Source organism: Caretta caretta, chromosome 6, assembly GCF_965140235.1.
Source record: "Caretta caretta isolate rCarCar2 chromosome 6, rCarCar1.hap1, whole genome shotgun sequence".
NCBI lineage: Eukaryota > Metazoa > Chordata > Testudines > Cheloniidae > Caretta > Caretta caretta.
Window position 1 is genome coordinate 91,245,930 of NC_134211.1, and position 288,358 is coordinate 91,534,287.

Consider the following 288,358-nt stretch of genomic DNA (forward strand, 5'->3'; position numbering starts at 1 on the left):
GCAGTCTCAAACCCAGGCCCACTAGGTTTTCAGGAAGCAACCTCACCTGTTGCACCACATATGCAGAAGAGCACTAAGAAATTAATGGATGTGGATGGGCCTGCGGCTTCCAGGGTTCCACAAACTGTTTCCTGATTGGCCACATGCTCTTGACCCTTATTGGCTGGTGGCTATACATATAAATTTCCTGTTGCCTTTCTGGCCTCGTCTGAGAAACATGCCACTGCCTGATAGTTTCTACTTGGACCTGCTTGACCCGGCTTAGCTGCCTTTCTGTACTTTTCCCCTTGGGTTGGATCTCCTAGCCCTGGTCTACACTAGGAGTTGAGGTCGAATTTAGCAGCGTTAAATCGATTTAACCCTGCACCTGTCCACACAATGAAGCCCTTTTTTTCGACTTAAAGGGCTCTTAAAATCGATTTCCTTACTCCACCCCTAACAAGGGGATTAGCGCTGAAATTGGCCTTGCTGGGTCAAATTTGGGGTACTGTGGATGCAATTAGACGGTATTGGCCTCCGGGAGCTATCCCAGAGTGCTCCATTGTGACTGCTCTGGACAGCTCTCTCAATTCAGATGCACTGGCCAGGTAGACAGGAAAAGGCCCGCGAACTTTTGAATTTCAATTTCCTGTTTGGCCAGCGTGGCAAGCTGCAGGTGAACATGCAGAGCTCATCAGCAGAGGTGACCATGATGGAGTCCCAGAATCGCAAAAGAGCTCCAGCATGGACCAAACGGGAGGTACAGGATCTGATCGCTGTATGGGGAAAGGAATCCATGCTATCAGAACTATGTTCCAGTTTTTGAAATGCCAAAACATTTGTCAAAATCTCCCAGGGCATGAAGGACAGAGGCCATAACAGGGACCCGAAGCAGTGCCACATGAAACTTAAGGAGCTGAGGCAAGCCTACCAGAAAACCAGAGAGGCGAACGGCCGCTCCGGGTCAGAGCCCAAAACATGCCGCTTCTATGATGAGCTGCATGCCATTTTAGGGGGTTCAGCCACCACTACCCCAGCCATGTTGTTTGACTCCTTCAATGGAGATGGAGGCAACACGGAAGCAGGTTTTGGGGATGAGGAAGATAATAATGATGAGGTTGTAGATAGCTCACAGCAAGCAAGCGGAGAAACCAGTTTTCCCGACAGCCAGGAACTGTTTCTCACCCTGGACCTGGAGCCAGTACCCCCCAAACCCACCCAAGGCTGCCTCCTGGACCTGCCAGGCAGAGAAGGGACCTCTGGTGAGTGTACCTTTTAAAAATACTGTACATGGTTTAAAAGCAAGCATGTTTAATGATTAATTTGCCCTGGCATTCTTGGCTCTCCTGGATATATTCCCAAAGCCTTTGCAAAAGGTTTCTGGGGAGGGCAGCCTTATTCCATCCACCATGGTAGGACACTTTACCACTCCAGGCCAGTAGCACGTACTCGGGAATCATTGTAGAACAAAGCATTGCAGTGTATGTTTGCTGGCGTTCAAACAACATCCATTCTTTATCTCTCTGTGTTATCCTCAGGAGAGTGATATCATTCATGGTCACCTGGTTGAAAATAGGGTGCTTTTCTTAAGGGGACATTCAGAGGTGCCCATTCCTGCTGGGCTGTTTGCCTGTGGCTGAACAGAAGTGTTCCCCACTGTTAGCCATGGGGAGGGTGGAGGGGCTAGCCACACGCTGTGGGGAAGCAAAATGCGACCTTGGAACGAAAGCACATGTGCTATGTATGTAATGTTAACAGCAAGGTTTACTGTGAAAGAGTGTACCCATTGTTCTATAAAATGTCTCTTTTTAAATACCACTGTCTCTTTTTTTTTTTTCCTCCACCAGCTGCATGTGTTTCAAGGATCACAGGATCTTCTCCTTCCCAGAGGCTAGCGAAGATCAGAAGGCGAAAAAAATGCACTCGCGATGAAATGTTCTCTAAGCTCATGCTGTCCTCCCACACTGACAGAGCACAGACGAATGCGTGGAGGTAGACAATGTTAGAGTGTAGAAAAGCACAAAATGACCGGGAGGAGAGGTGGTGGGCTGAAGAGAGGGCTGAAGCTGAAAGGTGGCGGTAGCGTGATGAGAAGAGGCAGGATTCAATGCTGAGGCTGCTGGAGGATCAAACTAATATGCTCCAGCATATGGTTGAGCTGCAGGAAAGGCAGCAGGAGCACAGACCGTCGCTACAGCCCCTGTGTAACCAACCGCCGTCCTCCCCAAGTTCCATAGCCTCCTCACCCAGATGCCCAAGAACGCGGTGGGGGGGCCTCCGGCCACCCAGCCACTCCATCCCAGAGGACTGCCCAAGCAACAGAAGGCTGACATTCAATAAGTTTTAAACTTTTAAAATGCTGTGTGGCCTTGTCCTTCCCTCCTCCACCACCCCTCCTGGTGCTTCTCTCCTCCACCTCCCCTCCTGGGCTACCTCGGTAGTTATCCCCCTATTTGTGTGATGAATTAATAAAGAAAGCATGAATGTGAAGCAACAATGACTTTATTGCCTCTGCAAGCGGTGATCGAAGGGAGGAGCAGAGGGTGGTTGGCTTACAGGGAAGTAGAGTGAACCAAGGGGCGGGGGGTTTCATCAAGGAGAAACAAACAGAACTTTCACACCGTAGCCTGGCCAGTCATGAAACTGGTTTTCAAAGCTTCTCTGATGCGCACCGCGCCCTCCTGTGCTCTTCTAACCGTCCTGGTGTCTGGCTGCGCGTAACCAGCAGCCAGCCGATTTGCCTCAACCTCCCACCCCGCCATGAACGTCTCCCCCTTACTCTCACAGATATTGTGGAGCGCACAGCAAGCAGTAATAACAGTGGAAATATTGATTTCGCTGAGGTCTAACCGAGTCAGTAAACTGCACCAGTGTGCTTTTAAACGTCTAAATGCACATTCTACCACCATTCTGCACTTGCTTAGCCTGTAGCTGAACAGCTCCTGACTACTGTCCAGGCTGCCTGTGTATGGCTTCATGAGCCATGGCATTAATGGGTAGGCTGGGTCCCCAAGGATAACCATAGGGTCCCACCTAGGGGATGTTCGCAGCCACTGGAAATCGTCCCAGACCTGCAACACTATGCGGTCCCACCAGTCTGTGCTTGTTTCCCGGGCCCAGAATCGGCGTTCCACTGCATGAAGCTGCCCCATTAGCACCATGATGCTCACATTGCCAGGGCCTGTGCTTTGAGAGAAGTCTGGGTCCATGTCCTCATCACTCCCGTCACCGCACTGACGTCGCCTACTCACCTGGTTTCGCTTTGCCAGGTTCTGATGCTGCATATACTGCTGGATAATGTGTGTGGTATTTAATGTACTCCTAATCGCCAAAGTGATCTGAGTGGGCTCCATGCTTGCCGTGGTATGGTGTCTGCACAGAAAAAAGGCGCGGAACAATTGTCTGCCGTTGCCCTGACGGAGGGAGGGGCGACTGACAACATGGCTTACAGGGTTGGCTTACAGGGAATTAAAATCAACAAAGGGGGTGGCTTTGCGAGAAACTGAATGGCCCCCTCAAGGATAGAACTCAAAACCTCAAAGATAGAACTCAAAACTGGGTTTAGCAGGCTGTTGATTTCAGGGAGGGAGGAGAAAATGAATACAAAACAAATCTGGTCTATTTCTTGTTTTGAGCCACTTCATGTATCTTTATACATCTTGCTGGCAGCAGACTGTGCAGTACGACTGCTAGCCAACGTCAACACCTGGGTGCTCGGCAGAAGACGGTACAGTATGACTACTGGCCATCATCTTCTGCTAGCTACAGATTAAAAGACAGTGCACTGCCGGTAGGACTCAATTGCCATGAGACGAAACAAGGCAAATGACCTGGCTGAGTCACTCCCATGTTTGCCCAGGCGCCCGATTAAAAGAGCACCCAGGACTACGTTGACGACGGCCACCAGTCATACTGCACTGTCTGCTGCCAAAAGGCAATAAACTGCTGCTGTGTAGCAATGCAGTACCACCTCTGCCAGCACCCAGGAGACATACGGTGACGGTTAGCTGAGCGGGCTCCATGCTTGCCATGGTATGACGTCTGCACAGGTAACTCAAGAAAAAAGGCGCAAAACAATTGTCTGCCCTGGCTTTCACGGATGGAGGGAGGGAACGGGGGCCTAACGATATGTACCCAGAACCACTCGCAACAATGTTTTAGCTCTATCGGGCACTGGGATTTCTACCCAGAATTCAAATGGGCAGCGGAGACTGCAGGAACTGTGGGATAGTTACCCACAGTGCAACACTCCGGAAGTCGACGGTTGCCTCGGTACTGTGGACACACTCCGCCAACTACCTGTACTTAGAGCATTTGTGTGGGGGGACACACAATCAACTGCATAAAAACACTTTCTCCAAAACCAACTTCTATAAATTCGACCTAATTTCGTAGTGTAGACATACCCCTAGTGACTGGACCCCTTATGTGAATTTTGACCACTGATCTGGACTGTCCTTTGACCTGTTTGACTCCTGGGAATTACAGCTTTCACAATGGGCTCCTGATCAATGACTGGGGCTCCTAGGAACTATGGCAATACAAATAATAATTAAAAATAAGATGCATGTCTGCAATCATTGAGGAAGGGAGAGGAATTTTTCTAGGTGGTTCATTGAAATGTAACCAGCAATCATAGGATGGCCATAGACTGGATGTTAAATGCTTTCCAGGGTTGTGAGGCACCTTGCCACCACCCCACCCTTAGTGTGACAAAATCTTTGTCTGTGCCTGCTGCGGTTCAGCTCTCTCAAAACACCACTCTCTGGCAACACAAGAACTGTCTTCAGGCCTCTGAAGGCCTCACTCTCAGTTTAGGTTAGCAGTATGGTGCACACCAACTCCCAAGTCCTTCAAGCATCCCTCTGGAGTGCTCAGCCCCTGCTCCTCTGAATGCTCACAAGCTCCTTGATCAGAGACTAACAAATTTATTTGAGCATAAGCTTTTGTGAGCTACAGCTCACTTCATCGGATGAAGTGAGCTGTAGCTCATGAAAGGTTATGCTCAAATAAATTTGTTAGTCTCTAAGGTACCACAAGTGCTCCTTTTCTTTTTGTGGATACAGACTAACACAGCTGCTACTCTGAAACCTGTCCTTGATCAGAGGTTCTCAAACTGGAGGGTGCGGAATGTAGTTGTGGGGGGGGGGGGGGAGCGGGGCATGAAAAGATTTGAGGGGAAAAAAACATACAGCACACATTCAGAGCTGGGCAGCCAGAGAGCAGTGGAGAAGTAAGGGTGGAATGCTACCCTTACTTCTGTGCTGCTGCTCACCACGGCACTGCCTTCAGAGCTGAATGCCTGTCTAGTACCCACTGCTCTCCGCTCTGCCTTCAGAGTTGGGTGGCTGGAGAGCGGCCGCTCCCTGCCAGACACCTATTTTGTGTGTGTGTGTGTGTGAGTGAGAGAGAGAGAGAGAGAGAGAGAAGGGGGGCATGATCTAATAAGTTTGAGAACCACTCTCCTTGATCCACTATTCCCAAAAGAATAGTATACAGCAGCTTGTGAAGATTTCTATTTAACCTGCTGCACTCATAGTGAAAACAGATTCAAGTGATAGCAAGTAAAAATACTGGAAACATAATATGCTTTCTAGAGGCTAAGTTTAATTAACAAGGTACCTCCTATCTCCTGTAAGATAGCTTGACCCAAGTTCTTTTTGCAGCTTTTTCACCCAGTTTGGCTGAAATCTCATAAGATCAAGCCTAGTGGTGGCTTGTTTTCACAGATTGAAGGAATGAGAATATACCTCTGTAGCCCTTAGTTATACCCCTAAAAGTTTATTGTCCTTACCTGTAAACAGAGCTCTCTCCTGCTGGTTCACTGCTTCCTGTAAATTTCCCCTCTTCGAAGATTTCAAAATTAGCAGTCAGCTCAGATTCTAAATGGATGCCCATTGTGAACCACACAATTTACTTGTAAACAGACAGATAGATAAACATTTCTTGCCTGAAAGAAAACCTGCTTTTCACCTTTCTGGTAACCAGTGCCTACTCACAGACCTGAAGAACATGATTTCGGTATATATACATAATTCCTTATTCACCATCTGTATATATGTTTTGCAACGATTATGAAGACCAGTGCGACAGCATTTGTTAGACAACCTACATGACATTCTTTTGATGAACTTAGGGGATCTGTGTGCCCCTGTGTACTCCTGTGCCCTCTGCTGGTTGGCATCCAGAGGTTCCTGGGTCATAGGATGTCCTTGGAACAAGATCCATGAGAAGGTGAAATAGTCTCCTAAGAAAGATGATAGATCCCCCAGTCACCTAACTCATTTCAAGCAGAAAAGGACAAAGTGTATTTTGAACTATAGTACAGAGAATAAAGGCAGGCTCATGCTACCACATTTGGGTCTGGGTCTGTGTGACCAAGCAGGATTGCTCTGGATAGCTATCACTGTAACAGAAACCTCACTACAGGGAAACGTACAATACTAGAAAAATTCTCACCAGCTACAGGAAAAGAAACCATAAACCAGAGGTGGAAAATGAGAGGATCAAAACATAGTGCAAATCCGAAGAAGAGCAAATGCATAATCATTGTAACTGAGCTGCACAGAGACTTTCTCCAACAATGTGTGAGATATAAGGAAGTGCAAAGAAGAGTTTTTATCAAGTCATCAGAAACAAAGATTTTCCACTCAGAATCAGTGAGTAAAAAATCATACCAAAGGGTTGGGGAAAGGACAGAGGTGTCAGAGACAGCTATAGAATAATCTGCCACCAGGCCAGGAATAGACACATGGGATCAGACCCCAGACACAGTGTGCAGCCCCATGCTGAGCAGATCATACTCAACTCTGACAGATACAGGAGGAGTCTGCAACCTACACACTTGGGCAACACTCATGAAGCTTTTCTTGCCTCTAAAGCATTACTGAACTGAACTAAATGGTATGGCTCACTCCTTGCATGCAATAGGAAGTGACACATATATCCAAGTGCAGGAGAAGGACCTTTGTGTCTGGAATGTTTGGGACCCTCCTGTGGAAAACGTATTAATATTCCCCTGAAATCCATAGCCTAAACAAAGGCTCTTGCCTACTGAAACCAGCAAGATGTCTGGCTGCAGTACCAGGACTGGTCACAAGAGGACGGTATGTGCTCATCAATATGCTTTCCTGCAGGTGGCAGCAGCCCTGAGGAGCTCACAGATCAAGTCTGTGTGATCCAGAGTCATTAGTGATAGTAACACAACAGCACACATGCTACATCAGGGCAGGGTCCTTGATTCTCTGCTACTTGGAACTGGCCATGGCCATGTACATGTACCACAGTCAGGCATACAGGGAAGGGGAGGAGAGAGACTGCCACTTTTGGGAGCAGTAAAGGCAAGGATTAAGAATCCAAATTGCCACATTTAGGATCACCTGGGGGATGGATACTGTCACATTCACAACCACTAAGGGAATCAAACTGCCTCTTGCAGAAGCACTAGGAAGGGTGGAGAAAACAGAAACTGCCACATTCAGGAGTTGGGTGCAATAGAAACTACCACAACCAAAAGCAATGAGGAAACAGAAAGTGACATTCAAGCTTTGCAGGTGTGCAGTGACAAAATTGCCATATTCAGGAACACTATGTGGAGAACAGAAATAGCAGCGGAAGAAAAGAAGCTATCCTTTTCAGCTGCATACTTGAGAGTGAAGGACTGCCACAATAGGAATTCATTCTGTCTCTCTCACACATCCCCATCCAGGGCAATTGGAATGGTGGTTATGGATGGGCTGAGGGTAGTGGCATAAGGTTGAGCTGGTGGGGACCGTATTGTATAAACGATTCTCAGAAAGGAAAAATCTCTGCTCCTTTGTGACACAGAGTTTTTTTAATCCAATTAAATATGATGATTTGGCTCTTTTAAGCCTTTCCCTACTAAAATCGCTGCTGTGTCTGAGCGGGATTCACATTGATCCTGGCAGTGAGACAAGTTGAGCTCACTCCTCTTTGACTCAACTGGCTCTGAGGTGACAGACTGGAAATTTGTTTCCCCCCGCACTTTGCTAGTATTGGGAACCCCAGTTCAAAAGCTTGTTTTGACCATTCAATGATCACTGGTGTGTGTGGGGAGACCCAGATGATGCTCTGCCATGGTGTCAGATGTAGCATGGCTGTCACTCACAAGGAGCCCATGCTGACATTCTCAGGGTGATGAGAAGAGTGCTAGATTATAAAGACTAGAGAGAGACTATAAAGTCAGAAAGCTAGTGAGCACAGAAGAACTCCTGGGGTAAGAAACCAGCTTTCCACTCACCCATCCTCATAAATGTTCTGGTGCAGTGAGTGTAAGATGGCAGCACTGATGGCAAATTTCCAGGGAAGCAAAGCAAATTTCCAGTTGTGGCTCCCTATAAAAGCTCCACCACTTCTTCCACCAGCTCTCCCTGTCCTGCTCTCAGGCAGTGATCACCTGTATGTGCATCATCAAACTGCTACTTGCAGCTTGCGAGCCACAGCTGAAAACACAGCTTACTTTGTTCAGGGTCAGAGCAGGGGGATATTAATTAGAGAGGGGGGTATTTTGAGTGTGGGGGGAGGGAGATGGCTGAGGGAACATTTATGGGGGAGGACTGAGAGGGGCTTAAACTCACAGCCAGCTAATTAAAGGAGGTTTACTGGCTGAGCCAGCTGTTAGAGATGACAGCAGTGTTTTATGGGACACATCACCACTGTCACAACCGATTCTGCCTGCAATAAATGGGACTCAGTCTTCTCTTAGCCCTAGAACACCCACAGGTAAGTGCCACCATCATCATCGGAGAAGCCTCTCCTGACAATGTACCGAAGCAATTTCATGTGTGACATGAAGGTGCATGTCAGCTAATTGAGGGGGATCCCTACCCAGCTGAATTTCTCAAGTGTAGCCAAGACCCTTGTCTTTACTGAGATTTGTGGAAGTCTCCTATCATCACACTCGGTCCAATGCAGCTCCACCAGTGGGACCTGTAGCGTAGGGAGGGCTCAGATGTTCTCATCCTTCGGTCATCTAGTCTTGCTCTGAGCTGGCCTACTTGATGCAGTGGTAAAAGCATCTCAGGCCTCCCTGCACTGTGGCACCCACTGGTGAGGCTACACCGGAGCTGGTGTGATGGTGGGAGAGTGTAAATTAAAACTCAGCAGAGCCAGTCATTATAAGCAGATGGCTGTTTGGCAGCTTATGTAAAAAGCAATTGTTGGTCTTTGTCTATTTTTCAGTGGGCAAATGCTTGGTCTGGTACTTAGCTTAGAGGTCAGGCAGTTAGGACTCATGGGTTCTAGTATCAGCCTTGTCACAAACTCACTGTGTGATCTTGGACAAGTCCCTTCCCTGCCTCAGTTTCCCCCGCTGTCCTAGCAGGATCATGGCACTGACTATTCTTCTCAAGGGGTTGTAAGGGTTAATCTGTTGGTGCATGTATGGTCCTTTGCAGAGAAATGTGACTGATATTCTTCCCCATAGCCATCACCAAGCAAATGAGAATGGCAGGGGTCCACTGGGTCACAGCTGCTGCACAAACTGCCCATGAAAGGCTAGGCTCTGCTAATCAACACAGTGTAAGATGAACATGCTGCAGGAAGAGCCAAAGAAATGGGATTATGTGCAGTACTGCTTTTCCTTCCAGGGTCTTGCTTGTGAGGGACATAGGCATAATGAAGGCCAGCAAGATGGAGCTGGGTTTGTTCCAATCTTGGCTCCATGCCCCATTGTCAGAGAGAGAGATGGATCAAGGAACAGACAGAATTGGGATGTGGACTCAGTGTGGGGGGTTGTGTATCTGTGAAAGACAGAGAGAAAATGTATGTCTCACATGGGTTTGTGTTGGGGTACATGTACTTGGTACGTGTGTGTGCTGGGAACATGTGTGATTGCACATCTCTTAATTTAGATACTTATATGGGCCCCATCACCTTAAGGTCTAAGCATCTGTGTTGAAACATCCTGTTGGAGGCATGTAGTGTGCATTGCTTGTGCGACGGAGATCCATGTATGTGTTGCAGATGTGTGCTGTAAGAATGGTGTGGGGGTGTTAGGAATGTGTATAGCATGTTGGGGAAGCGTATGTGTTGTGAATGTGTATTGTGTGCACATTGTATGTTGTGTGTTGCATGTGTTGTACCTGGGGAGTGTTTTGTGCACAGTGTGTGTTGTGCATTGTGTTGTGTGTGGCATGCTGTATACATTGGACATGGGGCATATATGCTGGAAATGGCTGTATGTAACAAAACAAGAGGATATTTTGTGGTTAAATGAGGCGAATCATCACCATGGTAACTGTGCTCTCCTCTCCAGATGCCAGGCTGCTAAAGGATGTTTGTGTGGCTGAAAGCCCCAAACTCACCTCACATCTTCAAAGGGGCTTGCAGTCTCCAGGCTGCATGCTGTACTCCAGGCCGTGTTGGGGATGGGGACTCCCCACAATCCATGTTCTTAGTGGGAGTGGGGCACTGTGGTCTCCAGGGTAGGGTCCACATGGTGTGTTCTCTGGACCTGGAAGTCCCATGATGTACTGTATGGGATGGAGGGCCAGCTCTCTCAGTGTATGTCTACACTGCAGTCAGACACCCATGGCTGGCCCATGCCAGATAGGGTTGCCAACTTTCGAATCGCACAAAACCGAACACCCTAGCCCTGCCCCTTCCCCAAGGCCCTGCCCCCACTCACTACATTTCTACTCCCTTGGTGGCTTGCTCTCCCTCACCTTCACTGGGCTGGGGCAGGGGGTTGGGGTGCGGGAGGGGGCAAAGGCTCTGAATGGGGGTGCAGGCTCCAGGGCGGGGCCAGAAATGAGGGGTTCAGGGTGCAGGAGGGGGCTCCGGAATGGGGCCATGGGTTGGAGTGCAGGGGGGGTGAGAGCTCCAGCTGGGTGTGCAGGCTCTGGGATGGGGCCGGGAATGAGAGGATTGGGGTACAGCAGGGGGCTCTGGGCTTGGGCAGGGGCTCAGGGTTGGGGTGTGGGCTTACCTTGGGCAGCTCCGGTCAGCGGCGCAGCAGGGCTAAGGCAGGCTCCCTGCATGTCCTGACTCCATTCTGTGGCCCGGAAGTGGCCAGCAGGTCCAATTCCTAGGCGGAAGGGGCCAGGAGGCTCCGCACACTGTTCTTGCCTGCAAGCACCACCTCCCCCAGCTCCCATTGGCCGCAGTTCCTGGCCAACGGAAGCGTGGAGCCAGTGCTCAGGGCGGGGGCAACGCGCGAAGCCCCATGGTCCTCCCCGCAGGAGTCAGACCTGCTGGCCACTGCCGAGGTGCAGCGCAGTGTCAGGACAGGTAGGGACTAGCCTGCCTTAGACATGCAGCACTGCCAACTGGACTTTTAACAGCCCCGTCGGCAGTACTGACCAGAGCCGCCAGGGTCCCTTTTCAACTGGGCGTTCCAGTCGAAAACTGGATGCTTGGCAACCCTAATGCCAGATAACTCAGGCTCAGGGGGCTTGGGCTTAGGAGCTGTTCAACTGCAGTGCAGAGTTCAGGCTCGGGCTGGAGCCCAAGCTCTGGAACCTTCCAACCTCATGGGATCCTAGAGCCCGGGCTGCAGCCCAGGTGTGTAAACCACAATTAAATAGTCCCTACATCTAAGTCAGCTGGCACAGGCCAGCCAGGTTTTTAATTGCAGTGCAGACATACCCTCAGAGGCTGCACTTTCTTGGAGCAAACGTGGTCATGTTGTGCTCTCCAAAGAGCACTTACTCCATTGCACTCTCCACTCACATCCTGCACTCAAGAATCCATGCTCAAAGGCCAGAAAGAATAATGAGCTGAGCAACTGACATGCTGGTCCCACAGGAGGGCTGTCTTATGAGGCCAAGGTGTCACTGTAGACTATGATGATCTAGCTACTGCCTAGTCTCAAGTCCCTGCCTCTGTGCTAGGACAGGGTTGGACCCACTGTTGAGCATGGCTAGAGGGGAAGACTCAGTGGTCCTACTTTCCACATGACCTGCCCATTTCAGCATCTTTTCCTGGGGCCACATTCTTTCTTGATTTACTAGGGGTGTTTTTAAAAGGTATCCTGAGGACCTGCCTCCTTCTCCCAATTTCCTACTCCCAGAGCAAGCTTCATCACAGTCTACTGGTAGGCTTGTGGCAATAAAAGAGAAGCACCTAGCCCAGTGGTTCTCCAACTTTTGTACTGGTGACCCCTTTCACACAGCAAGCCTCTGAGTGTGACCCCCCTTATAAATTAAAAAAAAGTTTTTATATATTTAACACCATTATAAATGCTGGATGCAAAGCGGGATTTGAAGTGGAGGCTGGCACCTCGCAACCCCCCATGTAATAACCTCGTCACCCCCTGAGGGGTCCCAACCCCCAGCTTGAGAACCCCTGACCTAGCCATTTCAGAGTGCTGAGTCACCATGTTCAATCTCTCTGTCAGAGAAGTGGTAAAACCAGAGAGACTTATTGTGGTCATTAAAGAGCCCGTGTACCATTTTTGTATGAGAGTCAGGGTGTTGACCCCAATTCTCTACCGAAAATCTTCCTGTTGAATTAATATAGATTATTTTCACAAGCATGCTGGACACTTTACAGGACAAAGGAAACCAAGTTCTATTTTCTTAAGGAGCGAGTTGAAAAAGGTGGTGGCTTGGGAATTTTCCTTTGCTTCCTGACTAAACAATTTGGCATTACTACACAGCTGTTTAACAATTTCCTCATTCCACCCCACAGGTGGCTGCATTTCAGGGGTGGTGCTGTGGTCCCTTCATACAGTAGCTTCACTAAATCACATTGACATGGAGACCTGTTGTAAATAATTTTTTTAAAAAAGAGCCTTTATTAATAGCCTTTATTAATTTATTTTGGCAACTATAATTGAAATGATTTACAATGATGCTCAGGAACATACCAGAACATAAACTAGAGCATCTCCTAACTAAATCTCCTAACAATAATGAATTCTTAGTAACAAGAGACCTCACTCTGTTACTTAATAATTGCTGAGCAGTGGCCTCGACACTAGATCTCAGCTAGATGAATCCACTGGACAATGTTTTTCTCTCTCCTTCTTGCTGCTTTTATGGTACATAGCAGAAAAATTTTTTGGAGATAACTTGGACTTTGCTAAGGATTTATATATTTAATGTCTCAACATTTGTGAATTTGTCCAGTTTACTCCAAATGTGGCAAAAAACCCTCTCTCATGCCCTAAACCACCTGAACCTATTTTAAGTCTAAGAACATAAGAACGGCCATACTGGGTCAGACCAGAGGCCCATCTAACCCAGGATCCTGTCTTCTGACAGTGGCCATTGCCAGATGTTTCTGAGGGAATGAACAGAGCAGATAATCAACAAATGATCCATCCCCTGTTGCCCATTCCCAGCTTCTGGCAAACAGAGGCTAGGGACACCATCCCTGCCCATCCTGGCTAATAGCCATTAATGGACCTATCCTCTATGAATTTATCTAGTTCTTTTTTGAACCCTGTTACACTCCTAGCCTTCACAACATTCTCTGGCAAAGAGTTCTACAAGTTGACTGTGCATTGTGTGACAAAATACTTCCTTTTGTTTGTTTTAAATCTGCCGCCTATTAATTTCATTTGGTGACCCCCACTTCTTGTGGTATGAGGTGTAAATAACACTTCCTTATTTACTTTCTCCACACCAGTCATGATTTTATAGACCTCTATCATATCCCCCCTTAGTCGTCTCTTTTCCAAGCGGAAAGGCCCAGTCTTATTAACCTCTCCTCATATGGAAGCTGTTCCAGACCCCTAATCATTTTTTATTTCTAATATTTCTTGTATGAATTTCAGGAAAACGGGGTAAAATGGAAACCTAGTTGCTACTTTAACTATGAAGCAGCACCTGATAATACTAAAGCTGTCCCAATTTCTATCCCACCGTTGTAGCACATCCCCTCATCCTGCACCACAGCTGAGGCCTTGGGTTCTTGGGGGCGTCAGAGAGGTTATGCCTGCAGGCCTCCTTTCTCTTAGGCCCTTTTTACATTACACAGTTTTGTCAGCAAAAGGCAGCTTTTGTCAACAAAACAGTGGAGGTGTACACACGACAGTGCTCCTCCCACCGACAAAACTCTCCTGCTTTGCTTACAAAATAAAACCATCTTGACGAGAGGCATAGAGCTTTTTGTGGCAAAGTTAGATGGACAAAGTGTCAGTGCTGACCAGTGGTCACCAACCAGTCAACTGTGATCGACTGGTCGATCCTCAAGGATCTCGCAGTCGATCATGATCTCTGGTGGTGCAGCATGGCTGCCGCTAAGGCAGACTCCCTACCACAGCCTGACGCCCCTCCTGGAAGCAGCCAGCACGGCCCCGCGGGTGGGAAGGCAGGGGTCTCCCTCTGTGCACTGCTCCTGCCTGCAAGCATCGCCCCCGCAGCTCCCATTGGCCGGGAGAGCTGCGGGGGCGGTGCTTGTAGAGGGGGGCAGCGCACAAAGCTACATGCCCCTAACCTCCCCAAGGGCTGCAGTGGCGCATTGGCCCCTCCTGGGAGTGGTGTGGGGCCGGGGGAGGCTGCCTTAGCCTTGCTGCGCCCGCCACTGACTGGGAGCTGCCGGAGGTAAGCACTGCGCTGCTGGAGGCTGCACCCCAACCCCCAGCCCCCTCCGGAAGCCAGCACCCCATACCCCCTCCTGCACCCTGAACCCCCTCCTGCATCCCAACCCCCAGCCCTGAGCCCCCTCCCAGAGCCAGCACCCCATGCCCCCTCCTATACCCCAAGCCCTGAGCCAGCACTTTGTATCCCCTCCTGCACCCCAACACTCTGCCCCAGCCTGGAGCCCCCTCCTGCACCTAAACTCCCTCCTACAGCTTGCACCCTTCACCCCCTCCTGCACCCCAAACCCCTGCCCCAGGCTCAGCCCAGAGCCCCCTCCCACACTGCAAACCCCTCGGCCCCAGCCCAGAGCCCGCACCCCCTCCCAAACCTCAACTCCCTACCCCAGCCTGGTGAAAGTGAGTGAGAGTGGGGGACAGCGAGTGATGGGGGGGGATGGAGTGAGCGGGGCAGAGCTATGGGAAATGGGCTGGTGCTCAGGGAAGGGTATTTCCTGGGTTGCCCTTAGATTCAAAAAGTGATTTTGAGTAAAAGGTTGGAGACCAGTGGTGTAGACACTGTGTTTGTTAGGTCACCGTAACTGGCTTCCAGGAGGTATCCCACAATTAGGGTGACCAGATGTCCCGTTTTTATAGGGACAGTCCTGTTTTTTGGGACTTTTTCTTATATAGGCACCTATTACCCCCCCACCCCAATCCCATTTTTTCACAGTTGGTAACTGGCTCCTGGCAGCAAACGCACTCCTGCAGGGGAGGGGGTAGATCTCCTTGGTCTGTGGGGAGACGAGGCTGTGGGAGAACGTGGACGAAATTACGGAATCAAAACATTAACGTGGAATCCTGCTCTCCCCGGCATTAGGATCACAGTGGCAGGCAGACAGGGTGGGCTGCTGCTGGGGGGCAGGGAAAAAGACTTGTGCTGTGCTGTGCAGAGCCAGGGAGTGAGGTGGGGGCTCAGCTGATGTTGGGGTGTCCCCCTCCACCCACTGGTGTACCAGTCTCCACTGAGCTTCTGCCTCAGGATTGGTAGTTTCCTGTTACTGTCTGAACTTAAAGAGATAGCATGCTAACACACACACTTCCCTCTCTCACACACACACACTTCCTGTCACACACTTCTCCCCTCCCCCTCTTCCGTGGGCTTTTTGTGTTAATGTTCAGCAATGTCAATTTGGTCATATTACTGAGCGCTACTTTAAAAAGTGATTTAAAATGTGTTACTTTTCGGCCACACACAGCAATCCTTACAAGGTTCATAGCACGGTGCAAACAATGCCAGGCTCAGCACACTACAGCAACATATATTACTGTGGATCAGTGTTAATATGCTTCTTCAGCTGAACAGCCCCCATGTTGGGCTCCTCTTATAGCCTTGTTTTCATAACTCACAGCACAATACTGAACAGCAGTGCAGGATCCATGCTTTCCAACAGAGATGGCTGGGTTGCAGGTTAAGAGGGTAGTTGAAAAGCAGCTGGCAATCTAGGGGGATGCCCATAGAATGATAGGATTGAGAAACCGTCATCATGTGACACTATATCTGCTCCCATGTAGCATTGCAAACCCTTTCCAAAGTACCCTGTGGCCAGTTGCACAATGGGATAGCTACCGACCATGCACTGCTCTGTGTTGAAGCAAGTGCTGCTATCGTGGATGCGCTCCACTGACACAAGGAGCATCGTGTGGACATGCACCAGCAGTTTAATTACAGCGGTGGCTGTATGTCGGCATAACTTGTGTTGACAAAACTCTGTAGTATAGACAAGGTCTTAATCTGTCCCTCATCTTCTATACCTAAGCCCTACTACTAATACAGAGCTGACTGGCGGTCTCAGACAGCAGTACAGTCCATAATCCAACACTTAACGTAACTGAATGCTGTGTAAACCTGGAGACCTCAGTAATCAGAGCCGACACCCTCACCACATACACAACTTTGGTTCCAGCTCTGACTCAAATGAATGCTGTAGGATCAGACCATAGCACTCGGGGAGAGAATGTGCCTTGGTACAATCTCAGCATGATTTTCCATAATGTTGAAGAAGACAGACAGATCTTGGGGAATCACATCTGCGGCTGCTGCCTTTACCCCACTTCCTCCTCCTCAGGACCCAAGACAGAGAAAGGCAAGAAGAAAGAAGCACACTGAGCCTTTGTTTCTCTTCTGAGGGGTATAAGCATGAGAGAAACTGTAAAGCCAGAGACTCCATCAGTATAACACCCAGGGAGGAGGAGAAGCTGCTAGTACAGCAAAGGATGTAGCAGTTTGACTTGGTACAGTACTACTGGTCTGATGAGCATCAGACAGTACCTTATCTATAGCTGCATTTGATATGAACCATGACACATCACAGCCTGTTATGAGTGCAGTGTTCTGCTACTAGTAGAAAAAGATGGGCGAAAGTAGTCCTCTCCCTGCGAGCAAGGACCTGTGCTGCAGGAGACAGAGGCTCTCTTGGGAGTCACCAAGGGGTCTCACTATAGTAGGGTGCATAGCAGCATTTTAGCTGCTGATAGGTATGGGGCTGCAGAGAAATTAGAAACCTGAAAGCACTGACTACAGCACCATGCTTGGAGGCTGGGGAAAGAGTAATAAATACTGAGCAAGGAAAGTGAACCCAGATCAAAGAAGCATTAGCACCTTTTACAAACTGCTAGCCCCACAGGAGCCAGAAGAGATACAGAGGTAACGTCCTTCCCAGCTTCATGACTCCATAGAGCAAGATCAATGTCAAGAATAGAAGATTCTTGGATGGGAGAAGACAGCACTGCTCGTATTGCCATCCGGATAGAGCCTGCAGCAAGCCCAACTCTTCCTGGCCTGTGGAGTGAGCGATCAGGCCACAGAACAAGAATTGGGTCTATTGCAGCATTCACCCAGGGCATAAGGTTGCCACAAGTTATTTACTTGCTGTGGCAGGGCCACCGTGACCTCCCATCACCATCATCCCCCTTTTATGAAGCCAGGTCTGTGATGGCCATAAGGGAGTTAAGACAAACTCAAATTGATCACAGATCAACACAGCTGACCTGGAATTTTCTCAGACTCTTCAGGTGCTGGGCAGATGCTACTTGGGTCAGACTAAAGGGCAACTTTAGTCTTGTAGAAATTCCAGATAGACAACCAGAAGGCGGGGCCTATTTATGGCCAACGGTACTGAAAAGGGATCAGAGAAACCCACACCTAAGACTGCTCTCAGCCACAGGAGCAGGGTCGTCAGAGCCTGATTAGAATTTTCAATCATAGAAATGATAGGTCCCAGAGCACAGAAACTGGAGATGAAAAGACTGATTAGCACTAAAATAATCCATTCCTATGGCAATGAAGGGTTATTCCCTCTTGTCTATTCTGCTGGGCTTTGAGCAATGGGGCTTCCACCCCTTTCTTTGGTGGAACTTTTCCACAGTCTGATCCATTCTCACCAATGCCACCATTAGTGTTTCCTGATATTCAGCCCAAGATTTATACAGGTGCAGCCCATGATTCCTAGTTCTGTATCTTTGAGATCTGCCCAAATGCATGAACTCTGATGAGTTTATCCAAGCTTAAATCTTCCTCTCAAAAGTAAACCCGCAAATACCACCACCAAACAACCCCTTCCCCAGGACTGATTATCTGTAAAGAAGCAGCACGACATGAAAGATGAGTCTTCCTTCTAAGGTCTGCGCTCTGCTGCAGATCCTCCACCATTTAAAAATCAATAGCCATCTCTGATTCTCCCCCTTCAGCTCATCTCTGCCTCATTATAGTTCTAATTTGCCACATCAAAATTGCACTCCCCATTTTTCCCCACCTTAATCAATGGGGCTTTCCATTAAGGAGAAAAAAAAAAGTTTATCTTAGCCACTAGAACAGAAAATGGACAGAAATGATTGGTGTGATGATCAGCTCTGGAAAGCCAAGGCCTTTATTGATTCTCTGTTCAGGGCACAACCCTCCAGCCTTCTATACTAAATGCAGTTTGGGAAGGAGTTATAGGTTCTTTTAGATAAATTTAAATGCTCGTATAAGGTGCTGACTTGACAGTACTTGTGAATGAAGTCTCTGTAGAGAAGCAGCGTGTCTACTGGTTAGAGCACATGACTGGTAGTCAGGAGATCTGAGTTCAATTTAAAGTTTTGGACAATGGTTCTTTATGCCTCACTTCACCTGTGTCTCATTTTTCCTATTGGTAGCAAGGGGATAATGATACTGAGCCACTTTTGTGATGTACTTTGAGATTCCCTGCCTGAAAGACATCTCGGACAAGCCTTATGACCTATTACATAGGAACATGTATCTCATGGGCAGCAGGTGTGAGAACTTCCCTGCTATCCCATCAGCAGTGCTCAGTCCTGATCTCTAGGAATCAGCTTGAGGGCTGAGGGGAGAGCTCAGTCTCCACAGCCCATTCAACACAGGTGCCAATGAAGCTGATGGAGTTGAGCATGTGAATACTTACTCAGCAGGAACAAGACTGAAGCCAAACTCATTTCACAGATGGGAGGATATTTAACATCAGCAACAAAAGAAAAGGTTGGAGTCCGGCTAAGGGGATACGTTCGGCCAGTCAATGATAGTGAATCGGCTTTGAGAAGCAAAAAGAGATTGGGAACGTCTGCATTTGCTGTGACTTGCTCAGAGACAAGGCAATGCCTCTTTATTTGGAAGAAAGGAAAAGCTACTGCAAACATTAAACATTCTCCTTCTCCTCGCAAGCAGTGGAGGCAGCAGCTGCTATTTCCAATGTCTCTCTGTGCACAGGCCCTGGATTTCAGTGAGAATCTCAAATCCGGCTTCCTGCCAACCTGCGAATGCTTTTTCTCAGGGAGATAAGAATTTAGCCGATTAACCTGTTCAGAGTGATGTGCACACATTCAAATCCTCTTGGGGCAGGATGTACCTTTAAAATAGTAGGAAAGAGGACGCGGGAGAGAGCTTGCTTATACTAAACTAACCCATGATGCTCCAGAAGTTCCTCTTCCCCCACTGGGACCCCAGGAGCAATGCAGCTCTGAGTAGACTTGCTGCTGGGAGGCCCAGGCCAAGTCTGCATTAAAGGTGCAAGGGAGATTCTGTGTTTGGTTTTATTATGGTATACTGTATATAGGGGAACAGAAGGGTTCTTTCAAAAAATTTCTGCCTAGGAAAATCCTAGGACCTACCACACCAGATCAGAACAATGGTCTCTCTAGTCAAGTGTCCTGTCTCTGACAATAGCCAGTACCAGATCTATCAGAGGAAGGTGCAAGAAAATACCATGAATATATGAAGGTACCTGCCCAAAGGAAAATTTCACTTAATCCCTATTAGTTAGTGGTTGGTTTGTACCCTGAAACAGAAAGGTTTGTAGCCCTTCTAATAATGTTTGACATTATCTAATGTAACTGTTGCTGTTCTCATTATCTGTATAAGTTTCTGATCATATTTTGAATCCTGCTGAATTCAGCATCAAGAATATCATGGGGCAGTGAGTTTCACAGATTAAATTGCCATTATGTTAAAATTATTTTCTGTCATGGGCTTTAAATTTATTGCCTTTTACTGAATGTCTCATTGTTTACGTATTATGAGAAAGCAAAAATACAAACATCTGGTTTACCTTCTCTGGCCCATTCATTATTTTCAGGACTCCTATCATGTCCCCTTCTGATTTGCTTCTCTCTAAACCAGGGCTCTCAAACTCAAATGACCATGAGGGCCATAGTACATTGGCCCGAGGGCTGCACCACTGACCCTCCCCTCACTATCCCAGCCCCGCCCCCACTCCACCCCTTCCATGATGCCCCACCCCTGCCCTGCCCACATTCAAACCCCTTCCCTGAAATCCCCACTCCAACTCCACCCTCTCCCTACCCACAGGGGGTGCAGAAGGGGTGCAGGGTGCATCAGGGGTTCAGGGCAGGGGTGCAGGGTGGGACAGAGGGTCAGGGTGCGGCAGGTGGCTCAGGGCAGGTGGTTGGGGTGCAGGAGGTGTGCAGGATGTGGCAGGGGGTTGGAGTGCAGGAGGGGTATGGGGTGCGGCAGGGGGCTCAGGGCAGGGGGTGGAGTGCAGAAGGGGTATGGGGTGCAGCAAGGGGCTCAGGGCAGGGGGTTGGAGTGCAGGATGGGTTCGGGGGGCTGGGTCCAGCCCGGCGCATACCAGGGGCAGGGCAGACTCCCTTCCTGCCTGCTCTGCCCCCGCGCCGCTTCAGGAAGCGGCCAGGACCCGGCAGGGGATGTGAAGCAGGGGCACAGAGGTCTGTGTGTTGCCCTGGCCGCTCCTCCAGGTACCTTCCCTGAAGTGCCCATTGGCTGGGAACAGGGAACTGCGGCCAATGGGCGTTCCTGGCCAATGGGAGCTTCAGGGGAGGTACCTGGAGGAGCGGCCAGGTCAACACACAGACCCCTGTATACCCCCTCCCCCAGGTCCCGGTGGCTTCCCGGAGCGGTGCCGGGGCAGGGTGGGCAGGGAGCCTGTCCTGTCCCCAGTGCGTGCCTGGCCGGAGCCGCTCTAGGTAAATGCTGGGGAGGCCGCGGGGAGCTGGCAGGCTGCAGAAAATAACCCCGCAGGCGGCCCGCGTGTTTGAGTCCCCTGCATTAGGGATTTGTCCTATCTAGTTTTCAATGTTTGCTGAGCAGATGGACTTTTGCTGCTCTCCTTGCAGACTTCTTGGATTTACACCTATGCTGGGGATGTTTAAAAATAGAATGTCTCCCCTTCCACCCAGAGGAGACAAGGGTTATCATCTGCATCTTGAGCCTATCGACCTGGGCGTAGTCCCGTAAAAAGATCAGTGGTAACACTCACCTTCTAAACTTGGACAGAGCTGATTTTAGACACTTTTCCAGTTGCTAATGGGCATATTATGACTGGAATGCTCAAGACTGAAGCAAAGATCTGGATTAATGCAGATCAAAGCAAGTAGTGAATTCATTATGAATTCTCAGCCCTCAATGAACTCTAACTTAGCCCTTTACAAAACAGAGCAAGAATTTTGCCCTTTAGATGCTGCTAATGTGCTCTCTGATATTTTCTGGGGCTTATTCAAATGCCAGACCTTTAGCTTTCATGCAGCCACACGAGGGCATTTATTCATGACAGCCTTTGCTCCCCCAAGACTTACGTATGAGGAAAATGTTAAGTCCATAAGGACTAAGACTTTTGGGGAGCATTTTTGGTGCAGCACCACAAAGGTAAGAGATAGAAAAGCTCCATCTAATCCCCTTATCCATCCATTTGCAGGAGCCCACCAATATTATGTATTGGTATTGTGCAAGGCACTGTCCACACACAAAGAAAGACAGTCCCTGGTCTGAAGAGTTTGTTCTGTAATTAATAAATACATCAGACGTCGTTCCACAACAGGAAGAGATACCAAATCCATGCTGGAGTTGAACTTAGCCAAGAGGCATTGAAGGTAGCACCTCTCTCACGCAGCCCAACAAAAAACCAAGCATATAATCCAAGTGGCCCTGAAGCCCTATGCAGGGTTCCTTTTACATGGCTGGTGGATGGCACGGTTAGCACATCCAAGAGAACCCTGAAGGAAACAGCAAGAGGGATGCAGCAGCATTAACAATACAGAAAAGTAACTATACGGAAGAAAAGAAAAGAAAAAAACTCTCCAAGAGAGATAGAAATCTTTAATTTAAAAACAGAGTAAGTGTATTCATGGGGAAAGCATGACAAAATACCCCTGGGATAGAGCGTTGCCCTCAAACAATTAAAATTGCATTAAAAAGCAGATAGGAAGGTCTGAGTCCTAAAGAAGATGGGCACAGAAGCCAGTGTTTTCCTTATTTTGTTTAAATACAATTACCTTTTGGCAATAGCGATAGTCACTGATTAATTTCTTTTTTTGGTACTTAATTTACAACTTCATTGTTCCTGCTTGTAAGCCATTCTCCTCATGCTACTCCTTAAAGGAGCCAAGCAGGGACTGCAGAGACCACATTCTGCAGACAACTAGAGGGATCGATTCTGACAGAATCGGGTCTAGGGCTCAGTCACACAGGGACATGGGGAGGAGGCCTGAACAGAAATCAGTAGGTATTCCAGGGAAGCCTGGCCCTAATTATCGTGCTCTAAACTCTGAGGTATTTAAAAGAGCCCAGTTCTACTCATGAGATGAGTCTCTGCTGCAGGTTGTGGGGTGTAAACAGAGAGCCAGAGGGCAGGACTCCAGCTAATACAGCAAGCCTTCTGCAGAGCATGTTTAGGGTAGCCTCTGGTTTCTGAGAACTGAGTCAGTATGAGCTGCAGATGTGGCCTCATATTAAAAGCACAGTAAGCAGATGCTCATTCAGACACGTGTTGCCATTCAAACTTGTGCATGATCAGCAGTGCACTTCAACTGGGCTTTGTAAATCAAATACTTTAACATAAGAGCAATCACACCCTTCCCTTTGCTAGCACCTTCTATCCAAGAATCTCAAAGAGCTTTAGCAAGCTTTAATGTATTGAGCCTCGAAATCCCTGTGATGGGGGTATTTTACAGATAGGGAAACTAAGGTACAGAGAGGAAGTTATTTGCCCAACATCACATCGCAATTTCATGACAAAGCTGGAAACAGAAGCGAGTCCCCACCCCTGTGCTTTGACTACATGAGCATCCTTCCTCCGCTTCACAGACCCTCCCCTTTCCCCACCACCACCATTTTAGCACTAAAGATCACAACTATTCTGCTGGAGTCCCCTATTCCCTCCACAATTGGATGGGACTCCATATGGTCACCTGAAGCATCTGCCCCACCTGGGAGGTTACTGGCCCAGTCCAAGCCAAAGGCCCAAGAGTGGTCTCCAGATCTCAGCTGTCTGTATCGAGTTTGTGCCGCTTGACTTCACTATCCTCCTGGTGGTAACAGCTTTCAGAGGTTGCATCCCATTCTTTGTCTCTCCTGGACTCATCTGGAAAGCTCTGACCCACAGGCAGCACCTGTCTGATGGTCATGTTAATGCGGGAAGTCTGCAAATACTTGGTACAGATCTGCCAGTCCTCTTCAGAGCAGTGCTCAATGACTGAGCGGTCAGGAAAGTCTGAGGGGAATGCCTGCTCTAGGCACGAGGGCAAAGTTTTCCCCTCAGGGTTTGGGAGGACCCGTGGGACAGCATGGTACAGCAGGCGGCTGAAGCCGGACATTACCATGATGTCCCCACTGTGCATGAACATGGCTGTCGGGGCTTCATCACGCTTCAGGCCCCCCAATAAAAATATGGAGGATTGTCCAAAACTGCGAAGCATGAGAGGTTGCGGGTGGGGGCGAAAGGAGAGAGAGAAAATACACACAGAAGGGAAAGCTCAGTTAGTGAAATAATAATTATGTGCAGAAACAGGAGGATTTTAATCAGCTAAATTCCTCTTTATATGCCAGATGGACCCTCTGTTACAACTTTAAGTTTAGTGCACATAAAACAGACTAACTGTGCACTGGTTTAAGCTGGGCAGGAGCTCTGCTGATGGATTTCATTCCTGCCCTTCAGCACCCGCCTGCCATTCAGCTATTCCAGTCTTGGGTCTCCAACTCTGCTGATGTGCCCCACAATCCTGAGGAGCAGCATCCACTGTAATTCAAAGCCTGTGCCCTTTTCATGCACTGCTCTGCTTATGTACCTCACTCCTGACCTACAGCATCCCTGCTCTTCAAGCCTCTGGAGGTGAAAGGTTACAAACAGACAATTTGGCACTAAGTTTCATGGGTCTCCCATAACCTTAAGTCAGTTTACAAAAACATGCATTCAACAGAAGATAAATGGATGTGCTGCCCCTCCACAATACACAAGCCCTTCCCCCAGCTCACCTGAATGATAAGAGAGGCTGAGAATGGTCCAGCTCAGACTCATCCACGTGAATTCCCAGCGAAGAATCAAAATGATAGTAGTTCAGGATCCCTGCCTCAGCTTGGAAGCCCTGGAAGCCACATGCAGCAGCCACTTGCTCTGACAAAAATGCAAGGTCTGAGGGGAAAGGAGTGTAGTGATCTGCTGAGTACTTCTGGAAAAGGGAGGGCATAGAGAAAAGAAATGCTCAGGAAAAACAGAACCCAAAAGCAGTAAAATCAATTTTAAAAAACATTTAGTGAGAACTCGGGGGCTTGTTTTACAGTTTATTGCATGCTAGCGCCAGGTTGACAGCTGGAGAGTGACATCTTATATTACTACAGAATGGTCACACACGGGCAGCAGCAAGGCAAACATCCCTCACACCCTTGGAGGGATGAAATAAATTCAGGCGCAGTAGCCCATTCAACTCTGGATCTGTGCTGAGACTGCCACAAGACATACATGCTAATTAGTGCCATGTGATATGGTGATTTAGGTGGTAGACCTGAGGCCACTAGGAACTGCACTGAGACACTCAACATTTTACATGGACTACTGAGCAGCGGTCAGAGAAGACCTACTTAGTCATTACCTCAGGTTGGGAACCTAGAGGTGAAAGGCTCTGAGTATCCCATCACCAAAGCCCAGAGCCAACTAGCTCTGCCTCCTCTTTGAACAAAAAATATCAAACAGAGAACTGCAACCCCACCATTTCCACTTTTCCGTTCCTCACTGACTATCTCCGACAGGGGAGACCAGGAGGGAGCAGAGGCATTTTCATTAAGGCTGTTCAGTAATAGGCTCACTCTGTACAGATAAGGCTGCAGGTAATTTGGCTAAGTGTGTCTGCAGCGCGCTGATAGACTGTGCTCTTGCTCTGCATTCCTCTCCCAGCCTCCCTCAGATTGAGAGTCTGATTAGAAAGGCCATTTTTGTCTCTGAGATCTTCAATAACTGCATGATTCCTGCTGGCTGGCGAGGCTTTGCTATTGCTTCAGGCTTGAAGTTCACAGCCACCCCAGCAACAATCACCTCTACCCCTTACCAAGAGGAAAGGTCTTTTTACAGCTAGTCTACACTAGAAGTGCTATATCGGCACAGCGTGAAGATGCTCTATGTCAACAGGAGAGAGCTCTCCCATTCGGACAATTACTTCACCTCTGCAGGAGGCGGAAGCTATGTCGGTGGGAGAGCGTCTTCCCGCACCGACATAGCGCTGGTGTGGACACTGCCTAGGTCACTAACTTGCGTCGCTCAGGGGTGGCTTTTTCACACCCCTAAGTGATGTAAGTTATATCGACTTAAACTGTAGTGTAGACCTGCCCTCAGAAGTAGTTTCCACTTTCACATACCCAAGATGAGGAGATATGTCCAATTACCAAGTTACACTGTTTCAAAGGCCACCTCCTTTCAGTGAGGAAGAGATACTCTGAACAGAGGATCAGGCCTGCAGGCCAGATGTGCCCCACTGCACTACCTCCCAAAGGAAATGACACATGGCTTCACACATCTGCCATTAAATCCCCAACACAAGCATAGGATTTAAACTCCCATGAAGTCAAGCTCTGGCTCAAGGCCCTCCTTGAGAAAGAGCCTTGTGGGAACATACAGATTTCACTGCCATTGCATTCTGGGATGTCCTTCTCCCCTCCCTTTCTGACAGAACTTCACCCTCCATTCAGAGCATGCAGGAAAAAGGAGAGACAAAAGAGTGATTCCCCTCAAATACCTTGGTATCCCAGTTATAATGGTAACCTACAGTCACCCAGCGTAGCTTCTCCAGTAAACTTCTGGGCTCCCGTTTGCTGGAACCTTTACTCCTAAAAGACAAAATTAAAGAGACAATAGAAAGGAAATTTATTTCCTTCCTTGACATTCTCTGACATTGCTGCAAGTAGAAATGGGAGACATTCATCCATAAAACAGCATATTAAACACCTCACAGTGGATCTTTCACTTACAGTGCCCAAATCTTTTCCTTGGCGCAGTTGCTGTGAAAGTTCAGTTTATGACATTTGTACAAAATGTAGGGGCCTGGAACAAACTGCCATCACTTCACTTTCGATATAGGAGCTACTGGAGTTATCATGGGATCAACAGAGGTGATCAGTGGACTGAAGGAGTAGCTTTAAAAAGGTATGGAAAAACTAAATAAGTACAGCTAATGTGGGGAGGGAACATCTCAGCCTATGGACATCTGAAGGGTGTAAACAAAAAAAGAGGAGGAAGAATTATGTAGGGCAACACATGGGGTATAACTTGAAAAAAGGGATGAAATTCAGAAAGAGAATATTTAGGCTGAACTAGAGGACAGTGAGTTAGATGGGTCAGCTGTGTAACAGTCACCAAAGAGAAGGGATAGATTCTCTGTTGCTTGGTGCATTTACAAGAAGTGTTGATGACAGACTGTGACCAGAAGACGTCATGGAAGGAGTAATGCTGCATTGGCTGTGAGATATATGCTGGATGAACTAACAAGTCTGCTCCATCTTGTAATATCTATGATTCTAGAATACTGCTGACAATCATCCAGACTGGCATGCAAGACAAAAAGAGAGTTCCCCAAGTATTTTTAAGGAAGACAGTCTGCGAATGGAAATGTCACCATCTTGTGACACAACAACTGTCTGCTGAAGTGACAGCCCTAATGCAGATAGAGCCACTGGCCTGAGCTAGCAGAGTAGTATTCTTCCACGGCTGAGAAAGGATGGAGGGATAGGGAGGGGAATAGCCTCTTGGAATGTTCTCTTGCGCTAGGAGATGGTGGGATGCCTGTAGGGATTCACAAGAGGGCAGAGCTGTAAGAAGTCACATAACAGCATGTCAGTGACAAATATGGAGGGGGCTGCATGCAGATGAAACACCTCCCAGTCATTTATCCAGCATCTGCAGCTCCTCTTTCTTTATTTTATTACTGTTTGCTCTGCTGTGAAAGAGGATCTGTATCCAAGCATTTTGATAAATAATAGCGCCAGGAAGGTTGGCTTTCAGTTATAAGCTTGTTAACCCAATTATACACCTTCTCTCTTAGCAAACAAGAAGCATGCTGTTTCTGCTGCCTTTGCCAAGTCTGACCCAAACTTCAATGTTTGGCTGTTGCCTTTCCACTTTTTCTGCCCTCTAAACGACCAATCTGTAGATAGGAGCACAGCTTCTAGCCTGAACCATGGACAGGTCTTTAAAGGCCAACTTCCACAGCTCCCATTCCAGTTTCCTTCTTCAAGGTACAATACTGGGAACTGCAGTTACTGTAATGCAGCAATACAGTAACTTTCAAATATCTGCTGGACTGAGTAACCAGTGGAGCCTAGAGGCACATGGCACTGCACTTCAAGGGAGAAGCTACGACTCCCGTGCACTTCAAGGAAAACTTAACATGTGCAATTAAAAAACAATTCTACTAGAACCTCCGTTTTCAATGTTTTCCTTCACCTGTTTTTTCTTACAATGCTAGGGGTGTTTCTGTGACACCACGATCTTCACTTCTTACATGTTCAACAGCTTATTTGCCCTGAGGCCTTAATACTTTATGTGTAATTTCACAAGTGGTTGCTGTGGAGAGGAAGGTGATATTTCATACTCTTGGAAATGATAAATTACTAGGACTGTAATAGCCAGGGGTGCTGCAGGTACTGAGAGGTATCAGTAGAGCAGAGCTGCGTGTGTGGAAGGGGAACAAAACTGAAATAGCAGGGAGCCTACAGGTTAAAACTGAAATGCATTAGCAGAACTATGCGGGGTGCCCAGTTAATTAATAGCAGGGAGAACTACAGAGCATGCATGAGATGCATCAAAGCACAGCTCTGGGAGAGGGAGGAGCTCAGAACTGGAAAAGGAGAGGGCTGTGGGTCAGGAATGAGATGCACTGGCAAAGATATGCAAGGATGCATGAACAGAACCTGCTTGGAATAAGTAGGGCTCTAATTCTTCTCTTTCAATAGCACTAAATTCACTCATATTTTAAAAGCCTGACTGTTGCATGTGCTAAAAGGCTTCTGATGGTTCTTCTGGGGAGGCAATGGAGTTTCAAGGTTTTTGGTTTATGTACTCTTATATAATGTATTATGCTCCAAAGCCCAAGTCTTCCTGCTGGCATCAGCTTCCTCCTCAATCCCCTGGTGGTAACTGCCACTATAACTTGAACTCCCTCAGAAAGATGGCGGAGGAATGCACTAAGCCCTCTGGAACTGCGAGCAGTTCCCAATATTTAGGAGGACACCCAACTTCCCCTCTGCCAGTGATGAGTGCTTGACAGGGGCCTTCAGGGAGTGGGAACGCCAAGATTTCTCTAGAGCATGGAGTTCCTGCATCCACAGCTATCTTAAAAGTGTGCCCAACCTTAAAGGTGGGTCCTTCCTTAATCCAGCAACTCTCTCTGCACCCCAAAAAGCCCTTGCCTCAAGAAGACAGATGAGCTGGCTGGGTCACTCGCTCTCCCCTAGTGAAAGTGCCCACGGATCAGTTTGCTTGCTCGTTCTCTCAAGTGAGTGCTTACTAAAAGTGCTAACATTTCTCTCAGGCATCACACTCTTGCAGCACTGCTTTCAGCTGAATCAGCATCAGCTGAAAATTAACCTCCGTCCTGATTGCTCTCTGTGCATGCAGAGGATGCTCCTAGTAAAGTCCTGCCACGTCACAGTGGCACCCCAGTTCTCTCACCTGGTGGGTTGGGGGCACTATTGACCAGATTTTGACAAGCAACTTTCATACTATATTGAAAGCAGAAATGTAAAAGCCAAGACTTCAGAAACAAAAAGCCAGGAATACTTCACTTACCCTTGGATCAGCACAGCACGGGTAGCAGCAAGACAAGTTTCCATTACAGCACTCTGCAAATGTGCCTTAAGAGGGCTCACCTCTCAGGGTAAAAGGGGAACTGCATTACAACACAACATTTCTAGACTGCAGTACCTTCCTCCTACTGAACCCCAGGAGAAAAGAGAAGCAATTTCTCAAGGCAGTTTTGAAGGAATGAGGGGGAAAGCATTTTGCTTTCATAATGGGGCTACAGTGGCTCTCCACCTCTTCAATACAGCAGGGCATTTTTGCTCTCTTGATAAAATGTTAAGCGCATCTTCTGGAAGGGAGAGGGAATGGACAGGTTTGCAGGCAAGGAGGAACACAAAAGGAAACTGGTTACAGGAACTGTCTCCTGGTTATGGAACCTTTGGAATCAAAACAAGATTAGAAGGTGAGACACAAGCCTGGCTGGCTCAAGCGGTTCTAGGAATGGGCTGTGGAGCCTTTCACCTACAGGACACTCACTGCCAGGTTGGAAGTGTGAGGCGGGTTGCCTGGCAGGCTCAGAGAGTTTGGAAAGAGGCTTTTCGCCTCTAGAGCACTGGCTCCAATCTAAGGCTTAGAGGGACCTCACAATCCCTGCTGCCTGGGCTCACTGTGGTACAGCCCCTGATCTCTAGGATGAGAATGGAGAGAGGCAACGGTTATCCTACTTACATGCTTGTCACAGTCTAATGGATTCATAGCAACTGGAGGGTCCTGTTCCCTGGGCAGGAAGAAGGAGGCTTAGCAGAGGTGCACACCAAGCAGTGCAAAGACCTAACTTGAATTTAAGATGTTCAAGTCCATAATACCATGTGAAACCCTTCTTCTTGTGCAATATTCTGCCAGTTCCATCCTCTGCAAATATACCAGACTCAGACTTCAAGGCCAGAAGGAACAATCATGATCATCTAATCTGACCTCCTGCACATTGCAGGCCACAGAACCTTGCCCACCCACTCCTGTAATGGACTTCTAACCTCTGGCTGAGTTACTGAAGTCCTCAAATCACAATTAAGACTTCACGTTACAGAGAATCCACTATTTACTCTAGTTTAAACCTGCAAATGACCCAGGCCCCATGCTGCAGAGGAAGGCGAAAAAATCCCAGGGTCTCTGCCAATCTGACCTGGGGGAAAATTCCACTAGCTAGGTGCCAAATCCTTCTGGTTTTATTTGGTAATCTGAGATTATTCGGACAGTCAGGACTCACCTCAGGTGCTCCTGGCTCTGCCCCCACAGATCAACGGTCTCCTCAGCAGCCATGTGCATGTCCAGATTGCGCACATTGGGTTTTTGGGGGTACAACTTGAGACACTGCTTCACCCAGTGCCGCTGGCAGCCCGGAAGAAAGGGGTTTGAGATGAAAATAAACCCTGTCCATACAGTAGAAAAGAAAAAAGAAAGAATACAGTTAGGTGTCCATCCATTTTTCTAAACCCTTAGCATTGGAGGGACACTGAGAAACTCTCTTATGTGCTCCAGCACTGACTCTATGCATGGGTGGATGAAGTCTGTTACCAAAGTACCAGAGAGACAAACTAATCCCATAGCCAGTGGGTTTATTCTGCCCAAAGTAAAGGACTGTAGGCACTAAGGCTGCTGGCAGTGGAGACAGTGATTAGCTTTGGTGTGAGGAAAAAGCAATGACAGGAGAAGAAACAGTGTTTCAGTCTAACCACTAATTACAGGTGGCTGGAGTGGGCAGGTAAATATTCCTCACAGCCTCCTTTTCTCTGGGCTGAATAAGATTTAGTTCTTGGAATGTTCCCTAATAATTCAGCCCTGAAACCAGAGAAGGGGTCCTTGCCATGTCAGGGTTGAGGCAAACTGGTGGGTGCAAGGTGCACAGGGGACGCTTTCCCTGCCACCAGTCCACGTTATATCTGTCATGTGGATCTAGAATCTCTCCAGGACTATCAATATGGTAAAGAAAGCAAAAGAAGTTTACAGGATTTGTTCAGCTGGGTTCTTTTGAACTCTAACGACATATAAGGTTAAACAGAGACAAAATCAGAAACAGATGAAGACAAGCAGCAAGGCTGAAAGTCTCAGTGGGATACAAACTTACATTGAAGCTTTATGAAAGAGGTAGTAAAGGCACAGAAAAAACCTCCTGCCAGCACATCTTATAGGCCTTTCAACAGTAAATTAACTATCTTAGAAAAAGTGCTCTCAAGTTATTAGTATACTATTTCTCATTCCACTCAATCCCCCACACCCTCCAGATCATGGGGCTGCCTTCTGACAACTTTGGTTACAAGACATTCCCTCACCAGAAGTATTAATTTTATTCTGCTGGCGTCTGTATGGAACAGAATAATAATAATACTGCTTTGCCCTTTGATAGATTTATACCAGGTGTTCTCAAAGCGCTCTACAACATACATGAATTACACTTCATTAGATGGGGATTATCCTAGGTCACACAGCAAAACTTGGAATAGAATCCACATGTCATGGGGGCTGGTCCTTTCATGGGAGTCAGAGACTAGTCTACCTGTGACAGGCATGGCTAGAGAATGAGCAGGACCAGTTGCCACCTGCAGAGGGCAAGGAACCTGAAGGGCCAGTCTGTATTTCACTCTAGTTTCATGGCCTGCTGACGGCATTAGTTGGTGGTATCTCCATGGAGCCATGAACCTACGCATGTATTTGGTGCAGTTCAAGGAATCTGCCAACGCCTGTCCCTTCTGAAGTGAGAGCCTGGTGCACATCTACATAGACTGTGTCAAGTTGCAGCCCCTCTTCTGGCTCCTCCAAAACCTCTTACTGAGGTTCTGGCTGCACTTTTTCCCACATCTCCTCACACCCCATCCATAGCCCTACAAAGTCACAAGACCTCCTCATCAACATCCGTATGGTGCTGGCTAAGATGGCCACCATCAAACTAGGAGAAGGAAGCTAGATATGGGGGAGGAAGGGTGGAGGAGCATGCTCTGCAACTGTGAGGCCTATTTCCAGTCCCTTGTTAAATCGCAGCCCTGAGCAGAATTCCTATGGGAAGTGTACACTAACCCCTTAGACACCTTTGAAGAACAGTAGTCGCTGTTGGGGGGAGGGGCGGGGGGGGGGGAAGGTCCCTGTTCAGTGTCCCCTTTTGGTTCCCTAATTTTACAGCTTTGACCCTCCTGTTCATTTAGTTCATTTGTCATTTGGTTCCTGGGGCAATCTCAGTTTCAAAAATGGTGGGCTAGCTCCAGAGCAGAGAAATCAGTAAGCCTGGAATTCTAGTTTTCAAGAACAGTAACTGTAGTTACATTCAAAGTGGCTTACAGAGCATACGTCACAGGTGACATACACCCAACAGAAGTACGAGAAGAAGCCTTTAGTTACTGGGATCTGCAGTCTCTTAGTCTCCATTTAACTCCTGGAAAAATCTGTCTCCCAAAATTCCACTGACAGCTTCAACTGGAGATGGGATTCCCTTTCTCTTACTCTGCTCAGCTGTTCTGCACTGTTGCTGTGCATGGTTGAACATTTGTGACATTTCATCCCAGAGGTGACTGCATTTCAGTGATGGGTGAAATTATTCCTGTAACATTTGAAATTTGAGATGGAAGGTACTATGGAAATGCAAGATTATCGTCACAGGGTACGTCAACGGATTTCCAGTCTCAAGATGGAAGGTGGAGTTGGTACAGCTCAAAAAACTCAGTTTATTCTTCTGTTTCTCTCTTCATGCATACCAAACTTCAAAGCTCTAAATCAGTTCCTCTTCCTCCTGCACTTGGGCTACAACTTCTATCATACACAGACAGACCTATATCAATTCTTCAGCCAGGGCAGTAAGGCCACAGAGTACAGTGTGGGGAGAACAAGAGAGGGAGACAACTAAATCAGAGGTGGCAAGGCCATGTTTTGTCTTGAAGTCAGATGCACTTACCTGGGTAGCCATCCAGGCCATAGGCTTTCCACTGGCTAACTGGCCGCAATCCTGCTCTGTAAGCATCTTGATCCCTGACTGAAGAAATGCTTAGGTCAGAGCTGACCACCTGGCAGGAGAGAAGCAAAAGTCAGGCAAGTGAACAGGGCAAAGATTTGACACCCCTTCAAATATAGACAGATGGAGTTTATCTGATTTATATTCAACTAAGTTAAAATAGGAGCATGGGAGTCTTTCCTGCTATGTGTGTAAGTCAGGAAGGAGTTCTACTGCACTATGTGGGGCTATGCTGTAGTGTATTAGTGTCTCAGGGACTCTAGTGATAGGAATGCTCCCAGAGAACTATTCCCTTAGTGAACTTGCAGGAGCACAATCAAATTGTTAAACTAGCTTGAGTATATGACAAATCAAACAGAAGCTAGAGCCTCTATCATACATCATAGGTCAGAAAGGAAACCCCTCATTCTTAAAGAAGTAGGGGCAGCAGGGAAAAATTACATGTGGCCAGAAAGAATGCTACTGTATTCACCTATTCACAGGTTGCAACCTCATGCTGGTGGTGACACATTCATCAAGATGCACTAGATAGTAATGCGTAGCACTTATATAACACTTCCCACCTTCAGAGCACTTTCCACCTTCGGAGCACTTTCCAAACATTTGTCACTCATCACAATCCCTTTGGAGGTAGGCAAGTATTATCAGAAAGGGAAACTAAGATATATGAAATGTCTTGGCCAACGCTACACAGTGAGTCAGAGCTAGAACCGGTAGTAGAATTGTTCCCTATCCTGTGCTCAGACCACACATTTCTCTTTTTCTTGTATCAGAATCAGCAGCTACAGGGTTAAGTGTTATTCTTTGCACCTAATTTGGATTGTTTCACTGATCATGTTCTCTCTCAGCCTAGGTCTACACTACCCCAGCACCCCATCAACGTTCTGCGGATCGATGCACTGGGATTGATTTAGTGGGTCTAGTGAAGACCTGCCAAATCGACTGCAGATCGCTCTCCAGTCAACCCACGTACTCTACCCTGAATGAGAAGAGCAAGGTAAGTCGACAGGAGAATGTCTCCCATTGACCCAGTGTAGTGTGGACCCTGCGGTAAGTCGACCTAAGCTACATCGACCTAAGCTAGGTCGACTTACAGCGGTAGCGTAGACATAGCCTTAGTTCAACAACTCAGACTCCACAAGGAATGCGGTATAAATGCCTAGGCAGAGCTTCAGTCTCACTGCACACTCAAAGCTGACAGGGCCTCAGTTTACAGTCTTCTGAATCAAAAGACAAATACCTACAGATAGGTAAACATTTTGTTTTAGTGACATCTTAAATTCTATAGAAAACAGCTAGATCTGAGTGAAATGTGTCAGGGGACACTAAATCCTTGGTATTTAGGAGTTTCCTGAACCTAACCATTTTTACTGGTTTGCTCATCTCTCAGTAAAAAGGAACTTTATTACTGCAAACCATGAACAGTCATTAGCTCAGAGACTCCTGTCCGTGGAATGTGCCTGAGAAGGTTCTTTCCTCAGCCAGGGATGTCACCACAAACTTCCCAGCTCCTGCCTCTAAAAGCTGCTAATACACCAGCTGCAGCCCTTTCTTCAGAATAATGGAAATTGCTCCTGTGCCCAAAGATCTACATGCATTGAATTAGGTAAATAAACCTCAGAGCAAGACAGCTTGGAGACATTTCACATCATCAGAGAACTCAGCTGCTTGAAGAAGTTTATTGGAGAACAAAAGGTATAATATCTGGCCCAGCCTGTCTGGCCTTACACTCACTCCTCACTGAAGAGAAGATCCAACACATTTTTAGCCCATGGGGGAAAAAAAAAAATACATCCATTGCCAAATATCAAATAACCTGCGATGGTGGTAGGGACAGAACAGAGACACAGAAATGGATCAGACACCGCTGATGCTTTCAGTACTTAGAAGTGCTTAAAATTTCCCAAAGGGACAGCAGCAAAGTTCCCTCGAAGCTGTGCTTCTGCCTATTAAGCCTCGCAGAGGGGCTCAGGGCTGCGGCAGGAAGAGGCGCCCCTCCTCACCAGCCCCAGCGTGGACCTGCCGCAGCGGGGAGAGGTGCACAACCCCCCACACCATCCCCCCCGGGAGCTTCCGGAGAGAGGTGCCTCTCCCCCAGCCCCGAACTGCTGCTGTAAGAGAGGGCTGGGGGGAGTTCTCTCTCCCCGCCGCAGCCCCGGGGCAGCCTGCACCCCAAACCCCTCATCCCTGTGCCCCAACTCTCTGCCCCAGCCCTGAGCTCCCTCATTCACCCCCGATCCCTCATTCCCAGCCTCACCCCAGAGCCCACACCCCAACCCTCTGCCTCAGCCCTGAGCCCGCTCCCACACTCCAAACCTCCATATTGGTGCACATAACAAGTTCATTCCGCATATGGAGGTAAAAAATTAGAGGGAACACTGAAGTCCTGGAGAACACATATTGTGTTGATAAGCGGGAGTCTCAGCGCGTGCCGCCCCCCAAAAGGAAAAGATGTTAATGAAACCCTTGTTCATTGTTCAACATTAAACAGTTAAGTGTGTTCCAGGGTTCTGTGTCAAGTTATCAGTAGCTTACTCCTGTTGCAACAACCATCATTACAAATCTTTTAAAATTAATGACACAGAAAAATGAAAACCAGCCAAAGCAGAAGAAATGTAAGGTTTTCAAGTTAATAATATCCCTTAGTTCTTTTAGTTGTATCATTTTCTATAGGGAAAACCCCTTTTTAACAACAGTCTTTTAGATCAGTGGTTTTCAAACTTTTTTTCTGGCGACCCAGTTTAAGAAAATTGTTGATGCCCACGACCCAACGGAGCTGGGGATGAGGGGTTTGGGGTGTGGGACGGGCTCAGGGCTGGGGTAGAGGGTTGGAGTGCAGGGGTGGGGCTGGGGATGAGGGTTTGGGGTACAGGACAGGGCTCCAGATTTGGGGGGTGCTCAGTGCTGGGGTAGGGGATTGGGGTGTGGGCTTATCTTGGGCGGCTCCCGGTCAGCGGGGGTGCTAAGACATGCTTCCTTCCTGTCCTGGCACTGTGGACCGCGCTGCACCCTGGAAGCAGCCAGCAGCAGGCCTGGCTCCTAGGCGGAGGCACGCAAGCAGCTCCATGTGGCTCTCACCTGCAGGCGCTGCCCCCCCACCCCCCATCTCCCAGTGGCTGGTTCCCAGCCAATGGGAGTGCACAGCTAGTGCTTTGGGCAGCCCTGTGGCCCCCTGCCTAGGAGCCGGACCTGCTGCTGGCTGCTTCCAGGATGCAGCACGGTGTCAGAACAGGTAGGGACTAGCCTGCCTTACCCAGGCAGCATCGCCAACGGGACTTTTAATGGCCCGGTCAGCGGTGCTGACCAGAGCCACTGTGATCCAGTGCCTTACATTCTGTGACCCAGTACTGGGTCGCAACCTGCAGTTTGAAAACCACTGTTTTAGATGGTATTATCTGTCATTTTTGAGGGGAGGAAAGGGAAAAGAATACCACAAACAGAAAATGCAGATTCTGTCGGTGGTGTGACTTACAGCCTCACTGCAGGAAAAACACAGGCTCAGCACATGATCTTATCACCCAATCAAGATCTGTCAAACTTGTATCAGGAGTGGGTTGTTGAAGGCATTGCTTTTAGATGCTGTTCTGGTCATAGGCTCACGGCGCTGCTGCAAGGCATAGAGTTGTCTTGGCAGCTAAGCAAGATTCGCTGTTAGACAGCAGGCAAAGAGAGAAATAGGAAAGAGAATATGGTAGGGATGGAGTATGGGGGCGGAAATGAAACCTGAGAAAAGGGATTAGAGCAAGAACCCAAATCTCTTTTACTCCTGAGGGAATTCTGAGCCACTGCGCATGTGCAGAATTCATGTCCCCCGCAGATTTCTTTGCTTCCCCACAGAAAAATGACTTTCTGACAGGGAAGCAAAGGGAAGCCACAAGAGCAGTCATGGAACCCTCCCCAGCAGTATGTTTTGGGTGCCCAGGGCAGCCAGCAGAGAGGTAAATCACTCTGGGGCAGGAAGCAAGACTGGGGAGCACCCGGCTGGTGTCTCCTCCCTGTGCTGGGCTCAGCTGCTAGTCCTGGCTGGGCTGGGGAAGACGGGACTTCCTCCTCCCCTGCACGGCATCTGGGGCTGGGTCAGACCCACCCCCAGATTTCTCCCAAGGCTGCAGGAAGCTCTGCAAACTCTCCCCTCCACCTCACTTCCTGCACCCATCAGTCCTCAGCTGCAGTGGGAAGGATCCCTGTACAGGGAGCTGCTCCCCCATCCACCCAACACCCATGCATCCAGAACCCCTCATACCCAGACCCTCCTGCCGAGCCTCACCCCTCACACATCTGGAATACCCCGACGAGTCACCTGAACCCAGATCCCCACGCCACTGGGCTCCACTCCCCCAGCATTTGGAACCCCACCGAGCCCCCGACACCCAGACTCCCTTGCCAAGCTCTACCCCCTCCCTACACCTGAGCCCCTTCACCTGGTCCCCCTGCAGGGTCTCATTACCGATGCACCCAGAACCCCCCAAAAGCTCCTATGCATCCAGATGCCCCCCGAGCCACCTGCACCCAGACTGCCCCACACAGAACTCTCTCAACCCACACCTAGATCCCCCACACACTAAATCCCTCCACACTTGGATCCTGCCTGCCTACACCTGGTGCACCTGACATGGAGGAACAAGGCACTGGGGTGTTTCTGGGGCAGGCTTGGTCCTTGCGCTGTGTCAGGGTTGGGTGCAGCCTCACTACTGAGTCCATGCCCCGGGGTGGGGAGCTGCACAGTGATCTCCCACCACCGTGCAGCCAGTAGCTGTGCTCCCCAATGCCATGCTGGAGCCTCCACATTTATTTGACAAATAAAATTTGCAGAATTTTAAAATATTGTGCGCAGAATTTTTAATTTTTTGGTGCAGAATGCCCTCAGGAGAAAGCACTGGACCAAGGCCTAAAAAGAACTGCTAGGCTGAAAACCACTTATGTTTTTAAAGTCTGCTATTTTGAAAAATCCCAGGCTTATGAGCATATGATGTATGTAGAATCTCAGTTTCTTTTAAAGGCATAGTGCATTTGTTTCTAGCCCTGATGGATTTTGAGATATCACACATTAAAACCACCAGGGCTGCCTTGGTCTACCAGTGCTTTTGGACACATTTGTTTCTACAGACGGCAGCTTGTAAGATAATGGACCTTAAAAAAAAAATCACATCATTCTAACTTGGTTTTGTCCATACAATAATACAGTAATTAAGATGTAATGGCCACGCTACAAGAACTACTAGAGCTAGAAACCACAATGTTTTATAGTACGTGACAGACTGGAATCAGAGTTTTCAAATGGTATGAAGTATTAGGGTTCAAAAGGGAGCTAGATAGGTTCATCAATGGCTATTAGCCAGGATGGGCAGGAATGGTGTCCCTAGCCTCTGTTTGCCAGAAGATGGGACTGGGTGACACGGCATGGATCACTTGATGATAACCTGTCCGTTCATTCCCTTTGGGGCACCTGCCATTGGCCACTGTCAGATGACAGGATACTGGGCTTGATGGACCTTTGGTCTGACCCAGTATGGCCATCCTTATGTTCTTATTAATCTCTAACTAGCAGGTCATGCAATCTTAGAACTTCATATTGGAAATTATGTTGGGGGAAGAGAGCAATAAAAATTATGTGATTTTATGACCATTTGTCTTACAGCCTACTAGGTATAGAAACACTTTGAAAGGACTTCTATATAGACATTACACACAAACACAAACCATATTAAGAGTATTATTAAGGTTGCATAAGCAAGCTCTCAAAAGTTAGGAGATGCCAGAATGAAGGTTGCCTGTGCAACCTTAATTTGGTCCTTTGGTGTAAATGCATTACAAAACTGTCTTTAATTACCTAATCTCACACTATTTTTTCCACAGGACCCCGCCTCATTCAGTGCACAGTACAGACCTCTTCTAGGGGTGAATCAGGGTAGTGCAAGTGGAAGAGGCTGTTGTCTGCAGTGCCCCAACCTCATTTATTGCAGGAATTGGAAGGAGTGCAATATCTGAAGTACTGGGGATTGGTGGCTGTAGGCCTGCCCAAAACTAAAGGCTCCCCCCTCAATGAAGAGGGAGGAACCACTGGATTCGAGCATCACTTGATTATAGGGCATAACAAATGAAAAAACAGGAGCAAGGGTCAGGTCAGAGGTAAAGAAGCAGGGATCCTGAGGGGAACTTCCAACAGAGCCCACTGCTTCACAAAGGCATCTACGAAGTCAATGGACACTGTCCAGAGGAACTGTGCCTAGAGACATGACTGGATGAGGAACAGAAATAGGCCCTGCAGTTGTGGAGTAACCTCCCCCTCCGCATCGAGCTTCCTTCTCCTGGTATGATGGATGGCCCAGACAATTTTAAATCTGGCATTTTCTAACTTAAATTGCTTGACTATGCAACCTAAATAACATTTTTAATGTAGTCTTTTTAAAGTGTAATTTCCTAGGTTTTTTTTTGTTTGTTTGTTTTAGGAAAAAGATAAAATAAGTAAAACTGCAACAATCCCCACATCATGACTCATTAGTAGAGCTTGAACCTTGAAGCTTCAACACATACTTCTAACACTTAAACCAGTGGTTCTCAAACTTTTGTACTGGTGACCCCTTTCACATAGCAAGCCTCTGAGTGCGATTCCCCTTATAAACTAAAAAAACACTTTTTTTGTATATTTAACACCATTATAAATGCTGGAGGCAAAACAGGGTGTGGGGTGGAGGCTGATAGCTCACGACCCCGATGTAATAACCTCGTGACCCCCTGAGGGGTGCTGACACCGTTTGAGAACCCCTGACTTAAACAGAACTAATTACATTAGTTGGCAGCAGAAGACTGCTATCCAAGAAGGGTAGATGGGCTGCTGGTGCCACATGCTGGGTCTGAGAGCCCAATCTGGCTTTCTCTCTTGGTCCCCGCAGAGACAGATAGATTTTGTTCCCCATGTTATGTCCACAAAGCAAGGCAGGGATAGCTGGGGCTTTGTGGTAGTCTGAAGAACAGTCAGGGGGTGTCATTGTGGGACTTCCTTCTCCTTCCCACCCAGGAAGTTGGGGGAAGCAGAACCGCCACCAGAAAGGGGATAAGTTGCTGGGGTAATGTGTCTCCTCTCAGGAGGGGCATTGTGGGAGGTAGAGCGTGAGGCTGGGCTTTTTGACCCCTGAAAGCTACTCCAACAGCTCCTGTTCCCAGAAAAATGTATGCTGTTGCTTTAGCCAATGTGTGAGCCTGGCCTTAAAAATATTCATGTTCAGCTGTTTTGGCATTCTGCCAACATTCTCCTGTGCAGTGAAAGTCACAGTGATTAAATAGTGTTTTTTTAACAGTTTATATCTGAAACTTCAACAGTATTCCATGGAGAAAAGAAAAGTCACTTCTGTAGCCTGAGGGTTTCATTCCTGCTGAATTTCAAAGGACTACAGCAGGGGTAGTTAATTATTTTTTGTCAAGGTCCAAATTTCTTGGTCAAGGTATAGTCAAGGTCCAGACTCCAGAGAAAGTAATAAAAAAAACAAATGATGATAATAAAAAAATAGCTTTCAGGGTCCGTTCAAAAGTGGCTGGCAGTCTGGATTTGGCCCATGGTCCGCTTATTAACTATTCCTGGATGACAACAATCATAGAACTGGAAGAGACCTTGAGAGGTCATTTAGTTCAGTCCCCCGCACTCAAGGCAGGACTAAGTATTATCTAGACCAGGGGTTCTCAAACTGGGGGTCGGGACCCCTCAGGGGATCGCAAGGTTATTACATGGGGGGGGGTCACGAGCTATCAGCGTCCACCTCAAACCCTGCTTTCCCTCCTGCATTTATAATGGGGTTAAATATATTTAAAAGTGTTTTTAATTTACAAGGGAGGGTGGGGTTCCACTCAGAGGCTTGCTATGTGAAAGGGGTCACCAGTTGGGGTCACCAGTACAAAAGTTTGAGAACCACTGATCTAAACCACCCCTGACAGGCGTTTGTCCAACCTGCTGTTAAAAATCCTCAATGATGGAGATTCCACAAACTCCCTAGGCAATTTATTCCAGTCTTAACCACTCTGACCGTTTGGAAGTTTTTCCTAATGTCCAACCTAAACTACCCTTTCTGCAATTTAAGCCCATTGCTGTTTGTCCTAGTCTCAGAAGTTAAGAACAATTTTTCTCCCTCCTCTGTATAACTACCTTCTATATACTTGAAAACTGTTACCATGTCCCCTCTCAGTCTTCTCTTCTCCAGACTGAACAAACCCAATTTTTTCAATCTTCCCTCATAGCTCTTGTTTTCTAGACCTTTAATCATTTTTGTTGCTCTTTTCTGGACTCTCTCCAATTTGTCCACATCTTTCCTGAAATGTGTCGCCCATAACTGGACGCAGTACCCCAGTTGTGGCCTAATCAGCATGGAGTAGAGCGGAAGAATTACTTCTTGTGTCTTGCTTACAATACTCCTGCTAATACATCCCAGAATGTTTGCCTTTTTTGCAACAACGTTACACTGTCGACTCATATTTAGCTTGTGATCCACTATGACCCCCAGATCCCTTTCCACAGTACTCCTTCTTAGGCAGTCATTTCCCATTTTGTATGTGTGAAACTGATTGTTCCTTCCTAAGCAGTGTACTTTGCATTTGTCCTTCTTGAATTCCATCCTATTTACTTCAGATCACTTCTCCAGTTTGTGCAGATCATTTTGAATTTTAACTCTATCCTCCAAAGCAGGTGTTAGAGATAGAGGTGTTAGAGCTTCTAAAAAAAAGGGTTGCAAAAATCTTTTATAGTAGAAAGCGTTAGGCAACCTAAATTTGGAGGTCATTACTAGCTCTTCCTACGATCAGGACGTGCTCTTCACAATGTTATGGGAGGACCACTAAACTTGTCCAGGTTTGTAGACAAAAATTGTTGATCCTGGGTCATATGCAGCATGTTTCTCTTACATAGTTGAAAAGGACTATGTTATTTTAGAGAGAGTGCTTATTTGCCTCTTCTGTTTATTACTCCCCTGAAGTTGTCATCCTCTATTCTTAACGTGTTTCTCTACATTAGCTAATTGTGCTACCACAGATAGAAGATGCTGGATTTAGGGAGGAAATAAGCAGCAGATAGATTGGCTCTTAAGGAAACAGCTTCCTTTCTCAAATAGTCTTAATAATACACAATTAAAAAAAAAAACCAAGAGGAATATGATCATATTAAGAGATTATGTATACCTAGTATGGTGCTTTAGAAATGCAGAGAGATTAATAGGTAATGGAAAAGGATTTCTAGCTGGGTGCATTTCAAAGTTTTCCATGAGGTTCCAGCCCACCACACTGAAAACAACTCCCATGTGAAGAACACACATCCATAAATCTGCTGTTGCAGATGGGAAAAATGCTAGTCACAGATATTGTGATCAACTACTGTTGGTAAAAGATCGTATGAACCTGAGGAGCCAATGTTGGCTTGTTTGCATTGGGGCAGCCGCTTTAACAGTACCATTGTTTGTACTGTAAATAGTCAAGACAAGTATTTCCAGCAAGGCAAATAGAAATATTAACATACACATAAAAAGGAAAGGAGGAAAGTTTAGCCCTTCGGAGTACGCTGTAAACAAATCTGATGGACTCTTCTAAAAGGTTTTCATGCAACCTCTAGAGATGCCAATTCTCAGAATGTAGTGCAAATCACATGGCACCCTACGATTTCCCCAGCTCCTGGAGTCAGGCCCTCACACGAGAATTTCCACCTTCCTCGAGCACACACGTTTCTAGCTCGCGTGCGTGCAGCAGGGAAAAGTCTGACAAAGCGATGAAGGCTCACAAACCAGGAAACCAAGACAGAGCCCCAGCGTTTTTAGCACCTCACGGTTTTGAGCCCATCTCATGATTTGAGGGGAACCAAACTGACGATTTCCTTAAAGCTGGGGGTGGGCAGCGCAGTGAATAGCCCAGGGCCGAGTTGACGCTCCTGTTCCTCCCAGGGCACTTAGTGCCCGCGTAGGAGGCTTGCGGCGCCAGTCGGTCTGATGAACGGGGGACTTGAGGGCGAGAGCGGCGGCCGGTGCCCGGGAGCGGACGCCGGGATCCCCCCCAACTCCCCGCAGTTACCTGGTCCCCCGGGGCGGAGAAATCAATTACAGCCCGCAAGTCGGGCCCGCCCCGCAGATCCCGCCGCCGGTAGAAACGGAAGAGCCGGCGGAAGGCGTCTTCCCTACCCTCCCGCGCCAGGGCCGCAGCCGCGGCCGCCGCCATCTTGGCAATGACAACCTCTCACACCCCACGCCCGCGGGAGCACAAGCCGACGGACGGCTCGCATCTGATTGGCTGAGCGGGAAGAGGTCAGAGGTCAGAATTCGCTCTTCTCCTTCCAAGATGGCGGCGACGCGCGCCTACCCTCGGCGAGTGTTCGAGCTCTTCGTATCCCAAGTCCCCTGGACTCTGGCCACGAGTGAGTCCGGGTGGCGGGGCGCCCTCCCCCTCCCCCTCGCCGAGCTCCCCGGACGGGTCCAGGTCTCCAGTCACCGGGCGGTGTGAGGAGCGGGCCCAATCGGGCCGCGGAGCCCCCTGTCCGCCCCGCAGAGGGGAGCAGGAGCCAGTCCCCGCCCGGCAGCAGCTGGCTCCTGTCCGGGACTCCAGCGGGACGGCCGGCTTCATTGCACAGCTCCCCCTCCCAGCCATCGTCTGCTCCAGCAGAGAGGCCAAGCTCGTGGGTAGAGCGGGACGTGTATCGCGGGGCAGCTTGCGCTGCCCTTGAGGGGTGTGTGTGTGAAGGAGGGATGGGCACGTCTCACGGTAGGGCCTTAGGCAGGCCCATTGTTTACAAAAAAATCTTATCGGGGTTGTTGGATGTCGTGGACTTCGTTGTGACTGTACGTTTTTCTCCCACAGGGGAACTCAGAAACTATTTTGCTCAGTTTGGGACTGTAAGAAAATGCATGTTGCCATTTGTGAGTATCTGCCTTTCTTTAGCTAATTGCCCCTTTATCCAAAGCAAATTAACGCTGCTATTCTTGTTATTTATCATATAATCAACAGGAGCTGGAAAGTACCTATTAGTTCATATTGTCCAACTTTCCCCACTAACTTGGGGTTGTTCCCTATGAACAAATGCTTAGTTTAGTCCCCAGTGAAACTTCCACTACTCCTCTTGAGATTTTTTTTCCATGGCTTTGTTGATATCACTGTTAAGAAGCCTTTTCTTGTATTCTGATCAAATTTTCCTTAATTCCATCTCATTATATTTCCTTGGGCCACCCTAAATAACTCATATACCTTTTGGTGGTTCCTGCTTTCAGATTGTTATAAACAGTTATAGCTAATATTTGGACAACACTTCAGAATGTTAGAAGTGGGAGTCTGGACTTTTGGTTACTATGTGTGCCTACTGATGTACTTAGTGAGCTTGGCCACATAACCTTTTGGAGCCTTACTACCCATCTTCAGAGTGGGCATTATAATGTCCTATATTCATTGAACTCCTATGTTGCAAGATGTTATACAAATGCAAAGTTATTAGGTGCCTTAGTTGGTGTTGCTTAACTGGACATACGGCATTTGACTTTTTGTGTTAAATAAGCTGAAAAGTGATTTTTTGCTGCTTCACAGTAGCCCCTTGGTAGGCAATGAAGGAGCCAAATGGGGTGGCTGTAAAAAAAAAAAAAAGAAAGTCCTTTATTCCACTTTAGCTGGGAAGATGGTTGTGGATGCTTCAGAAATATGGGAAGACACCCATTTTTAGGAAAAATGGCAGCTGGCTGATGCATGGTAGTTCATATAAACAATGCTTCTGCTTCCTCACTTCTGTCAATTGTCTTATGTCAAAATATTCTGACCAAATGGTGGTGAATAAATTCCATTCTGAAGATATAGCAGATGCATCTTTGCCATTCCTCTAATTCTCCAGGAGTTTAAAATATTTCTCTAAAGCTGTCTTAACTGGTAGGACACTGATTTCCAGTCCAGTTGTTCAAAAATGAATATTTTGACATGATAAAAGTATCTTTTCCCCTCACTGATAACCCCAATGTTAGTGAGCTACAGCTGGAAAACAAAACAAGCAATCCCCCTAAATTTCTAGTTGTGAACTGATCATTTTACCTAAGACTAGATTCAATAAGAAGTGGAGACCACTTGGGATGTGGGTGAAATTATTTGGGAATGCAGGGAATCATCTTATTTCTGAAAATAAAATTGATGTCTTTATCACCACTCTTTACGGGACACTACAAATGTCACACTGTGACAAGGCTGATTCAGCATAAGTTGGAAGTAGTGCTGCTGGTCATGATTGAAATCAGTGGCAGAACTAGCTGTAGCTCAGGCCTGAGGTACTTTGGCAGATTTGGCTATTGTAGCTAGCTTTTCTCTTCGTGGATAGCAATACATTCTTAAAAGTGGAAAGCCCATTAAAAGGAATTTAGGAAGTCACGGATTTTTTTTCCTATGCATCTTGCTTGTCTTACTATTGCAGTCAGCTTTTCTAGTATCTTAGACTACTGCTATAATCTTGTTCCCTCATTTTCCAAGGCTCAGGCTTGTGATTTAGATCAACCCCCATTTAAATGCTGCCACTTGTGGTAGACAATACGTAATGCCTTCAGTCTTGAACAAATAACCATACTGTGCTATCCAGCCTTTCAAACTGATGTTAAAAAGACAATGTTGGCTGCTGGACTCAAGTTGTGGGAGGAGAGGGGAGCAGCGTCCAGTTAAATTCAAGTTCACAAGGCAGTTGGGCTCAAGTGTTCTGGAAAGGGTATGATGGGCTCCTGAAAGAAAGTATTTAATTTTCTCTAGTGAACTAAGGATCTTTATCATGAAAAACTTTGTAAGAGGGTGCTGTAACAATGTCAGTGTAGTACTTTGTCAGTCTATTGAGCTACATTTTATTTTGTATTTGGTGGCTAGGATAAACAAACAGGATTTCATAAAGGCTTTTGCTGGGTTGGATTCTCTTCAGAAGAAGGCCTTCACAATGCATTACAGAAGGAATCCCACATCCTAGAAGGAGTCAAGGTAACAGCTTGTTTTAAATGAACGCTTTATTTTATAAAAGAAACTGAACTCTTACCTCCTTTTGAGTAGGCCAGGGGTGCTGAGGAGCATTCTGTGTGCCTCTCCCAACACAAGTTGGATGAACCATCTGAACACTACAATAGAAGTAATGTAAAATTGACAGCTGTAACACTCCCCAACCTATAATTGAGAACTTTCTCTGAAGTTATCCCAAACCTCTTTTCCAGATAGTGTGACTAAGTAGACTCTGCAGTGTCTCTTGAAAGTCAAATTTCCCTCATATTGGACTAAAAGGAAGAAAACAAATACAAGACAGCCTTGAATTCAACCCACAGCTATATAAACTTGGGGACAGTCTATATCAGTGGCCCCAGACTTTTGAGGGTTGCGGCCCCCTTACTCTGTCTGTGCCTGGTTGGGAACTGGGCTGCACCTCAGTGGAGGTGGGGGAAGAGGGGCGGAGACTGGGGCCATAGGTGGGGGTGGATCTGGGAGGAGTTGAGCTACAGCCAGGCTGTAGTGGGAGCTGGCAGCTGGGCCTGTGGCCAGGCGTGGCTCTGCTCCTGGCTTCACTCCAGCCTCAGGCCTGGGCTGGGAACAGGGCTGGGCTGGGGTCAGGCATTCGGCTGGGAGCCCTGTCTCTGTCTAACGTTCCTCAGTTTGGGGACCTTTGGTCTGTATGAACATATCACTTGGAGTCAAGTAATGAGGTAAATAGGAACAGAAATTAATATATGCAAGACCTGAACTGTAAAGGGATTTAAACTTACAACCAACACCTTAAATTGCAGTGGAGATAACATGGGAGTCAGTGTAGGCTGTAGAGCACAGGTGTCATTCATATAACCACAACTAAAAAAGCAGCTGCATTCTGCATTTCCAAGCTATTACACACTTTAATTAAACACCTGCAGCTGCCCTATGCCAGCTGACTTTGGGCTTGCAGGGGTTGGGCTACATAACTGTTTAACAGCTGTGTAGATGCTTGGACTGGAGTTCAGGCTCTGGGATAGTTTTCCCTGGCAGGGTCCTAGAACCCAAGCTCCGGTACAAGCGTTTGCAGTTAAACAGCTGTGTAGCCAGACCCCTGGTCAGTTGGCATAGGCCAGCTGCAGGTGTTTAATTGCAGTGTAGACATAGCTGAAGTAGTCTCATGTAAAGTATATTGCATGCATTCATACTGAAGGTCAAAGATCTAGATGACACTCCACATCAATCAAGGACTTTCTAGCCAAGTACAGAAGGGCTAGAAGGTGGTGGTTTGGGCCACTAAGGCTAGCTGGAAATCCAGCACCACATGAGGATTCAGTAGAAACCTTAGGTTTTGTATCAAAGGGTAGACATACTCCCTTACCTGAATTGTTCATTTCTTGTGCAATTCAGTATATCCCCTCTTATGTCCACATTGAATGTATTGGCTCAGTGCCCCAAAACTTGTATGGATAAATGCTAGAGTCAGACAACTGAGTTGTCCAGGTTTGATGCAACAGCTTTAGAGCAAAGTGTCAGAAAAGTGATGGCAGTAGAGCCCAACCGCTTGCTGTCTCCTCTAGCGGCCTCAGTCACAGGACTAACAAGACACTGGCTCCTTCAGTCAGTAATTGCCCCAAACTACTCCATCCTTTCATGGGGACTCATTTCATTACAGAAATGGACCTTCTGGCAGTATTGTCTGGACCCTTTCCCTAATATGACCATGGATGGTTGGGTAATTTATTTTTAAAAAAATCCCAATGAGAGGTGTAGTGTTCAAAGATGAGATCTTAAATGCATAGCTTGGAAAGTCTAAAACCCCCCACCAAGCTTCAGCTGATCCTGACTGCTTTCACCTGTAATAACTACCCTTACTAAAATAATAGAACTAATAAAATATCTAGAGGCTAGAACAATAAGCAGCCTAGATCTAAGGAACCAGTCAATGCAAATTATTTTAGTCTGAACTTTTTACCTGTTTTTACAACTGATTAAAAGATAGGAGTTCTTATAAATTAAATATGCATTTGACAGTATTTTCATTGTTTCCCCACAGTTGGTTTCAGTAACAGAGTTAAAAACATTAACCTGTACTACCTCGTTTTAACTCACTGAATTTCAAGTTGGTTTCCCTTTAGTGACAATTTTAGTTGACAAATATGATTTTTAGAATATTGCAAAAAATTAAGGATAAAGGGAAGTGGTAGAAGAATGTAGACTTGGAGGAGTAATTACACGTAGTTGTGGGGAGAGGACGTCAGGGATTTACTGGGTTCAAATCTTTGCAGAACAAGAAGAGTCTAGACAACAGGATAATAAACTTGGTAAAAGGGAGTTTGCTTTTCCCTTCACTGATATTGCTAAGTAGTTCAAAAGGTTAATCTGTAGGAAATGCTGAGTTGTCTCATATAAAAGCTAGTTATGAAGAGATGTCAAGCTTTTTCCTCCCTGTAGAAGCAATTTATCCCATTTAATCCTAGACAGTTACTTTCCACTAGTTTTATGTGTAGTTCTGGGGAAGCTATTAAGATTTTTCTCCTGCAGGGCAGCAGCTATTTCTAACTTTCTTGTTGGGAGTCTAGTATCTATACTTATGGCTCCTGAAAGTGCAAGTGTGACGGAATAAAAAAATACCTTTTGAGAGCATCTGTCCCAGAGTGAGATCAGTGTGGATGGAGGATATTAAGTCAGTTGTCTCCTGTTGAAGTTGAACAGAAGTTTCAATTGTGGTTTAAATAGCTGCTTTCATTATTTCAGCTCCAGGTTCGACGGCAGAAACCCAGAAGTATTCGAAGTCAATATGCAAATGAAGGAGTAGCTGACATGAGTTAGCAGCAGCTGGAGACTTTATTTCACTAACATGTAAAGAAAGTCTAAAATAAACATTACTGAGGGCAGTGTGAGTGTCTTTGACTTTAAAACAGAATCCAGCTGTTTCCCTCTGCTGCGGCTGTATTGTTTGTATTTGAACTGAGAGGGGATCAGTGAATCGTAAGAACTCTATCCTACAAGCTCCCCCAAATTCCATTTATTACAGCATAAGCAGGGGGTTAGCTATATACACAAGGAGAACTATCATATTAAGTAAAAGCCTTGCTAGTTTAAAAACAAAAAACTAAAGCTCCAGGCAAGGGTATCTTACCCTGAGATGCTGGGACAAAGTTCTTGTGAGTGCTGATAGGGCACAGGGGAATAGCATAGCTAAAGCCCTGCATAAAGATAATATGCCCCAAATGGTCCAAAACAATCTTCCCCCTCCCCTGTTCTCCATGGGTGGTTGTCCTGGTTAGAACTAAGAACCATTATGCACATCTGTTTACACTGCACAGAACTGCTAAATTGCTTCATATATGACCATCCACTGTACACTCCTGCTGATAGATTAAAAATGTTATGAGCATGGAGTCCCAGTTTATAGTCCATTCTTGGTACTCAATTAGGCCTGTCCATTCACTCCTTCCTCCTCTTCTTGCCCTCATGCTCATGTTCTTTAGGGCGGCTATTATCCGAGGGCCTCTTAGAACCACCGTGCTGTTTGGCTTCCTCCAAGAACTTGTCCAGACCAAAGGGATCTTCCTCAAACTGAACAGGTCCCTCTCTGCCCCTCTGTCTTCGGTCTGAGCCAGAAAATTCCTTATCAGGAACAAACCTGCAGCAGAAGAAAGACGATGTTCAGTCCAGATTGTTCTAAATGGCATAGGAAGAGATTGAGTTTCTCCTGTTTTCTTACCTGTTAGTCTTTATTCGAGCCTCTAAGTCATCACCATACATGTCTTTGTCCACATTTTTACTAGGTCTGTAGATGTTCTGGGCCATGTCTTTACCACTTCTCCAAGGCTGGTCGTAGACATTGTAAATTTCATCCTCTCCTCCAGCAAAGCCACTATCCATACCCTGAAAAGGAAAAGAGAATGGATAATGCACGAGGTACTAATCCAAGTAGGATATGTGAGTTTTCAAAAGCTCAGTGAGGAAACATTAAGCTGATGAATTACAGGGAGGTACAATATATAATGTCTACTGATCATGAACTCTCAGTGCTACAAACATCTGTTGTGCAAAGGACATTTCTATCCTCAAGAAACAGGAAAGAGCACCTGCATTTTAATATACAGGAATTATTTCAACCTGCCCTGCAGAGAAGCTGTTTAACATACCACACCAGTTTTAAACTGGGACTAAAGCAAGTGAAAATGCTTTTAATGTTGTAATAAAAGTAACAGCAAGCTTAAAAAAATAAAATACCCAGGGAGTCTTAGAACTGAAGTAAAGAGGAAAAGCCTGCTTTTTCAGCTTTTTGCATGTTCCTTTTCCTACAGAGTCAATTTTCCTTCTTCCTATGGGTCTTTCACAAGAAGTGAGAATAGAAAAAATGATTGTAAAGTCACTTGGCAGGAGGACAAAGGGGCACATGGAATTCTTTCAATTAACTAGACTTCACTGATAGCGTTGATTTCAAAGTCCAGTTGGGACGCGGTTAAATAAAACTTACTGCAAGTAACAATCATTTGAGAAGTATTTTCAATATGAGCAGTAAAACATGGAGTTGCAGTCTGCCAATTTCAAGTTACTATTAACTTCCTGTTCTGAATCTGTCTTTACCATATGCCTCCTTGTCTCAGTAGCACATTTCCCTTATTTCTTAATGCATTCAGTGAAAATGAAGTTCCTTCATTCCCCTGACAGAGGGCCATCATCTATTTAAGTATTTAGAGAGTATCCAATCACTTTAATATCTCTGCACTAAATGAAAGGGAATCAGAACAGCTGGCTGAAGTGGCTCCTGCTCTGTCTTGCAACATGTCTCTGTCTGCCTTCAGAGTTTTCCTCTGTACATCCAGCAGAAAGGGGTCACTTATTATCTACACTGGACTGTCCCTACAAAGGGATGAGTTGGCCCAGCATTCACCTTTTAGAAATTAAACACGAGTGTGAAGGGGTCTCATTTCTTTACCTTGCTCTGGTTGAAAAGCCTCTGGTCATACTGGACCTCATTGGATGTACGAGGGTTGGGAACACCCAGGGCAATAACTTCGCTGATATCTCTGTTCTCATTTCTCTGCAGCTTTGACCTGAGTTAAAAATGTAACAAATTTAACACTGTTAATTTGGAAGATAATCAAAATTATTAAAGTTAAGATTACAAACCATGACCTGCTGCTGGAGCAATGACTAAGACAGTGTCCATCAGAAGCTGGATTTTAACCCCAAAACTTCCCTTTTTAGGCTGAAGATTAACTTGTGGTCTCTTGGCACAGGAGACATTTTGGGGAAGTCATGTTTTAGTTGGGGGAAGGCCTTTGAGTTTGCTTTTCCACTGTTTAACATCACATCAAACTGGTTGGGGTTTAGAAACCTCTGTATCTGTTTTCAATCAGAACCAGTACAGAAGACAATCTTGGGTGGTTAATTTCAGAGCTAATCACTACAAAAATTTCAAAGTGCAAGCTCTGTGAAGTCTTTGGGAGCTTAAAAGTTGGTCTGGGCAAACACACAGGCTTAGCCTGAAGAGAGTTTAAACTTATTAAATTCAAGCAAAATGGTTCAGTTAACTGGAACCACATACCAGGAGTGAAATTCTGGCCCTACTGAAGTCAACAGCAAGTTTCCAATTGACCTTGGGTCAGAATTTCATCCCAACTGAGACTTTACATGATTCCCAGGCTCTATATCACTAAAACTTTGCTTCACAACTAAATTCCTCAGCATGCATGCAGAATTTATAAATGCCTTCAGAAAAATGGTTCTGGGTCAGGGTATATACATAAGTTTGAGAGCTCTCTGAGTTAAATAGCTTCTGATCAAGAAAACTAGATTCCAGAGGTTAAGTGCCATACTAACTACTACAAATCTTTCACTACTCACAAGTATGTCTACACTACAACTAAAAGCCCACAGCTGGTCCATCCCAGCTGACTCAGGCTGCCAGGGCTGCAGCCTGAGCACTCGGATCCTCCCACATCTCAGGGTCCTAGAGCCCGGGCACCAGCTCAAGACTAGATGTCGACACTGCAATTAAATAGCCCCTGAGCCCAAATCAGCTGGTACGGGCCAAATGCGGGTTTTTAGTGTTAGTTTCCAGGATGTGCATGTTGATCTTAAGGAACTGAGTTTCCATGAAATTACAAGCTTTGCAGACATTTTGTGGGACTTAACTTGTGTTACCTAACATCTACTCCAGGAACTTACACACACTACTGGCAATACTGATAAAGCTTTTAAAATCCTGTAACAAAGTGAGGGAAGAATCCCAGTGAAGACCTCACACAAATACAGGTCACCCAAACTTGGCTCATGGGTAGAAATTTCTTTACTGTTATTTCCACTGCCTAGGAAGGGAGTTGCATGAATACAGCAATTAGATAAGCTGCTCTTCGTGACTCACCTTTTGTCAGGGGCTGCTCTGGAAAGATTCCTGTCATGCTGTCTCTCTTTGCGCCGGTCATGTCTGATTTCGTCCCTCTCTCTAGCTTCTCCATCCTCTGTACAGACACATTTAAGATTGTTGATAACAAGACAGCTACTTGTTATTTGATAGAGTTAAACCAGTGATCACTGAAGTAACTGAAGTCAGTGTTGAGTTACAGAAAATGAAGGGCTCTACAACTTTTAAAATCAGATGTTTAACAGAAAGTGAAAAAGCAGATTTAAAAAGATCCCTTTCTAATGACATTGAAAACATTTCTCTAACACCTGGGCTTGATAAGATAGATGGAGGATGCAGTCTGTCTGAACCACGTTTTCTTGGCTTTCAGGGATTCTTTTCTCTCTGCAACGCCTGGGGATTAACACTTGGCAAATCCCATGGAAGTTAAAGGGTCCCCAATGTGCTACAGAAGAGTTATGCTTTGAAGTGTTACTAAAATTAGGTTTTAGAATCAAAGAACAAATCCTGTTATGCATGCACTTCCAGCTGTAGGGAAGAGTATCCAACAACTGAGTGGATTTATCACCAGACAGTATGTCTGCTCTTTGTAGCTGGTACCTGGATCTTTGACATAACATTTCAATCTAGAGTATACAGCTGTTCCAGTACTTGGGATTCAGTTTAGTAACTAAAAGGTCTAGTGTGCAGTGTGAACTAAAGCCTGCAGAGTTTTGTTTAAAATAAGCCCAGTTACAGGACTGCAAAAAAACCCAAAAACCTGTCTGACATCCTCTAAGACTTAAAAAAGCTCATTTATGATTTGTAATGTCAGATTTGTTCTTGGCCTGTGACTGTCTTGTCGTGGGTTGGCATAAATATGTAACTCAGTTATAGTCCTGTGAAAAGACTCAGAATGGAAATCTTGGCACACTCTTGACAATAGAAGTGAATTAGTTTGTTTTTTCCACCGCCCCAATCTCTCACTGCCCCATCCCCTCCTTTAAGTCAAGGGTTCCCTCTACAAACCCATAAAAGCTGCTCCTTGTTGTGGTCAGAGTGCATCTCTACCTTTCTGAAGAACCTTCTCTGCAACATTCACTGACATGGGAGCTTGGGGCTCAAAATCAAACTGCACTCCCACTAACTAGCTGAGTTGACTCAAGGTCACTCAAGACACGAGAAACATTTAGTGTGCTTAGCAATTACAGTTTGGGTTTAGTTAACATAGGCTCTCATATTCTTTCAACTAGTTTAAAGGGTTCGAACTAACATGAAAGCAACTTTAATATTCTGACAAGATTTCTTGCGGGGAAGGAGAGGAGGGATGTACCTTTCTCAGCATGGGTTTTGATCCCAGCTCGCCTCTCTCGGGCTTTCTGGGCCATTTCTCTGAGCTTTTCCTCATGCTTTTCCTTTTCTTTCTGTGCCATCTTTCTCTCCACCTGGGCACGCATCTCCACAGCCTCACGAGCCTGCATGAGATTAAAAACACTTGTTAATACACTGGTGGGACACGGGATGCAATGAGAGCAACAGCTACGAAGCTGCCCACTAAACAGCCTTTTTTTCCAATACGAATCAGACTGTAAACATGAAACAAAACCAGGTAGCCATATAGCCTAGCATCTAAGACTAACAAAAGAGCCACAAGCTCCCTGGAGACCAGTCCATGCTGACCTGTTGATTCAAATATCTTGATGATACAACGTATATGTCTCATGTCAGCCCAAGAGGAAGATGGAGTAGAAAGCTACAACTTCACTCAGTTGATTTTTCCCAAGGAAATAAAAATACACAGAAGAAAATAATTAAACCAACCATAACAACACTGAGATTAAACAACAGCCTGACCTTTCTGTCAGCAATGTAGAGAGCCTCAGCCAGCTTGGCAAAGTTTTCATTAATATGAACAGTCTGCAGTCCTCTGCCATCTGCAGCCAGACGCTTGTCTAATGGAATGGTGTAACCCTCGAGTGAAAACAGACAGACACTTCATCACCAGAAATAAACGTGGAATACTGAACAAGGAAATCAAAATCTTTACCCGTTGTTAATATGCTTCAGTGGACTTGCATTTCATGCATTTGCATAATTATGCTGGAGAATACAAGCCTTGTCTCCAGTCTCCTTTTTTCCACAAGGATCATCTATTTTTTCAACTAGCATCTTTACTGGGATGAGAGTGATCATCCGCAATTGATACATTTCAGCTCTTGACTTTGTGTTAAAAACTTGGGACACACTGTTTCTGGTGGTAGCCAGTTTTAAAATCTGTGTTTAAAAAGCTGATTTCTCTGAATTGTTTTTAATACATATAAAATATTAGTCACCAGGACTCTGTCCCCAGGAGACAAGGCTCCCAGTGAGGCTGGGAGATAGATAGGGTCTGCCTCCACCTCAAAAATGCAAGTCTATGAATATTGCAGGTATTTTGGGAGATATTTAAGACAGGCTTCTATGAAGTTTTTGCTTAACTGGGGTTTAAGCAGTTTTAACCTAAAACTGGAGCCTCTAAATCACTGTCAAGCACAGTTAAACAGTTGCATTTGGGTAGGAAAAAGTATCACGGCATGTTGCTTTTCCTGCCTCCTTCATTTGGAATTTCTGCACAGCAGCAACTTTGAGAGAATGGTCAGAATTGTCACTGAAATTTTATTAGTATCTCCTGCAAACACTGATCTCCTGACAGAAGTAGTGGGACCCTCTATAGTTCCTGCTGAGTGGCACAACACATACATCCCCTGCCAGGGAATAATTTAGTCAAATTGGAGATGGAAAATTCACTAGTTTTGGAAGGCATAATTGAGAACTATCTGGAGAGTCTGAGTGAGTGTAAAGAAATACACTCTGTCCTCTGATGCCAGTTTCCCCTTTTATCAGTTTAATTGACTTTCACAGAGAACCCAGAGGTTTGGTTTCAAATTCCACACTGCAATATTATGGGGATTTTATTAAATACCATTTCTTCTCTCAACACATATAATCTCTTCTATGAAGTAATACATTCCCCATCAACTCTGTGCTCCTGTCATCTTGACACTCCTAATAAATAGGAAAGAGAAAAACCGAGCTCTACAACTGTTCTCCATTCTGAAAGCAGCCAGTTTACAGAGCTCTAGAGGTTTAAAGTCAGTATTAGTCAGGCTCCAGATCATTCACAGAAGTCTCCCAGCAGGATGCAATATTAAAGGCTGAGTTTATGACAACTTAATTACCTTTGCATTTTTCCAGTTTGAAATGCATGGAGGAATTTTCCACTCTTGTTGCTCTTTCACGGTCATCTGAATTGAGAGAATGGACAAGGGATGGGGGTTGGGGGGATAAGAGAAAAGACTTTTTTTAGATTTATACCAGTAAGGAAAATTCTCCACTTCTCTCTCAAAAAGACAGCTAGGGAAGTATTGGGACAATTCAGAAAGCAAAGGTTCTTTGTAAAGAAATAGCAAGATGCCAAGTCACTGTTCCATGATGAGCTATAGCCAACATCCTGGAATCCATGATTGGACAAGAGTGTCCCTTGAGAAGGAACAGAGAAGTCACTGAGCCCTACAAAAGATGGCAACCATCAACACAACACCCAAAGTTGTATCCTGCTCTCTTCCTCTCTGGACTGGCCATCTAAAGGAAGGGTGGTAAAAGACTACACCAGTTGAGCCAACCATGCTACAACTAAGAGAGAAGAGACCAACCCTCTTCCTCACATGCGAATGTGCTCAAATTACATGTCATCATCGTCAAAGACAACAGTTAATATCAGTTTAGATCCAAACTAAGACCAAATCATGCGAGCTAAAGGTTTTGGGAAGGTGTGAAAATCCTTCTCTAAAGCAATTTGAGGATGCTCAAATCGTTCCAATGCTCACTAGTTTGCGTGTGGATGTATGCGTGTCTCTCTTTATGAATTACAAACTGTTCTCCAAAGTGGACGCTAAACCTCTAAGTGAGTTACTGAAACAGTAAAAGATATCTGGGTTAAACCAGTATTGTTCTAAAGCTCTTATAAGTCTGGGATTTTATAAATCATTCTGTGCCTGTGCCAGACTGCCAGAAAGATGCAGGCATTGTGTTAAAGTGGGGAGGGGAATATATTAAACAAACCAAGCTTCAGAAAAGTTTCGAACAGTGATGGTTAATGGGAGAAAAAGCCAAAAAGGATGCTATGGGAAATTATTTTAAGAGCTATATTTCCCTAAAACTGAGACAGGCAATAGCCTTTGCCTCTTAGCAGACACTGAATTAAACTGTTCAAGTCAAAATGCATGATACCTTGCAAAGGGGGAACTCCAGGTGACCTGGCTGGAGGGCTGAGTCAAGATTTTTTTTTTTTTTTTTTGGGGGGTGGGGGGGAGAATAGCTTAGTGGTTTGTGCATTGGCCTGCTAAAGCCAGGGTTGTGAGTTCAATCCTTGAGGGGGCCATTTAGGGATCTGGGGCAAAAATTGGGGATTGGTCCTGCTTTGAGCAGGGGGTTGGACTATATAACCTCCTGAGGTCCCTTCCAACCGTGATATTCTATGATAAGGAATATCTCCCCTTAACCTTCCTGTAAAAATTTAAGACGACTGTTTTCCATAACTTGCTCATAATTAAATTACTAAATGTAGTAATTGACTAGCCAGATAAATTGAACCATTGACTTGTACCCTCAATTTGACCATTGTATTATACCTTTATATAAACTATAAGTTAGCTGGTGACATTTCACTTGAACTTATTTGTTACTGCTTGCTTAATCTTTTAATAAATTTATAAGAGATGAATTGAACTGGGTTATTTCTCAAAACTTCAGCGTAGATTAAGTAACCTGCATATGAAAAAGGTAATATCATTAATCATTCCTGAGCCCATATTTATTTTAATTACTTAAAATAATGCCCTGTTATTCCTACACACTGCAAGAAACAAACACAGGCTGGTCAAAGAGGAGTATGGATATGCTAAATCTAGAGCCTCACCCAACCCTCCAAGCTGCAGAGAGTCACAGCAATGTGAGCCTTTGTAAAACAAGTGGGGAATTTAAATCAACCTCTGTGAAGGTATATAGGAAAATACACCTTCAACACTGCCCAGACACAGAATTTTACATTTCACACTAAATTACTCACCTAGCAACACACCTTAAGGCAGAGGAAAGGAGAAAAAGCACCACAGGTAGCAGCTAGATATCAACAGAGTGGGGTTTGAGAACACATGCTAGAAGCCAGACCAGAAAATAGCAGCTACATTCAATACCTTTCTGCTGGGGGAGTGCATTACAGGAGCAGGAGGAGAAGGTGGCCCACGAGGAATTTTCTTGTTAATCCTGAAGGATAAAGGATAATGTGATCAGTAGGCAGTCAGGAAATGTGCTTATCAAAATCCTCTACTTGCTATGAAAAATTCCAGGTACTCACTTGAATCTTGGAGGTTCCATGGGGTCCTTCTGCATCTCCACCATTCGAATAACCCTCTGTTTTGCTCCAGAGTTGAAGGCCACACCCTGCTGAGATGGTGTGTATCTGAAGAAAGCAGTTGAGATACATTCAGTTCTCTATACACTGCCAGCCTCATCCTTCCTCATTTAACTGCTCTGCATTTCAGTTTTGTTCACACCAATTTTTTAAAATGCTCTTCAACACCAGAATGCACAGATGTAACTAGATATTCATTTAGCATTTGAACTGCCCCTTTTCAGGCTATAGTGGTATAGTGTCCTGTTTCTGCAACAGGACAGAGTGTAACATTTAAGTTACAAACTAGAAGGATGAGAAGAGTCTTATCTAGTCAGATGCCATAGTACATACTCATAGACATTGTTGGACTACTCACTGGCTGTGACCCAAAAAAGTCCTTAATATACTTGCAGAAGTATGCTCTGAAGTGACCCAAACCCTGGTTTGGAAGTTTCTTGTGGCTGCAGCTGAGATTCCTTCTAAATAAAGACTATTCTTCTAGTTCAGAATTGCTTTAGAGTTGGTCACACTTAGTAAAGGGAGAGCCTGGTTATAAAGACCTTATTTTGAATGGAAACACACACATCATGGTCAGTTTCCCTAGCACACTGTGCCCTCTGTAATGCGACTAATATTACATTCCATTAAAAAGCAATAACCTCTTAAAATGTTTTAACTTCTGGTGTGAAGACAATTAACATGGTTCAAAATAACTCATCATTAATAACGAAGTCTACATTTCTTGAATTAGTTTCATACTGCAGCCTCCTGCAAAGGAGTAAGCTTAAAAAAAAGAGGAGCCTCCTCCTAAAAATCAAGGCATGCTCTCACTAATCAATTCTACACAAAAGGGTTATATACTCTAACTCAGTCCATACCGGATGTACTGAGCTGGAGCTAGTTTGTCGGCTGCTCGGACTGGCATGGCTGCTGCAACTTTCTGGGAGACCGATTTCTCCAGGGCTGCTCTTGTTTTTTCAGTTAGCTGTAATCAGGAAAATAATGTTGAGTGCCATAACAAAGATGCAAAAAATAGAATGCAGCTCTAATAGCTATATGCATCAATGCATACAGTACCTCTTTCACTGCTTCCTCATCAGGTCTTTGCAGGTCGGGGTCATCCACATTCATAACCTCTTTAGGTACCAGATCTGTATATTTGCTGTAAATTACCTGAAACACATTATAATTGATCAGTGCTGTGAAACAGGAATAGATAGAAATGCACCATTCCTCAAGGTGATATTTCAGAAGATAGATTATCCTTCGATAGTATTTAGTATTTATATAGCAATCATTCAGCTTCCAGGTGCACCATAGTAATCAGGATTTCTCAAAAAACAAATAAAATAGGGAAGTAGTATCACCCCCATTTTACAAATGGAAAAACTTGAGGCAAAGAAGTGACTTGCCCTAAGTCACATAGCAAACTGCCATTAGAGCTGGGATTAGAATTAATGAATTCATGGCTCCCAGTCCCATGCTCTGACCATCAATTTCCTTTTTTTTGGGATCCCTCAGCAAAGCTAGAAAACCCTGATTTATATATAAATTTTCACGAAGAAGGGAAACTTAACTCAAACGGCTATCCTGCTTTTATACCTTACACCATCATCTTCCCTACCTCCTTGAAATTGTTAAATATTTGACAGATTTCATGTTTTTCCCAGCATGAATAATTCAGTCCTCCCACACACAATTATTAAATCTTAAGCCCCAGTAAGAATAATATAGGGAAGGAGTGTTACTGAAAGGTTCATACAGGGGGAAAAAAACAAAAACAAAAAAACATTGCACCTAGAATTAGGATTTTACATCTGCCTCAATAAGAAATATCAGAAAATCCTGGCTCAAAGGGTTAAAATCTCTCAATAGCTATTCTTGCAAGTAGAAAGATGGAATAAACTGCTCCTAATAGCGTATGCCTAACTATAAAACTGACCTGTAGCCTCAGTGCTAAATAAGCAGTAAATGGCTCGTGTGTGCTACTTATCCACATCTCCAAAATTAATAATCCCTTAAATGAGCAATACTATTCCAGCATCTCACAAAGCCAAGTGAAGGACATCTGAAGAACAGTATTCCTCTTTGGTAATTAACCATAAAACCCAAGAGCCTCACTGCATGAAGAACCAAGCACATCGAAGGAGCTCAGAATATTCTCAGAGACAAGAGAAGGCTACAGGAGTTATCTCAAAATTACAATATACCTCTGTCAGGTGATTGGAGCACAAATGAGCTTTGTGAACTAAATCCACAACTCATTACCCACTAAACAGACATTGTACTTGTGTGCAAAGTGACAGCAAAGTGGATGCAACGGGGAGATCAGTCTGACATTAGTGGCGATAAACAATATTCCCACCTCCTTCAAAAACAAAAAAAAGTACAAGTATCTTATAAATTTTAATTGGACCACTTTTTTGATTATGAGGATGAAGGAAAGTCAAGTAAGAGATTCATTGCTATTGGGTTTTAGCATTTCCATTTTGAAATTACTCCAATGTGGAGTGATCAGTCAGAAATCAACTTATTGGTCCCACTGAAAGATTCCTTCTGCAGGTTGGGGCAGTCTTAACAGGCAGAGACTAAATGTTTATGTGCTATGGTGCTATCGGAAGAGACTGCTCTCTGCTCTTCCTATATCTGAAAGCACTTCACCTAGCAGTAGAATCTGATCACACATGCTTAGGGCTTGTCTACACTTACATTTTATAGCGCTCTAACTTGCTGGCTCAGGGTGTGAAAAATCACCCCCCCGGAACGGAGCAAGTCTGAGCGCTTTAAAGCGCTAGTGTAGACAGGCTCTGAGCTAATCCCCTCATAGAGGTGGATTACCAGGAGCACTGGGAGAGCTCTCTCCCAGCACTCATGCCCAACCACACTCGCACTTCAAAGCCCTGTCGCGGGAGCGTTCCCACGACAGCGCTTTGAAGTTTCGAGTGTAGCCATGCCCTTAGAATCCCATAAGACCAGGCTTATATGGAGAACTTTCTTGCCTGAAACTTGTCACATTGCAACTGTTTAAATATTTTTTCAACAATATGTTTGATTCTGTATATTCAAAGTGGCTCTATACAGAGCTTTACCAACTACATATGTAAAGTAAGGATCACTTGCCTGCCACTGAAATGCAGCCATCTACAGGATGGAATGTGGTAACCCCAACACTACAAAACAGATTTTTCCATTTTGTTCTGTGACATAAGTGACTAACTTCAAAAATCTTCCCTGTACCTCAACTGGAGAAGGCACCATCTATTTATCCAAATTGGTATTCAGGTCACTCCACAAAGACCCAGGATTAACCCTACTTCTCAAGAAAAGCTCTATCAAAAGAGGTGGATACTACTCTGATATGAGTAATGAACTATTTCACAAATTATTAGGTCTATTCTATTCTATTCATGTTTTCACACCATAGCCATCACTGCGATATCTGAGTTCTTTTATCAACATGACTAGCATTGCTGACAAGTGGTTCTCTCTCTCTCTCCCCCACCCCCACTCCCTCAGGAGACAACTATACGTGGCTTTATTTTAAATGTATGTTGTGTTATGTGTTTCCACTAGTGAAAGCAAGAATTAAGAAGAGCGTCTTCTACTTCAAATGGAAGATGGTGAGGTTTGCAGTTGTTCTTACATCATATGGGAGTTTGTTCTAGTGTTGGCCCAGCCCTCAAGAAAGCTCCATCTCCTGCAGACTAACTTTATCCTTGCAGTAGACAGTTCCACTGGGTCCAAGGAGTGCAGTTGCCAAATGCGGTCCTTGTCTTGGAGTTTTAAGTATCCTAGGCCCTGATCGTTAAGTGTCGTAAAGAAAAAGACCAAGACCTTGAATGTGATGCAATATTCTAGGGAGCCAGTTTAGTAAGTAGAAGATGGGCTTGCTATGCTCATAGTCGCCAATGTTGAGGAGACGCATCACTGCATTTTATACTAGTGGTAGTTTCTTGAGGTCTGACAGTTTGAGCTACAATAGTGCAATCTACTTGGGCATTAATCAGGAAATAAAATCCAGGCTATGTCATCATCTGCCAAGACAGTCTCCTAGCCAGCTGAAGAATGCAGAGGAGTTACTCACAGATGCTGCTGTGTGGGAATTTAGCATCAGAGAGGTATGCAGGAACATTCTTGAGCTACAGAATTTGACCAGTTCAGGTCCGCTAAGGGAGACTGCAGCATGGTTGCAAACTTCTCAAAATGCTTTCTTCTCTATATCAGCATGACCTTCTTTTTGAGGTAGAACTTCAACTAACTGTTCTTCATCTATGAGCTGATTTTTGTCAAGCACTGGGCTAACTTAGAATCATAGAATATCAGGGTTGGAAGAGACCTCAGGAGGTCATGTAGTCCAACCCCCTGCTCAAAGCAGGACCAATCCGCAGTTTTTGCCCCAGATCCCTAAATGGCCCCCTCAAGGATTGAACTCACAACCCTGGATTTAGCAGGCTAATGCTCAAACCACTGAGCTATCCCTCCCCCCCTCCTTAGCAATAGCGGTGTGGTTATATGTTGTGACGGATAGACAGAGCCATCTCATTTGCTCCCTTGCTACAAGGCACGCAGAAGAGAAGCATGCAAGTTCTGTAAAAATAGCCTTTGAGAAGCAATGTCAGTGAAAGGCAGCTAAGTAGTATCACCTCCAACTCCACATACTATCACCAGCTCCTCCACGCAGAGCCACTCTACTAGAAAGAGGCTAATTCTGCCATTGTAAGGGTGGACTTTGGGGACAGCTGCCCTATAATGCAAGTTCCCCTAATATGGAAGCATAACATTAGCCTCAACAAGACACGTAAATCAGTGATGTTCCAAGAAGCATTAATTTATGCTGTGTGCCATCTGAATTCCATCACAAACCACACGGGCAGAGTTGGTATTGGAATAAGCTCTGGCAATACAGGAGCCAGGTGTGCTATTATGGATATCTGGTTTAGGATCCACAAAGTCAGGTCTGGATTTATCTGTAGATGCCTGGCTAGTATCGATTTATCAGGCTGCTTCTGCCATCCTCAAGAAGCAGAGGTGATATATCAGATCTTCAAGTACCCTCAAGCCCAGAGTTTTTCCATGAAAGTTCCTTGTACTAGGTATTTTTTATATGGAAAGGAAACATAAGAGGCAAATAGCGGAAGTGATGGAAGTTGCTGGTAAGCCACCTAGATACAAGGGTTGTAGTGATAAACCTGTTTGGCGGCAGCAGTCTTCTTTACAGAAAGACCAACTATTTAATTCAAATTTGAGACAATTCATAGGCTGTAGAGAAAGCAAAATAACCTATGTTCCTAGCCCAGACAAATAAGGAGCTCATGAAGCGATCCCAGTTAGATCCAGAACACCTGGTGGGCCAATTTATAAATATCTGTTCTTCTTCAGCCATAGGTACTGAGATCTGAAGAATATCTGAATTATATGTATAGTCCAGGCTATTAAAGATTCTATAGTCAATCTCATTCATAGTGTATAATCACAAAAGTTAGATCTGTAAAATCCACTTGAGGTCACCCAATTCACAGCAGGCCAATAAAGAATCATTCCACATACCATACTTGCTAATGCTCTCTCATCTCCTTTAAAACATCTAGCAATGAGGCTTGTCACTTCCATAGTAGACTATTCCATGATGTTCATTTTCCTGAGACAGAATCTAAGTTTTCCTTTTCTTTATTTCACCTCTTAGTCCTAGTTATGTTCCACTATACCACCATAAATAATTCCTCTCTTCCCTAAGTGTTTACATTCAAATATCTGTAGGTGGAGTCAGCATGGTCCAGGATTCAGAGCACAGGACTGGGATCCAGGAATTTCTGCATTCTAATCCTGGCTCGGCCACTAACACACTGCCTAGCCTCAGGCAAGTTACTTACCCAATCTCTAGCTCCATATACTCACTTTTTAGCTAGGAACAACACTTACCTTCCTCATTGGAGGCTATGTGGATAAAGTTAAAGTTGGCACAAATCTTTGAAGATTTAAAGTGTTTAGTATTTTCCCCTTGCCCCCACTAGTTACTGCTTAGCCATGCTACACACTGTTGTATTATAAATCTCTAGCCCTATTAGTAGCTACATTCCAATTCTTGTGGCATCCCAGTGGAAGTCTTGTTCACAACTCAACATACTGCCATTGCCATTATGTACTTTTATTCCTTCGAATTACTTTCAGTCCACATGAGAGTTCAGAGCAAAACTGATTTTAGCCCATGTTTCAAATATGCTGTAGTAGGGTGATGTCATGAAGATACACAATACATGGCATTTATTCAACATACATAATTGATTGGGTTTTCAATTTAAATGATTGTAACAGTTTGTCTGAGGCATCATACTTTGAGTTGCATAATAAACTTCAGATAAGTGTAAGAGTAAAAAAAAAATAAAAAAAAATCTAATTTGAGTTTTTAAAAAGTTAATGATTTTTAACCTTCCTAGTGTTCTGATTAAGGAAATTTTCACTCCTGAAAGACTGAGTCACTGTCACATTTATTGGGCACTTGATACTTTTTACAGGAATGAGTACTGTTCAAAACCCCAAGGTAGATGGGGAAGGGGTGTAGCTTTCTAAAAGTAAGTGCTCCTCCTAGTGCTCAAATTTTCATAAAAAGCTCCACCAATCCAGGAAGAATCTTGAGTTCCTGAACAATTATCCAGATCAACATCTCAATGATTCTAAATTAAAAAGCCCCCTGTGTTCAGTTCTTTCTTTTCAGATTTCCTTTAGGTTACTCTAGAGAGGGATGAGTAATAGTTACCATGGCAAGGAAATGGTCAAACATCTGGTCTAGTCAAACCTCACTAATTCTCCTATTCCCACACCTGTTTAAGGAAAATAAAAGTTTTGATGTAGTCTATGATCCAATCCACCCTCTCTGAAATACGGGCTCCTGACAATGAGCTTGGGAGTTTGCATAAATGATCTTCTAAATGTCAATTGGGATACCACAATACCCAATTTAGCCATTTCCTTTTAGGAATCACTACTACAGATACAGGAGCCAAATCTGTCCCCATTGAAGTCAATGGTAGTTTTGTCACTGACTTCAGTGGGAGCAGGTCTGGGCCCAGAGAGTCTTACAGTATGGCAATTTTAAGTCAGCAACACTGCCAACCCCATATTGCAATGCAATGGAAGTTGCAATAACAAAATAAAACTCCAATGCAAAAGGGTTAAAACATGAAGACTAGTAAAAAAAAAAAAAAAAAAGTCAATGTTACTGTGACACTGGATTACCAGATGCCAATTCATGCCAAGGCCCCAAGCCTCACTGAACATTTACAAATGCATAGCTGGAAACCACTCTTGGTTACTTGTGCATTAACTTAACATCTAATATTTATTTTGCTGTGTTTAGTGTTTTATAAAATGCTTGAAGCATGCTGCATGTATTGTTCTCAAGCAGCTATACCCCATGTTATAAAGTGATACCAAGCATTTGCATTGTAAACCTCTATGTAACTCAACAAACCAGGAAAAAGACTTGTGCAATATATTTGTTGTACGTGTTGATGGTCTCTAACAAGATGTTAAATCCTGTTCATTAAAGGCAAATGAGCTATTGTATAATATCAAGGATCAAATACTCTGTTAAGTGCATTCCTCCTCCTCTTCCCCCCTCCCCTCATGACGAAGGGACTTCTGTGGGAACTCTGGCTATCAGCTTGATTTCTAAGGGAAGAATATATAAAAATGCCTCACAAGGAAAAATGATCATCTCTTTGCGGTTTGAACTCTCACAGGGCCAGAGACACCAAAATGAAGCAAGAGATCCACTAGGGTTATCCCTGGGTTTTCCTTGAAAGATATTTTGAATTGAAAGATCACTACAACTCTGTCACTCTTAGGATTTAGTTTGCAACTCATTTGTGTTATATGCTTGCTTGCTTTAACCTGTAAATAACTCTTACTTCTTTTTCCAAGTTAATAAACCTTTAGTTAGTTTATTACAGAATTGGCTACAGGCATTGTCGTTGGTGAGAGATACAGAATACAAACTGATCTGGGGTAAGTGACTGGTCTCAACCTGAATATTTTGTGATTTTGATGTAAGTGACCATTTATCACTAACTCCAGCTTGCCTGGGTAGCAAAATAGACTGGAGAGCCTGAGGAGACTGTCTGTGACTCACAGAAAGACTATATAGTGTTGCAGGAGTTCACATTTGTTACTGGGCTGGTGAAATCTAATTACAGAACATTCCACCAGTTTGGGGTGTCTGTCCTATTTTTGACAATCTGGCCTGAGGTAGGTACTTATGGTCACGAGTCATTCCAGATAGCATGACAGTTACAATAAAAGCACATAAGGGTCCATTTTTCTGGAAGTTGTGTTTGTGCTATTTTACTGCCTGCCTTTCATAGCCAGAAAGAAAACCCCTAATTTGATCCTGAATTACAGAAGTCTGACTGAAGGCTGCCTCTGATAAGCCGACCCGCATGTTCTTTAGAACGCCCCATGATGGCCACCAAACTCCAGTAGAATACTAGCCATCAATAGACAACATTTGAGTAGGCACTTTCACCCACATTATCTAACCTCTGTAAGATCACAAAGTTATTATCACAGTTACAAAATAGAAAGACTCAAGTAGCTCTGGGCCACCATATCCTCCCAATCGTGCCACTCACAGCTGACTGATGTTACCTCACCTCCTAAACTTTTAACAAAACATGTCAATGCTTAAAAGCGACCATCTAGATTTCTAATGTCAAAATGGTGACAGTTGGTTAGAACAAACATGTTTAACCCAATTTGTTTAAGGCTGCCAAACACATGCACTCCTATTGTAAGAATGTATTACCTTGTCCTTTGACTGTCCCTGTCGAGCGATAGCGTCGTATTTTATTTTTCCTTCTGCATCCACTTGAACGGCCAAAGCATTGGACATTTTCTTCTTTCGGCCCATATCCAAAGGGTACTGGGCCAGATGGATTTCTGGGAAAGCACCTCCATCTCCAAAATCCTGCACAGAAAGGAAAGAGAAGTGAGCAATAAATGAAACATGTGGCATGAAACAAAGCACGAGATTTGCCAGTATTTTTCAGCAAGGAATGGGAGCAGGGAGTGCTTTGGTTCCAGCACAATGGCCTTGTTCCCACAGTGCAACAACCAGACTGTACCACAGTATATTCTTTCAGTGGGCAGCAGAATTCAGAATTCTTAAAATAGAAGACAGATGCATTCATTTTCCTTCGGGCAATGTCCAGAATTATTTGCTGCACCAAACAAGGGCTCCTATCCCAGACTGGAATATGTCAGGCACTACTGCAATGCCGATAATAATCACAGAATTAGATTCATACATGAATCAAGGCGGTTGAACTTTAAGTATTTTACTATTACAATACAGCAACTGCAAACTACTAATGTTACAAGAGTGACAGTTTTATGCTGCTAAACTATATTTGGTATTTGTCACTTTCCACAGCACAATTAGCAGTGGACTAGCAGCTAATTTTGTTGCTTTAATGATGAAACATTCTTTTCACAAAACCTGTAGCTCACACATTCAAAATGGTAGGTATGCTAGACTCCAACACACTGGCACTTGGGTAGGAATTCCAGGCCCCTGTGCTTCAAGAGTGCTTACCTGCCCTTTCACTCAGTATTTAATGAGCTGAAGGAGATAGGCCTCTCAAACCAGGCCATTCTGAATCTATAACAGTTGAGCTACATCTAGGATTAGTGCTCCATGCATTCTAAGAACAATCTGAGATGATTTACCAAGGTTCTTTCAAGTGTCACATTACAAGACCCCAGTTACAGAATTAAATAGTCTTCATACCCTAACCAGACCAAAAGATAGTCACTGGTCAGTAAACCCAAATGAGATTCCTTTTCATAGTACTCTTGGTATGTTAGAGACTGATTTTTAAACTTCGTTTTTATTCTCTGGACCAAGATCATGCTTGGAACAGTTTACTGCTGTTAAAGACATTTGTACTGATCTATCAACTGGACAGATACTTGTAACAGTCCTTCCCACATACTTATCAATTCATGTACAGCTGGTGTTTGGAAGTGAGGCTGGATGCTATTTGAAAGCCATGACACCCAATTTTAAAAAAACATTATGTACTGATTTCTAGCTTTAGCAGTTTGAGGCAGTGACTACTAAAATATTAATTTTGCTAATTAAAATGCAGAAGAATTAATGAAAATGTGGAATTTTAAGATCTGATATCTCATCAGACATTAAAACTAAAAAAAATGTTGTATATTAGTGGAAAGCAGCAATTGCTGTATAAGAAATCCTTTTCTAGTCCTGATGTTTTGCAAGGTATTAACACTTCAGTAGAGTCACTGGTCCCTTGTCCCAGAAGTGTTGTTGTTGTTAACACTGGTTTAGGACTAACCACACCAAGTCTCAGATCTCATGCCAAATGTCATTTTAAATCACTGCAAGGAATTTCTGGGTCAAAATACAAAGTGTCTTGGTGCAATTTCTCAAAAACCCCTGTTCACACTCCCAACTTGTCAGCATTTGCAGTTGAAATGAGATTAACCAAGTTCAGGGTCAAGACAAAGAACATGCATCATTATCTCAGGTTGTTTTTGGCAGTTATATATTTAACACTGAATGTTTGACAAATGCCAATGCTTTACAGGAGAGTAAGATAATCTGTTACTTATGAAAACATTGTAACCATGAGTTTGTTCTCCAATGCAACTCTTTTTAGCTGTCTAACTGTAATTATGCATGGAGAACTTTAATCTGAACTGTGTGTTTAACAAATCAGGAAAATGAAAATAGGCATGTGTTCAGAAGGCCATGATCTCAAGGGCTGCTTGCTTTCACTTTACAATATTATCCACAGGGAAGGTAATGTACAATATAGCTAGAAAGTTTCTGTGGTAAGTAGTAATACTGTAAAACAAAAACAAACCCAGAATATTTCCACTGGGATTGGTGGACATAACCAGTCAATTTCTCATATGGTGGGGTGCTACACAATTTTCTGTGCTATATTCAAGTGCTCAGATTTAATCTACCCTTTTTAAAATAAAAAATATATATAAAAGAAAATGAGAGCTATCACCAGAGCATGAATTCAAATATTTACTTCTAGCATTCGTGGTATCCATCCTTTCCGATAACCGTACGGGGGAGGTTCCCTGCGTGATGACACCAGTGCAGTCTGTCTTGACCTCTGAGATCTTGCCCTTTCTTCTAATTCTAGCTGGTCCTGAGACAGCTGAGTTGGGGCTGGTAAAAAACTGCACAAACAAAAAGAGAAGGATGTTAACTTTGACAGCCTCACCCACTCAACACAACTGAGATCAAATGCAATATTTGAGTCTGTTGTGAGAGTATTCCAAGGGACTGTTAATCTTTGCCACTGATCTGTATTGGATCTGAAATAATTTATAACATTTAACAGTTGAGTGCAGGACTTTTCAACTGGGCCACAGCTACTACAGAGTTGAAATATTGAAGGTGGCACTCTTTCTCCACCTCTCTAGACTTGACATAATTAATTAATACATATTTCCAACCCCTGTTTGAACCAAAGCCGGGCAGGAGCCATGTCTGCCTTTTCTTTAGCAACAGAGTAGTAGAAATCTTACAGAACATAACACAGATCTTTCCATGTAAGTATGTTTTCGACCATTCTGTCGAAGTGAATAAGAAAAGATCCTCCAATTCTTAATGACTCCCTTATGTAAATGGCCACAAATAGACACGATATACCTCATTCTCACTAAGATTTGGACAAAGTACCCAAGCTATACAAGACGTTTCCTTTCTCTGGAGCACCTCTTGTTCCCATTGGCTAAGAACAAAGGACTCAGCTAAAATTCCGAACTTTTAGCTTCCCACATTTCAGCTCATCCTGCACCCCCATCTGAGTACCACGCTGCCCGTCTTTACATGTCCTTAAGGAAACGTCTGGCTGCCAAAAGGTTTATATGTCAGAGTAAACACAAAGAGAGATATGCCTTAAGCTAGACAGAGAAATGACACTGATCTTTCAACTTCTCTCAGTAGACTGCCTTAGGACCTCGATGGAGCTGTGCACACGATGGGATCTATCATCCCAGCTCATATCCCGAGCGTTATGTGCAACCCCAGTGCACAGGGATGTCCCAGACGCCGCTGCATCAGACCCCAGACTCCCTGTGCCCCGGTCTCCACGCAAGAGTGGCTGTGTACCCCCCTGGAGAAGGCATCGCACCCGAGGGATCCGCTGTTCCCACACGGGGGGGGGGTGGGGGGTGAGGAGGGGAAATTAACCCTTTCAGCTCCAGAGAGCTCGCTGCACACCCTGGAGAAACGTTCCCGTCCCCGACTCCCTGTACGGGCCCCCAGTTGTACAGCCCCGAAGGGTGGCCGGCGACCTCCCCCCCCGGGGTGCACGCTGCCTCCCGCAGCGCCTTCTACCCTGGCCCAGCCCCAGCGCTCAGCCGAGGGCCGAACCGGGAGGCAGGCCGGTGGGCGGTGTCCGGTCCCCACGCCCCGACCCGTCTCTCCGGCCCTGTCCCCGTGGCGGCAGGGCCCGCGGCTCGGCGTTCGGGAAAGGCCCCGGCTCGGTGCGGCCTACGCGCCGCCAGCGCAGTTTGTCCCTCGGCGGGGACGGGAGCCACCTCGCACCCGGGAGAGGGCCCTCCAGGACCCGGACCCTGCGGGCGTGTAAGGGCACTGGACCGTGAGCAGGGCGGAGGGAATCCGACCCCAAGCGGAGACCAGCCCCACCAACCTGGTGAGCGCCATCTTCCTCTTCTCGCTCGGATCGGGCCTCAGGGGCCCTGGCCAGCAGCCGCACGAAGGGAGATCGCAAGTGCGCAAGCGCGGACATCAAAAGTATCTGGGAGTTGTAGTCTCTCTCTCATCTTTTCTCAGCGGGAAGGTCACATGCTACACTACGCAGGCGTATGACCGAAATGTCTCATGGGAGTTATAGTCTTCCTCACAAGCCTGCCTCTAGACTAGATGACGCAATACATGTTTCTAATGCACGCGCGCATGTTGAACGATGGTGGGAGTTGTAGTCTCCCTCTTCTCCAGGCCCTCTTGCCTTGCGGGGCTGGGAGGTGTCTGTTCGAAAGGAGTCTGATCATTGATTAGGGAACTGACTTTTATGCTGACGCTCATAGCTGCTGAAGCTGCGATGGGAATTGCTGCCTTTTCATGCTTGCAGACCCTGTGCAAACACACTTACCGAGCACAGTTGTGGGGTTTTAACTTGGGATGTCTGACCCTACTGGACAAACACCAGACTTTTCTTCCATGCCTGGGGGTGAAGCTGCATTCCCATACTCAGTCACCACATGGTGATCTTGAGTCAGGATGTGGTGCATTGTGTTGTACTCTGATGACACAACACTGGTGTCATGATGCAATATTGTTAAATTGCAGCTAACCATTACAACATCAAAAAGAGTCAGTATGATGAAGAAAAACAACAGTTCCTGGACCCACCCTTGGATATTTCTGGCATTTCCAAACCGCTGCTGCCAGGAGAATGTCACAAATCCAATAAAATCTGGATAATCCCAGGAAAATTGCTTAAGGTGGCAATTCTGAAGGAAGGGAGCTCAATAAAATATTTGCATCTTTTCTCAGACATGCCTTCCACAAAGATGGCTGCTGAGCCCAGCAAGTTAACCCTCTAATTATCTATCAGCAGGATAAATTGTTCTAGGGAGAGACAGAAAAATATAATACAAGTGTGACTGCAATCAAACTTCTACTAATTCTGGTATATAGTACCTAGAAACCATAGATTGATGCATTAGAAATAGGTAGGTAGCTTGATTAAGATGATGATGAAAAGTGCTATAAAGTGGTAAATATTATAAGCATTATTATGAAACTCTCACAGGTAAAATGTCCTTAACTAGATTTAAAGAAAGTAACTCATATATTACATTAAGTGTGAGCTACTGGGCTGAATTTGTGTGGTGGGCATGTGTTCAAATACCACCAAAGTAGGTTTTTTAAATTAAAGAAAAAAAGAAGCCAAAGAAAATGATATTGGGAAAAAAATTTTCCAGTGAGTTTTGCTAGCCTGTGAAATGTGGACTGGACTAAATGGAACTCATCATGGACTGGGGCATTATGTAATGTGAGTAGGGGTAGCAGACTCTGACCTTATATAAAATAAAAATAAGAAATTGAATGTATTAATTGCTATTATGCTCGTGCCTAGAGATCAACAGAGAATTGTACAAACACAGAGTAGTAGGCAGTCCTGCCCTGAAGAGTTTACAATATAGCAGACAAAACAAATACAGAGTAGGGGAAAGGGATAGAAATTATCAGAAATTAACAAATGTAGGGTTCTTCCCAATGCTCCTGTGACAAGTGGTTTGCAGCTTCTGAATAGATAGACAAATGGATTAGGAAAACAGATAAGAGAACTGCAACCCAAATTTAGCTTCTAAACTTTCACTGGATGGTGCATTTGTGGGGTGAGGGGAAGGAAGGGCAGTCCTGAAGTCCTTACTCTGGCAAAATTCTGTTGGCTTCAGTGGGACCTTTGCCTCAGGCTCGAGCTCTCTTAGCAGAATTACAATTCACCAGATACATGTATATGACAAAAAGAAAAGGAGTACTTGTGGCACCTTAGAGACTAACCAATTTATTTGAGCATAAGCTTTCGTGAGCTACAGCTCACTTCATCGGATGCATGCAGTAGAAAATACAGTGGGGAGATTTTATATAACACCCATTGTTTCATGTTCTCTGTGTATACAAAATCTCCCCGCTGTATTTTCCGCTGAATGCATCCGACGAAGTGAGCCGCAGCCCACGAAAGCCCACGCTCCAACAAATTCGCTAGTCTCCAAGGTGCCACAAGCCCTCCCCCTCCTTCCGCGGACACAGACCAACACGGCTGCCACTCTGAAACTTGTCATTATTACTGTTGCTGAAGAGGCCGAAGGTCCCAGTGGGGAACGGAGCCCCCTGGTGCCAAGCGCTGCACAGACACAGAGACAATTCTGGCCTCGAGGGGCTTGGCAGCCACAGACGTGAGCAGGGGGTTGGGGGAAGAGAGGGGAGAGGGTCACAGATACAACACTCTGTATCTATGTGCCAGAAAATCCATGGCAAGAAAACACACACCTGAAGGTGAGACCCTCTACCCACTCTCTTTACAATGTGTATGATAATCAAGGTGGGCCATTTCCAGCACAAATCCAGGTTTTCTCCCCCCCCTCCTTTTTTTTTTTTCCCCCAAAAACCACACACACAAACTCACTCTCCTGCTGGTAATAGCTTATCCAAAGTGACCACTCTCCTGACAATGTGTATGAAAATCAAGGTGGGCCATTTCCAGCACAAATCCAGGTTTTCTCACCCCCCACCCCCATACACACACAAACTCACTCTCCTGCTGGTAATAGTTCATCCAAAGTGACCACTCTCCTTACAGTGTGTATGAAAATCAAGGTGAGCCATTTCCAGCACAAATCCAGGTTTTCTCACCCCCCCCCCCCGCCCACACACACAAACTCGCTCTCCTGCTGGTAATAGCTCGTCCAAACTGACCACTCTCCTTACAATGTGTAAGGAGAGTGGTCAGTTTGGATGAGCTATTACCAGCAGGAGAGTGCATTTGGGGGGGGGGGGTGGGCAGAGGGTGAGAAAACCTGGATTTGTGCTGGAAATGGCCCAACTTGATTATCATATACATTGTAAGGAGAGTGATCACTTTAGATAAGCTATTACCAGCAGGAGAGTGGGGTGGGAAGAGGTGTTGTTTCATGGTCTCTGTGTATATGATGTCTTCTGCAGTTTCCGCGGTGTGCATCCGATGGAGTGAGCTGCGGCTCGCGAGGACTTGTGCTCAGATGGATTGGTTGGTCTCTGGGGTGCCGCGGGTACTCCTTTTCTTTTTGCGAGTGCAGACTGGCACGGCTGTTACTCTGAAACCTTTAAATAGAGACTGTTCTGCAGCTGCTCGGCATGTTAGACCTCATCCTGCTGGAGATGGATTAGTGGGCAGAGTGCAGGTGAGAAGGTGTAAGGGGCAGCGAACAGGCCATGTCCATTGGCTACACAAGGGACTCTCCCTGGCACAGGCCTTCATTGTTGCAGAGTGATGACTAGGCGGTGACCTCAGGACGCTCCCTGCCCAGTGCCTGCAGGGGCAGCAGGTGAATTCTGCAGAAATGCAGTGCAGTAGAATAGCCCAGCGTGCGAATGGAGGGTCTCAGTGATGGGAAGGCAGAGCGGAGGGTCTCAGTGACGGGAAGGCAGGTGGAGGGTATCAGTGAGGGGGGAGGGTCTCAGTGAGGGAGGAGGGTGGGTAGAGGGTCTCACCTTCAGGTGTGTGTTTTCTTGCCATGGATTTTCTGGCACACAGATACAGAGTGTTGTATCTGTGACCCTTTCCCCTCTCTTCCCCCAACCCCCTGCTCACGTCTGTGGCTGCCAAGCCCCTCGAGGCCAGAATTGTCTCTGTGTCTGTGCAGCGCTTGGCACCAGGGGGCCCCGTTCCCCACTGGGACCTTCGGCCTCTTCAGCAACAGTAATAATGACAAGTTTCAGAGTGGCAGCCGTGTTGGTCTGTGTCCGCGGAAGGAGGGGGAGGGCTTGTGGCACCTTGGAGACTAGCGAATTTGTTGGAGCGTGGGCTTTCATGGGCTGCGGCTCACTTCGTCGGATGCATTCAGCGGAAAATACAGTGGGGAGATTTTGTATACACAGAGAACATGAAACAATGGGTGTTATATAAAATCTCCCCACTGTATTTTCTACTGCATGCATCCGATGAAGTGAGCTGTAGCTCACGAAAGCTTATGCTCAAATAAATTGGTTAGTCTCTAAGGTGCTACAAGTACTCCTTTTCTTTTTGCGAATACAGACTAACACGGCTGTTACTCTGAAACCATGTATATGACAGGTATTCTTCTCTCCTTCTCTATCACGGGCACTTCAGCCAAAAACACAAAACTTTTACGCATATAGTTTATCAAGAGTTAACAGGAAATCATCTTCTCAGTCCTCATCTGTCTCTTCTCCCCTCCCTGCTTCCTTCAGTCCTCTAGCAACAAGCATATCTTTGTCTGTTCATATAATATTGCCACTGCAGGTTCAAGAACCTTCTCCTCTGTAGCTCCCGCCATTTGAAACAGGCAGCTTCTTGTGTCTCTCTGCCTCTCCAAACCCTCTTACACAACTCAGCTGAAAAAACTACTTTTTCTCCCTTGCTTCTGGATCTCATTCTCTCCCTCTGCTTTGATATATTATTTAATGATGTATGGTAAGTAGATTATGCAACTTTGTCAAGTGCTTTGAGATACAGTTTTTATGAAAGCTGTTGCTAAAAATTGTTGTGTAAAATTGTACCTGAGCAATCTGCCTCAACTTGAATACATGCTCCACTGGTTTCCTTGCTCTCCCTGCTTATTCCTTTTGCAGCTAAGGCCTGGGATACACTAAAAAATTAGGTCAACACCCCGAGTGACATAGTTAAGCCAACTTAACCCTCAGTGTAGACAGTGTTAAGTCAATGGAAGAATTTTTCTGTTGACCTAGCTACCAACTTTCGGGGAGGTGAATTACCATCCTCTGCCAACAGGAGAAACACTCCTGTCAGTGTAGGTAGTGTCTACATTTACACACTACAGAGGTGCAGTAGCATTTCAAGTTTAGAGAAGCCCTGATCAATCTTTCCTCTTTGCAGACAATAACCCACTTTTGTTAGTAGGTGTTTATTATAGCTTTCTGGGTATAAGCAGCGACCCAGTTCATTTGAATCCTTTTTTGCATTCTCCCCGAACTTGCATCTCGTTGCAGTTTAATTGTGAGGTGTGAGTTTGGCTAATTTAGTGTTTGTGAAACTAAATGGTTATTTACACTGGTGTTGCATGCTTGAAGTCAATAACGATACAAGATTCTCAAATAACAGGCTCAAATGGAATTATTTAATGAAAGACTAACAATCAGAGATTAGCAGAGCACTATACAGAAAGAAAGCATACTTTATCACCTCTTGTAGGTAGTGAAGAGAAGGCAGTTTGGTCCCTTCCTTAGTACCTGGTGGAATGCTGAGAGTGTTCATTCCCAGCCTAACTTTCCAACCCTTTTCCTTTTATAGGGGGTGAGACAAAGGAAACTCCTTTTTGGAGGGAAAATTGTTTTCCCATGATTAATTTCACTATGTGGTCTATTTGACATTTTAGTTTTTCCTAATTACTTATGGAATTTCTTGGAATCTTTAGGTTACATGATTGATAAGCTAAAAGGAATTCTAATTCGGTTATTATGATTGACAGCTGTGGCAACTGGCAGTTTTTACTGAGTTAAAAACATCTTTCAATAGATCCTTATTTCACCCATTACAGAAAACTTCTGCAATAATAAGTACCTCTTATCAATCATAGAATGTAATTAAATCATAGGCACCCCTTACCAATTACCCAGTCTTGTTTATACCATATTTCTATTCAGGCTGTCAAGTGATTAAAAAAATTAATCACAATTAATTGTGCTGTTAATAATAGAATACCAATTATTTAAATATTTTTGGATGTTTTTCTACATTTTCAAATATATTGATTTCAGTTACAACACAGAATACAAAGTGTACAGTGCTCACTTTATATTTATATTTTATTACAAATATTTGCACTGTAAAAAACAAAAGAAATAGTGTTTCTCAATTCACCCAGTACAAGTACTGTAGTCCAAACTCTTTATCATGAAAGTTGAACTTACAAATGTAGAATTATGTACAAAAAAATAACTGCATTCAAAAATAAAACAATGTAAACTTTAGAGCCTACAAGTCCATGCTTCAGCCAATCACTCACACAAACAAGTTTGGTTACAATTTGTGGGAGATGCTGCTGCCCATTTCTTGTTTACAATGTCACCTGAAAGTGAGAACAGGCGTTTATATGGCACTGTTGTAGCCTGTGTTGCAAGATATTTATGTGCCAGATGTGCTAAAGATTCACATATCCCTTCATGCTTCAACCACCATTCCAGAGGACATGCATCCATGCTGATGATGGGTTCTGTTCGAAAATGATCCAAGCAGAGTGGACTGACGCATGTTCATTTTCATCATTGGAGTCAGATGCCACCAGCAGAAGGTTGATTTTCTTTTTTGATGGTTCGGGTTCTGTAGTTTCTGCATCAGAGTGTTGCTCTTTTAAGACTCCTGAAAGCATGCTCCACACCTCATCACTCTCAGAGTTTGGACGGCACTTCAGATTCTTAAATCCTGGGTCGAGCGCTGTTCTGTTTTTAGAAATCTCACATTGGTACCTTCTTTGCATTTTTTCAAATCTGCTGTGAAAGTGTTCTTAAAACAAACATGTGCTGGGTCATCATCCGAGACTGCTATAACATGAAATATGTGGTGTAATGAAGGTAAAACAGAACAGGAGGACATACAATTCTCCCCCAAGGAGTTCAGTCACAAATTTAATTAACACATTATTTTTTTAACGAGTATCATAGAATCATAGAAGATTAGGGTTGGAAGAGAGATCATCTAGTCCAACCCCCTGCTCAAAGCAGAACCAATCCCCATCTAAATCATCCCAGCCAGGGCTTTGTCAAGCCAGGCCTTAAAAACATCTAAGGATGGAGATTTCACCACCTCCCTAGGTAACCCATTCCAGTGCTTCACCACTCTCCTAGTGAAATAGTTTTTCCTAATATCCAACCTAGACCTCCCCCACTGCAACTTAAGACCATTGCTCCTTGTTCTGTCATCTGCCACCACTGAGATTATCAGCATGGAAGCATGTCCTCTGGAATGGTGGCTGAAGCATGAAGGGGCATATGAATGTTTAGTATATCTGGCACGTAAATACCTTGCCGTGCTGGCTACAAAAGTACCATGCAAACACCTGTTCTCACTTTCAGGTGACATTGTAAATAAGAAGCAGGCAGAAGTATCGCCCGTAAATGTAAACAAACTTGTTTGTCTTAGCGATTGGCTGAACAAGAAGTAAGACTGAGTGGATTTGTAGGCTGTAAAGTTTTACATTGTTTTGTTTTTGAGTTAAGTTATGTAACAAAAAAAATCTACATTTGTAAATTACACTTTCACAATAAAGAGATTGCACTATAGTACTTGTATGAGGTGAATTGAAAAATACTATTTCTTTTATCATTTTACAGTGCAAATATTTGTAATAAAAATAATAATTTAAAGTGAGCACAGTACACTTTGTATTCTGTGTTGTAATAGAAATCAATATATTTGAAAATGTAGAAAAACATCCAAAATATTTAATACATTTCTATTTGTATTCTATTGTTTAACAGTGCGATTAATCACTTAATTGGGGCTTCTCCCCACACCAAGTCCTACCACATAGTTCAAGCCAGACCTGCTGCCTTTGCTGTTATTTCGGTCCTGAGCTCCCCATGACATTCTGATTTTTAAAATCAGCACAATATCAATAAAGTAAACATGAGATGGATTAAGAACTGACTAACTGAAAGATTTCAGATAGTAGTTGTTAAAGAGCAGCCTTCATCAAATGTGGGTATTTTTACTGGGGTCCCGCAGGGATCAGTTCTATGCCTGATGCAATTCAACATTTTAATCAATGATCTGGAAGTAAATGTAAAATCACTGCTGATAAAATTTTTAGATGACAGAAAGATTGTTAGAGTGGTAAATACTGAGGAGGACAGGGCAGTGATACATAATGATCTAGCTCACATGGTAAACTGGACCCATTTAAACAAAAGAGACTTTACTACAGCCAGATGCAAAGTTATACATCTAGGAACAAGGAATACAGGCTATACCTACAGAATGGGGGAAAGCAGCAACTCTGAAAATAATGTAGGGCGTCATAGCGGACAAGCAGCTCAACATGAGCTCCCGTGCAAAGGTGTGGTAAAAAGGAATAATGTGGTTCTTGGATGTATAAGCGGGAATAGTGAGTAGGAAGTGGGTGATTTTACCTCTGTATATGGCATTGGTGAGACCGATCCTGAAATACTGTGTATTGTTCTGGTGACCACATTTTAAAAAGGATATTAAAAAATTGAAGAGGGTGCAAAAAAGAGCCAAAAAATCATTTGAGGGCTGGAAAAAACACCTCACAGTGAGGGACTTAAAGAGCTCAATCTGTTCAGTTTACCAGAAGGAAGATTGAGAGGTGACTTTACTACAGTATATAAGTAATCTTCAACGGGAGAAAATAGCAGGTTCTAAAGGGCTCTTTAATCTACCAGTTAAATGCATAATATTAACCAACAGCTGGAAGCTGAAGACAGACAAATTCAAATTAGAAATTAGGCACACGATTTTAACTGTGAGGGTGGCTAATCATTGGAACAGACCACAAACAGAAGTAGTAGTTTCCGCATCTCGTGATGTTTTCAAATACAGACTGGATGCTGTGCTGGAAGGTATGCTTTAGTCAGACATGAGTTATAAGTTTTCCCTTGCAAATTGAAACATATGTAAACCTACCTCCATCTAGATAAAAGGTGGAATCCACAGTGTCACCTTGCCCATGACCTGATTTTTTTTACATAATGGAATAGCAGCACCACAAGCTTCACCTATATCCCAAAGTGACCTTCTCTAGGCTGTTTGATTTCTGTAGACTGTCCCTGGCTGCTTTGTCATGGCTGCCAAAAAAGGACAATCAGTACCAATTATTCTGGTGGTTTCTGTGGTACAGACACCAGAACAGGATTGCTATACACCTATTCCTTGGTAGACAACTTTCTGACTCACAAAATAGTTGTATGGAGTCCTTTGGGGTAGATCAGAGCTGTTAAATTACAGATACCCTTGGTCTGTACTTCAGTACTCTTCACATCTGGCAAATGCAGAATGTGAGTGTCTCATTAAATATCTTGTAACAAATGAAGATTACCACATAATGCAATGTAATAAGTTATTGCTGATATCAGATATCTGTATTCTTAGCAGTCGCTCTGCTAAGTAGCATAAAAATGATCAAAATAAATTACAATTCTCAGGTCAGCGGATAAATTATTTCATGGATAAACTGCCAAACAGAAAAATTAAAAAGAAAAGTCTTATCTCAGGCAGAAAGGTTCAGCCACATTGGCAACCCTTGTGCTTTACATTTTTCCAAAGGTTACAGGCAGCATTCAAAAGAAATAATTACATCTGGGGAAAAATAGGGTCACAGGGCCCATTAGTGCTTTTGTCAAAGTCTCTAATTCTTTGAGCTGCATGTGTATTATCTGGGATCATTGAAAGGGATGCTGGTTTAATTTCTGTAATTTGTTACACTTTGGAGGAAAGTGAAATAATTCAGGAAAACAATAATAATCTCATGCATTTCTATAGTGCCTTCCAGGACTCCAGAGTGGTTTGCAAAGTAGATGCTGGTAGTATTTCATCCACTGCTGATATGAAGCCTCCTCAAAAGTGAAACACGATGGCTTAGCAACAGCATGGAACAGCCTCGAACAGGAAGTGAAGGAGAATCCCGTAACCAATTGAAACTGTCAGGAATTTATGGAGGTGGAACATAATTACCCAAGCTGGAATTTAGCCAGGACACAGGGTCAAACTCTTTGACTGTTATGAAAAGTGCCAGAGGCTATTCAAAGACCACAAGATTGGTTTTAGAGTAACAGCCGTGTTAGTCTGTATTCGCAAAAAGAAAAGGAGTACTTGTGGCACCTTAGAGACTAACCAATTTATTTGAGCATGAGCTTTCGTGAGCTACAGCTCACTTCATCAGATGCATACCGTGGAAACTGCAGCAGACTTTATATATACATAGAGAATATGAAACAATACCTCCTCCCACCCCACTGTCCTGCTGGTAATAGCTTATCTAAAGTGATCATCAGGTGGGCCATTTCCAGCACAAATCCAGGTTTTCTCACCCTCCACCCCCCCCACACCCCCCCCCCCATTGAAAACATAGCAACTCAAGGAACACAGCAGCTCTAAGGCCACACTCAGGTATTGGGTCACTACTAACTCAATGGGAAGATCAGCTCCGACTGAATTACCAAATGCAGCAGGTAGGTTTTCTTTGGAGGTACCCCCTCCAGTACTGATGTAGTCTAGCCCTAGTAGTGACAAGATCCCAGTGGAGATGGGATGGCTGCCATTACACAGACAGCTATGTGCTTTCCATTAGCTGTGTAAAGATGACACATTTGAGTCCTTTATTTAAAGTTGGACCTGATGAACCTAATGTCTCCTTTTGTGTCTTTGCCCCACAAATTTGCATGAGTTTGACCCAGTGAAAGCCCTCTGAAGGCATGTTAACCTGTACTACGGAACAATATCCAGATGGTGTTGTTCCGTGTTACCCATCTTGGTGTGCCCATTCATCAGTCCTACAGCCATGCAATGCTATAATAGTATAGATGTTGTAATATAATTTCATCTGGTGACCTGAATTAATAGAGCCTGAAAATATTTCTGAAACAGGTTTCTAGTAACCCTGGGCTCGAGGGGCCAGATTGTTAGCTGGTGTCAATTGGCATAGCTCCACTGACTTCAACAGAGCTACAAACATTTATACCAGCAGAGGATCTGGCTCAATATTTACCTCACTAGCCACCCACAGCAGATCATGACAGATCACAGACATTAGGAAGGGCCGACTGGGTCATCCAATCCTTCCCACTGCGCTATTTGCAAAGCCATCACCTACCCCAGAATGCTCTCTGGTTAGGGCTCAGACTATTCCACTAGGACCCCAAGGTCACAGGATCACGTGTTATGTGAGTTCCTTTTGATCTCTCCTCTCCCTGTACTCCAGGGAGGGCTGGTACCAGAGAGACTTTTCAGATTTCTTTAGATATCTCTTTAATCAAAAGGAATTTATGAGAGAGAGAGAAAAGTGGATGAGGCTGATTCATTGCAGGGAAGGCCAAAATGCCCTACCATCTTCTCTTCAAACAATCTGACTGAACTCTTCCCACGGTGGCTCTGGGGCAGCAAGGCTGTGAGCACTGTGGGTGTGTTTCAATGTCTCAGACTTGTTGCTTTATTCACATAAGGGATGCATATTTACCAAAAATCAAAGGAAATGTTTTTTCCTATTTCTTGGCCATTTGGGATACTCTGAGATTTATTTTATTCACTAGTTGAAAGGAAAATGGAATCAAAGATAGCATCTTTATTCTGTGCCAAGCTCTTTCTTGTGTACCCCAGCGTAGGCTCACACAAAAGAGCTCTGACCACTCTAACTAGGTGCTTATTCTAAATATAGAATGGTTTAGCTTTGGTTACATAATTGCCTAGCGCACTTGGGCACATGACATTATGCTACAAAAGTCTTGTTCTTTCTCCCCCACAGCCCCAGCTTCAGGCTGTTTAACTGAGTGCTGTAAGAATAGGATTATTTTGAAGCAATATCACCTAGTTTCTGCAGGGAAGACCAATAGAAATCAGATGCTGACATATGCAACCCCTTTTGATGGGAACAGTGCCAAGGCTACTGATCTAATGATTAGAGCTAAAGATTGGTAGTCAGGGCTGCTACTGTTTAGCATCTTGTTTAGCAGCAGGGAGTTGTGACTGGAGGGTGACTGAGGGTAGGGAGTTGCCTTCTAGCTGAGCACTAGGCTGATAGCATCAATGATTTTCCAGTTGTCACTCCCAAAATCTGTTCCTGATCAATGATCCGGAATGAGCTCAGTTGAGGTCATGATCTTGCTTGCACTAAAACCAATGTGACTCTTGCAAAACTCTCAATGACTCTAAAAGCAGCAGGAGCAGACCTTTAGCTCGTATTGGCTAGATTGTCTCCTACTGTGACCCTGACTAATTATTTTACATTTGGTCTGCACTAATTTCCCTCCTATTTTCACAGTTACCTACATGATCCAAATCTCTCTTCTCATTGTTTGCTCTGTGTCCCATATTAACACCACTTGTGGGGCTCACCTTTGTCAACATTGTTATAAATATAATGGAGAGGCTCACAATATGCTGGGATGCTTCACTCACTCCCCTTTCAGCTCAGAAACTGCCCTCTGTACTTACACCAACCAGAGCCATCAACCTTAACTTTGCCATTCCCGACTGTGATGTTTAATTTCTCAGGGGCAATGTTCCACCACTAATCCTCACTGCACTCTTGTCTTTATTTGAGAGTGTATGTATGTGTGTGTGGAGGGTAGGCGAGTCAGACATGGACAGTGAGAAAGAGATTGGGACTGAGTGTAGCAGAAGTCCAAGATATAGTTTTGATCATATTTTGAACATTAAGGAAAATTAACAATATATTGTCTGTTGTCCACCAGGGATCCCAAGAGGAAGGTTTTCTGGGTCACCTGCTTGACAGTTGCTCACAGAAGCTTAGAGAAAATGACATTCATCCTGAGAATAATATATCTAGGAAAGAAGATGGCCAGCAGGAATCTTACTTTGGTACAGGAATTGAATTGGGCTAGTTTGCTTCAGTGTGGTTTTTTGGGAGGCTGAGACTTTGTACTTCAGAATCCAAGATTTCATGTAAGAAAAAGTTTCTACTTCTTTTAGCTGCAAAAGAAACCTTGAAAATATGAACAGAGTGCAGCCAATGTAGTGATGTTTGCCTGAATCTGCACACAGCCTGAAACAATATCTCTGAGAGATGTGGACTGTATTATTCTCTTTTGTCTCATTCTGCTTTTTTACATCCTTGCTTAGCTATCATTGATTTGTCACCCCCACCCCCTTTGTTTTTGGTAGGATCAGTTCTAAATTCTGTCTCCTCAATTTTATCTTGAATTCTTTTATTTCCCACTACGGATTACACAGCTGCTATTGAAGTCCATCTTATCTTCATTACAGGGATGCTGGTTGGAAAATGGAATTGATTGTCACTGTTTTCCAATGAAAAATATTTTATTGGAGAATGATATCTATTAAATGTTTCAGTGGGTGGTTATCTAACAAGGTATTTATACCATAGAATCTGAATGCCTCACAGTAATTATGCTAACTCATCAAGATTTTAACATTCTCTTCTTTGGTCCTCTGTTCACAAGCATGTATTTAGGCTTTTTTGTTTTTCTGTTTATCATCATCATCATCATTCTGGGAAGGCTTTGGTGAAGAGCTTAGTTTTACATTTACTCTTCAATATGGTAAGATTTGTCATCATTCTTATTTCTCACAATAAGGAAATTGCTAGCTGAAGGCCAGCTGCAGAGAAAGCTTTTCCCATCACTCCTGAAAATCTTTCCCTTGTTGTTAACAGTTTTATTGTTACTGATGCGCACAGTTTTCTCTTGGCAGAATTCATGTCCCCAACATATTTTTTCTGTCTGCAGAATATAGGCTCTGGTGGAGAGGCACTGCAATTACACCTTTCGTCCACGAGGGGTTGCTGTGGCATCAGAAGAGAAGGCAGCCAGCTGGCAGAGAGGGCGGGGGAAGAGACTGCGCTCCTCACAGTGGGGCCAGGTGAGGAGGCATGGGATGGAGAGAGCGGGGCACACAGGGCTGCTGGGGGGTCATAGAGTAGGGTTCAGAAGGGCTAGTGGGTAGCACAGACTTGGGCACGGTCTCAGGTGCTAGTGGGGTGACACCATTGAGCTGGGGCTGAATGGGAGTGGAGCTGCAGGGCCGCGTGGGGACAGGGGTAGATGTGCCTGACTAAATGGGAGAAGCTAGGTGTCAGCCAGGGTCTGCATGAGGCAGGCTCCCCAACTCCCTAACAATCCCCGCCACAACCTTGTTCCATACTTCTCCCACCCACACTTAACAACCCTCTAGGTTCACTCACAGGCTCCTTCCCTCTCCCTCAGCTCCTCTGTTACCCTTGACTCCCCTAAGGCTTTGGACTGCTTCTGAGGGGATGGGGAAATATGTTTCTGTATTGTAGTTTAAATGAATTACTCATAGTTCTGTATTAATATGCCTAGTAAGGAATCCATTTAAACAAAACAAAAACAGTCCCACCACAAACATTTCCTGAATCTTTGGTGTGTGTGTATTGTTATAGACATTACTTGCTGACTGGCATTTTAAAATAAATTACCAAAATAATTGCAATTGACATGATTATATTGTGCTATTTTGACAGATAAAATATGCAGAATTTTAAAATATTGTGTACAGAATTTTTATTTTTTTGGCGCAGAATTCCCCAAGGAGTAAATGATGCACATATACATTTCAGATAGATACTAGCATTGAGACTGAGGATCATTCCCATCCATCTGTGGTATTTCCAAGGTCCCTGTCCCCTGGTTACTCCAGTAGCTTCCGTTATATTTTCATGCTGTTTACTCGTTTCAGGGCTTTTAATGATTTGATAAATCTAACAAATCATCAGAAAGTTCATGATCTTGTTTAAGGCAACAAAACTCCAACTCCAGGTACCTGTATTTCATTGGACACTTGATTGGGAAAAAGAAAAGGAATACTTGTGGCACCTTAAAGACTAACCAATTTATTTGAGCATACGCTTTCGTGAGCTACAGCTCACCGATGAAGTGAGCTGTAGCTCAGGAAAGCTCATGCTCAAATAAATTGGTTAGTCTCTAAGGTGCCACAAGTATTCCTTTTCTTTTTGCGAATACAGACTAACACGTCTGTTACTCTTGATTGGGAAAGACTGATTGGACAGCAGTTTTATTGCTTTGTTTGAGATAAACTGGCAGCAATTGCAGAAGATGGATTATCTTGCTCCTGCCAAAAAACCTTTACTGCCCATAGTTTATTGCTCCAGAACACATTCAGGATCTGGTCCATACAGAATCCAGGCTGACGAGCAGGTGGTGGTGGAGCCGGCCTCACTCACCAGCAGTGCCCACGTGACAAAACACCCCCCTCCTAATCTCTTCAGTGAACTCGCCTACGGCCAAACGCCTGTAGTTCTCGAGGGCCCTCCCCATCCTGGGGCCTACGGCGTTGGGACCAGCATAGGACTACAAGGTCCAGCATGCCGTGCGGGGGCGAGGCCGTACCATATGCAGGGAGGAGGTCTCCGTTTTCTCCAGGTAAAAGCATCGAGGTGCCGGAAAGCCGGTAAGTACATGGAGCGGCCCCCTCGACCTGCTGCGGGGAGGGTGGTCCCTGGAGAGAGAGGAGGGAGGCCCCGCGCCGCGTGGAATTTAGAACGTTGTGTAACTAATCGGGAGCCGGCCGGTTCGGAGGTGGCGGGCTGGGGCGAACACCCCCCCGCGACCGCACGCTCGCCGGGCGGCGCGGGTCCGGCCCTGCCTCCAATCCCCGCTTCTCAGTGCCCCTGGCCCTGCCGCCGGACAGCCTCCACCCCTACCCCAGCCTCGTTCTCCCGGTCGTCTCCGCTTCTGGCCTCCACTCGCAGCCGCCCCGCGCCGCGTGTCCTTCTCGGCGCGGCCAGCTTCCCTAAGCAGCGCCCCCTGTGCCGCCCTCCTCGTCTCGCCGCCCGCAGCCCAAGCACACTGCGTCCCCGCAGCTACCAACCCCTGCTCTCCCCAAGTCCCCGCCTGGTCGGCTCCGTTAGCGCTCGTTTGGAAGGGGGCGCCCTCAGCGTGGGGTCGGTCTCAGAGCCTCTGTATTCATCTGCTGTAATATATGTACTGCTTATTGTATTTTTCACTCCCTACATCTGATGAAGTGGGTTCTAGCCCACGAAAGCTTCTGCCCAGATAAATGTGTTAGTCTCTAAGGTGCCACAAGGACTCCTCATTGTTTCTGAGTAGCAGCCGTGTTAGTCTGTATTCGCAAAAAGAAAAGGAGGACTTGTGGCACCTTAGAGACTAACAAATTTATCTGAGCATGAGCTTTCGTGAGCTACAGCTCACTTCATCGGATGCATACCGTGTTTCTGTCTCGTGTTCACTGGGACACCCACAGTGTCACTCGCTGGTAAAATCTTGTCTTCGGCCCTCCTGCTAAAAGTAAGACGAGGAGCGCAGTTGGTACAGAGACTCTGACCCCTGAAGCAGACTGGTAGTGGGGGTTACCTCACAGCACGGTGCTGACCATTGTAATTACTGCCGCGCTGCCTGAGTTCTCCTTCGCCGGTAGTGTAGGGCCCCGGAGAAGTTTAGAATACTCTGGACGCTTTCTTTTCACTGCCATGAGGGTAACTGCTACATCTGTGATTGTGGCTGAAGATCTAGGGTTCCTCATGAAGTGCCATCCTCTGGTTTTAATTTCTATCCTCTGCATGTTGCCTTATCTGAAAGCTGCACCCTCCCACAAACTTTAATTGAGTTGAGAAAAATCAATGGCGTTGATTCAGCACCTCAAGGCCCATTGGCTTTAGGTAGCTGCAGGTGCTCAGGACCTCTTGAAAGTCCAGTCACAAATAAACAGCTTAAATCATATATAAGTTTAACATTTAGTCCTTTCGCTCATATTATTCCAAACATTGAAAAGGTGTGAATAGCGCTAGGGTCCCCAGTCTGCATCTTGTTGAGGTCCGTAGTGACTGACGATCGTCGTTATCTGGTGGTTGTTTAATGGCCTATATGAAAAGTTATACAGGCATCATTGGTTTTCTTTGCTGTCTATCTCAGATGAGAGACCAAGGATTGCAGAGGTCAGAGACTTAATTCCTCCTTCATGTGTAGAAGGGATGTCTCTCTGGGGCAAGGCTCAGACACTTCGGTGAATAAACATGCCTTTGCTGCCTGTGCAGTATCTGTGTGCTGACTAATTGGAGACTCCAAGTCAATCCAGCAACTTTCACTAGTATGAAAGTCAATGAAAAGAAAACAAACACAAAACAAAATGTGAAGATGCTAAATATTTTATTATCATTTATTTATTTAATTAATTATTGCAAGCAGGCTCATAGTTGTTCCACACATACAATGCAGGATCTATAGTTACACAAGTCAAATGATTGAATGTGGGAGCTCAGGTCAGTTTGGTTGTAAGTGACACACATGGTACTTAAGCTGCATCATGGACTAAGTCAAGTGAAAGTCAAAGAAGCCAGTTTGTCTATAGAGGAAGAGCAGCAGGTGATTCATTAGCAAAGATCTTAATAATGAAAGGCAGTTACGTTGAGAGGCATATTTCACAGCTGACAGTGTCTTTAAGATACCCCTAGGGATTTCACAATAGCTCATTTACATGGTAAAGACTCACTGACACCTTACGGAAAACCTTGAGATACAATTGGTTCTGCCAAGTCTATTTCTATCTCTTATATTGGAGTTATTTTTGCCCCCCCCCCCCCTTTTTATTACTAAGAGATATTAGCATGAAAACAGGATCTTTCTTGCTTAAGAGCTCAGCTGCTCCTGCTGATTATTTCCCACCTAAAGTTGTCAGCCTCTGCTTGTGATGTTCCAATTAGTGGAAATAGCTGTGATGTCACAAACTGCAGAATGTGGCTTCAGGTGGGAATAAGATGTGGGAACGGATGGACCTATATCCTGTTTTCAGACAAATGTTCTTAATAATAAAGAAGGGAAGAAAACAAACAAAAGAGACACACATGTTTTTTTCTTTGTTAAAAGGAGACACTACCAAGTAGTTTAGGCCTCAAATTTATCAAAAAATAGGACTAGAAATGTTATTAATTCAAACTATTCCATAAAATATTTTGGAGATTGTGGAGAGCCTGGGGCATTTCTGTAATATTTCTATGAAAAGTATATGTGGCTCAGTTTACCTGTTTGATATTATTCTGCTTGATTGCAATGAGTTAAATCAAAGGAGATTGTTGGGGAGAAGCAAACAGGTGATGAAATAATGTCAGAGATGAGATGCTTCTAGAGAGAATACCAACGGTCCTTAAGGGAACCCTGGGGGAGTCATTAATTGGGAAATGCCCACCTGCTTGGCTCCAACCAGGCTTGCAAGTTTATTTTTCCCTGGCCTGAACCTAGGATCAAAGGGACGCTAAACCCTTAAAGACACCTTTGTAGAGAGGACGGGGGGATAGGCTTTGACAAGGAGATGCTAAGAGAATGTGAGGGGCTGTCTGCTAGGGTATTAGGTTGGGTGGCAGTTACCTAAAACTTGCAAAGTTGGAATAAAGGTTAAGTAAGATTCATGCCGTGTAGAGCTTTATTGTTTTAACCCATTTCTGTTCACCGATAATGCCTTGTATTGAAAAGGATGAACTGTTCCCTGCTAGTTACAAAGACCCCCAATATACAAAGGGATATAGGCACCTAAACCCCACATTTAGGTGTTTAAATCCCAGTTTAGGCTCCACTGCAATCCATGAAACTCCTGTGAAATGCTGTAGGTGTTGGTACCTAAGTTTTCAGGGTGAAAGTTTCCTAGGCACCTAAGTTTCTGCCTCTGAGCATGTACATTGCTGCCTCCCTCTAGGCAGCCTGATGCGTATCTCCTGCCTAAGCCCCAGAATGATCCACAAACTGGGGGAAGATAGGCGGATGAATGCCTAACTCCTGTGCGGGGCTTGATCTAGGAGGCATGATCTGGTCCCATGCAAAATCTGGCCCTTGATGAAGGTCCTGGGCAAGATAATGGATTGGCTGCTATGGAACTCGATTAATAAAGAATTAAAGGAGGATAGTATAGTGAATGTCAAGCAACATGCATTTATGGAAAATAGATCCTGTTAAACTAACTTGATTTTTTTTTATGAGGGTGTTATAAATTTGGTTGATAAAGATAATAGTATATTACATCAACACTAAGACTTCTGAAAGGTGTTTGATATGGTACCATGCAGCATTTTGATTAAAAAACTAGAACAATGTAAAATTGACATGACACACATTAAATGGATTAAAAACTGGCTAGCTGATATGTCTCAAAATGTAATTGTAAATGGGGAACCATCATTGAGTGGGTGGTCCTGCAGAGATTTGGTCTTGGTGTTGTGCTATTTAACATTTTTACCTGGAAGAAAGCATAAAATCATCACTGGTAAAGGTTGCAGATGACACAAAAATTGAGGGAGTGGTAAATAATGAAGAGGACAGGTGGTCGTCTTTTTTTGTATGGCTTGGGTAGGTAGCAACAACTACAAATTTATATCTAGATTTGATAGCCATCACATTGTCCTGGTGAATGTCCTTCAGGCCCCTGTGAAAGGACGAAGGGGACACTTAGATATGGTGTGCTCCATTGTTTGTGCCTGGAGACCACAGTTGTATACAGGTGTTTGGTGAGGACAAGTCACTAATACAGAGTGATTTGGATTGCTTGGTAAGCTGAATGCAAACAAACAATATGCATTTTAATATAGCTAAGTGTGTGTATGTGTGTGTGTGTATATATATATATACACACACACACTCGTAGGAAGAAAGAATGTAGGCCATACTTACAGGATAGGGGACTCTATCCTGAGAAGCAGTGACTCTGAAAAAGATTTAGGAGTGGTGGTGGATAATCAGCTGAACATGAGGTCCTAGTGCTATGCTGTGGCCAAAAGGGCTGATGCAATCGTTGGATGCATAAACTGGGGAAGCTGGAGTACAAGTGGAGAGATTGTTTTACCTCTGTATGTAGTGTTGGTGTGGCTGCTGCTGGAATACTGTGTCCAGTTCTGGTGTGCACAATTTATGAAGCATGTTGATAAATTGGAGATGGTTCAGGGATGAACCACCAGAATGATGAAGGGATTAGAAAACATGCCTTATAGTGATTGACTCAAAGAGCTCAGTCTGTTTAGTGGAACAAAGAGAAGGTTAAGGGGATAACTTGATTACAGTCTGTAAGTTCCTGCGCGGGGAAGAAATATTTAATAATGAGCGGAGAAAAGTGTCCCATGATCCAATGGCTGGAAGTTGAAGCTAGGAAAATTTCAGTTTGGAGATAAATCTTTAACAGTTTGGCATAAATCTTTAACAGTGAGAGTAATTAACCGATGGAACAATTTACCAAGCACTCAGCTGGGATGTGAGAGACCCAAGATTGATTTTCCCCCTCTGTCTCTCTCTCTCTTCCCCTGCCACCTCCTCTGGCTGTTTTGTGTGGAGCAAGGAAGGTGCCTAACTCCTCCCTCAAGAAACAATTTAGGTGCCTAAGCCACCTGTCTCCAGGATCATGGATCACAGAGATAGGTTCCTAATGGTGTGAGAGGGACAGGGCTTAGCACACACCCCTGTTGTCAGCATCTCCCATTGGCTAGTTTAGATGGCTCCCCGCCTAGCATGCTTGCTTTTATGAACTTCATTCTAAGGCACCTAACTCTCCCCATTCATTATATAGGAAGCCTGCGTGCCTAACTCGGGCTTTGTGGGTTGCAGTGTTGTTCTGTGACTTTTTTCTAGGTACCTGAAAGTTAGGCTCTGTGATGTTCAACATTGCGACTCCTAGATTGCTTTTTGGATCCAGGCCAAAGTTTCCAAGTTCCCGATTCCTGCGGGAACCAGACCAAACTGACTGTTCTGAAGGAGCCCCTCTGTGGAACAGGGATGCTGAAGTCTGGGATCTAGTCTAAGAGTGGTAGAGTCATAGGACTCCCCTTGGAGTGAAGTAGAGCCCCAAGGCCTGCCATCAGGGAGAGTGTACTCACCAGTGATTGTAGTGATCTGTGATAGAAGTAAAAAAGAAATGTGGATAATTTTTTTCCTTTAATTGCTGGGTATCTAAACCAGAAGCCTTAGGCGTTCTTAACTGGAGTGAAATTGATTAGAAACGGAAAATGAAACTGACCCTCCTAATTCCATTGCCAAAGATAAATGAAATATAAAAGGAAAAACTGCATCAATGGAACGAGGGGAAAAAAGTACAGTGGATTTGTAAACACTTTCCAGGTTTGAATAATCAAAAGTGTCATTTAATAAAGCAGGGAAGGACAATGTTAGAGGTAAGAGAGAATGTTAAAGAGCTTTTGACACATCATGAAATCCTTTGGGGAGGGGGGAAATCTAGTTAGAGCCTAACATTAAAACAAAACTGTCCAACCCTAAAATGCCTCAATTAATAATAATAGAACTTATAAAATTCATGTTCAAAGCACTTTACAAACATAAGTAGTTAATACAGCCCTTTAAAGAAGGGAAACAGGTATATTATTGTTTTCCCCACTTTATAGGGAAACCGAGAGTGAGAAGTTAAGAGGTTTGCTCAAGATCATACGTTGAGCTAAAGGCAAAACCCGGACTAGAACGCTGGTCTCATGATTACCAGTCTCATATTCTAACTATTGGACCATACTGCCTCAGGCAGGATTGTAAATGATTATTCATTTTTTGCCTCTTCCCCTATGATGATGAGAAGGCAGGTATCTTCTTGGCTTGTCACTTTGGCCAGGTCACCCCCTTCTTTGCCTCCTTCTACTGGCTCCCCTTTTCCACTGCGTCAAGCAGAAACTACTTGTTTTTACTTTTAAGGCACTTCATGGAATATCTCTACCCTATCATCTATTGAGACATTGCCCCTCACCCCTCCACTCAATCAATAATGACAGCCTTGCCTGTCCATTTGGAACATTTTTCAACAGGCACCTTTGTGTTTCCCACGATGGGAGGAGCTCCCTGTAAAAATCTGTAACTGTCCTCTTTTAAATCCCCTTTTAAAACCTACTAAAGCCTACAAAACTCATGATAATGGTTAGGCAGCTGGTGTGCTGTGACTACTGCTTATTACACTAATCATAACTGACTCACTGTTGCCTTGTGCTCCTGCTGTTTGTTTTATGCTCCTGTTGTCTCTTGTTTTATACTTAGATTGTAAACCCTTTAGGGCTAGGGATCATCTTTTCGTTTTATGTATGTACAGTATCTAGCACAGTGGAGTCCTGATCTTTTATTTGTGGCCTCTAGGCAGTAGACAACTATTGCAGTATAATAACAAGCTTAGAACGGAGCTCCTTGTGCACCTGCCTACTGATCACTATGAAACTAAGGCACAGAGAAGTATAGATTCATAGACATTAAGGTCAGAAGGGACCATTATGATCATCTAGTCTGACCTCCTGCACAATGCAGGCCACAGAATCTTGCCCACCCACTCCTGCAATAAACCTCTCACCTATGTGTGAGCTATTGAAATCCTCAAATCATGGTTTAAAGACTTCAAGGAGCAGAGAATCCTCCAGCGAGTGACCTGTGCTTCATGCTATAGAGGAAGGAGAAAAACCTCCAGGGCCTCTTCCAATCTGCCCCGGAGGAAAATTCCTTCCTGACCCCAAATATGGCGATCAGCTGAACCCTGAGCATAGGGCAAGATTCACCAGCCAGATACCCAGGAAAGAATTCTCTGTAGTAACTCAGATCCCACTTTGTAAGTATTGTAGCACCGAGGCGGGGGGGGGGGGGGGGTGGCATAGGTATAAGACTACAAGTGCTATTCATTTTGGGTGCAGAACCATGATTCCAGCACCCCTGTACCTGCTAGGCCCCCTCCAAGTCAGTCCTACTCCTCCAAGCACCTCCAACATGTCACAATTTCCCTCTCTTCATACATCAAGTCTGCAAACCATCTTTTGAACCTCTCAGCTCCTTCTCATCACCTCCCTACCCCACAAACTGTCTTCTCAGACCCTCATCAACCTACAACTCTCAGGGTTACCCTCACCAGCATCAGGTATTCCCACTCTCCATCTTATTTCACCTAAGTCCAATCATCTACCTTCATTTTATTCACTCCCCATTTTGGATCTCCCCAAATCACCTGGCTTTCTTCCCAGGACCAAGCAAGCCCCTTTCACACCCGTCCCCCTGGATTAGGACTCTCCTTCCTTCCATAAACTCCTGAAAATATCCTTCTCTCCCTGGGCTTGTGGTCTTATTATGATCTATACCAGACATGGGCAAACTTTTTTGCCCGAGGGCCACATCTGGGAATAGAAATTGTGTGGTGGGCCATGAATGCTCACAAAATTGGGTTGGGTGCTGGAAGGGGTGAGGGTTCTGGTTGGGGCCAGAAATGAGGAGTTCAGGGTGCAAGAGGGGGCTCCAGGCGGGGGGGGGGAGGGGGGGAGGGCTCCGGCTGGGGGTGTGGCTGGGGTGTGTGGCTGGGGATGAGGAGTTTGGGGTGTAGGAGGGTGCTCCAGGGTGGGACCAAGGGGTTCGGAGGGTGGGAGGGGGTCAGGGCTGGGACAGGGGGTTGGGGCTCAGGGAGAGGCTCAGGAGTGCAGGCTCTGGATGGTGCTTACCTCAAGCAGCTCCCAGAAGCAGCAGCATGTCCCCTCCCCGGCTCCCACACAGAGGCATGGCCAGGCAGCGCTCCAGTCAGTGGCAGAGCGGGGATTACGAAAACTTGGAAGACTTGTTTCCCAGGGCCCCTGCTTTAAGCACTAGACCACACTCTCCTCTCATAGCCAGAGATAGAATCATAGAATCATAGAATATCAGAGTTGGAAGGGACCTCAGGAGATCATCTTGTCCAACCCCCTGCTCAAAGCAGGACCAATCCTCAATTTTTGCCCCAGATCCCTAAATGGCCCCCTCAAGGATTGAACTCACAACCCTGGGTGAAACCATGAGGCTTGCACTAATAGGGTCCTCTGCCCTAACAGGCCTTCATATGCTCACTTGACAGCTGATCAACCTGAAAAATGAGTTCTGGAAGGAAGCATTTGGATGACTTTGAATTTTTGGCCAAGGTTGGCCTGAATTGTTCCTCATGTACTCCCTTCTTCCACTCAAGTGGTGAAGGTTCCTGTTTTGTGTCTCTGCAGTGGTCGCCAGGATGGCCAGAAGGGCCTTGAAACTTGTCTCTCTGGCAGCAGCCAGCTCTGGTTTCTACCTGTACAGCAGCAAGTACCTGGATCCCAATGATTTTGGAGCTGTTCGGGTGGGCAGAGCCATTGCCACAGTAAGTTGCACCCTGGCAGGTTGTGTGAGGGTAGGGTGAGAGATTTACTGGCTGGGTTAGAAGGATCCTCAAGAGGGAAATGTAGTTCACAGGAGCTCAGTCCTGGTGCTTAGTTTACTGTATTGATATATTTCAAGAGCATAGTTGGCTCTGAGCTCCAGGAATTTGGGTTTTTCCTCTGTTTTATTATTTGTGTGGGGAAAAGAGGTTAAACATGTAGAAGGGCTAGCCGGTAATTTACAGTGAAGAGGAAGAGAGACGCTGTGACAATGAGTGAACACATACCTTATTGAGGACTCAATCTGGACAGCCCTGTGGGGCTACACCCACTTTGCTATGGCTCTTTACCCCACATCCCCTTCATCCACTTCTTATCCAGAACTCAGTCCTTTGCATCACCCCACTGCTTTTTCCAGTCATTTTGCTTTGAAGCTGCTTACCACATCCTTGATGGTGGCTCCTCTTTCCCCTGCAATAACAGCTCATTGAAAGGACCATGTTGCTGAATGAATACTGTGTTGGGACCCTGCCTGTAATCTTTGTCTCTAGGGGTCCTTAGTGGGAGGAATTTGGGGAGGGGAAGGTGTCTGAATGTGTTTTTTGGGGGATTATTGTCAGGGAAAGGGTAAAATGGGAGAGGTAAGGCAGGAGACGCATGTGGGGGCAGCACACACACTGTTTCTAAAATAAATGCCGAAGAGCCCCACTAGTCCTGGATGCGTGTTACCTTCATTTCACCACAGATGTTGATCGCAGCATCCAAAAACATGAGCATGGCAGCTGACAGCCAGACAGGTTGTGACCCTCTCCATGAGAGCCCTCTCTGGAGAATCCATTAGCAGCCAGAAACAAGGAAGATCAGTAACTGTGTAGGAGATCAGTCTGCCCTGCACCTCTGTTGTGCCATACGTTTGTCGCTTCAGGCCAGGAATTCCATCACTTACAAGCCCCTGGTGCTAAGCAGCTGTCAGCCTGCATCGTCTGCACTTTTTAAAAACGCTTCATTAGTGAGAATTACAAGGAGCGCCTCCTGAGAGCAGGACTGCAAGAAGTAGGTTCTGTAGCTGATCTCAGAATCCATTACCGTGTATACATGCAGGCTGGAAAGATGTGTAGGCCAGAGCAGAAAGTGATGTGAGGAATGTCTGGGACCTAAGAAGATGTTTGTTTTGGAAGTGTATGGCAGAAACATCAACTCCCACCACCTTATTAAACATAATGCAAAGTATGGTACTTAGCACTTTATCATTTCAGGGTCCCAGACTAAGGAGTCAGTAGAGGAGTTTTTGGAACAAACTGATAAGTTAAATAGTGATAAGTAACCAGGCCCAGATGGTATTCACCCAAGAGTTCTAAAGGAACTCCAGTATGAAATTGCAGAACTATTAAAGGTGGTATGTAACCTATCACTTAAATCAGCTTCTGTACCAGATGACTGGAGAATAGCTAATGTGATGCTGATTTTTAAAAAAGACTCCAGAGGTGATCTGGCAATTACAGGCCGATAAGCCTAACTTCAGTACCAGGCAAATTGGTTGAAATTCTGTTCTTTACTATAGTTAGCAGACATATAGATGAACATGATTTGTTAGGGAAGAGTCAACATGGCTTTTATAAAGATAAATCATGCCTCACCAATCTATTAGAATTATTTGAGGGGGTCAACAATACTGTATGTGGACAAGGGTGATCCTGTGGATACAGTGCACTTGGACTTTAGAAAGCCTTTGACAAGGTCCTTAAGCAAAGTAAGCAGTAAGACTTTAGAAAGCCTTTGACAAAGGCTCTTAAGCAAAGTAAGCAGTCATGGGATAAGAGGGGAGATCCTCTCATGGATCAGTAATTGGTTAAAAGACAGGAAACCAAGGGTAGGAATATAATGGTCAGTTTTCAGATTGTGGAGAGGTAAATGTGGTGTCTCCCAGGGATATGTACTGGCACCAGTGCTGTTCAACTTATTCATAAATGACCTGGAAAAAAGTGAGGTGGCCAAATTTGCAGATGATACAAAATGACTCATGATAGTTAAGTCCAAAGCAGACTGTGAAGAGCTGGGATCTCACAAAATTAGATGACTGGGCAAGAAAATGGCAGATGAAATTCAATATTGATAAATGCAGAGTAATGTGCATTAGAAAATATAATCCCAGTTACACATACAAAATGATGGGGTCTAAATTAGCTGTTACCATTCAAGAAAGTGATCTTGGAGTCATTCTCTGAAAACATCTGCTCAGTGTGCAGCGGTAGTCAAAAAAATAACAGGATGTTAGGAACCATTAGGAAAAGGATAGATAATAAGACAGAAAATATCATAATGACACTATATAAATCTATGGTACGCCCACACCTTGAATAGTGTGTGCAGTTCCGGACACCCCATCTCAAAAAAGGTATATTAGAAATGGAAAAGGTACAGAGAAGGTTAACAAAAATGATTAAGGGTACGGAACAGCTTCTTTGTAAAGAGAGATTAAAAAGACTGGGACTATTCAGCTTGGAAAAGAGATGGCTAAGGGGGGATATGACAGAGGTCCATAAAATCATGAATGGTGCGGAGAAAGTGAATGTGGAAGTGTTGTTACTCCTTCACATAACACAAGAACTAGGGGTCACTCAATGGAAATTAATAGGCAGCAGATTTAAAACAAACAAAAGGAAGTACTTCTTCACACAACGCACAGTTAACTTTTGGAACTTGTTGCCAGGGGATGTTGTGAAGGTCAAAAGTATAACTGGGTTAAAAAAAAGAATTAGTTAATGAAGGCTAGGTATATCAATGGCTATTAGCTAAGATGCTCAGGGATGCAACCCCATGTGCTAGGTGTCTGTAGCCTCTGATTGCCGGAAGCTGGGAGTGGATCACTCAATGATTGCCTGTTTTGTTCATTCACTTCAAAGCACCTGTCATTGACCACTGTGGAAATACCGGTGTGACGGGTTCGGTCACAGAGACCCCCTTGGGACTGTCACCTGATGGTCTGAGACTACTTCTGAGCCCATTTTCCCTGCCAGCTTGGGACTCCAGTACCCTGCCTTGTTGAGCCAGACATGCTACCCTGCTGCAAATACAGACTCAGGTCTGAACCATGTCCCCCAGAAGCTGCAGACTTAACTGAATACAGCTTAAGAAGTCCTCCTGTCTCTAGCACCCAGATACCCAGTTCTCAATGGGGTCCAAACCCCAAATAAATCCGTTTTACTCTGTATAAAGCTTATGCAGGGTAAACTCATAAATTGTTCGCCCTCTATAACGCTGATAAAGGGATATGCACAGCTGTTTGCTCCCCCAGGAATTAATTTTATTAAGTATAAAAAGTAGGATTTAAGTGGTTCCGAGTAATAACAGATAGAACTAAGTAAATTACCAAGCAAATTAAAACAACAGCACACAAGTCTAAGCCTACTACAGTAAGAAACTAAATGCCGGTAAATCTCACCCTCAGAGATGTTCCAATAAGCTTCTTTCACAGACTAGACTCCTTTCTAGTGTGGGCCCAATCCCTTCCCTGGTACAGTCCTTGTTCCAGCTCAGGTGGTAGCTAGGGGATTTCTCATGATTGCAGCCCCCTTTGTTCTGTTCCACCCCCTTATACATCTTTGGCACAAGGCGGGAATCTTTTGTCTCTTTGGGTCCCCTCCCCTCCTTCTAAATAGAAAAGCACCAGGTTTAAGATCGATTCCAGTACCAGGTGACATGGTCATGTGGTCTCTGAGACCCGAAGCCTTCATTCTTCCAGGCCTGACTCACAGGAAGGCTTGCAAGTAAACCGAGCCTTCTACAGTCAATTGTCTTTGTTGATGGGAGCCATCAAGATTTTAAACCATCATTAATGGCTCACACTTTGCATAACTACAGTAAGACCTCAGAGTTATATTTTATATTCCTAGTTTCAGATACAAGAATGATACATTCATACAAATAGGATGACCACACTCAGTAGATTCTAAGCTTTGTAATGATACCTTACAAGAGACCTTTTGCATGAAGCATATTCCAGTTGCATGATAGTCACACTCATTAGCATATTTTCATAAAAACATATGGAGTGCAACGTCACAACCAGATACTGGGCTAGATGGACCATTGGTCTGACCCCATACGGCCGTTCTTATGTTCACTGTACAAAAACCACTGATCACCCATACACCCCAGGGGAAACTGAGGTATAGAGAGGTGCAGTGACTTGCCCATGGCCACAGAGGGTGTCGGTGGCAGAGCTGTTAGAAGTCAGCAGTTCATTGCTCCCAGGCTCAATCCACTACTAGACCATGTTGCCTCCACATATTACAGGGTTTTACAGCAGCAGCCGCAAACAGAATATCCCACAATAAAATCTGCTGGTGGTCTCTAGCCCCTGTAAGTACTGGAATACTCTGTTTTTTTTAAAAAATGTGTAGAATTCTTTTTAAAATGGTTTATTTCTTCTAACATACACAAGGCCTCGTATGGTCAGGTTGCTCCAGTGTGAATTTCTGCTATGCTGCTGCACTAATGACTCTGCCTTCCCAGCCCTAGGGATCTGCTCTTTATGAGGGTCAGAGGGTGTTAACTTCTTAATTTTCAAGTGTTTCTCCCTAACTATAAGGGATGGAGACTTCTTTAAAATGAGAGCTTAGATTCTATTGCAAACATGTGACTCTGGGAGCTCGGGAGCTTGATGTGGGCCTATAATGCCTGTCCTTTAATCCAGCCTGGGCAGACCCCTGCTTAGTCGGTAAGCTCCCATAATTGTTTGTGATTTTCTGGGGGGGAAGGAGGGCTTCAATCATGGTAGGTGAACTTCAAAATGTTCAAAAGTTATATTCAGAGAAGTACCCAAAAGTGTGGATGCTTAACTCAACCTCTTGGGGCAAAGCCAGGCTGCAGCTAGGGGCACTGTCTCCAGGGACGTGTGCAGGCCAAATTCAGCAGCAACAGTTGTAAACATGAAAAAAAAACGTGGAGAGGGAAGACAACAAATCTGACCTGCCACTATATCCTCAGAGCTCTGACAAGTTTGAGTTTTGCTAGAAGGTTTGCATCAGTTCTCAATTTATCCATGCTTATTCATCTGTCCTTGTTAAACTTCCTTGCTTATGTGACTTGGGGGAAAACTCTTGCCTGAGCTCAGGTTTGGGGAATCGGGTTTTGCTCATGTCTGGTCAGTCTTTGAGGGACCAGCAGAGAGAAAACACTGAAAGGCAGGGACATTGAGTGGAGACCTCCTCCCAGGAGATGGGGAGATCAGCTGATAACTTGAGGGGAGTGGGAAGCCAGCAACTGGATAACTCAAAGTGGAAGCTCCATCCTCTGAGAATTTTAAAACTAGACTCGACTAAAGGCTGGAAAATGCACTATGGGCACTAATCCTGCATTGCCATCAAGAGGGACTGGATGATCTCATAGGTGTTCTTATATCTTATGAAGATCAGTTCCTCTGGAGCACAGAGTGCAAAGAACTAATCTTTGATGAAAGTGAGGTGCTCTTCGGGGCCTGGATAGCAGCAAGTCAAAGAAAACCTCTGCATTCTGGATAGCATTAGAAATCTGACAAAGCTGCTTTGTTTGCCCTCTGCTTCTTCCAGGGTCTAACACTGAATCTGCCTTTTCAGAAAGCATCAAGTTAACATCCTATGCCTTAGCTGAAGTGCATCTGAGACACTTTTGGGGATTTAGCAATGTCAGAGTTGCCTATCAGAATCATCATAATACTAATTTGTTGTTCAAGATTACGATGTAATTAGTAACTGCTTAATTAAATTCCCTCTTCCTCTGTAATGCAGGGCATACTGTAGCTGGTTCTTTTCAAGTTGGAAGTGATAATTACCTTCATGGACAAGAGACAACATAAGAACCAGCCCAAACCTTCACCCAAAGCTGATCCAAAGGTCCCCCTGTTCCAAAGCTATTTTTTGATGTTGGAAAATGCTTGGTAAAGTCTTTCTCCAAATACTTCTTCACGTACCTCTGCAGCTCCTGGCTTCAGCAGAGACAGGAAGGGCTGAAAAATCACAAGAAAAGGCTTCTCCTAACAGGTTTCCAACTTCAAAACCAGGAAATATCAGAAACCTCCATTCAAAAAGGGAGTCGCAAAACCCTGTTTGTATCTGATTCCCAACCTCACCCCAGAGCACAGAGCTTTGGGTTGAGGCTTGTCTGAGACTTCCACAGTTTGTCCATTGCTCATGTCTAGTGATTCTCTTTTTAATGCAGAAATGACATTGTCTCCTTTGTCTCCAGGGAGCTGGGCTTGTGAACATATTGGCTGTACTTTGTGTAAGGGGGCCCATCAAGTTTTACAGTGGTGCTGGGCATTCATCCCACCACAGAATCAAATGCCCGTAAGTTTTGAGATTTTGGAAATCATAGAATATCAGGGTTGGAAGGGACCTCAGAAGGTCATCTAGTCCAACCCCCTGCTCAAAGCAGGACCAATCCCCAATTTTTGTCCCAGATGGCCCCCTCAAGGATTGAACTCACAACCCTGGGTTTAGCAGGCCAATGCTCAAACCACTGAGCTATCTCTCCCCCGCACTGAGCTATCCCTCCCCCCAGATCTGTTTGTTGCAGATGGCCCTTGTCATTACAAAGGGACTGAGCCCCGAGGTGGTAGTGGAGATTGAAATCCAGATGGGAATTCTTATTGTACGTGCTACAATTAGACTCATAGACTTTAAGAACAGAAGGGACTGTTGTGATCATCTAGTCTGATCTGCACATCGCAGGCCACAGAACCTCATGTACCGACTCCTGTAATAGACCCACAACCTCTGGCTGAGTAACTGAAATCCTCAAATCCTGATTAAAAGACTTCCATTACAGAGAATCTGCTATTAAGTGGTTCATAACAACAAGTGTTCCATGCCCAATGCTGCTAGAACTTAGAGAAAATGCTCTGAATATTTCCATCTCCATTCCTGCCCTTCCTGACTGTGGAGAGAGAGAGGAACTTTAGGCCTAGGATAAAATTTTCAAAAGCATGTACGTCCCATTTCCAAACGTGATCTAGGATCTTCAGAGCCTAACTCCTCATTAATTTTAATGAAACTTACACTCCTCAGTGCCTGAGTCTCTTGTGGAAATAGGATTTAGGCCCATCGGTCACTTAGGCACTTGAAAAGGGTTACCTTGTCTACATTACAACTTTTAACCTAGTTTATGACCAGTTGCCTGGTCAACTCCAAACATGGTTTGTGTCCACCCAGTCACATTGTTAACAGGGTTAATAACTAGGGTAGCTAAGAGTGTTTCACCCTTGCTGGTAGCTTCGCTACATGGTTGTCTTCCTTAACCAGGTCATAGCATTGTTCTTTTGCATGTAGTTGGATCCCCATATTATATCTTTGTAACCAGGTTGACTGGTTCTCTCTGTGCATTGGACATCCCAGAAAGCATTGCCCCTTCCGCTGCTCTGCTTGCATATCTTTTGGCCACTCTCTCCCTGGCTGAGGCCAGGAGGAAGGGCTAGCTGCCCAGGTTTTCCCAGCACTCACTGGTATGAATACAGCCAGGTAGTGTAGTAGGTGTGAGTACAACAGCTGAAAAGCTGCTACGTGGATACAAACTGAATTGTGCTATTTGTAACCAATGAAGGTGACTGTAATGCTAATCAGTTACCAAACCACAGGAGTAGCTGTGGTACGGATGGGTGGTAGTCTGACCTCTCCTGTACCCATCCCTTCAGTAATGGCTTAGACATCACAATTGACACCATGGCAGCTGTTCTGACATTGCCTATCTTGGATTTGCCTTCAGGGATTGGGTAGGAGGAAAAGGGAAAGACTCCCGTTCACATGCAAGCCTCAGGCTGTTTCTGGTTAGTTTCACATCCTGCTTGTCATGTACATTGTGGGGCCTGGCTTGTGGCTAAGACACATGATTGGGTATCCAGGCTTCTTTCAGTTCTGTTCCCGGCTCTGCAATTGACTCACTGAGTGACACTGGCCAAGTCACTTCCCTGCTCTGTCCTTTGATTTTCCCCACTTGGACATTTTCCTGACCTATCTCCCAGGGGGGCGGGGATGTTTAATTCATTAATGCCTGGAAAGTGCTTTGATGGCCTGGAATAGAAGGTGCTCTAGAAGTACAGAGTATTACTTGTTTTTAATAGTTCCATGTTACTGAGTTTCCTGCCCTGCAGGGAATTTTTCCATAAGTGTAAACCACTGATTTTCATTGACATGAATGTTTTTATTTGTATTACTTTTTGTTCCTTGTGACCCTTTTATTTTAAACTAAACTTAAATTTAGGGCCTAAAGCTAAATAGAAAGAGTCCCTTTAATAAAAGTTTGTTGCTTGATCAGAGATTATTGCAGAGTCTTCATACTGTTTCTGGCTTGGTTTTCAGACAGCTGTTATCACCTATGACTACCTCACTTCTCTTCGGAGTGTCCCATATGAATCACAGGAGTATGCCTACCTCAAATCACAGGTAAGGTGACCACAGCACAGGGCTCTGTCCCCAGAGGCTTGGCAAGCAAAGAGAGTTCGACCAAAGGCAATGCAATCCACCAAGCTACTGGCTTAGTCAGTCAGCCACTGGGATGATTCCCACTTCAGGCTCCTTGCTGCTTAGACTGAAGTGCAGCGCTACTGATGTAGTGCACTGAGCTGCTGGGGGAGTGGGAAGACAGGTGGCCTTGTGTTGCTTAGCAACAGCAAGAGAGTCTTGTCTCTGTCCTGCTTGGCCAGTTAGTAGGTGCGGGCTGTAACACAAGGTTTGAGTGAATTAACATGGGGCAGATATGGTGGACGAGTGGTGAATCCTCTGGGATCAGTCAGGGCTGCAGAGCATCCCTGAAGAAACTGAGAAGTAATTGGGCAATTTAAGGGACTCTTCGTTGCCAGGCTTTCTGTCACTGTGTTCTGATGTAACTAATTAATATGAATAAAAATAGCATCTGTAGTGACAGGAATGAAGATATAAAGTACAACCTCTCCGCAAAGGCCTCTCAAACTTGTCCAGCAGATCTCTTGTTTCTCAGTTCTGGGACCTCCCCACCTGCACTGCCAGTGCCCTTCAATCCTGACCCACAGATCCTTGTGTTTCAGTCCTGTCCCTGCCCTGCAGCCCCTCTGCCGAACTAGAGCTGGGGACTCTTCAGAGTAGAGAATATGGATTGTGCTGATCTATGCCAAATTAGGCAGTAATTTTGCAGTCGGACTACCAAGCCTATTTAATTTTTCACCTAACACATGTAGGAGTTAGACTCCTGTGTCCTGAGGTGAAGAGCTAGTGGATTGGGCCATCCATCCCCTTTCCAGCACCACCAGTGCCCCACACAACTCCTCTTAGTATTTAGTAACATATATTTTGGTTTAACTAATGCAAAGTGCTTAGGAGTGTCTTGCAGAGCAACCTGTGGTTGCTCTCACCTTCTCCTTCAACGAAAGAAATAATGTTTATTGTAGCTCTTCTGATCACAGATGAGTGTCACTGATGCACTTTAAGAAACTGGTAGTAGATGCCAGATTGACAAATTTGGGAGTCTGGAGCTTTCTCTCTCTGTTTGCCCATGTCTCTGCCATCTCCATAACTCTCCAGTAGCCCTGAGGACTATGGCTTGCACTCTTGGATGCTGGGTCCAATCCAGCACTGGTTGGTAGTGAGTGAAAATCACGACTTTCTGGCAGCTGTCCATTAGTCTATGCAAATAGAGGTGGTGGGTTCTCAGTTCAGTTCCTAGTGGACAGGCGTGCACAGCACATGACCTGCCCTCATAATCAACTGACACCTGTGTTGGCAACTTTAGTGTAGTGGCCAAGGACTGAGTGGGAGACTGAACTCTCCTAGAGTTGATCAGGCCTGTGAGCAGTGTGATGGGAGGAAGCTTGCTCTGCCGCTGCCTAAGTTGTAGCTGTTGGCTCAGAAGCCTCCAGATCCCAGGCTTGTCAATCTGGCACCTTCCCCAGCACGAGAAGTGTTTTAAAAAGACTGTACCTTTGAAACCTGGGTCTGCAGAAGGGCTGCATTGTAGCTGCTCGGAGAGAAGCTGAGGTGGTGGAGTTGCCGGTGCTACAGACTGCTTGTAGTTTGACAGCTGTTCCCAGCAGCCCTTGCAAAACTCCGACCTTTTGCCATGTGTCTCCATGGCCTCATTAACCTCTGTCATGCTGCATCTGATGGTTTGCCGATATGTGCTCTGGGCAGCAGAAAAGGGTCCTGTTCATTGGAGCTGTGCTGTACTCTCCCCACTTGGCAGCCAAGACTCGCTGTGTCAGCACTTGTGCCTTGGCAGAATGAGTCAATGCGATGCAAGAGGGCTTAGTGCCATGGCCTGCATTTTCTTCAAGTCTTGGGCTGCTGAGAGGGGAAAGCCAGGGATATGGAGGCTGTGAAGCAAATTCAGGCATAGCATGAGCAGCTGAAACTCCTTCAGTGAGCGTAGTATCCTGGCTTGTCTTGCTGTTGGGGGAGTATAATGGAGAGGAGCATTTTAGCTGACAATAACTAGGAACGTGGTCTTCTAGCACCAGACTTGGGATGGCTGAGCTAGCAAAGTGTCAGATATGCAGAAGACAATGACCCTGCAGTGTGACTGGGGAACGGCATACAGAGTCCTTTGTTTATAGTGCACTGGTCCCAATCCAGCCCCAGATGAGTAGTAACTGAAAGCCTTTACTACCTGACAGCTATTCAGTGGTCTCTGTGGACTGTGTTTGTTGGGTCTCAGTCTGGTGCCTCATGGATGAGTCATCAGAAAATCCCCCATCAGACCTGGCACTAATTGGCCTCTTGTTGGCCATCAGTAGTGGCCAAGAGAGACTGCATTGCCTTCTCAGCCTGAGGGTGAGTCCCTCCAGGGGCATGGTGCACTGGCAGGTGGCAGTAAGTGTTGTGAGGGACACCAGCCCCGGGGATTGCCCATGCTGCATCTGTTCTGTAGATAAACAGAGGCCATCAGTCTTCAGGGCTCTCAATCTGGCACTGACATCTCCTATCTTGTCAGCCTCCCCACCCCCACCCTTTACTCCGGCAGTGATGCCAGCCTCAACCCCCTGTTTATGTGCTGCTCCCACGACTATTTTTTGTTTCATCGTCCAGGCCTGGACCGATCCAAATGGCCATTACCACCTTCTCTCTCACAGCCTCCATATCCCTCGTCAAGGCCCACATCAGTTAACAAAGCTACAAGAAACTAGCCGACTGACAATGGCCCAATAGAGAATGACTTGGGGATAGCTGGTATTTATTTTAAAATATTGTATATATATTCTGACTGGCTGTTTCCTCCCATGTCTTCTGCCCTTTGTATGCTGCTCACTCACTTAGCCTGCCAACTCCATGGGGCAGGGACTGTGTCTGCCTGTGAGCGTAGACAGTACGCAGAACATTGTGGGTGCTGCTGGAATATAAAGAACACGATGCTCGTTCTGTAATAATAATTTCTGTTCAGCAGCTAAACAGGAGACCCTGAATAACCCACTGTTTCAGTCGAGAGATAGGAAACCTCAGTGGCAGCACTAGTTCCTGAGCCTGTTGGGGCCAAACAGGGACATAGTAATTAGGAAACAATTAAATACAAAGCAGATTAAGAAAGAAACAGGTTCCCTGGGGACTCATAGCCAGGTTCCCACTTAGCTCCAAGGAAACCTCTTCAATCTCACTCTCTTTTTCTGTCCCTCATGGGCCACTTTTGATGCTAATGTTCTCAGCTAGGCAGTTCTCAGCACCTCTTGATGATCTGCAAATTGGGGGAGTATTTACTACTTTCTGTGAGACAACAGTGTGAACTGGGATGTAGCCATGTCTCTCTGAGATCTGTTAACCTCATCTTGATGCTCTCACTTCTGTTTGCCTCTCCCTTGCTCCAGCCAGGAGGTGTGGGGAGCTACTTCTCTGCTAGTACCCCATGCCCTTTCCCAGCAACCAAGTGAGATGAGAGCCCTGTCCTTGCCACTCCTTCTGCCAATACTTATAGCTGTCAGTATCAGGAGTGAAACTGGCATGAGCCATGTAAGTTTCACACCTGCCAGAGCAACCCTTCCAATCAACCTTGGTGGCTTGGCAAGCAGGGTAACCCTAATCTTCAGTCTGCAGGGAGGAATCTCATGGCACTCCTGGCACTTCCCTTCAGTTGCTGCTAATGCCAGTAAGTACTGATCCAGTGATGTTGCGGTCATCTGTGGCCATGTTTAGCTCTGGAGACACTGGGTGCTCAGTAAAATGTATATGTGTGTCTAGTGTCAGGAGCACCCCGGGAGATCAGTACTTTCACACGTTTATGATATGGTCCTGATCATTCCTGCTGGTTCGCTTAACTTGTTGTTGGTGGGACACATGCTAAAGTGGGCATTGTCTTCTGCTCATCCTCTCGTGTAATTCAGATCACAGGGGAGATGAGGGATGTTGGCTCAGCCACCTTTGTCAGGTTGGTCAATTCTTACCTTATGTCTTTCTTCCTTCTCTGGATTGTGATATTTCTTCACGTTCCCTCTCCTTCTGGGAAAACACAGCCTCTCCGTAATGTCGCTGTCTCTCTAATCTCTCTTTTACCTACCCTGGGGCATTTCGAACAAGCTCATCACAATAGTATCTGGGTGCCACTGTTGATACTTCATAAATGGATGTTGTTGTCTTTCTGCAGATCCCCCCCCTTCAGATCTGAAAGTGTCACAAAACACAAAGTTTGTTTCAGGGCTGGCATCAAAGCGTGGTGGTAGTAGCAATTAGATGTGTGCCATCTTGCCCATTGGTACAGAAATGCTGCATGGCCGATGTGACACCCTGGCACCTCCTTATTCACCACTGTCATGTAATGAGGATATGTTTTGTACAAAGTGTGCCTTGTGAGATATCATTCTAAAAGTCTTGAGCTGCTAGATATTAATATCTCATTGGCATGTATGTACTATTGTCGTATGTGAAGTTATGAAGTTTGGCTGTGTATGTGTTACTGAAACATATTGTGAGGTTGAAAACACCCACAAGCAGCCTTTCAGGTACAACAGTAAAAAGGCAAAACAATGTTAATGGCTTATTGAGGAAATGCACACAAGCACAAGGATTACCCCAGGAACTGTGTACAGTAGAAACCTCTCAGAGATAGCACTACACAATGGGAACTATTTGACCCAGGTCACAGCAAAAGAGCTTTCCAGCAAGTGGGAAGAAGATATAAAAGGGGGAAATGACATCATGATGGTACCTCACTCTCCCTACAACAACACACCTGGAAACACCTGAGGAACAAAGACTGAACAGGGGGAAGTAATGATCCCAGGCTAAAGGGATTTCTAGCCTATGTATGAAAACCTGGGAAACCCCAGCTGCAAAGCAAAGGCAGCTTGTGCCTTAAGAATCTGCCAGCCTGCTTATCACTCAGGGTGAGAATTTGCTAATTCATATCTTACCTATCTAGTATGTTAAGATCAGTTTGTGTTGTTAGTTTATTTTCTAGGTAATCTGCTTTGATCTGTTTGCTATCACCTATAATCACTTAAAATCTATCTTTTTGTAGTTAATAAACTTATTTTATGTTTTATTAAACATGTGCGTTTGACTAAGGTGTCTGGGGAATATCTCAGCTTGGTTATCACAAGTGTGCATGTCCTCTTCACATTGAGGGAGAGGTGGACCGGGTATTAAACCCATATACAGGCCAGATTTGACCAGGCAGGACAGTAGTGCTCTGGGTCCCAGGCTGGGAGGCTAGTGGTTGGAGAACCTGCATGTAATTGCAGCTGGGTGTGTCCCTACCTGTGTGAATGCTGGTGAAAGTGCAAGCTTGGAGGGCTTTGCAGCTTGTCACAGCAGCACAGTGCTGACACAACAGAAAAAGGCAGACAAATAGCGACAAGTTTTTAAAGTGCTTGTTCACAAGAGTGCCTTGTGTTAAAGGAGGATGTTGATATAATAGGCATCACAGAAACCTGCTGGAGTGAGGACAATCAATGGGACACAGTCATTCTGGGGTGTGATTACGTTGGAAAATACATTGGAAGGAGAGAACAGGTCATGCCGGGGGGAAGGGGGGAGGCGGAGGGAGTGGCACTATATGTGAAAGAAAATGTAGAATCAAATGAAATAAAAATCTTAAATGAATCCACATGTTCCATAGAATCTCTATGGATAGTAATTCCATGCTCTAATAAGAATATAACAATAGGGATCTATTTATCAACCACTTGACCAGGACAGTGATAGTGACGATGAAATGCTATCAAAATAAAGAACTCAGTAATAGTGGGGGATTTCAATTATCCCCATATTGACTGGGTACATGTCACTTCAGGACAAAATGCAGAGACAAAATTTCTCGATATTTTAAATGACTGCTTCTTGGAGCAGCTGGTACAGGAACCCACAAGGGGAGGGGCAACTCTCGATCTAGTCCTGAGTGGAGCATAGGATCTGGTCCAAGAGGTAACCATAACAGGACTGCTTGAAAATAGTGACCATAATATAATAACATTTAACATTCCTGTGGTGGGAAGAACACCTCAACAGCCCAACACTGTGGCATTTAATTTCAGAGAGGGGAACTATGCAAAAATGAGGAGGTTAGTTAAACAGAAATTAAAAGGTACAGTGAGTAGAGTGAAATCCCTGCAAGCTGCATGGACACTTTTCAAAGACACTGTCATAAATATAAAGGGAAGGTAAACACTTTTAAAATCCCTCCTGGCCAGAGGAAAAATCCTTTCACCTGTAAAGGGTTAAGAAGCTAGGATAACCTCGCTGGCACCTGACCAAAATGACCAATGAGGAGATAAGATACTTTCAAAAGCTGGGGGGAGGGAGAAACAAAGCCTCTCTCTCTGTCTGTGTGATGCTTTTGCCAGGGACAGAACAGGAATGGCGTGTTAGAACTTAGTAAGTAATCTAGCTAGATATGTGTTAGATTATGATTTCTTTAAATGGCTGAGAAAATAAGCTGTGCTGAATGGAATGGATATTCCTGTCTTTGTGTCTTTTTGTAACTTAAGGTTTTGCCTAGAGGGATTCTCTATGTTTTGAACCTAATTACCCTGTAAGGTATTTACCATCCTGATTTTACAGAGGTGATTCTTTTTACCTTTTCTTATATTAAAATTCTTCTTGTAAGAAATGGAATGCTTTTTTCATTGTTCTTAAGATCCAAGGGCTTGGGTCTGTGGTCACCTATGCAAATTGGTGAGGATTTTTATCTAGCCTTCCCCAGGAAGGGGGGTGCAAGGTTTTGGTGAGGATTTTGGGGGGAAAGACGTTCCCAAACAACTCTTTCCCAGTAACCGGTTAAACGTTTGGTGGTGGCAGCGAAAGTCCAAGGGCAAAAGGTAAAATAATTTGTACCTTGGGGAAGTTTCAACCTAAGCTGGTAGAAGTAAGATTAGGAGGTTTTCATGCAGGTCCCCACATCTGTACCCTAGAGTTCAGAGTGGGGAAGGAACCTTGACAGACACCATAATAGAGGCTCAACTTAAATGTATACCCCAAATTAAAAACCACAGTAAAAGAACTAAAAAAAAGCCACCGTGGCTTAACAACCATGTAAAAGAAGCAGTGAGAGATAAAAAGGCATCTTTTAAAAAGTGGAAGTCAAATCCTAATGAGGTAAATAGAAAGGAGCATAAACACTGCCAAATTAAATGTAAAAGTGTAATAAGAAAAGCCAAAAAGGAGTTTAAGAACAGCTAGCCAAAAACTCAAAAGGTAATAACAAAATGTTTTTTTTAAGTACATCAGAAGCAGGAAGCCTGCTAAACAACCAATGGGGCCCCTGGGCGATCGAGATACAAAAGGAGCATTTAAAGACTATAAAGTCATTGCAGAGAAACTAAATGAATTCTTTGCTTCAGTCTTCACGGCTGAGGATGTTAGGGAGATTCCCAAACCTGAGCCATCTTTTGTAGGTGACAAATCTGAGGAACTGTCACAGATTGAAGTGTCACTAGAGGAGGTTTTGGAATTAACTGAGAAACTGAACAGTAACATGTCACCAGGATCAGATGGCATTCACCCAAGAGTTCTGAAAGAACTCAAATGTGAAATTGTGGAACAATTAACTATGGTTTGTAACCTGTCCTTTAAATCAGCTACTGAACCCAATGACTGGAAGATAGTTAATGTAACGCCAATATTTAAGAAAGGCTCTAGAGGAGATCCTGGCAATTACAGACTGGTAAGTCTAACGTCAGTACCGGGCAAATTAGTTGAAACAATAGTAAAGAATAAAATTGTCAGACACATAGACGAACATAAATTGTTGCGCAAAAGTCAACATGGTTTCTGTAAAGGGAGATCAGGTGTTACTAATCTATTAGAGTTCTTTGAGGGGGGTCAACAAACATGTAGACAAGGGGGATCCAATGGACATAGTGTACTTAGATTTCTAGAAAGCCTTTGACAAGGTCCCTCACCAAAGGCTCTTACATAAATTAAGTTGTCATGGGATAAGAGGGAAGATCCTTTCATGGATTGAGAACTGGTTAAAAGATGGGGAACAAAGGGTAGGAATAAATGGTAAATTTTCAGAATGTTGAGGGTAACTAGTGGTGTTCCCCAAAGGTCAGTCCTAGGACAAATCCTATTCAACTTATTCATAAATGATCTGGAGAAAGGGGTAAACAGTGAGGTGGCAAAGTTTGCAGATGATACTAAACTGCTCAAGATAGTTAAGACCAAAGCAGGCTGTGAAGAAATTCAAAAAGATCTCACAAAAGTAAGTGATTGGGCAACAAAATGACAAATGAAATTTAATGTGGATAAATGTAAAGTAATGCACATTGGAAAAAATAACCCCAACCATACATACAATATGATGGGAGCTAATTTAGCTACAACTAATCGGGAAAGATCTTGGATCGTTGTGGATAGTTCTCTGAAGACATCCACGCAGTGTGCAGTGGCAGTCAAAAAAGCAAACGGGATGTTAGGAATCATTAAAAAAGGGAGAGAGAATAAGATGGAGAATATCTTATTGCCCTTATATAAATCCATGGTATGCCCATATCTTGAATACTGCATACAGATGTGGTTCCCTTGTCTCAAAAAAGATATACTGGCATTAGAAAAGGTTCAGAAAAGGGCAACTAAAATGAGGGGTTTGGAACGGGTCCCGTATGAGGAGAGATTAAAGAAGCTAGGACTTTTCAGCTTGGAAAAGAGGAGACTAAGGGGGGATATGATAGAGGTATATAAAATCATGAGTGGTGTGGAGAAAGTGAATAAGGAAAAGTTATTTACTTGTTCCCATAATATAAGAACTAGGGGCCACCAAATGAAATTAATGGGCACCAGGTTTAAAACAAATAAAAGGAAGTTCTTCTTCACTCAGGGCACAGTCAACCTGTGGAACTCCTTGCCTGAGGAGGTTGTGAAGGCTAGGACTATAACAGGGTTTAAAAGAGAACTGGATACATTCATGGAGGTTAAGTCCATTAATGGCTATTAGCCAGGATGGGTAAGGAATGGTGTGTCTAGCCTCTGTTTGTCAGAGGTGGAGATGGATGGCAGGAGAGAGATCACTAGATCATTACCTGTTAGGTTCACTCCCTCTGGGGCACCTGGCATTGGCCACTGTCGGTGGACAGGATGCTGGGCTGGATGGACCTTTGGTCTGACCCAGCATGGCCATTCTTATGTTCTTAGTGTGAGAGGAAGCCCGGGCTGGTGGGTCAGAGAGCTCAGTGGTACTCCAGTTCCAGGTGGCACCCCAGCGGGAACCCATCACAGTCGACAGGCTTGAATAGGACAAAAATCCCATGATCCATGAGTTTAGTAAAATGTGGGTGCTGAGGACATGGATGTCGTCATATGTTAATGGGGGGCAGTGGAAGATGAGGAGGGACGGGATCTGCACTTAGGAAGTCTCTGGACATATTTAGAATCTGTCCATGAATTAACTGTGTTGGCTTCAGAATTGCTTTGTCAGGGAAAAATCATTTGGGGAGGTTAATTACCTTTGAGAGCAGAATTGGGATGTTGTCCTCAGTCAAGCTGCTGGTTATTGGACCTGGGCAATTAGTTGGAAGCTTCCACCTTCTGCTGTCACTATATGAAATACAGAGCTCTTGCTCCTGGGAGGCTATTTCTGGAATCTGTAGTGTTTGTCTCTTGAATGAGGGAGGCATTTATAAAGAGGACATTGGCATTTGGTGTAGTGGCCAGATTTCCGGAGCCTCCAGTCTCTGGAAGGAAGAGGGAAATGTGTGTAAAGATGGCTTAAGACTTGCAGATGGTTCAGGCTGGAGAAGGAGCCCATGTCTATGATAAGTTTTCGTGATTCTGTAACAGTTGGAAGTTTAAAGACTGAAGCTTTACCTGCACCTGCTAAGGGACGTTCCAAGGAGCTCTCCATGGTGCTGCTCCAGAACAGCTCTGTTAAGGAATCCATGATGCACCATCCCCTTGCAGCTTCATGAGCATATGATCCTTCCACAGATATCCCCTGCCAGTGTATCTCCTCTATTAGCTGAAGGTACCCTCTCTACGGTGTGAGGTGAGTTGAGTTGAGTCTCCGTGGCCCATGTCAGCTGCTGAGGAGGGAGTTGGTGTGGTCGTGTGAGAACATTACAGAAAAAACCTGTTTGTGGTGAACTGATCTGCGAACCTCAAATTAATTTTCCGTGAGACCAAACTGCCTTTGGATGGTGAACTGGCTTGGAAGCAGTGACAGAGAGGGCAAAAAGCATTATATCCCATCCACAACATCCTCAGCCAGCCAGTTGCCACTTTATGTGCTCCCCATTATGTCTTCTCTTCATCATCAGTGAGTGCTGTCGCATGGCCAGCTCCAATGTAGAATGGCCAGCTGGTGGTTTGAGGACTCTGTGTGGGTGTGAGTGCTACAGTCTAGTGAACCACCTGCCAACGTGGGAAATATTAGAACTTTACACTGAAAATGTAACAGATGCTAAAATAAATCCTATAATAAGATACTCCTCCCCCCTTTCAGTCTCATCAATGGACTTCCCATTATGTGATTGTTACTTTGGTCTTGAACTCTTAAGTGCTAGAGATATCAATCCAGTCAGGTTGTGGGCTTAGCTGAACATTCTTATGCACTTCAAGGTGTTTTGTTCAGAGAAAAGGTCTGTTCCATTGACACTTCCTGGGAGGAGAGGAGGAAGGTGAGAGGCAGTAAATAGCACCTCATTTAGTCTGCACCTGGCTTCCTAGTCCTGCACCTTCATGTCTGAACTGGTCATTGGACATCATTCCAGCAGTAGGAATCTAGGAGCAGGTTGTGAACATGTCACTCACACACTGGATCATTCAGCCATCTGAAACTGTCTGATTTGTTGATTATCTGCAGGCTCGTTTGTGATTTTCTCTCTCTTTTTCCCCATACCCTCATGGGGCTGTGTCTCACACGCGTTCTTGCTTCTCGTCTCCAGGTGGGGCTGTTCCTTCACTGTTGGATCACAGACTGTTGGTAGCTTTGTTTCCTTACAGCTTCTTAAAGGTAAATAATAGCCAGAGGAAATTTGAGGAACATCTAGCCAAATGTAGGAACGGAAGCACTAAGACATTCTTGAAGGACAAGCTGCAGAAAGCCTGTGCGTGAATCCATGGATCCTTTTGTAACTCCTGCATGTAAAGGGAGCAATCAGAGTGAAGAAAAAGGTGTTTATTACTATTGTTGTTTTTGTATTTTGACAGCACCTAGAGACCCCATCTGAGATAAGGATCCCATTGTACTAAGTGATGTACATACTTTGGGAGATTGTTCCTGCCCTGAAAAAGACCGCTGTTGAGCTTCATTTCTTTACCTTGGTTTTCACCCCAGAGTAGGAGGGTGCAAATATATTTTCTGGTTTATTCAAGGAGTGACTGTCCAAGATAGGGGCATCAAAAACAAGACAGATGATGCAACTACCTGAGAAATTAAATTACAGTCAGTGACTATGGGCCTGTTCCACTGACATCAGTGGGCTTTGGATCAGGCCCCAGGAACAGATGGCATCTGTCTGAAGGAACTGAGGACCCAAATGGCTGAACTCCTGGCAGCGTGTGGCTTATTTGAAATCAGCTATTAAAACAAAAGACCCAGAGGGTGGCCAGTGGTGTATCCATCTGTGGGTGTATTCGGCCTTTGCAGTCCCTGGTGGGGCCCTCACTGTCCTATGACATCCTGCTCTGAGGAAAAGAGCAGCAAATATGGGTCCTCCAAGCATACCTAGAGTGGACTTTCCAGAGCAGCCATTTTGGAAAACAGAGACCTGGTCCTCCAAGGGCTAAAGGCATTAGCAACAGTCAATCATGGCCCTGCTGGCTCAGGTAACAAGAGTTGCCTGGCCTTAGCAAGTCAGTTCCTGGCTCGGAGCAGAGGGTGGTGCTCTCGGGCCAAAGGAGCCTGGCAGGTAGCCAGAGTTTATGGCTAGCTGAACTTACACTGATATTGCAAAGGGAGAAGGGCCTGAGGATGTTGGCCAGTGGAGGGGATGGAGACAAAAGGGCCCAGCAGGAAGAGGCCCAGTGAGTTGTCAGTAAAGGATTGAGGTGAGTAGCACGTGGCTGCTGTTGATTGGGTCCCTGGATTGGAACCTGGAGTCGTGAGTGGGTTTGGGTTCCCCTACCACCACAGGAAAAGTGGCATAAACTGGAAAAGGGGGCAGAGCTTATTTCGGAGCCCAAACAAAGGGCTGAATTTAAAGGGCCCAGAGCTGAGGCTGAAGACCCTACCAAGGGCAAAGGGACTGTTTGTCTATTGGACTCTTTAGAACCCTGGAAGGGGTTCACTTGACCTCTGTGGCTTGGCCTGAGGGCCAAGCCACTGAAGACCCACCAAAGACAGTTGGCAACCTGCAGGAGCACTAGGGGGGAGAAAAGGACTCTGGTACTGCATGGCGTTGCTCAGAGGTGCTCAGGAGGTGAGGGCCCATTTACACCATCTTAAAACTAGAAACCAAAGTTGGCTTGAGAATTGTAAACCCAAGAGTTTTAGGGATCTGGGGCAAAAACTGGGGATTGGTCCTGCTTTGAGCAGGGGGTTGGACTAGATGACCTCCTGAGGTCCCTTCCAACCTTGATATTCTATGATTCCATGATTTCAGGCTGGGAACAATAGCTAAGAGAATCATAAAGATAGCTGGGGCAAATCAGTGCTGGTAAGGGTAAGTCATGCTTCTCAAGGCTGTATTTTTTTGTTTTTTGTTTTATCTTGAGTTCATAAAAATGTACCTGCCCTGAACTCAGTGTATGCTCCAAAAGCTACCAATGTCAGCTTGCAATAATAACTCCCCACTAATATCTACAGACCCCACTTCCAACACTCCACCACCCAAGGAAAAGCTTGAGAAAACAGATAGGCCTTGGAACGTGACCTGATGGTCAGCAAGGTTGAGATTTGTCAGAGTGATAGGGGAAACAACTTACAGATTCAAGGGTCCTGAATTGAGAGCACCCACGTGCTCCTGACATTGAAACTGAGAGACTGTCCCCTTGAATGTTCCAGCTGACCTGAAGCACAAAGAGAGAGGCGGGTCTCTTGGCTGTGCAGGACCCAAACCTTAAAAGACTCCGTAGGCTACTTCCAGCACCTTGAGCTGCAAAGCAAAAGTCAGTCTTCTTGTCAGCTGGGGGTGAAGGAAAGCCCTGCTGGTCACTGGATGTCCTGAATCAGCGGAGGATGCAAAAAATCTCCTATGGTTGTGTGACGTATTCACAAGGGTGGGTGAGCCTTCTCAGCCACGAGGTGAGATATCCCTTCTGCCTACCCCCAGCATCTCCTCCAGAGGTGAGCATCTTTGAAAGAGTTAAAGGGGAACCAACAACCCTAATTCCTTCCGATTTTCCTTTTCAATTTGTGCCACTGTTCAATATATTTATTAACCATCTGGAAAAGGAGGCAAAGTGACAAAATGATTTACCTTAGTCAAGACTAGGGAGGCCTGTGAAGACTTAAAGACAATGAAGGAATTGATCAACCTGATGCCAGATTAAAATCACTGTAGATAAGAGACCGGTTGTGCACATTGGAAAGGTTCAGTTAAGCTGTTTGTGTGCACATTGGGCTCCCAGGAAAAAGCACTGACTACCCAAGTGCCACTAAGAAGGTGGGAGTGGCCAGAAAAACAAGGAGGAGATGTACGTTATGCTGGATGTCAGAGGCTTTTGATAATGATTATCATCAAATGCACATAATCTACTGAGGGCTGTGGTGTCAGCCAGCATGACTGTGGTTGATGGCGACGTGGCAGGCACCATGCAGTGAAGTTTCCAGATCTGGCTCAATCCTGCAAATCCAGGAATCTCTAGGACAGCCCTCGGGTGGTGCCAGGAAAGGTCAGGGTGTGTACCCCTTTGTGTGTCCATGGAGAGTTTGAGAGCATGGTGTGCTGAGGTGGTTTTGTCTATCCTGGGGACGAGGCTTACAAACATGCAGTGCTACCTTTGAATATAATGCGTGATTGAAGGAAGGCCAGACCTCTGTGGGACTGACGTTGCACAAGAAGTCAAACTGCTCTGTGCTCAGGATTTGGCACTGAGATGATGTCCCCTGGATAATGGGGATGTATAAATGCTGGAGACAAGGCTGGCATTGGATGTTGGGATATTCTGAGTACCAGGGGCCAGGCTAGCATCGGATATCAGGGATAAATGCTGTAGACTTGCTATGCTAAACCAGTGACCTTATCAGATTCTCCCCAAAGTGCGTATGATAAAGGAATGTGCTGGTGGGTAACACACAATTATCTTACCTGTCAAACCAGTGTCTTCATTTAGCCTGTTACGTCAGTGCCCAGGGAATAGCTGTAAGGGGCAGTGACTTACAGACACTTCTCTGAGGTTGGCATGTATGTTGAAGGTGTCTTAGTGGGTCCTAGGCAGGCGCTGGGGGCTAATGTGGGAGCCACGTTGTTTGCACACTGGAGTGAAAGGCCTGTCCTGAGGGAAGTCTCCTTCGTTTCCATCCATTGAGCACCATGGGTGGGGAGGGATTTTGTCTGCACCAGGCAGAGTGAGAGTCCAGGGGCTGGGATGAAGGAGTCTGTGCTGCTCTGAGCTACAGCAGCTGCTGACTTAGTTCAGGGACAAAACAAAATGGAGAGTTCACGACCAGCTGTGGTGGCCCCTTTTAATGAATAAGGGAATTGTTTGGGTGACCAGTCTAGAAGGGTGTTGGTGTAAGTAAATGTGTGCATGTGAGCATCCGGACAAATGTTTGTGTGCCTTTGTACATGTGTCTGTGGGCTCTGGTGTGTGTTCATACGTGGGTCTGTATGTTCCTGTTGAAATAGCCATTTACAATCAGAATCCCAGCTGCCAAACCAGCCATGGGGCGACCCTTTCCCAGTAGGAGTGAATCCAAGATGGCAGCCAGCTTCCTTGGAACCCTGGGAAAACCTGTCTTTGGGCCCATGTTGCTGCAGCCCTTTGACAGCCCTGTCTCTGTGGCTGCAAATTCTGCTGATGGAAGCTGCTCTGCCTGCTGCACTGGCTCCCTCCTCCACAGCTGTATCGCCCAGACAGGGCTGACACCAGTAACAACTTGTTTTTGTCAGTACGCTGAGCTGATGTGACTTGGAAGTGACCCCCGGGGAGCAGAGAAACACAGCAACAAGGGTCATCTCTACAGAGGCTCTGCGCTGGTCATAGCCGCGTTTTAATGATTGACTTGCACACCCAGAGAGCTTCCTGAGTTATCCCCCTTACCTCAGATCTATTTACTGTCTTGCCAGCTTTGCTGAATTTCAAAGTGCATTGAAAGGGGTCACTGACAAAGATATCTTAAAAAATAATGGTAAAGTAACTTTTCTTTATAATTACTGGCCCCGGGGCTTGAATTTGAAAATTGATTGATTGTTGTGGGGTTGCACAGGAATAGCTGTACGGGCTGGTTTGTTGTATGCTCAAGGGCATCAAGCCCCACAGGCTGGTTTGTTTATTGTAGGGTGCTGGGCTCCACACACAGCTTCTATTGTAGGTTTGCCTGCATGTACCCACTGTTATTATCATTGAGCTCTGTGCTCTGCAGGCTGGATGTTTATTGTAGGGTTGCACTGGGCTTTGCGAACTGGTTTGTGATTGTGGGTTGCTCTGAGAGGAGATTTTTGGAAGCTGTCCTTTCACTGCTGGGATATGTCCACTGTGCCCGCTGCAAGGTAATAGGGATTTCCACAGCCCAACAAGAGGTGACTTGCATGCCCACTGCCCATCACCCTCCTTATTCCTCTGTCTCCCTTCTCCTCCCCATGTTCAGTGCAGCCTCCTCACTCCTGGTTCTTGCATTGGCGTTGGCTTCGGCTTGGCAAAGTCTGCTTCGAGAGTTATTTGCTGTCAGTGCAGGAAGCAGTGATCCCTGACCAAGGGACAACACTAATGAAACCTGGCTTTGGAACTGCGGGAGCTGAGAAAGGGGTCTGAGCTGTCTCCTCACACACTGCAGGGCTGGTGTCAGCTATAACTGTCTCCTCCATAGAGGACCCCTCATCACAGTGAGCCCCGTGCCCCTCTTTGCAGTGCTATAACTGCCTACGTGCTCAGAGAGGAGAGGTTTCTGCAGCCTGACAAATTCCAGGGGCTTCCTGGCTGAACACTCCTCCTGTTCCCCAGAGCAAAACCAGCAGCCTGCCTCTTGGTATGTCTACACCAAAATAAAAGACCCATGGCACGGCCGCAGCTGGTCTGGGTCAGCTGACTTGGGCTCGGGTTTCAGGGCTGCAAAATTGCTGTATAGATGTCCGGGCTTGGGTGGAAGCCTGGGCTCTGGGACCCTCCCGCCTCACAGGTTCCCATAGCTCGGGCTCCAGCCCGAGTTCGAATGTCTACGCAGCCGTTTTACAGCCTGAGTCAGCTGTAATTGATGAATTGCTGTGTAGATGTACTGTCTGAGGTCAGTGTCAATCAGATTCATCCATGGCTTTCTTTGTTCTTCAGTGACGTCTCTGGGTGGGGACTAGTCTGGACCAGGAGGAGGGGGGAGGTGGTTTTTTTTTTTTTTTTTTTTAGTTTGGTGTGTAGGAAAGTAAGAAGCTGCCAACGCTGGCTAGAGCCAAACACTGTGCAAGCTTCCTGCACGCAGCTCTGTTGGTGCCCCTCAATTGACCTGCACTCCTCCAATTCCAGCCCAGCCTGCTTCCCAGCCGTGCTGATACATCTCCCCATCCTATTTCAGTGCTGCTGCCTCTGAATTCTGACCTGAACCCCTTCCATTTTAGCCCTGACCCAAGCTCTGCTAATGTCCCTCAATCCTGACATGCCCTGTGGACCCCCATCCTATTCCAGCCTTGTCCCTCAACTCTGCACCTGAGTCTGGACCTGCAGCACACCTTGCAGGTCCAGTGTTCCCAGCGCAGAGACGGCCAGTTGTATAGTGGTTTTTCCTAATGCGGTCATTAGGAACTAGGCTACGACCCACCAAATTCTTTATTTTCACTTGGGATCAGAGCCCGTGTTTCCTGAGGTGAAAGGAAAATTTGGCACCTGTTCATCTGGAGCTGCCCTCCTCCTCTCCCTCACCGAGTGTGAGTCTCCCAGGCTACAGGTTATTACGCTCACAGCACACGTGTCCAAGCTGACAGATCAAAGCTCCTTTTCTTGAGCAGAATTCCGAGCATTGCCTGTATCCGTACTAACCCTAAGGGAAGAGTGCCACCTACTGGATCACCAGCACCACTCTCTGCAGCATCCTGGGTTCTCCTGAGGGTCTCTCATCTGAGAAATGTCAGACTTCAGCTTGCTTAGCATGGTGAAATCTGATGAAGCCATGGCTCAAAAAACTGATTTTTTTTAAACCACCCTGGAAGCCCATTATATTTCCTATTATTATTATTTAAGTCTAATGCAATCAATTGCTTTTTTGCAGAAAATTATTTAAAAAAACCACAGCACACGCTCCTTTTGTGGTGAGACTTTTTCATTTACTTTAAAAAAATATAATTGTGGGACAGACATATGTGCAGTTAATGAAAGAAAGTTCCTTAAATATATAAATACACTGTTGACTGCTTATAATTGTGGGACATATGTGCAGATAATTAAAGAAGAACCAGTGCACAGACTTGGCCACTCCCCGCACAACCGCCACCCTTATGACAGGTGCCCACCACCACCCTTTCCCCACCCGCATTGCTCAACAAATTTCATCTTAAGTTAGAAAATGAATTCTCAGTCACAACATGCCGAGTAATTAACTGCACTGTAATTCCAATGTGCAGTGCTGTCACCCACCATCGGGAGGGGTGGGGAAGGCGCTGGTATTTTGTTGATGATTGAACATTTATTTTCCTCATCATTTTGACACCAGAGGTAATTGCTATTCCTGATATATTCTCTCTCTACCATTACAAAGCACCTGTTAGGGACAAATTAATTATGAAGACTCTCGTTATGGCAGATTAATAGGTCTGTGGAGGAGATTTCTTTCCTTTCCTTCTTCTTTTGGGCAACTGGATACTAAAATCTAACAGCTCCCAGATAGCCGTTAATAGTATGTGTTGTCTGTACGAGCCAACAAAATGTTGTTGCAGATGGGGATTTACAAAAATAAGGACAGCAAATGTTATGGGTTTCCAGGGTTGTTTTTACTGATTAGTTCTTTGTTTGGATTTTTTTTTCTTTTTCTTTTTTGTGCTGTGTTCTTCTCAGATCTTGTATGCTAAGCAGGCTCAGGTCTGGTCATGTCATATGGGTGGTCAGTGCCCAAAGAAATCCCAGGGTCTGCAGTAAGCCATAGAGATGGTTCAGTGTTTTCTGAGTCATTACTGACCATAGGCCCCAGAGTGGTGTAAGGGAGTGCTGTGCTTCTGGAGTTGCTGTTTCTTTGCATGAGATGTAAAGTGCAGTCCTGACTACTTTATGACCATACAGGTTCCATGTAAGATTAATTAGGTGTGTTGGATCTTGTGTCTTGGTCAGATTTTTAATTTGGGCTAATTATATGCTGTCTCCTTACATTCCTCCTGAAGTTTCAAAACTGGATACAATTTTTCACTTGCTGGGCCAAACTATTGTTAGTGTGTTCTGCTAAGCAGCTGTTGCATACTACCCCAGAGGTGACTGCATTCCTCTTGTGGAAGTGATTTCTCTCTGGGTGTATGTAATATATACACACACACATAGTAATATGTGATTCTGTCTCCATGTCGCTGTTGTGTTTAATAAAAGTTTGAAAGAATGTGTCTTTGAGATATCTGCTCTACTCATGAATGTGCTTGCGTTTAACTGCTGACCTAACTTGTGCACACTGTTACCGTGATTGTGCACAAGAATTGAGTCATTGTGCTTTCAAAGGACCAGTTAGTTAGATGTGCACCTCATTAGTGTGTGTGCATGTGGTCCTTCCTGCCTAGTGCTAATAAATGTCAAGTCATCTGCATATGCATACATATACTTGAGCATAGTGTAACAAAGCGGAGAATGGGCATACTGTAGGTATTTAAGGAGAAGATGTAATCTTAAGTACGATCCTCATCAAACTGATGAGGTTCTTAGCTCTGCACCCTTGTCTCTAGCCTCACTCCAGCTACCAGGTAGGAGTAACTTGGCAGTAGCAGAGCTCTCCTTGATGCAAGATCTGCATCTCCTTGTGCTTATACATGCAACACTGTGCACCTGCCATGGGCAGAATCAAGCCCTCTGTGCTAATTATGGTGCAGCCTTTCATGCAGTGCACTTTGACCAGAGCAGGGAGGCTGCAATGTTTGCCAATGATAAAACCCAAGGAGAGTCCAATGTTTACTCCTTTTCCATTCTCCCTCACTATGGTGGACAATGTTGTCACTGTGACTTCATCCATCTTAGTGGTTTCTCTATGGAATTCATACATGTTGTACCAGTCAATGTATAGGACAAGAGGATGAATCTGAGACTTCAACTAGTGTCTCCTATGTGGTACAGTGTAGCGTTACCTCGAGACTACTAACTCCTGACAGACTTCTCTTCATCTATTCTGCTTCATGGTACTTCTCTTGTTTAGTGCAAATTCTCTGAGATTCTTTGTGGAATGAAGATTTCTTCTTTGTGGAAGTTCACAGTGGTTACGTTTTGCCAACGAGGGCTTATTGTGTTGAGCTGTCTCTTTGGAGTGTCTTTGTGATAGTTGTTAGGATTATCTTTCCAGCAGTTGGAGATGGTTGCCTCCTGGCCTGTGTGTGTTTATGATGGTTGGTTACATCTTGAACAGTATCACCATGTGCTTATACTCTCAAGTCTCTGCAAAACTTAGGCTTTTTTTAATGTCTTGGCCAGTGTAGATTTGGTTGTCTCTGGTCCAGTTTGTTGATTGTCTCATGGCTGATCTCTATACTCCAGAATCTATTGGTGATATTCTCTCTTCTCTGATGTTTCGAAGTACCGGTTCTTGTCCAAGAGACCTGCCAGGCCTTTCTCTGTCACTCTTGATGATGGTATGATGAGTCTTGACCTTTGCTCCACGTGAGACTCTGATGAAAATCTCTGGATTAATGGATGTTGTAGTAAACTGTGGTGAATGTTGCTGGATTGCAGCTTTGAAAACCTCTGTTCAGTGGATAAACAATTACAACATGGGAAGAAGTAGGGCAAGCATCTCCTAACTTGCCCCATCAAAATGCCTCCGCTCTTCCCTCTCTAGTGATAGCCATCTCTGGTAGTGAGAAGAAAGTTCCATCTCTGTGGTCTTCAGTCCTGGCCTTTGCTCTGAGATGCCCCAGAAGGTCAATTATGGTGGTGTTTTTGCGATGGAGGCATCTCGCCACTGGTAGGTCGAAACCCACCAGATCATTTCCTAGGCTACTGAGCAGCCATTAGATAGCAACAACTTTTGGCCCATTTTGTCCAGGGCTTGATTGGCGATCTAAAGGTGAAGGCTTTATATCCCCTTACTGATCGTGTGAGCTTGCCCAGTTCCCCAAACATTGGTGTTTTTTCAGGAGACAGCCCCCTGCCTCAGAAACAGAACAAGTAATGATGATGGGTCTGCCATGTATAGAGACACCAAATCTTCTTGAGGTCAGAATTGGACAAGACATATGATAGCTTTAATGGCTAGTGAATTTGAGGCTCCTGTAGTGTGTTTGGCATTTACAAATGCAGCAGGCCTAGATCTTGGAGGTTCACTCACCTCGAACATGGTGTGGGTGAGAAAAGTCAACACTTGGCAATTGAAAGGGGAAAATGGTTAATCCATAAAGATATACAGGGAGAATATAAATTCTATCCCCTTCATGGTTCAGCTGATCCAAGTCAAAGCGCTGCAAAAGTAGGCTTGATCTGTTTCATTGTGGTCACAGCAGTGATAGGACAGTGGGATCACAGTATAGCTGTGGGGATCGTTTCTATGTAGTGCTGGGTGGGGGAGGTGAAAACACATCAGCACCACAGTGGAAGCAACGTGGTCTACTGTGCACAGTGACTGTTAAACATGGAGCACTCCCCCTACCTCTGCCCAGGATGCTACTTCAATCATCCAGGTCAAATGTTCTTAGAAGTAAAATGATTTATAGGTAGCTGCTATCTCATGGACTCAACTTGAGATCTGAAATCATGCTGGGTTCTCTCTGGCTTCTGCATCACCATCACTGATAAAGATTGTGCGTGGCAAATGCTGCCCTTAGTGACACTGGGTAACTCTGCTGTCTCCAGATTCTGCTTTCATTTACACCTGTGCAACCTTCATGTCTTCAGTGGGAATGCAAGGGTGCAACTGAGGGTGGAATCTGATCTTGTAATTGCAATGTAATGATTCTGCAGATGATGTGTGAGTCAGAATAGATATCAGCTAACTCTCCAGGAACTGTCTCATCTCTATGGGTCTAAGAATAGAGATCGCTCCATCTCCCATAGCTGTGCAGCTTCTGCAGGGCTAATAGACTCCAGCTTCCTTTCCCTTTGCTGGGCTGGCTCTGCAGAGCTAGCAGAAGCAAGAAGCTGGGGAAACTTACTTACTTTTGTCATTGATGTCAGCAACTCTGATGCTGGGCAAGGAACAACTCTGCTGTGGAAGAAGGAGCCTTTTTTTTTTTTTTAAACATAGTTGCTTTTAAAAGTAGGATTGTACTTCAGTGGTCACAACTTCCTTACTGCCACTGGCACCAGTGCCACTTACCACTAAGACACAATGCTATAACTATAGCTACAATTTTGTAAAATGGCAGTCTGATCCCATTGTTGTCTCTCCTGGCCCCCTACTTAATCTAATGTAATCTGACTGTGGCATTTCTAACATACTCATGTCTGTAGTATCTGGGCACCCTGGTAACGAATGTATTGAAAGCAGAAGATGGGGAACAGGATGCTATTTCTGAAACATTTCCGAAAGCTCAGAGCTTCCCCTAAGGAGGAGACAATAATAGGGGAAAGGAATTTGTTCCCCCCTCCAGTTTGGTAAATGAGCATTTAATTGGGACATTGAGAGCTCCAGCATGACCACTCTGGAAGCCTTAGGTTGGCCTTCTGGCTTTCAGCTGCTGAGGCAGTGGCAGGTGTGCTGAATGCCATCGGCATGACTGGGCGGCTGGAGCTGTTGGAGCCTGTTTGCTGCATTAGCCTCACTGATGGAGTTACTTGCTGGGAGAGGGGATGTTACATAAAAGAGAGCGCTGTCTTTAAAGGCCTAATTGTCTGACATTGACTGATTTATTTGAGGTCAGTCATGAGGGAAGGTTCTCCTATAACTTAGTAACTGGATAAAAGATCGGAAACAAACGGTACAAATGAATTGTTGTTTTCACAGTGGGGAGAGGTAAATAGTGGGATCCCCAAGGATCTGTACTGGGACTTATGCTCTTCAGCTTATTCATAAATGATCTGGAAAAGGGGGATAAACAGTGCGGTGACAAAGGTTACAGATGATACGAAATTGACTCAGGATAGCTAAGTCCAAAGCAGACTGTGAAGAGTTACAAAGAAATCTTACAAAACTGGGTAAGAAAATGACAGATGAAATTCAGTGTTGATAAATGCAAAGTAATGTACATTGGAATACATAATCCCAACTATACATACAAAATGATGGGGTCTAAATTAGCCATTACCACTCAAGAAAGAGATGTTGGAGTCATCATGAATAGTTCTCTGAAAACATCTGCTTGATGTGCAGCAGCAATTCAAAAAGCGAACAGAATGTTAGGAACCATTAGGAAAGGGATAGATACTAAAACAGAAAATATCTTAATGCCACTATATAAATCCATGGTACGCCCATGAATACTGTGTGAATACTTGTGATGTTCTGGTCTCCCCAACTCAAAAAAAGATCCACTGGAATTGGAAAAGGTGCAGAGAAGGGCAACAAAAATGATTAAGGCTATGGAACATCTTCCGTGTGAGCAGAGATTAAAAAGACTGGGACTGTTCAGTTTGGAAAAGAGATGACTGAGGGGGGATATGGTTGAGGCCTATAAAATCATGACGGGTGTGGAGAAAGTTAATAAAGAAATGTTATTTACCCCTTCACGTAACAGGAATTGCCCAATGAAATAAACAGGCAGCAGGTTTAAAACAAACAAAAGGAAATACTTCACACAAGGCACAGTTAACCTGTGGACCTTGTTGCTGGCGTTGTTGTGGAGGCCAGAAGTACAACTGGATTCAAGAAAGAATGAGATAAATTCCTAGAGGCTAGGTCTATTAGTGGCTGCTAGCTGAGACAATCAGGGACGCAACCCTGTGCTCTGGGTGTCCCTAAACCTCTGACTGCTAGAAGTTGGAACTGGATGACAGGGAATGGATCACTTGATAAATTGCCCTTTTCTGTTCACTCCCTCTGAAGCACCTGGCACTGGCCACTGTCGGAAGACAGAATACTGGGCTAGATGGACCATTGGTCTGACCTAGTATGGCCGTTCTTATGACAGACAGCTGGTAGGGTGGGATTAGACTGATGGGAAGGTAAGAAAGGTGATGATGTCAGCCTGGATTCTTCTGTGCAGGTGAAATTGATGTGACAGTTCCTTCCCTCCAGCAGCAGCACCTGAGTAGGCAGTTTTCCTGATCACCATGCTTACATGCTAATGGGTACAGAGCACTGGCCACCTTTGGTCCAGATCTTGCTCCCATCACATCACAAGAACCTTTAGATCCTCCCCTTCTCACAAGCAAATATGCATTGTTGTCCCCTCCTCTAGAGGATGTTGGGAAAAAGGTCCTGACTTCACACTGGTGCATCAAGCTGTAGCGTCCTTGAGCATGTATATTTCAGCAGTGCCTGCCACCCTTTTCCTTGGTGTTTTTAAGGCTGTAGAGAAATAGGACACTGGAGAAGTGTTTGGTGAAAGGTTTTCACCTAATCCTAGTGCAGTGGAGGGTTGGGGATCCTCCCAGTTAAAGGCAAAACTTCCATTGACTTCATTGATAACAGGAGCAAGACTGTAATGCTCACAGTTGGTGTATTCTTACTGCCCCATGTTAGTATGGCTGCCTGTGTAGTAAGATTTTTTCCTACACACTAGAAAGTCATGGGTTTGTCTCCCACGCCAGAGCCTGTACCCAACCCAGATGCTGACTGCTTTGCAATGCTAGGGAAGGTGCCATCCTGCAGAGGAGATGTTAAACTTACTAGTCTTTTCTCTGAATCTCTGGGGTATGGTTGTCCAAGTGGAAATTAAGAATCCCCCACAATACCTCTCTCTCTCTCAAAAAGAAAAGAGTGTAGAGGATAAGCGATTTGGGACATCTGGAGTATGAAAAGCATTGTATAAAGCTCCACTGTGTTCTCTCCCACCTCAGCAGCATGCATGTTCGATGTAGACAAAGGAAGGACTCAATCTAGATTACTGGCTAGCTGGATCAGGGGGAAAGTCAATGGGACCTGGGCTCCTAAGTGTCCAAGTCACTTCTGAAAATGGGACATAAGGTTCTAAGTCATTAGGGACTCTTGAAGATGTTACCTGCAGTCAGTTACAGGTGCTGTCGGAGGGCAGCTTCAGACATCATTGCAAGTGCTCAACATTTGCTGCACTAGTGAGGTTGCCTTGATTTTGAGAATAGAAAATACCATGAAATCAAATTAAGTGTGGTAAATGCTAAATAGACACAGTGGTTGCTACTAAATATCTGTCCACCTGCTTACAGCAGGTTTAGCTCAGTCCATTTGAGCATAGTTTTCATAGAGTTGCCAGTCTGGGCATCTGGGTGTGACTATGGATACAGTTTTGAGCATCTGTAAAGAGGTGCTCATACTTTCATCATATCAGCTGAGCTCATGTTGATCAGGAACAAAGTTGCATATCAGCAAAGAAATGTTCTGAGTCCTTTAGCTTCCAAGGTGGCAGCATTGCAGTCCTACAGAGGCCCAGAAGAAGCCAGTTGTCGACTGTAATCCATCCCATTCCAACCACTTTCTTTATTAGCATATTCAATGCCATCAAAAGATACTTAAAAATACTGACAAATTGGAGGGATTTCAGAGAAGAGCAACCAATTGATCAGAATGCTGGAGGGACTGATTTACAAGGAGGATTAAAAAAACTGTGTGTAACTCAGCTGAGCAGTGATTAAGTGGGGAACATGATGATTTATTTACACATCGCCATAAATGTGCATGGTGCTTAGCATGAATACAATGATTCTACCCTGAAGAGCTTACAGTCAAAGGGCTTAATCTTGAGCTCTTTATTCAGCTTTTACTCAGTCCTTTCTCCCATTGACTTCAGTGGGAATATTGTCAGAGTGAGGATTTTGGAGATTGAGCCTAAATTAACTCATAACCTAACTTAATGTGTGAAGATAACAGACCTCCGGGTGAGGTCACTTTGATACAACTTTAAAGGATGTATACACCAAGGAAAGAAGAATTATTTAGGATGGTAGCTAGGAACAATGGGATGAAAGTGAGAAAGGGGAAATGCAAGCGGAATATCTCAGTGTGGATTGATCAGGCTGTGGAATTGTCTCCTAAGGCAAGTGGTGGAAACCTCATCACTTGAGTGATGTTATTCATCCAAAGCCTTGAAGAATAGATTGGAGGGAGCAATCCTACCTTGGTCTTTGGGAGCTGGACTAGATGGGATTTGATAGGAATTTTTCCATCTCTTAAGTTCTTCGATTCTATGAAAGTATTGAGTAAAGAAATATCTGTCTCCAGATCATTGGTGGCTTGTGAGCTGTTGGCTCTCTTCCCTATGGAAAGTCTTATTTTATATTCTGTTGCTGTCTCATTACTAGCTTCAGCCTGGGTCTTCCCTTCTGTGCATGTGATGCCTGGATTTGCATCTTCTTCCACTTGTTCTGTGAGCCCTCTGCACTCTGACCCATCTGCCTATCTTGAATCTAGCTCTCGGTTACATGAGGACCTCCAGCTGTTGTAGGCTTCTTCTCAGAGTGAAATCTTCCTTCTTGGTGAAGAAACTCCATACCCCACATCTTGGATTCCACTCTCACCCTCCTTCACGTTGCTCCCAGGGACAGGAATCTTCAGTATTGAGAAGATTTTCTTAATATTTAACCTAAAGTTTCCTGTACTTTAATTTCACCCCTCCCCTCCTTCCTAGATCTCTGTACCAGCCTATACAATCCCTCTCACTCCTTGGTGTCTAGACTTTTCAGGCATCTAGAGGCTGTTAAGTCCCCCTCTAATCTTCAGATGGGTCAGGTGTCATATATTTAGTGTAAATCCAGAAGCCCTTCCTCAGTTTTTAATCCATCCTGGCTCAGACAGTACACCCCCGGCTTCTGATTCGCCTGCTCGTGCTTTTACTCTTTGTCCTGTCTGTCACTCCAGCTCCTTCATTCTTTTTGTTGTCTCAGTTCTCTCCAGCTTGTGTACATCTCCCTGGTCCTGAGGGGCTCTTTCCAGTAGAAAGTGTGTCCCTAATGCCTTTCTACCCTATGACGTGATGCCTCCATGTATGCAGCCACAAACTAAAGGCTGGTTTGGCAGCCGTCTTCCACTGCACCTCATGTCTAATCTGCTCCCCCCAGTAATGACCCAACACTAGCTCTGCTTTCCCCATGTCTCCCCACCCTTAAATATCTGTTTGGGGCAATTTCCCCTCAGATCCATTTGCTACATGTGTCCAGTTTTTTAGTTCCACATTCTCTTGTTGTTTTCTGACCTTTCCAGGTCCCACTGTTATTTCTGCAGGCACTGGCAGCACCTCCCAATTTAGGAGCATCTGTGAATTTAATTAACTTTTTGATTAGCCCCTTTCTCCCATATTATCATTAAAGATGGCAAATGATAATGATAACACTGCTCTCTGGGGCACCCCTCCAGATATCTGACCTCCGCTCAATACGAGGCTGTTTCCTGTGCCCCTTTGTTTACAGTCTTTCTGCCTGTTTCCATTCCCATCCTCCTGCTCTTATCCAAGCCAAGTTGAATTAATTTTGCTCGGAAGATTTTGAGAGATGCTGTGTCAAATTCATTTTCATTTCACCTGCCTTGGAACAGGAGCCGCAGGCGCTGAGATCAATGGATCGAAACACGTGTCTGATTTCATTGCAGCTTCCGTGAATGCCCCTGTGTCCTCTACAGTCATGCTGTTGTGTTACTTCTTATAGGGATACTCCACAGTGAATCATGAAACAGATCTCCAGGCACCCCAGTCCCACTATGACTAAAGGGCACTAGAGGCACAATTGGAAGCACACCGGTGTCGCAAATGGCTGTGCTACACCAGGCCTCTAGACGTGCATATGCTTGTACCAATAGGCCTGGCACTGTCATCTGCTGGTCTAGTTTGAGCTCATCCTAATGTGGAAATCCCATTGCTATCCATGCACATGGATATGGCCCTTGTAGAATCCTGTGAGATTCTGATGTATCTTCAGTGGTAGGTGGGGGCGCTCAGCACCTTGCAGGATTGGATCATTAGCCAATATTCATATCTTGGCTTGCAGAATTGAATCATTTATGCACAGGACCCCAGCGCACAATCATAGGAACTGAAGTGGTCAAATGTCCTGCTCCCTCATTCTTTCTGAGAGGACTCCCCTTGAGGTTGAAATCAGCTTTAGGGAGCAAAGGCAGTAACTTGGTGTCTGTGCCTTTAAAAGACAGTTATTGGAACAGATTGGTCCTTTCACCTGTGTGCCTGTACTGTCCTCTTCCTTCTAACTGAAAAAGAAGCTGGAAGAAGTGATGATGATGAGCCAAATTCTGCCCTCACTTGAGGCCTGTTGGGCAAGGTGTTCCATTTCCTGGGAGATGAAGGCACCCAACAGCTTGCAGAACTGGGCTCTCCTATCACTCTGTTCCCAACGACTTTGATGAGTTACACTGACAGGAGAGCAGAATTTGGCAGTTTATTTCCCGGTGTTAAAATAAGCCCTTGAGTTACAAAAACTAAATGAAATGTAAAAAAATCTCATTTGCTTTTACTTTTTGCATCTGTCTCCGCTTGGGGCATGGAAGCTATCCTGGTCAGTTTCACTTCGTTTTCCTCCTCAAGTTCCCTTCTAGGTTCCTAGACTCATGGCTGTTGGGTGTGGGTTCCCCAGGCTGCAAGAGAAGCTTTACATTTTAATAACACAATGCTGTTTTGTAAATTTTTCTCTCTTTAACCAAATCTATAGTTTCTTCAATTAATGTAGGCTGTGGTGGGTCAAGCTATATTATTGACAATAAATCGTGTGGTGGAATATAAAACAAGGGTCATTTTAACCATAGAATCATAAAAGTTAGAAACAGAAATCTCCTATGAGATGATTCTGGCTGGTGCAGGATGGTCCTTTATTGTACAATTCCTGGTCTTTTGTTGAGCCGAGTGAGGTGAGAGTGAGACGGTGGGGATTTAGAAGATAAAGCACCAGACTAGGGAACAGAGGATTTGAGTTCTAGTCCCACTTCTGCCATTAACTCACCATGTGTGACCTTGTGCAAGTCCCTTCCCTCCTCTGTACTCTAGTTTCCCTCTCAGTAAAATAGGAGAAAGGACCCCCCTTTGTACAGTGCTTTGAGATCTACAGATGAAACGTGCTATAGAAGTGCTAAGTATTTTTATTGCTAAGTATCCCAAATGATGGGGCTTGCACTGCTTCCCTTGGAAGTCTCCTCCACAGACTGATAGACTATAGCAGCCAGGGGGTCTCTCCACACTTGGAGGAGAGGTCATCAGCCTTTGATTGTTTGCTGTGCTGCAGTTTCAGTTGATAAGAAATGCACTGCTACAGACTAGGGACCGAGCAGCGAGGCAGCAGTTCTGCAGAAAAGGACCTAGGGGTTACAGTGGACGAGAAGCTGGATATGAGTCAACAGTGTGCCCTTGTTGCCAAGAAGGCTAACAGCATTTTGGGCTGTATAAGTAGGAGCATTGCCAGCAGATCGAGGGTTGTGATCATTCCCCTCTATTCGACATTGGTGAGGCCTCCTCTGGAGTACTGTGTCCAGTTTTGGGCCCCACACTACAAGAAGGATGTGGAAAAATTGGAAAGAGTCCAGCGGAGGGCAACAAAAATGATTAGGGGGCTGGAGCACATGACTTATGAGGAGAGGCTGAGGGGACTGGGATTAATTAGTCAGCAGAAGAGAAGAATGAGGAGGGATTTGATAGCTGCTTTCATCTACCTGAAAGGGGGTTCCAGACTAGACTGGATCTAGACTGTTCTCAGTGGTAGCAGATGACCGAACAAGGAGTAATGGTCTCAAGTTGCAGTGGGGGAGATTTAGGTTGGATATTAGGAAAAACTTTTTCACTAGAGGGTGGTGAAGCACTGGAATGGGTTACCTAGGGACGTGGTGGAACCTCTTTCCTTAGAGGTTTTTAAGGTCAGGCTTGACAAAGCCCTGTCTGGGATGATTTAGTTGGGGATTGGTCCTGCTTTGAGCAGGGGGTTGGACTAGTTGAACTCCTGAGGTCCCTTCCAACCCTGATATTCTGTGATTCACCTTGTGGCTTCCTATACGTTGAATGAACATTCATTTAAAGATTTCCTTAAGCTTGAGTCTGTGTGAGCAGAAGGTTTAGCATCTTCTATTCTTCTTCCTCCCCATATTGCTTCCCTGTATGTGTCTGAGTCAGATCTGCTGACTCTATTGATCAGAATTTTTACTCCTGTCAGCCTAGTAGGAACCAATGTGGCTGTGGGCTAGTGAGCTGGTTACTGTTCTGCCGTATGTGTTGTCAGCTACTTAGGCAGCTAATGTGCCAATCCTGCTGAGTGCCCTCAGCTACCACTGAACATAAGCTCATGTCTCACAGGGCTGTGTAATATACTGGGTATGTGTGTAGGAGTGAGTGATTAATGTAGCCTGCTAGTAGCTGGGCCGTGCAGCGTATAAGGGACCCTCTGCTAGTGCTGGCTTAAAGAAGTTCTTCTTTTACTTCTTGTGGTAGAGGCCTAAGTTTCTGGAAATGACCAAACTTGGTTCTAGTCTCAGATCCCGCAGGGGATGTGTGAATTATCTAGTAGTTGTGTCTGTTTGTAGCATCAAACTCGTTTCATTTGGGCCATGAGTTTCTGCTGCAGAATCCTCATTATTGGGGATGATGATGTGATGCAGAAAGGACCCAGCTTGACTCTCAGATCCCAGATTCAATTTGTGGTGCTTGAATTTGAAAAGCTCTTCTTTGATTTGGAAACAGAGCCAGTTTGATCTGGAATCGTTATCAGGAGAAAATAAATATGGAATCCACTGCCTCACTGTGCTTTGGTATCCAGCCTTTCCGAGGAGGCCTGAACAGAAGAGTCCGTTGCATTTTATAGGTGGTTAAAGGGGAAACAGCTTCTCCCCTCACTTTGATCCTCCCTCTTAACAGCCCAATTGATAACTAATAGCAATGCAGCCGCTTGTATTAGCTATTTACCCAAAATTGAGCTGGCTAATGAAAATGTTTCTAATTAATATGAGGCAGATGAAAACTCATTACAGCAAGGTCATTGGTAATGAGAGATTATCAGAGCGCAAATGAGCAAGCTTGGAGCAAAATGAAGATGGAGCATGAGCCAGGGAATCAGTACCAGCTGTACATGCACCGAACTGCAAGGAAGGGATGGAGTCCAGCAAGGTGGCTGGTGGTTATGTGAGAGCTTTGCTGCAGTTACCATCAAGTGCCACTTCCTCCCACCTCTCCTGGTTCTGCAGAGGATTTGATTAGCTGGAGAGGTGGGCCTGAGCCGCAAAGTTAGGATTCCCAGGACCAGTACAAATGTCTCCGGAATCCAAACGGGGGGGTTAGGTCAGGCCCCTCTCTAGTCAGTGCGGTTGGTTGTTACAGGTTTGCGAGTTTCAGAGGTGGTGTGAATCTGGGTGTCAGCGTGGTGTGAGGCTAAGTGAGCTGTAGCTCACGAAAGCTCATGCTCAAATAAATTGGTTAGTCTCTAAGGTGCCACAAGTACTCCTTTTCTTTTTGCGAATACAGACTAACACGGCTGTTACTCTGAAACCTGTACCATAGGTGTCAGTTCCAGTGTCTGCATGTTCATGTGAGTTCAGGGCTCAGTTTGTGTGCGTGTGAGCTTGAGTGTCGACGTGCATTTGTACGTGTGTGAGTTTGGGCGTCTGTGTGCACCCTTGACTTTGGGCCTACATGGGAAAAATCTTTTCAAAGTAGATTATTGCTTGCCTTTGTTTCAGCTGCATGTGGGCTATGTATTGTATTGGTGATAAAATGATCCAGCCCCGGCACCAGTTTTTAACTGTTTGGCAGTAAATTCCACAGGGTGATTATGTGCTGTCTGAAGAAAATAGATCCTTTAATTTGCCCTAAATTCACAGGTCATTCTGGTTTAATTGACTCCTGTCATGTATATAAATTGAACAGATTTGTGAGCATCCATTCTCTGAATCTTTTTAATCTCTGCTAGGGCTTCTTTAAGTATTAGAGGGGTAGCCATGTTAGTCTGTATCCACAAGAAGTGGGTTTTTTACTCACAAAAGCTTATGCCCAAATAAATCTGTTAGTCTTTAAGGTGCCACCGGACTCCTCGTTGTTTTTTAAGGGCTTCTTTAAGTTAATGCAGCCCTAACTGGACACAGAGCACCAAATGTTCTCAGTGTTGTGTCATTGTAATACGTTCTGTGTTTTCTATCCCTTGTTTTTAATGCACCCAAACACCTTATTTGCTCTAACTGCAGCTGTATCCTAAGCAAACAACTTTACTGATCTGAATTCCACCTGCCACTGCACTGCCTGATCTCCCAGTGTGTTTGAATCCACCTGAACTTCCTCACAACCTTCTGTAATTTGTATTCACCCAAACTACACAGGACTGTTCTGTGGCTTTACCACCCATATGCATTGTGTAGCCCCGTCACCAGCTTCCTGACTCTAAGAGGTGAGGAAGAGAAAGGGACCAGGGCCAGACCACTTCCACACCACCTCTGGAATGGCTAGTGCTGCTAGTGTCACTGACTCACCCACACCTAGAGCTCATGACCCTGGGAGTCCGTCTGCCCCCCGCAAAGGTGAGAGGGGTTTCTAGGCTATCTCCTCCTGTCCATCCCTGCATATTAGCCGCTGGGATCTGGTTCTTGGCATTATCATCAGACTTCACCAACTGGGTGCCAAAGTTCTGTATCTAATTTGTGGCCTCCATTACTATAGAGCATTCACAAAAAATAATAAGCTTCACAACCTCCCTGTGAAGTAGGTCAGCAGCATTATCCCCATTTTATACACACACAAACTGAGGCCTAGAGAGATCAATAAGTCATTTACCCAAGGTCGCGCAGTAAGTCCGTAGCAGAGGCAGGAACAGAACTGAGATCTCTTGAATCCCACTTCAGTGTCTTAGCCATAAAACTTTCCCTCCTCCTCCTCCTAATTCTCCTCTTCCAAATAATTTAGAAACACATGAAATGGAACACAGAAGCTGCCAGAGTGGATAAGGCCACAACCTAGTCTGCTGTCCTGTCAACAACCATGGCCAGTACCAGATGTTTCAGAGAAAGCTGTAAAGCCCCCTCGTGGATAATTATGCAATAATGTGCCAATAGGGGGAAGTTTTCTTGATCCCATTCAGTTAGAAGTTGACTTATCCCCTGATAAATAAAGATTAAAGCAAATTTATTCATTTTTATTCTGTCTAATATAAGTGCAGATGTTCTTGTGACTATGGGGCTAATGATATGGACTGCCTTTGTAAAGTGCTTTGAGATCTGCAGATGAAAAACACTATATAAGACCTAGGTATTATTATTATTTTCAGATTGAATAAATATATAAAGTCTTCTTAATCTTGCTAAACTCTTGGCCTTGGTAGCCTGTGGCAGGGAGTTCTATAGTTTAAGTATGTATTGTGGTTGGTTTTTTTTTCTTAAAAAAGCTTTAAATTTTTTGCCATTTTATTTCATTGAATGCCCCTTTGTTTGTTGTATCATGAGAGGATAAATAGAAGCGATGGATGTACCTTCTCTATACCAATCATTATTTTATATAACTCCTTCCTGTCCACTCTTTTGCGTCTCCTCTCTAAACTAAACTGTTTTTGTATAGAAGTTTTTCTTAGGCCTTTAATAATTTGTGCTGTCCTTCTCTGGACCTTTTTCTGTTTCTGCTCTATCCTTTTTGAGATGGGATGACCAGCAGGGAAAACATTAGTCAAGGTGAGGATCTATCTAATGGCATTATGATATTTTTAGTATTGTTCTCTATCCCTTTTTTAATACAACCTAACAGCTCGTTTGCTTTTTTGAGTGCCATTGCTCATTGAGCAGGTATTTTCATTGAGCTCTCCACAATGATGCACACAGGTCTTTAGTGGTTACTTTAATTTAGAACCCATCAATGCGTATGAGTAGTACAAATTGTTCCTTCCAATGTGCATAACCTTGGGCTTGTCTACACTGAATTTCATCTGTCACCATGTTGCTTATTCACCTGGCTTTGTTAGGTACTTCTGGAATTCCTGACAGTTTTTTCTGTTCTTGAATAACCCCAGTAATGTTGTATCAGCCGGAAATGTTGCCACCACACTGTTCATCCCTTTGCCAGTTCATTGGCAAATACAATGAACACCAGCATTAGTGTGTACTTAGTGGGGTAGGTACTCCACTGTTAACCTTTGGCAATGCTGTACATTTACCATTTATTTCTACGCTTTGTTTTCTGTCTCTTAGGTAGGTCTACACTGGAAAAAGGAGAGGTGTTAGCATTCGCTACTTTGGATTAAAATAGCAGTGAAGATACAGCAACTTGGGTTAGCAGGTTGTGTATAAGCCTTTAGGCCAGTCTGGTGTTGAACTCGTGTTGTTAATCTGAATTACGAGCCAAGTTGCTGTGTCTTCACTGCCATTTTAACCCTGGTTAGCTAGTGCTAACACTTTTTTTGCAATATAGATGTACAGTTAGCTGTGTCTACGCTAGTTTCTCCTCTCCAAATCTTCCAGTGTTGCTACCACTGATTCAGCTTCAGTGGGGCAGCAACAGTGGAAGTGCTAGTGTAGACAGGGCTCCTGTGGTCACTAGCATTTACATTGCCACGTTGTCTGACTCTGCTCAGAGCAGGTTTAAAATGAGGTAGTGGTAAAAACACCAATGGCTGCGGGAACCTTGTCGCAACTAGAGATCCCACCTTTGTAACCATTGGTAGAGTTGAATTGGGGTATAGCAAAGCTGAGAATTTTTGGGGGGATGGGGAATAGATTAACGCAGACAAGGCAATAGCCAGTTTCTGATCCATTACCTTGTTTGTTTGTTTGTTTGTTTCTTACTAGTAACAACTTACTTTTCATAATAGCTGTTTGTGAAGGACTTCATTGAAGGCTATTTGAAAGTTCAAATAGATATCTTCCCTTTCTTCTTTATTTATTCCTGTGTTAACAGGCTCAGGGAATTCTAGTATGTGGAGATTAGAGAGGAATGATTTTTTTCCTTCCCCAAATCCATGCCGGTTTGTCTCAGTCATATCACATTCAGCTAGGTGATTTATGTAGCTCACTCTATAACTATTGTTTTAACTAATTTACCTGGTATAGAAGTAAGGTCAACTGGGCTATAAGTTCCAGGATCACTCTTGGATCCTTTTTTAAAGACAGGTTACCCTCCAGTTGTCGAGTAAAAGAGCTGATTTTAATGAGAGCTGGTGTATTTTGTTAGCAGCTCATCCACTTTTAAAATTCCGTCACAATTCTTGGTGCCTTACACAATGGAAATGCTGCAGTTGTTCCATCAACTTCCTCTTTTGGCACCTCACTGTGTGCAAGTGCCTTATCTGTATTACCTGAAAAGAATCGTTCTGGGGTAGTTCTCTCCCCAACATCCTCCCTCCACTTTTGGTTGCCCAGTGGACCCACCAATTTGCTCACAGGCTTCCAGTTTCTGATACTGTTATTTAAACATTAATATCTATACCAGTGCCTAGAGGTGCCAGTCAGGATCAGGAATTTGTGGTGACTTGTATTTATCTTTGGCTATTTGGCTCCTTCAGATTCCCTCCTAGCTCTCCTAATTCCATCACTCATTTTGCCAGCTATAGCTTAGGCACCTGCTATGGTTTATGCATCTTCCTATGGTTTTTATTTGGGCTGGATTACCCTTTTTAAAGGATCCTTGTTTTATATGAGGAATGTCCCTGAAACTTGCCATTTAACCCTGCTGCTTTTTCTTGTCTTCCCTTGCTTTCTTTTGTGTTTGGAGGGATGCAGACCTGGGATTCTGCCTAGATAATCTAATGGTCCCTCCTGGCCAGAAACACCATGAAATCAAGTTTGTGTTGAAGTATTTTAATTTTCTGACGTGACCTTTTAGGTTCTTTCTAACTCAATTTCTTGCCTTTAAAAGTTAACTAGCACTGATCCCATTTCAGACATCTCACTGTTAGATTTTGTGTGATCTGAGGAGCTGCTGTTCACTACGACTCTCTGGGTAAATTTTTTCAAACGAGCTTAAGTGATTTAAGAGCATAAGTCTCCCTGAAACTCAGTGGGTCATGTAAATACTTCTGAAAATGTTACCTTCTCTCTCTGCTTGCTGAGTCTAGTGCTTAAGCCATGAGGAGCTTCCACTCAACACTTGGGTGTTATTTCTTTTCTTTCAGCCTTTTATGAAGGGCCATATCAAAATCACTTTGAAAATCCAAGTCAGTTCACTTTACCCTGCATTGGGGCCAATCCATGTGTGTCTGATGCGGGCACTATGGGGCACACGGAAAACTCATCCTGCTGAATCTGAGGGAGGGAGAGAAAAAGAGAGACTCAGAGATGAGAGTGCAGAGAGAGAAGAACACACACACACGCGGGGAGACATTTGTGCTGAAGCACTGTCCAAATGCGGTTTAATCTTGGTGAGTCTCAGCATTTGAAATGCATAATTTCCCTGCTCACCGCCTACTGTATGTTTTGTATGACTGCACACGCCCCTGTCTAGCCACCTGCCCCTTTCCCAAATCTTCTCCCTCCTTTCAAGCCAACTGGGAAGCCCTTCTGTATTAGGCCAGCTCTATCCTCTGCAGAGCACATCACAACCACCTCCTCCCTTACAGCCAGCAGAATGCTTTCTGCTTTGTCAAACCCACCCAGAGCACTGAGCATAGGTTCAGAGGCAGGACTGGCACCAATGTTCTGTTTCTGATGGGTTTGGTGACCCCTCTGGAGGACTTTAGCCACCTGTTGCTCGAAAAGGGTTCTCTCTCAAATCACCTTCTCTCACAAGCTAAGTTGTGCGTTGGCTTACTGATGGGAAGCCAGGCCAAGGTGAGGAGCTCTGCATTCAGTTCTGAACATGGTGAGGATGGTACTCATTTTTATGTCTTATGGTAGTCCCATAGTCTGGGCCCAGCTCCTGGGAAAGTTCTGTCTCCTGCAGTCACGAGCCTACCCCACTGGTTGAAAGCATCACTGTTCTAGTGCAACGTTGCTGTTGTAGGAGATGATGGTTGCAGAGGGACGGAAGAATTCTCAGGTAGTGAGGGCCAGTCCCATGGATGTCTCTGAGTATTGGACAGAGACTTTGAACTGGACTCTGCATTTAGGGCCTGAAGTCAATGGAAAAGCTCCCACCAACTTTTGTGTTGCAGGAGCAGGGGTGTAATTGGGTGCCAGTGCAGAAACCCCAGGTTATTTTAATGTTTGTGGCAACCTGTGTTTCTGAGTGGGCCTGAGGTGTTGAACACATGGGTCAAGTTGACCAGGTCTGTGTCTGATAGGATCAGAAATAAACTTCTGGCTGCTGGCAGATATACATGGGCATTTTATGCCACTTTGGTTATTTGAACATACAATAGCATTGAGGAGTCCAAAAATGCCCTTGCTAGTGGGGATGTTGTAGAGGAAGCAGATTCTTAGCAGTGTTTCCCTATTCCTGCCAACAACATCTCATTCTTACCAAGGATCAGCTTTCGTCGGCTTCAATTGGGTGCTGGTTTGGGCAGGCACTGAGAGCTGGTGGATGCTGCTGCTTGTGTTTGATGTAAAGGAGGGGTGGAGCTGAGTGTTGTCTTTGTTCTGCTGGCATTTCAGCCCATGTCTCACCAGCTGTCCCAAAGGCTACAGTTAGATATTCACTAATATTAGAAAGAGAGAGAACTGAGCCACGGGGACTCTGCAGGTGAGGGCTTTGGAGGGGCAGTTGCCCATGACAACCCTCTAGGTTGGGTCTTGGAGGAACTACCTGTGCCATTTCAGGGCATTTCTATTTAAATCTTGCAGTTTCTTAGAGGTGGAGCAGAAGTGTCTGGTGATCAGTGGTATCGAATGCTGCAGAGGGGTCTAGCAGGATGTGTGTGGTGCTCTTCCCTTGTCTATAGTCAGGAGGAGATCATCCACCGGAGGAACAAGTGCCTTCTATGTCCCATACTCTGGTTTGAAGCCTGACTGGCAGCTATCCAGGATCCTGGCAGCTAACAGTGGATACTGGAGACCATTTTTTGCCAGCTTTTTCATTAGGTCGCTAAGAAAAGGGAAGTTTAGATAGTGGATGGTGGGTTCGTGAGGTCTCTACATCAAACTGGTCCCGTTAGCACTGATTGGACTATTGCCATATGTTTTATGGCTAATGGTAGATTCCCCTCATCATCAGTCTGTCTGTTAGTGGGGGTCCCAGATATACTGTACTTTCTTTCACCACCCAGGAAAGGCAGGGCCAGAGAACCAGACGGTGGCCCTGGGAGCCAATAGTGCTTCCATCAGTACTTCCAGCATAACAGGGCTAAATCTGTGGAAGGAGGAGAGTATTGTTTTGATTTTCTGCTGCTGCTCCTGGTGTCTTGAGAGCCCCTCTCAGATGTGGGTGCCTTTCTCTGAGCAGTAGGATGATAACTTCTCACAGTGCAAGGTGGTGTGTGCTGGAGTTAGTTGGAGTTTCCTAAGGGGTGGCAAAATTCTGCAGGGCATGCCTTTGCTGTCTCTGGGGCAGAGGAGAGGGGGGCTATCTTTACCTCCTCCACAGCAGGGGCACACATGTGCAGACATTCCTTGGATCTGGGTTGGGCTGCATTTTCTCTCAAGTTTTTTCTTCCTACTGTTTTTTGTCTCGGGTTGCCCAATAACCTTGGTGATCTGTGTGGGCAATGGGGCAAGAGAGGGGGCTTCGAGGCTAAAATATCAGATGGGAACAGGTGTGCCTCACTGATTCTCCCGTTCTTTTGCCTCTAGGATGGGTGGACATTTCTGTGAGTAAATGACTCCCAGCCTCAGTCCCGTGCTTCCTGTGCCAGCCTAGTGCTAGTGTCCTGTCCTGCTACACAGAAGACTTGGATTCTATTCCCAGCACCAATCCCTCACCCCCCTGGCCTGCCTAGTGCTTAGTGATGGTGAAGAGACTAGAGCCCTGCCCTGCTATACAAGAGACTGGGGTTCAGTCCCTAGCTCCAGTCTCTCCCTTTCTAGGCCAGCCTGATACATGAGGCTCTGCAGTGCCATGCAGGAGACTGGGTTTGATGCCCAGTGTCTTGTGTCAGTCCCTGCATCCTCCCGATGCTTAGTGCTCTGCAGAAAGCCATGCAGGAAGCTGTGGTTTGGCTCTCTCGCCTGGCAGGGGCTACAAGTTGTGTGGGGGCAGCATATTCCTGGTTCCCATTTTGTCTCTGTGAGCTCACAGGGCTCTGACCTGACCTTCTTCCCACATTGGAGATCCTAGAACACAAGTGGGGCTGGATGGGTTTAATTCAAACCGGCTGCCCCCAGCCTGCCCTTCCTCTCCCCTAGAATACAGGCGAACTCTGGGGAGCCGTAGACAGCAATTGCCTCCCACTGCCTTCACTGGCTGCTGGATTTTTTCTCCTCTGCTGGAGACCGTGTGTCGAGGACAATTATCCAAGCTGCATAAAAGCTGTTTTCCTATAATGGGCTGAACTCCTTGTACTGTGACAAACTGTCCAGCTGCTCTGGCTCCCTCCTGGTCTCTCTCATCCCTATTACTCCGTCTCTGCCTCTTTTGCTGTTTCTTTCTCTTTCATTCCTTCTGTTCCTCACTCCCTTTCTCTGCCTGTCTCCCTCGTCTCTCCCCATACACATACACACAAGGCAGAGGCAGGGGAACAGCCAGGTCAAGAACCTAGTTGCCACAACAAAAGAATCAAAGGAGTCCAATAAAATGTAGCACACTCTTACCTGTGACTGCAGCCCCGGCAACCTGAGCGTTTTGTGTATGTAAGTCTCAGGGCACTTTTTTGCTGTGGCAGGTGTGTGCACTTTTGTAGTTGGGTTACACTTGCAAAGGTGTGTGTGTGTGTGCGTGCGTGCACGCACGCACATGTAAGCTTATGTGTGTGTGTTGACACATCTATCTACCCGTCTGATCTATTTCGGGTTTTCTGGAGTGCCCAACACCATAGTATCTATGTGATTCATAGGTCTATGAGGTCTGCATACAGTACCCCTCATGTACCTCCTGAGTCTTCTGCTCTGCTCCATTCCCCTTCTGTTAAGTTATTGTTGTTTATAGTGAGAAATGCTTTGTCGTAGAAGAAGGTTTTGCAGGGTGCCCTGAAAGGAGTCAGACTCTGGATTGGTTTGACCTTCTCTAGCAGCTTGTTTCACAGCTGAATCCCCTTGATTGAGAGAGATTTGTCTCTGACTCCTGCATGCTTCCTCTGGCCTTGGTGAGGTGCATTGTCCCAAAGGAGAGATGCTATTACTGACGTAGCTGCGTGAGGGCTGGGAAGATCAGGACCAGGTGTTGAACTGGTATGGAAGTGGACTGGACGCCAGTGGAGGGATTGGAGCTCAGGGACAAAGCATTTACAGCAGTCCATCCCGTTGAGAGTGTCTCTGTGTGAGCACATGCTAGTTATTTTCAGAGAGTGGAAACTCATTTTGCAAAATGCTACCTGCACTGATCTGTCCTGGGGTGTTAAATGGTTGATGTCCTCTACCTCAACCTCCCCCAAGGATGTTTAACTTCTTGAGCCCCCTCCAGGCATTCTTGTTTCAGAGTCCCCTCACCTGCTGGCAAGGGGCTGGAGGATGTGCCCTGCTCTGTCTAAAGGGACCCTAGTGCTCTGCCAGGATACCAAGGAGTTTAGGGTCCAAATTTGTGCTCCCCGAGTGAGATACTGGATTCAGTTTTCAAGCTTGACTTGTCTGGAGTTGGCATTGAGGGGCTCTTGGTATCACAGGGAGGTCTCCCTGATCCACTATTCTGTTCTACGCAGGTTCTTATACCATGATAATTACTATAGCATCGGAGCGCTTTCCAGTAGCGCTAAGCAACCCGGTTAACTCTGTCATGTATGGTTCATTCTCTCTCAGCCTCACAAGAGGAGACTTGTGTGTGCAATATAGGGTTTGGGTTTGAGGGATGTTTTTTTTAAAGTAGTCACTGCTCTATGTTTATACAGGAGAAGGCTGGTCAAAGAAATATGTCTTGCACTTGAAGCAGAAGATGGTGAGGCTTGTGACGGTCTGTAGTTCCACAACCTCTGAGCAGCCCCTGAGAAAACTCCATCTCCAGCACAGACAAGCTTTATGGTCAAGAATTTCACTGTGCCAGAGAAGCAGAGTTGTTGAGCAATGGTCTTCATTCTGGAGCTTTATGTGATCTTTTACATATGCTGGGCCTGGGCCATGGAGCACCTTGAATCATAGAATCGTATGACTGAAAGGGACCTCGAGAGGTCTTCTAGTCCAGTCCCTTGCACTCATGGCAGGTCTAAGGATTATCTAGACCAGCGGTGTCCAATACGTTCACCACTAGCCAGATGTGGCTAATAGGCTATTGAATTGTGGCTAATGCATGTGGCTTTTTTATAATGTAGCTAATAAGAAAAATTCAAAACTACAAGTGTGGCTAGCATCGAATTTCTATTGGCCATGGCTGATCTAGACCATCCCTAATAGGTGTTTGTCTAACTTGCTCTTAAAAATCTCCAATGACAGAGACTCCGCAACCTCCCTAGGCAATTTTTTCCAGTACTTAACCATCCTGATAATTAGAAAGTTTTTCCTAATGTCCAACCTAAACTGCCCTTGCTGCAATTTAAGGCCATTGCTTCTTGTCCTATCCTCAGAGATTAAAGAGAACAATTTTTCTCCCTCTTCCTTGTAACAAGCTTTTATGTACTTGAAAACTGTTGAAGACTGAGAGCCAAGTCTGAGGACTGAATGTCCTGTATTGCAACTTACTGGATGTGAGACTGGATGTAAAATCCCACATTGTTGTATTCATTGATCAATAATTCATAATGCTATAAGCAGAGTATTCAAGCCAAGCACTTAAAAGTTAGGAAATGCAGAGTTTAGGTTGAAAGCTCAGCCTTAACTCTGCCCATTACTCCATTGTTTATGTTTTAATATATAGGGTATGTCTGCACTGCAGCTGGGAGGTGTAATTCCCAGCTCGGGTAGATATACACATATTAGCTCTGATCTAGCTAGCGGGCTAACAATAGCAGAGTGGCTCTGGTGGTAAGGGCAGTGGCTTGGGGTAGCTGCCCGAGTGCAATCCTGTCTGAGATCCTAGGTACAAGTCTGAACTACTGCCTTTGCCACTGTGGCCACACTGCTATTTTTAGCACATGAGCTCGATCACAGCTAGCATGTGTAAGTCTACACAAGCTGGGAATTATACTTCCCAGCTGAAATGCAGACATAGCCTATATGTTAAAACATAAGCAGTGGGTTAGTGAGCAGAGTAAAGGCTGAGCTTGCAATCTGAGCTCTGTATTTCCTACCTTTTTAGTGCTTGTTTTTGTTTTAAACTTTTGAAAGTTACGCTAATGCTATTTTTTTGCTGGTCATTTCTCCGGGTATTGTGAATATCTGAGTAACTGGGTGTGAACTGCTAGGAGCTGACGTTTGTGGCAATGTCACTGAAAAAGGGAGCTCACTCCAGAATTGCTTTTCTGTTTGGGATTTTGACTGACTGATGCTGTGAGGTATTAGCCACTTTCATGCAGATAGCAGAAAAGCATAGATTTGCATGGGTCTTTTTACTTGTAAATTTGCTGGAATTCTAATAATGTAGCAGGATAAAGTCAGTCACAGTTTATTACCTTCCTGAATGTTGAGTGTGCCTGTGCCCCAGACACGGAGCTTTCATAGTAATAGTGTAAGGCAGAATAAATCATGGCTATTAAAGGGTCAGGTGACTGGTACACTTCTGTGATACAGAGTCAAGGTCACCGGTTGAAATCCAGACCTGGCCAGTGGACTTTTACACTTGTTTGCGGTGTTGTTGTAGCCATCTAGTTTGAATTTGAGAGGTCTCCTAATTCCTAGTGTCCACTTCACTGAAACCACACTATAATTGGCATGAATAGACCCCTGGTGGCTGTCTGAGCAGAGAGGCAAGGACCGAACAGGCCCTGGAGAGCACCCTACCCCAGTGCATGGGGAAGGTCACAGTGGGTTGGTGGAACAGCACGAGCGCTAAGTTGGCTTTGCCACTGAACAGGTTGTAGCTATTCTGCTGCTAAATAGGATCCGGTTGCCAAGGAGCTGCCCATCAGCACCATTTACCCCGCTAAATTGACAGAAAATAACTTTGTGTTTTTGTTTTGCTGTGTCTTTAAATAGAATGTCTTCCTCTGAGGCAGTTTCTGTGCTGACACCCTCAGGATGGCATCTGTCTTCCCCCCACTTTACTCCACTGCACTCACACTGAGAACAGAGCCACACGTGTGTGCTTTAAATGGGAGAAATGGTCCTGACTTTTGCCTTACGCTGTGGCACGCCTCCCATTGGCTCTGTGTCAGTTCCTGTTCATCAGCAAACCCTGATCCCAGAATTTAGCTGACAATAGGTGATGCAGGTGCATCACCAAGGAAACAAACAAACAAAAGGCAGCTGCATTTGAAACCTAGGGGAGTAAAAGTGTGTGTGTAAGTGCGTGCAGGGGGGAGGGAGGGAGCGAAGATGGAGGGAGGAATAAGGAGCAAAGAGTTGGAGAAAGGGGCTGGCTGATGTTTTGATCTCTATGCAGGTACATCTGCGCTCTGCGGAACGCCTCCGGGACCTGTGCTGTGCCAACAGAGGCACCTTCATCAAAGTGGGACAGCATCTGGGGGCACTCGACTACCTTCTGCCTGAGGAATACACTCGCACCCTCAAGATACTACACAGCCAGGCCCCACAGAGCAGCATGCAGGAAATTGAACAAGTGATCCGTGAGGACCTGGGCAAAGAGGTATGAGGCACTGAAGCCCTCACTGGCCTGCCAGGCCAGCCAGCTGCAGCATGGCAACTCTGGGCCACTGGCCAGATGGAAACAGGAGCAATGAGCTGCTTGGTGATTTTCCTTCATAGATGGAAACATGACAAGGGAGTTCAGGACACCGGCCATGTGCTTTGGAAGACTTAGATGAAGAGAGACTGCTGTGGGAGTCATCTTATCCTAGCTCTGGGGCAAGTCTGGTATTTCCCACACATTGCTGGGTATGGCTGGCAAAGTCTAGTGAGAATTACAGGGAAGTGGGGAGAGGGTTGCCAGGCAGGAATGAGGGACATCAGCAGAACTGTACGTGCAAGGGTCCAGCACAAGAATAGCGAGGGGTGTTGGAGGTCAGGATTGAGGGCCATGAGTAGAGCTCTGGGGTTCCCCAGGATTGGAACCGGGGGTGTTGCAGTTGAGAAGCAAGATGCATTGGCAGATCTGTGTGTGGGCAGATAGCACTGCCTCTGGCTGTTCTCTACCATGTCTAGCTGGCACTGACAGCCCTTTACTTTCACAAGCCCCTAATTAACCCCAGATGAAAAAAATAAATAATTTCCTTTAATAACAGCATAAATCGCTTTTGCTGCTGACACTAAGGCAACAGAGTAGCAAAGGAAGCTGTGCCATTAACTCTTGGGGCCTGGGAGTGAAGTAACTGTGATATCCTGCGGCTTTTCAACTCCTCCCTCATGGTGACAGCTCTACCCCCAGGCTGAGGAGCGCCTCGGATGTAGGGAGTAGGCCATAGGGAATGTGGGTGTGGAGCAGAGCAGTGGGGATGGGAGTGTATGTGGGGAGAAGGGGCAGCTTTATGCCTTGGTAATGGTAGAGAATGTATGTGGGGGTAAATGGGTCAGAGTGCTGGAGGAGAGTTGGGTAGTGTGGGAGCAAGGAGTGCGTGTCAGGTACTTTGTTATGGCTACGTGTGTGGGAACGTGTTGGGGAGAGTGTGCCTGGCTGTTTGGGTAGTATGGCTAGGTGTGTGTACCTGGGAGTCTGTAGGGAGGTGTTCCTGGCGGATATGTAGGGGGTTGGGGTGGGTCTGGCTCTGTGTAAGTTGTAGGGGTGGCTATTCGTCAATGACATGAGGGATTGGATAAGGGGGTTGGATATTCATGAATGACAGTGAGCATTTCCCCATAGTTCAACTGCAAAGAGTTAATGTCAGCTTCTGATGGGCCTTCATATTGCCTGTGTGAGACCAGCCCCCACCCAGCTTCATCACATGGTTAGTACCAGCTGGATTTGTAGCACAGCAAATAGATGGAGGGAGAGAAACAGGCCAGGGTAACCACTTCCTGCAGTACCCATCCTCTAGCTGCTCTGTAGAGTAGAGGTTCAGCCAGCCTTCCCCTGTGGTGGGTGGAGAGGGAAGCTGGGCTGGGATTAGACAGTATTAAAACACAAAAGCAGCTGCCTCTGTGCTGCTTCTCTCTGTAGCTGAATGGGGCGCTCAGTGACAGGGCCTTTTCTTCTCTCTCAAATGCATTTTCAGCTGCCACTGATCCGCCCTGGTTTCTTTCAGCGTTTCAGGAGTTAGATGAGCTTTCCATGCCTCATTGATTCCCAGCGAGGCAGCTCGAATCCCCCTCTCAGCAGCAGCCTTTCCTCTTAGCATTCATTTCACTCACATGGGCAGTGTTGGGGTGATCTTTAATTTTAAAGAGACAGAGGAAGCAAATAGGAATGCTAAAGAAAGAGAGAAAAGGGTATTAAAAGAGACAGAGAAGAAAGAATCAGACAGACATAAGGGAAGAAAAATGGAGAAAAAGAAAGGCACTGGTAAGGGAGGTCAGAGGTAGTTGCTTGAGTCCATTAGTTATAGGCAACTGAGTCAAGGTAGTTAAAAACAAAAAGGGCTTTGAGAAGCCTAATCTGCTGAAGGCCTCCTTGCTGGAGCCTGTAGAAAGTCGTGGGATAACACCGCGGATGAAGTTAGTCCATGCGTAGAAATATGCTCACCACAATTTAAAAACAAAATGTTGAATTGAAAATTGGGATTTGGGTAAGAGGGTGGGAGTGAGAGATGGAATATTGAAATATTCCCTTGGTGGGTCAGGAACCCAGAGTCAACAGCATGATGCCTGGAAACCTGCAGCTAAATTAGCAGGAGTTTGCAATGGGATGTGATAGGGAGGGGGAAAAAAACCAATAATACTGACTTGAATATGCAGCAGCACCTTCTCTAGGTGGCCTTAACGTGACCCCACCTAGAATAGTTTCTTAAAAAGTGACCCGTAGGGATAATTACTCCAGCCAGGACAAGTTAGACATTTGAGAACTCACTACCCAAAGAATTAAATTTAAATGTAAGAGAGAAATTAAAATTATGAAATGCATAGACCAGTCAAAAGACTGAAATAACAACACTTTGAAAGAATAAAATTATAGAGAATATATGTGCATTGCAGGAAGTGCCAAGAACAACAACAGTGTTGGGAGGTGTGTGACACAGACTCTGTGTGTGTGTGTGTGTGTGAGAGTGAGACACAGAGACCGTGTGTGTGAGAGTGTGTGTGTGTGTGTGTCAGTGTCAGAGAGAGAGAGAGAGACACACACACACACACAGACTGTGTGCGTTCTGGCTGCTGGGGAAATTTCTTAGAGATGCCTGTCTGCTGTTTCTTCAAGGCACTCGCTGAAAGCTCTCTTCCTCTTGAACTATGTCCCCGCATCCCCACTCTGCGGAGTTGGGGTACATGGGCAGGGAGGAGGGGGAGAGACAGACAGACAGAGATTGTGTGTGCTGGCTGTTGGGGAAGTCTCTGAGAGACCATGCAGTGTCTCTTTAAGGCACTCACTCACCCGAAGGCTTGTTCAGACCTCAGAGCTGCTGTGAGTCCTGAGCCCTGTCCCCTCCCCTCTACCTTGCTCTGCGGAGATGGGGTACAGGGGCTGGGGGAGGGACCTTCCTCCCCTCCTTCCCTGCACAGTCAGAAGGAGGGTCCTGGGAACAGCTGCAGAAGCCACGTGGCTGCAAAGCAGCCTGGGGGAGGGGCACCTGAACACACACTGCCTGCTGGATGTGCGTGGCTCTGCTAATCAACTGTGCGGCACTTGAATCTCTCCTGGGTGGCCACCCAACCATGCAGCTTACAGGGAACACAGGTGGGAACTGTTAGACAGCGTCAGAGGGAAGGAAAGTTTATTCAACTCTGATTTTTATCCGTTCTTTTAACGTAACTTGACAAGGCATGTGCCCCATCCCCAAAGTTTTCTTCTCCTCCACCCCTCTTTACATATACTTTCGGAATGTAGCCAAACTACTTTCAGTGGAACCTGAGACCAGACAAAAGGTTGAAGGATTTATGAGGAGCTCTAAAAAGTGAATCTTTTCTGGTAGTACCAAATCAGTAAACTTTAAAACTAGATCGTAAAAAAAAAAAATTAACAATGTACTTCAGAAATGGGGGGAGGGAGGAGGAACTGGCTGGCTCGGGAACTGGGGAGTGGGATACAGGCCTTTCCTCTCTAGAACACTTGTTCCAGTCTGGTTGGGGGTGTGGGATCCTGGAGCATAGAGCACGTGTTTAGGTTCAGCTCAGGTCATTCCCTTTGATAGCTGTTCAGTGGTGTGGGAGAAAGGAGTTGGTGGGTCTGCATGCAGATCTTAATGGGCAGGTGCCTCTGTCATATAACCCTCCCTCGGCATTGGCACTAATGGGCCAAAGAGTGACTGGACCATTGAGATTGCTCTCCCCAGTCATCCTCAGAGGGGGTCCATTAGTTTTTCTAATCTATGCATTTCCAGAGCATCTTTCACCATAGTATCCTGGTCTCCCTCCTGGATGGGGACCAATTCAGCAGCCTGTGCAACAGCTCCTTTCCTCCATGTGTCTGGCTCCAATGCTGTCCATCCCACCCCCAAATATGACTCTCTATTGCCTGATCTGTTGATTATATAGTAATTCCCAGTTAGCATTCTGTGGTTTGGCAGGGTTCTCATGACCAGACCCAGAAATATCATAGTTATTACAAGAACCCCGGTATGCACCAACAAGACAAGTCAGTAATTATTTTTATTAGCATGGTTAGCAAAATCACAAACATTCTAACCCAGCAAAACAGATAATACAAGATGGCCAAAACGCCCCGTGTCTGAGCATCAGTATATTCACACTCTTTAGCAAAAACCGGAAGTGTTAGTCATCATCCTCAGCAGCAGCAACTGTGTCGTCGTCCTGGCATCTCCTGAGGCGCGCAGGCTGCAATAGAACTTTTATAATGTGTTATGCTGACGCCCGCTGTGCCTCATGCATATTCGGTACGGGAGCGATTTCTGACCCTTTTCCTTATCTGTATTTCCTCACCCTTTTAATGTTGGGGTGCCCTACCCCCATAGCTTACTAGGCCTTTTACCTCAAGCTCATTAACAAACACGTCAATTAGTTACCATGGCATTCTTGTGGTTGGACAGCTGCTAATATTCCTAACTTAAAATATCTAGAGCTGGTATAAATTAACATCTTGGGTTACCTGTCAACAGTTTAGTCATACTTGTTTATTACAGCGTTTTATCCTGTATGATCGACGGTTACTCCTGCTTAGCTGCTTATGCTAAGGCTTTTGGGGCCTTATGCCTGGATTAGTTTAGCTAATCTATAGTTTTACAGGCCTTGAGGCTTGTAGGCTTGTTGCATTACTGCCTCAACTTATACCTATGCCTTTCCTAGCAAATACCTATACCTATAGGCTACACTTCAGGACTGGTCCTCTGGTTTCCAGTGCACTGCCAAGTGGCTTAGACTCCCTGACATCTCTCCCTTCCAGCCACACTGCATGTCCCGACTCATTGTCTTACCTCTGGTTCCAATGCACCTCTCAGTGCAACCACATATCTGGCCCTCCTGCACACCCCAACAGGCCTGAGCTTGTCCCCTCCCATCCAGCCCCACAATGGTCCCCATCCTGCCCGGATTGAAATGCTCACACAGCTCAGTTCTGGTCAACTCTCCAGCCCATCCTCACATACAAGCCCTTTTTAATCTGTTTGAGTCTCACCTTTCAGCCTTTCCCGCAGACCCCTCAGTCCCCTCCTCTGACTGACATAAATCTAGGCGTTTGTCCAGCTCACTTATATTCACAGCTCTGACCCCTCCCCTGATCACTTTACTTATTCCAGATTTTTTTCCCCTTTGTGGAGAGTCATTGTGCCCAAATGCCCTCTCTACTCCCAGCTTCCTCATGTAGATCATGTCCCCTGGTTTTCAAACCAGGTCTTTCTGGACTTTCCTGATCCCTGCAGAAGTTTCTGTCAGCTCCTCTCAATCTCCTTTGGTAGGTTCCAGTGAGCCCAGACCTCTGATTCCCTGCTCCTGGAGCCTGTCCGGGGACCTCTAATAAAGATGGCTTCTGAGCCAGGATGGAGTTTAATTTATCCTACAAACAGAACCACCAAACAGGCCTATTAGAAATCAAAGCTGGAGACTTTCCAAGCCCTGCCATCCACCCAAGTGCAGACTGAGGGGGCTGCCTCTCTGAGGTACCGGGCCTGCTCCTGCCCAGCTGTTCAAAGAGTTCTGCTCCTAATGCCCAGTAGATGGCAGACCAGCCCTGGCCTGCTGGAGAGTGCCTTGTTATAGAAGAGACAGCTGAAGGCCTTGCAGGGACTTGGGCGGAACTCCTTGTCAGGCACTGGGGTGTGTGAAGAGGGATTCTGGCACTTCCTCCTCCACTGAAGTCTCATCATACATTTCTCTAGCCCCAGCCCCATACTAATAATAGGTAAAGCTCCTATTGAATTTTACACTCTTATTGGTGCCAGGGTTGAATGTGACAGCCAGGGCTGAGGTGATTTCTGATCAGTGCTCTTTGCTTAGGGTGACCAGAGAGCAAATGTGAAAAATCAGGACACTTTTTTGAGGGGAAGGGGGAATGATATAGTTGCATATGTAAGACAAAGCCCCTAATATTGGGATGATTCCTGACAATATTGAGATGTCTGGTCACTCTGTCTTCACTGAACATGGGACCCCAGTGAAAATGACACGCCTCAGCCTCTGCACCGCTCCATGTGCACACGCACATCTGGGTTGATTTGCACAACTCTGGTGTATGTGTGTCCGTCCCCCCCTTCCCTGAGAACACTCCTGCCTCTGATGCTCAAACCTGGGGACTATTACCTCAGGTGCTGTGTCCGATCTCAGCTGATGGGGAAGCGCATGAGGAGTAAGGCTTTTCTCTCCTGAAGCCAGACCCAAACCATAGGCGGCTTGATAGCTTAAGGGCCCAGCTTTGTAAGGGGCCTCCACCCAGTCCCACCTTGTGGGAGTAGGTGGTGGAACACAGCTGTCTCGCTACCTGATGTGTGAGTGCTGTCAGGGAGCCCATCATTTTCACCTACAATTACTTGCAGTTTCTCCTTGCTGCCTAAGGCCTGCTTTGCTGTGAAATGAGCCAGCTCATGTGCTGAGCAGAGCAGGTCATGGGGAAGGGTGCCAGGCCCCCCTCTTTGCCAATGGGTGGGTATGACAGAAGCACATCTTGTGCTGTAGCTCAGGTGGGCTTGCTTTGTAGAGACAGCTGTAGTTCAGGGGTCCCCATGCTCTGGGCAAGGGCCCTGCTCTTGTCATATGCCTTGCTTTTGTACCTGTCATGGCCCCGAGGCTGTGATGTGAAGTGAAATACTCTTCACCAGATAGATTGTCTTCCCTACGGTCGGAGATGTGGCCTGGGAGGACAGGGAACTACATTTGTATAGCTTCTTTTGCTCCTAAGGACCCCAAGGTGCTTTCCAGATCATATGTACCAGGATCATTCACTCAGCACTGAAATGCATCCATATCTCTGATGGAACATAGTTGCTGTTGAACACTGCACAGAGCCATTTGATAGGAAGTGGCAAAGAATCACACAGCTATTTGAAGCTGCCGGGAGATGGGGCAGAGGCTAGGGAGAGTTGGAATGGGGCCAGGACAATGGGACTAACACCCTGACACTTGCCATGTGACCTTTAATGTCCACATGTACCCATGATCTGGGATGACATGAGATCTCTAATAACCCTACACGATCAGGGCCTTGTTTTTGTGTCTCCTGTGGCTTTGCATGACTCTTGCAGAATCAGTTTACAGAAAGGGTCAGACAGCCTCATGGGTGAGTGCGTCTCACAAATTGATGCAATTGGGAGCAGAGAAGAAATTACATAGATTTTCTGGACTCCTATTCAGCTCTTCTCTTCTTTCCTTCCTTTCCCACAAACCACATTCTGTGCTGCACATCATGGCAGCCTTTCCTGTGGCTGAGAAAAACAGGAGGAAGGGCTCTCTTCCCTCTGAAACCCATCAGCAGAGTCTCGTGCTTTGGAAGGGTTTTTCTTTCTCCTGAGCTACAGAGCTGCTGAAGCACTGTACATCCCCCTGGGAGAGCAATTGAGCCTTCAGATGGCCTGATGGGACTACAGTGCATGTCCTATATAATGTCATGTTGTCCCCGAGGGTATATGCTCCACATTCTGCAGCTGGCCCTGTAATGCTACCCTTAGAGAGGGAGCCACATGCCCTGCTGGGTCACATGGTCCCTAGAATAGGCTGCTGCAAATTCTGTGGTGGGCCCCAGGAGTGCATTGCATGTCTGGCAGTGTTGCACAGCCCTGGGGGAATATGGCTGATTCTGCAGTGGGGCCCGTCTGTGATCCCAGGGAATTTGCCACAGCTATTGCACAGTCCTGTGGCAGTGGGTCTCATACCCTGCAGTACTGTCATTTGGCCTGAGGGAATACCTGGTCACTCTCATGATTCTAGGAGGTGCATCGTTGCATGCCCTGCATCGCTGTGTGATCCTGGGGATTGTGCTGTGTGTTCTGTGCTACAACTACCATAATACCTCCAGGCCAAAAGCTCAGCTTCTTTTCAGTTCTGTTTCAGAACTTGAGTGCTCTGCTGGCCCTCTATCAACATCATCTTAATACTGGGTGACCCTCGCAGCAGGGAAATGCTGGGCTGGAGTTGAACCCAGAAAGCTGCTGCTGTTCCCCCCATGCACGTTATTCACTGGCACTGGGAGCTGTAATAAGGTTGATGAGTCTGAGTTCTCTTTGCATTTTGTCTTCTCTTCCTCCTCATTGTGGATGACAGTCTGACTCCATCACTCATCTGCCTTGAAGATGGGATCTCAGGGCTATTGCCCTGATGGCTGGAGGTGAAGAAGATGAGGATGATGGCGAAACGAGAGGGGAGGTTGTGCCCATTCCAGCGACCCCCCCCCGCCTTCCAAGCAGCTATCGATAAAAAACACATTTATATGAAAACTATAATGAGGAATAAAAAAGCTCACTTTTTTCAATAACCCGGCATATAAAAAGATTTTTATCAATTATGAAAAAATTTTTGGCCATAAAACAGTAATTTAAAGAGTCTGAGATAGATGGCAAGAAGCATTAATGTCACCCAGAACAAATGGGCTTGCATTAGTCAACTGAAAGGCAGTGGAGACTGGTTGTGCTGGTGTTGCTGCTACCTCTGCTCTCACTGGCCTGTTTGCTCGCCTGTCAGGAAAGTGATGCCTGTTGCTGGCAATCCTCAAAGAAGCCACCTGCAGCCATGGCTGGGCCCTCACGGAGATGAGTAACCTCTCTGGTGGCACAGAGGTATGGAATGTGTTTTGCCGCAGGGCACTGAGCATATGAGGACGGCCATGCTGCCTGCCAGGACTTTGGCTCTTGTTAGACCCACACATTTTTCCCTTTATGTCCTCTCTGTCACTTTGTAGCAGCCACTGTTACTGACATTCCCTCCAACATGGTACTTGACACCCCCACAATCACTGCTCATGCCATGCAACCCCAGTTGTCATTGTTACCCTTGGAACAAGAGCACCCTAATTACAAGCTCTGGCTGCATGGCCTGGAGAGACTCATTCTTTTGGTTCTTGACTACTGTAAGAGGATCTTACTGCGTGCAGCTAACATCAGTCACTTGCTGGAGACTCCATTCCCATCACCCAAGTTAAGGATGGCTTTGGTGAACTGTCTGGGGGATAATCTTCTTTGGTTTTCTTCCACCTGCCTGTCTATGGCTTAATGCTTGGGATGTAATGGATTAAGCGGTCAGTTGCTTTTCTGAGTTTGGCCTTCTTATCTCCCAAGGGCAAGGGTGAAAGCCCCATCTCTTGGCACATTTGGAATCAGATGAGAAAAAGTCCTGGGGAATATACTATAGGGAATAATCCTGCCCTTGCTTCTTGGGGGATGCACTAGGCCTTTCCTTCTCTAATTTACAGTTTTATTAGGTGTCCACATTGTAGCATATAATAATCTTGTTGGATTTTGACAGCTACGTCCCCTCATGAGGTGTCAGGTGTGGGGGATGGGTTTTCCAAAGAGGTCTCCTTAACTTGTGATTGCTCAAGATCTTGATGACGTGTCATCATTGTGCCACATCTTGTCTGCTGATGTGCATTACAGTCATGCTAAATCTCTTTTCATGGTATCCATGTCCCTTGGGGCTCTGGAATGACAGATCAGGCTCTGATTAGAGGGCGTGTTCTGTGGATGAATGGCTAAGCCTGGATCTTTAACAGGGCGATTGTAAAACCTGCCTCAGCACATGGATAATCCTTTCTGTCCCCAATGTTAACAGGAAGTAGCTGTGTTCAGCTGGGGCTAACATTCCTCATGTGGTGGCACCATGATACTCTCATCCGATCAGGCTCACAAGGGTATATTTCACCTGTCCAGGAACCTGGATATCTGTTTAATACACAAAGGGACTGAGTTTGTGATCAGGACAGGGACAATAGCACTCTAGACTGCCATGCTGAGATCTGGGTACTGTTTCCAGGCATGCGGCAGACACACTCTGAAAGGATTCTCATGTGGTCCTCCAACTTGGAGATTGGCTAGACCCAGTTCTCTTGATTTCCTCCTGCCTGTATACTAAGATCTCCCATTTGCCCCCCATGGATTCTTCCCTTCAAGATGGCAGTCTCCACCTGTGTACCTAGCTCTCCCAGTTGGATTCATTAACCCATCTGCAGAGTGTGTGCATCTTCTGATAGGACTTACCACAGAAGGATGCTTGTGTCATTAAGATGAAATAAGGGAATCGTGGGCTCCAACCCTGGCATGTCCGGATCTCCTTATGAAGCCAAATGGATAAAGCAAGGTTTTTTTTTTAGTTTATAAAGTGAATCAGTAGTCTAATTAGTGCTGCTGAATGGCCCATCCTGAGAGGCAGACCCTAGTTCCAAGGGAGAATGCTGAACCATATAAAGTACGTCAAGCTTGCCAGCAGCTGCTCCTCACTGCTCACAAGCTGCTCTGGGTAGGAATGATAGAAGCCGTTGGCCGGGTGCAATGTTCAGATGAAAGCTAAAGCTGAGAACATGAACTTTTGTGGTTGAGAATTGTAAGGAGCTACCCAAAGATCTCAAAGCACTTTCCAGACAGTGATTGAAGCCTTCCAACCCCCTGGATGTAGGTCAGAATTAGAGAGGGAGGAAGAGTGCTCAACATTGTCCATCAATATTCGGTACTGTTTTTAAGCTAATTATGTGGATTTTGTATTCATGTCTTGTGAACATTGGAGTCATCTGGTTTTTCCGGCAGGAAGGTTCACCGGACACACTTTTCAGAGTCACACCTGAGGATTTGGAGCAAGTGGAATTATAAATTCACACATGCTGCTGTTCACAGAGGGAGTGTGTGCATGTGCCTCCAATCAGGGAACCGACACAATACCACATGATTTATTTTACCAATCGCAACCAGCCAGCTGTGCTCGAATAGTGAATTCTTGCCAAGGGCTGTTCACCATCCTCCCCTCTAAGGTTAAAATAATTAGCAAAAAATTTTCCAAAAAATGAATTGGACAATTTCAGGTAGTGAATAATTTTTGAGGAAATATCAGCTGTGAGCAGGAAAAGAAGCTGCACTCTTCAGAGACAGTAATGGATGTGACTTACTGGCCCATGTCTATTAAATGCTCTTCCCATTATAAGAGGGCTAGAGTGATTAAAATTCCTGGGGCCCTTTTATGGAGATGAGCTGACAAGGGCAAATCCCACTGTAGATAACTGTTGTGCTTCCCTCAGTCCCCTTCCCTTGTGAGCTGCCAAGTGTCTTTGACTTTGTCCCTGCTAGAGCGTGAAGCTCCAAATCCAAGCCTCCGAATGGCTGGTGTCTTCCAAGCGGCCTCTGGAAGCCCAGCCTGTCGCTGTGTGCGGGAGGCATGGCCTGGTTTCCTGCTGTCCATCTTTTGGTTTCTGAGTTTGAAAGAGGCCTGGCCTGCTGTAGATGGATCCCGGATCAAAGGCCCTTTGCCATTGTCTGTAATCTGGGGGGTGACTCTCGTTGGGATGAGGTGACTGCCTCAGGGGAACAGCCTAACTAATGCCTGATTCCAAATGGCTCAGCCGAGGAGGGAGGGAGCACACTTGGCTTGGGCTGATTCTGTCAGCAAAGGTTCTCCTTTACATCTCCTGTGTGAGTGTAGTGCTGGTGAAAGATGCTGGGTTCACAGCCTGGGTGACTTGATGTCCCTTACCTGACTAAAGAACAGTGGTAGCATGAGCAGCAGCACAAGCTTCCTCCACTCTATCTGGCCCCTACTGCCTTTGACAAGGAGGGAGCTCCAAGGGGAGCTCAGTCTCTGGGTCGCTTACAGTGCTTGGCCGCTCTGCTGAGACACCTTGCAAGGGTGCATTGTTCAGTTGTGAAGCAGTTTTTGAGATGCAGATACCTGTCCTGCTAAGAACTGGACAGAGACACAACCATCTCTGTTCATGTCATCCACGAGATGGTAATGACTGGTCAGTACTGACCTAGGTTGGATTGCAGCCAGTGGCCTGCAGGTTTCTCCCCCTAGCAAATATTTTTCAGCTGTATCAGCCATGTGGGAATAGGAGGATTGGATATTGGTCTTTAGATACGATGGTGCCGGGTGCAATAGAAATGTAGGTAGACAGCTAGAGATTAATCTCCCACCTCCTTCTTCTTGGCTCAGCTTTACTCCTTGAAATGGATTCCAGCAGCACACCTTGCAAGGGGAAACCCATGTCTGAGGGGTAAGAGAAATGCACTATTCCCTACTGGACCCCCAGGCCGGGAGCCCTTCCCTTGCAGAGTATGTCGCCCTGCCACCGTGGCAGCAGTGCTGGGCCCATAAGTGCAGTTGATTTATGTTAACTGTTGAAACGATAATGTTTAATCTGTAAAGTGCTAATCTATTTTTTATGTTGATTATGAATAGGCCAGCTGTGCCTACTTTCCTATTCATAGAGTTTAGTGAACAAGCCCATTTTACAGGCCGGGCTCAGAGGGTGATTTACATGCAAGCAGACACTGCTTTAAGGCAAGTAAATCAGCTGAGTTTCGCCACTGAACCAGACCCCTGGCAACTCAACCAGGAGACAGGGAGGAAGGGGGGAAGGGAAAGAATGGAAGGAAGGAGGAGAAATCGAGAGAGCTGTGGAGGGAGAGAAGGGAATAGAGACAGAAAAAGGAGGAAGATATGGGAGAGGGGGAGCAAAGGGAAGGTTAGCTCAGTTCTTGAAAGGGTGCTGCAGGGAGTGGAGTGGCTGACTCAACAGAGGACTTTCTCTTCTGAGTCAGTATTAGCCACAGCATGCTGCTAGAGGGTACTGTGCTTCTGGGAGTGGTGTTGTTGGCTTAGTAGGGAGCCAGTACAGTACTGACCCCATTCCCCAGAGTGGTGCTAAGGGAGGCTATGTTATAGGGAGTGGGGTGAGTGATTCAGTAGAGGGAGCTTTCCCTTCTGTAATTTTTTTAGATCTCAGAGCATTTTTCATATGAGTAGGTCACAAGCAATTTTCCTTCTAATTTTTGACAGGCTGTGTGCCCAAAAAATTTGTTCTGTGCAAATTTTTGAAGCAGAGTTCAAATTTGTGTGCTATGCGGCAAATGCGCCCAAGTGAGTAAAATGCTTATACATTTAAAAAGTTTTAATTTGCAATTTGTGATAATAGTTTTACACCATGTTATTTTATAAATGTCATTTTTAAATACTTAGAAAAAGGAAATTTAACCATTCTTCATGAAGCAGAAGTTAGTTTTAAGCATTATGGTTTATGATCTTTTTTATAGGCAATCACAAGCATATATCAAGCACATATTAATCATGATCATTATCAGTCCATAGGCTTCTACTCATTGGCGTCCACTTTCACCTTTCATTCTATACACATGTCCGAAAAGATTTTGATAAACATATAATAAAGACAATTTAATAAGTATGCCATTAGGTCAATTTATATGGGTTTTCAGATAGAGACATCATAAGTAGAAAAAGAAAAACAAGAGTACGTGTGTTAAATTTAAAATTTTCCTAAAAAATATCAATAAATGATTATCAGCCAAGAATAAGATATGTAATTACAGATGCATTGTAACTTCCTTATTGGTTGAAATGTCCAAGACTGCTAAACTAACCTACTGTTTTTCCCTGCGATCTTTTTCATTTGCCCATTCAATATAAACTCTGTCCCGATCTATCAGTCCTCCGTCCAGCTGGTAACTCTTAATACACATCAGCATGTCCAAATGATCAACTTGTAAATGATTCCGTAGTTTGTTTTTTAGAGTGTTCGTTAAGCTAACGCCACGCTCACAGTCTGCACTTGATGCTAGGAATGTTCCTCCAATATCCATCAACTTTGCAAGATCCAGAAACTGTTTGTTCTGGTGAGCAAATGTCACCATATCCAGGAAACTTAAAACCAATTGACTTTTGATTCTTTCGGCTACTGCAAACTTGAAGTCATTGCACTGACTGACTATAACAATCTCTTCAGCAAGAAAGTCTTTGTATTTTGAACATAGGGATTTGACCTGATGAATTCCAAAATTGAAGTCACACTTAACTATTGCTGCACAATCAAAAGCAGACCACTCCTGGACTTCATCCTCTGGAAACCTGTCTTCCAAATTTGCACACAAGATGTTTATGAAAGTTATTATGGAACTGGTATAAATTTCATTATTTTCTTGAGAGCTCATATCTAAGAGAGCCTTAACTTTGTCATTCCATAAGACTGAATCTACAAGGTACTGTCTACTGATCTTGTTCAGTTTACCTTGGGCAAGGTAAAATGCTTCAAGAGGTGTAAGGCCCCATTTTTGGAGCAGCGTGAATAGTGAAGCCAGCTCCAACAAAACATCATTCAAAATTTCTAATGTTATTCGGTATTCCATGGTATTCAGCTTTTTGTGTCAGTATTTAGAAACTGGATCAGTATCTTTGTCTTGCTCAAAATATTCCAGAAGAGGATTATAGTTGCGAATAATTGCTCAAAGTGCCTAGATAACCAGCGCACTTCATTGAGTGGCCTGAAAGCCACTGACTCACATTCAGAAGCATCCATTATTTCCTGCAATTTGCATTTTTGTGGATGACCGACAGAACACTGCGTAGACAGTTCTCATTAAGGTTGCGATGTCTCTTATCAGCTTGACCTCTTTCCATGCATCGGAAATCCCCAAGTCTTCCCAGTGTGCAATACAATGTTGCTGGACTAAGTGTGGAATATCACATTTCAGCTGAGCCACCACGCCATTGAGTTTGCCCAACATCACAGAGGCACCATCAGATGTGAACATCACCATTTTCATTAGATCAAGTTGGTGTTTTTTATAAAACTCTTTCATTGCGGACACTATTGAAACAGCATCACATTCTTGCAATCATAATAGTCCACCAAACGAAATTTTATAGTCTGCAGAATTTATGGATCTATATTTAAAGTAGAGTATGAAGTATCTGTTAATGGATATATCAGTGCTTTCATCAACAGCTAGAGTATGAAACATTGCCGATGCTATTTCATGCATGAGGTCATTTTGGACAATGCAGTTGATAATTTCAGGAAATTCAAAAGCATAATTTTTACTTCTCCAGCTCGCTGGTATGCACACATACTTTTCCATATGGTCCTTAATATCCTGAACAGAAAGCATTTAGCTGTTCATTTTAATAGCCAACAACACACTGTCAATAAGTACCTTGATTTCTTCTGGGTTTGAGCGCTTGCATTCAAGATTAATTTTCCTCCTCTGCTTTTCAGCTGGACTTTCAAGAATCATGGTAAGTAATCTGCTCCGTAAGGAAAGGTTTTTGTTTCCAAGTCTTGTTACACCATCTGTATGAGACTTACTTGACAGGTGACGCTTTAACAAATCCAACTTCCATACATTGTTCCACATTTTTCCTGTTGAAAATTCTCCCGAAGCTCTGGCATCTCGACAATATACACAAACCACTCCGTTGTCCTCATCGTATGTGAATATTTAACGAAGTTTAACAAGCATTACACTATGTGACTTCGGTGTAATTGTCTCTATAATCTCATCCAGCCATCCAGATTTAAATGAAGTCGCTGTTCTTTTATGCTTTAGACGTCTAGACAGTGACATTTTGGGATTGATTTTTTACCAGGTTGGTTTATTTAAAATTAATACTTTTATTATATGGCTGCTATTTCAATGCACTTAACAGCATGACTCGACAAAAGGGCAATCAGGAGATCATTCAGATCAGGATACCGGAAGTTTGTGCATAGCTCCAATCATGTCCATTCATCTGTGGCAAAAAAACTCGGGGAAAATGGTAAAACATCACGAGTAAATGTATGAAGTCCAATGCCTTTGAAAGATTTCAATCACGAAAACAACACTTACCTTTGTTCATTTCTGGGAAATCTTTGCAGTTCCTTAGCAACTATGGCCAGGCATTTTGATTTATTCGCACGTACTTGAGTTTGTACACAGCCAAATGAACAGACTACAAGAAGATGTGTGGGTCCTTACCATCCCGACGTGATCAACGTTCCACGTTTGAAATGCTGGTGGGGAGGGGTACGATTCATTGCCGTCCTTTCCCTTCCCCCCCTTGCCAGCTAGTAGAATCTAGCTGTGTTGATAGACGGTGGGCGAACAATGTCAAAAGTCGCCTATAAATGATATTTCAGCCTGGCTCTGATGTAGTATTTCATTTTTTGTGTGCACAGTGTTTTGCCGTGTGCCCGGGGTTTAGGATCTGTCACATGCACAGCTTAAAGGGAACAGTGGTCACAAGGATTATTAACCCAACTGTCTTGGCCAGATTCCATTGTGAGACCTTCCATTTTTCCTCCCTCAATTCCATTTGATTCTTCTTCACTTCCTGTTCTGAACTGTTGTGTAGCATACTGTGCAGCTGTGCATCTATTGCTTGCTCTGGCACATCCATAAACAGAGGTTTCAAGATCTTATCGATGCCTACTCAACTTTACATTACTAATACAGACTAACACGGCTGCTACTCTGAAAACTTCTCAACTTTGGTAACTAGCTTAGAAAATCTGAATTAGCTATGAAGTCACAGGTCTTTGGTAATAGCCCTATCACACCCACATCCCCACGCATGCACTCCACAGCCATAGATGACCCACACAACCCAGTACATCTCCATATACACCACGAACCTCCACACCCATACTCCTACAATCCAAGCAATTCAATTCAGGAAGACTTTATTACACTGACAATCTATATAATTATTGTGAAAGTGTAAGGAAGGAACAGAGGTGGGTGCAGTCTGTTTGGGATAGGGCTTCACACTCTGTTTTGGGTTTCTGTCTGTCAGAAATGTCTATTCCCGATCCAGTGGCAGGCTGCTGCATAGTGTGATGCCATCTCTACTGTTCCTCTACTTTTTAACCCAGGGTCAGGCATGTTTTTGACTCATTGCTTTCTGATGAGAGGCCTGTAAACATTCCTGATCACTTGAAGAAATATCTTTCTCACACAATCCCTTGTATATTGGACACTAAAAGGTGTCTCTATGTCTCAGTCTCTGTGAACTATCAAACATCTACTGCACCATCCTACTAGACATATATAAATCTCACTGCTCACACTGCTCCTTCCTGTGTGTTCCCAAATGCGTATGTTGCCATCCCATCAACCATGAATACATCCCACCCCACACACCGCTCCTCCCCCCGCACTCCCAAACACCTACAGCTCCATCCCGCCAGCCACGAATACATCCCACCCCACACACCGCTCCTCTCCGTGTGCTTCCAAACTCATCTAGTGCTGTCCCGCTAGACAGTACATCCCACCCAAGCACAATAAACCTCACTCAGCATTCATCTATGTGTTCCACACACGGATGCACCCCCTGATCTGTACACGCCCATTACACTCACCTAATTCTCCTGTGCAACCCAAATGCATACAGTACCATTTCACCCACCCCTTCTTACCCACCAAATGGGTACATCCATTCCAACCCGCAGATACCCATGACTACTGCCCCATGCCACATAAACCTACTCCAAGACACTACCCCACCCCCTCTTATACTTCCCAAAGCCCCCAATCTTTAGAAGTTGAAGCAGGATTTCAGAGGATTTCAGGTGATTTCTGTTCCCTATGGTACCTATATCCTCAGGCACTGGCAGCTGGTTCTTTCTCACAGGGCAGCATCTGTTGATGCTGGTGAAGCATACTGCTGACGGGACTCTCGGGCAGGTCTACAGACAGATACAGAGCCTCTGTCTCCCTACCTGAGACTAACTCTGTGTCAACCCATACCCCTCTGTCTGTCAGCCTTTCCTGGCTTCCAGAGTTTGTGGAATCACCTGCAAGATGGGGCATAGTGCCCACAGGGAGATGGGGTTAGGTACCCAATTGCTCCTGGCTCCCTTTTTCCTCTAGTCCTCACCTACCTGTTCAATGCCCCATCTAGCCCCCTGTCTGTGTCACTTCCTTCTCACAAAGGTTCTTCAATCTCTTTGCAGTGCACAAGCAGAATCTTTTGTGGCGATACATCAAAAGGTGTTCCATAGTAATTGGCTCAAAGGATTGTGGGTACCTGTGAGATCCTCAGGTGCCCACTGTGTGTGGCTGAACAGAAATGGGCCCCCCTGTTTGTGGTGGGGGGGTGATTATTATTGTAGCACCTAGGAGCCCTATTCATGGACCAGGATCCCATTGTGCTGGGCACTGTACAGGCAGAACACAAAATGGCCTCCACCCCAAGGAGCTTACACTCTAAGTATAAAACAAGAGACTAGGGATGGATGCAGACACACAGATGAGGGAGTACAAGGAAAGAATGGGACAATATTGGTCAGTGTGATATGCAGTAGTCTTAGCACACCAGAGACTTAACCATTGTCAAGTGTTTTGTAGGCATCACAGCAAAGGAGAGTTTTAAGGAGGGACTTGAAGGTGGATAATGAGGTACCCTTGTGGATGTTTACAGGGAGCTCCTCTCAAGCATGAGGGACAGCACGGGAGAAAGCACAAAGGTGCTTGTTTGAAAATTTAACAAGTGGATGATGGAGGCTAGTATCACGGGAGTTGAGTCAACATCTCTAGTGAAGGAGAGATGATGGGTAGAGTGGGGAAAGGTCATCATGCATGGCTGTAAGGGGGTTGCACCTGTCCCCCCGTCTCCCTATCCATCAGGGAGGGTGGCCACACCCGTTTGCTACCATGCCTCTGGACCGACTCAGTTCAGAGGGGAATTGTTGTTGGGCCTAAATCTGTAGTCCAGGCCAGGCAGCAATTGAGTCTGTAAGCCCCAGCCCCCATACAGGGCAGAGCAGCCAACAGCCAAGGGCGGTGGCCTGCAGTCAGGCAGAGCAATAATTGAGTCTGGAGGTCCTGGTCCTCCACCAAGTGAGGGTGGGGGGGCAGCAAGCAGTTAAGGGCTCTGCCCTGCCGTCCAGCAGAGGAGCAGCAGCATATCTATACGCCCAGGGTCCTCAGTCAGGGCGGGGCGGCAAACAATTAAGGGCTCTGTTGGCCTGCAGTCTGGCAGAGCCCAAGTGAGTCTATAGGCCTGGGGCCCTCACTCTGGGCGCGGCGGCAAACAGTTAATGGCCCTGCTTGCTGTCGGCAGAGCAGTAGTGAGTCTAGGGGGCCCAGGCCCTCAAGCAGGGTGGGACACCAACAGCTAAGGGGCTCTGGCCTTTGGTCAGGTCAGAGCAACATAGCAGCCTAGGGCAGTGGTTCTCAGCCAGAGACCTGGGGTCCTTTCAGGGGCTGCAAACAGGTTTCAGGGGGTCCGCCATGCATGACCAGTATTAGACTTGGTAGGACCCAGGGCAGAAAGCCAAAGCCCCGCTGCGCAGGATTGCAACCCGGCGCCCCAAGTCCCACCACCCTGGGCTAAAGTCGAAGCCTGAGCAACTTAGCTTTGTGATGCCCCCTGTGTCATGGGGCCCTGAGCAATTGCACTGCTTACTACCCACTAAAGGTGATTCTGGATTTTATATGCAGAAAATCAGTTGTTGTGGCTAGAACCCCTCGTCTAGAGGGGTGAGTTCTCTTGCGGGGCAGACAGCAAAACCATCTGGCATCCTAGCTTGGGTGGATGACAGATCAACACAGGCCTCTTGACCTAATGGTGGGGAGGCTGCCAGACCCCCAGGGCCAGGGTGGCAGCAGGACACAGGCCCACCCGACTTCAGTGCACCCCAGCCCAGGGCCATAACAGTGGTGGAATGTTCTGCCACTGGATCAGCAAGGAATCTGGCCGCAACACGCTGACTGGCTGGAAGTCCGTAATGCAGCCAACACCTATTCGGCACGGGCGCCTTCCTACATGGGGTCAATGTTCGTCTCGCTGGGGTAAACGGCTAGTAGCAGCCCCAACAGCTCCTCAGCATCTCCAATGTCTGGCAGCTCTGACAGTCTCTCCGGGTCTCTGGCACTGTAGCAGCCTCAGTCGGGTCCGAGCTCCAGCAGCAGATGGGAGACGTCCTGCTCCCCTGGCAGCACTCCTCCAACTGAGCTGGAGGGCCCGCCTTTTATACTTCCGGGTCCTGCTCTGCCCCTCTGCTTCCGGTGGGGCGGTCGCGGGTGTCACGGCTCTGCCTGCCAGCAGATGCTCGCAGATGTCTCCCTGCCCATCAGGGAGGGAGGCCCCACCCCCTTGCTACAATAGCTTTGAAAGTGAAGACAAGTAACTGATGATTGATGTGATAGAGAAGAGGGAGCTTGTGCAGGGATGACTTAAAAGAGACAGGCTAGGAAATTATCTTTGCAGCAGCAGCATTCTGAATGGCTATGAGCAAGGCAAGATTGCATTTGTCAAGGCCAGAGAATAGGAGGTGCAGTAATCAAGATGTGAGATATGGATGACTTTTAGCTATGTGGATGGGTAGGAAAGGCCTTATCGTAGAGAGGTTATGCAGAAAGAATCTACAAGACTTAGGCCGAGCCTGGGTTTGAGAACTGAGAGAGCAGTCTGAGTCAGTGATGACATCCAGGTTACGGGCCTGAGTGAGTCAAGATAGAGGTGTTGTCCACAGTGTTCGAGAAAAGAGGTAGGAGGGATGGCTTGGTGGGGAAGAGTAGGAGAGTCATGTTGAGTTTGAGTGGACAGCTAGACATCCATGTGGAGATATCAGAGAGACAGGCTGAGATTTGAGTTTGGACAGAAGGAGACTAGTTTGGAGTAGAGAGGTAGATCTATGAATCAACAGCATAGAGAAGTTAGTTGAATTTGTATTTGTGTGGATGAGATTACCCAGAGGTAAGGTGTAGAGGGACAAGAGAAGGGGACCAAGGACAGAATCCAATGGAACCATCATAGAAATTTGGAATGGGGATGAGGAGCATCCTCTAGAGGATGCACTGAAGGAGTAGTTAGAGAGGTAGGAGGACCCCTAGGAAAGGACAGAGTCATGGAAGTCAAGGGAGGACAACATTTTAAGAAGAGGAGCATGGTCAACATTGCCAAAGGTGGCTGACAGGTCAGGAGGATGAGGATGGAGTACTGGTTCTGAGATTTGGCTAAGAAGAGGCCGTTAGAGACTATGGCAAGAGCAGTTTCAGTTGAGTGCGAAGAGCAGAAGCCAGGTTGGAGAGGGCCTAGAATGGAATTGGAGGAGATTAACTCCAGATAGTGATTGTAAACTGTGGGCTCAGTGAGTTGGAAGATGAAAGGGAGATGGGGGAGTAGTCGGAGAGGCAAGTGGGGTAAAGGGTGGAGGTTTTTATGATGGAAGAGACGAAAGCATGTTGAAATCATGAGGGGAAAGAGCCAGAGAAGTGTGAGAGGTTAAGGAGAAGAGTAAAGAAGGGGATGAGAGTGGGTGCAAGGGAAGTCAGGAGATGGGATGAGGTTGCTGGGACAAGTGGAGGGGTTAGAGGAGGAGAGCAGAGGAGAAACCTCTGTATCTGTGACAGGGGTGAAGGAGGGGAGGAGAGCGGAGGTGAACTGAGGGGAGGGGCAAGTTCATATTGCATTTTGTCAGCTTTTTACATCACAACTGTGGAGAGATTTGAGTCTGGCCTGCTAAAAGGTGGCAGTGACAGGCCCAGTACTATTCAGGCTCCTAAGACATGGCCCCTACATTGCTGGAACGTAAGGCTTCTCCTTATTCCCCATCAGCAAGGCAGAATCTCAAGCTCTCCTAATTTTCCACCAGGGACCCTTTGACTGTCTCCGTCTCTTGTTCCCTCACTGCTCACGCACTCCGTGTGTGTGTGTGTGTGTGTGTGTGTGTCTTTCACTCCCTGTGTGGGTCCTGGGGACCTGATCAGCCTGGCCTTTGTCTAGAACATTGCTGGGCTGGGCGCTTGTCAGATTACTCTGTAGCTGGGAAGTGTCTGAGTGGTGCCTAGGACTCTTCCTAGTGCTCTGATCCTCACACCTGGAGGGAGCCACTGGAGGAGCCAGCTGGGCTTTCTGGCTTCCTCTCCTTCTGCTTCTAGCTAGGGCTTCTGCTGCTGCTTAGGGTGGTGCCTCCCCTCAGTTGCCCCTGCGTGACCCTGAGGGATTATAAGATAGTTCATAGGAGGTCCTCTCTTTCTGATAGACTGCAGGGACATTCCTGGTATGCTTGTGCCTTCAGCCGTGGGGCATGGGAGCTGTGGTGATGCAAGGAGCCTGCTGGAGCTCCAGACCAGTAGAATCTCAATGTGGACTGTGCGGTCTTCTCCCTCCCATGGGCTCTGGAACAGGGCAATCCCAGTGCAGAGCTGGGCAGATGCAGGTTGTGCTAGAGGTGGAAGAGGCTGTTGGTAGAAGGAAGCAGAGGGAGAGAGCGATCCTTGTCCAGCTTGCCCCCGGAGACACGAGGATGGGGATCTGCATTTAGAAGCAGGGAGAGTCCTTCAAATTAAAAATTAAAAGAATTGGCTGAAGTTGGGGAAGTTGTGCTCTTTCAAAGGGCCACAATTCCGATCCATCTCTGAGATTGACAGACACAGCTCTGTCCTGACAGGTGGAGATAGGGAGAAGCAGGCAAGGTAATATTTCTTCAAAAAGAAAGAGAAGGCAGCAGATTTAATGAGCATCGTTCAATTCAAGTGAGAGACAGCTCAAGATAAAAGAGCAAATTAGAAAAAAGGTAAGTGTGTTTGGGGAGCGTGAGAGAGAGTCTGTGGCAGCGTGGAACTTCTGTGCCTGCTGGGGAGGGCAGTGTTAGAAGGAACAGGGCACTTCACAAATCACTGGCCCTTTGGTAGGGGTGTGATGGGGATATGGTCACCCCTGCTGGTGTTGCATAAAGATGCTCCTTTTTTATTTTGTTTTTAGACCTGCGTGAATGTTGTACAGGGTAAAAAGCTTATAGAACTCAAAATAGCACTGAATATGCCTTATAAGGGGTATTGATCTTCAGGCTTCAAGGCATATGCTGACTACCAGCTGTGGTCAGAAAGGAATTTTTTTCTCCCCCACAAGCCATTTCTTAATTATTGTAGGATTATAATGGGGACTAGCACTGTTCAGGAGCATATAATAATGACTGTTGTCGGAGATGGGTTACAGGATGGATCATTGGCTTGATCCAATGCAGAAGCAGGTGGGACCAAAAATCTGTTCTGCTGTGGCAAGAAGTGAGATCCTGAACTAGGTGGATCATTGATGTGATATGGTATGGCAGGAAGTAGGAGAACTACCCTAATGAAACCATTGGCCTGATCTAGTGTGGTAGATTGTGGGATACGGGTCAGATGAACCATTGGTCTGTTATGCTGCAGCATTAGGTAGGATATATCCACTGACTCCATTGACCCAAAGTTTTCCCTTCTGCCAGCTCTGCAGAGCCAGCACAGCTATGGAAGAGTCACTTGGATTCTTTTCCTGCTTATGTATCATCAGCAAAACAATCAGCTAAGTTTCAGCAGCACAATCTTTCTTACTGGTGCCTCCATATGAGGCAGAAAGAGCCCAGCTGGAGTTCTGAATCTGATCCTGAACTTGGGGTGCTTGCATTGAAGAAAACCATCTATAATGTTTTAAGTGGTACTGGTTTGATCTGGACTGATGACCATATTTCCTCTCTAGGCCTCCCCATTTGTATGTGCAGAGTGGGCACTGATATAGCTGACTTTGTGAGCACAAGTGTGGAGATTTTGCATGCACAAAATTGTGGGTCTAGTTCAGAGGTTGGTTCTGAAACATCACAGATCAACTGTTCCCTGTCCCTCGCCTACTTTAAATTTTTGTGCTACAGGATGTGTTGTGCTGGACTTAAAGTAATTTCTGGACCCTTTCATGTCCCACTGCCCAGCTGCACATCTGCTTTATGTCAAAGGTTCACTGTACTGCTGCCCAGCTTTTGTGATGCCTTGTGGAGATCAGCACCTGGTTGAAGAGCAGCTGGCTGAAGCTGGACCAGATCAAGGTGATGCTAGCGGGAAGAGGGATGTGTTTTAATGAAGTCTCCTCCATAACTGATCCCATCCATTGAAAGCACCTGCCCTTAAGATAGCTAAACTGGTCTGTAGACTTAGAGGTCTTCAACTCTGTACTGCACTTGGACACCCAAATAGCCACAGTGGCAAAGGACACCCACTTCCATCTGCAGTGTCCAGAAGACGCCTGGTCCTCTCAGACTTAGATCTGGCTATGGCAATCCACACTCTCATATAATCTAGGAATAAAACTCCATGCTCTGTGAAAGCGCCAGCTAATTCAGAATGCAGCAGCCCACCTGCTCAGCAACACATGTTGCTGGGATCTCACCAGCCCAATTTGCCACTCTCTGCATTGGTTTCCCATTGAGCACAGTTCAGTTCAAGATTGCTGTCCTAATTTCCATCCCCAGCATGGAATTAGTCCTTGCTACCCTAGGGACTTCCCAAGACTGCTCCCTTCCATAGGAGCGGAGGAACTGTCGACCAACACAGGGAGAAGTGCTCATGACTGTGAGAGACGGAACCTTCATTGGAACTCGGCCTAGATCATGGAACTCATTGCTGATGAATGATCACTAACCTCTTAGAGCTACGTGCAAAGCCCACCTCTCTGCCCAGGCTTTATGGCCATAGTGCATTTACTCTCCCCAGCACTCTCATGCTCTATTATTCTTTAACAACAGTAATATAAAGGGACAGTACAACCCTCAACCTGCCATTTCCCATCAGGGAAGAAAAAGAGAGAGGTCATAAGAATGGCCATACTGGGTCAAAACAATGGTCCATCTAGCGCAGTGTCCTGTCTTCCAACAGTGGCCACTGACAGATGCTTCAAAGGGAATGAACAGATCAGGACAATTAACAAGTGATCCATCCCCTGTTGTCCAGTCCCAGCTTCTGGCAGTCAGAGGTTTAGGGACATCTGGAGCATGGAGTTGTGGCCGTGCCCATCTTGGCTAACATCCTTGGGCCTATCCTCCACAAACGTATCTAAATTTTTTTAACCTCAGTTCTACATCATTTTTCTTAATCTTGAGTTTCATTGATATCAAGGGAATGGGCACCAGCATAAGAACCTAGATAGATTCTAGCTAGGCATGCAGGGTAGGGTGGGATTGTCTGGTTTGAATGGCATCCCAGCCGGGGGCTCAGGTCAGCCTCTTGGGGAGTGAGGGGGTGGTCTATATGCAATATGCACTGGTGCTGTCTTCTCATTGCTGTCCCACCTCTTGCCCTTGCAAATGTCACATGTGGATGTTGGTTTTTAATCCAGGATTAGTAATTTTCTCAGGTAGTGTTGTCTTGTCTTAAAAATCTGACTTTAATCAGGGAAATAAATGAAGGTGCCATGTGTTTGCCTGAGCACAGATGTTAAGCAGCAGTAAACGGGAATGGAATAAAAGGTACTTTCCTCCAAAGCATTGGTGATTTAGAACAACGCTTCCTCAGCTCTCGTCCCCTAAAGCCCCTACTCTACTTGCGCTATATTGATGACATCTTCATCATCTGGACCCATGGAAAAGAAGCCCTTGAGGAATTCCACCATGATTTCAACAATTTGCATTTGCTCCAACCCCTCAGACAGAGACAAACACCTACAAGATCTCTGTCAAGCTTTCTTACAACTACAATACCCACCTGCAGAAGTAAAGAAACAGATTGATAGAGCCAGAAGAGTTCCCAGAAGTTACCTACTACAGGACAGGCCTAACAAAGAAAATAACAGAACGCCACTAGCGGTCACCTTCAGCCCCCAACTAAAACCCCTCCAACGCATTATTAAGGATCTACAACCAATCCTAAAGGATGACCCAACACTCTCACAAGTCTTGGGAGACAGGCCAGTCCTTGCCTACAGACAGCCCCGCAACCTGAAGCAAATACTCACCAACAACCACATACCACACAACAGAACCACTAACCCAGGAACTTATCCTTGCAACAAAGCCCGTTGCCAATTGTGCCCACATATCTATTCAGGGGACACCATCACAGGGCCTAATAACATCAGCCACACTATCAGAGGCTCGTTCACCTGCACATCCACCAATGTGATATATGCCATCATGTGCCAGCAATGCCCCTCTGCCATGTACATTGGTCAAACTGGACAGTCTCTACGTAAAAGAATAAATGGACACAAATCAGATGTCAAGAATTATAACATTCATAAACCAGTTGGAGAACACTTCAATCTCTCTGGTCACGCAATCACAGACATGAAGGTCGCTATCTTAAAACAAAAAAACTTCAAATCCAGACTCCAGCGAGAAACTGCTGAATTGGAATTCATTTGCAAATTGGATACTATTAATTTAGGCTTAAATAGAGACTGGGAGTGGCTAAGTCATTATGCAAGGTAGCCTGTTTCCTCTTGTTTTTTCCTACCCCCCCCCCAGATGTTCTGGTTTAACTTGGATTTAAACTTGGAGAGTGGTCAGTTTAGATGAGCTATTACCAGCAGGAGAGTGAGTTTGTGTGTGTATGGGGGTGGGGGGGATGTGAGAATACTCTGGATCTATGCAGGAAATAGCCCGACTTGATTATGTAAAGAGTTGTCACTTTGGATGGGCTAGCGCCAGCAGGAGAGTGAATTTGTGTGGGGGGGTGGAGGGTGAGAAAACCTGGATTTGTGCTGGAAATGGCCCACCTGTTGATCACTTTAGATAAGCTATTACCAGCAGGACAGTGGGGTGGGAGGAGGTATTGTTTCATATTCTCTGTGTGTATATAAAGTCTGCTGCAGTTTCCACGGTATGCATCTGATGAAGTGAGCTGTAGCTCACGAAAGCTCATGCTCAAATAAATTGGTTAGTCTCTAAGGTGCCACAAGTACTCCTTTTCTTTTTGCGAATACAGACTAACACGGCTGTTCCTCTGAAACCTGACTCAGGATAATAACTGATGCTGATTGCCGTATGGCGCAGCAAACTGCAGACTGAGAAGGGGCAGGGGGACTTGCTGCACACAGGCTTTCCCACCAGGCTCTCTCTGGCAGAGTGAGACCAGAAGAAAAGGGTGCAGGAGAGGAAAGGGCAGTTGAACAGAGACTAGACAGAATCCTGGACAATGGACTCCAGGGGAACAGTCCTGTGTTGGTCTCCAGGAGGTGGAATAGAGGGCATCTCCTTGTACAGTTTGTTCCTTCTCTCGTGACAATGACTTTCTGATCAGGAAGCATCGTTGATGGAATTCGAGACGGTTTTCTTCAGCTGTGCAGAGCACCAAGTGGGTAGAGAAGTACAAGGGAATGGGGTGCAGAGCTACAGCAGGGTCACAGGAGAGAAAAGAAGAAGCCATTGGCTTGATTCATACTGATTGGTGCAGAGGGGTCCACATTGCTCAAACCCTGGGCAGGCAGGTAAGGATTCCCCCCAGAGTAGGATGCATGGCATTTACACTGTTGCACTCCCCAGGGTTTCCATTGTGAGGTGGCCTTATCTTGTGGCTGGATCTGCTACCCCGATATGCTGAATTGACATTTCCTAGGTGCCCTGGTCACACCCTCTTCTGGTTATCACCACCCACTTCTGGGAATGCATCAGCTGGTTATGGGTCCCACGATGGAATGGGAATGTTATGAGCATCTAGCACCATGGTGATCCTCAAGTGGGAGGACATCATGCTGCCTGGGAGCCTGTGACAGGGTCTGCACTAGCTTCTCTGGGTGAATCAAACCTTGTATCTTCATGGTAACCTTGGCTTTAATAGGTGACACTGAGGAAGAGGTGAAGAACAAGTCATGCCACCTGTTGAATACACCATCCAAGGTGGTGATGCCTTTTGTAATATGTCAGGGATGGGGAATTGGCACTGTAGCACAGATGTGAGCCTGAGGACACAGATGAGACTTCTAGCCATCTAGATGAGCAACAGTTTGTGTCCAGTGGAAAGAGCTGGGAAAAGGAAAAGGCGTTCACCTGTATTTCCTCAGATGGTGAGAGAAAACAGGATGTTCCCCATCTTAGCTAAGGAGAAGGATCTGGGAGTGATTTACAGGATGTGGAAATTACACCTGTGGGTGTTCAGAAGCAGATAGGACTGGGACATGTATGTACAGTAGAAGGTGGTAAATCCAGAACATGGCTGTAGCATAGGTAGGGGAGGAACATCTTTAGAGTGGTGAACAAGTGTGGTGATAAGGAAGCTAAGAAGCCATCCTGGGTCAGCCATGCACCAGCAGCCATTTCATCTTGTGCTGTGATTGCCTCAAATCACGTACACTAAGCAGGGTTGGTTCTGGTAAGTATTTAGTAGCAGATTCTCACTAGTGCAAATTGAAGTGCAAATAATACTTAGTCCTGCCATGAATAATACTTAGTCCTGCCATGAGTGCAGGGGACTGGACTAGATGACCTCTCGAGGTCCCTTCCAGTCCTATGATTCTATGAAGTTGTCCATGTCCCTTGCCCAGGAGAACTCTCTGGAGCACTAAGGTGTTACAGGAAATGCTGCTACTGATTCAATGCTATTCTATTTGAGTCACTCCCCAACCCTCCAGCACATTGCTAAGGGATGCTGTGGTACTGGAGGTGCCATATTTCAGACGAGACTGTAAAATGGAGGCTGTGACTCTTTATATAATTAAAGCTCTCTTTGCATCTTGTGCAAGAGTTGGGGTGTTGGTCCCAGCATAGTGGACAGATTCTGCCTCCCTGTAATTTGAACTGATACACTATCCTTCTTGACTTCCTTTATGTAATGTTGCTGCGCGTTATTAAACAGTTGCCATGTTACACCCAAGAGGTAGATGCATTTCAGTACTGGGTGAAATTACATGCATGTGTATGAATGTTTGCAGTCTTAATACTCTTTTAGCATAGTATTTTGTATGTTATGTATATACAAAGTCAACCACTCAACATTTAGGAAATGTTATATTTATGGCTGCCTGGGCAATCTTAATTCCACTTCCTTGTGGGTATGCAATTATGATACAGACTTGCCTAATGTCACACGGGAAGTCTACAGTAGAATCAAGATTAGAATTAATCTTTCTTGAATCCCAGTCTAGTGCCTTAAACACAAGAGATCATTCTTTCTCCTCTTGAAATCTGCCTCATTCACTGGTCATCCTGTGCAGTTACTGAGACAGAAGTCCTGGAGAACAAACTCTGTGTGATTATGTCATTAAAGACTGTCATAATGAATACATCCAAGGGGAATTAAGTGTATATAAGTGCTTCAGGATCAGTTGGGATGAAAGCCACTCTACAGTAGATATATAAGATATTATAAAAAAAATTGAGTTAATAAATACACACTGTCGACAGCTGAGTTTGGGTCCCATCAATTAGGCTTGGTATTCATTAGTGGGGGAGAAGTATAGTCAGATTTCACTGACTCAACCAGGCCTTCTGTAAATTGTGGTCTGTTTGCTCTGACATTTGATGAATTATTCTTCATAATCCACTGTCTGCTGTGATAAATCTAATCTTTCAATTTTTGGTGTCTTAATAACTCCTCAAGTAACACTGAGACATTTTGTTTCTGGGTGGGGAACACAAGTAGCTGGGATGAAAGAGAGCAGACATGACAGATAAAGGTAATGGTTTGGAGTCTGAGAAGTGGGGGTCTCTGCCCTGGCATGACATGTTCTTGCCCCATCAGCCTTGGTCCTGTAGACTTGCGGGGAGCAAGTAGTCCATAGTGCCATGCCACAGATGGCCAAGTATTGGTGAAAAGGTGACAGGAACAGAATGAGCGTTGACATATCCTGGACCTACTCCAGCAAGGGAACATCAGGTTTTGAGTTCAGAGAAGATGCTAGCCTCAGAAGTGAAAACTCCAGAAGTGCCTGTCTCCAAGAGGCTTTAGAAATACGGTAGCAGACCCTCGCAGTCTGCAGAATGAGATGAGTTGGTGGCTCTTCTAGGAATTGGTGAGCCCTTCAGCTGTTGTACTTGCTAGCATTAAAGTGCCTCATTTTATCTAAGAGTCCTGACTCTGTGTTTGTTTGGTTAATACAGAAGTCCAGGGAAGGCTACCCTCCCAACCCTAGACGGGAGGGAGACCCTTTCTCCCTAACACTCTCAGTCTGTTTCCAAGTGAGCAGGCATCCACTTCACAAAATCGTCTCTCACTTTTGTTACTGATTGGGTCCCTCAGTGGCTGTCTCATCTGAGAGACCAAGAACCAAGCTATGAACTCCCTTTACTCCTGGAGGGGTCCTGCAACATGAGCTCACTGACCTCAACTGCCCTTTAAAAACCATTTTACTTGTGTGCTCTTGAAGCTATGTTCTTTTTTGCATTTTGCTCTGCTTGAAATAGGGAACTACCTGATCATTTGCACATTGTGTTTCTTAGTCACTGGTTGGTGCTATTGAGTCTGGGCTTGTGATATTTCAAAGGGAAAGTTTAAATGGGAACAACCAACAATCCTATTGTCAAATAAAAATGTTAAAAATTGTGGAGGGCTATTAATATTAATAAACCTCACTCAATCTTTGTTCAGGCAAAACTCTTGTTGACTTCAGTGGGAATTTGCCTTAGCATGAGCAGGATCTGGCTCTCTACAGTTTGTAAATCTCTGTTTAAAAAGAAACCCCCATATTTTGGGTCTAAAAAACTGTAGAATGTCATTTTCATCCCCCACAGTGTTTCTGGGTCTGTTGAGTGCCCAGTCCTGCTAGGTTCCTCTCCCCTTGAATTCTAGGACTACCTGCTCCAAGAAGCAGTCATTAATGGTGTCTAGAAATTTTATCTCTTCATCCTGTCCTGAGGTGACACGTTCCTAGTCAATATAGGGATAGGTGTAATCTCCGATCATTGCGTTTTCTGTTTTTGTAAACTCTCTACTGTCCCTGAGCATTTCACCATCTTGGTCAGGTGGTCAGCAGTGTATTCCTACTGCTATACTCTTATTATTCAAGCATGGAATTTCTAGCCATAGAAATTCTGTGGTATAGTTTGAGTCATTTAAGATTTTTACTATCGTTGGCTATGCTTTCTTTCACATACCAGTGTCTCTCCCCCACCAGCACAAAAAACTCTATCATTCTTATATATTTGTACCCTGGTATTACTGTGTCCCATTGATTATCATTGTTCCACCAAGTTTCTGTGATGTCTATTATATCAATATCCTTATTTAATACCTGGTGTTTACCTTCACCTCTCTTAGTATTTAGATGAATAGCATGTGTCTAAAGCACTTATAGAATCCATGTTCCTCTGCAGGCACAAGAACTATGTCCTGCTTTTAATCCACCTTAGATCTGCTGAGCAAAGGGAAGCCCTACATTCAGTTTGATTTCTGTCTGGCTGGATGTAGCACGATAACTTGTGAAAATTGCATCCAATCCTTCCCCAAATTTCAGGGAATGTTCTTGACAGCGATTGACAGAACGCTGTTGATTTTTGTGGAAATTGGAAAACTGGCAAAGCCTGATTTCCACTAAAATCCCCAGTTCGTCCCTCAGTATACAGGGCTGACGTGGTGACTGCATAGAGGCCAGTGGGAGGAGAGCAGAGTCTGGATACAGGAGTGAGGCAGTAATCTCAGGGTTTGGGTATAGGGTTTGGGTTGGGTTAGAGTTAGTGGGCCCCGAACCCAGCTCTGGCCAGCTCCCCCTCACCCCGGCCCCTTCCTTACCTCCTCATGAGAACCCTATTGATTATGGTGAAAATCGGAAAACCAGAAATGCCTGATTTTAGTGGAAATCAGGATTTTCCAGTGGATTTTGGTGAAAACAGAATTCTGACTGGGGCCAGAGGGGTGAGGGTCCCAGCTATAGTGAGGATGAAGGCCGGGCTGGGTGTACAACCGGCTAGTAAACTGCCTTAGATCCTGTCCCCAATTATGGATGCACAGTGGTGTTTGGCACCTGCTCTTTCCAGATAGCCACACCCAGAGCTGTGATTGAGGTGGGAATGTTAGTGCTCTCTGTTTCAGGAGTGAAATATTAGCACAGCCACTGTGTCAGCACAACCACGGTGTCAAGGTAACTGCTGGTGCTGGGGAACAAGCCACAGGAGATAGCTTTCATACAAACACAAGGTTAAATCCCCATCACTTTCTCACTGTATGATCCTCCATGGTCTCATCATTCTCAATGCATGATCGCTAGTTTTCTCATCCCCCTCACTGCATGATCCCCCACTTCTTGAATGACTTTGCCCAAGCTTTCCCAGACTCATTTGGCTATGCTATTGTCTGGGACCAAAATGAGACAGCTAGCAGCCACTGGTCATCCCATGCATCATCGTCTGTGATTGTGCCGAGACACGAGGCTCCCAGTGAATGCTAGGCTCCAGCCTCATCTTGAATTCCAGGCCATTTCACAGGTTACAATTTTCAGAAATGCATGAATCAAGAGCTGCAATATCCAGGAGTCAGGAGCAAGAATTTTTAATGAATCTGTAAACTCAGGCGTCAACACTATGACTGGAGAATTGGTAATATAGGACCTATTTTTAAGAAAAGGAAGTGATCTGGGAAACTACGGGCCTGTTAGTTTGACCTCAATTGTATGCAGGGTCTTAGAACAAATTTTGAAAGAGAAAGTAGTTAAGGACATAGAGGTAAATAGTAATTGGGATAAAATACAACATGGTTGTACAAAAGGTAGATCGTGCTAGACCAACCTGATCTCCTTCTTTGAGCAGATAACTGATTTTTTTAATCAAAGGAAATGCTGTAGATCTAATCTACCTGGATTCCAATAAGGCATTTGATATAGTTCCACATGGGAAATTATTAATTAAATTGGAGAAGATGGGGATTGATATGAGAACTGAAAGGTGGGTAAAGAACTGGTTAAAGGAGAGACTACAATGGGTCATACTGAAATGTGAGCTGTCAGGCTGGAGGGAAGTTACGAATGGAGTTCCTCAGGGATCGGTCTTGGGACCAATTTTATTTAACATTTTCATTAATGACCTTGGCACAAAAAGTGGGTGTGCGCTAATAAAATTTGTGGATGTCACAAAGTTGGGAGGTACTTCCAGTATGGAGGAGAACCAGAATATCATACAAGAAAATCTGGATGACCTTGAAAACTGGAGTAATAGAAATGGGATGACATTTAATAGTGCAAAGTGTAAGGTTATGCACTTAGGGACTGACAACAGGAATTTTTGCTATAAGTTGGGGACATATCCTGGACTATAAGGTGGATAGAAAGCTGGTGAGATCATCGGGCTCAATGTGTAGTGATCAATGGCTCCATGTCTAGTAACCTAAATTGGCAGCTGGTATCAAGCGGAGTACCCCAAGGGTCAGTCCTGGGGCAGTTTTGTTCAATATCTTCATTAATGATCTGGAGGATGGTGTGGATTGCACCCTCAGCAAGTTTGCAGATGACACTAAACTGGGAGGAGTGGTAGATATGCTGGAAGGTAGGGATAGGATACAGAGGGACCTAGACAAATTAGAGGATTGGGCCAAAAGAAATCTGATGAGGTTCAACAAGGACACAAGTGCAGAGGCCTGCACTTAGGACGGAAGAATCCCATGCATTGCTAAAGACTAGGGACCGAGCAGCTAGGCAGTAGTTCTGCAGAAAAGGACCTAGGGGTTACAGTGGATGAGAAGCTGGGTATGAGTCAACAGTGTGCCCTTGTTGCCAAGAAGGCTAACAGCATTTTGGGCTGTGTAAGTAGGAGCATTGCCAGCAGATCGAGGGACTGATCATTTCCTTCTATTCAGCATTGGTGAGGCCTCCTCTGGAGTACTGTGTCCAGTTTTGGGCCCCACATTACAAGAAGGATGTGGAAAAATTGGAAAGAGTCCAGCGGAGGGCAACAAAACGATTAAATTTGTTAGTCTCTGAGGTGCCACAAGTACTCCTTTTCTTTTTTAAAAAATGATTATGGGGCTGGAGCACATGATTTATGAGGAGAGGCTGAGGGGACTGGGATTATTTAGTCTGCAGAAGAGAAGAATGAGGGGGGATTTGGTAGCTGCTTTTAACTACCTGAAAGGGGGTTCCAAAGAGGATAGATCTAGACTGTTCTCAGTGGTACCAGATGACAGAAGTGGATGCGACTGCCTATAATGATGCGACTGCCTATAATGGCACATAGCTGATCTGCGACTGCCAGTAGCAAATGTCTCCAATGGCTGGTGATGGGAAACTAGATGGGAAGAGCTCTAAGTTACTACAGAGAATTCTTTCCAAGATGTCTGGCTGTTTGGGTCTTGCCGAAATGCTCAGAGTCCAACTGGTCACCATATTTGGGGTTAGGGAGGAATTTTCCCCTGGGTCAGATTGGCAGAGACGGTGGGGGGTTTTCACCTTCCTCTGCAGCATGGGGCATGGGTTACTTGCAGCTTTAAACTAAGTAGTGTAAATGGTGGAATTTCTGTAGCTTGAAGTCTTTAAATCGTGATTTGAGGACTTCAGTAACTCAGCCAGAGGTTATGGGTCTATTACAGGAGCGGGTGGTTGAGGTTCCATGGCCTGCGATGTGCAGGAGGTCAGACTAGATGATCATGATGGTGCCTTCTGGCCTTAAAGTCTGAGAGACTCCAGGGTTTTATTCCTGGCCCTGCCGCTGTCTCGCTGTAGGGCTGTGTGTGAGTCACTTCTCTGTGCGTGTCGGTTTGCGATCTGTAAAATGGGAATAACACTGAACCCTCGCTTCCCCTTTATTAAAGTTTTGAGCTCCTGTGAGGGCATGAGACTCTGGAACGTGCAGAGTGTTAGTAAATGGCACAGCTCTCATGCCCCTATGTGCTGTTGCTTCTCAGTCGTTGCTGCTCCCTGAAGCCTGGCAAGGGAGTGAAATGTTCCCCAGGTTCCATGTTAGGCACTCAGAGCCTCCCACTAGTTCCCCCTTCATTCCAAACCCCTATTTTCAAGCATTTACACATTTTTTAAAAACAAAAGCGACCCTTTGATCCCAGCCATGAGTGATCAATAAAGGTTGCATGACTCAGTTACTCATGCTTGTGCTCTGGCCAAGTCCCAGCTCTGTGGTTTCATGCAGTGTCCTCTGCATTCTCAGGTGAAGACAGGATTCGTTATTTCGGGTCCTACCAAGCAGCTGCTGTGACCTAGGCCAGTGTTTGGTGAAGTGATCCTTTATATCCAATCCCCACTTCTAAAGGGGTTGTGAGGCTGAGTTAATGAACTGCGAGGGAGAAGAGTGCATAGAAATCCTTGGGGGCAGGAGGTTCAAGGGCCCTCTGCACTGGGAAATTGAGGCTTTGAAATTGTTTTCATTTCAATGAGAGTTAGATGCCTAAGTGCTTAGGTCACTTTTGGAAAGGGGACTTAGGCTCGTAAATCACTGATACACTTTTGAAAACATTCCCTTTAATCTCTCTCTGCCTCTATTCCACATCTGTAAAATGGGGATAATGATACTTCTTGTCTGTCTATTTTGATTATAAGTTCTTTGGGACCAGGACTGTTTTTTTCTACGTGTTTGTACAGCACCTAGTACAATGGGGCTCCAGTCTTATTTGGGACCTCTAGACATTACCACAATACAAATAATAATAATAAATAGCTATACTAATTGTAATTAATCAGTACCTAGATAATAGTGGAAGAGCCTTTAAAGCAACTCCCTGCAGCTTGAATACTAATGTAATAATCATGAAAAGATCTTGCATGTTTAAAATTAAACAAGCCTAGTTTTTAAGGATTAAACATTCCGTGCCACATTTTCAAGCCAGTTAAGTGCAATGGCACGTGCAGTTGCCAGGAGAGCATGTGCTGAATGGGGAGCTGCACATGCAGCTGGCTAATTAGAGACCCCGGCACGTGCAGGTATCCCGGTCACCTGTCTGGCTGCAAGTAACTACGCATGCAGTTGGGCACCTGACTTGTTTGAAGATGTGGCCCTGAAGTTCCCCTTCTCAGGTTAAACCTGCTTGGAAACTGTTTCCCCACCTCGTTCTACACAGTTTCCACACCTGCTGCCAGGGTCACAAATGGCATCAGCCAGTTTGTCTTGTCTTCATGAGACCTGGTGTAGTCTGAGGTAGACCTGGGAACCCTTTAGGTATCCTACAGTATAGCCTCTGAGGTAGGCAAGAGTGCCCCAGGACCTTCCCTCACTATTCTGCTGGCTTGGGCAGGACAGAGAGACTGGGTGCATGACATAGGTGCTCCCTCCTGCCATCCCCTGAGGATATTACTGAGCATGCTGCCTCCACAGCTACAGCCACACCCTTTTGCCTTTGTGGAGTGGCTGAGACCCTGTGCCGGAGGGAGAGAGGAAGCAGGGACTGGCCTCCTCTTTCCCACCTGCCAGTGCTGGGAGCATGACTCGCTTTGTCTCTGAGCCAGCCAAACGCTATGGACTCTCATTGGCTGCAGTGGGAGGGAGATGTCAGAGGGAATGCCAGCACCTGGTCACACACTCTCCCACTTGCCTGGGACCTTCTGGGGCTGTACAGCAGCTGAGTGGCCTGCAGCAGAGACAAGAGGGGCTGCCCTCTGTGAAAGGACTGGACTGGGAAAGGACGTTTTCATGATGAATGAGGGAAGTTTGTTGAGCAGGGGGCCTGTGGCCCAGAGCTAATTGTGCTACCACTTTATCTCATCCTCACACCTGCTCACGTGAAGCCCTGCTGCCAATACATCTCCCCTCTCCGCAGCTCCTGGAGAGGCCATCAATTCTCTTGCTACGTCTGAGCTCTTCCCTGTGCTGCCCTAGCATGGAGAGTGCACGCATGCATGTGTGTGTGTATGTCTGTGGTTTTCTGCCTGAACAAGCTCAGCTGGCCACTGTGGCTAGCCTGGATCTCCCTGTGCTGGGTGGTCATAGCAATTCAGGCTATTTATAAAAAGAGACCCTTCTGTCTGAGAGATGCCATGGGAGCAGCTGTCTGTGCACCGTATTTAGTGGGAAACCACCGGCTCAGCAGGGGATATATGCCTCACACCAGCCATTAGTGCTGGGAGGAGCCTATGCTGGTATTTTTATTTTCAGAGTGTATTCGATGCTGGCAAAAGTGTTTGGGCTGACAGCCCAGGGGACTAAAGGCCTCTAAAACCACAGGGCAGGCACCATCTGGGCAGGGTCAATACAAATTTATACCACATACTGTCCCCCCAAATGTGCCTCAATACCAAATTCAGGCCACTTGACCCGCACTCCTGTGTTTTAACCACTAGACGATGTTGTTTCAATAATAGATGGACCAGTGATATTGTCCGGTGTGGCTGGAAGTATGATACTGGACCACCGAGCTCCCCAGAGCCATCCAGTCCCCCTCACAAGGGCTTAGTTTTCTAAAATAATCTGAAGTCAGAAACTCCAAATCCAGTGAATTATTGGGAAGGAAGAAAGGAAAAGAAAGAAAGAACCCTGATTTTTTTCATCTGGAGAGAGGAATTTTGATAAGTTTGAATTGTGGACGCACTGGAATTAAAAAATACATAACTACTTATTTTTAAATGCAGTTGTTTTACTTAATTGGTTTTGCCGCCAGGACCAAAAGGAATAAAATAAATTAAAAAAAGGTGCCTTCCCAGTGAGGCGGCTGAAGCTCCCTTTGAATCCAATTGAAACCAGTAGTTTTAGTGGAAGATGCCGCAGGGAGTGGGAGGGAGGTTGCTGTTCTCAGCAGCTGCATCAGGGAACAAGCTGCTCCTGGGACAGTGGTTTCCCCCATTCTCCATCAGCATAAAGAATTTCTGTTTAACGCATTGCATGAAGGCCCGTTTAGAAGGGCTTTATTCATATTTAATTGCCATCTTGCGGCAGTTCCCATTTTTCATTACCTTTTAAAAAGCAGGTGTCAAGGTTCCTTGCCCACTCTGAACTCTAGGGTACAGATGTGGGGACCCGCATGAAAACCTCCTAAGCTTACTTTTACCAGCTTAGGTTAAAACTTCCCCAAGGTACAAATGAATTTTACCTTTCCCCTTGGATTTCCACTGCCACCTCCCAACCCTTGCACCCCACTTCCTGGGGAAGGTTTAGTAAAAATCCTCACCAATTTGCATAGGTGACCACAGACCCAAACCCTTGGATCTTAGAACAATGAAAAGCATTCAGTTTTCTTACAAGAAGACTTTTAATAGAAGTAAAGGAATCACCTCTGTAAAATCAGGGTGGTAGATACCTTACAGGGTAATTAGATTCAAAACATAGAGAATCCCTCTAGGCAAAACCTTAAGTTACAAAAAAGACACACAGACAGGAATAGTCATTCTATTCAGCACAGCTCTTTACTCAGCCATTTAAAGAAATCGTCATCTAACACATACCTAACTATGCTGACAGCTTGTGCCTCACGCTCTCTTTTGGTTAGTCTCTAAGGTGCCACAAGTACTCCTTTTCTTTTTTTAAAAGTTCTAAGACTCCATTCCTGTTCTGTCCCCGACAAAAGCAGCATACCGACAGACACAGACCCTTTGTTTCTCTCCCTCCTCCCAGCTTTTGAAAGTATCTTGTCTCCTCATTGGTCATTTTGGTCAGGTGCCAGCGAGGTTACCTTTAGCTTCTTAACCCTTCACAGGTGAGAGGGTTTTTCCTCTGGCCAGGAGGGATTTTAAAGGGGTTTACCCTTCCCTTTATATTTATGATACGCCCCCCAAATCTCAGCTAGGGTGAAACGCTGGCTGGGATTTCTTCCTGGAGCTCTAGGAAAAACAGAGTTAATAAGACACATGCATCTCTAAATATACTACCAAGTCCTATACTATACTATAAAGTACTATAAAGACTAACAATATTTTCCACATCTCAATGATTTTAACCAGTTGATTCTGGGAAACTTTCACGGGAGAGTGCATCAGCCACTTTGTTAGAAGCTCCTGAGATGTGTTGTATGTCGAAATCAAAATCTTGGAGAGCTAAACTCCACCGAATAAGTTTTTTGTTATTTCCCATGGCAGTATGAAGCCACTGTAGCACATCGTGGTCGGTTTGCAGGTGGAAACGCTGTCCCCAAACATATGGGCGTAGCTTTTCCAGGGCATAGACAATGGCGTAACATTCTTTTTCACTGACTGACCAGTTGTTTTCCCTCTCAGACAGTTTTTTGCTGAGAAACACTACAGGGTGGAATTCTTGATCAGGTCCTTTCTGCATTAAAACTGCTCCCACACCACGCTCGGACACATCTGTGGTTACTAGGAACGGTTTGTCAAAGTCTGGGGCCCTTAGTACAGGGTCAGACATGAGTGTCGCTTTAAGGTGGTTAAAGGCCTTCTGACAAAATGCCAATGGCATTTTGGGATGTATAAGTAGGGGCATAGCGAGCAGATCGAGGGACGTGATCGTTCCCCTCTATTCGACATTGGTGAGGCCTCATCTGGAGTACTGTGTCCAGTTTTGGGCCCCACACTTCAAGAAGGATGTGGATAAATTGGAGAGAGTCCAGCGAAGGGCAACAAAAATGATTAGGGGACTGGAACACATGAGTTATGAGGAGAGGCTGAGGGAGCTGGGATTGTTTAGCCTGCAGAAGAGAAGAATGAGGGGGGATTTGATAGCTGCTTTCAACTACCTGAAAGGGGGTTCCAAAGAGGATGGCTCTAGACTGTTCTCAATGATAGCAGATGACAGAACGAGGAGTAATGGTCTCAAGTTGCAGTGGGGGAGGTTTAGATTGGATATTAGGAAAAACTTTTTCACTAAGAGGGTGGTGAAACACTGGAATGCGTTACCTAGGGAGGTGGTAGAATCTCCTTCCTTAGAGGTTTTTAAGGTCAGGCTTGACAAAGCCCTGGCTGGGATGATTTAACTGGGAATTGGTCCTGCTTTGAGCAGGGGGTTGGACTAGATGACCTTCTGGGGTCCCTTCCAACCCTGATATTCTATGATTCTATGACACTCTTCGGTGCACTGAACAGCATTTGGCTGTTTCTTTTTGGTTAGGTCTGTCAGTGGGGCGGCAATTTGGCTGTATTGCGGTACAAATCGTCTGTAATAACTGGCCAAGCCTAAGAAGGATTGAACCTGTTTCTTTGACTTTGGGACAGGCCACTTTTGGATAGCATCCACTTTGGCCTGTAGGGGGCTGATAGTTCCTTGACCCACCTGGTGTCCAAGGTAAATCACTCTGTTTAGGCCTATTTGACACTTCTTAGCCTTAACAATTAGTCCTGCCTCCCTTATGCACTCAAGGACTTTTTGTAGATGTTCTAGGTGTTCTGCCCAGGAATCCGAAAATATGGCCACATCGTCAAGGTAGGCGACTGCATATTCTCCTAATCCCGCTAGGAGACCATCTACAAGTCTTTGGAAGGTGGCGGGTGCATTTCGCAGCCCGAAAGGGAGGATATTAAATTTATACAGCCCGAGATGTGTGATGAAGGCTGACCTTTCCTTGGCGGATTCATCTAGCGGTACCTGCCAGTACCCCTTGGTTAAGTCCAAGGTAGAGATGAACTGGGCCCGTCCCAGTTTCTCTAATAGTTCACCTGTGTGTGTATTGGATAGTTGTCTGGGCGAGTTACAGCATTTAGCTTATGGTAGTCCACGCAAAAACATATCTCCCCATCTGGTTTGGGAACTAGAACCACTGGAGATGCCCATGCACTTCCAGAGGGGCGGATTACACCCATCTGTAACATATCCTGGATCTCCCGGTCTATAGCAGTTTTAGCTTGAGGAGACAACCGGTAAGGTTGGACTTTAATTGGCTGAGCATTACCTGTGTCAATGGAGTGGTATGCCCGTTCAGTCAGTCCTGGGGTGGCTGAGAACGTTGGCGCGTAGCTAGTGCACAGCTCCTTGATCTGCTGTTGCTGCATACGCCCAAGGGTCATGGAGAGGTTCACCTCTTCCACACCACCAGCACTTTTCCCTTCGTAGTAGACACCTTCAGGCCACTCAGTGTCGTCTCCTCCCTGTGCTGTAAACTGACAAACCTTTAATTCTCTGGAATAAAAGGGCTTTAGAGAATTAATATGGTATCCCTTAGGCTTTCGGTTGGAGGTGGGGAATGCTATGAGATAATTAACAGCTCCCAGGCGCTCCTGGACCGTGAATGGCCCTTCCCATGATGCTTCCATTTTATGGGCCTGGAGCGCCTTTAAGACCATGACCTGGTCCCCTACTTCGAAGGAACGCTCTCTGGCATGTTTATCATACCAGGCTTTTTGCTCTTTTTGAGCATCCTGTAAGTTTTCTTTAGCAAGGGCTAAAGAGGTTCGGAGGGTGTTTTGTAGGTTGGTTACAAAGTCCAGAATGTTAGTTCCTGCAGAAGGTGTAAATTCCTCCCATTGCTGCTTCACCAACTATAATGGCCCCTTAACCTCACGGCCATATACAAGTTCAAATGGGGAAAACCCTAAACTGGGATGTGGTACTGCTCTGTAGGCAAAGAGCAACTGCTGCAACACTAGGTCCCAATCATTGGAGTGCTCATTTACGAATTTACGTATCATGGCCACCAGAGTTCCATTAAACTACTCCACCATGCCATTTGTTTGATGGTGGTAAGGAGTGGCAACCAAGTGATTTACCCCATGAGCTTCCCAGAGGTTTTCCATAGTTCCTGCCAGGAAATTAGTCCCTGCATCTGTGAGGATGTCGGAGGGCCAACCTACCCTGGCAAAAATGTCTGCTCGTGCCTGGCACACACTTTTAGCCCTGGTGTTGCTTAGAGCTACTGCTTCCGGCCATCGGGTGGCAAAATCCACAAAAGTCAGTATATACTGCTTCCCTCTGGGTGTCTTTTTCGGAAAAGGACCCAGAATATCCACAGCTACTCACTGAAATGGAACTTCAATGATGGGGAGTGGCTGGAGAGGGGCTTTGACCTGGTCTTGGGGTTTTCCCACTCTTTGGCATACTTCACAAGACCGGACATAGGTAGAAACATCCTTGCCCATTCCCTCCCAGTGGAATGACCCCCCCCAAACGGTCTTTGGTCCTGTTCACCCCAGCATGGCCACTAGGGTGATCGTGGGCTAAGCTCAAGAGCTTGGCCCGGTGTTTAGTTGGAACTACCAACTGTCTCTGAGGATGCCAGTCTTCCTGGTGTCCACCAGAAAGAGTTTCCTTGTATAAAAGTCCTCTTTCTACAACAAACCTGGATCGATTAGAAGAGCTGAGAGGCGGTGGGTTGCTCCGTGCCGCCGTCCAAGCTCTCTGGAGGCTTTCATCTGCTTCCTGTTCGGTCTGGAACTGTTCCCTTGATGCTGGAGACATCAGTTCCTCATGGGATTGTGGACCTATGCTTGGTCCCTCTGGAAGCGATGTAGGGGATGGGGCTGTTTTCGTTGACTGTGAAACGCTCTCCACTGGGACACTATGTTGGGGTTCAGGCTCTGGCTGAGCCTCTTGTGTAGGGTTATGGGCTGCTGCCGGTTCAGGTTCGGTGTGGCCCTCTGGTGTTGAGGTTGCAAATACTGGATTCAGTGCTGGCAATGGGTCTGGTGCTGGTTGTTCGGCTGGTTCCGGTTCTGGGACTGGTTCTGTCTGGGTCTCTGGGACTGGATCTACTACTGCTATTGCAGACATTGGCCTGGCGTCCGGGTCCATCACCTCTGACCGGGTCCTGATAGAAGTTTCCGGAACAGAGCTAGGCCTCACGGCTTGTTTAGCCGCTGGCTGCGGCTGACCATTCCCACCCTCTTGGCTAGCTTCACATGATTGGCCAAGTCTTCATCCAACAGCATGGGGATGGGATAATCATCATAGGCTGCAAAAGTCCACGTTCCTGACCAGCCCTGGTACTGGACAGGCAACTTGGCTGTAGGCAAATTGAAAGAGTTGGACTTGAAGGGTTGAATCGTCACTTGGATCTCTGGGTTGAGTAAATTGGGGTCCACTAAGGAAGCATGGATAGCTGACACTTGTGCTCCGGTGTCCCTCCACGCGGTGACCTTCTTCCTGCCCACACTCACAGTTTCCCTCCGCTCCAAGGGTATCTGGGAGGTATCTGGGCCTGCGGATCTTTCGTGTGATTCCCGTGCAATGAACTGTGATCTGTTGGGGTTCTTAGGGCAATTGGCCTTTACATGCCCCGGCTCGTTACATTTAAAACATCGTCCAGCTGACGGGTCACTGGGGCGAGGTGGTTTGCTGGAGAACGGGGTGGTGGGACGATAAGGTGTCTGGAGGGTTCTTTGGGAGGTAGGTGGGGCCTTGGGCGGCCCCTGGTAATAGGATGTGGTCTGGGGTGGTCCCTTCTGGTCTCCGCTCCAACTGCGACCAGTTTTCTTCTTCTCGGCCACCTCCACCCATCTGGCTCCTATCTCTCCTGCTTCGATTACAGTTTTGGGCTTCCCATCTAGGATGTATCTTTCTATTTCCTCAGGAACACCCTCTAAGAATTGTTTTATTTGCATTAGGAAGGGCAAATTTACTGGAAATTCAACACTTGCTCCTGATATCCAGGCATCCCAATGTTTCATAATGCGGTAGGCATGTCGGGTAAATGACACGTCTGGTTTCCACCTTAGGGCTCTGAACTTCCGACGAGAATGCTCGGGTGTTATTCCCATTCTGACTCTTGCCTTGTATTTAAACAGTTCATACTTGTTCATGTGTTCTTTAGGCATTTCAGCCGCCACCTCAGCTAAGGGTCCACTGCTCTACCATGTATTGGTCGGTAGAGATGCTGTAGCCAAGGCAGGCCCTTTCGAAGTTTTCTAAGTATCATCGCCTGCCTCATCGTATCATCGCCTGCCTTGTAGGTGGGGAACTTTCTGGGATGGGAAGTGGTACCTGGAGAAGGATTGCTAGGGTTTGTTGGTATATTCTGCTGAGCCTTTACCTTCTCCATCTCCAGTTCATGCTTCCTCTCTTTTTCCTTCTCCTCCTCCACATGCTTCCTCTCTTTTTCCTTCTCCTCCTACACATGCTTCCTTGCCTCCATTTCCCTCCTGTGGGCAGCCTCCTGTACCTCCTTCTCCAGCTGCATGAGTTCTATCTGTCTTTCATGTTCCATTTGTTTTTCTTCAGCCTGAAATCTGGCTAATTCCAGCTTTTGTTGAGCCGTGGATTCTGTCATCCTAACCTCTCTGTTTTTAACTAACTTTACACCCGAGGTTTAGAAATAAACAAACAAAACTTGGCTGTAAAATTTTGCTGTGCTGGAATAGGATACCTATTCTCTGATAGTGATTGTCAGCCTACAGAAAAAGACAATTCCCTTTGTCTCTGCTCTGGCCCCAAATCAAAGCAAAAAACCTCCAACTACTTGGAAACCTGCTTACCAGCAGCCCAAAGGAAAAAAAAAATCCTTTTCAAACCTGTGCTCCTTGTAAAAAAACCCCAAAATCGTAAAAAAAAAAAACAACCCTGCCACTTTTGTCTACAGGCAAATGGGTAGAACACCCCCCTATTTACTTTTAGGGAAAAAGAAAAAAAAACTCTGGTTTGCGAAGACTGTGAATTTCCCTGCAGGAGGTTAACTACTCTGCCTCCAGGCAAAGAAAACCTGCAATTCACGAAGATAATCCCCTTTTCTCTCTGCTCTGGCACCAAAGCAGAGAAAAAACTAGCTGCTTTCAGTTGGACCTCCTTTCCAGCAGCTCCAAAGGAAAAAAAAATATGTCCTTTTTAAAATCTGTTTTTCTGGTTCAAAAAATCTCAAATTGATCTCAAAAGGATTTCAGGTTAATCCCACCACTCTGCCACCATGTCAAGGTTCCTTCGCCACTCTGAACTCTAGGGTACAGATGTGGGGACCTGCATGAAAACCTCCTAAGCTTACTTTTACCAGCTTAGGTTAAAACTTCCCCAAGGTACAAATGAATTTTACCCTTTGCCCTGGGATTTCTACTGCCACCACCAAACTTTTATCTGGGTTTATTGGGAAACGTAGTTTGGACACATCTTTCCCCCCGAAATCCTCCCAACCCTTGCACCCCACTTCCTGGGGAAGGTTTAGTAAAAATCCTCACCAATTTGCATAGGTGACCACAGACCCAAACCCTTGGATCTTAGAACAATGAAAAAACATTCAGTTTTCTTACAAGAAGACTTTTAATAGAAGTAATGGAATCACCTCTGTAAAATCAGGGTGGTAGATACCTTACAGGGTAATTAGATTCAAAACATAGAGAATCCCTCTAGGCAAAACCTTAAGTTACAAAAAAGACACACAGACAGGAATAGTCATTCTATTCAGCACAGCTCTTTTCTCAGCCATTTAAAGAAACCGTAATCTAACACATACCTAACTAGATTACTTACTAAAAGTTCTAAGACTCCATTCCTGTTCTGTCCCCGACAAAAGCAGCATACCGACAGACACAGACCCTTTGTTTCTCTCCCTCCTCCCAGCTTTTGAAAGTATCTTGTCTCCTCATTGGTCATTTTGGTCAGGTGCCAGCGAGGTTACCTTTAGCTTCTTAACCCTTTACAGGTGAGAGGATTTTTCCTCTGGCCAGGAGGGATTTTAAAGGGGTTTACCTTTCCCTTTATATTTATGACAGCAGGGGATAAAAATGCAGGGGCACTCAGTTTCCCCCCTCGCTCCCCATAAATTATGTGCTTCTCCACTGTTCACATTAGTGCGAGCCAAGCACAGTGGAAAAAGAGGTTGGGCAAGCACCCCCCACCCAGCTCTGCTGATGCATCTCTGTCCTGAACTGAGACACCATCCCAGAGCTGCTCCAAACCTGGGTTCCCTATACCCAGAGACTTGATCAGGATTACTCCTGACCCACAACCCACCTGGCTATTCCAATGCTGGGCCTCTCACGCATAGTGCTGCTGAGACACATCTCGTCTGTCCCACCACATGCCCTGCTATCCTGTCCTGGGCCTTTCCTGAGACTGTCAATCATCTGAATTTTGGGACTGAGAAAATGCCCCTTGGAGAGCTACCTGTGGCCTAAAAATATTTGAAACCCAGATCTATGGAAGGGCAAACAATAGTTCAGTAACCCAACAGCCAAGCTAGCCGCCAGCCACAAATTAATAATGCATGGTGACATAGCTGGCGTTAACAAAGCACATGGTAGTCTTCTGATATCCCTTCTAGAATGTAAGTGCCACCAAGGTATTCAGGATCTTATGATGTGCCATGTAGTGTAATGTTAAATAAAAATATGGAATTCTGTGTAAAGGGACAGACAGTTTGGCCCCTCACCCAGCATAGGCAACTCCTGCCCGGTGCCCACTGTAATCACCCCATTCTGCACACAAACAGCTTGGGGTTAGCATCAGCAGTGACTGAAAGTCGTTGCCACCTGCTGGCTGTTAAATATCTTGTGTGAAGGAACTGCTGGGTCTCTGTCCAGTGCCTAGTGACACAGGTGTTCTGCTCACAATTGGCAGCATCACAGTCGCAGCCCCCACTTTCTTGTTGGCAGTCACCACAATGGTGTCAAGTACTGACTAGGCTCTAGAGGGGCCCCATCAGGTCAGGGATGAGGAACAGGGGTGGAATGGAAGGGATAAGCGGCAGAGCCACGACCCATGCTGTACCTGGTCTGTGGATGTAGGGTTTCAGTCTCTAGGAGGTTTCCCTGTGGGACTGGCTCTGTTAATCCTTGCAAGTGTGCTCACTTCTCTTCCTCTTCTCCTGGCAGATCAAAGAGCTCTTTGTGAGTTTTGAGGACACTCCCCTGGGAGCAGCATCCCTGGCCCAGGTCCACAAGGCGGTGCTGCAGGATGGGAGGACAGTGGCAGTGAAAGTCCAGCACCCGAAAGTTCAGGCTCAAAGCGCCAAGGACATTTTGTTGATGGAGGTAAGCCAGAGCACCTTCCGTGCAAACATGCTGGGCCAAATTCACTCTAGGTGGCCCTTGATGGGCCAGATTCACCCAGGTGGCAGATACCACTGATCTCTATGGGGTTATGAGCATAATGACCTGCGCCCTGTATCCCAAAACGCTCTACAAAGATAAATAATGTGGTTAGAGCCTTACAAAAATAAAACACAAAATCAGTGAGGGCTGCACTGTCAGGGATGAGATTGTGTGGATGGAGGGATTGGAGTCTAGTGCTGGATGAGCAGATGGGGAGAAAGGGAGCTGGGGGGAGGGGAAAAAGAAGAGAGCGAAAAGGTCTGTGAGAAAGACCTGAGTAAGTCCATGGAGGTTTCAGAAACAAGAGGCCAAGTCCTGAAATCCTTACACTGGCCCAACTCCAGTTAACTTTGGGATCTGGCCCAAAGAGGGCATTTTCTGACTGGATTCTGAAATGCATGGGGAGTAACTAGAGTTGTCTGATTATGGGGATGAAGAGGTTGTGTTCTCCTGTGCTTCTGAGAAAGTGGGCAGTGGCATCCTGCACATTCAGGGGTCCAGAGAGCAGGACCTGGGCAGGCTGAGGAGCAGAGAGTTGCAATAGCGAAGAGGAGGAGGAATGTGCCCCTGGCATGGTCAGACCTGCTCAGCCTGCAGGTTTCCTTGCAGTCAGGGCTGTAAGAGTTACAATGAAAAAATTATTCCCTTTGACTGATATTTCTGATTGCATCAGTCACTCTGACGAGATCTCTTCTGCACTTTGCGTGTGAGTTATATAGAGGCTACCAGGATGACCATGGCATGCTTCGCTTAAGTCCAGGACCACATGGAAGAGGCTGAGTAGAGTCAGGGCAGGAGGAAGAACAAGAAAGATGACAAAGTGTGAGATCGGGACAAGAGGAAATTGTGTGTGAAGGATCCAGGGTCCAGACCCTCAAGTAGGTCTACACAGCCCATGGGAGTGAGCCTCCCAGCTTGGGTGGACAGACTTGGATTAATGGGGCTCACGCTAGGGCCCTAAAAATAGCTGTGTAGACAGTGCTTTGAAGTTGCGGCTTGGGCTGTGAAGTCTGGGCCAGCGGGCTGTGTAGATATACCCAGCGGCACATTCTCTCTATTAACATAGGCAGTTACCAGCACATTCCCCAGTGTGTAGCTGTGACGTGCTGGATTGGATTTCTTTTTGCCTGTTGTACTATTAGGAGACATTTAAATAAATACATTTATGACTCTTTCTTCTCTGTTTTGGAAAGCTTGAAACTAAAAAAATCTATTTCCTTCCTGAAATGTATTATTCTCCTTCCTGTTCACATACTCTGGTTTGTCCCAGTAGGGATGCCAGCAAGCGTCTGTTACGTATGCACTCACATTACTGTAGGGTCACTTGTGAGTGCTGGTGCTTGTTACTGTACAGTTGCTCATGAATGCTCCCGGCATATATTGTCTTGTTTTTGAAAGGTTTCTTGTAAGTGCTGAGCTGCACACGTTGGCTTGCTGTTATTGTAGGGTTGTGTGCATGTGCCTGGCCTTTGCCATGGGTTTTTTCAGACTCTGTTTAGATTCATGCTGATTTACATCATCTGAGCATCTGGCCCTTTAAGAATTACACATACTTTGCAACTAGATAGGAGGTCGCATTTAGGACCATTTAAATACTGATTGATACAGTCTCCTACAGAGAGTGATGAGAGAGAATCAGAAAAGCTGGATGGAAAATTTACAATTTCACTGCCTTTATTTGCGGGTTCCATAGCATCATTGCTGACTCTTTAAAAATCAGGACAGCATCTGATAAATCCAGAGGGAGATCCCACTCAACTCTCCCTACATCCACCTTATTCCAGGACTGTATTCTAGACAGCTCTTGAAAAGGGCCAGACAAATTGTTATTAAGTATGTCCTTGTTAATTTTAAAGTCATTAAATCGACTTGAATCATTATTTTAAAAAGCAGAAAACAGCGTATAAATGTTCGGCTCACAAGCATCAGTGCAGTAATCCTGCAGCCCTGGAAAGTTTTTGTGCAGATGTACACGGAGATCACTGGTTACATTTCATTTGGGTGACATAACTTTGAGAGAATTTATGCCCCCAGACATAATGGGAGAAAATCATTCAATAAGATCTGAAACCCAGTGATTACATTTTTAAAAGGACACCGTAGACTGAGTTTAGGACTGACATTTAGATAAGAGAAGTTGGAGGGGGGTGTGAATAAATGGTTTCACACAGCTGAACAGGAGCAGAAATGGTTCATTAATTTATTTTTGTTTTACATTTCAATGGTATCTGCCTTTCTGTGTGTTGCAAACATTCCCACTGCAGTGCAGGAAACCCTAACTCACAGTGTTGAGCCAGGAAGTGAAACAGTCTAGATTCACACACAGACGGGTCTATTTTCATTTTCCTGGCTTAGTGAAGAACAAAACAGATGGTATAAACCATGCAAAGTGAATTACTTTTTAAAAAGTCTTTTCATTTTAGGACTCTCAGATGGCTTTAATAACAAACTGAATTTTTTTTTTTTAAAGATATGGGTCCAGATCCTCAGCTGCTGTCAGTTGGCTACTGAAATCAGTAGAGCTGCAGCAATTTACACAGCTTTACTTGAGTTTTATGCTGACTGTGTCCCTTAACTGAACACAGGAATTTTTTGCTAGAACATTTTATAACTAGGATTATGCCACCAAATGCAGTCTCTTGCATTTGAAGAACCATCTTGCTGGGCCATCCTCTATTTCCTCTAGGAAGGACTGTCCATCACTTGCCCCCCTAGATTTCCTCTTTCTGGTCTTGTACTTTATTAAGTATTTGTGTAAACAGAAATGTCCATTAAACATTTAAGTTAAGATTTGCAAAGTCGCCTAAGGAGTCTGACTGCCCAGTAACTATTCATTTTAATGGGAACTGGGTATCCAGATCCCTTAGGCAGCATTGCCAATTTCAGTCTGACAGGTTAATAAGTCAAAACCCCAGGACAGCTGAGGGTGGGCTCTGACCCTCGAAGGGAGTGTTTTTGCAAGGGCTGCAGCCTTCTATCTGTAAAGAAAATTGGCCTTCATTTCTGAACTGCCCAGTGGCATTTTCCTGTGTCCGCGAAGTTCTTGCTTAGCAGCGTAAGGAGTAACGTAAAGGTGACAGGCCTTATTTTAGATGTTCCTATTTCACATTAGCTGAAGGCCATTAAATGAAACTGAACAGTGATTCATCAAATCACAGGAATCAGACATTCAAAAAAGACCTTATGGGTCACTTAGTCTGACCCCTTCAGGGACCAGAGTGATCACACCATACAGCCTATCCTCCAGGGCTTTGCCTTGTCTAGTTTTAAACGCACCATGCAGTGGGGCTCCTACTGCTTCCCTTGGGTGGCTTTCCTACCATTTAACAGCTCAGCAGGCATGTTGGTCACAGCTAGTGCGGGTGCAGCAGACCAGACCTTGTCTTCCAGGAGAAGGCCATTGCATTGCCCTGTTGCACCATGACAGTGCATTAGCCCCAGAGGTATTTGGAGCGGTTTGGTTTTTTGGTCCTCAGGCAATGTGGGACAAAGCAGGTTTGCCCTGTGACAACAGGGGTAGGTAGGGGACAGGCACTTCCTGTGACTCGTTCTCTCCCTTGCCAGGTTTGGAGCACTGAAGGTGGGAGCTGTACTCAGCCTCAGTTAAGAGCAAGGGGCTCCTGACTGGAGAGGAAAGCAGCCAGGTGCAGCTCTGGGTGCTGGGAGCTGTGTATTGCTGCCGGGTCCTGTAATGCTGCCTGCTGAGCAGCTCGGGAGCAGTGGTGCAGCTGGTCCGTCACTTTCTTGATTTCAGATTCTCCTGCTGACCGTGAAGCAGATCTTCCCAGACTTTGAGTTCATGTGGCTGGTGGATGAAGCTAAGAAGAATTTGCCCCTGGAGTTGGATTTCCTCAATGAGGGGAGGAATGCTGAAAAGGTGGCCCACATGCTCAAGGACTTTGATTTCCTGAAGGTAGGAGAGCGTGTGCATGTCACACGTGTATGTGCTAATTTATGTGCATGCGCAGGCAGGAGTCAGGGATGGCACATCAGCTCACTGCGGGAGGACAATGATGTATAGCAACAATCTTCTGTTTTGAAGTGAATGTAATGCTGGTGATAGTGGTGGATCACCAGTGCTGGAGACTGACGGCCCGATCAGGCCCATCAATGTGCCTCATCCGTGACTGGAGGAATGAGGTGGAGTGAGAGGGGAGTTCAGTTCCCATGGCCCAGTTGGTGCTGGGCTTCTCCGCTGAGACCAGCTAGGAACTGAGCTGAGACTCGCCAACTCGTTTTCATACTGCAGGCCACTGAAGACCTGGCAGATGGTAACAGCTTTCTGTCACTACCACGCTGGGCTGGTTCAAAATTTGGATTTAGGGATGAAAGTCCCTGTACCCTGTGACTCATCGTCTCTGAGCCAGCCAGCCCTGCTCACATCTGGGTTAGATTGTCACCTCCTGGGCCAGGGAGATTGATTCCATCAATTCTTCGCCTCGTCATGAGCGCTGTGAATTTGCCATTAGCTGCTGGGCCATCCGATGGCACCTTTCCTGGGTTTCCTCTGAAGCAAGGGCTAGAAATGGAGTTCAAACAGAAGAGCTGGGCTGTAACTAATGAGGTCAGGTTGGGACAGGTATGCTGAGCGAGAGAGCCCATGCATATTGCAGTGGGAGGAAGGACACTTCCCCTTGAGTCCACCCCCACTGCACACAGACACCCTCATCACCCAGTGTACGTACAGAACCCCTCTCCAGGTGTGCACATCCATAGCCAAACACACAACTCCCTTATGCACACACTGTGTCCACCCTATGTACTGATGCACAGCTACAGCAACACACACATCTGTCTCCTCAAAAACCACCACACTTATCTGCCCACATGCATATTTACGTAGTCCTCTCATGCTCATCACCATATAGACAGCCATGTGTGTATGTGCGTACGCCCACAGGTTCCCCACTGAAATGTTCAGGGTGTGCACAAATTCACCCCACATACGCACACTGAAATGCGCATGCACAACGCCCATCCTCATGCTTCCACATGTGCATACAAACACACCTTTTCATATGCACACTCAGACACTGGCATGCAAATGCATTTGCGCACACACACACACGTACGAACAAATGCACTCACATGACACAAGCACACATGCACGCATGCATCAGCACAATTCTCTCCCTTTGCCTTTCACTTCCTGGTGGAAGTGACAGATGCCCAAGACCATGTGAGTTTTCATCAGATTTTGCAGGGTGTTGCTTCCCTCATCCCTCCTGCCTGTCCTGCCATTCCTCATATCCTGGCTGTGGACATGAGACGATCCTTTTGGAGCTCAGTGGCATCATGTGACTGCTTTTCCCTAGACACAGTTACAACCCAGTAGGACATTGGGGTGGCAGGAGACCAAGGACCAACAATTCTGCTGAGGAGATGCTTATCAAAAGTGATGCATCTTGGAGAGCTGTGTCCATCGCTGTGTAAGTAGGATATTATGGAGTAAATCCCCATGGACATGGCCAATCAGGTCCTCATGGTTTAAAGAACTGTCAGGATATTTATACAGGTAACAATAACAGATGGCAAGATGGCTAAATAATGGATTCTCCCATCTGACCTGCCGATTCTGAGATGTGTTCATCAACACGTAGGCAACAGGAGATTTGGGCTCCTGTATCATTAATTTTCCTTAACACACAACTAAGCTAGGGAGTGGATTTTTGCTGTGAACCCAGTTGAGCTTTTAAAGCCAGAGATAAATTGTTTCCATGCACTGGCATTATAGCCAAACATCTGTGAGTAATTCAAGAATCCCCAAAATGTTTGTCTCACATCTCCAAATGCTTGTATGGGGCTTAGTAACCCTTATAACCCTCCACTGTAAATCTCAAGATGGGGATGAGTGTCAGCTTGGAATTGAAATCCTCTAAGGCCATTGGGATCAGTGTGTTTAGGAGCTAGTGCTGCAGGTAACTGCAGGAGCTTGGGAACCTGTTAATTTTGGAGTCTGTGTCCAGTGGCTGTGGGGCTTTTAACTTCCTGACAAGTTTCAAAATAATCAAAGTCCAGATGGGATGGATCTAGGGGAGACTGAGTGTAAGTGCCCTTGTCTTTCATGTTGGACATATGGCTTCAAATCCCAGGCAGCCAACACATGATGGCTGTAGGGAGCATTGCACAGCAGGACTGAGGGGCCCTGGAAGAGCTGGCTGAAAGGGACCCGGGACAGAATAGCAGGGGCTGCTAGGGGACAGGATTGAGGTGTGGTGGGCATAGGACTGGAATAGCAGGGAAGGCTGCAGGTCAGGAGTGACGAGTATTCATGGACCTGTGAGGAGAACAAGAACTGGAGTTCTAGAGGGCAGCAGATGAGGTTGGAGGCACTTTCACTAACCACTGCCCCTCAGAACTGAAGTTATAAAACAAATGCAGTCAGCTTAGGGGTTGTGATGAGCTACAGTGGCATGGCTGGTTCCCCTGGCCTCAGTCATACTAGGTGGGCAGCACTGCTTCCCTCTCCCAGGCTTGCCTCAGGGTCATGGACCCTTGCTGTGGACGGTAGTGGGCCCACTCCGTAGTGTAGAGTATCCATTCAGCTAAGGTGGCTCCCACTTAGCCCTGCTACTGGAGGGTGCCGTGAGGTGAAGCTCTTTCCAGTGGGAGCATTGGCAATCTGGCTCGCTCGGCGACAGCAGGAGTCTCAGCCTGCACAGAACGTGGTAGGAGATGCAAGCTGGTGCTTATGGAAAAGGAGCCAAGCTGGTTTAGGACTCCAGTTATGCCGAGTCTCCGTGTAACACTGGGGCCAGTTACTTCACCTCTTTGTACCTCACTCAGCCCGATTTACCGCAGCTTGAGCAGAAAGCACTGTGACGTTTTTGCGGTTGTGTGACAATGTCACGTGTGCAATGAGATGCCTACGGGTCTCCCAGTGTTTCCGTGACAAACCCCTTATTTGTGAGGCTTAATTTTTCTCCCGTTTCAATTGCTGACAGCCTGAAGTGCATGGCGCTTGTCTGCCTGGGTCCATTGATGTTCCAAAGGGCACCGTCGAGAGACTAATGATGATTACTTATCATTTATAGAGCTGTGTAAGTGTGCACTGTGCCCAACAAATAAGAACTGGGGTTCTTGCCTGGAGGAACTGACAGTGTGATTCAGACGCATGCAACAGGTAATAGTTAAATGTCTGACCCTTAGAAGGGCTGATCGTCTAACAACACCGACGAACAACAGTGGATGTCGCAAGTGCTCAGTGCCTTGGAGAGTCAGGCCTTATATGTGGACAGGAGATGGAGTTGCTGAGACCGTTGTGGTTTTAAAGTGCCTGGTATTATGTCTAGGTGCGTTGTCTCTGCCCACACTCACTGTGCTGAGGGGAGAGGCCTGTGGTCTCCAGTGCTTTTCATCAGCATTAAATGCAGTTAAAGTAACCAAGGAAAAGCACCCATGTGGGTGGATGTGTTGGCATCCCTTATTGCATGTAGGGAGAGAACATGGGTCCCTTTTCACCTCCACTATAAAGTTCCTTTCTTCCTTCCTCTTTTCCTCACTGGTGCATGATTCCCTTGCTGTTGCTGTCCCATGATTTGGCCGAACGTTCCATTGTCCCATTCCAGGTCCCTAGGATCTACTGGGAGCTGTCTACCAGGCGCGTCCTTCTCATGGAGTTTGTGGAAGGTGGGCAGGTGAATGACAGGGCCTATATGGAGAGGAACAGCATCGACGTCAATGAGGTAAATTGTCACCCATCTCTGAGGTCAGATGCTGAGGGTGTTGCATAGAGATGGAAATGGTGATGTTATTAGACGTGGTATCGCTGAGGCTGATCGTCCATGAAGAACCAAAAAGGGATGACACGCACATAAATAGAACAGCATCTGCGGTGGCACATCTGAGAGAGAACTCTCAATTCTTGTGCTTCAGGGCATAAGAGATGACCACTTGCTGGGATCAGAAAGGTTCCCCCCAACCCATCTACCCTGTAGGATTGCAGAGTAGTATGGATTGACTAAAGGGAGTTCACATCTTTCTCTGCAGTCTGTGCTGTGGTTTGTTGTAGGAGACAGGACACTGGGTGAGTATCTTGCTCAGATAATAGGCGGACTGTTGGTTTGTTCCATGATGGCAATTCATGTTATCCTAGGAAACAGAGTCACCTTCTAAAACAGCATCCTTCCTCTTCTCTCTTCTGCATTTTGGCAGGACTTTAACCTTCTCTAAAGTGGGGGTGCTGGTGGGACTTTTGCCTTTAAGTTGAAACATTGTTGGAATTTAGCTTACGTCCCTGTCATAAATATAAAGGGAAGGGTAAACACCTTTAAAATCCCTCCTGGCCAGAGGAAAAACCCTTTCACCTGTAAAGGGTTAAGAAGCTAGGATAACCTCGCTGGCACCTGACCAAAATAACCAATGAGGAGACAAGATACTTTCAAAAGCTGGGGGGAGGGAGAAACAAAGCCTCTCTCTCTCTCTCTCTGTGATGCTTTCGCTGGGGACAGAACAGGAATGGCGTGTTAGAACTTAGTAAGTAATCTAACTAGATGTGCGTTAGATTCTGTTTTTTTTAAATGGCTGAGAAAATAAGCTGTGCTGAATGGAATGGATATTCCTGTTTTTGTGTCTTTTTGTAACTTAAGGTTTTGCCTAGAGGGATTCTCTATGTTTTGAGATAGATGTATTTACCATCCTGATTTTACAAAGGTGATTCTTTTTACTCTTTCTTCTATTAAAATTCTTCTTTTAAGAAACTGAATGTTTTTTTCATTGTTCTTAAGATCCAAGGGTTTGGGTCTGTGTTCACCTATGCAAATTGGTGAGGATTTTTATCAAATCTTCCCCAGGAAAGGGGGTGTAAGATTTGGGAGGATTTTGGCCGGAAAGATGTTTCCAAACGGACTTGTTCCCAGTAACCGGTGTTAGACGTTTGGTGGTGGCAGCGAAAGTCCAAGGGCAAAAGGTAAAATAGTTTGTACCTTGGGGAAGTTTAAACCTAAGCCGGTAAAAGTAAGCTTAGGAGATTTTCATGAAGGTCCCCACATCTGTACCCTAGAGTTCAGAGTGGGGAAGGAACCTTGACAGTCCCTAACAAGTTTTAGGGGTCTCTGCATGGCTTTGGATAGCATCTTTTGAAAGAGCCATAGAACAGAGGTCATAGCAGATCATGGTTATTAAAGAGTTTGCAAGAGTCACAGTGTTAACCTTGGTGTGCTTCTCAGATTCCAATTGCGTCATTATATTCTGCTTCCCTAAATCTCCTTCTCTAGTCCCCTCTGTCGTTGAAACTGAGAACAGTTTTCCTCATCACTTCCTGTCCTAAACAGTTGTATAATGTTGCTACACACTATTAAACAGCTGCCATGTTTCATCCCAGAGGTGGCAGCATTTCAGTGAAGTTTGAAGTGTTTTCTATGTATGGAAGTTGATAAAGCATTTTGGGTTCCTTGACATGAAAGGGACTGGAGGAAAGCAAGATATTACCACCTGAAAGGGCTGAGAACAGGCCGGGGGGAAGGTTTTTGAGCCATTGAATGATGTGTCAACCCTCCCTTCCCAATCTGTGAGTGTTGATTGAGTCTGTGCTGCCAGCCTTTTCCCCTGTGCACTATTGATGAGCCTCAAAGCACCACTTGGTTGACTAGCTATCAAAGAGCTACAGCATAAAATCAATTGTACTTAATCTGTCCCTCCGCTCGTCTCTGAAGTCTGGACGCCTCGTCCCTCCCCTCCCTTTTTATCCGTGGCAGAGTTCACTCACCGTCAATTAAGGATGTTCCAAAGAACAGCTGGGGGAAGGGAACTATGTGTGTGTTAGCCCCTTCTAGGCTAGGAAGTTGTCTGTATCCCCTCAACTGTTCCCAGAAGGCATCAGACACCTCCCTGACTACCGAGGCACACAGAGTTGTCAGGGCAGCACTGGGCAGGTGGGGACCAGGACTAGTGTCTTCCTACCCTTCCCAGCTGATCTGCATTTCACCTGTTCCTTTATGTTGTAGTGAGGTGAGCCAATGAGAGGCAACTGTCCCTTTCCCAATAAAGGGAGGCAGCTGCTTTCTGAAATATGTCTGCTGGGGAGTTCAGTTGGGAAAGTGCGAGGAACAAAACAAGGCAAACATTGATGCTGAATTTGAGAGGAGGCACGCCCCTCCCAGCCATAGGCTTCTTGTCATGTCGGACAAGACAAGGGCAAGTGCAGAATACTTTGTATTTTCCTTGCAAAATGGCTGGTCAGGCCCCCATTTTTATTCAGAGAGCTTCCTCACCCAGCTCCCCCTGGCAGCTGACGGCGTAGACCCTCACTCACTTGCACACACGTTCTTTGCATGGCACATGCAGCTGGCTGAGTCAGTGGAACCTCTCTAATAGCACTTGCACCCAAGTGCAGGGCTCCCGTCTGGGAGCTGCAGTTCAGGCCCTTAGCCTTGCCATGCACGTTTGCATCCCTAGGCTGTGTCACGGGGTTCACTCACTGCAGGTGCACCTCCTTGTGGCCAGGCATGGTGTAGCGGCTGTCTCCCCAATGGCACCCACTGCCAACGGTTGTGCCGTCGCTGTGGTGGTCTCTCTTCCTGCAGCTTGGCCCTCTAGTCAGGTAGTGCTTTAGTCCACCCCTTCCAGGATAACAGAGTCCAGCCAAGCTATAGTCCAAAGACCTTACAGCATGTCTTCCCTCTGTCTCTGGGCTCTGTGGTCCTTACTGTCTTGGGGATTCCGTCTACTCTTGGTTCCTGCCCAGAAACTCGGTAGTTTGACAGCAAGGTTTACTCCTTGCTGCCTCCCTGGATGGCTTCTTACTTCTTCTGTTTCTCCAAGAGTGAGTGCAGACTCTCTCCTGGCAGCCCCTTTCTATTACAAACTTCCCAGCTTTATAATCACCACCCAGCCCCTCCCCAGCTGGTCTTCATTATCAGTTCAGCCTAGCTTTCTCTGTCCCTCTCTCTTGCAGGTGCTGCCGGGTATGTTAATTGGCCTCTCACGGTAACCCCTTCTGGGCCTGTGTGGGGTACGTGCCCCATCACAGGTTGGTTGAGGTCTGCATCCGAACCCCACAGCATTGGGGATGTGTCTCATCAGCAGTGTGCACAGCACACACATTGCCTTCCTTGTGTAGGCTTTGCTATAGGGAAGTTGCCTTGTGTTTACCAAGATAAATGCATCTGTGACTAGTGCTGTGAAATGTCTGGTCTGTGAAGAGCTGTCCCAGTGTGACTCACAAGGCGCTGATGGTTCATTGACTTTGCAAGCAAGGGAGACTAAAAGAGCCTGGTCCCCAGCAGATCCTTCACCCTCCTCCGTTCACCTTAACCCAGTGGGGACTTCGCAGCCTTGCTTTGATCAACCACATAATCAGGCTTGGCCACCAGTTTGTTCCAGACAGGAGCAGCCAGCTCTAGTCATGGAAACATAATTAGGAAACATTTCAGCATGGTTAGCCCTGAGATCCAGCCTTTCCTGTTGGACTGATCTCTGTGGTGGGTGCCTGTTCCTCAGCACTCAAGCCGCTCTGTGAGAGAAACTCCTTTCAGAGTGAACTCGATGCTGGTGAGTGGTGCCAAATTGACAGCCTGAAGACTGAAGGCCTCTCTGCCTTCCACTGCTCTGAAGCAACTCCTTCTAGGGAGGAGCGGGGAGTTCACGTTCCATGACCTGTTCAGTGTTTGGCCTCACTGCTGGGGCTGGTAACGTAGAGTGCCAATGCCTGACTTGAACTGGCAACCTAGAGGTCTGGCACTTAAAATCCATAGTGAAAGGTACTTTAAAAACACCATAGACCAAGAGAGAGAGAGAGAGCGGACAGCTCCATATCCCATTATCTCTTGAGCCCTCTGATCCACCCTGCTCCTTGCTTCTGCCCTGAGGCTGCACTGGAATTGGTAACCTAGAAGAACAAGGGTCTATATTTCATGCCCAACCCCCTGAGCCAGCCACTTGGTGACTTTTCTTAAAGACTGGGGTCAACCCTCTCCCTCCCTGCTTGCTGCTGGAGCCCCCATATCTTGTATTGTCAGGGTCCGGCCAGCATAGAAGAGCTCCTGCTGCAAAAGAGCAAATCAACAAGGAGCTCCACTGATATTTTGGAGATGGAGATTGTCATGCTATAAGTAGGGATAGCCTTTAGAAAGATGTGACCACCTACTAGCTTGATTTTGGCCTGCTCCCAGACAAGGCCTAGTCAGCCATTCAGATGTGCCTTCTCCCTTCCTTTGGGGAGATGTGTCTTATGCAGCTCTCTTCACCCTGAGATAAAGTCCTTGCACAAAGCCTGATGATAGGAGAATGTCAGAAGCAGAGATGAGTCTGATCCACAACATTCTGATCCAGATTGTAACATTCCCCAAGTCTTGAGGAGTTTGGATCTGGGGTTTGGTTTTGGCCCATTAGAAATAGGGCCCAGAGCAACATTTGGATCCACATTTGGAAGTGAGCTTCTCCAAGTTCTAGGGTGGTGGGTCCACCTCAGCTCTGGAAGCCTGGAGAGTCAGTGCAAGTTGAGCCTCCTAAAGTCCAGCTGCTTATCTGACTCCTATCCTAACAGCTTGGGGTTGCAAATTTGTCTGGGAAAGCCCGGGTGGGGGAGTGGGGCAGGCATTCTTGTCAGCTTTCCAGGGTTTCCTGCTCCCGATCAGACTGGAATCTCCACAAGCATTGCCTTTCCCTGGGGCAATTTGGTGCCCGGATGTGACAGAATAATATAAAGACTAAGCTAACTGCACATTTTCCAATTCACAAAAGCTTTTGGTGGTGTGGAGGATGGGAGGGGTTTATTTGGAGCCTTGTTGGAAATTCGAGCTGGCTCTTCCCAACTATCCGTATTTACACTGTTGGGAAGGCCACGTTACCACATCTCAGCACGTTGGTGCCATGTTGAGATGAAACCTCCCAGTATGCTGGCTTTGTGTCAGCCTCAAAGATATTGTCGTGATGTTTCCAGTGGTTGGTTTTAAAAAAGGTCTGCCTCTGCGGGGTGCAAAAACCCATGGGCTATTGTTGGCCTGGTCAGTCGGTGCAGTTACTGCAGCTCTGTGCTTGGACAGAGTATTTACGCAGGCCATCTCGATTCCTGTAGACACCACTTAGCTGCTCACTTACACACGTGCAGTTTTAAATAAACAATTAACTCTTTTATTATCAACAAAACAATAGTATGGAGCTGCGGGTAAAATCTTGCTCTCAGGCACTCTTCTTCCATAGCGTTTTTAACTGGGTGGGGAGGAGAGGAGACCTTAGCAAGCAGGATTTCTCTCATGCAGTAACGCAGCCTTGAAGAGCAAGCTGAACCTCTCTCCTCTAAATGGAAAGGATCCCTGAGGTGAAAGCTCCCTTCAAACCAGGTTACTGACATTTACTTAATGCTGTCTGTAGCGGGATTATCATTAAAGCTGCCCAAAAGCACATTAATCTCTCTGGAGCTGTCCAAGCGCTGGACTGTAATGGCATTTAATCAGAGAAGGCTTTGATTTCTAAAGACAAGTGCAAACACTGAAATATCTGCCTGTGGAACAGTTACCTATTCATGTGCAAGCACAGCTGAGGAGGAGAACACAGCTGGGATATTGACGGTGGGAGGGGAGCATGGGTCTCAGAGAAATTAGCTTGCTGTAATCTAGAGGCAAGGAAGGGTGTGTGGGGATAAGACCGGGATCTATTTGGAAATGGACTGTCTCTGTTTCAGGAGATCAGAGCATTTGTGGGCCAGGACAGGGGAGAGCAAACAGGGATCCAGAAACTTATGGCATGTTTGCTGCAGGAAAGTAAAGAAGAATGAGGCTGTTTAGAATACGTCCTTCTAAAGAACCCCCTCCCTGATGGAGCAGGTGCCCCCACGCTGCACGCACTCAAATGTTAATCGACTCACTTAAAGAGACTTGTCCCCATAAAACTTGCAGTCCTTCTTATCCGAACCTTTCTGTTTGGGCTTCTCCTGTTTATCCCAATGGAGGTTCTGTTACCTGTCTTACCCAGAGAGCTCTTGGTCAGCAGATTGTGCAAGTTGCAGGTGTTGTAAATGAACATACAGCTCACGGGTTGAGCTGTAGCTGGTGTAACTAACTAGCACAGCTCAACTGTCCAATTGTAGATTCCACTGAGAGATTCACAACTTGTAGTTTGTGCTGTGACGATTAGTTACACAAGCCATTCAGTCGGGGAACACAAATGGTACCGTGTGCCTCCTGTCGCTAGCCACCTGCCTGTAGATTGTGAATGTTACAGATAACATTCAGTCAATGATATATTTTATATTAATCAAAAGTAAAAGCAAACCACTAAGAAACCTAAGCTGAGTAACTGCATGCACCTGTTGCTATAATCTTTGTTCTTCGACACCGCATCTCTTTCTTGCTGTTTGCTGTCTCCACACATTGAATAATCTGAAATAGTAAGCTCTTCAGGGGTGGGACCGGTTCTTCCTCTTTGTTTTGTAAAGTGTCTGGCACTCTTCTGAGTGCTGAAAAATACACAATGTGAAATGTTCTCTTAAGGTGGGATTCCTCACTGTACCCAGTACCAATGTAAGACCTATGTGTCACTTATACGCAAGTGGGATTTCCGTGGTGCACTTGGCTAGCCCCCTGCACAGAGGTGGAGTCCTCCGTTGTGTATACCAAAGCTGGACCCTCTCATTTCTTGAGCATGTGTGTTCATAATGCTGGAGTGTTTGCAGAAAGGGAGCACAGAAAAGAATGCTGAAGCGGTCAGCTGCTTTTGCTGCTTATACCTCACCCTTCAGTTTGGGGAGCAGTTTCCTTAAAAATCATTTTAATTTGCCCCTGCTAAATCTTAGTGCAAAAAGTGCCAGCCACTAGAAAGGGGAGAGAGCAAGCGCGAGAGCTGCTACTGGCAATACAGGCTCCTGAGCAGTACAAAGACACCCAGCAAATGGTTAAAACAGAGACGAGGGCTGTTCAGACTGTAAGTCAATCTCAAGCATCAACATCAATCGGTTCCCAAGGAGTCTCGGAGATGCACTTTACATTAAATTCAAAGAACTATACTCCATATAAAGCTAGGGGAAAGTGAGCCCTGATTCCATTTCAGATGTCACAAAGTTAAAGCACAAATGTATACAATAAATAAATAACACCTCTATGCCCTTCCCTACCCCGCTCCATAGCACTTTGCAAATTCTAATGAGTTTAATCTTGCAACTGCTCAGGGAGGTGATTAGTATCATTCTCCCCATTATTCTGATGGGGAAACTGAGGCACCGAGAGGGGAAATGATTTTCTCACAAGCACAGAGTGAGGCAGAGCTGGGAATAGAACCCAGGAGTCCTGAATACATCTACATCTTAACTGCATCCTTCTTCCTCAATGTTATCTCAACGTGACACTGTGTCAGTGTGCAATGATAAGGTTGTACTACACAAAGATGCTGTATCTTGATTTTAACAACTCAGTGTTGGAGAGGAAAGCTCAAGACCTATGGTCTCTCATCCCAAACCCTCACTGAGGACCATTTCAGAGCCATGATGCTGAGCAGCTCCAGATCAGGGCTTTACGTCTCCAATGCCCTTTCCTAATTTCACACCAGTTTAACTGGGTCTCTGCAATGGCAGGATTTTTTTTTTTAAATGACCAAAAAAAGCAACACACTCACAAATCCAATTAACCTTCGATTAAGGTTCCAGAATCGATGCTATTCTTTTGGCCTGAGGAGGTAATATTGAGCCCTGAGAAATGAGCTGCACAACGACCTTTACTTTTAATGAGATCAATAGAAGTTAGTGTCGCCATCTCTTAAAATAATTAGCAAATATTACAGATGAATTACGGCAAACAGCTAGTATCTGCTCCTGATCTAAAGAGACAGGAACAAATGCAGGAGAGACAGGAAAGGACACTGTCCTATCAGCCAGCACCCCCGGGATCCTTCTGTGACAGGCAATGAGTTCAGGGCTTTGTAGCATCCTTTGATTCTTTTAACTCTTTCTTTGTTACTGTTACTTGCCCCGCCAATTTTGTGGCATGTTGTCTTAGCCATTTAACAGCAATGGTTATAGTTTGCAATATTTTACATTTTAAGGCTACAGTCTCTGCCCTAGCCTTACAAATTACATGTTTCTTCTCCATTCTATTTTTTAAACTCTGTGGGGATTTGCAGGGAGGAGTTAAGGGGGTTCCCTAGCTCATGGTTTTTTGTCATGTTAGATTGTGATTCCTACAGCGGACAGCTTGCTTACTCACCAGATCAGCGGTCGGGGTCACCAGTGTTGTCAGACGCCACCAGTGTGATGCTCTGCTCTATCCAGTGTTGATAACAGTCAGCTGCGTGCGTGTGTTTCCTCTGTGTGCTGCCCCGGCTCTGCGCAGATAGCTGACACAGCAGACCCCGAGAGAACCCCCAATGACCACAGACTCTGATAAGGTACAAAGGCACCCGGCCAGGTTTAATGTCAAATGAAACACAGTCTCTAGCTCCCCGGATCAGATGTCTACAGTTCTGCTTGTACATATGTGCTACCTGACAATGGACACAGCTCAGTCAGCGGCGGGACACTCCACTGCTCCCTAGGCCGGACAAAGACACCGCCCCAGGGATGTATTCTTATACACAGGTACAAACAAGTTACACATCACTCCTGACGTACTGAGGTGCAACCCCTCTACGTAGCAAGGTACAACCGCTCTACACAGTAAGGTGCCGCCTCTCACCTTGTACATGTTGGTTTGAACAAAACAACTCTATCCTTCATCTTACCCTTTTGCCCCTGTCTTTGGGGTAGGTCAGCTTGTTCCTTGTTAAGTGTGTGGAATGTGCAAGTATCAGAGTGTTCTGGTATCTCTAGTGTCCAGTACCTTATTTATTTATTTACTTATATATATATATATATATATATATATATATATATATATATATATATATATATATACAGATATTTGCTGCATCAGTCCTTTCCTTGCCAGCTGCCTTGCCTTGCCTCTGGCTCACAGCTTAACTGTGCTTTATGTTAGCAAAGTCTTGACCATTACTTTAGTTCAGGCCTTAGGCCTCATACCAGGTCTCTGATATAAGGGTTTATGTTTCAGGGCCTCATCTTACTACAATAGCTACTGCCACTCGTTGGGGGTGGTTTAAGTATGTCAACGGGAGAGCTCTCTCCCGTCGGCATAGAGCGGCTACACGAGAGATCTTACAGCAGCGCAGCTGCATCGGTACAGCTGTGCCACTGTAAGCTCACTATGGTAGACCTGGCCTCAGTAGCTCTTTTCCCTCCTCAGTGTTCACACCCATCAGATGTTTGTAGACTGTTCTTGTGTCCCTTCCCTTTCATCCCTTAGCCAATCTAGACATCGTTAGCTCTGTTAATCTTTCCTCCTAGGTGTATTCCTCCTCCCCCCTAATCATTTACCGTGTTGTTCTCTGAGCTCCTTCCAGTTTGTCTACATCTTTCTGTTAATAAGGTGCCCAGAAGTGAAGGCAGGATTCCAGGCATGCCCACGTTATTATTATTTATTATTGTATTATTGTATCACAGCAACATCTAAAGACCCTGGTGCTGATTGGGGCCTCACTGTGCTGGATGCTGTGGCCTCTCTGTGCCATGATGCCATGCCTGGGCTGTGCTTCCATAGATCACTGCAAACTGCTATCTAATTCGTTGTCGACCATCACCCCTATGGTTGGGCTCTCTCAGCCTCGCAATTTGCCAGATTTCTCCCTCCCAGTGAGTAGCTGGTTCTCAGGGGCTATTTTCCTATATCTGTTAGCTGCCTTCTTCCAAGTTGAATCTCATTTTATTCCCTGTTTTTTACCTTGCTGCTGGGTCAGTGTGGGAGGGATAAGGTCAGCAGTGATAAGGGTGGGACACCTTATCCAGGACCGGCAGCACTGGAGTGTCTTGAGGGGGTAGATTGCAGTTTCCTCCAATGGATTTTCCAAGTGGTGTTTTTTTGTTTTATTTTTAAAGAATTATATGCAGTGAATTGATCGTGAATATTCCAGAATCAAAATGGGTTGCATTGTGGTGATTGGTCAGGTAAAATCCTATGCTGTTATTTGTGTTCCCTAAGTGGATGAGCATTCAAACACTCCCAGCACAGACTGTGACGCTCTGGGACTCCCTTTCTGTGAACCATTGATCATGCCACTAAAGCTTGGTCATGGGGATGTTGGTGGAAAGTGAGCACTAAAGAGGCAACTGTGGCCAAATGAGCGAATTCCCTTTGAAATTCCAGCCACATTCACTGGAAGTAGTTTGTATTAATAGGCACAGACTCACAGTCATGTGCGTATGCTTACTGAACAACACACACACGGAAATGCAGCGCATGCTCCCCGTGACACACATGTGCACACACACAGACACATTACATACACCCTCCTATCACTTGCTCTAAAGCCCATGGAGATTCCAGTTGTAGGGTCTAGCTGCAGCAAGGCCTCCATGCAGCTAGCTGGGTGGCCTGAGTCCCAGGTGCCTGCTTCCCTGAGTGTGTAGGGCAGGAAGAGGGGTGATGTGCTATGCAGCTGCCAGCTCAGCTGGTCTCACACTTCAGCTGGACATTCTGTCAGGGCAAAGGCTTCTCTAGAGCAGGCTCAGGGAAAGGCTCCGATGTGCCACATTGGCTGCTCAGGGCTGCACTGAGGGGAGAAGGTAGAGGGACAGGAGGACGGGCAGGGGATCTCCTGATGGAATCCTAGTCTGCTCACATTGTAGGTCCTCACAGCACTTGAAGAGGAAGACAGGGTATAGGACATGGGTGTTTGGGATAGGAATTCACTTGTGGGTAGCAGTCACTGGGTTGGGGCTCCTGTCCTTCTCACTTACACCCTTTTTCTGTCTCACTCCCTGCATTGTACTAGCACTTAAGTGGGAATCTGAGCCCTGGGCCCTGACTTAAAGGGCTACCCAACTATCCCAGCTCTGGGCCCTCACGCACAGCTTTGCCGATGCCCGTCAATCCTGACTTGCAGTAACCCTGGCTATTCCAAGCCTCCAAAATCTACAAAGTTTAATCTGAGACAGCGAAATTTAGTTCACTTTGGACCCAAGACAGAATTTGAACCCAGCTGTCCTGAATTGAAAAGCTGATGCTGTAATCTGAGGTGAAGCCGGATCCATTCCAACTGGTCTGTGAACCCAGCGTAGGTTCTGTCCCATCATCTAAATGAATTAACAGATTAAGAAGGACCTTTTGTGCTGCCTTTCCCTGATTTTTGTGCAGTTATTAGCTGGCTCTTTTAACACACCACAGCATGTTGTACTTTGATCCCACCAGCTTTCATAAACTAAACAGGTTTGATCTGGGTCAGTGCTTGGATCACTCTAAGTATCACCTAGTTGTTGCAGTGGGTTGTGTTGGTGATTCAGGTGGTGCTCTCTCCCTTCAATCAATACTGGTAATAATGCCCCCATGTGATGTTAGGGGTCAGTACTGGCCCCACTTCGTTAGCATGGTGATAGGGGAGCTGTGCTGCTGAAGATGTTGTTGATTCCTCACCAGTGGGAGTCATTCAGGAACTTTCCATAGAAATTGGGGTCTTAATTCCAAATTCCAGTTTGGGTGGCATTCTGATCCTCCATAGTCATCCTGCAGAGTCAACAAAATATGAGGATCTTCATTTCTTGTCCTAATGCGACACTGCGCACTGTAGCTCTGTGGCTGGCAAACAGCTGCCTCATCCCACCCCAGAGGCGGATGCATTTCAGTGGCTGACAAAGTGATCCCTGAAAAGCACTATGTGATGTTTATTTGTGCACAGGTGTTTGGCATTTGAATCCCTGTTGCCCCTTTTTTGGGATCCCTTTCTCCTTCCAGGGGGGCTGCCTGCGGTGAGGGGTTTAGCATGCTGGTTACACTGTATTCAGCGTGGGGAGCGGTAGGAATCGTTTATAGTGATTGCCTTTTAATTGCCCGTTTGGTGTCCTGCGGGGGGCTCTTTGGAACTTTCGGGGTGGGGGACAGCTGTGAGGTTGGGGCTCGGGTATGTGTTATTGAGGGGTTGCGCGAGTGCACTGGGGGGCCTGGCGCTGCTCCTGCCCCAGCGAGACACCGGGCTTGGGGGCTATTTACTTACTCCCAGGAGGCTTTTAACTGTGATAAAATCACCCGCTGATAAGGTGGCCAGAGTATGGGGGGGACATGGCCGTGACAGGATGATTTAAACAGCCTCTTTCTGTCACTTCATCTTCCCAGACATCATAAATCAGATTAGCACTGGACTGAGGAGGGGGTGGGAGGAGGACTGAGCAATGTAGGGAGGGAGACATTCCCTTTATAGAAACCAGCCACAGTCTCTCCCAGGCAGACCCCACCCAGAGAGAAAGATGCCTCCCTGTCTGTCTCAGATGTGCACCCTGGGACAAGACTGCCCCATCCATCCCCAGACAGATGCTCCTCCCCTGTGTCTGTCCCTTGATGCCCAGTTCTGCCTTGACAGATGCCCCAGTCAGACACCTTCCACCATGGCTGCTCCAACATATACCTCCTCATCTGCCCCTGTGTCTTTCCTCTCCACTAATGGGTGCCCCTGTTTCTACCCAGATGGAGCCAGCCTTTGTGCCAATTCCTTCCAGTTATGCCATAGACAATCACTTTACACTTGTCCCCACAAACCCCTCCATGTTTGTCCCATGGATGGATACCCCCATATTTCTGAATGCCCCAAGCCATCAGACCCCAGGGTATGTGCCAGGAGCTGGCTCCTCACTGCTCCCTGTAGTCATCAGTCCCTGGCATACATGCTGCAGGCAGACTCTCCCCTCCCCGTAGTTGTTAGACCGTAGAGTAGCTGGCAGCCCCATCCCGTGCCGTGACTGCCTACTGTCTCTTTTCAGATCTCTCGCAATCTGGGGAAGCTGTACAGTGAAATGATCTTTGTGAACGGATTCATACACTGTGACCCGCACCCGGGCAATGTGCTTGTGAGGAAGTGCCCAGCAACCGGCAAGGCCCACATTATACTGCTGGACCATGGGCTCTACCAGGTATGTGAGCATGGAGAGTGCTGGGAGCCAGCAGGCTGATGCTATGCACTGTCTTTGGGGAGCTGTCACTCATGCCTGTGTGCTTCAGGCCAGAATAGAGCTGAGAGCCTCCTATGTCACCCAGCCAGTCATTGGCATGGTGAATTAAAGAGGCACCCCAGGTGTGCCGATCCTCCTTGTGGATTTTTCCTATAGCTCCTATCACCCTTTAATGGGATTTTATGCCTGGAAGCTTGAAATATCAGACATGGAGGTGGTTAAAGGCGCCCACTAGTTGGGATAGGTTTTCCCCTCTGTGCCCTGGTGCTGTTGATTGATTTCCATTGGGGAACATGGCCCTCCCGCCCCAGGTCCTGACAGAGAAGTTCCGCTTGGACTATTGCCGGCTCTGGCAGTCCCTGATCAAGACTGATATGAAGAGGGTGCAGAAGTACAGCCGACGGCTAGGGGCAGGTGACCTGTATCCACTCTTCGCATGCATGCTCACCGCCAGGTCCTGGGACTCTGTCAACAGGGGCATTGACCGGTCTCCAGTTACAGCCAATGAGGTAAGTCCTGGTTGCGTTCTGTGTTCCTGTGGTGTCTTTCTCCATTATAATCACCTAGTTAATTGACATTAATATTAATGGCTGCCCTAGCAGGCCTATTGAGAGGCTGCATTGAGAGCTGGACTAAAGGTGGCCTGGAATTCCTTTGCTATGCACTTGAATGGCTGAATTTAGTCTCCTAGTCTCTCACACACACTCGTCACAGGTCAGTTAAATTTCCCATAAGATTTTCTTGATTAAATAAATTACCAGCTCTGGTAGAGGAAACCTTTGTAAATTAGCCCTTCTCTGAAAATTTTCCTGAGTGCAGCTGTGCAGGGAGCACACCAAGCTGGGTATGGGGCAGAGGAGACATCGGGGCTCGGCGCGGGAGCATAATATATATTAGTGTTAATTGCTAGTCATGTGAATGACTGTCAGCGCTGATGCATGCTTATCAAAAATCTTTGGAAATGACAGAGGTTGTTTGGTACGGAAGGTAAGTCAAGGTTGCTTAAGTGCAAATCCCATCAACCCAATCATGAAAAATCTGGAAAATCACCAGTTAAGTTCTTCCTCTTCCTTCTGTCCACGTGTCACGAGTCCTTCTATACTTATGTACATCTGTCTACAACTCACAGCACCCACCTTCATCACACGAATGAACAAATTGGCAACCATGTTGTTTGTAGAAGAAATCAGGCAGGCGTATGGCAGTAATAGGTGGGCCAGTGTTTGTGGGGGGAAGCATGTTGTGTCCCATGGCTTATTTTAATTTGGGTATAAGAAGCTTTCGTTATTGTAGTGGCAAAGTTCGGCAGGAGGGCAGGGGTAGAGGACAGAATGAGCTGGCTTTGAATTGCTTGGTAAGCGGTGTCTGTGAAGATGTAATATGCAGGTAAGAATTCATAAAGAAGGGTTAAAATTGGCTGTTGTGAAATTATGTGGTGGAAATTCCTCGCTCTTTGTGGGTTCGTGCTTGATTTTTGTGGTCAGAGTTAAGGTTTGCTCTGGTGGGTCACAAATACCATACTGCTCCCCTATGACACCAGGAGGTGAGTTTACGTTTAAAGGGAAGGCAGCTCCTTTCTTTCGGTTTTGGGGTGAAACAGAGAGGTTAATAGCAGCAGCGAGAACCAGACATTATGGAGGTAGGTACCATGTAACACACAGCTCTGATGATGCTCTTAAATGCTGTCTTGCAGCACCCTCTGCTTCTCCAGATCTGCTGGCACACCGGAGGCCTTATCTTGTGTACCATCTGCTATTCCAGACTTTGTCCTTTTCAGAAAACACCAGCTATGATGACATAATGTGGTTGTTTTGTGATGGGGACAAATACCCTTATTTAGCACTAGACTGAGATGTACCAGACTTATTTAATTGTGATCTGTGTGGGATCCACATTCAGGGGGAATGGTAATGTAGTAAGCATGCTGGGGGAAGGGGGAATGAATAGTACTTATCCCGTGAAATGTGTGCCCGTTCCCACAGCGCCAGCTTCTTCCTTTCCCCAGGGGTGATCAACCCCTGTTCAGCCCCAGGCCCCACCACACTCCACCCCTTCCCCGAAGGCCCCACCCCTGCCCCGCCTCTTCCCACCCTGCTCTGCTCCCACCCCTCATCTTCTGGTCCAGTTCCACCCCCTCCCCCAAGCATGCCCCGTCCCCCCTCCCCCAGCTCCTCTTGCACACCACGGAACATCTGATCGTGGCGCGTGGGAGGTGCTGGCAGGGAGAGGGAGGAGTTGATCGGCGGGGCCACTGGCAGGTGGGAGGCGCTGGGGGAAAAGTGGGGAGCTGGCTGCTGGTGAGTGCTAAGCACCCACTAATTTTTTTCCGTGGGTGCTCCAGCCCTGGAGCACCCATGAAGACAGCACCTGTGCCCAAATCAAATATGGGAATTGCTCATCACCATGCCCCAAAACACCCATGTTTCTATCCAGGCTCTGAAGGGCTGACATTACCCCATTACGAGGTTCAAGATTCCACTTGCCGTTTTAACTTGTTGCTAGGAAACTCAATGAATATCCAGGCCCTTGCTCAAATTCCCAGATTTTCGTGGAAGCAAAGGGTAAAAATACAACTGTGATAATCTCAAACACACAATTTTTTTATCTTTAAATTTCTGCTCTCTCTGGAACTGCCGTCTCATGAGTTGTTGAGTCCTATAGATTGTCAACTGGCATAAGCACATGCCCTTATTGAATATGTTTCAGATTACCCAGTAACATTTAGCCTAAAAGGAAGGGTTTTTTTTTTAGTATAATTAACCTGTGGAACTACTTGCCACATGATATTAATGAGGTAAAGATGTTACGGATAACAACAACAAAAAAAGGATTAGATATTTTGTATAAAAGGGAATATCCTCTGCAGTGATGGTAGTTGGGATAAATCAGGGATTTTCAAACTGGGGGTCGGGACCCCTCAGGGGGTCGCGAGGTTATTACATGGGGGGTCGTGAGCTGTCAGCCTCCACCCCAAACCCTGCATTGCCTATGACATTTATAATGGTGTTAAATATATAAAAAGTGTTTTTAATTTATAAGGGGGGGGGTCGCACTCAGAGGCTTGCTGTGTGAAAGGGGTCTCCAGTACAAAAGTTTGAGAACCACTAGGATAAATTGATGATCCTCATGTTTCAGGGCATAAGCTGGAGTCAGGAAGGAATTTCACCATAAGGGATAATGTTAAACATTTAGGTATACTGAGAGTTATTAAGCTGCCTTCTGAAGTAATTGGCATTGGTCACTGTCAGAGACAGGACACTAGATTAGATGGATCATTGTCTGAAGAAAGCAGCAGCAGATAGGGTACTGGATGAAGTGAACAACTGGTCTGACCTGGTGGAGGTACACACCAGACTTATGAGACTTGTTATGGTTTTGCAAGTCTTGTGTACATGATAGAAGGGTCTCAAAGCCAGTATGGGGGAAAAGTACAGCCCCAGTCAAACCCACTGTGGAAGAGAAATTATTTTATAACTGTCCCTTTCCCCTTCCCCCTCCAACCATAACCCTCAGGGCCGTCCCTACCCATACGCAAAGTACGCAGCTGTGTAGGGTGCCCTGCACAGCTGCGTGCTGCTCCAGCCCCTGCCTCATCTCTTCCCCATGGCCCCTGCCCCAGCCCTGCCCCCACTCCCCTGAGGACTGCAGCAGGGCAGGGCCTGCACTCACCTGTGGCGGGAAGTGCAGCAACCCAGCTCCTGCCGTGCCACTGGTGAGTGCTGGGGTTCGGTTCCTCCCTGCCCCCCAAGCCAGCACCCCGTGGAGACCTTGGGCCTCACATCCCACCTTGCGGGGGCGCTGCATAGGGCTCCAGAATAGCTAGGGACGGCCCTGATAACCCTGATTCTATGTAAGAATCTATTTCTGCTGCATTCTGCGTGTGATGTGCTGGGTTCTGAACCCTTCAAATTCTCCAGTGACCTTTTTCTGGATTTTCTGGTTCATGCCACAGCTGCTGGAGGTTGCAGGGAAAGCCCATGTGTGTGAAGATCCATTACACTGCCCTAGGTTCATTGGGATTCTTGTTGAGTAGGACTGACAGCTCTAGCAAGAGCCAGGAGAGTGTAAGCAGGAAATGCACAGCTACAGACTAGGGACCGAATGGCTAGGCAGCAGTTCTGCGGAAAAGGACCTAGGGGTGACAGTGGACGAGAAGCTGGATATGAGTCAACAGTGTGCCCTTGTTGCCAAGAAGGCCAATGGCATTTTGGGATGTATAAGTAGGGGCATAGCGAGCAGATCGAGGGACGTGATCGTCCCCCTCTATTCGACATTGGTGAGGCCTCATCTGGAGTACTGTGTCCAGTTTTGGGCCCCACACTTCAAGAAGGATGTGGATAAATTGGAGAGAGTCCAGCGAAGGGCAACAAAAATGATTAGGGGTCTGGAACACATGAGTTATGAGGAGAGGCTGAGGGAGCTGGGATTGTTTAGCCTGCAGAAGAGAAGAATGAGGGGGGATTTGATAGCTGCTTTCAACTACCTGAAAGGGGGTTCCAAAGAGGGGTGCTTTGGGTGCTTCTGACCTAGGGTCCGAGAGGAGAGACACTTCTGATGGTAGCAAGTCCCTTTGACTCTGAAAGGCTCTTAACCCCGTATGGGGAAGTCTCCGTATCATGATGTGACTCGCTATGCAGGTGAGAGTGAGGGTGGGGAATAAAGCATTGAGAACCCTGCAGAGGCAACTTGCCCAGCTGCTGGGGCACAGAGTCACTGAGCAACCCGCTGTGGCTGACCCGGGAGCTGCAGCCAGCTGCAGGCCAGGAAGCCGCTTGAAGGCAGCAAATGGGAGCGAATTGCGAAGTCGGTCAAGACAGACTCAATCAGGCTCTCATGGGTGAGGTTGGCTCTCCACCTGCTCTGTTTGCTCTGCCCCAGTCTCCTGTGCAGACAGGCCTCTGCAGAGAGGCAGCAGGTGGAGGCTGGAGCCCGTTAGCTGCTGGAATACAGATGCAATCTCCTCAGCAGACGCTTCTTCCAGTCTGCCCTGCAGAAGCAGCAGTAGACTCCGATGGCTTTGTTAACATCTCTCTCCTCTCTTTCTTCCCCATTCCCCTCTGCTGTGACGGTGCTCAGGATGTGGAGATCCGGACCAATGCTGCCGCTTACCTACCTCAGATCAACCAGCTCCTCAACAATGTGCCCCGCCAGATGCTGCTGCTGCTAAAGACCAATGATTTGCTAAGGGGGATTGAGTCAGCCCTACACACACGGGCCAGTGCCAGCTCCTTCCTCAATATGTCTCGCTGCTGCATTAGAGCCGTCTCCACGTGAGTCTCTGAGACAGGAGCCCCGGCCTCCACTGGGCCCTTCCTGCCTCTTGTCCCCTAGTTAGATTCTGCAGAGATGGCGGCTCTGGAACTTCTAAAACAGCCCTATCTTACCTGAACCTTCCCCTCATTAGCATGTCTGTCAAGGTCCCGCCCCCCTTTTTTCTTTCTCAATCTCATTTTCTTTCTCCCCTGTCCTACCCCCTACCCAGGTCTCCATAGGGAAGGACCTCTCAGCAGGAACTTGGAGCCAGACAGAAATGGGAACGGGGGGGGGGAGGGGGGGAAAGCTGGAAATATTGGGGATTTCGTACTAAATTTTTTATTGTGGAATCATAATTCCTCCCAGATCTGATTAATGTCCCCACCGGAAATGGCTGATGGAAAAAGAACCCAAACTTCACAGCTGCCTGTTTCACAGCATGGCCTTGTGGTTAGGGGGTGCGGCTCCTGGGTTCTATCCCTGATTCTGACATTGGCTGCCAATCAAAGAGCAAGTCAGTCATCTAGATATTAGATATTAAGGTCAGAAGGGACCATTATGATCATCTAGTCTGACCTCCTGCACAATGCAGACCACAAAATCTCACCCACCCACTCCTGCGATAAACCTCTCACCTATGTCTGAGCTATTGAAGTCCTCAAATCATGGTTTAAAGACTTCAAGGAGCAGAGAATCCTCCAGCAAGTGACCCGTGCCCCATGCTACAGAGGAAGGCAAAAAACCTCCAGGGCCTCTTTCCTCCAGGGCAGATTGGAAATTCCTTCCCGACCCCAAATATGGCGATCAGCTGAACCCTGAGCGTATGGGCAAGATTCACCAGCCAGATACCATGATCTAATTTCTCTGTGCCACAGTTTCCTCATCTGCACAGTAGGGATAACAATTACGTGTCTGCCTCACAAGGGTGTCGTGATGCTCTGTTAACTTGAGTTACTGGAGAGGGGCCCAGTACTGTGTTTACAAGAGTCAGGAGAGTGCATGTTTCCCAGCACTGTTGAGAGCCTTAGGCGAGAGGTCCTGGAGCAGTGTTAGCAGTGATGGTTCTCTATAAGGACCAGTCGAATGTTATGTTGTTCAGGGATCTGATTACATAAACACAAACCATGTGGTGAGTGCTTATCATTAACTATTATTATTGATAATGATAGTTAGCACTTGGATAGCCCCCTGCAATGTCAAACACTTTGACTAATGGAATAATGTCCCTGGGATGGGGGAAGGAAGGTGCTATCACCCCACCACCCCACTAAAGATGGGTAGATGGAGGCATAGAACAGGGAAGGCAAAGACAAGTCAGCACCAGCTGTGGAAACAGAACCCAGGAGTTCGTAACTCCTGATCTCAAGCTCCTTGCACTTGTGCAGCCTTTCTCCTCTCTCCCATTTTTGCTGGGAGGGACCGTTCCTCTCCTGGGGAACATTTAACCCGGGAAACCCTGACCTACCAGCCAATTGGGATCCCACAGAGGTAGGGCTACTCAAAGGCTGGGATCCTCGCAGACAACTGGCACCCAGGGGCGGGGGAAGGGGGTAGGGGAAGGTGCTCCTGGTGTTCAAGATCCAAGATCTATCCTGCTGCTGGGCTGTGTCCTGGGAGATTAATGCAGCTGTTTCTCTCCCTTGCCCAGGTATCAGAGGAGCAAGTCTCACTCCCTGTACAGAAAGGCCAAGATCTCTCTCTTAGAAGCTCTGAGCCTGTGGCAGATCAACTTATATGAACTCTTCCTGCGGCTGAAGGGGTCCCGGCTGGGTAACTGGGTCATTGCTTTCCTGAGCCGGATGCACCATTCTCCGTACTGACAGGAACTGGTGGGAGAAGCCTGGGCAATTATTGCTCGCCTCCATTCTCCGCAGCACACTTGCCTTCCTGACCATTCCTGTCCGTACTCCACAAAGGCTATTGAGACTCTTTTCTTGTAACGCATGGTGCTGGCCGTGGCTGTCAGAGCATAAGCTTCTCTATAGCAGAGAGGGATGGGAGAGCAGGGGCTCTGGGAGTCAGGACTCCTGGGTTCTATTCTAGCAATGAGAGAGGTGGGAGTATGATATAGTGGGCAGGGCAGGGGGCCTGGGAGTCTCTCTGTTCCCAGCTCTGGGAAGTACCATTATGGAAACATCCTGTAGACTTGAATAGGAAAGGAGAACTTTTTCTAGCCCCTTCCCCTTTTAAACCATCCTATAGCATTTAAGAGAAATGCATCCCTGCCCTAGAATTCTCCAAGATAGTTCAAACCCCCTAGAGAGGAAATAATTCCTTATGGAATCCAATAGCGTTTTCAGTAGTTTGTACCGAATCCTATTGGTTTAATGCCTGTGAAATCTACAGGAATTTTATCTAAGGGGAGAATGATCTAGTGGTTAGAGCAGGGGACTGTGAGCCAGGACTCCTAGGTACTATTCCCAACTCTGAGAGGGAATGGGAACTAATGGTGAGAGCAAGGGTCTGGAAGCCAGGATTTTTCTGGATTCTATTCCCAGCTCTGCTATGGAGTCACTGTGTCATTTTGGGCAAGTGCTTTCCTTGCCTCAGTTTCCCCACATGTAACATGGAGGTAATGCTACAAACTCTCCTCTGAACTCCTCAGGGAGCAGGTGCCATGGAATCTCATCTGAGAACTCACATCTTGTGGCTGGTGATGTATGTGCATTGTACTGTACTGTCGCACAGGAAAATAAATAGGGTGTCATGTTAGAGTCCTGCAGGGGGAGGTGTGTGTGGCTACCCACCCCTTTCACCCCAGCCCCATTTTTAGGTTTCTCCTTCCCTGAGCGTAACCTGTCACTCAGTGCTGTTAGTCCCTTACAAGCCCAATCAACCGCTGCTCTGTTCGCTCCACCACCTCCCCCCGTCTGATGGACGTGGTCCAGCTCAAGGTCAGCTGCTGCTGAGTCAGGCATGCGTTCCTGTGGGGGTGATGGAGCCTGCCCGGGTAACTCACCACCCTTACCCCACACAGCTAGCTCCTCCCCCGGCCACAGGAACGTGCTGCCAGAGCCAGCACTGCCGTAGCGTTACGCATGGAGCGGCTCTGCTCAGAACTGCTTGCGACGTTGTGCAGCTCCTGGCTCAGACGGAAACCTGCCACTTCTCGGAGTACGGGCCTCATCACTCTGAGCCCACAACCAGGACACAAGTCCCAGAATGCCTTGCGCAGAGGCCTCACTTCTGCCATGTGTCACCAGGTTCTCCTCCCACATGCCTGCTCTCTCTGGAACGTCCTGCAAACAGAAGTGATGGACACAGGCTCAGTGTGGTCAGACTTGTGGGGTCCTCCCCACACTGCCAGGGATGGCTGAAAAGGGGATGCTGGGAAACAAACTGCACATGGGGTCAGGGGAAGGGAGGGGCTTTTCAGGCTGCCGCATGGACCATCTCTGCAAGGGGCGCCTCCCCTGTTGGGCACAAAGTGGCTGTTTGAGCAGCTTGCCCTGTCAACAGGTTTGACTGAGTGAGGTGCTTGTCAGCACGGGAGAATGAGGCCTGGGGAGGGGCTGCTTGTGAAAGAGACTGGCTTCCTTGTTGGCATGATTCTGAAAGCCAAGCCACGGAGCATGTTTGTTCACGTGAGAGGGAATGCGTGTATGACTGCTGGGGAGTGTCGACCTGTGACACAGGACGTGTGGAAATCTGTCACTGAGTGGGGGAGAGAACGTGTGCAGGTCGGAAGCATACCCTGTGAGTGCACGTGAACGTGTCCGTGATTGCGAAAGTATCTCTGAATATGTTGAAGCAGGTGTGCGCATGTGCATCTGGCTGGTTACTACAAAGAAGTGTGTTAGCCACAGTGTCTGGTAGGTTAAATTGCAAATGCTGAAGTGTGTGTGTTTCCTACCAACTGCAGTCTAAACCTCAGCCCGTCCCTCACATCCAGGCCAACCCCCTTGCCTGTTCTCATTAGCCTGTCAGCTGGTAACCAGGTTGCCTAGGGTCTTAGCTGACAGGAGGAGCAGGAACAAGGAGCTGAGGTCTCCCTACGTGTGTAAGGAGAACCAGTTAGAGCAAGAAGCCCTGTCAAACCTTTCCCCAGCATTCTAGCCCAGTTCAGAGATGCATCCAGGCCAAACCTCTGAAAGGTCTGGGTTTCACTGTTGCCTGAATTCTCCTGCAAACTGACCTGTGATAATTTTAGTGATGGGAGCCTGAGTTAGCAAGGAGCTATGGAAGCCCCTGGCGATCGATCCTGCAGCCCTTACATGAGAGAGTCTTGCTCACGCAAATAGTCTCACTGAGGTCCATGCAATTACTTATGTGATTGCAGTTTGTTGGCTAGAGGAACTGGGTTATGAAGAAATAGCTGTCTTACTCCCTTGTAAGGAACTGAAAATCACACAGTGAAGTCCAGTGAATCCTGTGCTCATGGTCACCTATTGAACAGGGCATGTTCTAACAGCTCCTGCAGCTCCTTCACACTAACCATTCTAAACACACCCATCACAGTAATGTCTGGGCTCCACCTGTGAGGGGCAGGTCCTCTTCATTCCCCCATTTTCCAGACAGTGAGCAGATTCTGTGAGATGGTGCAACTTCCCCAAAGGCATAGCTGATGTTTGTAGCAGAAGATGGGACCACACCCCATGCTCTACTTATACCCAACCCTGTGCCTTCACCACACCAGCATCCATCCTCTCAGCTGCTAATGGCAATCCCAAGCAGCCCCTGCTGTACAGGCCAAAGAGAACCAGCAGCCCTTTCAGGTGTTGTTACTGACAGGTTGTGGTGAGTAAAGAGCAGGTTCTGTTTCACAGAGCTTTGCCTATTGCCACCCATCCCTACTGAACAGGGAGAGTAGCTGATTTTTAGCAAGGGTTGTAGGGCAGGGCTTGAGCAGTGTGGTTTTCATCCAGCCCTTCTCCTCAAAGTGAAGGCGAGCTTTGCCAGAGGAGGGTGTGAACTGAGTGCTCAGGGGCCAGCCCTGTGGTGTTCCTCTGCTGTCTATGTCTCTGCTTAAAGCTCTCACACCTAAAAAAAATGGCTTTCAAAGGGGCGGTCCTTCTTGTTGTCTTGGTTTGTGGCTGTTGGATGGTGGCAGCTCTGCCTCCCCTTTCTGTGGTCTGGAATGATCTCTCATTCTCCCCCCCCCCCAAAAAAACACCTCGCCCGCTCACAGGCCTCCATGCAGTTTCCCTGCCTGGGTTATATTTCAAGGGAACCGAAATTTCTTTTTGATCCTTAGTTCCTTATTTCTGCCCTAGCTCCCTCTGCTGGCTCTATGGCAGCACAACACAAACCAAGGCCAGAGGCAATGTATGCACCCAGCCAGGGTCCTGTGTGCCACAGGGACTAACCTATGCCTGGAAGTGGACTCCAGAGTCTGATGCTACTTTATGGGCGTGCTTACTGGGGCACTGAAGTTAGATCTGGAACCAAACTGGAGCAGCGCAACTGTGATGGGTCTGTCCCACCTCTTATAATATTAAATGCCATCCTATATTTTAAAGGACCTCCCATCCTAGTGATTATCAAAGCCCTTTACAAACTGCATGCTGTAGCGACAGGAATCATTTCATCCAAATCCAGCCACCTCTGGGATGGAGCGAGGCAGCTGTTTAACAACTCCACCACACAGCCTGAGAGTAGACATGAAGTGAAACAGAATCCCATATCCAGCTGAAATAGCACAGAGAATCCAGGAAGGAAGAAAAACATTTACGGAGAGAGAATTTAGCCAAGTTTTTAACCAAGTGCTCCCTGTAGCACAACTTCCTCAGCACCATCACCACCTCAGGCCACCCCCAGCAATGGAACCACCCAGTCCCATCCATCTCCCGGAGTAGCACCAACCCCCCAACATCAAGCTGAACCCGCAATATCAGTGCACCCCCATCATCACCCCCCCAAATCAATGATTGCCATCTCCCTTCCCATCTCTTGGGAGGGCTCTTCTGCTGCTGCACCTGTGCCTTTGCCAGCCCTGGAAGGGGCAGTGGGCAGGGCTGCAGGGCTCCAGGAGGTAAATGGGAGAGGGGTTCAGACCTGGGCCAAAGCAGAGAGGCTCAGCCACACTGACTGGGCTCCCCTCATTCTCCATGGTGAGGCTGCACCAGGGAGAGTGAGAGCCAGGTAGGCTCAGACCAGAGCTCCCACCAGGGCAGCCACCTCCTCCTCCCTTTGCTCCCTGGATGGAGGGCACCCCCAACCCTGCTCCAGCTCCTTGCGGCCGCCAGTTAGCAGGGACTGTGTAGGGCTGCTGCAAACATGAAAGGGGGCCTTCCCTGGGTCAGCCCACCAGCCGGGGACTGACTAGGGACACCAAGTGCAATCACACCTGCCCAGCCCTAGAACCAGTTCTGGGCCGGGTAAATGTTTGCATGGGGCGATGGAGGGAAACCCAGCTAATTGTCTCCATGTCCAAAGGCAAAGACACAACACACGCAAATGGCACAGCAGCGATGCACATGAATGTGTGAGTATACGGGGGGGTGGGGGTGAGGATGCGCTGTACTGAGGGGATTACTTTGTCCTGCTGGACATACCACGCCGGTGACAGCACTGTTCTGCCTCAACTGCAAGCTGTACCCAGCCCTCTGAGCCACAATGTGGGCACCAAGTCTGAGTCACTCTCCTGGGCAAATCTGTGTCTAATGGGGACTCCAGAGCCTGCAGCATCCTGACCTAATCAAGTGGTGATGGGAAGTAAGAGCAGGCAGAGGGGCCGTAATCTGAGCAGGCAGAGCTGGCTACACCCCCAGCAGCCAGTACAGGACTCTGAGTATGGGCAACAGGCTGGCTTTAGATCTCGTAAACAGGAAAGCAGTGCTGATGGTCTCAGATCCACCCCAAAGAGCCAGGTCCTCCCCTGACTCCCGCAGGCCTAGCCTCAGGGCACTATTGCTTTAGGAGCACAGAGGCGCTTCTCCAGGAGTCCTGCAAAATCCCTCACGCTGCCTTTCTGAAAGCTCTGCAATGTACTTTCAGCATCCTCTAGGCAATGCTTGCAATTGTATCCCAAGCCCGGCGTTATCCTGCAGATCGTCATCAGACAGCCCAGTGTCTTAAAGAAACTGCAACGTCTCTGTCGGAGCTGGATATTAGTGCTTCAGCACAGTTCAGAAGGGGATTTGGTCCTTGTCATGGGGTGCTGCCCTCCAGCACACCGTCTTGTAGCCCTGTGGGTGCATTGCACTCAGAAACCCCCCGCTCCCTCCCCCAGTTCTTCCAGTCCCTTACTCCAACTTACCCGGTTCAAAACAGGTACTCTCGTCATGGTGTCTGATGTGTGTCTTGTCTGTAATACGTAACTCGCTTTGTTAGTCATCTCATTCACCCCCATCTTGGGCCGCATAAGAGTCCTAGGCAGCTTTCTTGTCCTGGTCCCCTTCCTGGAGCTGGGACTGTACTTCAAATGGTCACCCGCTCAAAACAGGAGTCCTCAGCTATCCTCCTGGAACAGATAATACTTCAGCGAAACAGGCACCTGCTCTCTCCTTAAGGTAGGTGCCCAGCCCTCCTTCTGGAGCTGTGTAATTCAGGCAGTTATTACTCCCCTCCGTGGAGCTGGGTTGTAATTTAGCCTGCTGTAGGGCCTTAGCCAGCTTCTCCCTCAGCTGGCCCCTTTTCCCCAATTCATTCTCCAGCTCAGCGAGTTCAGCGGGCAGCCTTCGCCTACTGGTGTCTCCCCTGCTACAAGGTCCCCCTCTTTACAGCTCATTCTACTTGGCTGGGTGAGAGAAGAGCCTTGCCCTGCCCAAGTCTCCTGGCCCAGAGCCCTTAAAGAATCAGTGATGGGATTTCCTCCCTAACCATCCCAGGACCACTTCCTCTCTGTCAGTATCACCAAGGTCCTTGTATGAAAACATCAGACCTTTCAAAATCTTAAAGGGCTGCACCCCATGACCAGCATGGGCTGAACCCTAGGTGTCACTATCCTTATGGGACATACTACCCTGTCATACTCTGTGTGAGTGAACATGGGTGGGGTGATGGAAGTGGCTCTGGTGAAGTGTGCTGCGGTAGACAGGAACAGTTCAGGCAGCAATGGGGAAAGCTCCTTCCACATTTTCCCTCCACTATGCCTTTAGTCTCTCTGTTAACACGTTTAACAGAAGAGCTAATTGGTGCCTCTTGTCATGTGGCCTAAGAAATTAAAAGGAACAGTCACAAGGGTGAAATGCCTGGAAACTGCATGGAGACTATTTTAAAAAGCCATAATAGAGGCTCAAACTAAATGTATACCCCCAAAATAAAATTAAAAAAAAGTAACAAGGACCAAAAAAATGCCAATATGACTAAACAACAGAATAAAAGAGATGGTTAGTGACAAAAAGGCATCCTTTCAAAATTGGAAGTCAAAGCCTACTGCGGAAAACAGAAAGGAGCATAACCTCTGTCAAGTCAAGTGTAAAAATATAACTAGGCTGGCCAAAAACAGAATTTGAAGAGTAACTAGCTTAGGAGACAAAAACTGACAGCAGAACTTTTTAAAAGTACATCAGAAGCAGGAAACCTGCCAGGCAATGGGGCCACTGGATGATCGAGGTGTTAAAGGAGCACACCAGAAAGACAAGGCCGTTGCAGAGAAGCTGAATGAATTCTTTGCATCTGTCTTCTCTGCAGAGGACAGGGGAGAGATCCTCGCATATTGCTTTTAGGTGACAAATTGGAGGAACTGTCCCAGACTGAGGTGTCAATAGAGGGGGTTTTGGAACAAAGTGATCATTTAAACAGTAATAAGTCACCAATGCCCAATGGTATTCACCCAAGAGTTCTGAAGGAACTCGGATATGAAGTTGCAGAGCTACTGACTGTGGTGTGTAAACTACTGCTTAAATCTGCCTCTGAACCAGACGGCTAATGTAACACTTTTTTTTTTTTTTTTTTTTTTTAAAGGCTTCAGCGGCGATCGTGGCAATTACATGCTGGTAGGCCTAACTTCAGTGTCAGGCAAATTGGTTGAAAATATAGTAAAAGAACAGAATTATCAGACACACAGATGAACATGTTACATTGGGGAACAGTCAACATATCTTTTGTAAAGGGAAATTTTGCCTAGCCAATCTATTAGGATTCTTTGAGGCTGTTGACAAGCATGTGGACAAGGTTGATTTAGTGGCTATAGCGTACTTGGGCTTTCAAAAAGCCTTTGACAAGTTCCCACACCAAAGGCTCTTAAGCAAGGTAAGCGGCCATGGGATAAGAGGGAAGGTCTAGTGGATCAGTAACTGATTAAAAGATAGAAAATAAAGGATAGAAATAAATGGTCAGTTTTCATAATGGAGAGAGGTAAATAGCAGGGTCCCCCAAGGATGTGTACTGGGACCCATGCTGTGCAACATATTTATAAATGATCTGCAAAAGGGGGGTAAACAGTGAGGTGGCAAAATTTGCAGGGGATACAAAATTACTCAAGATAGTGAAGTCCAAAGCAGACTGCGAAAAGTTACAAAGGAATATCACAATAGTGGATGACTGGGTGACAAAATGACAGATGAAATTCAATGTTGATAAATGCAAAGTAATGTACATTGAAGAACATAATTCCAATTGTACATACAAAATGATGGGGGTCTAAATTAGCTGTTACCACTCAAGAAAGCGATCTTGTAGTCATGTTCTTTGAAAACATCCATACAATGCACAGCAACAGTCAAGAAAGCTAGCAGAATGTTAGGAACTATTAGGAAAGGGATAGATAAAACAGAAAATATCATAAAGCCATTATATAAATTCATGGTACGCCTGCATTTTGAGTATTGCATGCACTTTTGGTCACCCAAGCTCATAAAAGACATACTAGAATAGGAAAAGGTGCAGAGAAGGACAATGAAAATGATTAGGGATATGGAACCGCTTCCATATGAGGAAAGATTAAAAAGATGGATTGTTCAGCTTGAAAAAGAGATGACGAAGGGGGCATATGATAGAGGTCTATATAATCGTGAATGATGTGGAAAAAGTGAATAGGGAAGTGTTATTTACCCCTTCACATAACACAAGAACCAGGGCGTCACCCAATAAAATTAATAACCAGCAGGTTTAAAACAAACAAAAGGAAGTATTTCTTCATACAATGCACAGTCAACTTGTGGACCTCATTGCCATGGGATGTTGTGAAGGCCAAAAGTACAACTTGGTTAAAAAAAGAGTTAGATAAGTCCATGGAGGCTAGGTCTATCAATGGCTATTAGCCAAGATGGCCAGGGATGCAACCCCATGATCTGGATGTCCCTAAGCCTCCAAATGCCAGAAGCTGGGACTGGATGGCAGCGGATGGATCACTTCAAATTATCTTGTTTTGCTGATTCACTCTGAAGCATCTGGCACTGGTTACTGTCAGAGACAAGCTACTGGGCTAGAGGGCCATTGCTCTGACCCAGTATGGCCATTCTTATAAGAACCTACCGCTTACCTCAAACAAGTAAATGAGCAGATGATAAAATCAGTCTGCAGTGACCTCGTCTGGATTCAAAGCAACAACCTAGAGATGAAAGACTCTGTCATCTCGCTGCCACACCCTGAGCTTCCCCAGTGACCGCTGGGAAACAATTCAATGATGATGCTTTACAAGCCAGCTTGCCTTCTGCACTCCTTTGTATGCAGGGTCCTGCAGCCAGTCCACATGAATTGTCTTGCATTGTGCTAGATGAAGTAAACCTGAAAGGGCCAAATGCTTTTTGGTCCATCTAATCCCTAATCCTTTTGCATTAGCTGTTCAAGGTGGTAATTACCATTCTGCCCCTGTCCGTGGCAAGGGGAATTAGCCTTGGCTGATTTGCTGCAGTGTTGTACTGTCCGAACCAATAATAACTTTGTTGACATTCCAAACATGAAGCGAAATCTATTTGAAAAGCAGCACGAGGACTTGCAGGCTCTACGCTTTGGCTGATATTAATTTTCCAACAAGGGGCCACAGGGGCGGGGAGGGAGGGCAGCGCTGGAAAAGAACAGCCCTTCCAAGGAGTAAATACCAAACAGCATGCCACTAAATTGATTTACACATGTTAAAACGTTTCCGCTTCTGGATTTATCTGACTGCTCTTTGTCTGGCTATGAAAGAGGCAAACCTAGATCTTGTATCAGACAAGACGACAGCTGGGGGGACCATGAAAAGGGTTGCCCTTTTAGCTAATGTGCCTTATGAACATAGTTGTGCCTTTGCGTGTTATTTTCTGAGGCTCTTCGCTGCTCAGGAATTTCAAAGCCTCTTTGCTGTTTTTTTTTCTGGAGGTTTCATGTGGCTGCTCTCCCATCCCCCCTTCTGTGTGAGTAGTCGTAGGTCTTTCAATTTTTTTAACCAGTCAGCAGCAGCTGCCACTCTACCCAGAATGATGAGCTGTCAACTACAGAGTGACCTGGTTACACAAGCTAGAGAAGTGGAGAGGAATAACCATGTCTGACTCGGCTTCCCAGCTCCTCTGAAAGAGGAAAATCTTCCAGGGCTGAGGTAATCCTGGTGCTGCTGGGATGCACTGCTCATCTGCCAGGCCATGTATAATCAAGGTCAAGGAGACTGCCGTTTTCCAACTCACTCCTCTTTAGCACGTGTATATGTCTGGGGTGCGGAAGGCTAAGGTGTGCATAGGATAATGATAACCCACTTGTGTGCAGTGTGTCTGCTGTTGGTGCTGGGCTCCTCTCTTGAGCTGTTCTCTTTAATGGGAGGTGACTAAATGGGTCATATGCAGATGTACAAGTAGGCGTGCAACATACTCTGCATGGCTGTTTGTCACAACTTGTGTTGGGCTCCTCCGAGCTGTGCTCCTATCTCATCGGATTCCACTTCACCAAGGCAAGCGGTGCAGTTCCAAGGTAGAATCCCACACAAGGCATTCCGTTTAAATAGACAACTCTTAACAGCGCCCCCTACAGGGCACCATTCAGCCCGCTCTCTCCTTAATTCAAACACCCAGGAAGATACATGGGAAAGGGATCTCATGAACTTCCTGTGAAAATAACAATACTTGGCCCTTTCAAAGCAAGCACAAATATTATTTAATTAAATCTCACTACTTTCCCACTGCAAAATGTCACTGTCACCATTTGCCGATGGGGAAACTGAAGCACAGAGAGGCGGCGGTCCAGCTCCTCAAAGGTAGTTAGACATTAAGATTGGAACAACCCCCCCACCGCGGTTTGCCAGGCCAGAGGTACTGCACCCACCTTCTACACAACTTTGAAGAGGCACGTTAACCACGACACCCCAACATTGTCCAGTGATTTCAACGTCTCTGGACGAATCACATCCACCCCTGCTGCGTTATCACTGCAAAGGCACTTTACCACCGTAAGGACCTCAACAACAGAAATAGAGCCGATCTCACCGGAGGTTTCCAGTACTGCCTCCTGAAGGGAGGGCGTATCCATCGGGTTGAGGAGTTCTTCAAAGTGCTTCTACCTCTCAACAATCCCCTCAGTCGAGGTCAGTGTTTCACCACCCTTGCTGAGAACAGCTTGGGCAATGTCCCGCCGATCCCTCCTAAGGCGACAAATGGTTTGAGGCTGTCCGGTAGTCATTCTCCATGGTCTTTCCAAACTCCTCCTAAGCCCAGGTTTTCACTTCAGTAACAGCCACAGCCTTCTTTGCCAGCTGGTACCTCTCAGCTGTATCAGGAGTCGGTTTCACGAGCATTTCTTGGAAGGCCTCCTTCTTCGCCTTGACAGTTCCCCTCACCACTGGTGTCCACTAGCGGGTCCTAGGGTTGCCACCATGACAGGCACTGAAGGTAAAGTGGCAAAAGAGAATCAGGCCCAGTGTGGCAGGGCAGATTTATTTAGGAAACACATTTTAAATGTTGCTTACTTATGTGTCTGGAGTTTTGAGCTCAACATCAATCTAAAGAAAGAAAGAAATGGGTTTATTTGGAGGGCGGCTGCCCAGCAGAGCTAACTGCTGCGAGGCACTCGGCTCCAGGAAGTCACGAGCCTCCTGTCAGCTGACTCCTTAATAGCGCCTCTAACTTTAATAAAACGAAGATGGAAGAGATTGCTAAATGGCGGCTAATAAATAAAGTGACGCGCAGGGAGCCTAGTAATATAATATTGCTCTTAAAGGAAATATGAAAAATAGTAATCATGGCCATTGTTATTACTATCTTGTCCTTCAATGTGCCTAAACTATCCATCACACTGATAAGGCTGAAAGAAATAACCAGCGTTTAGCAATACAAGATGCATATTTCACAACGCAGTCGGTCACAGCATATATGCAGCTGCCTTTTCCGCATCCATTCTGTGCCGGAAACTTTTTCACTTTGCTGCCTCCTATGGGTGTTGGATAAATCAACAGTACTGAAGCAGAAAGATCCCACCAGTGCAGCCACCCACAGGGAAATAATCATCCTTCATCAGAATGAATGGAACCCTGAGTAGGACAGTAAGAAGGCAACATGGGCTGGGGATTTATTTTGATGTATCCACATATCTAAAATACACTGCAGTCAGCCATATAGGGTGGTAGCCTGTCTCAGTTGAGCCTTGAGTGGAGGAAAGTCCATTGAAAGCATCTTGCCACTGGTAGCTTTGCACAAGGTGTTGACACTCAGTATTACAGTCGTAGAATTTTACTCTGAAGAAATGGTATGTTGCTTAACTTACTATTTTTCAATTATGTTCTCAGTTGATGAGCATTAATAAGTATAGAATAATACGAAATAAAGACTGGCAAGATGTTCTTAGGTCAGCTACTCCAAGCCTCTGCCTTGTAGCTTTGTTCCCCACAGTGCATTCTCCAGGCCTACGGCCAGTCCAGTTTACATGATTCATGCAAAGAGATTTCCATCACTTTCGTGAGGAGACTATTCCACTGCCTCGCTGTTAGGAATAATATTCCTGGTATTCAGCTTACAGTCAGTTTTGTTCAGTGTCTTCTCATTCCTGCCCCTGGCAAATCCACCCCCACTCCCACACAGCTCCTCTTTTTCTGTTGAAGTCGACTAGGCATCAGACACGGAGCCAGGAATTCCTAAATTCTAATCCTGGACCTACCCCAACAATTAGTGTGGCCTTGGGTGAGTCCCTCAACCTCTCTTCCTCAGCTTCACTGTCTGTAAAAAGGGGATAATCATTTTTTTACCATAGTGACATATCCTGGGTGATGTGAGAGTTCATTATTATATGTGTGCAAAGCTGATGGAAGATCACAGTTGCTGAATACTATTGTTGGCATTTACCCTCTTCAAACGTTAAAGAGGCTACGGACCCTGAAACTCAAGCATCCGAATGAAATATTGTTAAACAGGAAACAAATCCCACTCAAGCATTGGCATGCTGAGTGAAGGCTGCCACTCGGGTTTTAACTCAGCCTCATTATGCAGGCACTGTACCAAGGCTGGTCTTCTACCCAAGGACCTCACAACACTAGGTCACGTTATATGTCCCAGATGGTTCCTTACAAATAAATTGTATAGCAGCTGCAGAGGCTGCTGAACATAGAGACCCCAACGTGGTTCTCTGCCTCTCTAACAGAACAGCCTCCATGGTCGAAATCTCCATGGTCTATACCAGGGGTGGGCAAACTTTTTGGCCCGAGGGCCACATCTGGGAATAGAAATTGTATGGTGGACCATGAATGCTCACAAAATTGGGGTTGCGGTGCGGGAGGGGGGAGGGCTCTGGTTGGGGGTGTGGGCTCTGGGGTGGGACCAGAAATGAGGAGTTTAGGGTGTGGGAGGGGGCTCCGGGCGGGGGAGTGGGGTGTGTGTGTGCTGGGGGGCTGAGGGCTCCGACTCAGGGTGTGGGCTCGGGGTGGGGCTGGGAATTATGGGGTTGGGGTGCAGGAGGGGGCTCTGGGCTGGGATTGAGGGGTTCAGAGGGCAGGAAGGGGATCACGGCTGGGGGTTGGGGCATGGAGAGAGGCTCAGGGGTGCAAGCTCCAAGTGGCACTTACCTCAAGTGGCTGCTGGAAGCAGTGGCATGTCCCTTGTCCGGCTTCTATGCGAGGCATGGCCCGGCGGCTCTGCATGCTGCCCCGTCTGTGGGCACCACCCCTGCAGTTCCCATTGGCTTTGGTTCCTGGCCGATGGGAGCTGCAGGGGCAGTGCTTGGGGTGGGGGCAGGGAACAGAGTGGAGGCCCCTGGCTGCCCCTATGGCGTAGGAGCTGGAGTGGGGGCTATGCTGCTGCTTCTGGGAGCTGTGTGGCACAGCCCACGACCCTGCTCCCCATCTGGAGTGCTGAAGCTGGGCAAGCCCCAGACCCTGCTCCCGAATGGGAGCTTGAGGGTCAGATTAAACTGGCTGGCAGTCCAGATCTGGCCCTTGGGCCGTAGTTTTCCCACCCCTGGTTTATACAGCTGCCTAGATATCCCGCCATTAGGGGGCAGTCTAAGGAGAAGTAGGGGTGCTTACTGGGAAGTGAAGAAGACTGGCATGGGTCTGTCACATTGGTAAAATAAATATTTTTTTAGTGACATATGAATTGCTGAAGCGACAGCCCAGGTCAAACTCCTGCATCATGTTGTCTCATCACTCACTGCTCAGTGCTATAGCAATGGCATTGTGTCAAGCCAAAATAAGTTTGAGGAATGCTTTATTGGTCCCTGTGATGGAGTGTTCAGGCCACCCCACCCCTGAAGGGGTTAAGGTGGCCCAGAAGAGGCCAATTAACCTTCATAGTTGCACCTGGAGGTAGGCACAGGGCTGTATAAATTACTAACTGCTGCTGATGCCCAGCTGGGAGGGAAGCTGGGTAAGGAATATAAACAGAGGAAGTTTGTAGCAGCAGAGGGCTGTAAGGGGAGGATCTGCAGTCACTTGCTAGTAGCAGAGGGGAGAGAAGAAGAACTAGCCCTAGCCCTAGCCCTAGCCCTAGCGTCAATCCCAGATGAAATGTGAATAAAGAAAGTCTGAGGAAGCCCAGGGGAACAGCAGCAAGGAGGGAGACTGTGCAGACCGTGGCTGCTGGTTATAGGGTCCCTGGTCTGGAACCCAGTGTAGAGGAAGGGCCTGGGTTTCCCTACCAATCACTGGAAAGTGGTGCAGGACTGTTGGAGGCACCATGCAGACAGCTGGTCTGGTGAGACTTTGATACCCCAGAAGGGGAGACCATATGTTGACCTAGCTGGAGGGATGAGTCGCAAAGAGGGGGCACTGTGAACTACAAGAAGAGTGACCGCTACAGCGAAGGAGTGACCATTGGCAGGGGGTGCCATATGGGAAGAAACAAGCTATGCCATACCCAGTCAGGAGGGGGCACTCTTGCGGTGAGTGGAAACCCATTACAGTCCCGTCAAAATTAGGACCACCCTCATCTTAGTCCAAGTCCCAGAGGGATGAGCATCCATGTCAGAAAAATCATCAGTGGCACTGGTGTGAAATGGTCCCCCTCTGACTGTCTCAGCAGGAAGGTCAAGTATTGAGTAGGTTATGGAGTCTGAACTCCCCTCTCATTTCTAGAGGAAGGTTCTTCCAGGGAGGACTAAGGAGCATTGGTCATTCAAAGGCATAGATAACCAAGCTGCCTTCTGACTTCCAAATTCATGCACTAGTGCAGGATAGTGCAAGCATGTGTTTGAATTTTGCACTGCTGCTACTCAGACTGTCCTTGCTGTGTGTGTAAAGAGGACCGATGTCTGCTCACCCCCAGGACTGTGTATCTGGCACCCTTCGCCAGCTGGAAACATTCACAAAAAATGAAAAGCATGATGAAGTTTGGGGAATAGCCCAGAAAAAGTGGGCCAGGATATTTCCCGACAATCCTCACATTCCCCTCTTTCCACTGCCATAAACTGTCATAGGAAAGCAGAGGCAAATGCTTCATCTCTAGACCTGACTGGAGCTTTGGCAAGAAGTTCTGAGAACAATAGGTAATTTAAGGGTTCTGGGGCATTTTATCAAGAAAAGATGGTAAATCAACCTGCCCAGGATTTGAGTGGCGGTCTCCCATGAGGGACAGCAGAGAATGTCGACTGCTAGCCACTCATCAGTTGAGCAAATATGGACAACTGTATAAAGGCCCTGTGCTGACAACTAATGAGCACCATCCACTCCCACTGATCTGGCCCCATTTGGACAAGGTGAATGGTCAGCCGGCAGCTGAGAACTTCCAACTTATTCCACAAAACTTCCCCCAGTGCCACCAATCATTTGGCCCCCATCCCAGCTGTCCCCCTCAGACAGTGACAGCGAACTGCAAAGACAATTACCCAGCCGCCAAGTTAAATTAGCACTGTTGGGCTCTCTCTCACACACTGAAGCACTTACCTGAAATTAGCAGCGGTCGGCACTTTGCAGAGGTGAATACGATTGTGATTATGAATGCACTTCTTGTTTGTCTTTTCAGTGCCGAAATCCTGTCAGCGAGGAGAAGCGATAATAACATGCTATTAAGTTCTTTCTGGATAATGTAATTCAGGAGTCAGGAGGCAGTTTGGTCATTTATGCCTATGTAAAGCTTAGAATAAATTTTTCGGTGTCATTATCTTCTATTTCAAAGAGCCTATTCCAAATATCAATATACAGACCCTTCTCTCCACCACTTCACACTTGTTTTTCTGGGCTTCTCCCACCTTTTATTCTTGTTGGCTCTGAATTTTCAGGGATTTTATTTTTGTTTCCAGCGGTCATTCACTGCCCTGCTCCCCTCCCCCGCACCTCTCTCCCTCCCTTTCCCTTTAGAGTGAATTTAGGAATTTGCTAATATTTATTTAGCATCTATAAATTGAGACCAGCTCCTCACAGATGCTGAGCACCTGGGAAATGGCTGTCCGTGATAGCAGAGGAGGTCCATTCAAATCTCAATACTGGAAGAGTGCAGTACATTCTTTCGAGACGAAGAGAGAACAGCCAGGCCTGTGATATTTCACAGTAGGCATGTTCTCTCTCCCCCCCCGTGCCATTTGGTAAATATCTAAATACACCGTAGAGTATTTAGTGATATTCCTGTTCTGTTATAAAGCAGGAGCAGAACTGCTGCAAGGGCCCAGGGGGGCTAGTGGGTTAATAGAGTCACTGCTCAGTTCTGGAGAGTGGGAGTCAAATCCACTGAGATCACATGTGCAATGAATTTAGTTCCCTCAGCCTAGCCCCCAGGGAACATTTGTCCATATTGCCAAATTATCATGTAATTCAACTGAACAGCAGGCTGTGCTTTGTCAGGCCCAGGATGGGAAAAGCTGGCAGTGCTGCAGATCCCGGCTGAGGAGTATTGGCAGAGCTGTGTGGGGGCTCAGACCTGGAATAGCAGGGGGAGTTTCAAGTCAGAGATGAGGAGCATCAGTAGAGCTGTGCAGGGAGCTTTCACTTTACTGTCTGCTCTACAATTGATGGTAGGCAGCGCTATTGGGCCCTCAACTTCATGTGCCCCAAAAACATTCATAGCCTGTAAGGTCTCTCCTGTCACAAGGAGAAGGCAGGTTTCTGGAAGAACTGACTTCTCTTCTGACCCTCCAATGCATCTGACCAACCTGTGCATTTGAGTGAGTTTCACTCTCCCTCCAGGGCCAAGTAAAATCCAATCAGAGCCTCTTCCTGCACTGGTGTCTCACCCAGAGCCCCTGCTGGGCAACTCGGCTGATCTCTGCCAAAACCCAGAGCAGGAACAAGTCTCACCGTCTGTCAGCAGAGAAAGAATCTTGGCCACGTCCAAGGCTGGCCAAGCACAAGGAACTGAGAAACTTCAGGTGTGGAATGGTAGAACCTCTCCTGGCTACAAGTGTTATCTATGGCCATATCAAGAATGCAGCTTGCATGGGGAATATCGAGGTCCTTCTCAGAGGTGCCTTCAGTTTCTGATGCTGCTAACTGCAGAGAATGTGCCCCACTGCATGCCAAATGTCAGGTCCAGGAGCTGTCACCATGTATGGTGTCCTGGAAACGGCCCTCAATTTCTCAGATTCAAGGCTTGTTTCAGCTTCATAGCAGACTTCCTTGGACCAACGTACCTCTACTTCTCTCCACCTCAGATTGTTGTCTGAAAACTCTAGTGTTCCCCCTCCCCACCCTTTCATGGCCTAATCAGCACATGGGGTGCTCATTCTCCAGGATCGCAACGTGCTATCCTGGAGCCACATGGAGCTTCGTGCTGAAATAGCTGCGGTCTATAGTGTAACACAGTTCTTTGTGTGAGGTACAGGCTGCGACATGCAGACTTATGTGCATGTGAGTAGTCATGGCCACTGTTGCTGTCCTTTGAAGACACACACCTGAGCAGGTCTGGGAATGTAGCTGTTCCTTCTCTGGCTTGCATGCATAGACACCACTGCCTCCTACTGGACTTCAGAAATACTCATTAATTATGATCAACTCTTCCAGTTTGCCCTCTATTGGCCTCTTGTTAACTGGCTAATTTTTCATAGGCATCACAGTAGTAGGTTAGTGGCCTTGAAGTCTAGTTCAGGGCATGTGTTCCATAAGTCCAGACTGGCATGGAAAGAAACCCATGAATGTTTGCCAGAGACACAATCAAATGGCTAATACGTTCCCTCTCCTGAAAGAGCTTCTCTGTCAGCCCTGCTGAGTGAGTCCTTTGTTCTCAAAAGCAAAGATCATAGACTATCAGGGTTGGAAGGGACCTCAGGAGGTCATCTAGTCCAACCACCTGCTCAAAGGACCAATCCCCAATTTTTGCCCCAGATCCCTAAATGGCCCCCTCAAGTATTGAACGTACAACCCTGGGTTTAGCAGGCCAATGCTCAAACCACTGAGCTATCCCCCCCTGATCATGAGCTCCATGCTCTGGCAGACAGCACCCCAGCATATGTGACTGCGTGGTACGTGGTCATGGATCGCTAGAATACTCCCTTCTCAGGAGCAGAGCCAGAGGAGGCATGTGCCATGCATTAGTAGCAGCAGCAGCAGCTAGCCTGTTCTGGATGGGTTCTTGCTCCCTCTCCCTGGGCACAGCCTCTCCACATGAGTTATATGCTGAGCTTTATGCATCATTATGTTCTTTGCTCATGCTTTTGTCAAGTGGGTGCTTCAGCGTATGCAGTTAATGGATATTTTCGCCCTGAAATAGCCCCCAGGAAAGAAAGCACAGAGGCTCCTTAACAGATGCAACTTCAACACCAGCCTACACTACAGGCATGAAAACAGACAGATGTCTCTGAGTGAATGCAGCAAAAATTACCATCCAGAACTGGGGCTGGAAAACAATCAGGCTCCTCTTCTGCATGCATAGGGCACAACCGAAGAGGAGACTTTTATTTCATTAAGTTAATTGGCAACAGTCTCTGAATTGCCAGACGTGGCCTTAACTTTGCCTCTGGGTCCTGGAAAACGCTCTCTGCCATGTTTAAAAATATAAAGGCAAAGGCATAACACTCCTTCTGTTTCCTGCATGCTGTCTGTCATTGCTGTGGAGCTGATGGAAGGGGAAATGTTCTTCCTTTCGGCCCTTGTTTTTCCCAGGGAGGGACGCAGGATTTCCCCCACTGAGGAGAGAAAGTCTGTAGGATGCAAATAAGATTCAGCCCCACTCTGCATTGTGGAAGGAGCTAACAGCTTCTAAAAGGAGATGACTGGGACTCAAGTGCCAGCCAAACCAGAGGGAGGAGCCAGGATGTTAGCATGCGTGGTCTCATTTGCATAGAAGGTATAATATAATCTGCTTGGAGTACAGGCCCATTTGTCTATCAGTGCCTAGAAGGTGCAGGCTCATTAGCATAGCGCAGTGGTTCTCTACCTATTTACCACGGTGGGCTGCTTATGCAGCTCTCTGTGTTATGTGGGCTGCATCCACACACTATATATACTGTCTGTATGGCCCTTAGGATGTCACATGGGCCGCAGCTGTGTGCTGATTGGGCCGTGAGTGGTATAGTGGCATGGCCTCGTTGCTGTATATGGAATGACATAAGCAGCATACAGGGTGCGGTCTCTTTGGGCTTGAAGCTGTGGCTCTATTTACATAGCTGATGTGGCTTTGTACGCCTACCTGTGTTGGGGTGTGGCCCGACTTGCACAGGGACTTAGATTGATTGCACAAAGGCTGTGAGTGCAGTATCAGCTGCAAGTCACTAGCTATGGTAAAGTCACACCTGTGTGGCTCTCCCTGTTGATGCTGTGCACAGTGTCAAACTGCAGTCTGCTACAAGGAAAAAAGAAGTAGCAGAAAAACAGGATTGGACGTTCCAAGGGCTATGTCCTGTGCAGCATCCATGGTTTAAATGAGCAAGGCCCAGCTGCCTGCTCAGAGTGCAACTGGCCTGGTCTGCCCAGCCCAAGCCCATGGCTGCCCTCATCCAGCCTGTCTGCTCTCCCCATGCACAGGCAGCTCACAAAGCCCAGTTTCTCTCCCTCTCATCCCATCTGCAATAGACCTTCTCAGCCCCCCTCCTTCTTGCCTCTAGCTGCTCCCCCAGCCCAGATCCCCTCTTCTTCCCACGTGGGGACAGCCCTCCCAGGCTGACTCCCCTCTCCCCCTTTGCATGTGGCCAGCCAATCCAACTCTGCTTCAGGCTCAGTGGGTAGTGATGTCATAACTCCATGATGCTCTGCCATTCCCAAGCACCTTCCGTGCAAGGATCCGAAAGCTTTTAGCAAACAGGAAATGAGTTTAGCCTCACCAATTCCTGGCAGTTGGGAAAGATTATTCTCCCCATTGTACATATAGGGAAACTGAGGCATGGATCAGACAAATGACTTGCCCAAGGACGGTGTTTACAGCAAGTCTGGGAATTAAGTTCAGTCTCCCTCTTCCTTAGTTCTGTGCTTTCACCACTAGACAATACTTTCTCCTTTCTTGTCCTAACTTTATGAAGCTGATCTGGATGAATCCCCTACCACGGTAGGTTGGGATGAGGAGTCTGTTCCTTCCACCAGCAGTCTGGACAAAGTGGTATTCGAATTGGGCAGCAGAGTGGCTGGGCAGGATAAGGGCCTGTCTGGTATGTACTAGTTCTTAGCCTCAGCTGGGGATTCAAGGTTAACGTGCTGCTGTGTCTGTGGTATAGAAGGGGATCATCATCTGTTTTAGGTCACTCCTGAAAATAAGAGTACTGGGTTTCCAGCGCCGGCACAGCCGAGAACTGTCACACACTGTGGGACAGGTCAAGTCTGCAGCAGCCCCATACTTGATGAGAATGTTCCCTGGGGTCCAAGTGCAGAAGCTCTATTAGCCACGGTTAAACTATCAAGCCAGTAGCAAGAGTAATGCTGTCTGCCCCAGCCACTAGGGGGTAACTATTACAGCTGCTCACATACCGCCCACAGTATGAGCATGCATGATGCAGTTCACGTGCAGGGCTTTTTTTCCAGCCATCTGCTGATGGGATTTTTTTTTGCTTTTTTGTCTGATTGTTGTTTTAAAACCCTATTTAACAGTGGAAATAAGTAAATCCACCCTCACTCACTGCGTCTTCGGCCTATCAAACTGCAGGAGCCAGGGAGACTTCCCAGTGCACGGGTGCCAGAGGATTGTGTCAGTCCCCTGCATGTTGATGGGCCTTTTGCTTGATGAGATTATCCATTCAGAAAATGAGGATACAATCTTCAGAGGAACAGACTAGGAGGAGGTGGCAGAGTTAATCTCACTGTTCAAGGGCGGACATTGTGGCGGGAGACAGTAGGCAAGAGTCTAAGAAACAACACTCCATATGGAGGGGAAGGCACAGGGGATGGGGAATGGAACAAAAATAAACAGACACAGAGAAAAGTTAAGGACCCTTGCCCCACTGTGAGTGACAGGAGGGGATCCCTCCATCCCAGCAGCAAGGAACTCATAACTCACCATCCCAAGGGACCACTTCAAGCTCTCTGCCAGGAGATAGAGGGCACTGTGTTCAGAACCAGGACAAGTGCAGAGCTCAGTGTAGCAGTTAGTGTCTATATATCACTACTGCCCTCTGCTGGATGGAATCAGAACTATTTGATCATGTGTCACATGCCCCGTTTGGCTAAGAGAGATTTTCCTTTAGCTCAAGTGGTAGAGGGGACTCTGCTTTTGAAAAAGAATTTGAGCTCTCGCCTGCCTTATAAAGCCATGCTGAGTGACTACAGTATGATATATAGAGATGGCTAGCAACTCTTGGGTAGACACATTTCATTACACCAAAAAATTCAACCTGGGTTTTACATCAGACCCATTGCACGCTGGGGCAGAGGGTTTTATCATTCTGCATGCATCTTCAGCCTGGTCAGCCATATCCAGTGAAACTTGTTAGTTCTCTACCTTATACTGAATCTTAACATGTTAATTTAAGGCTTCCACTAACCCGAGGGACACTTCCACATAGCTCCTTGTATTACAAGTGCTTTGAGATCTATGGATGAAAAGCATTGAAATTTCTAAGTGTCAGTGCCTGAGATACAAAATAAATAACCACTGGGGAAACAACAATGGCAGTTAAAATGTCTGTTTTATCTTGTTATGGCAGGCATCCGCAGGCGGTACTCTTACAAATAATCTCCCAGGTTATTTTTCCTAGTGTAACCCTTCTGCCAGGCCGAGCTGATAGCAGCAAGGGCTGGGTTCACTACATAGAAGTTCCCTCTCAACCACGCAATGCAAAACCAGCTTGAGCCCCCACCCAATCTTACACACACCCCTGGGCACCTCAGAGAGGCAATACTTCCCCTCTTGCAAGCACAGAGTCTCGGTGTAGCAGAAAATCTTTAATAACGAGAGGTAAACGACATCAGCATCAAATTGAGAAAAGACCACAACTAGGGTTCATAAACCAAACCATGAGCAAAGACCCACCCCAGCAAATTGGGCCATGTCCTTTCCCTTTGGTTCTTGAGTCCTGCCAAAAATCCCAAAAAAACCCCAAAATCACCAAATTGGAGGGGGGTGTTAAGGGGCATCTTATGTGGTCCAAGGCCAACTGCCTCGCCTCTCCATGGGGTTCAGCTGCAGCCTTCACCGCAAGTCACTCCGCTCCACCAGCCATCCTACAAGCCACTCCGCCAGCTGCTCCGCTCCACCAGCCATCCCGTGAGCCACTCTACCCCACTAGCCATCCCATGAACTGCTCTGCTCTGCTCCACCAGCCACTCTGCAATATATCTTCAGGCCCCCCACTACTTAACACAGCACTCAGTGATTTCATAGCTCTTAGTGATTTTAACTCTTTTGTGATTTCAGCTTATAGTAGGGGAACCTCAGTGCTAGTACACCATTGGTCTAAAGTGAATTCAGCTCAGTAGTCCATAACTAGACTCCTAATAGAATCAAAATTATCTCTAATATTCCAGTGAAGAAGATGCAATTAGTGTTTCAGGCCACCAAAGCAGACCCAAGCCACCTCTCTCAATTTACTGGGTTTTGGAACCCATGTCCTTTGTCTAGCAAGTGCTACTTAGTTGATGGCGAGTCCCTCCATCATAAAACAATTCCACTGTCCTTGATTCACATAATCAGGGTAATAACACTTTATTCTTCCTGTCCCAGTAATAGAGAAACTGGTGATCCCACAGCAGCCATTTGGGCTGCTGTGGGCTCATGCTAGGCGGGGTGGGTGTGCCTATGCAAACAAGATCAGCCCCTGAAGTTCTTTTCCAAAACTTGTCACAATTCACCACCAGATGTCAGGGTAGAGCTCATCCTGACTCTGCTTACATCAGCATGTGAGCAAATGCTCAGTTTTGGGAAGACATGCTGTGTGGTGTTAGTCTGGGTTATGCAAGTCTCTGTGTAGAGGTGGTCAGTGTGGGACAGGGAGTTTTGTGAGCAGCTGGAGAGTTTGTTCTTTGCCTTGGTATCTGAGTTAATTCTTGAGGAGGAATTGCTGGCCATTGGGCTGAGAAGATCCCTGAAAGAAGGGTTTACCCTGCAGGCTGTTTGACCACCTCTGTTCTGGGACTGGTTTATATGTGTAAATAAAACAAGTTACACTCCGAATAAATCCAGATGCCACATCACTATTTCTCCTCCACTGGGAAGCTGGCCTGTAGGGCCCTGAAGATCTGCTAAGACAGAGGCAAGGGGAAACACCAGAGCCAGAGAAGGACCCTGGTGTTGGAAGGAGCAAAGTTAACCTTAGTATAATTTTCAAAACACTCTTTTGAACGTAGGAACTTCCAGAGGGGATCAGACCAGCAGCCCATCTAGGTTAGTATCCCCACTCTAACAGGGGCCAGCACCAGTGCTTCAGAAGAAGGCACAAGAAACTCAACAGTGGACTTGCATTTAAGGGAAATTTATTCCTACCCCTCTATCTAATCAGTGCTTGGCATAAGCCCTGAAACAGGTGTTTATTTCTTCTGATTTTTTAAAAAAAAATCCTGTCTAATGTAACCGAAAGTCTCTTATTCATATTTATATAGTGCTTTACAAATACTGAATTATTGTTACAGGGTGAGCAGGCCCTTTTCGAGGTTCTCAAGCTCTAGATCCCATTTGTGGCTGGTTTTCCTCCTGGATATAGGAAGGCCTGTTGGGAAGTTGGATAGAAAGCACTTCCTACCATCAACGAGGGAAATACATCCTGGTGAGTGCAGCAGCTGGCTGAGGTAATTCTCCAGAGACGGGGTTGTGGCCAGGGCTGGCAGGGATCGCTATGGAGAGGGATCTGGGAAGGAGGCTGTGAGGGGGTTGGCTAGAGAAGGCCAAGAGAGAGGCCCACATGCAGATAGATGGGAAGTTGTCCTGGGAATCATGAAGTGAGGTGGTTTGGCGCTTAAGGTGGGCAACTGATCCACTGTACAGAGTTCCGGGGTCCAGGCCTGGAGCGGAGGGAGACCCTGGGCTTCCCTACAATGCTACCTACTGGTGGGTTTGTAACTTCTGTGGGTTTGTAACTCACAGCTGACAAAGTAAGTCCAACAATTATCTCCAGATTTCCTCCAGTGACTTGGAGTAATGTGATTATCCCTAGCTCACAGATAGGGACACTGAGGCACAGAGTGTTTACTTGACCTGTCACAAGTTCACACAGCAAGCTAATGGCAAATGGAGGAATATAACCAGGAGTTCTGAGCTTCTTGTCCCATGCCGAGTCCACTAAGTCAACTCCCCTTTCTTTGAGTGAATGCTCTTCCTCCACCTGTACCCCACCTTCCCTTGCTGCCTTCAACCACAATGCAGCGTTGTTGATTGTCTAACAAGTGATGGAACTTCTGAGGTTCCAACATCCATTCTGATACCCCCGCCCCCAAAGTCAGACCCTTACCCCCTCACTTCCTTGTTACAATGAATTTTGTGCTGGTGAAAGATACTCTCATAGCAGCACTGGACACTGACCATTTCTGACTACTCCCAGAACAGGGACAGCCCAGGCAATGGCAGGGCGAGGTCTCCGCAGGCTACTCTGTGCCCCAACCCTAGGCTGGAGGGATTTCCCTCTAGGGATGAAAGGAGCGTTCTGTTCCTGCGTCCCATTCAGTCTGTGTCCAGTCTGCCGAGGCTGCCAGCATGAGGGATAATTTGTTCCAGCTGTAGTGATGGTGTGTGTGATATGGACTCCTGCCCACTAGAAACTGGACTAAAACTCATGAGCCCATTTCACACGTCATTTCTGATTATGAGCTTTATTTCTAAATATGCTGTCTCTTACCACACTGAGAACTTTACCACTGCACCCACTGCTTGAGAGTGATTTCAAAAAACTGACTAGAATAGAATGCAGTGGGGAACATCCTCTAGGTTCTTAATGCCTGGTTTACAGAGTTTAATTACAAATCCACCATTAAATCAAAAAGAAAAATAAGAGCCACTGCCTGGGTAGGACCTACACAAAAACACAGCTCTCACTTGCTAGATTATTAGATGCCCTCATGCCTTCTGACAAACGAGGCAATTCTGAAAGGCCAAGAACTCCTTCAAGCTGACTAATTAAGACAGACTCTTACATCTCCTTATTCAATATATTCAGAGCAGCCTGTACCATGTATGAGGTTCCCACATCTGCTACCCAGGATGTGGTTGGTAGCGTAGGATGCGCCAGGATACTTCTACCTACACCCAGAGATAAACCCATTGGTTGATCTGTAGTGACCTCACTGAGGAGTCAAATCCTCTTGCAAAGAATGGAGAGTTGAACAAAGAAATGCAAGGGATGATTAGCCTTTGGCATTTCCCTTCTGTGGTGCTGTCAGGGGTGAGATAGACGTGCGGGGAGGGAGCCTGTGCCCCTTGAGCTGGGCAGAGGGAGATGCAAGGGATGTTAAAAGCTGCCCTGCCATTACAGATGGGACAAAATGGGAGGCTGGCTAGCACACACACATAATAATCAGCAACTTGTTAAGGATTCTAATCAGGCAGAAATATTTTCCCGTCAGCTCATTACAGACTGTAAGGAGGTCACAGCTCTGGGTCGTGGCTGCTTTTTCTCCTGCTAGAGATAACAAATGCATTTGCTGGAGCCTTTGGTAGCTCGTTTGTTACGATATGTGAGCAATAGGCAAGGGGGGGGTGGGAAGGGGGACAATCAAGGGGTGGGTCGGAGCAGGCAGACTACCAGAAGGAGTGAGTGTTGCTAACAGGCAATTTGAAGTCAGGGAGAGTGCGTCCTTTGGTGCCTTCTGCAGCATCACTGGCATTTCTCAGCTTCCCCAGCTAAGGCCCCTGCAATGTTTACACAGTGGGATATTGAGGCAGCCCCTCTCAAAAAAAGCCAGTTAAAGGGCTAATTGGGGGGAACACACTGCCCCAGCCAGCAATGGGAATAATGATACATTGAGCTGCACCTCTCACTCCATAGCTTTTCACAGACTTGACACATGGCTACGCATGGATCCCTTCATCCAGCCTTGGCAATGGGATGCAGTAGACAATGCTGGGGTGGAGCGTGGCAGCTGTCAAACAGCCCCACATCAGTTTTGGGCAGGAACTGAAGATGGCAGAATATAATAACCCAATTTGGCATGGACCCTTTCAAGTGGTCTGTGTTCTACAGTGCTCTCTGGCTGTAGGTTCCTTCTTCTGATTTGCTCCAGCTGAGTTGGAAAAACCACAGAGCAGAAGGGAGGCTGGACTAGAGAATAGTCAAGCACCCAGGGAAGATGAGAGTAGGGGGCAGCAGGGAGCAGCACGGCCTAGAAGTTGCAGCAGGAGTTGAGGCGGAGTGAGGAATCCATAGGCTTAGGAACGGATAGTTGCTTTCAGGAGGGAAGGGGCAGGGACAGGCAACAGACCGATGGGGGCGGGGTTGAGGGAGTGGCAGCCAAAGTGAGGAGCAGAACACTGCTCCTTTAAGAGAAGGGGAAGGAGTAGGGTGACCAGACAACAAATGCGAGAAATCAGGACGGGGGTGGGGGAGCAATAGGAGCCTATATAAGAAAAAGACCTAAATATCGGGACTGTCCCTATAAAATTGGGACATCTGGTCACCCTAGGATGGAGACACAGGGAGCAGCAGTTGGAGTTCTTGGTCTTTTCCCAGAATGGGAGGGGGACTAGAGAAAAGGTCCCATTCAGGAGGAGCTGGGAGGCAAAGGACTTTCAGCACCTCTCAGAGGACCAGTGAGTAGGCGACTGCAGCAGCGAAGGGGCCCTGCCAAGGGGCAGGAGTTGAGCAGTGGGAACTGATTCTCCTGCACGGTAGGGAGGTTGCCAGTGAGCTCCATGGAGCTGGATGCAGCTGCTGCAGCCATACATCTACCCACAAGAGAACAGCCAAGAGTGTAACAGTGACTCGTGATTTTGGGTGCCCTGCTCAGGACACCTAAAAGGCTTTGACTCTCAGAGAGCGGGTGCCCAATACTACCTGAAAGTTAGTGCCCTTTAAGGTGTCTCAGGGTGGACATCCAAACATTAAGACATGAAAATCACTAGTCACCCTTAAATCTTGTTCAGCACCTTTAGTAGCACTGTACCCAATGCACCCCCCCACTACTGAGTCACCCATGACAATCCCTGAAGCACAGCTCTCTCTTGGGGGCCATATTGACTTGGAGAGAAATTGCTGAGCCATCTCCACTCCCTGCAGCACAGTTCCCTTTAGCCCAGCACTGGGTACGTCTACACTTCAAGTGGGAGTGTAATTCTTAGCTGGAGGAGACATACCCACACTAGCTGTGACTGAGCCAATGCACTAAAAATAGAGGGTAGCATAGTGGGGTGAGCAGCAGGAGGGAGTAGTCTCCCTGAGTACATACCCGTCCCCCGCCAAGACACTAGGCACATACTTGGGGTGACTAGCCCTTCAGGCTGCTGTTGCTACACTCAGTTCTTAGTGCACTAACTTGATAAGAGCTAGCATGGGTATGTCTCTTTGAGCTGGGAATTACACCCCCAGCTTGAGGTGTAGACGTACCCTAAGTCTGACTCAGAACAGTGCCACCTACTGACTCGCCAGCCCCACTGCCTCTCTCCTCGCAAAAGCCTTTTCCTCTCCCTAGAGTCTTGGCAGAATGAGGCACAACACTCACTAGAAAAGGCCCAGCCAGATTTAAAATATTATCCAAATCCACTATTTAGCACAAACTATGTTGCAATAAGCAAGAATGGACATGTGTGCTGATATTAGTACCAGGCCCTACTGACCTGCCATAAGCTGCTGATATTGACCAAGAGAAGCAATGCTCAACAAAGAGATCCATGGCAGGCTATATTTGTCACTGAGGTAGCCTGTGGCCTCGCTAATCCTTCTGTGTCATCCACTCAGTAACCTCGCAGAGATTCCTGTGGATCTGCACAAGCATCTGCTTGCAGAGGCAATTGCCGTCTTCCCTTCAATGTCAGCTGCAAAGGTCACCATCAAGATGGAAGCAAAGGCCTTTGATGAGACAGACCCTGAAGTGACCGACACTTGGTGGCAAAACAGCCTCTGGATAAACTCGTTTTTCCAAACTTACCACCCACTTTGTCATCAAGAAATTAAATAACCCTTCTATGATTCACAGATTCCAAGCCCAGAAGGGATCACTGTGATCATCTAGTCTGACCTCCTATATAACCCAGGCCATAGAACTTCCCCCAAATAACTCCCCCAGGTCATAGCATTTTAGAAAGCATTCAATCTTGATTTAAAAATTGCCAGTGATGGAGAATCCACCATGATCCTCAGTAAATTGCTCCAATGGTTAATTACCCTCACTGTCAAAAATGTACATCTTATTTCCAGTCTGAATTTGTCTAGCTTCAGCTTTCAGCCATTGGATCTTGTTATTCCTTTCTCTGCTAGACTGAAGAGCCCATTACTAAATATTTGTTTCCCATGTAGGTACTTATAGCCTGTAATCAAGTCACCCCCTTAACCTTCTATTGGTTAATCTAAATAGATTGAGTTCTTTGAGTCTATCCCTGTAAGGCAGGTTTTCTAATCCTTTCATCATTCTTGTGGCTCTTCTCTGAACTGTCTCCAATTTATCAACATCCTTCCTGAATTGTGGGCACCGGAACTGGACACACATTCCAGCAGCAGTCACAAATACCGAGGTAAAATAATCTGTCTACTCCTACCCAAGATTCGCTTGTTTATGCATCCCAGGATCGCATTCGCTCTTCTAGCCATAGTCTCATATTGGGCACTCACATGCAGCTGATTGTCCACCATGACCCCCAAATCATTTTCAGAGTCGCTGCTTCCCAGGACAGAGTCCCCCATCCTGTAAGTATGGCCTGCATTCTTTGTTCCTAAATAGATACATTTACTTTTAGCTAAATTAAAATGCAAAATATTGTTTGCTTATGCCCATTTACCAAATGATCCAGATCACTGTGAATCAGTGACCTGTCCTCTTCATTATTTACCACTCTGCCAATTTTGTGTCATCTGTAAACTTTATTGATGATGATTTTACACTTTCTTGCAGATGATTGATAAAAAAGTTAAATAGCGTAAGGTCAAGAACTTTGCCCTGTGAGCTCCTTCTGGGAACACACTTACTTGATGATGATTGCCCATTTACGATTACATTTTGAGACTGGTCTGGACTTTATTCTGCTTGCACATTACAAATGTGATCAAGTCATGGTCGTTTGCACATAAGTTACCATTATTTTTAATTCTGTGATCAATTCCTCTTATAAATAAAGAATTTCACCATGTTGGTTGTAAGACTTTTTGAGTTAGGAAATTGTCATCTCTAATGTTTAGAAATTCCAAGGATGTTTTAGTACTGGCAGCATGAGACGTGGAGCATATGTCACTCAAATTGAAATCCCCATGATCACACAATTTTTTTCCTACACATTATAGATAGGTACTTAAGGAGGTGGTCATCCTGTTCCCTAGTGTGCTTTGGTGGTCTGTGGCACATGCTAACTAATACCTCATTTTGTGCTTTATCTGGAAGGACATTGATCCATAAACATTCAAGATAATTTTCTTCCAAGTTATCAGTGACTTGGAAACAGGTAATGCCATTTTTGACATAGAATGCCACCCCCCTCCCCTTTTTGCCCACTCAATCCTTGCTAAATAGGTTATAACCATTGATTTTAACATTCCAGTCATGCAAATTATCCCACCAGGTTTCAGTAATACCAACTAGAGCATATTTATGCTCAGAAATGAGCAATTCTAATTCCTCTTGTTTGTTACCAAGACTCCTAGCATTGTTTTATAGGCAGTTCTAGAATTTATTCTCTTCATGTGCTTTGGTTTCTTGATTAATTTTATTTCCAACACCATGATTTTATGCTGAGTGCTCATGTCTTCCTTCTTTTTACCCTCCCCTTTTGCTTTTAGTTTAACCCTCTCGTGACTACCTTAGCCAGCCTGCCCCAAGGAGAGTGGTCCCCCTTCTACTGAGATGGAGGCCATCCAAACCATACTGCCCCCTCTCCCCACAGAAGGTGGACCAATGTTCCATAAAATCAAAACCTTCCACCCGACACCACTTACCTAGCCAGCGGTTCACTTCCAGAATCTTCTGCCTTCTGTCTTCTTTCACTTGTGGGCAGGAAGTATCCCAGAGAAGATCGCTTGGACATTCTTTTTTTCAGCATGTTTTCAAGTTCTCTGAAATTATCTACGGTCTGTGAGCTAGCCCACATTGCAATGTCATTAGTTCCTATAGGAGCCATCACCAATGGATCCTTGCCTGTCGACTTCAGAAGCCTAACCAATCTTAGAGTGACACCTTGTGTCTTGATTCTGGGGAGGCAGCACAGTGTCCTGTTGTCCCTCTGTCTCTTGCAGAATATTCTTTTGATTCATATAGGACCTGCAAAATAGCCAGACCTTTATATAGGGTCTACCCAAAAACATCATCTTTGTTCCCTCAGCTGTGCTTTTGTTCCTCTGTTAACTAACCTATGTCTGTTCCCAAGCTGTGCTGCTGGGGCTGGAGATGCTGCTTCACTGAGAAAGAAGTGAATATGGCATTTTTTGATGTTAATTTCAAAGCCCTATAGAACCACAAGGAACAACCAAAAACCTAACATGACGATTTCCAGAATGGAAAGGCATAAACAGGGTGTGGAGATGTCTGATATTCGAGAAGGGTTTGTAAACAACCAGAAAGTGACAATTAGAATTAAATTCAAGATCCCCCTTGGGCTCTTGTCATCTGCCTCCAGGGATGAGGAAGAAAACCCAGGGGATTTCTGCTGGAGGCCACTGGAGTGGAGAGTGCTTTTTCTCTGGCCATTGTAAACTAGTTCTCTCCCCTCCCCGAAAGAAGCTTATACAGGAGGCTTGGTAGCTGTGTCTGTAGAAAGGAGGGATTGTGGTGTAGCTGGGGGAATGCCTACTTCCCATGGCATTGTTTTCCTGCTTCCCACTCCTGCGTGAATTCTCAGTAGGTCCATGGGTGTGTCTTCACAGCCCACAGCAACATGCCTCCCAGCCTGGGGTGACAGATTTGGGTTAGCAGGACTTGAGCGGGCTCTCTCGCAATAACTGTATAGACAGTGCTTTGAAGTTGTGGCTTGGGCTGGAGCTCCAGCTCTGAAGCCTAGGGAAGGGGGGTTGGGTTTGAGAACCCATTCGTGCTTTCTTTAAGATATTGGCATGCCATATGCCAGACTACTAGCCTAATCAACGCTTAGGAGGACAGCTAGATATACATGTCTGCAGTACCCAACGGCTACTACTCCCAACACCGCTGGAGATGTCAGTCACTAGGCACTGAAGACTCACTCTTTGTCCTCATGAACAGAGCTGCTAACGTTGCTCCTGAAAGCATCTTTTCATTCTGTTTCTATAGCACCTATCACAAGGAGGTCCTGGTCTGTGACTGGGGTGCCTCGGTGCTACCCCAATACAAATAGTATTAGTTACAGATAATATCTTCTGTGTCCCTCTGTAGCACCCGGAATCACAAAGGATGTCACACATAAGCTCACAGGGCCTGATCCTTCCCCGCCTTTTGTTGTCATTCAAACCTGTGCTGTGTGTAAAATGCTACCAGATCAGTCTTGTACCCTCGCTTACTCCAACTTTACACCCAGTCCGCACGGGTGTGAATGCCTCCAGCAGGCACAAGGCAGGGGAGAGCTAGGCCCATACCCACTTGCTAATGTGTAACTAACACTCTCTCCCTTACAATTCCATCCCGTCTGCACTGGCTTATTTTAGGGTTGCCCGCTTGCAGTGCTGGTAGAGAGTATCTTGTGATGGGCTGAGTATTACCCACTGAAGTTTGGAATTACTCCTACCCTGAAGGGCCCCTTGTGGTCAGTGTATTGATTCCTGCACTTCGGTTTGCACCAATAACTCATTCTTTGCCTAAAATAAACCTTGTACCCTCATAACCCAGGGCATCCTGGTGGGGAGCTTGCTTGGACGACACCAGTTCTGAGGCCAGAAAGAGGATGTCAACCTTCAGGGGTAATGCAGCACCATTCTCCAGTACAAGTTCCCTTGAAAAAAGCCAGTGGTTTGGGAGTGTCACAGTTTCAGGGTTAACTGCACTTTTGACCCCATTCCCAGTCTTCCTTGAGGGGACACTCTTAAGGTTTCTGGCTTCCAGCTGTTACCTCTATTGGGCAGGGACCTGCCTCTCTCCCGCCACACTCCCTCCCTCCCTTTAGGCTTACCGTCCCTCTGCACCTCACTGTGGTTTCCCCAGCATGTCTGACTGAGGTCCAGCACCTGGGGTTAACCTCTCTCCAGGGGCTATAACAGTGTACAGCAGTTACCAGCCAGCCTTCACAAAGCAAACGGCATTTATTCTTAGGGTAACAGCATTACAGAGAAAACAGAACAGAACCTATGCGACTGCGAAAAGCTTACCAGACACTGCCTCCAACTCCAACACTGGGCTCTATAAGTGTCTGTCTATCAAAGCCCATAAGCAGGTTTGCCCCCCTGGGTTACAAGTCCATTCCAGTTTTTAGATCAGAAACCAGAACCCCGATTGACAGCTCAGCTGTTTATTAACACAGCTTGGCCTGTGGTCTCCCGTCTCTGGGAACAGGTAATCACCAGTCAGTGACCCTCTCCTCAGGACGTAGCTTCAAAAGGCTGGGTTTGTGCATAAGCTGAGTTGTGGATTTTGCATTAACTACTGCCTAGGGATCCCCCCCACTTAACACTTATTGTCCCCAAAGTCCATGCCTGTCTGGCACATCTCAATAGAGTTTTTTAAACGCCTGACACTTCCCAGGACTCACATCTGTCACAGGGAGGCTGATAGCGTAGGAGTGAAATTATTCTGCTTAGCCCTTAGCTGATGCCCTTGTCTTGCACATGGCACAAGTGGATGGGTTTTATATGGGTCAGCAAAAATGAGCGACTTAAATGAGCTGGTTTCAGAAACGGGGGATCATAGATAGGTTCCGATTTTATATAACTGCAGATCTGGAGGCACTGCTGTTTCCCACACACAGACACCATCTCTTGCCGCACTGTCTCCTTCTCTCTAGGTCTCAGGATTCTGTTACCACTTTATTTCTGCCATTTGCGGCTCTCTGTGCCCTGAAATGTACCTTGAGGTAACAACAAAAGCCCACTGCTTCAACTTGCTGCCCTGGAACATTTCAGGTCAAAATAAACTGAGGGCTCTTCATCTGTCCTTCATTCGGGCTTGTGGGATGCAGGATGAACCCATGACCATGGGGAAGACCCCAGAGATTTCAGGATGAGCCAGTGCCCTCTTCTCCTACAGCTGAAGATCACTCCAAAGGCCTGGGACCTTTGCAAGGCTTGTTCAGGTCGGGGCATCAGAAAGGCTAAGGCTGAAGAGAGTTAATGAAATTTCATCTACCCCTTTTTATTCTAGGCTCTCCCTCCCGCTCCAAAGGATTGACTCAAATCCATCCTTGTGAGACAGAAAAACTGACCTGCTCTCTCACCTCTAGATGAGGGCCCCTCACAGCTGGGAGATTGAAGCAAACACAGACATATGTGAGCTAGCGTTGATTTAGCTAGATCAAAGCTAGCTTGAGTAACAATAGAAATGAAGCCAAAGCTTCAGTTCATGCTAGCTTTGATCTAGCTACAGTAGAACCTCAGAGTTCTGAACACCTCAGGAAGGGAGGTTGTTCGTAACTCTGAACAAAATGTTATGGCTGTTCTTTCAAAAGTTTACAGCTGGACATTGACTTAATACAGCTTTGAAACTTTACTATGCAGAAGAAAAATACTGCTTTCCCATTATTGTTTAGTAGTTTACATTTAACACACCACTGTACTGTGTTTACTTTCTTTTCTATTTTTTTGTCTCTGCTGCTGCCTGATTGTGTACGTCTGATTCTAAATAGGGTGACCAGATAGCAAGTGTAAAAAATCGGGACAGCGGGTGGGGTATAATAGGTGCCTATATAAGAAAAAGCCCTCAAAATTGGGACTGTCCCTTTAAAATTGGGACATCTGGTCACCCTAATTCCAAGTGAGGTGTGGTTGACTGGTCAGTTCGTAACTCTGTTTTTTGTAACTCTCCGGTTTTACTGTACATCAAAGCTAGCTTGGGTATGCCCACACGTGCTGCAGTCACACTTCCTGATTGCAATGTAGACATACCCTGTCAGTCTCCATGGTTGTCAATGCAATAGAAAATCCACACAAAAAACATAAAGGCCCAAATACTGAGAAGTGCATGTGGTTTCTCACTGTATGTATCTGTGGGCATGCACTGCCCTGACTCATGCACTATGGGCATTGCATGCACAGAAAAGTGTGCGAGCTCTTTGGCCTGCACACTGAAGAACTGGCCATCTTGCGGGCTCTAGTGTGGATTCAGCACCAGAGTCCTTTGGCAAATGCCCAAGTTGACCAGATCATACATTTTCTTCCCTTCCTGCCTGACCTGGCTGGCTGGGGTGGATCAGGGGTCCTTCCCTCTGAGTGGGGAGTCAAACCTGCTCGGAATAGCTGAGTGGTTTGAGCATTAGCCTGCTAAACTCAGGGTTGTGAGTTCAATCCTTGAGGGGGGCATTTAGGGATCCATCTGGGGCAAAAAGTGGGGATTGGTCCTGCTTTGAGCAGGGGGTTGGACTAGATGACCTCATGAGGTCCCTTCCAACCCTGATATTCTATGATTCTCTCTCAGGAGTGATCGATAAAATACCTGGTGCCATTCAAATGCTCCTGGATTTCTGCTGAGTTGCTGCTGCAAAAACGACATGTTCTTCCCATTTTCCCTGCCTTCCCCTCCCCCCTCTCTTTTAAAACACTCCACTGAATGATTAGATTTGCAAATGAGCGGGCAGGCAAACGGCAACAAAAAGGAGCTGGAGAGGAGAAGCTCAGGTATAATTACTGTAATTAACTTGAGCAGCAGGGGCACAGCCAGTGTTGGGTGCATCACTGCACGATGCCGTGGGCAAGGGATGGCGCAGGACGCCACGACAGACAAAGGTAGACTTTGTCTAGCCACCACGAGCCTCCCTCAACGTTGCAGCCTCTCTCAGGAAAGAGCCTAGTCTGAGAAACAGCTCCCAGGACTATGGGTCTTGGGCTGGGGGCTCCGAAGGAGGGATCGCCTGGTCTATCAGGAATGACCTCTTCCCAAACAGCATGCAGCAAAACGCAGTAGGAGCTAGGCAGCAGCCTGGCTGTGAGGGCTTTGTTTGTGTCTAACTCCAGCTAGAAATAACTCTCCACACCCACCTCATGGGGGGAGCTGAACCCGTGAGGTGGTGAGCACCTTCAACTCCCAATGACTCCAATAAGAGATGAGGGCGCTGAGCACTTTGCAGGATTGGACTCCTGCAAGACAGAGGAAAGCCAAGCTAAATCAACCCTAAAACAATCCCTTCCCCAATCCCACCCCAGCTGTAATGCCCCATGAGAAGTGAGCAGCCGCACTGCCTTTCCTCCCTTGTCCTGGGGGTGGGGCTGGGAAGCCACATCATGGTCCTAGGGGTTGACAGCCATGTGCTGACAGTGGGGATTTTGTTCAGGAATATGAAGACAATTCTGGAGCATCAGCACCCTCGCGGGACAGAGCTGGAAAAATTGGGCCCAGCAGGCAGCTCCTTGTGAAGGCCTTTTTACTGTCAAACTAGTTAACAGCCTGTCTGCTGGCAGCTGGGCCGGGCTAATTGCCGAATAGGCACTAATTGTCCCACTTATTGGTGGACTGAATGGGCCGCGGAGCATGAACTGTCCTCGCACCCTAAAGGGGCTCACTCTAGGTCTGGGCAGCGGCACGTTGGGGTGAGCGCGTGTCCCTGCCCCCATGTTAATCTCAACAATAGGAAGGGTTTCTACATATTCAACATATCATTCCCATTTCTCCTAGTTACGCCCCTTGGGTACATCTCCCTCTTTGGAGTTTACACGTCTCAAATTCATGCCTCCCCCCCACCTAATCTGTCTTGCACTTTGGAAGCACAGCAACCCCCAGCTGAGAACACTGTGGAGTAAGACTTTCCCAGCATGCTCTCTGCCTCCACACACCCACTCAACCCAATGCTTGGCAATCCCAGTTATTTGTGCAGGGAGTTCCCTCGTCCTCTGCTTGCTAAACAGAGCCAGAGGGGGATTGATTTAAAATAAAACTGTTACGGACGTTAATTGCCATTGATCCAATGCTTTGAATCATTGAGAATGGTATTGGCTCCTGGTTTTTTTATTATCTTTTAAGGCTTGAGCTTACAGTTTATTAGACAGAGGCTTTAGATTTAAAGTACAAGAGTGTTCACGAGGCTCCCACAGAGACAAGATTTTTGTTTTTGAAATTATTATTCTCTTCCCTCTTGAGCCTACACAGGCCAACGAGGTTTGGCATTCACGTATTTTTCCTAGCAGGTGCGATTGGGGTGAGAATGGAAGGGTGGGGATGGGATTGCAGGACAGCACTTGTGTAATGTACTGTTGAGCACTAGTGGCTCTGCCCACAGGAGTAAGAGAAGTGCTGCAAGCAGTTTCTTGTTTAGCTTAAGTGGTAATGGCCTTTGTTTTCGGAGCTGAAAGGCAACAGCTCTAGTTCGTGTTCCCCAGGTGACAGCAATCAAGATTGGATGTTTTTCTAAAAGTTATGCTCTTGGAATTATATGGGGGGAAGTTCTGTGGCCTGTGCTATAGGGTGGTCAGACTAGATGCTCACAATGGTCCCTTTTAGTCTAGGAATCCATGAATCTGTGTGTGTTTTATCTAGGAATTGAAGTGTTATAGTGGAATGGAACTGTCACTTACGTTTGTCACATTTGAAAGTGGCAAAATTCTCACTGTTTGCGGAAAGAGCATGAAGGAGGCATGTGGAGGGGTGTGTGGAGCTAAGACTTATATGCACAGCTTTTCTTTAGACTTATCGCCACTGATCACAAGGGACTGGCTCAAACTTCAGACTCAGGCTGTGTCTGAGGGAGCAGCTGGATGGGTACAGCTCAGCATTTTAACCCCTGGTCTCATGGCACTTCACATCAGTGAATTAAACTTCTCTCTGTGAAGTAGGGAAGTGCTACTATTCCCATTTTACCAATGGACAAACAAAATCAGAGACAGGCATAATGGCTTGTCTACTATTAGTCAGCAGTAGAGCTATGAATAGAACCCAGGAAGTCCGAGTTCATATCTCCTGGGTTAGATGCTAGACCAGACTTCCTCCCATTAATATAATCCAGCCTGGTTGACTGGGTTCCCTGCTTTCTTCTGCAGACAGAAGTTTAAGAGCTTTACACATTGCAGGCAACTGTCAAGGAATCTCAAATTGCAATTTTCTCTCTCATCACCAGGATGATAAAAGGCAGAAATGCTGATTTTTCCCCTCTTCTATACTACAATAAGTGCATTTAGGTATTTTTAGTAAGTAAATTCGACAAAATGCAGAAGCTGCTAAATATAGCAGGTTTGGCTTTTTATTTCACATTAAATTCCATCTGCAAGAACTCTGCCCCACGCATTTGGGAAGGAAATGGAGCAACTCAACAGCAATATATACGTTTTTGGTAGAAAAAGTGGTTCGATTTCATTAATTCACAGCTATATTCCAGCATCACACTGGGCGGTGCTGAAGTGATGTCCGAAAAGGCTCTTTCATTTAAATCGAGGGTTTTTACCATTTCTTTGTGTCCCAATAGGACTGTCATAAATAAATATCATGACATTTATGAGTAGGTGAGGGTTGGGTGGAAAACAGGGGATGGACAAAAAGAAAAACATACAATAAGTGTGGCCCCAACAAACCACATGATGACCTTCACCTCAGTCATTTCATTCTGTTTCTGCAACCCTGCTCCTGTCCCTTGGCTGTTCTTTTTCTCCTTAAGCCTCAATTGCGCATTCAAATCCCCAGAGATGGATTCTTCAGCCCAGGCAAACTTGATTACAGAACTGGGACCTCAGGCTGCAAGGTTTTCAGGGGTGGAATCTGACTAACTAGATGCCTGTAAAAGGCCTAGAACACTTCTGGAGTAGGGCCATACATAATAAGGGATGTTGTAAGTTTGCAACACAATGGGGTGATGCATCAAATTGCATTCAAAAATGTCTGCTTGCAATGCAAGCAAGGGTTTTGTAGGTTCTCTTGGAAAGTGATTGCAGGCCCCATAAATATTCTATAAGCCACAGTGTTTGTGGGGTGTGGAATTGTCCTGACACAACTGAGACAATTGTTCCCAGAAACATTGGATCACGCCTGGCTGTTTCGGGGGGAGGGGTGTCAAAGCCTGGGGTGTCAAAGCCTTCCCCAGCCTATGCGACCCGCTGCCCATGGTTAGTGTACGTGTAATGGTTGAGCTGGGGTACTGATACTGTGCCTTGTTGACAATAAACCTTCACCACTGAACTGAGCCTGTGGTCCTTATGATTAACATCGAGGTCTGCTGAATCAGCATGCTCTGCTGGTGCAACTAACACCGGACCTCCATGAACAGCGTAGGTGCAACACACAGACACACCCAGCAGCACTAATAACAATTCTCTCCTTCCCTCCCACAGTCACGTGTTCCTCTTTCCTTCTCTCCATTCTCCTGTCACTCCTTCCCTCTCCTGAGAAGCCCTTGCAGAGAGAAGCAGAGAGTCCTATGCTTTCATGTCAGAGCCCATGGGCAGCCGGCCTCTCCCTCCTCCCTCTGCTCTCAAACCTGGTGCCAATAGGGGAGAATTTTCAAAGTAAAATTACAAAGCTCTCTGGCTAATGTTCTACCTATTCTCATCCAGCAGGTGGTTGGAGGCTGGTTCCACACCACTCCCTCTCAGCTCTCCTGCTGGGCATGCCAGAAAGAAATGAATATCCCTCCCATACAGCTGCCTCCAGCCCTGGGCTGCCAGCAGCAGGGCTGGTTCTAGGGGTGGGCGAGCAGGCTGGTCGCCTTGGGCACCAGTTTCAGGGGGCACTGTCCCACTGCACTGCTCCCTTCCCCCCCAACCCTTTTTTTTTGGCTCCCTTTCCAATTCGTTGACTGGGGTTTTTATTTCATAGAATCATAGAATATCAGGGTTGGAAGAGACCTCAGGAGGTCATCTAGTCCAACCCCCTGCTCAAAGCAGGACCAATCCCCAATTAAATCATCCCAGCCAGGGCTTTGTCAAGCCTGACCTTAAAAACTTCTAAGGAAGGAGATTCTACCACCTCCCTAGGTAATGCATTCCAGTGTTTCACCACCCTCCTAGTGAAAAAGTTTTTCCTAATATCCAACCTAAACCTCCCCCACTGCAACTTGAGACCATTACTCCTCGTTCTGTCCTCTTCTACCACTGAGAATAGTCTAGAACCATCCTCTCTGGAACCACCTCTCAAGTAGTTGAAAGCAGCTATCAAATCCCCCCTCATTCTTCTCTTCTGCAGACTATACAATCCCAGTTCCCTCAGCCTCTCCTCATAAGTCATGTGTTCCAGACCCCTAATCATTTTTGTTGCCCTTCGCTGGACTCTCTCCAATTTATCCACATCCTTCTTGTAGTGTGGGGCCCAAAACTGGACACAGTACTCCAGATGAGGCCTCACCAATGTCGAATAGAGGGGGACGATCACATCCCTCGATCTGCTCGCTATGCCCCTACTTATACATCCCAAAATGCCATTGGCCTTCTTGGCAACAAGGGCACACTGCTGACTCATATCCAGCTTCTCGTCCACTGTCACCCCTAGGTCCTTTTCCGCAGAACTGCTGCCTAGCCATTTGGTCCCTAGTCTGTAGCTGTGCATTGGGTTCTTCTGTCCTAAGTGCAGGACCCTGCACTTATCCTTATTGAACCTCATCAGATTTCTTTTGGCCCAATCCTCCAATTTGTCTAGATCCCTCTGTATCCTATCCCTGTCCTCCAGCGTATCTACCACTCCTCCCAGTTTAGTATCATCCGCAAATTTGTTGAGAGTGCAATCCACACCATCCTCCAGATCATTTATGAAGATATTGAACAAAACCGGCCCCAGGACCGACCCCTGGGGAACTCCACTTGACACCGGCTGCCAACTAGACATGGAGTCATTGATCACTACCCGTTGAGCCCGACAATCTAGCCAACTTTCTACCCACCTTATAGTGCATTCATCCAGCCCATACTTCTTTAATTTGCTGACAAGAATACTGTGGGAGACCGTGTCAAATCTTTGCTAAAGTCAAGAAACTATACATCCACTGCTTTCCCTTCATCCACAGAACCAGTGATCTCATCATAGAAGGCGATTAGATTAGTCAGGCATGACCTTCCCTTGGTGAATCCATGCTGACTGTTCCTGATCACTTTCCTCTCATGTAAGTGCTTCAGGATTGATTCTTTGAGGACCTGCTCCATGATTTTTCCAGGGACTGAGGTGAGGCTGACTGGCCTGTAGTTCCCAGGATCCTCCTTCTTCCCTTTTTTAAAGATTGGCACTACATGAGCCTTTTTCCAGTCATCCGGGACTTCCCCCGTTCGCCACGAGTTTTCAAAGATAATGGCCAATGGCTCTGCAATCACAGCCGCCAATTCCTTTAGCACCCTCGGATGCAACTCGTCCGGCCCCATGGACTTGTGCACGTCCAGCTTTTCTAAATAGTCCCTAACCACCTCTTTCTCCACAGAGGGCTGCCCCATGTTGTGATGCCCAGCGCAGCAGTCTGGGAGCTGACCTTGTTAGTGAAGACAGAGGCAAAAAAAGCATTGAGTACATTAGCTTTTTCCACATCCTCTGTCACTAGGTTGCCTCCCTCATTCATTAAGGGGCCCACACTTTCCTTGGCTTTCTTCTTGTTGCCAACATACCTGAAGAAACCCTTCTTGTTACTTTTGACATCTCTCGCTAGCTGTAGCTCCAGGTGCGATTTGGCCCTCCTGATTTCATTCCTACATGCCCGAGCAATATTTTTATACTCTTCCCTGGTCATATGTCCAAACTTCCACTTCTTGTAAGCTTCTTTTTTATGTTTAAGATCCGCTAGGATTTCACCGTTAAGCCAAGCTGGTCGCCTGCCATATTTACTATTCTTTCGACTCATCGGGATGGTTTGTCCCTGTAACCTCAACAGGGATTCCTTGAAATACAGCCAGCTCTCCTGGACTCCTTTCCATTCTAAATTTATTTATTTAAGTCCCCTGTCCGTCCGTCTCCCCTTGCTGCTGGGGTGGGAGGTTGTGTGAAAACGTTTTCCACCCTGGCTGACAAAACAGCTAAGGCTCCTGGCTGCCAGAGCAGTCATTTCTCAGGCAGGCTTTTGGGGGACAATCCTTCTGTGGGAGCAGAAGGGGTCCCCTGGCAAAGAGCCCAGCTCCAGGTCCTGACCACAGAATGCAGGTAGAGATGAGAGCGTGCCCTCTCCTGCTGGAGCTGGGTAACTTGTACACCAGGTAAGCTAGCTGCACCCAGCGACTATTCCTCTCCTTGGTGATCAGGACAGCTGGGGATGGATCAGTTGCCATGGGACAAGCCACCTCAGTCTCTTTTAACTCTCCTGAGTCCTACACTGACTGGTGCTGGGAGGAACCAATCAGATGCTGGGCAAAGCCAGGCCCAAGGGTGGAGAGGAATCTGAAGGTTTTTACTCTCCTGTAAAGTGCTGGTACTGATAGAGATGCTCAGCCTTGAGCGCAAATTGAAACTGCTCAGCCTGCTCCATTCATCAGGATCTTCTCTGTATGGCTGCTTACACCTCAGTTAATGAGCAGCCCAGAGAAAGGCACAGCAGGGGTGGTCACAGAACAAGGGGAGTTTTATCTCCCCACTGCTCTTCCTGCCTGCTCTACCCTGCCACTCTTGCACCTCCCCCATCCTATTATTAATTATTATTATTATTATTTGTGTAAACCAGGTCTGAATGAGCTTCCCCCTGACATCTAGTGATGAGCTGGGAGGAAGCAACTTCAGGACCAGACAGTATTTGCATATACACACCTACTCTGCCTAGGTATTTAGCAGAGGGACCTGTTTTGCCAAAGTGATCTGTTTTGGCAGGTGTTGGGTTACAAGTGCAGGGGTAAGGAAATGTTGTTATCCCTATTGCGCGAGTAAAGAGCAGCAGAACTGTGCTTAGCCTGCCCTGATTGAGGGGGGGTCACCCAAAACAGAACCTAACTCATTAAGCAGGGAGTACGGATGCCAACACCCAGCGAAGGAGAGAAAGGGTGGGGAATCTTTGGGGGGTGTTGGCCTATTATTCTTGCAGGCATTCTGTGCCTAAAAATTCTGTGCACAGCATTTTAAAATTCTGCAAATTTTATTTGTCAAATAAATGTGGAGGGTGCAGTATAGCACTGGGGAGCACAGGCCACTGCTCTGCACAGAGGGGGGAGATCACTGTGCAGCCCCCCCCCCCACCTCCCGGCATGACATGGACTCAGTGGTGAGGCTGCACCCAACCCGGACTCAGTGCAAGGACTGGGCCTGCCTCACAAATGCCCCAGGGCCCTTCCCCTCCATGCCAGGTATACTAGGTGTGGGCAGGAAGGCTCAGCAAGGCAGTAGAGGGGCTTAGTGCGGGGGGGATCCAGGTGTGGGTTGAGAAGATTCTGTGTGGGGAAATCTGGGTGTGTGTGGCTCAGTGGGGGATCCAGGTGTGTTGGAATCTGGATGCATAGAGGTTTGTTGGGGGGTTCTGCGTGCAACAGTAATGGGACTCTGTGCAGGGCTCCAGGTGAAGGTGGTTGGGGCTCGGCGGGGGGGTCGGGTGGGGGCAGATAGAGCTGGGACGAGGGGTCTGGGTGTGGGGGGCTAAGTGAGGTGTCCAGATGCTGGGGGAGTTGGGCTCAGTGGGATGGGGATCCACGTGTAGCTGGTTGGGGCTTGGTTGGGTGGGGATCCGGATGCAGGTGGCTCATCGGGGTGGTCCAGGTGCAATGGGAGTGGGGCTCATTGGGGGTGGGTTCTGAGTGCGGCGAGGCTCGGTGGCGGGTCTGGGTATGAGGGGGTCTGGATGCACAGGGGTTGGATGGATGGGGGAGCAGCTCCCTGTACAGGGATCCCTCCCTTTGCAACTGAAGAGTGATGAGTGCAGGAAGCGGCGGGGGAGGGGGGGAATTTGTAGAGCTTCCCTCAGCCAGGGGAGAAATCTATGGTGGGTGTGACCCAGCCCTGGATGCTGGGCAGGGGAAGAGGAAGTCTTGCATCCTCCCAAGCCCAGCCAGGACTAGCAGCTGAGCCCAGCGCAGGGAGTAGGAGCCACCAGCCGGGTCTTCCCCAGTCCCACCCCTTGCCCCATAGTGATTTACCTCTCTGCTGGCTGCCCTGGGCACCCGAAACATACTGCTGGGGAGGGTCGCATGACCCCTCTTGTGGCTTCCCTTTGCTTCCCTGTCAGAAAGTCATTTTTCTGTGGGGAAGCAAATACATTTGCTGGGGACATAAATTCTATCCATGCGCAGTGGTGCAGAATTCCCCCAGGAGTAGCCTAAGGAGTCCTAAGCACTAACCGATCCTTCTCTGCCGTTTAAGGATAGGACTGAATAGACTCAATTGAATGTCCTTGGTTTGTTCAGTGACCACTAGAGCTGTAATCACATTGAAAGAGCTGGCATAAGCAGTGAGGTCCCCCACTACCTGCTGAGAGCTAGATTAAGTGGTGGAACTTCAGATGTGACATCAGAGGAGGGGGTGGTGGCAGCGGGATGGCATCTAGCAGCAGCAGAGAGTGGTAGTGGCCAACAGCAGGACCAGTGGGCAGCAACGGCAGAGTGAAGAGCAGCGACTGAGAGCCTCTCACAGAGGTGGCTGCCATAGCTGAGGCATTGCTTGATGCCTTCCCACCCACGTAAGGTGGGAGGTGAACTCACGTGAATATACCTCTGCACTCTGAGTCTTCACTGACGAAGGACAATAACTGTGAGTGGGGTGCAGTGGAGGGAGAGGGGTGGTGGTGTGTTAAAGGAACATTTGTTTGTTGGACTTTCACACTGCAAGCTGAAAACCTGAGGTAAAGGACACTGCCCAATGTACTCTGGGGTGGGTGGTTGCTCATGATCATATGCTTTCGAATCGTGGCTGTGGTGTTTTCCCAAATTAATGCTTGGTACCTTTTCCCTTTTTATTAAAAGATTTTTTTTTGCTATACACAGACTGAGTACTTGCGAGTATTGCCTCTTAGAAGCACCCAGGGGTGGTGTTTAATGTTTCCAGATTACGGGGTGGGGGTTTGAGCTGGGTCTGTTTTGTATTGTTAAAGGGAAACCCTAGATATTGAATCTGGTCCTTGTCGCTGTCAACGCTACTCTGCAGAAGGATTACATTTGTATTATGGAAGTGCCTAGGGTCCCCAGTAATGAAACAGTGACCCCTCTGTGCTGGGCAGCACACAAATACACCTCTACCCTGATATAACGTGGTCCTCAGGAGCCAAAAAATCTTACTGTGTTATAGGTGAAACCGCGTTATATCAAACTTGCTTTGGCCTTGAGCATTTCCATTATTAATAGTCACTTCTGGCCCTGTCATAAATATAAAGGGAAGGGTAAACCCCTTTGAAATCCCTCCTGGCCAGGGGAAAGCTCCTCTCACCTGTAAAGGGTTAAGAAGCTAAAGGTAACCTCGCTGGCACCTGACCAAAATGACCAATGAGGAGACAAGATACTTTCAAAAGCTGGGAGGAGGGAGACAAACAAAGGGTTTGTGTCGGTCTGTGTGCTGCTCTTGCCAGAGACAGAACAGGAATGGAGTCTTAGAACTTTTAGTAAGTAATCTAGCTAGGTATGTGTTAGATTATGATTTCTTTTAATGGCTGAGAAAAGCATTGTGCTGAATAGAATAACTATTTCTGTCTGTGTACTTTTTTTGTAACTTAAGGTTTTGCCTAGAGGGGTTCTCTATGTTTTGAATCTAATTACCCTGTAAGATATCTACCATCCTGATTTTACAGGGGGGATTTCTTTATTTCTATTTACTGCTATTTTTTATTAAAAGTCTTCTTTTAAAAAACTGAATGCTTTTTCATTGTTCTCAGATCCAAGGGTTTGGGTCTGTGGTCACCTATGCAAATTGGTGAGGCTTTTTATCCAACATTTCCCAGGAAAGGGGGGGTGCAAGTGTTGGGAGGATTGTTCATTGTTCTTAAGATCCAAGGGTCTGGGTCTGTAGTCACCTAGGCAAATTGGTGAGGCTTTTTACCAAACCTTGTCCAGGAAGTGGGGTGCAAGGTTTTGGGAAGTATTTTGGGGGGACAGACGCGTCCAAACAGCTCTTCCCCAGTAACCAGTAATTGTCTGGTGGTGGTAGCGGCCATTCCAAGGATAACGGGTGTAATATTTTGTACCTTGGGGAAGTTTTGACCTAAGCTGGTAAAGATAAGCTTAGGAGGTTTTTCATGCAGGTCCCCACATCTGTACCCTAGAGTTCAGAGTGGGGGAGGAACCTTGACATGGTGGCACAGTGGTGGGATTAACCTGAAATCATTTGAGATCCAGTTGAGATTTTTTGAACTAGAAATACAGAGTTTAAAAAGGAAATTTTTTTTTCTTTGGAAAGAAAGTCCAGAAAGCAGCTTTGAAACTTTGGCCAAGCAGAGACAAAAGGGGATTATCTTGTGAATTGCAGGTTTTTTTGCCTGGAGGCAGGGTACTTAACTCCTGCAGGGAAATTCACAGTCTTCCAACCCATTGTTTTTTTTTTTTTTTTTTTTCTTTTCTTCCTAAAAGTAAATAGGGTGTGTGTGTTCTACCCATTTGCTTTTTCTCTGGGCTGGGTAAGCAGGTTTCCAAGCAGTTGGAGGTTTTTTGCTTTAATTTGGGCCCAGAGCAGAGACAAGGGAATTGTCTTTTTCTGTAGGCTGACAATCACTATCAGAGAATAGGTATTCTATTGCAGCACAGCAAAATTTTACAGCCAAGTTTTGTTTGTTTATTTCTAAACCTCGGGTGTAAAGTTAGTTAAAAACAGAGAGGTTAGAATGACCAAATCCTCAGCTCGACTACAGCTGGAATTAGCCAAATTTCAGGCTGAGGAAAGACAAAGGGAACATGAAAGACAGATAGAACTCATGCGGCTGAAGAAGGAACAAGAAAGGGAGGCAGCGAGAGAAGCAGAACAACACCAAGCGGCTGCTCACAGGAGAGCTATGGAAGCAAGGGACAAAGAACTGGAGGAGAAGGAAAAAGAGAGGAAGTATGTGGAGGAGATGGAGAAGATAAAGGCCCAGCAGAATATACCAACAAACCCTAGCAATCCTTCTCCAGGTACCACTTCCCATCCCAGAAAGTTCCCCACCTACAAGGCAGGTGATGATACTGAGGCCTTCTTAGAAAACTTCGAAAGGGCCTGCCTTGGGTACAACATCTCTACTGACCAATACATGGTAGAGCTGAGGCCGCAGCTCAGTGGACCCTTAGCTGAGGTGGCAGCTGAAATGCCTAAAGAACACATGAACAAGTATGAACTGTTTAAATCCAAGGCAAGAGTCAGAATGGGGATAACACCCGAGCAGTCTCGTCGGAGGTTCAGAGCCCTAAGGTGGAAACCAGACATGTCATTTACCCGACATGCCTACCACATTGTGAAACATTGGGATGCCTGGATATCAGGAGCAAGTGTTGAATCTCCAGTAAATTTGCCCTTCCTAATGCAAATGGAACAATTCTTAGAGGGTGTTCCTGAGGAAATAGAAAGATACATCCTAGACGGGAAGCCCAAAACTGTAATCGAGGCAGGAGAGATTGGAGCCAGATGGGTGGAGGTGGCAGAGAAGAAGAAAACTGGTCGCAGTTGGAGTGGAGACCAGAAGGGACCACCCCAGACCACACCTTATTACCGGGGGCCGCCCAAAGCCCCACCTACCTCCCAAAGAACCCTCCAGACCCCTTATCGTCCCACCACCCCGTTCTCCAGCAGCCCTCCTCGCCCCAGTGACCCGTCAGCTGGACGATGTTTTAAATGTAACGAGCTGGGGCATGTAAAGGCCAACTGCCCCAAGAACCCCAACAGATTACAGTTCATTGCACCGGAATCACACCAGAGGTCCACAGGCCCAGATACCTCCCAGATACCCTTGGAGCGGAGGGAAACTGTGAGTGTGGGCGGGAAGAAGGTCACCGCGTGGAGGGACACCGGAGCACAAGTGTCAGCTATCCATGCTTCCTTAGTGGACCCCAATTTAATCAACCCAGAGATCCAAGTGACAATTCAACCCTTCAAGTCCAACTCTTTCAATTTGCCTACAGCCAAGTTACCTGTCCAGTACAAGGGCTGGTCAGGAATGTGGACTTTTGCAGTCTATGATGATTATCCCATCCCCATGCTGTTGGGGGAAGACTTGGCCAATCATGTGAAGCAGGCCAAGAGGGTGGGAATGGTCACCCGCAGCCAGGCTAAACAAGCCGTGAGGCCTAGCTCTGTTCCGGAAACTTCTATCAGGACCCAGTCAGAGGTGATGGACCTGGACCCCAGGCCAATGTCTGCAACAGCAGTAGTGGATCCAGTCCCAGAGACCCAGACGGAACCAGTCCCAGAACCGGAACCAGCCGAACAACCAACACCAGACCCCGTGTCAGCACTGAATCCAGTACTTGCAACCTCAACAACAGAGGGCCCCACCGAACCTGAACTGGCAGCAGCCGATAACCCTACACAAGAGGCTCAGCCGGAGCCTGAATCCCAACATAGTGCACCAGCGGAGAGCGGTTCACAGTCAACAGAAACAGCTCCATCCCCTATATCGCTTCCAGAGGGACCAAGCCTAGGTCCACAATCCCATGAGGAACTGATGTCTCCAGCATCAAGGGAACAGTTCCAGACCGAACAGGAAGCAGATGAAAGCCTCCAGAGAGCTTGGACGGCGGCACGGAGCAACCCACCGCCTCTCAGCTCTTCTAATCGATCCAGGTTTGTTGTAGAAAGAGGACTTTTATACAAGGAAACTCTTTCTGGTGGACACCAGGAAGACTGGCATCCTCAGAGACAGTTGGTAGTTCCAACTAAATACCGGGCCAAGCTCTTGAGCTTAGCCCATGATCACCCTAGTGGCCATGCTGGGGTGAACAGGACCAAAGACCGTTTGGGGGGGTCATTCCACTGGGAGGGAATGGGCAAGGATGTTTCTACCTATGTCCAGTCTTGTGAGGTGTGCCAAAGAGTGGGAAAACCCCAAGACCAGGTCAAAGCCCCTCTCCAGCCACTCCCCATCATTGAAGTTCCATTTCAGCGAGTAGCTGTGGATATTCTGGGTCCTTTTCCGAAAAAGACACCCAGAGGAAAGCAGTACATACTGACTTTCATGGATTTTGCCACCCGATGGCCGGAAGCAGTAGCTCTAAGCAACACCAGGGCTAAAGGTGTGTGCCAGGCACTAGCAGACATTTTTGCCAGGGTAGGTTGGCCCTCCGACATCCTCACAGATGCAGGGACTAATTTCCTGGCAGGAACTATGAAAAACCTTTGGGAAGCTCATGGGGTAAATCACTTGGTTGCCACTCCTTACCATCATCAAACAAATGGCATGGTGGAGAAGTTTAATGGAACTTTGGGGGCCATGATACGTAAATTCGTAAATGAGCACTCCAATGATTGGGACCTAGTGTTGCAGCAGTTGCTCTTTGCCTACAGAGCTGTACCACATCCCAGTTTAGGGTTTTCCCCATTTGAACTTGTATATGGCCGTGAGGTTAAGGGGCCATTGCAGTTGGTGAAGCAGCAATGGGAGGGATTTACACCTTCTCCAGGAACTAACATTCTGGACTTTGTAACCAACCTACAAAACACCCTCCGAACCTCTTTAGCCCTTGCTAGAGAAAACTTACAGGATGCTCAAAAAGAGCAAAAAGCCTGGTATGATAAGCATGCCAGAGAGTGTTCCTTCAAAGTAGAAGACCAGGTCATGGTCTTAAGGGCGCTCCAGGCCCATAAAATGGAAGCATCGTGGGAAGGGCCATTCACGGTCCAGGAGCGCCTGGGAGCTGTTAATTATCTCATAGCATTCCCCACCTCCAACCGGAAGCCTAAGGTGTACCATATTAATTCTCTAAAGCCCTTTTATTCCAGAGAATTAAAGGTTTGTCAGTTTACAGCCCAGGGAGGAGACGACGCTGAGTGGCCTGAAGGTGTTTACTACGAAGGGAAATGTGCTGGTGGTGTGGAAGAGGTGAACCTCTCCATGACCCTTGGGCGTATGCAGCGACAGCAGATCCAGGAGCTGTGCACTAGCTACGCGCCAACGTTCTCAGCCACCCCAGGACTGACTGAACGGGCATACCACTCCATTGACACAGGTAATGCTCACCCAATTAGGGTCCAACCTTACCGGGTGTCTCCTCAAGCTAAAACTGCTATAGAACGGGAGATCCAGGATATGTTACAGATGGGTGTAATCCGCCCCTCTGAAAGTGCATGGGCATCTCCAGTGGTTCTAGTTCCCAAACCAGATGGGGAAATACGTTTTTGCGTGGACTACCATAAGCTAAATGCTGTAACTCGCCCAGACAACTATCCAATGCCACGCACAGATGAACTATTAGAGAAACTGGGACGGGCCCAGTTCATCTCTACCTTGGACTTAACCAAGGGGTACTGGCAGGTACCGCTAGATGAATCTGCCAAGGAAAGGTCAGCCTTCATCACACATCTCGGGCTGTATGAATTTAATGTACTCCCTTTCGGGCTGCAAAATGCACCCGCCACTTTCCAAAGACTTGTAGATGGTCTCCTAGCGGGATTAGGAGAATATGCAGCCGCCTACCTTGACGATGTGGCCATATTTTCGGATTCCTGGGCAGACCACCTGGAACATCTACAAAAAGTCCTTGAGCGCATAAGGGAGGCAGGACTAACTGTTAAGGCTAAGAAGTGTCAAATAGGCCTAAACAGAGTGACTTACCTTGGACACCAGGTGGGTCAAGGAACTATCAGCCCCCTACAGGCCAAAGTGGATGCTATCCAAAAGTGGCCTGTCCCAAAGTCAAAGAAACTAACAAAAAACTTCTTCGGTGGAGTTTAGCTCTCCAAGATTTTGATTTCGACATCCAACACATCTCAGGAGCTTCTAACAAAGTGGCTGATGCACTCTCCCGTGAAAGTTTCCCAGAATCAACTAGTTAAAATCGTCCTTGAGATGTGGAAAATATTGTTAGTCTTTATGTACTTGGTAGTATATTTAGAGATGCATGTGTCTTATTAACTCTGTTTTCCTAGAGCTCCAGGAAGAAATCCCAGCCAGTGTTTCACCCTAGCTGAGATTTGGGGGGCGTGTCATAAATATAAAGGGAAGGGTAAACCCCTTTGAAATCCCTCCTGGCCAGGGGAAAGCTCCTCTCACCTGTAAAGGGTTAAGAAGCTAAAGGTAACCTCGCTGGCACCTGACCAAAATGACCAATGAGGAGACAAGATACTTTCAAAAGCTGGGAGGAGGGAGACAAACAAAGGGTTTGTGTCGGTCTGTGTGCTGCTCTTGCCAGAGACAGAACAGGAATGGAGTCTTAGAACTTTTAGTAAGTAATCTAGCTAGGTATGTGTTAGATTATGATTTCTTTTAATGGCTGAGAAGCATTGTGCTGAATAGAATAACTATTTCTGTCTGTGTACTTTTTTTGTAACTTAAGGTTTTGCCTAGAGGGGTTCTCTATGTTTTGAATCTAATTACCCTGTAAGATATCTACCATCCTGATTTTACAGGGGGGATTTCTTTATTTCTATTTACTGCTATTTTTTATTAAAAGTCGTCTTTTAAAAAACTGAATGCTTTTTCATTGTTCTCAGATCCAAGGGTTTGGGTCTGTGGTCACCTATGCAAATTGGTGAGGCTTTTTATCCAACATTTCCCAGGAAAGGGGGGGTGCAAGTGTTGGGAGGATTGTTCATTGTTCTTAAGATCCAAGGGTCTGGGTCTGTAGTCACCTAGGCAAATTGGTGAGGCTTTTTACCAAACCTTGTCCAGGAAGTGGGGTGCAAGGTTTTGGGAAGTATTTTGGGGGGACAGACGCGTCCAAACAGCTCTTCCCCAGTAACCAGTAATTGTTTGGTGGTGGTAGCGGCCATTCCAAGGATAACGGGTGTAATATTTTGTACCTTGGGGAAGTTTTGACCTAAGCTGGTAAAGATAAGCTTAGGAGGTTTTTCATGCAGGTCCCCACATCTGTACCCTAGAGTTCAGAGTGGGGGAGGAACCTTGACAGGCCCCCTGACTGCCTCCCAAGACCCCACCCCCTATCTAAGCCCCCCTGCTCCTTGTCCCCTGACAACCCCCTCTAGAGACCCCCCCCGTCCCTAAGCACCCCCAGGACCCCACCCCCTACCCAACCCCCCTGCTCCCTGTCCCCTGACTGCCCTGACCCCTATCCACACCCCTGCCCCCTGACAGGCTCCCCAGGACTCCCACACCCTATCCAATGACCCCTGTTCCCCATCCCCTGAGCGCCTGGCCCCCCCAGAACCTCCGAACCATCCAACCCCCCCCTGCTCCCTGTCCCCTGACCACTCCCTGAGACCCTCTGCCCCTTATCCAATCCCTCGGCCCCAGCCCAGCACCCTTAACACACCGCTCAGAGCAGTGTATCGGAGCCAGACACGCTGATCTGCCGGAGTGCACAGCCCCGCCCTGCAGAGCACTGCTTTACCACGTTCTATCCGAATTCGTGTTATATTGGGTCACGTTATATCGGGGTAGAGGTGTACATAACAGAGAGATGGCCCCAGCCTCAAAGAGCTTATTGCCTATCTGCTCTTCTTGGCCCCTACTGCCTGCTTCTTGCATCTCCATCATCTTTTCTGCCTCCTGCACCCCTGCCATCCAATTGCTCCCTCGCCTTCCTGCTCTTCTGCTCTTCCTGGATCTGGACTTTCCACAGCTGGTGGTGTCAGCAATCCAGGGCTCTGGTGTGGGCCCTCCTCTGTTTCATGGGTGGCATCCACTCTGATACTGTGCAGGAAAGGACAGACTTTTCAAGGTTGCTGTATATGAGGTGTGACAAAGTTCCTGCTCTACCTTGGTGGGTCTTGCGTTTATTGGCGGATTAGCTCGCCTTGGAGCTTCACGGCAGCTCTCAGCTTGGCCGTTTTTCTGAACCCACAGTCCAGGTCGACTCCTCCTGTGTCTGACCAAGAGTTGGGAGGATTTGGGGGGAACCCGGGCATGCCCTCCACTCCAGGTTCCAGCCTAGGGCCCTGTGGAATGCAGCTGTCTAGAGCGCCTCCTGGAACAGCTGTGTGACAGCTACAACTCCCTGGGCTACTTCCCCATGGCCTCCTCCCAACACCTTCTTTATCCTCACCATAGGACCTTCCTCCTGGTGTCTGATAATGCTTGTACACCTCAGTCCTCCAATAGTCTGCGTTCTCACTCTCAACTCCGAATGCCTCTTGCTCCCAGCTCCTCACACGCACACCACAAGCTGAAGCCAGCTCCTTTTCAAAACTCAGGTGCCCAGATTAGCCTTCCTTAATTGATTATAGCAGCTTCTTGATTGGCTGCAGGTGTTCTAATCAGCCTGTCTTAATTGTCTCCAGAAGGTTCCTGATTGTTCTGGAACCTTCCCTGTTACCTTTTCAGGGAAAAGGGACCTACTTAGCCTGGGGCTAATATATCTGCCTTCTATTACTCTCCTATAGCCATCTGGCACAACCCTGTCACAGGGGACTATGACCCCAGTTTCAGTACTGAGCTCCTCAGGGCATGGCACATCCCTAGGGTACAAAACCCAGGCCTCATGGGTAGGCAGCTGAGGAGAAGTTCAGCTGTTCTCAGCCAGGGCCGGAGGTAGGGAGGCTGGTGTGGAAGTGAAGGGTAGGGGAAGAAGAGAGGATCCTATGAGCTCCCCAAAATAGCCTCTTCAACCTATCAAACTGTCAAGGTTCCTCCCCCCCTCTGAACTCTAGGGTACAGATGTGGGGACCTGCATGAAAAAACCTCCTAAGCTTATCTTTACCAGCTTAGGTCAAAACTTCCCCAAGGTACAAAATATTCCCCCCGTTGTCCTTGGACTGGCCGCTACCACCACCAAACTAATACTGGTTACTGGGGAAGAGCTGTTTGGACGCGTCTTTCCCCACAAAATACTTCCCAAAACCCTGCACCCCACTTCCTGGACAAGGTTTGGTAAAAAGCCTCACCAATTTGCCTGGGTGACTACAGACCCAGACCCTTGGATCTTAAGAACAATGAACAATCCTCCCAACACTTGCACCCCCCCTTTCCTGGGAAATGTTGGATAAAAAGCCTCACCAATTTGCATAGGTGACCACAGACCCAAACCCTTGGATCTGAGAACAATGAAAAAGCATTCAGTTTTTTACAAGAAGACTTTTAATAAAAAATAGAAGTAAATAGAAATAAAGAAATCCCCCCTGTAAAATCAGGATGGTAGATATCTTACAGGGTAATTAGATTCAAAAACATAGAGAACCCCTCTAGGCAAAACCTTAAGTTACAAAAAAGATACACAGACAGAAATAGTTATTCTATTCAGCACAATGCTTTTCTCAGCCATTTAAAGAAATCATAATCTAACACATACCTAGCTAGATTACTTACTAAAAGTTCTAAGACTCCATTCCTGGTCTATCCCCGGCCAAGACGACTACAGACAGACACGGACCCTTTGTTTCTCTCCCTCCTCCCAGCTTTTGAAAGTATCTTGTCTCCTCATTGGTCATTTTGGTCAGGTGCCAACGAGGTTACCTTTAGCTTCTTAACCCTTTACAGGTGAGAGGAGCTTTCCCCTGGCCAGGAGGGATTTCAAAGGGGTTTACCCTTCCCTTTATATTTATGACAGAACTAAAGGGGGCTCAGATAGGCAGAGCTGCTTCCTGGGAGGAAAACATAGCCCAGGAATCTCTTGCTGACTATGGTGTCTGGGTGCTAATGGTGAGGAGTCTGGGGAGAGCTCAAATGGGCCACATGGAGCAGTGTCAGAGGATAGCCCTGCGAGAAACCTTGATCTCTTTCACAAAGGCAATGCACCATATGCACTGGACCAAACCCTATGTCATGAAACTGAAGAGCAGAGTGAAGGGACTGTCACCTGCTAAAGGGCAGGTCCTTTGTCAGAATAGGAGATCAGAGCAAGACACAGCCATTTGGGTCACATGTCACCCTGCACCCCAGGATTCCTGTTCTCTCCCATCCATGTGCATTGCACAAGGCCTGGGTCTCCCCTGCCTTGCATCTTGTGTCATTGTTTACACTTGTGCCAAGTGAGGGGAGAATTCTGAGCTGGTGGCATTTTACAGCCACTGTGCCCAGGTGTAGATGACAACACAAGGTTCAGGGCAGGGGACAGTCCGGCCTTAGGCATTTAAAAGGTATGACGAATGTCCCACCAGAACATTGTGGTAAACTGTTTTGGAATAAAGAGGTGGAAACCATCGACCTGGATTGAATGAACACTGGATGCTGCCCGGAGGAGAAGAACCTGGCCTCGATCTGTGCCCATTTAGTGCCGTGGGGCATCACCCCTCCCCTCAGAACTTTAAAGTTGGTGGACACCTGTTGTTTGGATTTATCTTGCAAAATAAATATTTGATAAAACCAAATATTGCTGAAGGCCATACTGAGCCATTAACTTATTCCTTTAAGCAATAGAACAAACAAAGCAACTTCATTAGTTGTAATATAATCTGCGTGTGTGCATGCATAGAGCTCCCGCCTCTGCAAGATAGAATCTGACTTGCTTAGATAAGTGTGGGGACCTCTAGAGGGGAGAGAGATAAAACCAAATACAATTACAGCTAATGAAGATTTTCCTGTAGCCCAAAGGGGTGGGGGGGGGGGGGGCGGCTGTTTGATTGGAGATTCCTGATCTCCATTCCTCCAAGGACCCTGAAATCTGTGTGGCCACAAGCTCATCACACAAGGCAGAGTGGAGTCTGAGACTTTATCCCCTAGCCCAGTTTAGGACTAAATTTAGTGCACCATTGCAGCAGAGAACTGCAAAACTTACAAAGTCAGGGAATTTTCAGTTAAGGGTCCAGCAACAACCTGACCTCTGACCTCTGCCTGCTTCTGCATTAAAAAAACATAATCTCACAGGGGCAGGGGATGGGGTGAAAGTCAGGGCATGAGGGACTGTGGTGAAAAGGGGGAGAGTTGGGACCAGACACCAAGGTGAAAGGGAAGAGAATAGGTGCTGTACATTTGCAGGATGTGGTGCCCGTTTCCTCTCAGAATAGTGCTCATCATTGCTCTGTGGGTCTTGGTAAGAAATGTAATAGTAATAGAAAAATAACAGTACTTTGCCTTTCTCTGGGTGCTTCTGTCTGATGATCTCAAAGTGCTTTACAAACTTTTCATTAACTAAGCTTCTCAACCCCCTATGTAGATCGGTCTTATTCTTGTTTTATAGATGTGGAAACTAAGACACAAAGATCCCACAGCAGAGCCAAGCAAAGGACCCAGAAGCCCAGTCTCCCAGGCCCGTGCATTAACTACAATACTGTCCTTCCAAGTAGTTACCTCTATTAGAGAGGGGAAGTGATTGCTCAAAGACAGAGGCAGAGCCAAGACTAGAACCCAGGCGTCTGGACCCCATGGCTAGGGAACACTACCATCTTTTACCAATCCAGGTGCATTTGGGGCCATTTTCATTCTTGGGATTGCGCCTCCTGTCCTGCTGAGTCACAGGTTCATCTAGCTAAGTCACACCGTGAGGACATTAAGCATTTGGGGACTTGGTTACTCTAGGTTTTGGCACTGGACTTAGGCCAATCATCCCAGATTTTTGGTGAAGTTTGGGCCTGGTCAGAACCTTCCAGCCCTTCTTTACTCCTTTTGTTTGTCTGCCATCTCTGCATCATTTACCTCAACACATACTTCCTGAGAGCACTTGGCCATCAAAACCTGCCCTGCTGGCAATGGAAAGGCATTGCAGCTGTGGCCTGATTACCCTCCCCGAGCTATCACCCCTCAGAAGGGGAACTCAGAGCAGTGATGTCATGACATTTAACATCTGACATACTCTTGGTAGATGAAAATCTGGTCCTGTGAGGAGGAAAAAGGTGAGGCCATGGATGGTAAATTTTCTCCCACCCCCACTCCTTTCCTCAAAGCAGAGGCTTCTCTGACTCTTTTCACTGGTGGATAGGGCTGTCACACCATGTTAAGTCAGCCATGTCTCGCAGCATGTCCCTGCCACTCCCCACGCCCCCTCTGTCTGTGAGGTGAGCCAGGGAAACACAGTTTGCTACAAAGTGGGGCTCTCTCCTGCCTCACCCTCCGCCAGGCCAGAGAAGGAGCAGTGGCTTTCACAGCCAGAGAAACGGTTTGTTTATTTGTGTCCTCATGTGACACAAATCCCTCCCCCTCTGCACTGATATGCAATCAGCAGGGACTGAAAGGTACAGACTGGGGTTCCTTGAATAACGACTGCAACACAGCTGTCACTAAGCTACACACCATGGCCATTTAGAATTCATGGTAGCAGCTAGGATAGAACTCAGGTCTTCCTGTTCCAAAAAACACAAGCCTCTACCATTGGAGCTAGAGGAAAATCTCTGTTAACTTTGCAGGGTCTATGCCTCATAGTAGAGTATATGGTTGCCAACTCTGACTGAAGCAATTCCGGGAGATTTTGTCCCCTAAAATGACATAATGTCATTTTCTTAAAATTTCCTGTTAAAATCTCTCGGATTGCTTTCAATAGTCACCAGGAGAGCAATGCTGATTCCAGGAGACTCCAGGCCAATCCTGGAGGGTTGGCAACATTAGTAGAGCAGCTCTGATTCCCTCCAGTAGAGGACAGCGATGCACACACCAGCCAATCATTCTAGTATGTTCAATGTTAAGCAGAGGTGGACTAAGATTTATTGGGGCCTTTGGCACAAAGACCATTTTGGCCTCCCACACCCCAGTGGCCCAGCGGCACTGGAACTAGGGGAATCAGGGGGGCCATGGCTTCCCCACTTTTAAAAGTGAGAGGACCCTGGCTGCCCACTTTTTAACATGGGTGTAATATAGGGTTGCCAACTTCCTTTTTGCAGAAAACCAAACACCCTTGCCCCGCCCCCAGCTCTGAGGCCCCCACCCCTGCCCTGCCCCTTCTCTGAGGCCCTGCCCCCACTCACTCACTCCATCCTTCCTTCCTCCGTCTCTCACTCTCCCTCACCCTCACTCATTCATGCATTTTCTTCCGGCTGGGCTAGGGAGTTGGGGTGTGGGAGGGAGCTCCGGGCTGGAACAGGGGGTTTGGATGCGAGAGGGGGTGAGGGCTCTGGCTGGGGGTGTAGGCTCTGGGGTGGGGCCAGGGATGAGGGGTTTGGTGTGTAGGAGGGGGCTCCAGGCTGGGGCAGGAGGTTGGGGTGCGGGATGGGGTGTGGGCTCCAGGAGGGAGTTTGGGTGCAGGAGGGGGTTCTGAGCTGAGGCAGGGGGTTGGGGCACAGGAGGAGGTTCGGGGTGTGGGCTCAAAGCAGCGCTGACCTCAGGCAGCTTCCAGGAAGCGGTGACATGTCCCTCCAGCTCACAGGCAGAAGGGGTCAGAGAGCCTCTGCGCACTGTCCTCGCCCACAAGTGCTGCTCCCACAACTGCCACTGGCCACATTCCTGGCCAATAGGAGCTGTGGAGCCAGTGCTCGGGATGGTGGCAGTGCACGGAACCTCCCTGGCTGCGCCTCTGCCTAGGAGATGGAGACACACGTTGCTGCTTTCTGGGAGTCACCTGAGATCAACGTCGTCCACAGTCTGAACCCCCTCCCATGCCCCAACCCCCTGTCTCAGCTTGGCCGCCTGGAGACCGCAACCTGAACCCCCTCCCATGCCCCAGCATGCCTGGGACCAACCGGACTTTTAATGGTCCAGTCTCTGGTCAGCACCGCTGCCGCCATGGTCCCTTTTCGACCAGGCCTGGATGCCTGACGACGCTAGTGTAGTAACCTCGGGCAGGCATGGAGCGGCGGTGGCATGGGCTGTGCTTCACTGAGGGGAAGCTGATAAGATGCTCAGCTCCCCTGCCATGATGCGCAGCCCCAGCTAGCGGTGTTAGTGTCTTCCTGGTGTGGGACTGAGGTGGACTTAGCCCCCCTTTGCTATGGGGCCCCATCCTCTGCTCCTCTCCTCCCTGAGGCCTCACCCCCTGGCCAGGCCAGAAGCTGAAGCCAGGCTGTGGTAAGAGCTGCCCAGGGAGCCCAGGCTGCTGTGGGGAGCCTGGGACTATCCACCTGCCCTGCGTGGCGCACCGGAGGGGGCAGGGATGTGTGTCAGGGACTGCTTTTGGACCCCCCAGCCTCAACACCAACAGTTCTGGCACCGGTGGCTCCTCCACTTCTACACAGGTTCCAGCGCTCCAGCCGGGTCTCCCAAATTGGCCAGGGCCCCTGGGCATGGGCCCCATGGGCATGTGCATTAATCCACCACTGGTGTTAAGGATCGATTTAGCTCTCAGTAGCCCCAAGTTGGCTGTTTGTTTGCTCTGGGTTACTGATTCTGCTTCCAAATCAAATGTTTGGTGTAGTCATAACTGATTTCTTAGTGCCAGGGAAATGGGATGGCTCTCACCATCAGTGTATGAATGTAAAAGGCGGCTGGGGCAGGAGTTGAGCCAGATCCCCAAGGAAGGATGGAAAATGCTCCCACCCCCTTCAGCCTGGCTGGGCCTGTAATGACAACCTACCTGATGGCTGCTTGGTGCTTCCTGTGTGAAATGAGCTGGTGGTTCTCAGTCCAATTCCAGTAGACAGGTGACCTCACTTCAGAAGCCACCATCACCACAGCTGGCGCAAACTGGTCCCCTGGTAGGAAGTCTCAGAACAGAGAGCAAGCATCTGGGTGTTGGTGACTGAGCCTTCCCTTGCATTGTCAGAGGAGGGGGCCTCCAGGCCACAGTGGAGCCATACTGGGGAAAGGGAGCTTCCACTGCTGCTTCCTGGGTTGTACCTGTTCGGTGGTAAACCAAAAAGCCAAGTCTAGGTTCCAATATCAAATACACCTGCATCAATCCAAAGTGACTCCACGGAAGTTAGTAACTCCACCAAAGTTAGTGGAGTTACTCTGGATTGACACCAGTATAATCAGGACCACAAACTGGATCTCAGTCTCAGAGCTGTCAAAACAGCACCTTCACCACTTCCAAATTCACTAACGTCTCTGCCTTGGAAATGTGAACTAGATTCAAACCCTGCTGCCACGCCCTCCAGCTCCCCCTCCCAAATTGGTCCCATGCCCCCATTGCCTGTGAATGAGGCTGGAGCATGTGGCTGGAGTTCACGCTGAGTGCCACAGGGATCTAGAATAAATACCGCCATGTAATAGATTTTTATCCACTGCCTCGCTGTAATCCCCACCTGAATCCCTTCCAAATTGCAGTCAGGCGGCTGTTTGTACAACTCAAACATTGATTCAGCTGCCTCTAGGAAGGGATGGAGGGTGCGTGAGCGGGAGGGAGTGCCAGTCAGGGAGCTGGGATAATGGGGTTTATTGGTATCTTATTGATTCTTTTTGCAGCGTTGGGTGCTCCTTCCACACGCAGGATGAGGAGGTATTTATAGAAAGGATAATTGTTTAAGCAAGAAAAGTGGCACCTCAAGGAGCTCTCCTGTTGCTGTGCAGGGGGGACATGAAAAATGGGACTCCGGCAGCTCCTAGGCAGGGGTGTACCGCGTATACACACGTTGGCAGCAGAGCCGCTCCGGGGGGAGGAACAGGAGCTCCGAGGGGCTGGGGAACGTGTAGAGTACAGAACGGAAGGGCCGGGGCTGGTGGAGCGTGGATGTTCTTGGACGCTGAGCTGCAGCCACAGCTGTGCCTCAGAGCACGAGGCCCATTGTCACGCTGTGCCCTGCAGGCTGTGTGGTGATTCACCTTCACGGGTGCTTCATAAAACGCAATACACTTAGCACTTTGCAACCGTACAGAAAATTAATTCTTCCTCTTTGCTCCTTGTCCTTCCCCTCCCCAACAACAGCGGTAATGTAGTGTCATTAGCCCTATGCTATAGATGGGGAAACTGAGGCATGGTTATCCCACGAGACTAGAATAGAGAGGGGCAGGGATTTGCCTGAGGTGACAGAGGAAGGGAGTATCACAGCTACGGCTAAGGACTCTGGGAGTTTCTGGCTCCTGTTCTCAGGCCCTTCTTTTTAGTTTCTTGATGAAAATGTGTGTGTCAGATCCCTCCCTGCAGCCTCATTCCCCCTGCAGACCTGTGTGGCGCTCCCTAATTAATGGCTATGCCTCATCTCTTCCTCTACTGATCACTAGTTTAGGAGCAGCTCTTCTCACATCAAGGCAGGCTGCAGGTTCTAGCTGGGTGCTGCCGATTCAGCTGTGATGTGGCTCTGAGATGAGGGGCAGCCTCATGACAGCAGGGTGTGTGGGGCAGGAAAACAGCGCCATCACCCACCCAGTGAATACACACGGCTTAAGAATGACAGACACTCCCAGCTGCAGTACGTACACACACACCAACGCCATTTACCTGGGGCTCCACTGAGAGAACTACACTCTATTTCAGTGGGTTTTCTTTGTTTTCAAGTCCTGCACTTATATCTGGTGATCACAAAAGTACGAGGCTGAATCTTTGAGAGCAGGGCAGAATATGAGCTGGTTTGTGCCAATGCACCTCAGCCCTGCCCTCCCTTTCCCCCAGCTATTGCATTCTCCTCCCCCTTCGCCCAGATCAGCCAATGCTTCTTTCGTCCTGACCTGCCGCACTCCCGCCTATTCTAGCCCTGCTTAGAACATCTGACACACTGGCCTGTGAAAAGCACGCGGCAGAAAATGCGGGGAAAGCGAGAGGATACTGGAGACTCCTTGGAGAGAATGCAAAGGGCTGGTCGATACTGAACGCAGACGCTCAGTGCCCTCGCCCTGGAGTCACTATTTCATCTGTAGCTGTTCACAGGGGCACAACCTTGTCCCCCGTGCACAAGGGGTTAATCCAGGTTTCCTTTCCTGTCCTCTGAACAAATGTGCACAGGGAAGGGCTCTGGAAGAGTGCCTGGGCTCCGAGGCAGTGGCTGTGTGGGCATGTTACCCTGCTTGCTTTCCGCTCCTAAAGATTCTCTGCTGATCAACAGACCTTCCCGCAGGTGGCTCTACTTTATTTCTGCTTATCCATCCCACGCGCTCTCAGCAGCATTATTTTCCCTCTACGCAATATCCCACTGACACAGATGGGATCTATACCCAGGCCTGCCACAGACGTGGAGGGCCCTGACCCAGCAAAAGTTCCCTGGTGGAGAGGGGATCCCTGCCGGGGTGCCACACTCAGTGTGCTGCATGCCAGGTCCTTGTACCTGCACCCAGCACGTAGGCTTGTTTCTTTGGGGGAGTGAGTGTGGGCCTGGTGGAGCTATGACTGTGTAGCTCCACCAGCCATTCCCTCTGTGTAGGGGGAGAGAACCAGTCACCGCAGGTACTGCGGGCTTCAGCTTCCTGCTGGGTAGTTCCACTCCCATTCTGCGGCCTGCCATGAAGGAGGATAATTTATCCTCCTCCCGCACCATCCCCACTGTGGATCATGTGGAGTAGACCAGTTACTCAGACCAAGTTGTGGTCAAGGGAGTGGCCCATGTGCCAAGTCATGAGTGTGATTTAAGTAGGCACTGTGTCTTGCCCTGTGCTTTGTACAGCATGGAGCTGGTGATTAGTGAGTGATAAGTAAACCAAGCCCTGTTTCCTTTCTGCTTGTGCCAGGGGGTCAGATCTGCAGCCTACAATGGTCCGACTGGCATTGGGATAGCTCCACAGAGTCCTCAGCAGATATGGCTTGGCAGAGAGCTGTGCTCAAAATCCCCATGGAACATGCATGTATGGGGGAGCTGCAGAAAGCGGTGGCCCCACATAAATAGCAACCTTCAGTGCGTAGAACAGATTAGACTCCAGCCCCTGAAAAATACTGAGAAAAGCGGTAGGGAGGGATGCGAATTCCCTGGCTGAGACATATTCAGTCTCATTCTGGTGCCAGGGGATAGATAACTGGTGTGTGGTGGGGTCTCTTGGGCTGCTGTCCCCTACAAATAGTCACTGAGGTGCAGTTTAACCAAAGCCACATTTGAGCAAGTGTAAGAGGGGCAATAGTCCCGCTATTGTGGGGAACTTTCCTGGCTTCTGCACTACACCGGTGATGTGGACTAGCGAAAGGATCTGAGTCCTCACTCCCACTTCCTTTACCCAGTGGCCTCCCTGCCCTTGAGGACTCCCTTTCCACTATCCTGTCTGACAGAGTCCTCATAACCCCAATAAGGCTGGGTCCAGGATTCCTGGGGGGCTTGACTCCCAGCCTTGCTGTGGTCACCTAGGACAGGGGCTAGGGTGTCCCCACTCGGGGGTACTCTCTCTGCATTGGGCACCTCTCTGACCCACTGACCATTACATACAAATTAAAGCAAATGCCAGTTATTTAATCAACAATTAATTTTAAAAAGAATAAGGAAAAATGGGAAAGGTTAAAGGAAACACATCAACCTGCTCTGTGGCAGGGAACATCACAAAAAGTGTCTCTGGAATGTCCGGGCAGTTCACAGTCTGTTCCTTGTATGTCCCAGGCCTTCTTCTCAGACCCTGGCTGTGCTGTAGGGATGCTGTGGGCTGGACACTTGCTCTGGTGGTGGCCACACGCTCTCAGGCTCTAAGTGGTAGGACCCTTCTTCCCAGTGTCGCCCCCGCCCTGTCGGGGTTACGATCCAAGCCTGGCCTGCAGAGCCCCTTGGCTGAGGCGTCTCCCTGTGCTGGGCCTGCTGCCCAGGGTCCCCCTCGGTCTCCCCAGCTGCTCACCGCACCCAGCTCCGGACTGCTCCAGCCCCAGCTCCACCACTCTGTCTCAGCACTGCTGCTGCTCTGCCTCCAGCTCCTTGGGCTGCTTCTTTGGCCCCTCTGCCTCTGGTTGCTGTTGCTCTGCTCCCAGGACAGGTCTGCTCTGCAGCCTGCTTCTGTGACTCTGCTCCCAGCACTGACCTGCTTCCTGGGGGGCTTTTCTGGCCCCTCTGGCTCTGGTTGCTGCAGCTCTCCTCCCAGGGCAAGTCTGCTCTCTCTGGGCTGGCCTCTGGCTTTGGGTCTGCAGCTCTGCTTCCAGGACAGGGTCTGCTCTCTCTGGGCTGCTTTTCTGGCCCCTCTGGCTCTGGTTGCTGCAGCTCTCCTCCCAGGGCAAATTTGCTCTTTCTGGGCTGTGCCTCTGGCTTTGGGGCTGCAGCTCTGCTCCCAGGACAGGGTCTGCTCTCTCTGGATCTGGCACGGCTCTGCTCCCCAGCTCAGCTTGCACCCCTGCTTTCTCTTTAGCTCGGCCCCACTCTGTCTGACTCAGGCAATTCCAGCTCAATTCCAATTCAGGACAGGACCTCCCTGGCCTCCTGATTCCCTGATTAGCCTGCCCGCCCTCTCATTCAGGCTGACCTGGAGCATTGGCCTCTCCCCATTGTTCCTGGGGACTATCGGTCTCCGGGTCCTGATTTCCCGTAGACCTCCCTTTTAATACTGGGAGCGAGCCAACCAAAACACCTGCACTGTATGTTAATAAGGGGGCAACAGTCCCTTACACAAGGCCTCAAGTTCAGCCTGCCAGGCATGTTCATATACCAGGGAAACATCTGAGCAGTTCCCAGCTGGGGTAATTGGGCCCAGGGCTGATTTTCGCACCTACATCAGATAGGTGGGCTGCAGTTGCAGGAATGAGGTATGAGGGTTGTATGGGGATGGTGGCAGCATGCGGGGGAGTGAAAAGGTGGTGATGGAGGCATTTGGCTAATAGCTGGACTTACTTAGCCACAAAGACCAAGCTGAAATATATGGAGCGAGAGGAGAGGAATGCTAGCTCGGTTCCAGGAGAATCCTGGTGGAGTCAGAACAGCCAAAAATCCAGGGTCATCTTGGGAAAGGGTGGGAAAGGAATAGAGGTGTCCACTCACTGAGATAGCGAGAGGCTTACGGCTGCTCAGTGCTGGAGAAAGTAACTGAGTCTCCTAGAGCTCGGAGCCCTGCTTGAAAATGATGGCGGCTGACAGATCTGGGATTAATCTAAAGGTTTCAGCTCTCTGAGCACCAAGTGGAAATTTGCCTGGAAACCACAATGCACGAGCTGAGTGTGACAAAAGCACTGCTTGGAACGGGGGGGAGAGGAAGGGGGTCAAGGTTGGAGGGCTCTTACATCCCCATTATCTACAGAGGCTGGAGACCTAGTCTCCTGCACTCCCAGAGATGCACTGGGCAAAAAGGGAAAGTATTGCATGCTATTGAGAGTGTTATGAAATAGGCCACATTTTTTCTCATTAGGCCTAAATTTTCAAACACAGCCTCCGATGTGGGCACAATTTTGCATTTCTAATTAGATGTGAATGCAAAACTGCACCCACAATTATCAGTACTCACAATTGCACATAGCTACCTGATTGCATGCTCAAAGCAGACGGGTGTGTAAATGGCTGTAGCTGTGGGCACAAATAGCTGTACGCATGCTGTGTCTGCATTTAATTATGGGTGCAAGGCAGCACTTGCAGTATTGGAGAGTGAGTTGAAGCCTGCCTAAGAATCAGAGCCATGATCCATTTTATACAGACATGTATATTCCCCCACAACAAATGCTGATAGCTTATATTAAGGCTGCTCGAGTATACTTCCCCACAACACAACCCCTCAAAAACAAAGATATAATAAATTAAGGCAGCATTCACATCCAATATCGATCTGCGAGCATACCCACACACCAGTACCCTCTCTAACACATTTACTTTCACATCAACAATACTATCATCCTCACTGCACACATCAAAGAACTGACCATCACAGTGCAATGCACAACCTTAACTCCAATCTGTTAATTTGTTAGATTGTTATGCAACCTTCTTTGAATGTACATCCTCCATGCACTGGTATATGGTTTTGTTAAGGAATATGGATACTATCGTTGAGCAGATTATTTTAAAGTCACAAGGCCCCATCATTAGCTGGCGTAAATCAATGTGGCTCCATTGACTTCAATGGCACTTTGCCCATTTACACCAGCTGAAGATCTAGCCCTTAATATCAATCTATAATAGATGCTTGTCTGTGTTTCTCTCTAGCCAAGGTATTTGGAGTACATAATCAGCTTTGCATTCTTTTCCTGGCTCCCATACGGTATAACTGTAATTTTCAGACCATAATTGTTATTAAATGATTAAATCATGTAGCATGGGAAGGGTAGTTTAAGGTTGTGCATTGTAGTCTGATTTCCAGTTCCTTAGGTGTGCACTGAGGCTGATAGTACTTGAATTAAAGTTGGTGTGGTAGGGTGAGTCCTGAGTGTGCACTGTGTACAAATTGCACACGCAAGTGGTTCTGGTCACCCAGCTTCACAGAAACAAATCATGACCCAATCTGACAATGTGCCCCTCACGGTGATGGAAGCCATGAGAAGGGATTCTCACTTCCCTGATCCACGGACGCAATCATTCTCACAGCCACCACAGCAGTCTCACCCCAGGTCTCAGAAAAGCTTGAATTGCAACAAAGCTACCGCTAATTCTGGAAGAGGCTTTGGAGCAGGAGGTTGACACTGCAGCTGGAGTCTGTTTGCCCATCTAATCTATTAATCTAGATCTATTTTTGGATTTCTCTAACGTGCTGTAATGAAGAGTGTGAACTCAGTGCTGAGTCCCTACAAGACTGTATAGCTAGTTTGTCTGGAATACAGTGGCAGCTCTCCCACTGTTTTAACAGGGGCCGCATGTGCTCCCGTTTATACCCATGTAATACATTGGGTTAGTGGGTGATTGTCTCCCTCTATCAGCTGGCCCGAGGAACTGTAACAGCTTGCTGCTTACAGCTAGTGAATGAAGTTACTCCTACAGTTCAAATCCCTGCCATAAGAGATAATTCTACTATTCCTAATAGATTGCTGTTAGGAAGTTGTACCAGGGAGGCCTGCCCCTTTAAGGGCCAGAAGGCGTCGGGACAATTGGCTCTGTTCCGTTAGCCCTGTCCTGCTGCACCTGTGCTGGACTTGGACTTAAGAGGAAGGAAGCCCCGCAGTAGTGAGCTGGCTGGAGAGTGGAAGGTTGTGAGGAGCTAGATGAGTGCAAAAGGCAGGCAGAGGTCTGTAAAAGACTCTTAAGCAGGAATGCCTGGGACTGGCTGTTTGGGAAAGAGCAGGGAATGATGTGAAAGAGCACAGGAATGGCTGAGAGGAGATGGTAAGGAGCCCAGGCAGGGTGGAAGCTGAGCCCAGAGGGTGGGCAGAGGAATGCCTGAATTAGAGGAGAGAAGACAGACTCCATGAGAAGGGGCACAGTTTGGGACTGGGACAAAGATTTTGTGCTTTGATGTTTTGGGACTTGAGCCAGGCCATTGCTATAAGAAAGGGGACTGCCAGCTGAGCCTAGTGGGGCCAGAGTTGCTTGTCTTTGGGTGTTGTTTTCAGACTTGGGTTCCCTGGGAAGGCTGCCCTTTTGTTCATGACTTTGCTGAAGGGTCAAGTCACTGACAAATCACCTTTACAGTGGGAGTAGGGTGGAGATTGTTGTGGGGAAACTGAGGCAGAGCGGGTGCAGTGCTGGGTCTTTCTGTGAGGGGTTGTTTTAGGATGGTGAGTCATGTAATATGCACTCTGATATCCAGCCTAGATTTTCACTGTTTTATGTTCATCCCATTACTCCCAGTTATGCCCCCTTATACAACCCTCTCTTTGGTGTGTACTCCCTTCCAGGGCTTCTAGACAACTGCCATGTCTCTCACTCACTTGTCTTTTTATTATGATTTAAATAATTGCTATCAATCACTATTAGTTACTATCAGGTATGTTTCTAAGGTGCCCACTCCAGCCATGCTGTATATATAACTTGAACTCTTTTAATTTTATCTTGTAAATCAGATCCAGACTTTCTTCATCATTTATGTTGCTTTTCTCTGAAGTCCCTCTGATGTGTCAATATCTTTCTGGGACTGAGGTACATGGAAACGTCCTTTCCAAGCTCAGCTTGGCAGCGAAGTTAGTTGCTTTGAGATCTAAGGATGGAAAGCACCGTATAAGTGCTATGTATTGTCAGGAGCTTCAGAAAAGGGACTCTGTGGACGACCATTGCGTTTTGCCTTTGTTCCCCCTCCATGATGTCCGCATTAGTGCATCTCAGTTACAGATGATGGCAGTTTCTCTTTGCTGTGAGCTCAGCCTGGAGGCAGGAGGTGAGCGTATGATGGAAAATGCTGTGAGTTTCACAGAGCACTCCATTGCCTGTGCTTTCTCACAACCCAGAGGTTTGATGAGGGAATTCTTTGGCTTGATGTTTTAAGCATCAGAAAGAGTGACTCGGGGCACATCCACACTGCAATCGCGGGGTTTGATTGTAGCTCACGTAGACATACCTGAGCTAGCTTTGATTTAGTTATCGGAGCAGTGACGACATGGCAGCTCAGGCTTCAGCATGGGGTAGCCATTCTAGTCATTATGGGGCAGTGGGGGGCAGCTTGTGTAACTTGTGATGCAGCCTGTCCTGCTGTGACTTCACTGCTCTGCTACCCGAGCATGCTACATTAAAGCCAGCTCGGGTACATCTGCACGCGCTGCAATCACACCTCGTGACTGCAGGGTAGCGAGACTGTCTGTGACTCTGGGAAGAATTCAGGACGGGTGAATGAGCTTGGATAAAATAATAACAAACCTGACCTTCGCCCAGAACATGAAGTGACACTGTCTCCCAATTCCTGTCCTCTCCCGACTCGCCTGAAGCTTGGAAAAGTTGGAAATGTAATTGTAAAACATTTTGCTTTGTCAGGTGTCTCTGCTGATCCAAACTATCTCCACACATGGGCTGGATCGTGCCAGCCTAACCCACAGTGTAGTGGGGGAGGTGAATAGGGAGAAGAAGCCATTTGCCCTCTTGTGTAGGGGCCGGGCACAATTCATGTCCTTCTGCCCCCAATATGTGGGGGGTGGGGATCTAGTGCAGACAGAGTGGCAGGTTCCCCAAAGTAGGAAGGGCAAAGCAAGGGCGGGGACATATCCCTCTCTCCACCCACCAGTGGAGCTAGGTGGCAGAGCATGCTGCATCCCATGTAATGGGATAGCAAGGGCCACAGGAGGTCGTGTGCTTGCCTTTGGTCAAGTGCCTCTGGGAGTATCCACCAACATGCAATCCATCTCTAGGCCCCAGCCTACACTGTAAGCAATGGCTGGAAGCTGCTATATTCCCTCAAACTGGGAATTTCCCCAAACCAGATTCTCTTTGGCAGGATTCGTGGTGCTTCCAGCTTGGACCATAAAGATAGTGATAAGAAAAGGAGGACTTGTGGCACCTTAGAGACTAACAAATTTATTTGAGCATAAGCTTTCGTGAGCTACAGCTCACTTCATCGGATACATTCAGTGGAAAATACAGTGCGGAGATTTATATACACAGAGAACATGAAACAATGGATGTTATCATACACACTGTAAGGAGAGTGATCACTTAAGATGAGCTAATACCAGCAGGAGAGCATAGGGCCTGAGGAGGAAGTCTACATAGCCAGACAATCCTGCTGTCAGGGTGCCAATGCCTGAGATGATGGGGTGCCCAGGATTTCCAGGTTTATGGATCTTGGGTAGCAGATAGAATACCCCACGTCGGGGTTCCAGGGGTGTGTCTGTGCGGATTTGTTCTTGTGCTTTTTCAGGGAGTTTCTTGAGCAAATGCTGTAGTTTCTTTTGGTAACCCTCAGTGGGATCAGAGGGTAATGGCTTGTAGAAAGTGGTGTTGGAGAGCTGCCTAGCAGCCTCTTGTTTATATTCCAACCTATTCGTGATGACGACAGCACCTCCTTTGTCTCAGAGACAAACACCTACAAGATCTCTATCAAGCATTGTTACAACTATAATACCCACCTGCTGAAGTGAAGAAACAGATTGACAGAGCCAGAAGAGTACCCAGAAGTCCCCTACTACAGGACAGGCCCAACAAAGAAAATAACAGAACGCCACTAGCCATCACCTTCAGCCCCCAACTAAAACTTCTCCAACGCATCATCAAGGATCTACAACCTATCCTGAAGGACGACCCATCACTCTCACAGATCTTGG

General features: G+C 46.6%; 4 protein-coding genes across 9 annotated transcripts; 2 read left to right on the forward strand and 2 right to left on the reverse strand.

The window, feature by feature from the left end:
- Positions 1-22,073: 22,073 nt before the first annotated feature.
- On the reverse strand, positions 22,074-43,191 carry ALKBH1 (alkB homolog 1, histone H2A dioxygenase). The gene is made up of 6 exons (XM_048852725.2): positions 43,034-43,191; positions 32,936-33,044; positions 30,263-30,425; positions 25,997-26,087; positions 24,246-24,439; positions 22,074-23,678 (listed from the first exon to the last, which is right to left on the reverse strand). Exons 1-6 carry the CDS (start codon positions 43,175-43,177, stop codon positions 23,255-23,257), a joined length of 1,125 nt encoding a protein of 374 aa, XP_048708682.1. The 5' UTR covers positions 43,178-43,191; the 3' UTR covers positions 22,074-23,254.
- Positions 43,192-43,248: 57 nt separating this feature from the next.
- Positions 43,249-48,810, forward strand: SLIRP (SRA stem-loop interacting RNA binding protein). The gene is made up of 4 exons (XM_048852726.2): positions 43,249-43,373; positions 43,814-43,872; positions 45,833-45,940; positions 48,671-48,810. The coding sequence occupies exons 1-4, from the start codon at positions 43,298-43,300 to the stop codon at positions 48,743-48,745; spliced, it is 318 nt and encodes a 105-aa protein (XP_048708683.1). The 5' UTR covers positions 43,249-43,297; the 3' UTR covers positions 48,746-48,810.
- Positions 48,742-70,536, reverse strand: SNW1 (SNW domain containing 1). Its single transcript, XM_048852724.2, has 14 exons — positions 70,410-70,536; positions 68,775-68,928; positions 66,512-66,673; positions 58,789-58,884; positions 58,590-58,696; positions 57,673-57,777; positions 57,512-57,581; positions 55,496-55,561; positions 54,132-54,248; positions 53,611-53,752; positions 52,299-52,395; positions 50,868-50,985; positions 49,644-49,807; positions 48,742-49,562 (listed from the first exon to the last, which is right to left on the reverse strand). Exons 1-14 carry the CDS (start codon positions 70,421-70,423, stop codon positions 49,364-49,366), a joined length of 1,611 nt encoding a protein of 536 aa, XP_048708681.1. The 5' UTR covers positions 70,424-70,536; the 3' UTR covers positions 48,742-49,363.
- A 14,893-nt stretch (positions 70,537-85,429) lies between these two features.
- Positions 85,430-220,684, forward strand: ADCK1 (aarF domain containing kinase 1). Of its 6 annotated transcripts, XM_048854311.2 has the most exons (12): positions 85,430-85,607; positions 94,135-94,271; positions 102,603-102,686; positions 138,024-138,269; positions 145,346-145,549; positions 191,584-191,742; positions 195,557-195,715; positions 199,371-199,487; positions 212,531-212,680; positions 213,031-213,228; positions 217,796-217,989; positions 219,621-220,684. In XM_048854311.2, the coding sequence occupies exons 1-12, from the start codon at positions 85,550-85,552 to the stop codon at positions 219,790-219,792; spliced, it is 1,878 nt and encodes a 625-aa protein (XP_048710268.2). In that variant the 5' UTR covers positions 85,430-85,549; the 3' UTR covers positions 219,793-220,684. The 6 variants fall into 6 exon arrangements, with proteins under 6 accessions (XP_048710268.2, XP_048710269.1, XP_048710270.1 ...); XM_048854312.2 differs by lacking the exon at positions 138,024-138,269 and having other exon boundaries at positions 85,447-85,607; XM_048854313.2 differs by lacking the exon at positions 94,135-94,271 and having other exon boundaries at positions 85,519-85,607.
- The last annotated feature ends 67,674 nt before the right edge of the window (positions 220,685-288,358 follow it).

What these genes read in the sequence shown, in the direction of transcription:
- SNW1 (XM_048852724.2), bottom strand. An exon ending in GGATACCACGAATGCTAGAA is followed by an intron (nt 66,674 to 68,774) that starts GTAAATATTTGA and finishes CTTTCTGTGCAG; the next exon opens with GATTTTGGAGATGGAGGTGC. An exon ending in GCTCGAATAAAGACTAACAG is followed by an intron (nt 49,563 to 49,643) that starts GTAAGAAAACAG and finishes CTTCTGCTGCAG; the next exon opens with GTTTGTTCCTGATAAGGAAT.
- SLIRP (XM_048852726.2), top strand. Translation starts at nt 43,298, where the DNA reads ATGGCGGCGACGCGCGCCTACCCTCGGCGAGTGTTCGAGCTCTTCGTA. An exon ending in CCCCTGGACTCTGGCCACGA is followed by an intron (nt 43,374 to 43,813) that starts GTGAGTCCGGGT and finishes TTTCTCCCACAG; the next exon opens with GGGAACTCAGAAACTATTTT. An exon ending in ACATCCTAGAAGGAGTCAAG is followed by an intron (nt 45,941 to 48,670) that starts GTAACAGCTTGT and finishes TCATTATTTCAG; the next exon opens with CTCCAGGTTCGACGGCAGAA.
- ALKBH1 (XM_048852725.2), bottom strand. Translation starts at nt 43,177, where the DNA reads ATGGCGGCGGCCGCGGCTGCGGCCCTGGCGCGGGAGGGTAGGGAAGAC. An exon ending in TCTCCGCCCCGGGGGACCAG is followed by an intron (nt 33,045 to 43,033) that starts GTAACTGCGGGG and finishes CTCTCCTGCCAG; the next exon opens with GTGGTCAGCTCTGACCTAAG. An exon ending in CAGAGCCAGGAGCACCTGAG is followed by an intron (nt 26,088 to 30,262) that starts GTGAGTCCTGAC and finishes TTTGTCTTTTAG; the next exon opens with GAGTAAAGGTTCCAGCAAAC.
- ADCK1 (XM_048854311.2), top strand. Translation starts at nt 85,550, where the DNA reads ATGCAGGGAGGAGGTCTCCGTTTTCTCCAGGTAAAAGCATCGAGGTGC. An exon ending in ATCGAGGTGCCGGAAAGCCG is followed by an intron (nt 85,608 to 94,134) that starts GTAAGTACATGG and finishes GTGTCTCTGCAG; the next exon opens with TGGTCGCCAGGATGGCCAGA. An exon ending in TGGACCATGGGCTCTACCAG is followed by an intron (nt 212,681 to 213,030) that starts GTATGTGAGCAT and finishes CTCCCGCCCCAG; the next exon opens with GTCCTGACAGAGAAGTTCCG.